The sequence below is a fragment of the Bombus affinis genome, chromosome 10, assembly GCF_024516045.1.
Source record: "Bombus affinis isolate iyBomAffi1 chromosome 10, iyBomAffi1.2, whole genome shotgun sequence".
In the NCBI taxonomy this organism is placed as follows: domain Eukaryota; kingdom Metazoa; phylum Arthropoda; class Insecta; order Hymenoptera; family Apidae; genus Bombus; species Bombus affinis.
In genome coordinates this window covers 7,901,232-8,189,589 of record NC_066353.1, presented here as the reverse complement: position 1 = coordinate 8,189,589, position 288,358 = coordinate 7,901,232, and the positions used below count along the sequence as shown (strand labels likewise).

The 288,358-nt window shown below is 36.6% G+C and overlaps 7 protein-coding genes, 1 long non-coding RNA gene and 4 other non-coding genes across 17 annotated transcripts; 5 read left to right on the top strand and 7 right to left on the bottom strand.

Moving 5' to 3' along the window:
* Window positions 1-6,754: 6,754 nt before the first annotated feature.
* Window positions 6,755-95,181, top strand: LOC126921158 (neural-cadherin-like). 3 transcript variants are annotated; one of them, XR_007712247.1, is made up of 13 exons: window positions 6,755-7,561; window positions 43,350-44,722; window positions 45,146-45,190; window positions 47,737-47,928; window positions 49,015-49,261; window positions 49,430-49,649; window positions 50,064-50,340; window positions 50,976-51,571; window positions 51,918-52,064; window positions 54,110-54,301; window positions 55,927-57,131; window positions 58,593-58,783; window positions 68,065-68,254. XR_007712247.1 is itself a non-coding variant. In XM_050732445.1 (13 exons), exons 2-13 carry the CDS (start codon window positions 43,420-43,422, stop codon window positions 90,254-90,256), a joined length of 3,708 nt encoding a protein of 1,235 aa, XP_050588402.1. In that variant the 5' UTR covers window positions 6,758-7,561; window positions 43,350-43,419; the 3' UTR covers window positions 90,257-95,181. The 3 variants fall into 3 exon arrangements, 2 of the variants coding, with proteins under 2 accessions (XP_050588402.1, XP_050588403.1); XM_050732445.1 differs by lacking the exons at window positions 55,927-57,131; window positions 58,593-58,783 and adding exons at window positions 60,137-60,327; window positions 90,149-95,181 and having other exon boundaries at window positions 6,758-7,561; XM_050732446.1 differs by lacking the exons at window positions 55,927-57,131; window positions 58,593-58,783 and having other exon boundaries at window positions 6,758-7,561.
* A 45,259-nt stretch (window positions 95,182-140,440) lies between these two features.
* LOC126921154 (neural-cadherin-like) lies at window positions 140,441-243,651 on the top strand. 2 transcript variants are annotated; one of them, XM_050732425.1, is made up of 24 exons: window positions 140,441-140,750; window positions 224,959-225,102; window positions 226,506-226,621; window positions 227,963-228,127; window positions 229,373-229,510; window positions 230,068-230,254; window positions 230,705-230,938; window positions 231,176-231,348; window positions 231,507-231,656; window positions 231,943-232,248; window positions 232,346-232,619; window positions 232,724-232,932; window positions 233,291-233,623; window positions 233,713-233,919; window positions 234,409-234,680; window positions 234,765-234,970; window positions 235,125-235,267; window positions 235,447-236,058; window positions 236,181-236,481; window positions 236,717-236,906; window positions 237,002-237,243; window positions 237,485-237,700; window positions 237,777-237,932; window positions 238,084-243,651. In XM_050732425.1, exons 3-24 carry the CDS (start codon window positions 226,568-226,570, stop codon window positions 238,191-238,193), a joined length of 4,878 nt encoding a protein of 1,625 aa, XP_050588382.1. In that variant the 5' UTR covers window positions 140,441-140,750; window positions 224,959-225,102; window positions 226,506-226,567; the 3' UTR covers window positions 238,194-243,651. The 2 variants fall into 2 exon arrangements, with proteins under 2 accessions (XP_050588382.1, XP_050588381.1); XM_050732424.1 differs by lacking the exon at window positions 140,441-140,750 and adding an exon at window positions 150,581-152,789.
* A 2,690-nt stretch (window positions 243,652-246,341) lies between these two features.
* On the bottom strand, window positions 246,342-247,546 carry LOC126921185 (uncharacterized). The gene is made up of 2 exons (XM_050732506.1): window positions 247,185-247,546; window positions 246,342-247,082 (listed from the first exon to the last, which is right to left on the bottom strand). Exons 1-2 carry the CDS (start codon window positions 247,416-247,418, stop codon window positions 246,930-246,932), a joined length of 387 nt encoding a protein of 128 aa, XP_050588463.1. The 5' UTR covers window positions 247,419-247,546; the 3' UTR covers window positions 246,342-246,929.
* Window positions 247,547-247,740: 194 nt separating this feature from the next.
* Window positions 247,741-251,161, bottom strand: LOC126921182 (uncharacterized). The gene is made up of 5 exons (XM_050732501.1): window positions 249,967-251,161; window positions 249,383-249,721; window positions 248,885-248,983; window positions 248,563-248,752; window positions 247,741-247,978 (listed from the first exon to the last, which is right to left on the bottom strand). The coding sequence occupies exons 2-4, from the start codon at window positions 249,629-249,631 to the stop codon at window positions 248,570-248,572; spliced, it is 531 nt and encodes a 176-aa protein (XP_050588458.1). The 5' UTR covers window positions 249,632-249,721; window positions 249,967-251,161; the 3' UTR covers window positions 247,741-247,978; window positions 248,563-248,569.
* A 4,879-nt stretch (window positions 251,162-256,040) lies between these two features.
* Window positions 256,041-269,363, top strand: LOC126921170 (aromatic-L-amino-acid decarboxylase). Its single transcript, XM_050732485.1, has 11 exons — window positions 256,041-256,202; window positions 260,326-260,415; window positions 260,827-260,947; window positions 261,124-261,237; window positions 261,386-261,505; window positions 262,050-262,179; window positions 263,484-263,632; window positions 263,895-264,006; window positions 264,090-264,298; window positions 264,583-264,783; window positions 265,303-269,363. The coding sequence occupies exons 2-11, from the start codon at window positions 260,336-260,338 to the stop codon at window positions 265,507-265,509; spliced, it is 1,443 nt and encodes a 480-aa protein (XP_050588442.1). The 5' UTR covers window positions 256,041-256,202; window positions 260,326-260,335; the 3' UTR covers window positions 265,510-269,363.
* On the bottom strand, window positions 263,622-264,177 carry LOC126921188 (uncharacterized). Its single transcript, XR_007712256.1, has 2 exons — window positions 264,069-264,177; window positions 263,622-263,736 (listed from the first exon to the last, which is right to left on the bottom strand). It is a non-coding gene; the product is annotated as an uncharacterized LOC126921188 (long non-coding RNA).
* A 663-nt stretch (window positions 269,364-270,026) lies between the features above and the next one.
* Window positions 270,027-275,122, bottom strand: LOC126921285 (peroxisomal N(1)-acetyl-spermine/spermidine oxidase-like). Its single transcript, XM_050732740.1, has 7 exons — window positions 275,117-275,122; window positions 274,149-274,426; window positions 273,394-273,744; window positions 272,797-272,988; window positions 271,475-271,800; window positions 270,574-270,852; window positions 270,027-270,382 (listed from the first exon to the last, which is right to left on the bottom strand). The coding sequence occupies exons 1-7, from the start codon at window positions 275,120-275,122 to the stop codon at window positions 270,210-270,212; spliced, it is 1,605 nt and encodes a 534-aa protein (XP_050588697.1). The 3' UTR covers window positions 270,027-270,209.
* A 680-nt stretch (window positions 275,123-275,802) lies between these two features.
* LOC126921167 (3,4-dihydroxyphenylacetaldehyde synthase-like) lies at window positions 275,803-284,183 on the bottom strand. 3 transcript variants are annotated; one of them, XM_050732474.1, is made up of 9 exons: window positions 284,034-284,183; window positions 281,363-281,614; window positions 280,417-280,650; window positions 278,823-278,952; window positions 278,099-278,359; window positions 277,812-277,929; window positions 277,643-277,733; window positions 277,317-277,517; window positions 275,803-276,511 (listed from the first exon to the last, which is right to left on the bottom strand). In XM_050732474.1, the coding sequence occupies exons 2-9, from the start codon at window positions 281,561-281,563 to the stop codon at window positions 276,209-276,211; spliced, it is 1,539 nt and encodes a 512-aa protein (XP_050588431.1). In that variant the 5' UTR covers window positions 281,564-281,614; window positions 284,034-284,183; the 3' UTR covers window positions 275,803-276,208. The 3 variants fall into 3 exon arrangements, with proteins under 3 accessions (XP_050588431.1, XP_050588432.1, XP_050588433.1); XM_050732475.1 differs by lacking the exon at window positions 284,034-284,183 and adding an exon at window positions 282,371-282,519; XM_050732476.1 differs by lacking the exon at window positions 284,034-284,183 and adding an exon at window positions 281,848-281,866.
* Trnap-agg (transfer RNA proline (anticodon AGG)) lies at window positions 279,380-279,451 on the top strand. Its single transcript has one exon. It is a non-coding gene; the product is annotated as a tRNA-Pro (tRNA).
* Window positions 279,821-279,941, bottom strand: LOC126921588 (U5 spliceosomal RNA). Its single transcript, XR_007712468.1, has one exon. It is a non-coding gene; the product is annotated as a U5 spliceosomal RNA (small nuclear RNA).
* Window positions 284,184-285,323: 1,140 nt separating the features above from the next.
* Window positions 285,324-285,395, bottom strand: Trnap-cgg (transfer RNA proline (anticodon CGG)). The gene has a single exon. It is a non-coding gene; the product is annotated as a tRNA-Pro (tRNA).
* A 1,743-nt stretch (window positions 285,396-287,138) lies between these two features.
* Window positions 287,139-287,211, top strand: Trnaa-agc (transfer RNA alanine (anticodon AGC)). Its single transcript has one exon. It is a non-coding gene; the product is annotated as a tRNA-Ala (tRNA).
* The last annotated feature ends 1,147 nt before the right edge of the window (window positions 287,212-288,358 follow it).

Here is a 288,358-nt window from a genome sequence, read left to right as displayed (position 1 = left end):
TTTCATTTTATTCTCTGGTCCTTTTTATTCCACTCTTTATCGTAATTAATTATTATAATTCTTAATCATAATCAATTAGTTTTCACTTTCACGACAATAAAAGTCGAAAATTTAGATTTCAGGTTTTCGTGAATCCTAGTCAGGTTTCTAGTTTTCGTATCGGTTTTTCTTCTTAAGATCCTTTTTGCTGTTCATTTCGAACATTGTGCAAACGTACACCAAAAGGAGTATTTATTTGACGATGAATACATTTTAGATTTTTTTGCGTAAAAGGAGGGTAGATGGGTCGCGGATAGGGAGGGTCCCCACTCGCAGCATCTCCTCGCGGTGAGATCCGGGCAATTAGTATTATTTGATATGTAATTACTAATTGTATCACTATACAGCAAAGGAATTAACTGTATGACTGGTATAATTATTAATTATATGGCGAATAATATTGAGCTAATTGGCTGCGATCCTGATTAGGTATTCGTATCAATCCATCTATGTAAATCTTTTATGAGTATTGATAATAGGCTTTTTTTATTTATCAATTATATTCATTATTTAATTGAATTATTGAATTGATTTTGAATTTTATTTATGAATGGAAGCAAAGGATTAGCGGAAACATTAATCCTCCCGCTCGGAAATTTTATAGAGCTGTTTCCGATACGCTCTTATGGATTTACATAAGTAAGCAGGTTTAATGTTAATCTACCATTTCTTTTGCAAAACTTCATGTCGTTTATGTTTTTGGATATTACGGTCTTCTTCTCTACGACTTGGAGGTAAGCTGCCGCCCATGTGTCGTTCGGTTTAAGGATCACTGTGCGCCCTGTTGCTTAGGTCGACCTCCTTTCGTTCATGTACGAAGGTTTGCTAGCGTGCAAGATATTGTGACCGATTTTTAATTGTTAATAACTATAAATAAAAAAACGCACTCTTTTTATTCCTGATTTTGGTCTCATTTCGGCTTCAAGAATCACCCCGTACATTTTCTGACACCTGTAGCCGAACACCCTGTATACTGTTTAGATTGTCACAACGTAGAAATGATGTTCGAATGAATGGAAATGAGGCAAGAAAGTAGGACTGAATAAATATGAAATTTTCGAAAAATTACCATCGCACGAAGAGCAACGAGCGAGATGTTATTATAATTATGAACTCTTTGATTTATTGCTAATTGATAATTGCGCTTGCGTGTTCAAGCACTACATTCATTATTATACTTGCGATAACGTGTGTAACATGAGGAAGTTATTGACACGAATCTGCATAATTTCTTAATACATATTTAGTAAGTTTTCTTACTACGTATAATAGAATGTATTTGGGGCTGCCAAGTTTACTAAAAACACGAAAATTGTCAAAAATGTTGAGTAATCCTAAATCGATGGTCAAGAGGCTGTAACTAACTTTGCGCTACGCTTCGTGATCCTTATCGCTAGATTGCCGAGTGATATGATCTCCAATTCCAAAAAGTACAAAGATCTTTATCAAGCAAAAACACTAATTCATTGTCCAAATAAATCTTACAAATCGTAACTCTACAGAACTCTTCCATACTATTTATGACATACTATGAATCGTTACAAGATTCATCGCATCCTCCATTTTCATGTGTTGTACATCACTCGATCGAGTACACGATGCCGCGGCATCTTTCACGAGGTGATTTCTCTCTTGCATATCTGTTATCGACTTTGACAAAGAACAATTTACTTACAGACTATGAAACGGACTATGGAAACCGTCGGCGCTCGCGCAAGCGTTAGTTATTAATTGATCGACGAGCAAGGAAGAGATTTAACAGCGAGTCGATAGTACATACGAATCGAATGTGAATCGAAATGGAATCCGACAAGGCTCTGTAAGGGAATTCTCAAAATCGTTCAGAGTGCTACATGGAATCTCACATAATTGCGGCGCCAGGATAATCCATTTGAGATGAAAACCGATAATTCGGCATGTAATGTAAAACTACTTGTATACGAACACAATCTGTGATTAATAATTTGAAGGCGACATAGACTGAACGAATGTGACCTCTCTTGCAAATGCATTTGTGTCTCTGGCTATGACTTCTCCACGATTCATGGAGTTTCTTCATTGAATATCGTCGATTATGTCGAATTCTTCGCCGATATCGAAATGCACGTTCAAACAGGCTTGATCGATTGTTCAGTTAATACACATTGTTTCAATCAAGTTCGATTTAGTTTGCTTTGTGTGTTTGTTTCATCGTTGACTTTTGAAGCGAGTGACGTTCATCATACTCTGTGAACGAGGTAGATCAACGGGGTTTCGGTTTGGTACGAAGTGCGTGTAAATAATTTAGTGTATTTGTGATATGCGATAGTATTCAGTTGGCTTATTTGATATTTAGAGAACAAATTTTTGAAATTACTATATGTACAGGGATGCAATGAATTTTTAGAAAAACAGTCAAGAGTAAAAATTGTCAGTACTAACATCTCTCGAAAATAGGTAAATTGCTATTAAAATTCCGAATGGACAAGATAATCAATAAGATATTCAACGAGGATAATATTACGCAAGTGGTTGCAATTTTTTTATTGAAAAGTAGATATATTTCAGATGTTTTAAGAAATAAATTATTGACAAAATATTTATAATGTAAGATTTTCTGTGTAAATATTTACTGCCCGACTATTTATCCAAATCGCCAGATTTAACGCTGCAATTTCAATACACATGACTTAAATTGTGATGAGATATTTCGAATTCTGTTAATTTTTATTTCCATTAATACGAAACAATCGATTTCAAGAGTTTATTTTGAAATACATATAGAGTTTTTTTTTATTTTTACTACAAATTGCGAGCTTTTAAATCACATTTCATTATTTTAGTGAACAGCAAAATGGTTTAATCCTATAATAAGAAAATTAACGAGATAACATAGTAATTGCTATTGTATGTAGCAATAAAAATAATCAGACAACATAAAACACTCTCTTTTGCAGAAAGTTGCCATTAAAATTAATTGCAAGATGAACAGAAACAAAGACCTCGCCAATAATTACTATGTTACGGATTAAATTTGGTGGAAATGAACGAATTAATTAATATTTGAAGATACTATGGCCCCATGAATTTGATAGATTTCTCAAATATGAATTCAATTTTTCTTAACCTTGCTATGACAAGACACGTTTAATAAAACTGTCTTGTAGATACTCTTTGTAGGTAAAGATTTTAAATGCATTTGTTAATGATATGTGAAATACACGTTATTATCGATCACTGTCGTCGAGGCGTGCTGTTTCTGATTTGAAAATGTATTAGGTTCTCGGAGATTCCGTGTAGATTTCCGCAACCATGGCAAACGTCTGACGCGTACATATACCGAACGACAATAACATACAGCTTGCTATTCGAATCAAAATTGCGGAACTCTCATACGCCACTTACACGCGCGCAACCTATTCGTAAATGTGCTTTGTAAATTCGATTCGCGAGAGCGTCGACGTTCCTGTCAAATTGATTTTCATTGTTCCGAGAAATCCGCATGACTTTCGTGCACCGTGCAAACATTTGCGCCTCCGAGGAATCCATAGTCTTCATATGCTTCTTAACTGATCGAAGGTAACCAGAAATGGAACTTGACGAAGAAACAATTTTTTAGTAACTCAACGATAGGATACCTTATATCGAATTTGTAGCGTATTTTAAAATTAAAAGATCAATAAAAAAATACAAGCATTCAGAGGTTGTTTGACGTCAAATTTATATTCGTACTTTAATTTAAATTGAAACTTAATATTTTACACCTATCGTTAAATTCTGTTGATTTCATTAGCCCGATTCGATTTACACTTTACCGCATCGTTGCTTTCGCAGGAATATTATTACTAATGAAACATACGAATATATTTTGCCACACGAAATGAGGCGAACGCTAAATCGGGACCGTTTTATTAAAATCGAATGTCGAATAAGCATATTGTAATGAAGCAGAAATTTATACTTGCATTTAGCGTTTTTAATATCTATCGATGCGTTGTCTGTACATTTTGCCGTGTAAAGCCTACCATTCGAATGCTTTCAAATTTCACGATTTCGCCAGTTTCTATGAATGTTTTACCCTTCGATCGGTTTTGCAAAAGCCATTGCGGTCGTCGCCTATTATTCCCCAGCTAGTTCATTTGTTGCGCGAAACAACTTCGTTCTCAGCCGACAAATATTCGAAAGTTGATATCGATGTGGTACTGATAAAGCTGCTATCGCAAAAATTCGTCGACCGAATCCAATTTAGATCGCAGTCAAATCGTTTTGCAAGGAATCTTCCATGTATACCTCGTGTAAAATATTGCTTGTCGAACTTGTATCGGAATTGCTAAAACGATTACGCCTATCTCGCATATCACGTTTGTTTCCAACGGTTAAGTATTTTTTTGTTTTTTGTTTTTTTTTTTTCAACGTCAGAATAAAGAAACATTCGTTCAGAATATAGATAAGAGGTATCAAATTAATTTTGTCTGTGCTTGACGTGAACTTTAGTAAAATTGATTTTACGTGAGTTTATCTAGATTTGTATGTTTTATGCGCTGCTTTCGGTTGCAATTCAGAGATACATGAATATATCCTTCTATGATTCATTGTAAGCGTGGAATGTATTTTCTAATCAAATAGTCAATTACTATACATGTATACGATTACCAAAATACCTTACCGTAAATAAGAGTTTTGACATTTGTATCGTAAAAAAATATTAATCGGTCGATCAAAGTCAAAAATTGAGGATGTAGGATACTCCTGTAACTCACTGTACCATGGACGTATATGTTTCTTTCGAAGATCTCCTCAATTGAAATTATTTCATGTAACCACTTTAACCTAAATTTCAACCGTCGTTGTATCAACATTTATTTTCTAACGAAGGAAATGTGACAGACTCAGCCGAAATACTTTTTCTTTCCAAATTCCGACGTTCGATCCTCGTAGACTTCCTCTTTTTACTCTGGTAATAACCAGTGTTTCTCATGCGCGCACGTTGAAACGCTCTTGATCTTCAAAGCTAGGGACAACCCTTTTACACGTAGACGAAGTAAGCCGGCATCGTGAAGTGGATGAGGTTGCAATATTCAGATGCCGTTAGGGTGGATTTTCTCATCCAAGGCGAATGCCTCGACTTAAAGCAGCCAAGATCAACGTGGAATACTTGGCCACGCTGCACTGACATCAAGGAATAACTGGCTTTGCGATTGTCATCCTTAAGTATCCAACCACCAGGGGACATAATTAAGAGAACACTCTGCCGAAGTTCTTGGTTGCATTGGTTTAAGCTCAAATAAAATTCGGCTTTGGTGACGATACGGGCGGTTTGTTCTTCTTCCTTCTTTTTCGTACAGGCACAGATCTGTAAATACCTTAATTACACGTAAGACACACTTTTTACCAGTAAAAAAGCTGCGAGTAGGACTCTATCACTGTGGAAATGTAATAAAGATGGGAAACAGAGTGAAAGGAGAAAAGTAGAAAGCCGAATAAAGTGTGTTTCGATATATCGATCAGGTGTTCCAGTGTTGAAGTATATTGCAGACATGTGAGTGCAATAAACTTGGTATTTGTGTCATTTAGAAGCAAAATATGTCCACTACGTCCACCATGAAAAGGAGGAATAAAAATAAAAACATATTTAAAACAAAGGAAATTATTTTTACTGAAGATGAAATATTAAATAAAGGAAGATACGAAGATGTAAAAATATTATAGGAAATTGTAACATGAAGTTGAGACTTTTAGGAAGATGAATTTCAGCCATACATAATTTTGTATAATATTATTGTTTCATTTTTCATAATGCTGTACAATTTCCAGTTTCTTCTACAATTTCATCTGTGCATGTTTTAATTTTCGGAAAAATCATCGGACAAAAATTTGAAGAATACGTATTAAAGATATATTAAAGCTTTCATGTAAAAATCATTTTTTAGGCTGAATATAAACATAAAGAATATTTTGCTCCTTCTTGAAAGAAGAAAGAATATTTAAAATTTTCATAAGAATCGTATTGTCATCGTAATAAAAATACGAAATTCGTTAAACGACGGGAGTCATAGATTGGTAGAATAGCGTGGAAGATCGCGACGCGCCATCATCAATCTCCATCCCCTCGGCGACCTTATCACGCCGGACCAATATTTCACGAGTTACAAGCGTAAATCTTTCCCGATCGGACAATCATCGAGAAAAAAGGAGCCGACTCGACGGAACGGATACTTTGATCTAAGGCGATATTTCGACCAACTGATCGCTAGCGTGCACACGCGTAAATATTTCCATAATTGGTCGCAGCCCATCGGTCAGGACGGGCCAGGGTCAAGCGACGATGCTTTCTTCCCCGAATCACGGACAGGGTTCGTGACGCAGCAGCATCGCCTAATCTCCATCTCCAATCGCATACGTTGGGTCCAGTGACGCGGTCGGTTCAACGTTGTTAACGACACACGCGAAGTGCATGACCGAAGCGTACAGCCACGGTACGGCACAGTACGGCACGGCATGGGTGGTGATGGTGCGCTCGCGCATCCTGCAAGGTTGAGGGGTGACGGCGACGCGACGCGACGCGACGCGATGGTCGCGGCGTCTGAGCGGAAGGGAGGGAAAGCACAGGTGGGGGGTGGTCACTGGAACGAAAGAGACGAAAGACGAGCGAGAGACGAAGGATAGTGGTGGGGAAGTCGAACGTCGGTGGAGTATGTGTGGTAGGGGAAAAGCGAGAGAGAGAGTAGGGAGTTCGCACGCCGACCGGAACGGCCCCACCGAGTTTTATCCAACGATCCGGGAGGCTCGTCGAGGTAGTGGTCCGCGCCCCACAGCCGCGACAGCTCGAAACGCGTGTCGTTGTGCTGCGTCCGTTTCTCTGTCTCTTGGTAACGTATCTCCTCTCTGAAAGGGAAGCATTGACAGGAAAGTCGCGCGTCGAGGCTCGAAATTCGTGTGGTGCTCGGTGTCGTCGTTACACCGGGACCGATATTCGTGTTTTATTCAAAAGCCGAACAACATTGGGGGTCGGGGTGGTGAATTCTCTTTGCTTTCCGGCGGAGAGAAGAGCGCGCGATTCGGATTGCGAACAGAGAACGAGACGTTCGTTCTGTATCCGCGAGGTGGTGGGCAATGATAACAGGAGGCAACGTTCGGGAGGGGGAGACCTCTGCTGACAGTGTCATCGTTGCAGGATTCTGAGTTACTGGAAAAAAGATTTCGAGGAATTATCGTCGATTAACGTCGTATACCGGTGCGTGCGGTGAGCTCGTGCCAGGAGCTAAAAACACAGAGTTTCGTCGAACCTGAAAAATTCGAGATAGACAGTGAATCGGATCGTGTTAGTAATATACGTGTTTCGTGGTACGTTTTTCGCTCGATTCGAGAATTTATACGGCGGGGACTCGCAGGAGGCTGTTCGGCGATACCCAGCAACGTTCGCAGGTGCCAGGACATTCGGGGGTGGTGCCGGTTACGCGCTTCTGTTCTCGACTCGTACGCGACACGATCACGAGCGTTCTGGGGGAAGAGACGCCTTCGACATTCGCACCTGGACATTCGCGTACGTATTTTACAACACACCTGGCTCTCGTACTACCTAGTGCGGCGGTGCCGTGCTATGGCCTCTCTCCTTAGGTTCTCTCCTACACCCCCAAACAGGTTATTGATTTTGCCGAAGTAAGGAGGTACGGATGTAGCCCGTACGCCCTGCGGCCTGCGACCTGCTCATTTTTCCACCCCTTCTCTCTCTCTCCCCCCCCTCTCTTTTTCTCTCACTCCCTCTCTCTTCTTGCTTTTCGATCTCTTTTTCTCGCGTGCTTGTCCTTGGTGCTTGCCACCCTCTAACGGCAGGTGAACTCTTACTGCGATCTTTTGACACACTTTGACGAATGCCATCGCGTTATTAAATATGTCTGGCATCTCGAATAGAAGCTTTCTCCGAAATTTTTTTACCAGAAAGAGAGATATATTGCTTTTTGAAGGGTGCTTTTTCCGAGTCATTTTCTAGTTCTTCATTCGCGAGTGGACAAAATTACAAATTAAGGATTCTTTCTTATAATATTACATGATCGTGAGAAACGATCACGGTCGAAAAAACAAGACGTGAGTTCGATCGAGAAACGTGATGTTTACTAGACTGATAACGTACTTTGGTTCCGGAAACAGCCGGTGTCGATTCCCTGAAGCCAGGCTAAAGCGGTTGTGTCGTATAGTGCACCGTGTCACTGAACTGTTGGAGCAGACTGTTGCAGTGCTAGCGTGACTATACACGAGACAACACGGCTACGAAGAGATCCCGACTGACAGCGCGGATCGATCGCCGGCGAACTTTTCACTACGAGACTTTGCGGTTCTTTCGTAAAACCAGCGCCTCGTAGTAAATCAATAGAAGCCACGTGAAGTCAGGACCGGAGATCGCGCTGTCGCCCTTACACACACACACACATGTACACACATTTTTCTCTTACATACACACACACAGTTCTCTCTGTTTCTCTTTCTCTAACTATCTCCTATAACTATCTCGTTTTCATCCCGTCCATCCCCTTCTTGCTGTTCCATCGAACGATTCGCGCGTTTCCTAAGTTTCGTCGAAGCAGCCGGATCGATATGAAGAGAACGCGGTTCGCGTATACTATATTCGTCTTGCCGAGCGGGAAGACGGAATTAAATAATTAGCGGTGATCGTTCTGATAACTTCGCTCGTTAAATCACGCTGCGTACAAAGCTACTCAGTATGCGTGGGTCGTCGTGGAAACGTCAGCCATCTGTTCCACACGCGGACGAGCTCGTCAATTATGTAAGATTTCCCGAATTTCAGCTTATCGATCGACCGTAACCGGGACGTATCTACTTAATTTTTCAGCGATTCGCGTCGTTCGAAATCGTATTTCAATCCGGTTCGTTGAACGCTTCCAGTATCGAATTCTCGCTTCTATTTCGAGGTGACATCCACCCCACTCGAATGAAAATTTTGTTCATCTTCGGCGAGTGCCAACACCGCGATTCCATCATGTCGATAAACTTTTTCGTCGTGTACGATTTTTCGATGTCGCGTGAAACGCTCGCACAGTCAAATCACGTTCACGATGTAAATTTCGGAAACGAAAAATACGTGGATTATTGGCATAGTATATTACCAAAGGCCAATATTAGCGGTGCAGGGAATGAGAAGAATTTAGGAAAACGTTCGATCGACTCTGGACAAATTTCTCGGACGAGCTGAGCATCTTTGATCGAAATAGGGCCAACTCGTAGGCGTGTCCAACCTGGTCTGTTGAACCGAGAAATATAACTGTTTCCACCACCAGTTGTATCAAGTTCTATCGCGTTACATTTTTCTCACACGACCGACGCGCTATTAGGGAAAATTGTATCGTGTTCATCTTAACTAATGAAAAGAGGAGAAACGGAAAGCGCGATAGATCGTTAAGATTAGATCGAATCTTACGAGCGGTCATGAATTATTGAGTCGTCACATGTCTGCGATCCCTATCGTCGCTGTATTATGAATTGCTACCGTTGGTATAATAATAGCGTTTATACTTTGAAACGAATATTGATCCAATAACGCGAGAAATTTTTTGGTTTGCTAAGAATTGGAAAGCTCTTAATAAATTGCATTATCGAAGTATTACATTTGACTAATGATACTTAAACTGCGGTTTATACGTTTACAAAGAGTTTAGGTAACGAAACAAAATAAAATACAAATTAAAATGCTTGTTACGGTATTTAGCGAGCGAGAGGCAAATTTCCATTCAGATTTCATTTCTTCAACTATATTCATAACAATATGAATTTTCATAAGCATCTGCGGTTTAATGGCTATTATCATTTGAATATGTAGAAATCCAGATGATTTCTATTAAGTTGTAGATAGTTCGATAATTTGTAGATCGACATCCACGTTCTTAATCGAGAGAAGCGATCGATGATATTTCCTTCTCATAAAAAATTATCATCAAACGATATCTCTAATTAACTAGGATTAAAATTTACCGACAGTGTTAATGAGTTCTTGAAGTTTGAAGTCGTAAAAGCAACGCTTGAATAAAATAAAACAACAGGCCACGCTTTCACGGTAGCAGATGGCAAAATACGGCCAATGACCAAGCCGTGCAACGTGCGGCAATCCGTGGAAGCCCGCCAGTCCCGAAATACGTCGGAAGTAACGGCCATGGAAGGACGTTTTCTGAACGGTTCGTAACTCGTGGTTCCGGCTTCTGTGCGCTAAAATTCTAACAAGTAGACAAAAAAATGCTACGACAAAAAATCCGACTGCATTCCAATTTTCGTACGATGTCAAACTCTTCAGAATAAAGTAAAAATCATATATCGTAAACCTTAATTCAAGCTCCGAATTTATCGTTTGGAAATTACAATAAACCGGAAAAAATGTATCGAATCTCGCAGTTTCATCCAACCGTAAAGTTAAAAAACAACAAGCGTTGTAACTTACAATTAGCGTAAAGATTAGCATACAACAAAGATTTGATAGAATGTATATAAGATTACGTAGTGTCAAATTTCGTCAAACCCTAAAATATTTTATTTTCAAACAACGTATGGAAATACGACAAATCTTGGAATTGGCGAGACTTATCGCAAATCGAACGTAAAATCGTTGCTGTTCAAATTACGTGTAGTTTTTTTCAGGCCTGAGACCAAGTCTCGTGGAAATGAGTTCTCTATTTGACACTGGCGTGGTACAGTCTCTTTGGATACGGCCGTGTATGTGCACGCGCGCGCACGCGCCAACAGCCGCGTGGAATGTTCGCCTACCCCGAATAGCCTTTCTCTCTCTCTTTCTCTTCCCTTTCGCTGTTCAACCGCCCTCCGGTTAAAGAGTCTTTAACGTTTACGTGCGGCCAGTTTTCTAAGGCAACTCACTCGGGTCGAAGTTCATCGGGTGTCGTGCACGCTTAACCAGGAATCGCGATCGTGTCAACAACAAAAATTCTAGGTGGGTGTAAAACTTCTTTAATCGTAGAAAGTTCGAATGCGAGCCTGATAAGGTAGAGTTAACGTGAACAGCCCTTCGAGATATCGTCGGACCAACGATTTCGCGTCACTGTTGGAACGATGTAGTTTAGGTCGAGTGAAAAACGCTCGGTTGTATTGTGTTTCTGTTTTGTGTGTGCCTTCGAAGAACTGAAAACGATTGCTTCGACAATTGATTCGATTGACAGTGTGCCACTTCGAGTGAACTAAAACGAAGTTTTCTTGGAAGAAAGATGCTCGTGACCTGTGAACTAACGTTGTTTCCGTGCTGCAAGATGTACTGATATTTCTAGATATTTGCAGATAATTTTGTACATCTTAATCGGTGAAATTTTGATTAGAGTAGGTGTGCCTTAACTATCACTGATTTTATCGTTGAATTTCTTGTTAACATAGTAACGAAAGAAGGTGGATGGAGATATTGTATAAAAGATGATTTTATGTTACGATTATAAAAAGCGAAGCATAGTAATAATACAGTGATTAAAAATGTTCATACCAATCTTTGTCTCATCGTATTACATCGTTAAAGGTCGCTTCGGTGACTAACGTAAATCAATCCTGATTCCAAGTTTCCAAAGATAGAGACGAATAGAAACCACCTCAAATTCCAATATACAACAGTGTCGATACTAATTTCCTCGAGTAAGCGTATCGTACCCAAGAGAGTTTCACTGTTAGATTAGTTCGTTCTACTTCACGAGATCATCGTATAAAGTTGTATCTAGTCCTCGAAAACAAAATATTCTATCTTCCTACGAAATATTTTATCCAGGTTGAAGGGATCTTAGGGATTTGAATACCACGAAACAGGGAATCTTGGTATCAGACATCAAAGGTGGCGTGATACCGCCATTTCGCAGCGTCTCGTCAGAGAGCGACGCGAATCCCTCGAAATACGGAGGTGAAATTTACTTTCTTACCCCTCTCCCGAGGGAAGTTCAAGTTCTTCGCGAGGGTGACTGCCATGGCGCAGCTTGTCTGCGCAACCATGGAGCAACGAGCATGAGATGGTGATGGTGTAGAACAATGATTTCACGGTGATTTCATAAAAGATTTACCGTCCCTCTGGCATTTGCTCGTGTCGTCATCAACGGCTCTGGTTATCTATGTTGTCCACATTGTGCACAGAGTACGCCAGGAATCAGGAACGAAATTTACATTTAGCTCAACGAACGTTCTTCTCCCTAGCGTTCCATCCTATCTGTCTTGTCGCCTCGTAAACGAGCCATGGAGGACCGTTTCAGAGACATCGCGTCTGGTTGCACCACGGGGAGGAACCTAGGTATCACCCTCTACCGTCTTAGAATCATCACGCGAACTTTGTGTAGCGTTACCGGGAATGGGCGTTCCTCTATGCCCTCGATCTAGCGCTTCGCGCCTTGGACTTCTCTAATTACAGTTCATTGTTGTTTGCGCACGTACACAACTCGAACTTTGCCTTTTGCATTCAGTCACATTCGCTTCCTACTTTGCGAAAGATGCTTTTCGTGTTTCTTTAACGATAGACTCTGTTTTCGTATTGCGTTAATCGGAGCAGTAAAACGAACGAGTTCCTTTTGTGTTTATCGCATTCTACTCTCAAGCAGAAAACTGCGATCGAAAGATTATTAGCATGTAAATGTAGAAAATCGTGGTGAGAATACGTAATATTATGGATAAAAGAATAATTCACAAATTACGAATAGTTAGAAGATTTTATACCGCAAATCTCGCGTAATAAAACATTTTATTCTGATACGTTGTGAATAAAAACGATAATGAACGTGCGTATGCCGTAGAATGCATAAACCTGAATATTTGCAATTCATGCCGGTTATTGTATTTAATATATAATGTTCCAGTCTGGTGCTTACGAACAAATGTAGAAGATTTTCCTTTATGATTTAATATAATACCAATAAAGTGATCATGATATTTCACGGTCTAATCTTTCGTATGAATTTTTATGTGCCGCTTGTACGGAAATGATTTCAGTATTTTCTCCAACGTAGCGTCACAATGAGAAATTCTTTAACACTAAACCTACCAGTGCCGATCAAATTGACCGCTTTCAAACCTCTACATAAATTCAACCACATTTAAACGTTATCATATCGCTTCATAATTTCTGGCTTTTCCTAAAACGTGCATACAATATGTTTTTCGGTATTTACTTTTAGTTTGCTTTTTTTTTCTAAGAAAAAATTGTATTCTGCCTTGCTTACCGCGGCTGATCAATTTGATCGGCCGATAAAATATTTTAGTTACTCGAAAATAAATAATACTCGTAAAATTGGTCAGGTTTATCACCTAGAGTGGTCTGCGTTAGTTTCAAAACGAAGATATTTTGCTTATTAATTAGCATTAAATCGTGATCTGGTTGGTTTCCGCGGATCTTGTCTATCCGCGCGAGATCCACGAAAGCCGCTCGTATACATGAATTTGCGTTATCCCGCAAAAACCATGATAGTCTAGTGAGCCACGGTACGCGATATACGATCATAGATACAAGCGAAGCAAAATTTCGCATTCAGAAACTTTCGCCGAGCACATTAAATAGGGATTTCCACGCGGTTCAGGTTGAAACTACGTTTACTCGTGTGAGTTATTCTTCCCATTAATAGAACGTTGGTGTATTTTTTTTTCACGATTTCCGACCAAACATAGTAAATCATCATTGATAACGTGTCAGTCAGAAATTGATAAATTCAATCGCCTCTTCTTTTCCTCGTGTTCATTCGCTCCATTGCGATGTGGAAAAACAATTGCCATCGTTACTGTTTAAACGATCGTATGATCGTTATGGAAGATATATGTGGCGGCCTTTTTTTGAAGATTTATGCGAATGTTTTTGGCTATGATTGCGTCACGGTTTGTTTTAAAGCGTGCGTTACGTATTTTAGAATTTTACTGCAAGTTTTTTGTAATTGAAACTACATAATCTCTTTGTACTGTATTCTATCTTTTGTATATTTTGAATGAATTTTTGAATGCTAGGTTGTACGGTTTAACCAAGAAGTGAATAAATCCTTGAAAGATGTATGTTTGAAATTGGTAATAATTTTCTTTGTACTATTTCTCGTACCTTTTCGTGTCTTATAAATATATTTATATATATATATATGTTACATATATTTATGCATATTACATGAAAATAGATGTAGAATAGCTGAATTGTATATGGCAGGTAAAACATAAATATAAGAACATTCTCGTCATTCCAACTAATTTAACGATTAATTCACACTTTGTGACTTCACTAACAGAATGACACTTCGGTTACAATTCGTGACGTCTATTAGAGAACGTTTTAAAATCCTCTATGAAATTATTATGTTTTGAGTGTTCTTCATATTCTTCGAGATCTTGAGTTGTCGCATTTGTAATTTCTTATTCATTACGACAGGACGGAAAGGAGAGGAGAATCTTCAAGCCACAAAATATACGGCAAGGCTCGAAAGCTCTGGAATTATTGTGAGCGCAGTGAATGTTAGCTGCTTGTACCGCGGCTTTTGTTTCACTAACAAATTTATAAAAACGCGCGTTGTGCGCCTCATTGAGATATTTCGGTGTTTATTTCATAGTAATCAGAGTTGAACGGAAACGCGACAGGGAAACTTGTCTTCCTGAGTGACAATCAATACTTTTACAAAACTGTCGGCATTCAACGTAAATTAGGAAGTAATCCTTTTAAACTTTTCGTTTCGAATTGCGTCATGACGCTGTCTTTAAGTGATTCCGTTTGCCTAGCTAGGCGAAACTCTCGAAACGTCGTTTCTCTGTCCCTAGTTACTCGCTCGAAGAAGAGATACAACGAATTCCTCTAAAATTGAAATCCAGCCTGCGAATTTTGACTGCCGTAGATTATAGCAAATGGTGTACAATAAATATATTTTTAACGATGCAATTATAACAAGTTATGTTCATTCGATGGAATAGAACAATACAAAATACAGTCTTTTGTGGTATATCTTCTTTCTATGCTTGCAAACTTAAATATATTCGACCTGCTATTTCCCAAAAATATTGTCACTCAAATCAATGATACTTTTGTTTTCTTACTGTTATCGTACTTTGAATGATTTATATTTTATCAACAGTTTCATATACATGATGAAAATTAGGAATGAAATTGGTTAAAGGTAAATGAGTAAACAGTTTCTAAAACTTTTTACACAAATGACAATAACAAAATACAAAGTACAGTTGACATTAATTTAGAACAAAAAAATTAATCGAGAATTTGTGTAATTAAAAAATTTAGAAGCGCTAATTTGTTGCTTTTAGGATGAATCGAGTGAAACAAACTTTCCGTGTATAAAAGCAAACGCGAAATTAATCAAGCTAAATGAGCACGACCAAATGGTATTATTTACCACTGAATACGGAATATTATACAAGCTTGTAAATTGATATTATTTACAGTACATTGTAACTGTTCTTAATTAATTATACCGTGTCACGCCTCTGTGAATACAGTTTCAGTCGAAGTTATAAAACATCGCCTTTGGGTAGAGCATAAAAAGGACCTATCCATCCGTATCGACTTGGATTTTGTACGAACTCGTTATTCACGGCCAGTATTCTCTAAAAGATGAACTCGAAAGACGTAGTGACTCATTGGTTCAATTGACTCGCGTGCCGTTGCTTTTAAAGGATGAATAAGCAATTAGATTCGCAACGAGCTTTAGTTCATCATCCCCGTTTATTTTACCTACGTTTCTTTTAGGCGATTAATGAAACTCATTGATAATTCGACAACCGCTGACACATTATCACTGTGCTTTAATGCTCTTTCTCTGATTTTATGTTTATTATGTACGATATAAGTATGCTTATTATATACGTTCTAATTTAATTTAATGTTCCTCGATCAAACACGATTTTTCCGAACTAATCTCAGTAATTTATCCCAAAATTCGAAACAAAAACTGCCGTGATGCCAAAGAAATTGCAGCAGCGTTTCTCGAAATAGACCACGTCTTCGTTGGTGAAGTCTCGAGCAGCTTCAGCTCCACTAATTGCCACTAAATTAAACACAACTAACAACGGCACTTGGGTTCCTTGGTTCCTTCATTCGACTCACAATCGACCAAGACAATCGAAACTGTAAAACCGATGTAACGTTCGAAATTGTCTATGAGCATTGCGACACGAGATTTATCATTGTCAAGAAGAAACTAACAGAAACCGTTACGATCGCAGATCACGTAGACGCCGTTGTTAGTAATTGGCTCTCTTACGTGTGCTAAGAAAAGAAGATAAATTTGGTTGTTAATTAAGTATCTAACAGCTTCATCGACCTTAAGACGAAATTACGCTACTCTCGGCGATAAGAATCATCTTAAATTTAAACGATTACCACTAAAGAACTCTCATTATCGTTCACCCGAGAACCAATTTCTTTTTATACAATCATCCGATAGCTTCTTCAGCGGCTTCCGCGATCGTCGACGGGTGGAATAAAATCATGTGGCGTATAAAGAAATCGCAACTTTCGCATCGTTAAGTTTTTATTCAGTCGGCAATACCGAAACGATCATTTCGATTGAATTTACTTAAACAATCGCGTCTCTAAGAATTCAATTTTCCCGTTAAAAGTAAATAATTTGTAATTTCTAATTTATATTAATACAGAACATATTATTATACCTTTAAAGATCATCGAAATGTTATATCTGTTAATTAAAAATTTTCTCTCAATGATTTAAATGAATAAATAATTTTTCAATTTAAATAATCAAAGGAATATGCAATCCATAGAAATTGCATTAATCATAATAATAAATATGTATAAAATCGAATCGAACGCCTAGTCTGCCACTACAGATCTACAGAGTTTTCATGAAAAATTACGAAATTGATCATTTGAATCACTCTAACCATTCTAATGTTAAACCTTCCCCATTCAAGACAGATAAGGAAACGTCCACATTCACAACCAAACCTGCAATCTCTTTCGATAGCCATTTACTCGACGCTCAGGTTCACGTCCGATGATCATTCGGCATCTGGTTGAATAGGCCTCCGCAACCTTGAACCGAATATATAAAATCCCGGGCTTGATGGAGGAGTCACGATGGTCAGGCATTCATACTAATTAGGCTATGCGTTTGCACGCGAACCAATAACGTGTCGAAGGGTGGATAAACGCATGGGAAGGGGGAAATTCCCCAGGCAGGCCGGTGGTGCGTGCGATTCGCAACAATGGGCAGGGGTGTCGTCGAAGGGTGGAGTACAATGAGCCGAAGAGTCGACGCGGGAACAGTTACGCGTGCAGGAGCTGCAATTTTGTAAATAGGGAATAGCGTTGGATTATTCTATGCAGCGATGATTCAAACCTCTGCTTGTTCCGGCAGCTGTGCGGTATCTGGCTTGGGGTTGTACAGAGAATTCCAATCGTCGCGTCGTTTCGATCCAGAGCTCGAATCTTTCGCACACCGCATACTTTCTCCTCATGCGGGTAAATGGAGTGCCATAAAATGAACGTGAGAGAATTAAACTATTCGGAAGCCACTGATCAACTCTATAAATTGAACAGGGGAGATGATGTAAATAATTATAGATTTCGAGCTGGTAATGGTAGTGAAAAAGAATATTTGTAAACGAAATTTTCATCTGCATTTCAATTTATAGGGTTAATGATCTGTGAAGTCGATTCGTATATTTGTCGATCGTATAAGAAGATACGTATGCGATAGATATTGCTTTTGCGTGTTAATTTCTCATTAATTGATATGTTTTAGTAAAATATTTATGTGTTGTTAATACTGATTGATCGCAGTAACGAAAAATTTGTGGCAATGCCTGTATGCAATAAAATTGAAAAATTTACGAAAGATAAGATCGATAAGTTTAGCTCCTTAGAGATTCGATCATTTCTTTCTCATAGATTTTCCTTTTTTTTTTTGAAAGGGTCCATTGATTTTCCATGCTTGTATTTATTTTGGTAAATTCGTAGACGGAGGTCGATCGAGTAGTTTGATAAGCGTGTTGGGTAGAGAATGAAAGCTTTTGAAAGAGGTGAATATAAAGATTTTGTCGCGCTAGTGGAGGTATTGGTGTGTAAGTATTTTTATAAGCAAAAGCAGTTTTTCAATGGCTGAAAGAGATTTTAGCCGCGAATCTAATTTTTGCAATTTCAACTGTGTTATCCGTTACATCTCGTGAGTGAAATATAGCACAATTCTTCATACTAATTATACCCTAATAGGTGTTATCGTGCAGTATGACGAGGCCGAACCGCGGCTGCAAATAAGCTACATCTATTTACAAGCGTCGTGGTGCGACGACCCCAACGTATAAATAAATTCCACGACTAAAATACACGGCGAATAGTCTGAATAACTTTAAACAACTCATTCAGGCATGCTTTTTCCGCTTTTCTGGAATGACCGGCGTGCATTCACGTGTCTCGACCAAAGAACAGAGACGTTTTCATAGTAACATTTGTTCACGTTTGTTCACGTTTAACCTAGATAGATTACGAAGTAGAAATTGTTTTTCCTGCCAGAACGTGTGAATCGAATGAAATTGAAGTTCGTTATCAAACGTTTCGGAAAGAGTTGAATAGCGATCAAATATTTTTTCATTCTTTTATTCTTTATATAAATATACCGAAAGCTACAAACATTTGCAGAATGCACGTAATATAAAGATATACATGAAATATCCAAAGTAATACTCAGGTTGTAGGTACGCACTATTTAATAAATGAAACTAATCTCTGTTTTTTTTCTTTTTATTCATCGTAACAAAAATATGAATTTTTATACTCATATCTATTAAAATTGCGGCATGATTTTTGAATTCGTGTAACGTGCGATGTTGGACACAAATTTCAATCAAGTTAGTTTTCTAGTTTCTTTGTACTGCAGTAGAACTCTATTTGAACTGATCGCAAAACAAACAAGTCATATAACAAGGATGTATTGATTTTTCCAATTGTCTATGATTTTTCGTTCAAATAATAGAAGTCCAGATTCAGATAAGTGGATTCAATAGGCAAGAGCTTATGTAATCCAGCCAAAATTTTCGTCCCAATAAATGAAATTCTATCGTGAAAGCGATTATGTATACATCTTGTGTATTATCAAATCTTATTGAGCGAATAATTTGAACAAATCATTAATTTTACGAATACAGGTTCTGTTGATTGACAATTGAAATATTTATCGTATGAAGTTGTCTTGAATAATTTCTCATCAAAGGAATTACATAATTGTGTAAGATTTAGATCGGATTATTACATTGTAGGATAACTTTAATTATAGAATTATAGGATAACTAACAACATGTTGTAGGCAGATTACATTATTCAATGAGAAATATCGATCGCTCGACTATCTACTAATTGATAGTGTAATTTTTCCTCCAATATCTTAAAATTATCTCCTCCAAATTATTTAATAAATGCATCAAATTTTTAGAATCGTGCATCGAATATTATCACGAACAAACGTCGTTATCTGCAATCTACAACCAACAAGAAAATATTATAACGAATAACACGCTTTGAATATTTTATAAATCTTTGTATTTCTTCGCTCTTTCAACAAAACCAAATGCAACAACCAACTTTTCTAATGAAGATATTTCAACCTGCTCCACTGTGTATAACTCTTCCTCACCTCGCTTCCGTATTCGCCCCAACGACCATTCGCCAACCGAAAAAGCATGCAAGAAACGATAGCATTGAGAAATGTTCTAGGACTTTCGAGATTGGTCCCAATATGTATTCACATACACCAACGGATTTCACGCTGCGACCAGTTATGTCCGTGTCGTGCGAGCATTATAAAGTTGGTTACGCCATATGGCGTCGATGGAGCGTAAAGGGTCGGCGGTCCTCGAGTTCCTGAAAGCCGCCTCGCTTACCAGTCCTTCACCTTGGGTGAAGAGAGCTCGCCATCACAAGGAGATCCCGCCCTTTTGTTTGGCCCATCGTTCGCGCGCGCGTTCTCATTTTGCGCGTACGTGCTCTCGCGACGCGTCGAAAGATCGTCGTCTCGTCCCTGGGGCAATTAACGCTTTTTCTCTTTTTTTTTTTCTTTTTTTAACCCTTTCGCAAAGGGTTCGTGGAAATGAACTATAAACGACGGCCCACAGGGAGAGAACGAGTATCGACTGCGCACCGTCGTACTTCCGTCCTTTCTCCAAGATAAAATGACGTTTCTGACGCTTCGTGATATCCCCCGGGTAAGACTCGCAACGCTGATCGATTCGTTATACGTGATCGAAATTTTTTTTCGTCGGCGACTGAAATCGTATACCGTTAAGCTAATTGGCTCTCATTGTAGGGTATTTTACGTAAAGATAACAACTGATGAACCATAATGCGTGTATTTCTAGCAATTTTCTGATCTTAATATCACTTTGTAGTTTTAACAAAAGAGAGTGATCTTTCAACAGACATATTTTGAAAAATGAAAAGGTGCTAAATAGGATATTTTGACCAAGGGGAACGGTACAGACGTGTGTGATATAGCATTAAATGATGGAAGTAGTATTTCGCGGAAACTATTCGATGCTTTGTTAAATGCATTGATTCATTCGGTCAGGATACATAGTAACAATAATTTTTAATAATTATTAGTGTAATGTATTATAACGTGCAAATGAGATTTTTTAGAAATACTGTTTTGTCACTCGTATTAAAACGAATTACGTTGTTATATACGAAAGTAGTAGCGGGCATTTTATTTGATTCGTAACTAAAGTTGCTCTGTGTAATAAATTTATTATACAGAATAATACAAATTTATTACGGGGTAGTATCGAATTAAGTGGAATACTTAAAACTCGAACTTCGTCGGAGTATAGTTAAAAATAAATTCCTCGTAATTTATCACGCAAGTGCTCGATCATTTAATTCATTAGCACGCTAAACAGCGAGCCACTGACCGGCGTAATAGAGCGTTTAATTAACTCAATAATCAGAGTTTTTTTGCGCTGGAAACTCAGTTTCAACGTTAATTTGCATTTTGAACGCGATATATGGAGAGCAGCTCGCGCATCGTTAAATACGCTCGAGCTTAACTAATAATACGATGACGCGTCTGTGCGTTAACCTTTTTTCTCCCTATTTGCAGGGCTCGGAAGGAAAAAAACGAGCAGTCGTGTTGAACTCCTCGTTGTTTCTCTTCTTAATCGACCGCGTCAATAAATGCAAAACTCTATCTAGCATGCAAAATATTCACTGTGACGGTCCGGCTCGGTCTCAAAGCTGACCCTTCAAAGGGTTGGACGGGAGAATAACAGGATGTGAACGCAATCAACGACGAATACGCGGCGTAAAAGGCGTCGAACACAATGAAGCCGTGGACACAGCCGAGCTTCGATATTGTTTTCCTTTGATCCCTACGTAGGAAGGTTAATTATTAAAATAACTAATTTCCTTTATATCACAAAAACTGGGACCATCGCGTTGACATACATAGATTATTACGATCTTTGATTCGGCAGAGGAATTTTTCTTTACTGGAAATTGTATCTTTTGAAAAATAGACATTAGCATACCTAAGAAACGTCGAGCGTATTTAATGAAAATTGTGCGAATAATTATCGCTCGATATATCGTCATTTTTATTCTTTATAATTTATAATTTATGAGTATTTAGCATTTCGGCGTCGTATTTACCCTGCGAATGGTCAACGATGCGATTAATTTAGATTGGTAAATTTTATGCTTTAACAAGGATTAATCTTGGTTCTTATTCCAATAAACGAAAGTGTACGAGGGCAGTTAGTTTACGTCCTTCCTTTGTTAGGCCTTGACCCTAGATCATTGGGTGTAGTTGTTTTATTAATGAAAGACGAGCTTGCACGCAGCCTTCGATTATCCTGCGGCTGATACAGAATTTAATTTATGGCGTAACCAGTTCAGGTACAAATTTCCCAGGAATATGTCGCGTAAGCGCGTTACCGCGGAATTCGCTCGATCCACTTAGGCTTAAGATACTTATTTCTGGTGGCGATATCGCGGTGGATACGAGGTTAAGTGGATCAGTGGAGTTTTACAGTGCAACAATATTCGAGGAACTTCGCTGTATTCCCTTTTCTCGCCTCCGCAAGGAAATCTCTAGTGAACATACACCGTGGACCTAAGTTCGTGTTACAAGCGAATGTCAGGGAAATTCTATGGCTCAAACTCGTAATAAGACGAAAATTACGGATGATAAAATGGCGTTGAAAATTTCATTTTTTAGAAAATCGAGTCTCAAAATTTGTCAAACACCTGTACCTGTATTTTGACTAATGTTCGATTAGACAAAGGCAAATAATGGCTACTGTACATATAAAAAGAAGTCAAAGGGATAGAATATAATTTAGGTCCACTTGCTATATATTCCAGTTACGTTCTAAACAAACGACCAGTTAACTTATACGTACAGCAATACATTGCTAGCCAGATTTGGGTCAATTATGAACGGTAATTAATCGATTAGCCCTCGATGGTCATCGTGGTTTCGATAAGACTTGGCTGGCGGGAGTTCCATCGGTACATCGTTGGAATTAAGACAGTATTGGAACGTCTGTAATGTCTGACATTACTTCGAGTTATTTCCTCGTGGTTTGCGATTGCGTACATAGAATCAGAGCCGCGGAGAATTTACTTTGTCGAAGGTTTAATAATTTCTCTAAAGGTAATTCAATTTTGGACACGTAGCAGCAAACGAAATTTATTGGTCGACACGATTCGTTGGCTTTGTGATACAGGATATATGCTTTGAACTCTTTTCGTGACGTTTTTAGTCGACTCTTTATGAAAGACCTCGATAATAGAAACCCTATATTACTATCGACGTACTCTTGTGCTTGCTTCATTTTTACTGTCGATACTTGTATTACGTCGATGGTTTTCTTTTTCTCAGTGTTTTATTGTTATGTAGCTGGAAGACTTTAAAAATTACTCTGTCACGGCAATCCTTCGTTATTATAGTTCAGTGTTCCACGCTTGAAAAATGAAGATCTAAGATGTAAGGGTCGTTCGAATCACACCGATTGCGTAGGAACGTTAAATAAAAAGAACGTAAAAGACCCGGAGCTATCGTATTTCAAAAACCGACGGGAGTTCAACGAAGTCTTTGATTAATTACCGATTAGTTTAATAATTAATGGTGCGCTCGTCGGACAATCAATTTAAATCAAAAGTGCCGGTGCTGCAGCTGAACTCGCGAATCTCGTCGAGTGATACCGGCAAAGGAGTCAATGAAACGGTTCACGTGGAAATCGTTTTCCCGAGAAGCGTGTAAAATCCCATAAATCTTCGACTCGTGACTCAGCGTTACCCCGTCGGGTTACGCCCAGTGATCTTTTTTGCGTTTTACGTTTCAGCCGGATAGGAAGGGGGACAGGATCTTCCTATCAATTACCACGCTATGACGAAATACCAAACGAAAGGGATCGGGACTCCCTGCCTGCACGAGGATTAGTTTAAACGATACAGTATGTCTTGGCAGTCTGCTTTTGCAATGCGCGTCGAAAGTATTTTATGGTACGGTATCGTTCCCCTTGGAAATTTATTTAATTCTCTGTTGCGTTATATAACTCGAAAATTGTATATTTTACGATCCGCGAAAATCACAGGAGACAAATATCACGAGTAGGAACATCGTCCAATTATTTTTTGTACTAATTTCTTGTTTCGTATAATATAGTTTCGCACTTTTTCGAAGTTAACTATCGTGTTATACCAGGGGATACCTGTATTTGTAATAACTGTGTCGAAAAATTATTCGGATCTATATAAATCGCATCGTTCTAAACTTATTCGTGAAATCGGGAACGTAGTAAAGTATTTTTATACAATCTGATATATCCTCATAAGCGTACATTCTAGAAACGGAATACATTTCCTAAAATACATTGGTGCTTGAAGTCGGATATGTTGAGATAAAAATTGGTGCACGTTAATTGCTGATAGTTATTCGAATGTTGGCAATGAAAATAATAAAACTCGACCATTCTTTCTCATGGTACGCTATAAAAGGTCATGCTTTTTCGCGGCTCTGCTCGACACAAAGAAACACTGATCCCTATTGCGTTCCATGGAGGGTCACATTTCATTTCTCGACGTTGCAGCGTGCTCGACGGAAGTTCCATTTATTTTATTACAAGAATCCTGGTGCAGCAGCCATCGCCGAGACGAATCCGATGTTGGATATTCGTCTTCGTTATAGAGGGACCACTGTGCTCGTTAGAAGGAAATTTTCTACAAGTGCTAGTTTAGCGATTAGAGAGAAGGGAGACCTCGTATATACGTACAGCTACTCTTGTGTTTTCTCTGCCGCTTTCTTTTTTGTTCCTGGCAATAAGTGGTATTCTTATGTACTTCGAAAACCGAGGTCGAGGGCCATTAAGAGTCTATGAATTTGATTCGGGGCTTCGGTGGATCGACTGGAAAAATAAACGGTGTCAATAACAAGGTGTGCGTGAAACTATTGGATCGAAATTATTAGGACGATCCGAGTCTGTGATTCGTTTAAATTGCTACTTAATTGGATACTGTGCGAAATTGGAGTACACGGGTCGTTTCATAAATTGAAACCTTAGAAGTAAAATCACTTAGAAGGAAGATATTTAGTTTTATCAGTGAACTGTAGATTTTTATGCAAATTCACGTATTTGTGAACGTAATTTAGGAAGGTGGAACAAAAACAGAGATTTGTTGTACTATTGCTATCAGCGAGAAATGATTTATTTCTAGTTTCTGTTAGTCGTTTAAGGAGAATCGAAATCGTGCACTGTGTTTCTACTGCTTGAAGAAATCTTTCTACAGTCGTCTGGCTGTGGTAGACTCTTCTACATATAGTAGCGAACTAGGATCGATAATTGTCTCGTTGCCCCGTAGAAACAAGTTAGCTACGTTCCTTGCGCCTTTGAAAACGTTGGAATTCCGAACTCCTACGAAACATTCTTTCAATTGCGAACGTGAACAGTTATCTAAGAATACGACAGATGCTGCAGTACTATTTTTAATTTGCGACAGTGGAGAAGACGTTGCTATTTCATGATAGTATACACATGATGAGAATCGTGTGTGAAATTAGTAAAAATCTATTATTGCTTGCTATAATCGGTAGATACGTAAATTATTTACTCAATTGTCAGACACTTTTTAAATAATAATTCCAAATTGAGCTTCCTCGTTTTAATCATCTTCGATTTACAACAAAAATCAATGGCACAGTTAAAAGATAGGTCATCCACGATTGACCTAAAGAATTTGTTAAAGTTATTAATCTTTTGTGAAATTTTTTAATCATAAGTTTAGATCGAAAGAGCTGATAGAAGTATACACCACAAAGAATATCCTTCCACGTCAAGTTTAGGTTTTCCTGAAAAAGCGAGTCTCTCGGCAATCCTCGTGACCTGTTCATACCTTATTAAGAAAAAGACAAAGCTTACAGAGTTACAAAGAGAGCGAGACTTAAATTAAAGTCACCAAGCACAAAGTAATTCGTTCTTTGAAACAAAGAACGTCGTTACAGTCCTTCAGAAGAGAATTTAAAGACTTTTCATTTGTACACAAGAACGTCGTAACAAAATATTTCATACGAAAATTCATGAACGTCCCTCCTGCCACCTGACTAGCGGAATCGTTCTAGCTAACGATAAAAATAATCGTCGCGCGTCGCAGAGAATTCAATAGCTTCCGTTCTCACCGAGCTCGCTGGTTTCGTTCTCGCTGGAACGAGGGAGACTATCAAAAGGAAGTTCTCAACGTTATTTTTTTTTTCTCTCTTCCACGGACAAGTTCGTTTTACGTCTAATTATAGGCAGTGCAATCACGTTTCAGTCGTTTGTCCCGAAACCATCGCGTTGGGTTGACCCTGTCCATGGCGCGGCGCGAGCACGATCTAAATTCAGAAAGTTTTAAACTGCGCGACAGTGCAGAAAGCTCAGCCGGAGCAACAACATCTAGCAACTTTGCAGATTAACTGCTTCTAACAATAACGGGCGACAGTAGTAACCGTAGTAGCAGAGGAATAGCGACGAGGGTTGCTTTAGACGCATGCAACCGCTATCGATTGACATCCCCGCTTCGTCCTCGCCACCGACACCGCCATAGCAGACACTGCCGCCACTGCCGCGCCAGAACCCTCTTTCCTTTTCTCTCAATCAATTCGAGTAGCTTCCTCTCTCTTCGTTCAACATCCTATCTTCATCGTTTCTCGCGATCCATCTACCTTTCTCCTTCTATCGCGTGGTTATTTCCTCTGTCTGAGACCTGTCCTTTCTCTTTGATTCTCCTAATGCCGTCCTTCGTTCCATAGTGAAATTTTGCGAACATTTTCCATCGCCCTCCGAGTTTCTTCATCCCTTTCACTCGTTGGCTCTTCCATTTACCACCCTCCCACCGTCTCTTTCTGATTTTGTCGCTGAACGTCGTACTCACGCTCCTCCAAACCGTCTTTCTCTTTTCCCTCTGGCTCACCGTTCTTACTCCCTCTTCACTACCCTCTCAACGTTTTCCTAGAGCCACGAGAGAGCCTCTCTTCATTTCGACCCTCCTTCCAGAGCCGCCTTTCTCCGAAGTATAGCTTCTCTCTTTCTCTTGCAATTGCAACTGCTTCGCCCCTTTCCTCCTGGGTCGGCTGTGTTACTGGTTCCTCTTCGTTCCTCCGGCCCTCTCTCGCTTTCACACCCCACTCGGTCGAGAGTTTGTCGTCCTCGGCGTGGCTGTCTCGCCGTTAGATTTCTTCCGTGAACCCCTGTATGTACGAGGGTCCCCCTTACGCGACACAGACGACGCAGAGAACCTAGCACATGGTGGGGTGAGGAAAGACGGCGTGGAGACGATCGAGCGCGTTGTACAGGAGACACAGCAGCAGAAAGGAGGAAAACGGCGGAGGAAAAGGGAGGCACACAAAGGGAGCGTCCTCCAATCGGAAGCTTCCGAAATATTTTACGAGCTAAACTGCGCCGGCGGCCTTTACACTGCCTGCAGGAATCGATGTCCGAAGATCAGGCGCCGAATGCTAGTGACGGACGCGTGAATCTCTCTGGCTTTTCCTGTTAAGCGGTTTAACTATGTATCGTTGACTACACCTGTCAAATTTCTGCTAACGAGAACGAGAGACCTTCGCACGTTTTGATTTTGACGAAGCTTCGACGAAGAGATCTCTGGAAACTTATAAAATATCGGGCGTGGAATTTATTTCATAAGTGACCTGCTTAGGCAAATTTAGCTTCTGTCTATTTGGTTATTCAAGTAACAGCAGAAGTTATTAAAACTAACCTTCCATATTTCGCCTGCAGCAGGGACTCAACCGGTTTAGGTCGGTGTATAAGTCAGCACATAATCCACGGTCTGATATCGAACTCGTAATAAAAAGTAACGTGTTCGTTTCCTACTTTTTCGAATTCATACTTGGTTATTTGATAAATGTACACTGTTGCATACATATATTCATATAAAACTTGTCGAAGTGCAAGCTGAACATGCATGAAATACCCCGAACTACGTGAAAAATTCTTTTCCTCGCTTCCGCAATTTACTCAAAGAATTGGGCTTGTATAATAGGTTTAAAAATTTCCATACATTGCGATGCTCTTTGAAAGTGTTTATTCTTATAACACGATATAATATCTAAAATGGGAAATATCCATGTGACTTTTACAAGTTTCCTATTGAAATGAAATATTATGGAGAAAGAATACGCGTATAAAAGGACTTGAAGTGCTTTTAATAAATAACAGTATGTAAGCAGTCTACTATTTCCATCTCCTTCTTTGTCTTCATCTTATCTTGTATTTATGAATAGCACTTTTATCTTTTCTTCTATACAAGTACCACTTTCCCTACGCCTGCCCATGCGAATAAAGAATTTATCGGGTCTGAGTGCCCCAGTTTTGTAATACGTACGAAAAATTTTACAATTTTTTTTAGTATCTGTTGCATAATTTTAGAGGATATGTTCATCTTTAGATGTATAACATTCTGAAAATTCCTTATCAGGATAGAGATGAGTACCTATCGACGATAATAGAGGACATAGGTTTCATTGGAAATAAATAATTGAAATAATAAACCGCGTAGTTTCAGAAATACGCGACTAAAGATGATATTCTCCTTATCGACACGTTTATTCCATCGAATTAAAGAATTCTATTTTTAATAATATTTCTATATATCAAAACAACTATCCGAGATAAACGTTCGTATTTTAACAATCGTTTAACGAAAACGTTCTTCCTTATTCAGTACTTATTTTCATACTATGCGTGAATCTCATATTCGGATGTATAAATTACTTGTTTCTTATAAAACAAGCTCCAAAGGAAGTCATCTATCTATCTAATCCGTCTCTGTTTCTAACTTAATCGAATAGCGTCGAGAAATAAGAAAAAAATCCTCGTTCTTCTCTTATCGCGAAGAGACTTTTTATTTATGCAGCATGGACATCAACGCCAACGTTCCAAAAAGACACTCGTAAAACTTGACCCGTAACTACATCGTTTCAAAATTTCAACTTGTCCTCTCCGCTTCTCTGCTGCATCTTGTCGGTCCGTTGTCCCACCGAGTACTTCGTACGAATGCCCGCAGACTCCATACTTATTGTTAGAAGAATTTACAGTAACCTAAGTCCGTTGCTATAACAGAGTTCAGCTGTTGTATCGTCTATCCCGATATCGGAACGGTGGACGATGGCTGTCGTTCGATGGCCGATTAAAGGAGAAAGTGCAATCCCTTGACCGTAGGCTAGAAAAAGGTAGTTTTCGATTTCCGATTATCTGGAAAGCGCAAGCTCGTGGGACCGCGTTATCGTGTCGTTCCGTCGACCCCGTTTACACCTTCCGACGGCTGGCGGCCGGAACCGCTACCGATCGTGGAACAGGTCGTCTAACGAGGCGTGTCTCTCCACGGGAAACTGGGTTAAGTAGCGAGAAAACGAGGCGGAGGCGGAAAAGTGTAATTTTCGACAATTTTCCCGCAGAAATATCCTACTTCGAGGCTCGTCGAAAAGGTATTGCCAACGTTGAAAAAACGTAATTCCGTTCTTCACTCTGCTTTCTCTCCTAATACATTTCTGCCTCTTCTAGTATGCACAGCCAACAGGCGGCATGATTATTGAATTAACCTTTCCAAGCGTATACTTGGCTATCTTTTATAGGAAGTTGATAAAGTATCGGTTTAGGTGGTGCTTTTTATGCGAATTATTACACTGCGCTTAAGGTATTATTTCTTTGGAAGTTGTATCGTTTAGATATGGTGACGTAAAAATTGTTTTTTTTTTTTGGGAGAGAAAATCGAATGATTATTATGTAAGATAGAGAGAGGGAGAGAGATAATAATTAGTTATTAAATAAATATGTTGGACTTTACGTTGAAAAACATTAAAGCTGTTTGAAATTTTCGACATACGTGTCAATATAATCATGTTATTTACAGTAATTAATTATTATTACTAATACGGTATCTATGTAATTATTATTACTGCTAGCACTCTGTCAATAAGCTTCTTAATATTTCTTGTGTTTTTAGTAATCTTGGAATAATTTAGCAATTAATTCTACCTTGTTTATTTTTACCTTTTCCCTTGGATGGTTAAATAAATATAATATTTTGTCATTTTTGTACATTGGTATTGTTGCAACTATTAAATGAAGAAAAGTAGGTAAGTAAAGAACTTGAGGAATGTGCTCGAAGAAAGATACGTAAAATTTATAGCGATGTATCGTACACCTAAATTCTCCTACACCCCAGGGGTATATCTCGGAACAAAAACTGTACCATTGACACCGTAACATGTGTACACGAAATGTAAGCTTGAGAGTATACACTCTACGAACTCTACGAATATATCATTGTACAGGAAAAAAACTAAACTTTGATAAATATAACACATACGGATGTGGTCCCTTGGTAGACAAAACACGGCACTGCACCGCAGTTATCTCTCCTGGGGTTCTCTGATTTATCTAAATATTTTTCATGAACGAATATACATTTTTTTCTAAAAAAAAAAAAAAAAACGTTTTGCATATGAAATATGAAATTTTCAGTTTTTAACCTCTGGAGGCTTGATTATTTCGAAGTAAACCGTCGTATACGGGTGAAAATACGCTATAACTGGTGAAAAATATAAATTCGAGAGTACCGTTTTTATTAAACTCGCTATATAGTTTTGCCCAGATATTTTTTATAAGTTTCTCTTTAGCTCCGTAATGTAATGGACCGTAGTCTTCTAGTGCTGTTTTAAAGAGTATTTCGCTCAATTTAAACGGACAAATCGATAACGACGTTCAATCCCCGTAACTTTAACTTAGAATGAAAAAGTTAGTGTGTTGCACTTTCGTGTGGACCCTATTTGAACGTGTGGTTGGAAGTATTTGCAACGACTTCAATTAAGTTAGGAAATCACTTTCCGTGTAATTTTCTTATACTTCGAGCAATATTTTTTGAAATGTAGTTGAAGCAACGATAAATAATATATTTTAAAAAGTGTTTAGTTCTTTCAGATGTTTAGTCTTCGCGAAATTAAGAAACTACTTTTCGACTTTCTTTGTAAAAAAAAAAAGATCATATACAATTATATCTTCGATGAAACAAAATCACGTTTGTAGATTTGAGATGGAAACATTTTTTCCGTAGGTTCATTGTACCCAGATATTATTAATTTGCATACAGTAGTCTTACTTTTTCCAGTTACAGTCGAAGCTTCTGCTAGATTTTTTTTATGACAGCTCTTCGCATGTTCCAAAGTTCGAAACTGCCTTTCGCATAGTCCAGAACGACTGGAAATAAAGTTGTCATAAAACACGATTACGCGGATGTAAGTTTTGACGAGTTAAGAATATCGCGAACATTATGAAAGCTGATATATTTTGAATTTAATATTGAGTATCCAATTCCATTGATATCGATTCATGAGATACTCGAAAAGAGATCTTAAAATATACGTTTTTCAGGATCTAATAAAATAAGTAAATATCCTTTATACCCTTTATAAAATATAACGTCATAATTTCTATGAAATACAATATCTTCGGTAGTATAAACTCTGACAAGTATACGAAACGTATCTTAGTGTTGGAAAGAAAGATAGAAAAAATGATATTTATATTGGAACAGTATTTCGACATCAAACATTCTTATAAGTTACTGTTATGGTACACCATCGATAAACTTTCTTGGATGTCGGCGAAAAGTTTGCAACTCTTCCATTTCTTTACCAACCTAAAGTGAAACAAAAACAGCAACTGTAGCTCGGGAATTATATGTTCCAAGTTTTTATGGGAATTCATATCAATATTTACTGTATGTGAAAGTTTAGATTAGTTAAACGTCCGACGTTTGTTCTTATAGGTGAGCCTTTTTAATAAAAACTTATCTAACAAAATTAAGCAACTGGATTCCTACGAAGAAACACTTGATTGGGGAATACTTGATTCTACACTCTGAACGATATTAAATACAACTTATTACTTGTTTTGCAATAAGCAGTGTAATTTTGTATAACGAGTGCCTAAAAGCGAATAAAAATCGTTGGCATTAAATTTTATACACGTAAGATTATTACGCGAATATTACGTGAATGTCTAACAGTCGTGTTTTCTGCGAATACATAGTGGCAAAATATTTACAATTCCCATGACGATGACTATCGTCTGCATGGGTTTCGTAAATCAAAGTAAAGTCTGAAACGCGGACAGAGGGATGTGTTACGCGTCTAAAATAGAGCGAATAGCTTCAACTAAAGATATATGGAAGCAAAGGAGGATGTCTGGAAGGCACGTAGCCTTCCTCGTTGCCAGATATCTCTTTTTGCTTCTCTCTTTTGTCTCTGTTTCGCAGCAGATACGCGTAACGGGCTAGTAAAGGTTGGAATTCACAAGGATTTTTAGCTACGTTTTTATTCGAAAGCATTCTTACGTTTACCTTCGTGCTTCGAACTTTGTATTCGAGTAATTGGAAAGCAACAAAGATTTGACAATTTTGTACTGGAAATATTTATTTTTACGTTGTGTTCAACATTTTTACGTGATAGATTTGAAGCAGAAAACTGGCGTTTCGAAAACAACGAAAAATAACAAAATAGCCTTATATCTGTTATCCAGAAGCTTACTATTTATATCTAAAAATTAAATCTGGGACAAAAATTTCATACAATCGTTATCTCATAATCCGGTACAAAAATTCATCGTTCTATAAACGAGTACGCATGAAAATACTATTATTTTAGCTGTAAAAATACAATCCATCCGATAACTCGTTAATTACTAATCCCCATGAGATGTATAGTAAGCTCCATGAAATAATTCATTTCCCTTTTTAGAATCGATAATAATATTTAACCTATAAAATTCTCAAGCACAAGCAATCGGTGCTATTTAAAAACTAAATCTTTATAAAGCGTTCGAGGCTCGTTATCGAGGATTCTTGAAAATAGTAGTCGCGCATCGTATTCCGTGTAACGACAGATTCGAAGAATCGGGCCTCATGAAAGGGTACAATGACCTACAATCGGTTTACGTCACGGATCGAGTGCATGCGTACTACCGAGTGCGACAGGTACTTACGACAGGAGTTTTCTCGAGTACACTCGACAGGTAGATATCGATACTCGATAGATAGGTTATATCGAAGGGGCGACGCTGGTGCATCGTCATTACATTCTTTATGGCCGTTGTCCTAGGTCGTCATGGAGACCTCCACCCTCGAAGTTCATTAGGGATACTGGCGAACTCTAAAGTGTTCTCCGAACGTGTCGTATCAGAATTCTCCTGCCGTCATGGGGTTTGACATCTATGGAACATCTACTATAGTTACGATGTTTCAGTTGCTCCTGTCATCGGAGTTCTCGTTTCTAGTTTCCTCAAGCTAGTTCTCTCCTATCTCTCCGTTATTATCTACCTGAAAGCTGCTGCTATCTCGCTAGATTGAATAGATGCTAAGGAATGTTTTCTTTTAAGGGAAATAACGTTTAAGTAACATGGAATTATTGATATTCAAGCGTGAAAGTAGGCGCCAATTCTTGAAGAAAAAAATAGTTTTTTCTGTTTGGAATGATCGTTGAAATTTCTAAGAATGAAAATCGGGGACACGAAAAATTCATCGATCAAATACGACGTTCAATTATCTCCTGTTCAAATGTCGCATTATCGACGTGCTTGTGATTACATTACACCACCACAAGACTTACCAATATACGATCCTCGGTTTAAAAGGATCGGGCGTTTTACATCGCACGCAAACACACATGGCCCTTGATGAAACGGTCGTACGGCACAATTACACACGTTTGCCAATGAAATTTGCATTGCATGGACGTGGCCGTGGTGTTGCAAACTTTGACTAATAACCTGCGACAACAGCGAGCCTAGGTATACAATATTATTTGTCAGGCCAACGAACTCGAAACGTCAATATCGCAGCATACTTATAGGGTGGTCGGTCGTTATTTCAGGAGAAAGAAATCGATCGCGCGTGCCTTCTCGATGATCGCTGTCCCCCTCGTTGGAGCGAACGTTGCGACTTGCGCCGCCCGTAACCCCTCATTAACCCCTTTCAATGATTCGAGTGCTCGCGATAATAACCCCCGTTATTACCAGTTTTTTGGCCTCCCTCAGTTTTGTCCGTTAAACGCGCACCGTCCCAGACGGCCACGTCACTTTCTTAGAAAACATTGCGCGGCTCGTTAGCATGCGGTACTTACTACTCATAATTGGCTTAATTGAACTCTTCACGTTCATTGCTAATCACCGACGCGATACCGCTCTTACGGTCCCTAGAATTCGTGCATGGTTTCCGAGATACTCGTACCACGTCGAGCGTCAAAGAAGAAGTTTTTCGTCAACGAGTTTAGAAGAATTTTCACGAAGAATTTTGTGAGAAATGTGTTTTGGAGAATAAAATAGAAAATTGCTGGATTGTGGAAAGAGAAATTGGGAATCATCGCGCATTAAATAACGCATCAGTAATTGTATATTTGCTTCGTAATAAATAGATCTAAAAATATAAATATATTTTAAAATTGTATAAATATCCTATAAATTTATAAGTCTCGATAAATTTCTAATTGAACGTAACTTAATATTTGAGTGAGTTGCTCTCACGTTTTAAACGAACATATTCAAAGGATATTCTATAAGAGGACAATATAACATCAAGCAAATGTTATGAAAGCATTGCATATTTTACTTAGAAAATTATTTTCAGCGATGTGTTAATAAATCCAACGACTCTGTTACTTAACAAGCCAATACGAAACACATATGTCAATTACGAAACTCCTCTGGTAAACATATCGTTTTATAGCTTCACAAATTACCTACATCATTCAGGTTTCCTGCTAAATGAACGACGCAGACGATGCAATAAACAAAACAACGTAGAGGGTTGTATCTCGTTTAAAAATACCCACATAAAATGCCAACATTTTCCTGTTGCTCGAGAACTTGGAAGAGAGATCTTCCAAGTGGCAAGACTAATAAATAAAATTGAAACGTCACGCTAATTCACCAGAAAAATCATACGGGCGCAGCCTCATGCTCTTCGTAGGTCGAAAACTTTTTAATGTTTTATATCGTATGATCTTCGATAAATGGGCTTCAACGATCCTTTTAATAAAAACTCACCCATCCATACTGGTTTCTGACCGTACTCTTCAATTATTCCCGCATGTGCCCCTTGTAATTCCTCGAGCCGCAAACCGAGCAACATAAGTTATTAATCTTCGATGAAGGAAGGTGTAGCTTTGTAAAACATTTAAAAACCAGGTATTATCGTTTATCCATGAAATATATCAACACGATTTAATTGATTCGTATTTCAAATTAGTATTGATGTAACGTAATTTTCCGTGCCTCTTACTAATTTCGATCGAACATTCTTGACATCGTAACTTATAATATATTAACACGTAGTTTATTGATTATTGAATCTCGATTTTGATTTTGGTTTATTGATCTTTCATTCGAATTACGTTGATGCTGTAACGCGGACAGATCGATAGCGATGAAAGTTAGAAAACGACATTGAAGGGATTGTATAAAGCATTAGTGCTATTAATAATCCATTATGTTTTTTTTTTCTTTGATAAATGAACGATGACAGGAAAGTAGAACGGGAGTCTATTTTTGTTTCATTCGCTAATATCTTACCAGATAAGTATGTGACATGCGTAGACAAAAATAAATATTATTTGACTCATTCAGGGTATATAAGACATCTCTTCCTTTCTCTACAGTTTTTCTACAGTTTCAAACTTATCTTATAATCCATTTATCGATGATCATAAATACTTTGCAACAATTAGATATCATAAAAAAAATATAGCGAATAATCTGCAAAAATACAGCGCACAGGAAACAAAGGTACAACCTGATCGAATTAACGATCAATGTTCCGTGCGCGAGTGATCAAAATATGAAAATGTGTCGATGAAACGTGGCGTTGCATCGAGATTTCGGATTTCATAATGAAAAGTTTAATTACGAAATAATCAGCTGCGTCGCGACTGTTTCGTGAATTTCTACGCGTTTAAATACACGTACCGTGATCGTGTATGCGTGCGTAGATGTACGTCAGTTGCAATAGTTTTTGCAACGTGGTCGTCGATGTATAACTACCGTTTAATCCGAAAATTGATACTGACGCTAACGAATGACCTGTCGATTCCTGCTGTATGACCAGCCACCTATCTACCCCTGTTTCCACACTCGTCTCACCTATACTATCGCCACAATTTGCCGATAGCTCATTCTCTGTATCCTTCAGATTCGCTGATCACCCTTTTTGTTTTTTCTTTTTTTTTTTTTTTTTTTTTTTATATCGTTGTCGTTGATTTTCGACGATTTAATTGGCGATGGTCGCATCGTTACAAGCATTCCTTCGGGTGTTACGTCGATCTCACGTTAATTTAATGCTGCATCGCTTCCAACGAAAAGATCGATCTTGGTATATGGAATTCGAGAAGTTTTCGTGGGGATTAAATTGTTCGTTGATGGTAGAATCGCGAAAGAAAATTGGATGTGTAGATAAATAGGCTTGAATTGTTTTTCTTCGAGTAAGTTTAGTGAGAAATATTTCTATGATATTGTAGTATGGACATAGTACTTAGGTAATGAGTTCAAAATATTATGATAGTTTTTTTTTTTTAGTATAATTTTGTCTTGTTAGGGAGAAGGGAGTTGTACAGAAAGAAATCAAAATTATAAAGATATATAGGAATGTAAAGTTAACTATTTCCTGTTGTACTTTGTCAGAATGTTCTATGTGTATAGATAAGAAGAAAAAATTATATATTAGAAGAAAAGTTGGAAAGATATTGATATAGGCCGAAAAGGTAATACTAACCGGAAAATAGAACTAATAAATTGTTGAATAATTTAAGAGATATAAAATATATGGATTTTTGTGTACGTCAGTTCGACTTGGTAAAATATTAAAATAGATTTGTGTAATTGAAAAAATGTAATCGCAGGACGAACGGTTAAAATAACAAAGACACGGTTTGTAGCGTAATTCGTAGTGTTCCGAACTTTCAAAAAGTTTCACAGTAGCTGAAAATAGAATTACGCGAACTAGGAAACTTTTCCATTTTATAATGTAATTAAAGTACACCTCACAAACTGACAGCCACGCCTTTAAATCTGTGACAAGCTTTAATTTCGGCTGGTATATTAAATAACTTTACTCGAGCTTTTATTTATTTCTTTTGATATAAATATTTCGATCGGTGTTTTCGTTTCGCAATATATCGAAATTATTTCCGAAACAACTGTAAGATAAGCTCGCGCATTCATAGCTTCTTCTTCTTTCTTCAAATCAAAGCAGAAAGCAACTAACTTTCATTTCTCTTGGAGGATACACGGTTTCAGCGAATTGTGCATTCAATAGACAATCAAATGTCGTTTGAAGAAAAGGCTTCCATGGCAGATCCACGAGCAACGCGAGCTGAAAACAATTGTTTCACGTCGAAACGCGTAGTAGCGTGCTCTCTTTCAGCGATATCGCGTTAGCGATTTCGAGTTTGCCGGTGCTTTATTCTTTCGGCCTGGAAACCATAACAGTAATGAAAGTTCCGAGATGCATAAAGACTCAGTTGCTAGGTTTCGTGGCCTGGCCGCAATATACATGGATTTCTTTAGTGTGGCTAAAAGCCTCCTGTGGTTTTAACGAAAGCCAGAAAATCTCGATCCTTTTGTTTCATTGCTGAGATTGTAAATGATGAGATTTAGAATTCTCCATTCCCTCGTTACAAAGATCACCGTTGACATTAAAGTACATAATGTACATAAAACAATCGTAAAGCAGTGCATTAGACTGTATATATATATATATATAATAATTAATAATTTACAATATTTAGTAATTTACGAGTACATAACTATTTCGAATCGCGTGTATAAATTATAGGCATATTTATAATACAAGTTACCTTGTCCCATTTCGGAAATTACATTTGTAAAACACATGTATTGGCTTATCAACGATTTGCTTTAATCATTGAAGCATAAAATGTATTTTATTCACTGTTTGTTGTTGTGGCTCTATTTGACCAGTTATATATTCGATTAATTGAATATTTGTAGTTTGTTCAGTTTCGGCAGATCCGTTTCCGTCGTTCATTATGCATAAAATGATATATTTCGTCAAGCCCTTTCAATAGCTCTTTGTACAGACATATACGTACATACATCCATTTTGTGTATCGTTTTATCATTAAATAAAACCAAAAGAATAATCGTATCAGAGGTATTAAAGTCGATATCAACTTAATGACCTTTCCTGCAAATTTATATTTTTATCAGTACATGACTAAGAAATAGAATCTATTATTAGTAGAGATTTGTCGTTTCACCCATTAAAATAAAAAAAACACGAGTACCTGCTGTATTTTGAATACTATATGTAATAGATATATGTGTTTTTGCATATCATATATATTTTAGCCATTTTTGAATCTTTAGATCTTATATAAATTTATAAGCATAGATATAACATAAGCACCATATAACAAGAACACATAAGTTGTGCATTATTTGTTTAAAAAGTCTCATTCTTTGGAAATGGCATTTATAAGTCTTTTTGTAAAATGAACGATCAAATTTCATTATTACTGCATAAAAATATATCTGGCACGAACGATTTATTAATGTATCGTATCTTATTATAATTTTCGCGCAAAATTTCTAAATAAACGATTCAGCCGAAATTGAATCGGAAGTTAAAATTTCCGCCCGATATACATAAACAATGTTAATTTCGCTATTGTTTCGTGCATGTAATACGATCGTGCCATTTAGATTAATAATATTTAGCATAATCACAGGTATAAGCACAATTGTTGAGCATTGTGATTAATGTTATTTTATATTAATTTCGAGTTATGTCTGCCAACGCATAGCCGGCGAACATCCAACAATTTCTTCGCGCAGTTAAACGAACAGTAAATCGTGTTAAAGGTCATATGACAAATATTTTGTGGATTGTTTGTCGGCAACCAGACGTGAAAAGTGATCAGAATCTGAATAAAAATTGTTCATTTTCATTAAAAAATGCCTCTACTTAATAATGATATTCACAAAACGGTTTCGCGTATTTTCTTCTCCCATACGAAAGTAAAGTCGATTATTACAACAGCGTGTGTGTCGTTTTTAATTCCGATAACCAAGGTTTTGCCATAATAAATAGCATACTAAGGAAAGAGGAGCGAAAAAAGTTTCGAAAATCCGATAATTCAACGCAAGTCGTCGATGTTCTGTGTAAAGAATGCACGATGCGTGTAGAGAAGATGAGAAGGGATCGTTCGCCTTCCGACATTTCGAAAATTATACGGATCGAGCGCCGTGAAATCGCGTGGGCACGCACACGAGCCCATCAAGCGACGCTCGGGGATAAATCTTCGCTGTTAATAGGCTTATGTCACGTTTAATACGAGCTCCACGGGTTCATGACGATCGAAGAAAAAGGCTACACGTACACGTTCGGTCTGATAATATGCCGTGTAAGCGGATCGCTTTATCGTGAAACACATCGGGGGATTCTCTTTGTCTTTGGCGACAATTTCGTGTTAATGTCAATTGAGAAACGATGCAGTGTACAATGGCGATATAATTTGTTTTTCATGGTTGTCTCTCGTAAAAAGGTTTTCATTAAGAAAAAGGTTAGTAGCTGGATGAAACGCGACGAGGTTTTCTTTTAAGGACCCGAATCTGATTTTTCTCAACGCACTGTCGTTTACATACGAATCCTCGCATTTCATGGATTATCTTTTTTTTTTTAAGACACTCGACGAAGAAAGAATGAAAAAGTTATGCAACCACGATGAAAGGCGGGAAGAAGAGAATAATACGAATAAGTCTATCAGAGATACCTGATGCGGCGTTTCGCAAACATTTCCGCGGTATTCGCATAATCGCGTAATAACTTAATCTGTTTCAGTTATTCAGCGTAAGAGCTCGATTCCACCTCCGATTTTCAGGCTCATGAATGAATAATTACGGATTACTCGAGGTGGAAAGAACTTTTGAACGAGAAAAGCGTGTCGTGTGGAATATTTTCACAAACTTTTGCTCCATGAATAGCAAAAACGTTTTATCGAACTTCCTTCTATTCTACGCTATAATCTTTACACCATACTAATTAAATTAACAGAATCTTAATTTTATCTCGTTGAATTCTCAGATATACGCTCAGGCAGAATTTACCTAAATAATAATTAGTTCTTTTAACTTTTTTAAAGGTTCTTCCTACTTGTAATATTTCAGTTCGAGTAGTTCGTTCAGTAGAAACAATTCTGTTTAAAGTTCTGATAAAATAAAATTCGATTTATAGAAATTTGTTTATATCGTATCTTAATACATCGATTTGTGTGAGATAAAAATTACCGTATCTTAGTATGTATTGTACAAAAGTATCGGACCACCTACTAAACGGAAACAGTTTGTTTTTACGTTGTAATTCCAAAGAGCGCTTAAGAATTATTGGTAGTTCTCGAAACTCAATGACGTAGCCTTAAGCTATATTCGGCACTCGATCTACGCGTCAGATCATTTGATCTAATCTATGATTCTTATTAACTTTTCAACTCGTCGCTTATTAACAGGCCTAAAAAACCAACCTCATCTTTCGACCCTTTTTTTTTCATCGTGTTTAACCGTGAGTTGTTCGGTTTACACAGCGGCATCTTATTGGATTTAAAAGGAAGAGGCCTGTAAGAAGGAAGTCGGACGTCTGTCACAAGTGCATCTCTCAGTTTCTTTTTGAAGGGCGGCTGGTATGGGTCGATGTATCGTTTCGTTTTCCATGCTGGAGCTTGGCTGGTCCCAGCTGAAGGCAGTCACTTAATACGTTTCGAGGAGGGATTAGGTATCGTGTTTCTCGGGACTGCGGACTTAACCGTATAACGCTCGCCCGGCCCCTGGCATCTGCTCTCACTGCGAATTATGACGTCGTTGATTCGCAGGGCCGAATAACGTGACCTTCCACGATCGCTTTCCGATTACAGACCGCTGGAAACGTTCGAGGGTCTTGGAGAATAGGGATACAATTCCCCCTAGCGCTGTTTTTAGAAGAAATTGAGCACCAGAGATGATAAAATGAGAATTCTGTAAGGTTTAAAAGGATTGAAGTGCTTAAGTAGTAGAAAGAGTAGTTTGGGTAACTGTAATAGAGGGAATTTGGTTGAACAGTTACATATGCGTACACATTAGCGATTTTTTTGTAGAAGAGAGCTAGATTCGAGCAGTATTATTTTGGGAATTTTTGGAGATTGAGGTTGGAGGGGATGAAAGTGCTCGAATTTTAGGTAGAGAGGATTCGGTAACTGTAACAAATGAAATTCTACTATGAAATGGAAGTCTACCATTTTTGGATTCTTGGGGAATTATTTAAAAGTAGTAGAACATGTTAAAAAAAAAAAAAGATCTTTCATACGTCCTGATTATAATTATGGTCACGATTGTTAAAACTTTCGTGGCTTCCGAAACGTATTAAACCACATTGTATGGTTTTCCAAACGGATATATCTGACAAAAACGAAATAGACGTCATACAGGAAAATCTTGAATATACCACTTACGAAGAGTGGTACACTAATCCGTAATTGAAGCAATTGAATGGAGTATATAACAGTTAACGTCTAGACACCCAATATCAGAGATATTCATAATTATTTCCTTACATCCCATAGCTATAGCTCTTCATAGATCTCGTATTGTATCATTGTACGAAGAATAATTCCAATCAAGCGTAAAATGATTAGAATTGAAAACCGATATTTCAATCCAATTAAGATTATTCCATTATCGAATATCGCATTTTTCCTCGTGTATGTTCTTGTAAAATTTTACGCATTACATCTGTCGTTTTTCGTCGCGTTATTTTTAATTCTGCTAATTGACGTGACAAACGATAAAAATTGTTGCGGTCATATTGATAAAAATCTGAATTTGCATAAATATCCTAGCAATTATGTGCATCCCCTCCCACAAGAACGATTCTTACAGGATTTACCATATACGTAAATTATATATTTTTACATATTATTTATTCTGAATATCGTTGCTGTTTAAATTCTTATAAGAGCATAAACACATTGGCAACCTACTCATAGGTATTTCTCGAGATGGGCATGCAAAAAGCGAACACGATATAAACAATGAACGCGGAAAACGCGAGCGTGGAAGAAACTGCAATCATCGCGTCATTGTCCCCTTTTGTCGGTGGAAATATCAATACTCTGGCGCTGGTTGCTGCTTCTGGTGTTCGTTGGATCCAAGCCGAGAGGCAGGAGAGACACGGACGCGACGCGATGAACAATGTCCGCAACGTTGCACCGGAAATAAGAACCGGCGCGTACGAGTTGACCATTGTCATTTAGTAAGCCCCCTGTTCCATTTGATTCTATTCACGCCCCGGGGAGGACCGGATGTGAGGTCAGCCGCGGCTCGTTTAAGTTCGAAACTACTCCGGTGAAAAAAGGCCCACAAAGGACGAGACATTTTCGCGTGACAACGCGTGACAACGTCTCCTGCGTTTAGCCTCGGTTCATTGTTACCTTTTCAATTTCTCGACGCTTCTCAATTTCTCGACGCGAAGGAATTCCTTCTTTTTACGTTGAATAATTGATCAGTTGAAATGGTAAAGAAGGGAATTATCGAAAGCGAAGGTTTCGTATCTTTTTATTGAAACGCGGGTATTGTTTATACAAATTATATTGATATCGCAAGAAGAAACAAAATCTACGTTCTTACGAATAAACAAAACGGAAATCAAAGAACTTTTTTGGTTTTAAATGTGATGATTAATAAGCTACATATATGTGTATATTATCATTTATAAAATATACACAAAGTGATTGGATTTTTAAACAAATAAATTTTTATTTTCAACTATTTAAACGAGATGTGAAAAATTGAAATACGCGTTGTAGATATAGGGAAAATATCTTGCATCGTTTAAACAGTAGACACAAATCAACCATGAACACACCCGTTTCGTGAATAGTCGGAAAATTAACCACTCGATATGTCCACAACATGGTGTTCCATACCGTATCAGCAGCGCGATAAGCAGCTAAGTGTTGAAACGCAATTTAAAGCCGACCCTTCATGATGAGAATAGCACGAATTCTGCTAATCATGCCTCATCGTGGCTTCATTCAGTTCGATTCACCTTCCAATTTCAACAGCTTTCAGAAATCGATACAACGGTTCGCGCTATGACGATAGTACCAGTAATTGTACGCCGACGCAATTAAAATAAAAATATTCGATAAATCCTTGACTTATAACAAACCAAACAAATATTATACAATCGCACGAATAAATCATTTACGTTTTACTTATGACGATGCTCGTGTTGTCATCGTCGCATGGATGACGATGCGTTCGTGTAGACGTATACGCGCGAACTGTTTAAAGGCAGGCATAAATCTAAATCAGCCAGTGGATTATGGTCGACAAAATAATTTATCGTCGTTTCGGGATTGCCGAGCTTCGTTTCTCGCGCAATTTTCGCAAGATAAACGATAATCGATCTTTCTCAACCCCAACAAATTTCGAAAGCTGCTGACAAATCAAATATTTCGATCGCAGAGAAAACGTTTGTTCGATGACTCGATTCTTCTCTTTATTTGATTATTTACAATCGCATAGATCACCATAATAAGTTATTACCGATTCAATTGAAATCATATTTCCAACAAAATTAGATCCTAAAGTAGATTCTTAGCTTCAGGACGACATTTCAATACGAGCGGAATCATGCTCTACCATTTCTTATATTTAACATACGTTCTATCGTCGATAAATGAAAGGAAAGGTATCTGCAATTCATAACATAGAAACCATTTAAAACTCTGTCCGGAACACCTCAACTAATTCCACCGTATCTCGTAAAATTTCAGGTGGTGTTAGCACTCATGCTTTAGTAAAACAGCGAAGAAACTGAGAGAGGAGCGGACTAGAGGTAGCACGATGTGGCGTATACTCGTGGTCGCGGTCCTGCTGGTGACCACGGTGTCGGTGGACGGTGATAAAGTGGTGGTTCTGCCTCATGACGTCTACCCGGGCTACGAAGTGACGCTATTCAACACAAAACGGCCATCGAACTTTCATCTAATGGAGAACAATTTTTCCAAGTTCTTCACCGTGCTCGGGAACGGTCTGGTGATGACCACGTCCGATTTATCGCCGTTGGTCGATCGACCAGTCAACCTTATCGTACTGGAGGAACTAGCCAACAGCACCGAAACGCATTTTCTTCATCTCTACGTAATTAATCGCAGAAACATGATCACCTTCTCGCACGATCACTTGGGCGAGGGAGAGGTTGCAGAGAATTCTGCTGCGGGCACCTTGATCGACGGTTTCCCTGTTCTAAGGGCTCGAGGGAGCTTTCCGGTTCATTATACCATTCTGCCGGACGAGACAGGCGACAGACCATTCGCCTTGAAAGAGGAGGATTCGAATCAAACGGGATTCAACTTGACGTTGAACAGCCAAAAGGAGGGCGTCAGAGTGGTGACCGCAAAACCTCTGGATCGAGAGACTAAGAAGCTTTACACGGTCGTGATCCACGCTTCTGACGGCTATCTGCTCAGCAGTTCGCAAATCAACGGCCTGGTGCACGTGTTGGACGAGAACGACAACAGTCCCGTGTTCGAAAAGGAGCAGTACACGTTCGAGATCAGACCGACTAGCTCGGACGGTATTAACAAGAACTCCGTCGCTCTTCCTGGCTGGAAACGATTCTCCGCCGTGGGCAAGGTGGCGGCGAAGGACGCTGACGGTGACAAAGTCGCGTACAAATTGCTTACACCGAGCAGCTTACTGGTGGTCGTGCCACAGACCGGGGAACTGATGCTCGTTGGCGAACCGGAAATTACTATGGAGGAGGACAGCGAATGCGTGGTGATCGTGGAGGCCCACGATGTGCGTAGCCCGAGTCGATCGACGGAGAAACCGGCCAAGGTTGTCGTAAGATTTTTAACGTCCGATCCGACGGAGGTGGAAGTACATAGAATACAGAAGAGAAGGGTGACGAGAGCTGTTAGGCCTACGAAGAAGGTGGACTTCACGGAAGCGGACGGCGACATCGAGGGAAAAATCGCTTTCTATTTGGAAAAGGAGAATGAGAAAGAGACGTACAAGATTAGGGATGAGAATAAGTGGGTCACGGTAGACTCGAATGGTTCGGTTATAGTCAAACAAAAATGGGATTACGAGGAGCTGGGGTCGGAGAAGACCATTGATTTTTGGGTGACTATTACGAACACAGGTAAATTTTTTAAGACGCGTAAGGTACCTTTAACGATGTCTTGAGATATTTCTTCCCGAATTTTTCTAGATAATTGTCTATCGTTTCGATGATTTTTTCATTTGTTTTTAATTTCTGGTAAAACGAATCTTTTAAGAGTAGAGAGTGACGAAAGAAATAATAGTACATAAAATTATGTTACAAATGTTATAAGATTATTGTTTAAGAGATACATATGATACCAATTATTACTTATGAGTCACTTTAAAGATTAAAGAACCAAAAAGAGATGATAATAAAAAAAGAAACTAGACTTCGTCCCATGTTTCAGAATCTCTCTCTACGAAATTTAATTTTTTCGGTTGAATTCTTTTCAATCTTTTATAAATATTATATTGTTTCTCTTAATTAATCTTTATTTTGTTATTCGCCCCGTGGCCGAAGAACGGTGTTCGCGGTATCCATCGTACATGCGGTGTCCATTCCACGGTACAATTTTAATTTTTACTCGACATTCTTCCTTCAAACACACCGTACATGGAGCATTCGCCTTCGCATCGTCTATACTGTTGCCTCGGTTATTCTCGTTCCTTCTGCGAATTTTCTCTCAAAGCGGATGAAGGTGTTCCTCGCTTCTTAGAGAAATAGTGCACGCCAAACGATCATACACTTAATCGATCGATCTCGCGAAGGTAGTAATACGATACAACATCTGGCCGTCGAATTAGGACCACTTAAAACTTCTAACATTATTCATTCTTCTAATAAAATTGAGAAACGTGTGGAAACTTTAATAGGAAAGTTTATTAATTACCGAAGTGTTATAGATATACGTGGCGTATACTTTAAGACCGGTAAGATTCTACGTGTAAAAGTTTATTTAAGTTACATCTTTAAGAAACGAAGGGAATTTTTTGACAGGTTTGGTGAGATTCGAAACAACGTTTGATTAATACGTATCTAAATATATTATACGTAATCGCAATTAAAGTGGTATAATGATAAATTACTGGATATACGTGTATAACGATGTTTCTATCTGAACAAAAGTGAATATTAATTTTACCAAAAGCACTTGTATCGTTTTGGTAAACGTAAAAAACCATTTGATAATTCTAATGTTAAATTAATTACGATTGTCCACGCGATCAATAATAATTGAGGCAACGAAGGCAAGACAATTTCTCATTTTCGACATAGTATCGTAATTGCGCGAAAGTAGAATTTTTGCGCATGGATTCCGATTCGATGGTCAGTACAATACGAGGCACGGCAAGAAATATCGAAAGTTTACATCCGGCGTGAAGCTCTCTGCTCTTTGCTCTTTGCTCGCACGTGGATACAATTTCCTTTCGGAACGGGTAATTGTTCGAACGTGCGGTTCGTACACTGGGGTCGAGCGATAATTACAGTTTCACCGGGAAAAATGTGCGGGGCGCATGTTACGCATGAAGGGGCCGGAAGGAATTAAATTACGTCGTATTCCGGTACGTTAACGTTATTTAGTAACGCGGCTTGCTCGCGAAATTATTGCGTTGTCACAGTTTCCAGTATAATGCAGACATCGTTCTCACATTTTAATTTTGTTCTACTTCCTCTTCCTTTTTCTTTTGTTTCAACCCCGTCTGTTTGAATAGACCACGATCTATTAATTATGACAGTTAGCAGGAAACTCAAAGGTATTTCTTGCCGTGCATCCGCACTTTAGTTATCTGTGCTTTTGTGTCACTCTTACTAATAACGAATGTTTTCTTTCCCGCATTCTCGGCTTCCACAGGATTTCAATGTAAGTAGGCACACGTGTCATGCTTATTATTATATTTTTTCTTACAATCATACGTTTGCGTATACTTGATGCAAAGACAGACGTACTAGGAGTCGATAAAAATTCTATGCTCTTAGTTTTATACTATGTCGGAACAAAATGTATCTTTAAATTGAAATACTTGCGATTAAAAGTTTTGTTTCCTTCAAGAGTAATATATTTTGAAATATTTCAAAATCGAGATGGTAAAATATTTCCATTCGAATTGGCAAAAGAAGGGTATGAAACTAGAATCAGACAATTTTTATCTATACCTCGTATAGGAATCGAAACAGCTTTGGTAGCTTAATAGTTTGCAGAGAATGGAACGATCTTATATTTTCTTGCATTAGACGCTTATTCAAATTATAGAGCTTGCTACATAGAGCGCTGTTTCGCTGGGTCGACAGTGTTTATAAGCGATGACGGAGGAAAATGTAATTTAATAAACTGAATTCCTTTCCTGATGGAAGCTTTAGTGACAGAATGTTTGACGCTATAGCAATTCGACCTATAGATAAGATTTTAACGCCGTTCTGGACCAATTTTCTAAAAATCTGTTGGTCGTGTCGCGTCGTCAAAATTCGTTAACTTTTCCACAATGTAAGCGTAATATCTTTTAAACTCTACGATACGATATTTGCGATATTTACACAGTATCGTCGCAAAAGAAGAACAAATTCCCTATTTTAATCTTTTCATATCAGTCGCAATTAGATTACGGACGTTTATGCAAATTCATATTTTTCTAAATTCAATTAAATCTGAACAGATTTATTTTAACCAATACACGTTCTAATTCGCCGCTTTAAATATTTCATATACCTTTGCATATTACGTGTATCGTGCACATAATTGCATTTGCAAATTTATATCGCTATCACGCTAAATCCATTTACAAACATTTCCATCGATCCAATGGATCGAACACCATTTTCGTAATACCAATATCAAGTAATTCGAAGCGACTGAAATGTTTGGAAAACGTAAGGCCAAGCTTGTTTTATCGTACACCTGAAATAGAATATCGTACTAGAATTGAATATACCGCCTATATACAGAGCAATTTCATTTGAAGGCTCGCGTTAGATTTAACAGGCCAAAGGTCAAAGCGTCGGACAAGATAACGTCAAATGGTATTCGGTCACCGCCTTTGAACACTGTCCACCGTTTTCTGTCAATGGGAAGTCACCATTGCCAAGCTGTATCAATAACCGATCGATGATTACAGACACGGACAATCAGCGTGTCATTATCAACGTGAAGGACGTTAACGACGAGCCACCGTACTTCATAAATCGGCCTCTACCAATGCAAACGGTCGTACAGCTGAATGCACCGCCGAATACTCACGTGTTTACCCTTCAAGCCAGGGATCCTGACACCGACAGCAATATTCACTATTTCATCGTACGAGATCGAAGTACGTATGAATTGGATATTAACGTGTATAACCCATAACGTTGCCAATCGAGCCGTGAAAACGCAGCGTAGAAATGCTCGAACGTTACGTGCATTTCGATTGAACGCAATTATCTAGCCTGTAACGCTTGTATAACTGGGAATTACTCCACCGTATATGGTGTAATACCATAATTGCGAAGGGAAATTATGACGGGTAATCGATATTGCAAGCGAAGTTTCTTAATCGTTCGACGCTTTGAGTAGTTCACCGGAGGATTCCGTGGATCGTGGGAAAATATATGGAAGATAATTTATCACGGCTGTCGTGTTCGTAAAAGTATAGGAAGAAGTATGTAGCCGTGCATGCAATGTAGGTACAGGTCTGCCTAAGGATACTCAAAACAGCGAATAGTATCTATCGGAGATTACCTACGTATTTACTGCACACTGTATCTTCCGACTTATCTAGGATACCGACGAATTTACAGAATAGATACAACGAGACATTAACAAGTATTTTCTTTTTGGTTTTGTAACGATGTGGTAATTACGTACCCTATATCGTGAGATAAAGTAGTATAATGAATTTTCTATGGAATGAAATAACTTTTAATTAAGAGTTGATAGCAGACAATGTTATCTTTGTAAAACAAGTAATGGCGAAAAATTCCATGAAACCAGGAAATGTAAAATCCTGTAACGTTGAATACTAAAATTTTATCTCGTTGATAAGAGTTAGAGAAGAAAACAATGGAGAGTTTCGCCATACGCTGATGATAGAAATAACGCGATAAAAAGTTCTATAAAATCTACAGATACAGATTAGGGGAAGGAAATAAAAGATTCGACCATTACGATTTCAACTCTCGAGGAAAAGAAAAATAAAAGACAAAAATAGAGGAAAATAGTTGAAAAGACTGAGAAAGGTATATAATAAGTAGAAAATTGACGATGATTTGTGACAAAGGTACTAGTTACCACGGGGACCGCTTTCCATGAAATATCCACGAAAATCCCGCGTGAATCATTCAATCCCTCCCATTCAATGTCGGTCGCCATAAAATTATCCAGTTGAAAAATAAATGGTGCGCGTTTTACTTTTCAGCTGGAGGCCGTTTCGAGGTAGATGAGCGATCCGGCGTTGTACGCACCCGAGGGACCGATCTTTTTCAGCTGGACATGGAATACGTTCTGTACGTGAAAGCGGAGGATCAGAACGGCCGTATAGATGAGAGGCGTTTTCAGTCGACTCCTGAGGAGCGTTTATCGATCGTAGGTGGAAAACGCGCGCCGCAGTTCTATATGACGGCGTATGAAGCTGAAATACCGGAAAACCAGAAGAAGGATTCCGAGTAAGTTGAACGCTTTTCAAATTTTGCTGTGCAGCTGATGCTTTCACTTAACTCGTTTCACGTATGGACTTATGAGAGGAAATAGATATACCTATCCTGCAACATGATTTGATACTGTAGTTATTCTACTCGACGTTTTCAAGGTCACGAGGAATTATCTTATTTCAGTATCATATCGGTGAAAGCAAAATCATTCGCCGATCGTGAAATTCGGTACACGCTGAAGGCACAAGGACAAGGTGCAGCGGGAACATTCAATATCGGACCAACCACTGGCATTGTGAAACTGGCGAAAGAATTAGACTTCGAAGATCTACGTCAACCACACATTTACTCTCTTAGTGTCACAGCTACCGAAGATTCTGGTGGTTTCTCCACGTCAGTTGAGGTAAATATATCTGCGTCTCTTTGCATTCGAATAAATGTTATTTACAATCTGGGATATCTGTAAAATTGTACTCGAGATGCGGGCTATTTTTCAGGATGAAAGTGTCGTTATTTTATTTGATAAAAAATTACGCTACTTAACGAAACAAACGATACATAAATAAAAGATATTTCAATAGAGAACCGAGCCCTTGTAAAGGAAAAGAAATATTTTTTCGTTAAATAATCAAATTACGTATTATCAGTTTTCTACTTTGAATTTTTTACTATCAACCGGTATTTTGAGCATTTTTTAATCACAACTCTTTTATGTAGTAAACCGGCGATGTAAAGAAAACTAGGACAGCGAGAGATTGTTGTCAAATCGTCGACTTGATCGAGTGGTCGTTGTTCAAATTGTCGCATAATTTTCCAGTTAACCATACGGGTTTCGGATGTAAATGATAACGCACCGAAATTCGAATTGCCTGATTATCAAGCACACAACGTGGACGAGGACATATCGTTAGGCACAAGTATACTGAAAGTGAAAGCAACCGACGCGGACTCTGGTGCAAACGCGGAAATAGAGTATCTGGTGTCGGACGACCACTTCAGCGTGGACTCGAGTGGGATCATTGTTAACAATAAACAGCTGGACGCTGATAACAACAATGCTTACTACGAATTCGTAGTTACCGCCAAAGATAAAGGTATATGTTCCCTTTAGTTCACTATGTAATTTTCTAGATTTCTTAATCTTTTACTAAAATATTGCGGTTGTATTTATTTGTCTTTTATAAATGTTACGGGATGAAACTTGAAAAAGTAAGATTGAATTTTCTATTTATATTCCGCAGTTATAGTACGTAAAGTAGATTTAGTAAGTAAAGAGATTGATGACACTTTAATGCGTGGATTCATCTTTCAGAAATTCAATAAAACTTCTATCCTTTATGTTCTCGTCATTTCAGTTTCAAACGAAGAAAAGAATAAATATGTATTATAAATAGCATAATCATCCATTTTTCAACCCTTTCAGGACAGAATGTTTCTTTTTTTTTACATTTTCAGCCACGTTTTGTTTAGCATTTATCGACAATAGAAATACTTATTACCTTTTCTGGTGTTTTTGCAAGGAACACGCTAAAAGCATAACGCGCTAAATTTTCAAGGCAATTTTTAAAGAGTGTTTTCTTTGCTCTTCGTAGAGCGTAGAGCTTGATACCTCGTTTGCAAGCATATCATTTGTTCATATCATTCTTGGCTCAATTTATGTACCTGTTCTTTTCATATTTTTTTCATTCTTCATTCTATTATTTCCTTTAACATTTGATTACGTTTCCAGGTGAACCACCGAAAACTGGCACGGCGACAGTGCGCATATATACGAAGAACAAGAACGACGAGGAGCCAAAGTTTTCGCAGCAGGTGTACACGCCAAACGTGGACGAGAACGCCGGACCTAACACGCTGGTCACAACTGTCGTCGCTTCCGACAAGGACGGCGACAATGTTCGGTTCCGATTCGTCGGTGGTAATACCACATCCGGCCAGTTTGTAATCGAGGAGATCACCGGTGTGATTCGTCTCCATGGAAAAGCGATCTCTTTAGATAGAGATAAATACGAGCTGAACGTGACTGCCCTCGACGACGGTGCTTGTTGCCCCAATGGAGAAACCACTACGCACACCAGCACAGCTGTTGTCGTGGTTTTCATTACTGACGTGAACGATAACAAACCAGTTTTCAAGGAATGCAGCATGTACAATCCGAAAGTCGAAGAAGGTGCGCCAAATGGTAGCACCGTAATCAAGGTTCAAGCTACTGACGAAGATAAGGGAGTGAATGGACAAGTGAAATACTCGATCGTACAGCAACCGAATCAGAAGGGAACCAAGTTCACCGTCGACGAAGAGACTGGACAAGTTTTGACGAATAAGGTATATTTTGCTATTAAGTTAGTTGATTAGAGAATTTATGGCAAATGGATGTAGGTATTGACGAGTATTGCGAATGTTTGTGCAGTTATTATACGTACAGTGACGAGCTTATAAATAGGAAAATGCTTTGCTTGTAAAGTCAATTAATAGCGTTATGAAATGTTTTATATTTTTTCTTTTTTCTGTGATATAAAATTTGAAAAGACATTTTTTATGTTTGAGAGTAATACGAGTGTAGAACGGCTTCCAAACTTTTGCGAAAAATAATAATTTAGTAAATTAATAAATTGGGGAATTAAGGAATTAAAGTTATCAGAGTTTATTGAAACTACTTTGATATTTTCAGGTATTTGATCGTGAAGGCGATGATGGCAAATTTGTATCAGTTACCGTTAAAGCAACGGATCAAGGTGAACCTTCCTTGGAAGGTGTTTGCTCCTTCACTGTTGAAATCACCGATGTTAATGATAACCCACCATTGTTCGATCGTCAGGTGAGTAAAACTATAAGAAACTAAAAGTATTACTCGCATAATGTACATAATTTACGAAATGAACACCATTACACAATTTAAGAAACCAAACGAATTTTTTCATCATATTCCAAAATCTCTGTAAAAATTTAAATTATTGATTTACTCTTCGATCTTTATAAAGCAACTATAATTACATTCGCAGAAGCTTCCTTAACAAAATACCCCAAGCTCGCGTGATAAATCAAAACCATTAAATTTCCTCCATCAATAAATTATTAAACTAACAGTAAATACAGAAAACGGCCAGAAGAATAACGAAAATTTTCACGTAAAGCATTTCGAAAGATAGTCGAAGGTGAGCTCTTGCTTTGTGTTTTGTTTCGTTTCGATATTTCAATTAGTTTCCCAGATATTACGTTTTAAAAACTACGTTTATAACGTTCATATTGTCGTATCGTTCATTCAGGCATGACCTACTTTATTCTTTGAAAATGTGTACGTTGCGAGTAGTATGTGATAGCAAAAAAATTGCTGACTCCACATCACTGATCACAGTGCGATGCAGGTGCTTGGGGTAGGTTAGTCGCAACTTGCGAGCGAAAAATTCGACAGTTAAAATCCCGATATCTAGAAAATTAAATTTCATATCAATTTGGAATGGAAGACATTCTAAAGGCGAGGACTATCAAAACGGTTATTAATATTATTATAAATAAGAGTTTATTAGAGAATATAATATTATTAATTTCAATTTTTGAAGAAAGGAAAACGTACTAATGATTGAATGATTGAATTTTCAAACGGAAAGTCTTAATAGACAGTTCTTTCGATCAAATGTCTTCAAATGGAAGACTGATAAAGTTGATCGTTAAAAATACTTTTATACTTTCAATTTATACTTATGTTCTAATCGTGAGTAATAAATTTACGTTAGGATGTATTTTAAATTGAAGAATTAAAGGATTAAAGTTGTTAGGCTATAAAAGATATTTCGAAAAAAACTTTTTCTTAGATATTAATAAGATTCAAAAGTTAAACGTTGCTAGATTCGAAAAGGTAGTTCCAAAATATCTTCTTTTTAAATTTCGATAGAAGTAATTACCCTCAATCTTAAGTAAGCTATAGATTAATCGTATTATCAGAATATTATCAAAATGTGAGAGAAGAATCAGGTTAGAAGCGGATAAATATGCGCTCCTTTCAACATATGCGAATGTTTTAGTAGCAAGTGCATGTTTGACGTTTCGTTTCATTCGTATTTGTGCCGTGTCTCATTTGGACAATTTCCTGATATTCATCGTCGGAGCAAAATATCAGCGAACATTCATTGCGAAACGAGAGGCGAGGATGGGCGGGCTGAAAACTAAAGAAGAGAAAATTGCCTTTCGCGTAGTGGTATTGCGGCACTTGATGCCCTTTGAAATTCAAGCGTTGACTATGGCGGTACACAAAGGGACACGTTCGAAGGAAATGCAAAAGATGCTTGACCGGGCCATTTTGCACTTTGTGCGCCGGAATAGCTGTTCGGAATAAATTAACAGACTTTGCTCGAAACAAATGAAAGAGGATCTCTTCGTGGTTTGCATATTATTCGTTCGCCATATGTCAGCCTTTTCTCTTCCCCATCTCGTTTATGAAATTAACATCTGATGCTTTGTTGTGCAAGTATGTGCCATTCAATCTGGAAATTATCACAGAGAAATTTCATGGAAATCGCGAACTATATTGTTTTCTCTCTATAAAGTAGTCTATTTCTATTTTTGTTCTCCCCTCCTATATATATCCAGTTCTTAATTTTATTTCATCTAAACGAATATTTGTAAAAAAAAAGAGACGTTACATGTTGTTATCTAAAGACAAGATTTCTACTAAGTTTTTAATTTAAATTTAATCTTACTTTAACGGTAATGTAGTTACGATAAAAGAAATAACATTACAAATTAATATAAATAAAAATAATGTTTCCCAGTGTAGATCTCTTAATAATTAAACGTGGAATCTATATCTCATAGAAACCAGCTCTCCATTTATAAATCCGTAAACGAATTCTCATCTATTTTCAGCGATACGTAGAGAATGTAAAACAGGACGCCAGTATCGGAACAAACATTCTTAGAGTATCGGCATCGGACGAGGATGCCGATAATAACGGTGCCATAACGTATTCGTTGAGCTCTCCTAACAATGAACAAGGGTTGGAGTACTTTGAGATTCAACCAGAGTCTGGTTGGATCGTCTTAAAGAAGCCTCTAGACGTGAGTATTCTCGTTAATGAAAATTTACATATATGACTCTCTTTAGCAGTAACAACAGCAATCGTTCTCTGGAGGACCACCGTGTGTTCTCGAGCAAGAAACATCCGGTTCTTCGAGCTGCGTCTATCAACGATCACCTTTTATGCTTCGATCGCGTTTACAAATATTTATTGACATAAATGTACGGTATTAGAACATTATGACGTATTTTCATACAACGATGGTATTATATCGTAAAAAAAAGAAGGGAAAAAGTGACAAGGAAGAAAAACTAAGCGCAAGATTCATGATGTCAACGAAGAACTGATTGATAAGCCGAGAACGCACGTGGCGTTCTCCAATATTATTAGATATGCCCAAATTTACGATATACACGTACACGTATATGTACCATAAAAGATACTTATACGTGTGTGTGTATATCGAAGAAATATATATATAGATATATAGATATATTTATATTTATATTTATATCATATAAATACAAACTTTTTGTGAGTGTACACCTTCTGCCGATATATATCTCTATATTGTACGTTTACGTTGACTTACGTTCTTTAACACGAATCCGTTTTGTTGCTGATCGGATAACTTGTATACTAATATACGTTTTGGTCGGCAATTATTTCTCTAATTATCACTAATATGCAACGAAATGAGTTTCCTTTTTACGGCACATGTATAGAACTTTTTAATTCCCATTGATATGCACAATGTGTTCACTATGGTAAATACTTAGCTATGCCTGATTTCCTTCAAACGCTTCATGTACCTGAATCGATCGACCGTTCGGGCTATTTTCGCAACAGAACACTCTCTCTCTGTCTCTCTCATTCTTTCTATCGAGAACATGCTCGCGGCGCGAGTACCTTTTAAACAAGTTCCAATCGAGCTATCGAACACCTTTTATCTCCAAGTTTTGTTCATCGCCGTGTCGATCGTCAACGTACGTCATTCTATCTTTTTTCCTTATTTTACATAAGTATTTTTTATTTTCTCTTGATCACTTTCGTTCGATCTGTTTCTTTTTTCTGTTGTTCCTTCAACGTTCGCTTCATATAAAAAAAAAAAAAAAAAAAAAAAAGGAAGGAAGAAAAGAAAAGAAAAGGCGAAAAAAGAACACATTTCCCGACATTTTTATTTCTCGATCGTTCAGAAAGATTCGCGTTTTTTCTTCCCGTGTTTTTGTTTCACTTAAATACTTGTTTCCCGTTCACGATTATTTTCGATTCGTCGGAATATTTTTAATTACGAAAAGAAAAAAGAAAAGAGTAAAGGTGAATCGCGGCGCGGTTTCGAGTTACGCGACCCGGGCCAAACGACTCGTGATAAACGAGCGTGTGCACTTTTCATTATCCAACCTTAGCCACGGAGAAAGACTGTCTGCGTGTTTTCTTTTTCTTTTTTAATCATGGTACTCTTTTTTTTGTTCTCTCTCTCTTTTTTGTATACGCGTCACAGAGCGCCGCGGAGAAACGACACCGGGAAGGAAACGATCGAATAACAGAGCAAAAGGAAGGGAAACGAACGAGACCCAACTAATTACCTTTTAATTAATTCTCCTTAACTTAAAATACTAATGTGAATGTTTTTCAAAAGGGAAGTGATGTTTTTTGAACTTCCAGGAGCAGGTGGGAACGACATTTTTTGAGCCCCACGTACGGTGTACTTCAACCTCTACGCATTTTGTGGTGCATCAGACATAAACAATTTTTGAAAATGCTTGCAATATTTTATATGAATGTGTTTTTGATTCCTTTACAGGAACTCTGATCTCTCTCTCTCTCTCTCTCTCCCCCCTCCTCCTCCCCCTCTAGATCTTTCTTTCACTCCGTTTCTCGTATTCCTTCGTTTAAACGTTTTTTTCGGTCTGTTTCATTCTAAATTTTTCCTTTTTCGTTTATTTTTGTTCCTTGAACTTCTGGTTTCGTGCATTTTGTTTTCTATACGATTTGTAAAACTTCTCTTTTTCTCTGATTCTCTTCGTGAATATTCATGAAGTTAAATCAGCGAAAGAAGTAATTTTTAACGTTTGCATTTTGTTAAGAAAGAAGTACATTGAAGGATGCCTTTTGATCTTTGTATTTTTTGCGTTCTCTGTACACGGAGCAATTCTTTGTTGCTTTTCCTTTCGCGTGTTCTTTTGCATTTTGTACTATTTTTCGTGAAGTTTTCTTCCCTCTTGTCCGTCCGACGCTTCCTCACTTTCATCCTCTGTGCTCCCCGCAAACCACGACGTGACTGACAATGAGCCAAAAAAAATAAAACCGGAAAAAAAAGAAACGAGAGACATTTTTTGCCGAGAGTGCAATAACGAATAAAACCGTAAGAAATCTGTCCGTGGTGTGACATTTTTTCTTCTGTGATTGGGGCGGCATACCACTGTCGTAACGAAACAGACAAAAATATATATATATATATTATATATATAAACGGAATAACGCAGATCTATAAACACACTCGACGAGGCAACGTAACGAAAAAATAGTAAAATAAAATTAAAAAAAAAAAAAAGAAAAAAATACACGGTAAAAACGTCCATCGGTTTTTGAGTGTCGTTAAAAAAAACGAAAGAATCAGACGAGGGGTCGTCATAATTTTTTTTCCTTCTCTCTGTAACTCCGGTGTTCTTGATCTAAAATCTTTCTTTCTCACGTTACCCTGTTCCTCCTGATGCCTCTTTAAACGCATTCTTGCTTGCATGCAAATGCCTGCATTGGTTGATTTCGTAAAGGAACTAATTTGAATTTCTTATTGTTTATGTTTGTGTTCATTGCACCATTTACTTTCTTCGGATTTGATGATGACAAAAAAAAAGGGCTGTTTTCCAGTAAGTAGGAACTACATTCTTGTGTTTCACACTTTGCATCGAGAACACCACGAGTGGGTATAACATGATACGACGATCATTGTTATATCGGCGCAAGAAAAAGACAGAAAAAAGTAACGATAAAAAGAAATACGAAAACATGACAAAGATGCCAAAGAATATAAGTATTGAGTTACGGTATAATACTAGAGCGCATTTCAGTTCCAATTAATACAATGTGTATTTCAATTAATTCGATCTGTTCAATTAATTCGATTATTTCGATTATTTCGATTGTTTCGATTATTTCGTTCACCTCTATCGTTATTCTATGATTATTAATTGTCACTCGGAGACGTCACTCTGTTTCTTTTTTTTATATCGCTCTCTCTTTGTATCTGCGTCATCGCGCTTTTTATTTTTTTTTATTATCCTGGTCTCGAGTGTATCCGTAGGTGAAGGACCTCTTTATTGTAAAGTATTGCCGATAACGTGTTCGCTGAAACTTTTTCGGATCGATCGACACAATCATTGGGTTGGAAATTTTATGAGAATCGCGTAAAGTTTGATTTATTGGACATTTTTCAAATTCCTGTTTAGACGCTTTACCACGAATTTTTTAAGGGTGCTAAGCATTAAAAAATTATCCAAATTTATATGTATTTTTTAATGAATTCATAATACCAGCTCATTTAATTGTAACAGAAAATTGTAACGAAAGAAAATAATTAAGAAAAGAACGTTATCGGCATATAAAACTTCAGATTCTCGAATATGATTTAAAAGTAATCGTGAATGAATCTTAAAGAAGCTGTACGTATGAACATTCGAGTTAAAGTAAAATTATATATCGAACATTCATATTCATCATTGTATAACAATAACAATAGGTAAGTATCTTTTATAAAATTCCTTCTAGAGACTAATCGTGAAATTAGCGCGAAAATTTGCAATGCGAATCATTTTTATCGCACAGCAAGTGTCAGGGTTACCCAGAACTGATTCGATAATGCTAGAAATTTTCAGGTAAATCACAGATTGGCAGACGCGTGGAAGAATACCTCTAAACGAGTTTTTCGATAAAAAGAGGTCTGGAACAGTAAAAAAATACGAGACGAAAAAATAAAAACACATACACATACAAAAATGTAAGATAAAACGGATCCCCTCGAGACTACATGGTCCTTCACTTTCTTCTATCTCTTTCGTTTCATTTTACGATTAAGAGATACCCTTCGGGTCGTCCTCGACGACCACGTTAATCGCGCTCGCCACCGAGTGACTTATCTCTCGTTAATCGCCAATAAAAAATAATATACATAGATGTATATGTAAAAAAAAGAAACAAAAAACAGCTGAAAGAAAAATGCAGGAAAAAAACAGAAAAATGAACCAAAAAAAAAAAGTAAATAAACAAAAATCCGCCAACAACAATCCTGAAAAAATGTCCTGTGAGTTGACGGCCCAATGTTTTGCCACTAGCGTGACAGCTATCGCCTGCGAGTACGGGCCTCCGACAGAGGGATGCAAGTGTTGCACGCAGACGTGGACGTTGAGTTAGACGTCGTAGACAGAAACAATAAACCACCTGTGTGGGATGCGAATGTATACGGCCCCATTCACATCAAAGAAAATGTCACAGTGGGTACTGTAGTGACGTCGGTGAAAGCCAGGTTTGTATGCTACGACATGACCGAGACAAGACACGTGACATGCCGTGCCGTGCCATACAGTGCTACTCCCATTTTTTTCTTTTTCGTTCCTTTGTATCATTCTGTCTCTCTTGATTATCGTCTCATTCCGTTTCCCTCTGATACTTTTCTTTCGCCATACGTTCATTGTGTATCACTTACGTTCACCTTATATCTATCATAGCTTCACGTTCTGTGTATCTTTCGATCGGTTCGTATCGTTACGTCTCTCTGTGTACACTTTGATTTCTCTCAGTGTATTTCTTCGTTCCTGTTTATTTTCACACGTACATGATGTATTTTGACGGGAGAGGAAGCATGTATGGTTAAGCACGGCGCGGTAGATCGCTGATTGGTCGGACACTCCTACTACTACTACTACTACCTACTTACTACTACTGTTACTACAACTACTACTACCATTACTATACTATTACCACTACTATCTATCCCTTACTTATGTTAATTGTTATCATTCGACGGAACCGATTTTCAAGAAATCATTGAGAAATCGAATCGCATCGAGTTTGTCTATTTTGCGAGCGTGGAAAATTTAATCTCAATGGGATATAAATTGAAGCCAAAGGATTTTTGATGAATCGAGAAAATCGGTTCCGACGACTTTAGCGGAAAACATCCCTAGATGTGTACGAGTTCGGAAAACCGGATGCCGGATTGTCCTTAGCGCGATGATCCGTATATAGGGTAGGCGAAGATGTAGCGAGAGATCGAGGTGCCCTCGATGAAATACACGATTTTGCCCATTTGTTTCTTCTTCCTCACGTGTATCCAGATACAGAAACACGCAGGCGCAGAAGCTGGGCATCAGCGATCAGCGATCTCCTCGTTGGAGGGACGAGTTGGCGTCCCTCGTGGGTGTCAGCACACTCAGCTTCCTGCTGGCGCTAGTCCTGCTTTGCTTAGAATGTAATCTCGCGCTAATAAGTAAGGTAGAACGGTAAAGCGGCTAATCAGAGAGCAGGATATATGACTTTTGTGGGAGGAGATACTTCGTCCACAGGCGGACAAGAATCTAGGCAGAGACACTGATGATCACGCACGAGCAGGACTGCTACACCAGGATGTGAAAATATGGCGCACAACAGGCAGAAATTGAAACATGGGAGAGAGAGAAACAGACGACGAACAGACAGAGACCGCACGCGAAGAGGGAGAGAGAGAGCGAGAACACACGTGACAGAAGTCCTCCCGTGCTCCTCCCGAGATCAAACAAAAAAAAAAAAAAAAAATAATTACTGCCACGAGTCATTACGACTGACACTAACGCCATTTGTTTTTTGTTCCCGTTTGTTATGTACACGCGGTCTGGTGTAGCGTGAGATGTACAAGCTGGAAGCGATGGCCCAAGACAAGGGTTTCCCGCCCTTGTCACGAACGGTGGAGGTACAGATTGACGTTGTGGACCGTGCGAATAATCCGCCCGTATGGGACCACATAGTGTATGGGCCGATCTACTGTAAAGAGAACATGGCCGTTGGGGCTAAAGTTGTGTCTGTTAAAGCCAGGTCTGTCACACTGTTAATGCTCCGTGCGGCTCTGCACGAACCCGCCCTGCACGCAATCTCGTGGCAGTATTGTTCTTGTGCACGTTAATTGATATTGTGTACGATTCCATACACACACGCATCTATAAACTGACACATACACACATACACGTATATATGCGCGCCTATATCGGTCAAGTAGTTAGCGATGGGCTTGAGAATATACAATACGTAGCTTTAAGCTGACGATAGCTTCGAACGTAAGACAACCGATAACGGAATCGTTTGGTTTTTCATTGTCATTTGTTTGACGTTTCGATGATCCGTCAGAGTCTTGAATGTGTTAGCTGTCTGGACAAACTGTCTTGAAATCGTTTGAAAACTTCCTAGTAGTGGTAGAAGCTGCATCAACGCTGAACCGAGTATAATACAGAGAACAATGTTGGTATAGATCGTTGGTATAGAAAGCTACAGGAATACTACGTATTTTGGTATACTCATACTGCTGCATGCATACGTTCGATTCCAACATTTCAAGACTTCCGACGTTTCAAACCATTTAAGATTCTTCGTAAAAGTTGCCACTTGAACTTGAGTTCCTTAAAAAATAACTCGCTTCAAATTCGAATAGAACGTAATTTTCTTAAGATGGTGGGAAGGTCGCGAATAAAAGAGTCGAACGCCCATCGCTATACGTGACGACACGCGGCGAACACAAGCACAGATGGACACGCATACACGTCAGGTGGTGAGCACGAGTATCGGTTTGAGCAGAAAAAAGCTAAATGAAAGAAAGAAGAAAAATATGGGGGAATACAGCGAGCAGTTCGTTTGCCAAAGCTCGTTCACGTCACTGTGATTCGCACGAGCCGCGCGTATTGTGCGGTCAGCCAAAGCGTTTCGTTCGCTCGGTTGTCGATGTATATTACCGTGAAAAAATGCCGAAAATGCAGCGCTATCTGCACTTTCGCTTTTCCACGATACTCGCACATACCCTTTCGTCGCGATGTTTAAGAACGGGAAAGAAATTTTGATATTTTTCAAAACGATGAAACTACTTTTTGCGTAATCCGATGACGTTTTGTTGCATTTTTGCGAACGTGTCGCGAACAATATCGTGAGCGCACTTGTAACAGAAATCTATTGATTTTAGGGTGTAGCTGAATTACTGTTTTCACAGGGTGAAACTGTTAAGTACGTGGCATAAGAAGAAGCATTTTCTTTTTGTTGGAACGAAGTTGTAGCTTTATCGAGGGGATCAAATTATGTTCTACGCGATTATTTTAATTTACTAAAGGCTTTTATTCGCCAATTCAGAAATTACGTCAGTAATAGACGAGGCAATAAGTTCGTTAGATTTAAATTTTCAATAGAAAGTTTCAATGAATCATAAAATTGAAATGGCGAGAACGATTCAAGTAATTCAAAATTAAAATTTTCACGTATAGAATTGTTACGCTTAATATTTGCAATAGTGATAGCGATTATTTCTGTTTATGTAACATGATCTTTTTGCAGACGAGTAACAGATTTTTAATCACGAAATAATTAGTTTCAAAATAAATCTTCGTGAAAGCTATCGAGAATTCATTCGAAATACAAATGTCGGAGTTGCAAAGAGCAGGTCGAGTAATTCAAAATTAAAATCATGAAAATATAAATATGGTAGTAAAAATAAGTAAATCTCTATTTTAAGAAATATGATTCAAGCAGCCAAGTTTCGTTAACACAGAGGAGGTATAGTTCAAGATATATATATATAATTTATTCAACGTAAATGCTTCTTTTTCTAGACGTGCTAACAAAAGATCGTAATGAAAACGTGACGAGAAGCGTGTGTTCGACGTGTGGTTTTCAAGCGGAACGTCCCAGAAACAGATGGACTTCCGGCATGAACGGATCGGTTAATTGCGTGTGCATTTGAACCAGATGCCGTGACCACGTGCTGCCGGTGCGGTATAGGGGTCATATCATCGTGTACACAAAGTGCAAGCACTCGGCATAGCGTCACGCGATCGCTCGAATGTCAAACGCGTGCCAATTTCTTCCCTAATACGTTTGCGGTATGGGCAACAGATGGGTTCACGATGCTTTGTTACGAGTTCCAGTTTCATATACGGGAATTATACCGGAAAGGGTAATAGAACGTAAAATTTTGCACATTATTACGTATACAAGCAGTAGTTGGTATGCTGTTAGTTTGCTTTCATCGTAAACGATATGTATTGTATACATAAATTGATCATAAATTGCTGTAGATCATCGGGCGATCGCGTTGCAACAAAACGTCTGAAATCCAGTGTCGTTCGTTCTATGAACGAGTACGCTGAATTTCCAGCGCAAGGACGCAGGATTGATTATAAATTAAAAATAGACAGCAAAGGGTAAACGATGACCTACGATTAGAGCTGGTGTCCAGCAGCAATTCGCGGGGATGTAAGCATCGGGCAATCGAGTGGCGGATTAACGCAATCGGTAGCGCGCATGCAGCGCGCTCGAGGGGTAAGCGAACTCGCGGAAGTCACATTCGTTCTAGCGATTATCCAGGTAATCGCGGAAGCCGGATTTAGCCGCAGCAGACTCATACAATTAGTGTGTGTGTGCCGTAAATATTTTTTGGGCATGCGTTTTACAAATAGATGCTTCCCTCAGACGTTGGTAATTATTTATTATATTTTTCAACTGATTAATTTGGCCCGTTCAACTGGTTCGATTTCATGGATCCCCATATTTTCCGTTCTATTCTCCAATCGTTCTCCTTCTGTTCTCATTTCTTTGTGTTTTTGTCTCTGGTAACTGTATTTTTCTGCACCAGATTGGCTTTTTTCAAAATTCTCTACCTCTCATTGTTTTCGTCTACGTTTTCGTGTATCTACTCGAATTTGCTCGCTGTCCGGTTCCATTTAGCGTTGGAATCGTGTGTCGAACGTCGACGAGCATCTCTGCGGAGATGACGTCGCGACGACACGTCGCCAACTAAGCATTCTGCCGATGATAGAAATGAGAAAAGGATAGCAAAAGAGAAAGGAATTTAAAATGAAACGATTTTCAAAGTCGAATGTCGCGTCGTGTCGTCTAAGCATCGTTCGCTATTTTTGCGTTCTCTTCGACCTTTTTCCTTTTTACAGTTTATTGCGAGACTTGCATTCAGTATAGATCGTCGATCTGTATACATATATATATATATATGTACACATATATACATATATCGTATATATATATATACATTTTATACATACGTATTGTACATTACGTGAATGCCGTATTAATTTTTGGGCATGTTTCGTCAGTTGCTTATCTGCGGTAGGTTACCGTGTATTGTTCTGGAAAGTGACCATTCTCTTTTTCTTTTTTTTTTTTTTTTTTTTTTTTGTTCTCCTGTCCTCCCCCTCGTTTTCGTTCGTCTCGATATTTTGTATCCACGTTTCCATTGGAACAGTCTGAATCTCTATTTTCCTCATTTTTTCGTTTTCTTTCGAGAGCGTAGTGTGTTCTCGTAGTGGTTTTTGCCGGTCAGATACGTATTTTTGCGCCGATCATGCGGCAAGCTGAGTAACAATTAGATTTTGAAACTTCCTTAGTTAGAGCATCTCTTGAAATTATATTCGTTAGTCGGATTATGTCGATCGAAAATATCACGATCGATGTAACGTGATTTGAATGCTCGGTTAGCTTTCCAAGCAAAATATATTATGCAAAAAAAAAAAAAAGAGAAAGAAGGAGAATATAGCTAAAAACACAAGGAAAAAAGAAATCGATGCGAGATTGCGTTTGAGAATCGACAATTGGAAACGGTGTCGTACAGAGAATACTGGAACAAAGGCGAAAACGATGACTCTGAGATTCTCTTTTCATTTGTCAACGATGCTAATTAACAACGATCACGCTGATTACACAACTGCCAAAGAAAAAAAAAAAAAAAAAAACACCGCGCACCAATGGTTTCGGGGAAAGTTTCAAGCACCGTTTCTTGGATACAACAACAATAGGTTCACGCTGTGTCTTTGTCGTTAACTAATTTTGATTTGACGTATCGACTCATTGATGATGCATTTATCCGCTTTCTTGCTATTTATGCGAGGCTACTAACCATTCACACGTACAGTGCACACATTAAAAACAGGGCGAGGGATCACGCTTGCCACTAACCAAAACACTGTCACGTTCAGACATTCAAGTTTCATAATTTACTTTTTTTACATCCGTTAGACTTTTAAACGTTTATCTTGGAGCTCTCGGAATATTTATACGAAAATGGTGGAAATGAGGTTTTTCTACTCTTTGATTGCAATTTATCGAACGCTTTATTCGTTCGCCCTTGCTTTCTTTACGGCATTATCGGTAAAGTACGTTTTTTCATTTAAAGGATAATCTCATTTCAATTTCATAATTGGTTATGATTAAAATTTAAGGCGCGAAATTTTTAATCCCGCGAGTTCTCTGATGAAAACTAATCCTTACTCGATAAAAATGATTAAACGAGGAAGCTTAAATCGGAGCTTAATTTGACCGGAGAATTTAGGAATTAAAAGATAAAAATTTATAATACAGATTAGTAAGTAATATCGAATTCTGATAAGAATGCTTATTGATTTGTAGAATTAGGTTGCTCGGAAAATTCATGAGGGAAGTTATGAAAAATTTAAGGGAATATTTTATGGAATAATATATATACCGTTTTTGTTCAATACACTTGTGCCATCTATCAAATTTTTTCGTCTGTTTCGGTTCTTGGCTACTCCAATTTTTCCCTTTCAATAAGTTTTGTAAATACTACGATAAATAATAATAAGACCGTATTATATTCGATGAATCAGTCAGATATTTTCTGCTTTTTATACATGAGTATCTCTGGCCAAGTTTCGTAGCTAAAACGTTCAAAATATTCGTGCATCAATGTATATTACATATGGATTTGCGAGATTTCGGAGAAGAGAGTACTATTTATATCTCATCTCATTTCCACCATGTAACACGCGTTTTCGAATCGTTTGACCCGTAGCTAAGAGTCGTTGACCAACATTACACGAGATTGATCACGGAAATGCCGATGCAAAGCTTCAACTACTTTCGTTCAAGTCTCGAATAGTCTCGATTGCGAATATTCTATTCGAAATATCATGCGACTCTCCGTGTTTATTAAACGCGTGAAAACATTCGAATACTTACCGTAGAAAACTTTTATGAATAAATATATTTCGTGTTATAGCTTTTGAAATGTAATAATTTTCTGAAAGTTTATTGCAAATGAGTCTGCAAACGTACACTTGATAAAAAATGAATAAAAAACAATCGATGGACTGTTTAAATAATTCTGTGACGCACACTTTCGAGTTTGTTTCAAATTTGTCCGCTATGATCATGATAATTCTATCATGCCGTATGTCGTACAAAATGTGTCAGCATAAACAGTATATGCGAGTAAAATATATAGCACATATAGCATATATTCAAAATAAGTTTCCGTAAGTGTTCGAATACCTTTGTCAGCCTGTGTACGTACGTACCGTTTAGAATATTCAAGTTGATGACCGTTTGTCAAGATTGGAACGAGGATTGACGTTGACTCTGTGGTTCCGTTTCCTTGGTCGACGTCCAGTAGTTGATCGAACGTTCCTTCGACACGGTGTTCCGGCGCTCGTTTGAATTGACAAACGGTGCCATTAATTCCGGTGCCTTTGAGCGCTCGACGAGCAGCTATCGAGACGTGGACGTCTAACGGATGACATCGCACACAACCGTATAGGAAGCGATAATGATCGGTGATTGCGTCGAACTGACCAATTTATTAGAGGAACAGCTTTTGTGCAGTCTGTGTGATATCGATATATTTCAGAGAATAGAAGGTTTGATTCGCAAAGGAATTGGTTTGTTCTGCGAATAGCTTTACGTGTTTGTATAATAATAAGAAGAAAAGTGGCGCGATAGCGATTTAAATTTGAATGGAAAAATTTCATTAGAAAAATTACTACGCGTGATCGATTTTTCTTATATCTTGTATTCTATTTATTATTCCAGTAACATCATATCACTCGAATAATAGAAGAATCGCTAATTTTACTTTATCGGCTCTAATGACAATTCTATTTTTATAATTTCTTAACTTTATGAAAGATAGAAGGAAGGAACCTGCAAAGGGCATTTCATTAGAAAAATTACTACGCGTGATCGATTTTTCTTATATCTTGTATTCTATTTATTGTTCCAGTAACATCATATCACTCGAATAATAGAAGAATCGCTAATTTTACTTTATCGACTCTAATGACAATTCTATTTTTATAATTTCTTAACTTTATGAAAGATAGAAGGAAGGAACCTGCAAAGGGCATTTCATTAGAAAAATTACTACGCGTGATCGATTTTTCTTATATCTTGTATTCTATTTATTGTTCCAGTAACATCATATCACTCGAATAATAGAAGAATCGCTAATTTTACTTTATCGACTCTAATGACAATTCTATTTTTATAATTTCTTAACTTTATGAAGGATAGAAGGAACCTGCAAAGGGCACTTTACGTATTTTATACCGTACCTAGAGGATATATCAAATGTATAAAATTACATTTTTCTTTTATTGTTGAAGACTACGTGAGGTTGCCTCGAGCTACTGACCATTTTTTATGTGGTGCTCGTAAAAAGCCAAAGGAAAAGAAGATTAAGGCACGAGGAAAGCTCAAAGTTACAAGCATTTTTATATACGTATTACACATATTGAGAATGTACTTGTTATTATATTCGTATAAACACTTTCATACTATTTTATGCCCAATTCCGTCGTGTCTTGAAACTTGAAATTATTGGACGAAGCAATTCCATCCGTATAATAAAACGCATCACCGATCATACTTGAAATTGTCGAGAGAGCTTAATTACGTATTACACGATCTAAGCTACCTTGCAACATTTTAAAACCTCGCTGAGCTATCTATTACGAAAGCCACTTAACGAAACTTACAAGTCAGTACACGTGACAACACAGCGTGACACCCTTTATCTAACCAAGCTGCTCGTAGAAAAGCTAAAGCAGTAGCTGGTAACGCGGATAAGGGATCTGTAGCTTAACAACTAACGACACGAGACTTCGGAACGCCATCCGTGGTATATAGTGGTATATAGTGGTATATACTCAGGGTATGGACAAGCTAATACGTTCTATATAGTATCTAAAACGCGTCAGAAACGGAAAAGACAGGCGACGACGGGAAACATAAGCTCGTTAGGTAAAATCAATTAGCCGAAACCGTAGTTCGTATCGCAGCTCCGCCAATGTAACAGTAGATTATCCTACTAGTGGGATGATGTTCCTTTTGTTGTCAAGAAATGAAAAGAATGCTCGAAATAAAAAAATAGAGGCGAGAGATATACAAAGTACGAAAATTAAAAGAAGATAGAAATATACAAAAAAAGTAAAAATAAAAAAAAAAAGAAATAGGAAAGTAAGATAAAAACGAGAAAGAGCAAGAAAATCGACGTATCACATGGTACGAATCGATGAATCGCATGGTGACCTTTCGTCACGAGACGAGTAAACAGCCTCTAACCTCTCTTCTTCTGTAATCGGTAAAAAAAAAGAAAGATAACTAGCCTTGTATTTTTCGATATACATATGTCTACCCTAGGTAATTTCCGTTCTCGTTTCTGTTTCCGTTTCCCGTTTTCCGTTCATTAAGTCTCAAACTCCGGCGCCCGGAGCTGATTTGAAAGCCGGCCTTGATTTTCGTAACATGTGCTTCTGGTGTGTGTGTCGACAGCTCGGGAATCGACAATAATCCGACGGTGTTTTATCGGCTAATGCCTGGCTCCACTGCACAGACCAACAAGTTTCACACGTTTTACCTTCAGCAACGAGCCGAGAAGTCTGTCACCTGGGCGGACATCAAGGTTAACCATCAGTTGGATTACGAGAGCATAAAGGAATACAATCTGACTATACGAGTCGAGGTATGTACGAAGCGAAGCTGTTATTTCCCAGATGTTAAGAAACGCTGCGTTTCCACCGTTTTTCGTTTGCAACCTGTACGGGTTTGAGAGAAGCGTCCTGGGACGAATTTCGTAGCTACCGTTGGCTTTGCAATGCGTTCGAGCAAGAGAGTCTTGGCGAGAATCTTGGCGAACTTGCGATTACCAAGTTGTTGATGTTTTTGGTTAGTAGTCTCCGCAGACGTTAGAAAATCCGAGCTACGCTTCGACTTTCCAGCCAATGTTGCTTAATCTTGTAGCTTTGCTAAGAAGTTTTCGCTACGAGTTGCAAGTTCGTCGAGGTTTTAGTATTTTTGATTATGCGCGGGATGTTTCGTAAAGTACAGTATCATGATTCTTCGTAAAACAAACAAACTGAAAATGGAAAATGAAATTCTTACTGGCTTGTTTCAAGCGAAATTATGCTTTTGAGAAAATGGATTTTAAAAATGTTTTACGTACACACTCGTCTCTTATCTGACGAGGTTTTGAGATATTTCAATAAAAAGTTAAAATCCGAATCTATCAATCGGTTATAATAATTACCAAGCCGAAGCTGATTGAAGATAACCTACTGATATACTTTGACTATGACAATGTTTGCAACGTTCGTAAGGAAATATATACTTTCGAAATTTTGATCAAACACTCGAGCTTTCATCTCCGTTATTCTTAATTACACAATAATATTTTGCAAAAAAAGCATTCGTTCAAATAGTCAATTTTACTAATTTTTATTTTACACGCCTCAAGAGTTTTATTTCTCATATCTGTTATATTTCAAAGAAAGCCATTGAAAAAGACGTAAAACGCGAAAAATATAAGGGAGGCGGCTATAATTGAATCGCGCCTACTCTACAGTTCCAACCTACGTAGGAACCCGTGGCTTTGCGTATTTCAAGGCTCGAGTGATACGATATTGAATGCGGTTAATTTTCACAGTCAGTGTATTCCTCCTCAAAATCGTCGAGTGACCATAGAATATAATCTCCTCGGTTAAATAACCGGTGTTCTTTAATCCATTTAGAAACTGGCAACGGAGCAACTCGAAAATCCGCTTACCAATCGCGATATTATTTCTATTTCAGCTGTACAGCTCTGTCGAGTATCTGCACCTTGTATTTCTACGGTAATAACTTTCTCTGCAACGATAAAATATGCTCCTCGTCATTTCTATGTGAACGCCTATTCAGTCAGCGAGATGACTTTTCTTCTCTGTTCCATTTGCTTGACCTGTTTTAACGAAAATTCATTGAAAATGATGAAATGCGAGGAAATTTTCGTCGAAACGGTTGTTCGTACCTGGAAATGATCATGAATTTTATCGAAAGCCTGAAATATTTTTAATTAATGCGCTCCCTTTACAATTGTTCAAATGTTAGAATGCTCGTTCAAGTTAATTTATTCTTTGAAAATCGAGTACCTCTAATTTTCAAATTAATACTCGTTCGTCGAGCACAAAGATATTGCAAGACCTATTCTTTCGCCATGAAAAAGACAGTATTCGTGTACTGTGTCTTGTCAATAAAAATACATAAAAAATGAAGTACTCTTAGATCTACTTTCTAAGAAATAATCGATATTTGGTGGTATTAATGTTTAAAAATCTTTAATTAAAGTAAGTCGAGAAAACATTAGTATTTCTGTCTCTATTTTGGAATTACAAGAACAGTAAACGAATGAGCGAATCAAGTAGAAAACGCAAGGTACACGTAAGATAAGGATAATCCTCTTCTACAGAACAATGGCGCCCAACAACTCGCTTCTGAAGCAACCGTCTATATTGTCCTGGAAGACGTTAACGACGAAATACCTTTGTTCACCGAACGTGAGCAAGAAACTGTACTCGAGGGTGAACCAGTTGGCAGTAAGGTTACTCAAGTCAACGCGATTGATAAGGATGGCACTTTCCCGAACAATCAGGTGAGCAGACATCACAAATGTCCGTTTTTGTTAATACTCGAGATACTTCTTTACGTCATCTAACGTTAGACACGTCCAATGATTGCAACGTAACGATTCATTCGTTTAAAAAATACTACACGCGCTTATCGACGATTAATTAGACAAATGTTAATAATTTTTCGTACTGACGATGTCTAGTGGCTAATTTAATCGATCGATAATCCTACTTCGTTCTTGTTCAACTGTCACGATTTATAATCTGTTTGAACGTGCAATTTCTTTGCTTTAAACGGATACGTAATCCTAACGAAGCTGATGAAATGTCCGTGATGTATTCCATTTAAATCGATTTTCACGAATATTTTTGAAATTGTGATTTTATGAAATATCGATGGTTGTTCGTATTTTTCTTCCTTCATGGGGTTCGTTAGGAATATTCAATAAGTTTTTTAAGAAACGACGGAAAGTGTTCATATACGTACATGTATGCGTCTGTAGGTAGTTGAGAGATGAAGTAGATAAGCGATTCTTATATTGCCTTTTTCATTTGTAATCTTCTGTTCTCACATTTGCAAACGTTGAGAGTTTTCAATTAAATTCGTAGACGTGAGATTGAAATTTTATATTTCTTTTTTATTTCCATTTCTACTTTTTATATCCTTAATATGATTAATCTTTTGTGTATGAGAAAGTTCTATCAATATTAATATCGATATTACTTTCATCAGCAAGTTCTCATCATCGAATCGATATTACTCAACTATCGAGCAACTCTCGTGGCTAGTTTTCGGACTAGTCTCAGGCTTCAATTACACGCTCTGTCTACCGTATGCTCTATGTTCCGAATTTATGTATAATATTCAACCGTCTATATATTAAATACTCAGAAATATACAGCTATCTAAACATCGATTATTACGAAATTATTCGTTTATCTATAATTTGATAAGTATACGAGATATTGTGGCTCGTGAAAGTATTTGAACACTTATGCGTAGAAATTTTTTATGAATATATTACGTGCGTTATCTGAAGCATTTTGAATTTTACCTAACTTTGTAACGAAACACTACTCGCACGATTATATTGGTAAAATCTGTAAGCAATTTCAAAATGCGCATACATATACGATATGCGTATAGAAGTTACGAGATATTTATCATAGTTCGTAAAAATCATCAAAGTCAATCGTAATAGTTATGCCACGTTGTACCGTTCACGAAATTTCAGAAACTTTCGTATGTAACACACGTGATACAAGTTTCGCGATCGTCGTTACATATATCACATATATTAAATAATTTTCTGTAACATACATATACGGAGCATACAGTTTGTTTGAAAGCGAACAAGGTCGATGTTAACAAAGTTGAAGTACCAAGGTTTCTGACATCTACCATTGTTGAACAACATAAATATTCAATAGCATAACAAAATAGCCTCAGGTCTGTAACTTTCCTCGCGGCTGAATGAACTGCAGGACAAGGGAAATGTAGGCACACGCGAAATCAATAGTTCCTTCGAACTTTCGAATTAGTCGCTTGTCGTGCTTTGGTGTAGATACTGTTCGTTCGACGTTTATTATTCGTAAGTGAGAAAATTCTTAAATTACATTATATTCTTATCATAAAAATTCACTGGAAAGAATGCAAGCCTCTTACGTGAGAAATTAATGGATTACACTATAACGTGAAAATTTATATTCATTGGAGGATGTGTGGCTGGTCGATCATCGAATGTCGTTCATTTGCAATTACAAAGAATTTTCAATGAGAGAAACGTAGACGTACTTTTTTCTTTGCAATGCTGCTTTAATTGCAACGAGACAATAAAAGTCGTTATTCAAATACGATGTTGAGAACTATTCAAAATTTAGTAGGGATCGCGAATGATAGTATTTCATTCTACGTTAAATTATATTATGTTTGATTTATTTCATTTCCAATTTAAACGTAAGGGATTTATCGAGATATGAAATAAAATATAGTTACGTACTTGAGATCGAATATTTTTGTAGTATTTCATTTAAATCAGTGGCTGAAAAGTAAGGACATTTCGTATCGAATATTCAACGTTGATGTACATAGCTGATATTAATAAAATTTATATCGAACGTTCAGTACCTTTCATATACATATTACATATATTTACATATATGTATAATAAAATGTTATATCAATATAGGCACGGATTTATTACGTTTGAAACGTTGCGTGGGATAGATATTAAATAAAAATCATCGGTTGACTTTAGTATAACTTAACGTTAGCGATAGAGGTAAGTGATAACGTGATGCGTGCAAGTAAAATGCGTTACATGTTTTTCCAATCGCAATGCCCGCTTGTCGAATACTCGACATCTCCATCCCGTAACAAATAGCGTTCGATATAATTCTGAAGAAACGCTTCGGTGTTAAACGTCGTGAGAATTGATAAGACCGTGCAAGAATAATTCGGTTCTTTCAAATAAATATCGTGGCAGCGATCGAATAAACGGATATATTATTCCGGCCGAAACTTTGTTAATTTCACACAGTGAAATTGTGTTTGTCGAAGTCGCGGTTCTGATGGAAATACCGTGTAACTTTGTTCGCCGTGTAATGCCGTTATACTGCAAAATACCGTAATCAAATTTAATCGCAGGAACACCGCCGTTGGTATAATTTAAAATGTCGCGCTGCGCCGTATCGTTACAAGTAACGTGTTACGCGCAAATGTTCATGACTCCTTGCGCAGATATACAACAATTAATATTCATTCATCGCTGTTATTGTTTGTTGAATGTTTATACGTATGTTTACGTACGTTTAGTCGAAATCGATATGAGAAACTTTCCCTTCCACGTTGTTATTCATAATTATAATTAGTCGTGGGATTATAATTATAATTAGTCGATGGTGGAAGAACGTAGTTTTATAAGAACTTTAATACGTTGATAGATTTTTCTTCCCTTATACGAACGAAAATTATTGCAGTTTTACAATTATTTTACATGGAATATGACAATGTGAAATTTACTTGTAGAACCTTTCCTGTATCAGTATATACCTTAGATATATATGTATGTAATTTAACAAAAGAAATTTTGAAGTTTTTTGAACTTTCAACGATAAGCGATTTGAGTTGTAAAAATTTTCCCAATAGTTTTAATACTGCTAAAGTATTATAAGCGTAGTTATAAATATCGAGAGAACTTTACGTCTTGTTCATAACAATTTTTGGTTCTCGTATCATTCTCGTAACGATGTCTAGATGAGCAAAAAACATCTTTCCACAAAAGCTTTCAAGCTTACCTTTCTTTTAAAAAAACCACGAGACAGGGTTGAAAAAGCTAAATAGCATCTTTTTGCTTAGGTATTTTAACTTGATAGCCGGAGCTCGTTAACTTTTACCAAACTATAAGCAGAGTTTGGTGAGTACAAAACGAAAGAGTCTCCTATTTCTTCTTTTTTCTTTTTATTCATACACATCTTGATTTTTCGTATAGTTTACCTTTTATAAAGCGGTATTGTTTATCGTTAAAAATGAAGAAATTTTTCAATGTTAAATTTAATAAAAAATCACAATCTCTCTTTCTCTTTCTATCTCTCTTTCTTTTACTGTCCTCTCCCTTTTTATCGTTCATATTAGTAAACGGGTCTCATATATTTTATGGTCTCATGAAATATTTATTTTAACAAAAATGGGCGAAAAGTAAAACTCTTCTCGTGCAATTCATTGCTCGATTTAATACTTCGTAACATCGTGCGAATGCGAAGCGAAATACATACTCTTGTTTCTGACTAAATATGTACTTTTACGTACCACATTATCATATTATTTTATTATTTACTCGTTTTACTATTATTAAATTATTTACTCGCGACAAATAATGCAAAAATATATGAAATATTCCAAGCAAAAGACTTATTTACAATATTTAGCATGCGAAATAAATTTCTGCTTAAACATCATTTTTTTAATTATGTTGATAAAGATATAGAATTTTATAAATCCCTGTAATCTGCTTAGAAATGATCGCTTGCGTGAAATTGAATGTAAACGAATAAATATTTCGAAGGAATATCGGTTAACCAAAATATAAACCGGCATTGTGCGACCGATCACGCAAATGAACTAATTATAATTATCTGTTCAGAGTTAAGTTTTCCTGTACACAGGAAGTATAACCGTTAATGCCATCAATTATCCTCGTGATTATTAATAGTATGTGCGTTATTAATTCAATCCAGCCAGTTAATTAATTTAATTGATGTCTTTGCTGATAGTATCGTCGCTTCGTCGCTTCAAATTTCATTTTGTTCGCCTTACTCCGATCTAAAATCAAGCTTTTTCTGTACCTTTTTTTCATTGGAAACGCTACGCCATTTCACTGTGATCGTGATTTTTTATTTGTCTTTTCTCGATTTACAAGCAGTCGTGCAGGCACACTGATTTCTTGATTCTCGGCGCTGATTTCTGTTTTTTCTTCGCGCAAACATTTTCGTAATACGCTTGCGTGCGTCCTTCGATGGATTTTCGTTTACGAGCGAACTCTATGAAGTCTCTAGAATTGGATATTTCTCTTTTTTCCTTCTCTCTAATTTTGTTCTCCCTTTTTTGTTTAAATTTCGAGGAATGTCACGAATGTTCGGAGTTACTTCTCCTACCGAATAAAACGAGCACGAGTGGGCGGGTGGAGAAAAAGTCCTGGTATCCAGAACGCAGAACGTTCTAGCTCGAAAATTATCGGTTTAAAAGTTTCTGTTTATTGGAAACTTTAAGGATATATTACGATTATACGTGTACTTGGATGTGTATTATATTAATATTTGCTTTTATGAGAATTTCGATCAGTTTTTAGATTATCAAAGTTTTCGTTGCATTTGTAAACATACTTTATATGGAACAGAGCGTGTGCTTTGCGCAAAATCAACGTGTATTCGATAATAAAATCATAATACGTATAAGCTTTTAGACGATTACAGACGCGAATATCATACGATACATTTTGACAAATTTTTCGTATTTTCGAAAGATATGGATCTGTTTTAACTACGTAGGTTTTATCATACGTCCCCGTATTTTTTGAAATAAAAGTTATCAAGCTTTAAATATTTTCAAATTTCAAAATTTCAACTATTTAATCTGTCAAATCTTCAAATCGCTTTAGATTTACAAATTTTAACAATAAATCGTGCACATTATACAATACCGACAAATCGCGCAGCGGTGAATAGAAATAAATGGAATCTGTGAATCGCTTATTTCAACTAAATTCTCGCAAAATTCGAATTTCAATTATTACATCGTAATTTACCTACTTACGTAACATAATTAACCCTGATATAATGCTCAAATCGTTATATTTCACTCGAGACGAAACGAAAAGGATTTGTAAAATTTTTAGATGTTTAATCTACAACTGGTAAGGTGGAGTCGATGGAATCCTCGAAAATTTCACGTTTATGGAAATCTGAAAAATACGTACCGATGGTTTATAACCTACGATAGCAGCTTCCATAAATTTGCGAACGTTTCTATGTCATAAAATGGTCACTTTCGATTTAATCGATGAACAGTCGATAAAAAGTGTAACCAAGTAGATTGGTAAAAAGGGATTAGATCGCTAAAAGAAGAGTAGATCGATAAAGAAGGAATAAATCGATAAGGACGAAAAGAGTGGTATTTGAAGCCTCCGACAGGAGGCATCGGAACGCGCGCCATTTCAGTTATTGTAATATTTCTAGAGGAAAGGTTAACGGAAGTCAGGAGCTATTTTTTGAGTAAATTTTCTTAATATTCCTATCAAATATTCTAAATAATGCGAAGTAGTTGTGTCTTTACGAAAAATTAACAACAATCCATACCAGGTGCACGTCAACACACGACTTAAACGAGAAACCATGCATATAAACGACAATCGAAAATATTGCAACAATAAGGAGCTCCAGTATTTAAATTTGTACTTATTGGAAAAGGAAGAAAGGTATAGATTTCATGGTCAAAAGTTTTACGTTCGAAAATTCAAAAGTTTATTGCCACGAGTATTAGTTGATCGTAAACTTATAGGATACTTGATAAAGTGACTTGACTTTGTTAGATTTGGAGTCCTCATTTGTTGGTTACTTCGAATTATTGGAAAATGTAGTTGCATCTTTGTTGCAGCAGATCCTTCGACTTTTTCATTTCTCGTTCAAACTTCAGATATTTCCTTACGGTAAGTTATGGTTATAGTTGTTTCGTATTTTGACGAACTATCGTTACAGTTATATATATATGTTCAGAAAAGATCTTTATGAGTGTATACATTGGGTTTTCAGGTATTTTATTCGGCAAAATGATCGTTCAGAATACACATCCGCTGTAACCATAGCCTTGGGAAAATATAATTTGTTTCAAAATGGGTAAAAGAACGCAATAGGGTTAAACTACATTTTCGCCATTAATTCGATTCAACTTCTAATCAAGTAAATCACGTTGTTTCTGTTTCAGGTGACGTATTATGTGGTGGACAGCGACAGGAACGAGGGAAAGGATTACTTCGAGATCAACAGAGAAACTGGCGATATCTTCACGAAGGTGATGTTCGATCGTGAAAAGCAGGGCGCGTACGCATTGGAAGTGGAGGCCAGGGACGGTGCACCTTCCGCGAGACCCAACAGCAACGGCCAGCCGAATTCTGGTAAGTAGATCATTGAATGCCGCTGCACTATGCTTTCGACACTTTTACCTGGTGGCACGTGCGCCACGTCTGCGCACTACTCGCGATTCTACCGTAAAACAAGAAAAACCCGAATCGACGGCGATTTAACTTAGAGCGTGCAATCGTATTTTCTTATGCGAACACAGGGACGACGGCTGTTGTGTTCTACATCGAATCGTCCCTACACGCTGATTTAGGAACGATCGATTCCTGAATTTCACCGACCAAAAGGTAGAGACATGGTCGAAAGAGTAGAAGTGAAAATGAACGCAACGTTGCTGAATGAAGGTTGAGAATAGGAATTGGAGGATCAGTGGTAGATACAACTAAGAGTGGTCATTTTTAAATAACGTGTTATTTTGGAAAAATTGGAAACACTTGTGTATCACATCTTTTAGCGATAGGTTTTTGTCGGTAATTTTATGAGAAAAGTTCATGCTTTCTCGTAAGATTACTAAATAGGCTGTCTTTTTAATTTTAAAAGATAAAACGAGCTTCGAATATCCGTAAAATATATACGAGCGAGGGCTGTTAAGAAAATTTCAGGTGGGGTTACGATAATACTATGGTAGTTTCGTTCACGAAACTTCCTTTATAAATTAGGCAAAAAGCTTGTTTTGCATTTAAAAGCGATACATAAGCCACGTTATTCGGTGAAACTGTAGGCCATCTAACTACTGCCTGTTAAAGTGAATTCAAAGTTTAATGGCACAGTTGAAAATAAGATTTTTCATGAAGCGAATGGTCAAAGGAAATCATCAGCTTCATCGAAAAAGCTAGTATTTTTCTTTGTATTCCATTAAATATAGCCGTAATACGGAGAACAGTTGTGCTTCGTAGTCGTATAAAAGTTCCCTCTATTTCAACCACATTTCGTGTTTCTCAGTCTGAAGAAAATAAACGAAATTAAACATCGAAATTCTATTGCATTTTGTACACAGCTATCAGTGCGCTTCCAGTTTAAAACTAAATTGTCCGTAACTTGGAAAATAGACCTCGGACGAAATTTTTATCCAAGAACTTTCTTCTTCCATCTAAATATCGCTCATTTTTCTCATTTGTATTTTACGTGAAAGATCCGACTCTAAAGTCACGTCACAGTTGTTACTTTACCGTTTCGGCCAATTCCACGATTACGGTCGAAAGGTGCAGAACGTGATGGCGATAACACACGGCCAGAAATCTTTTTACGGGTTCGAAACGTCCGACTGCTTTGGCGATGTCGCGTCGCGGACCAATAGTCGTTTTCCACCGCTCTTAGAATTCCGGTTTAGAATTCCGTTCTCGGTTGCAAATTTATCGGCTATGCCACGATACCGTATTCAATTCCTTGGCTGACACCGATGTAGTCCAGCGTGTCCACGTAGAATTTGCAATCGCATAATGTTTGCTCGGCAAATTACTCTGCACGTGTGCTTAAGGAGCGAGCCAATTGGTCACGTTCCCGTAACTTTTCATGAGGAGCCACGGCAACGTTTACGTTATACCGTATGTACTATGGACCGACTGCTCGTTGTTTCGTGTCCAATCAGTCGTGCATCTAGGAAATTTCGTTTCGTCGTGGAAACTAGACCGCAATCGGAATCGTGACGGTTGCAAGTGGCGAATTTATGATGTTTCGAGGGCAAATGGGATTTCTCGGAGATACGCGCGTTTATGGCACGACTCTACTTTTATGAAGATATAAGGGTTTTCTCGTGATTTTGGGGAGAGAGGAGAAGGGCCAAGTAAGAGTTGTTACGACCTAGAAATAAACGTGTAAATAGCGAGGTTGAATAAGATATTTTTCTAGGTTGATGAAGAAGGTAAACGTAAAAAGGTAAAAAGGTTTTGTTTCTCTCTGTTCAAGATTTCACGTATGATAGAAAGTAGGATATTTTGAACGCTAGTAGAAGTATTAGTAAAAGTATCTCTGTCTATTGGAATGTGAACATAATTAAGCTATAAAAATTCGAGAACCGTAGCTAAGTTAATAATACAAAGAGAAATACCTTTATTAATCGCATTCTACTTTGCCGTGCTAAAAATTTGCAATTCTTTGATTGCTTCATGAAGCTTCTAATTTGAAGTTAAAAGATCCTATAACTTATAACGATTCTTGTCAAAAATAATTCGATTTACGATTAATTTCTTCGTAGATTGTTTCTGAAATTACTCACGAAGTATAATGATATATAAAGCATAGTAAATTCGTAACTTCACAGTTCGTGGAATTTTCTCTCTAATATTGGACAAAGTATTATTTCACTTTAATTTCACCAGTGACTTTTTGCTTCTAACGTTATACCATCGTTTGTGACATAAAACTGTTAAAAATTTAATTATCGTTCGCCTCTTTTTGTCATAAAATTGTTTAACTTGCTCTTCTTATTGCTCGAACTGAATCTGTTGTGGAAACAGTATGGAGATATTTTGAAACGTTAAACATCGAAACTATGGAACAAATTGGATCGCCGAGTTTTGACCGTCGCCGTACAGTAAGAAAATATTATATGAAAATACAAGAAGCATAGAAAGAGCAGAAGTATCGAGAAAAAGTGTATTTAATAGGAATTAAAGCAAAATGAGTAACCTGCCGAATAAAAGAAACGCGTTAAGGAGAAAATTGCTTGGCTGCGTGATATTGTACGCAACGAGGAAGCAAAACAACAATCGCTGAATTCATTGTTGGAAGTTTGGCGTGTGTTTTCTTAGCCTGGAAAATCTCGTTTCATCTTCAAACATTGGACTTTCCGTCTACGATTTTGAAAGTTCTCGTTTTACGAATTTCCTAACGCGGTGAGAAAGATTGTTGAAAATTCATCGGGTTTCGCCTGGTCTGTGTAACTTCCAACGAGGACCTCTCCAAGTATTTTTTAAAATAAACAATGAATTCGCAATTGAAGTTTACCATTCCGCATTTACAACTATTTTCTACCTTGTAAATAAAGGTCGGTTAAGGCAATTAGGGTAAATCGTGAATCTTTTGTAATATTAAAGGTAAGAAAGGGCAGAAAGCACTGTGAATTTGAATAACGTAGCAAGCTTTGCTTTCTTTGCTTGTTCCGTAATGCTGCTACCTAGTGAAGTTTAATCTTTCCCCTTTAAGCTGAAATACAGTCCTTTTTCCTGCTGTACTTCGACCGTGCAGAATATTTTCCTCGTACAACCGAGAAAAATAAAATGCTCGACATTTAAATAGATAGTATAAAATATTTTTACTTTTCGTCTTGACCCATTTATGGGAATAACATACGTTATGTATGTAACATAAGGGAAGATACAAAAATATGCTCTCGTCACCGACAGTTGTTTTGTTTAAATCTCACCGCAAATATTTTAGAAAATATGGGAAATTAAATGTTTTCACAAGGTAAGAAAAGATAGATTCGTAAATAACGTCGATCGACAGAAAACTCTGTAGAATTACACAAAGAATCGAGTTAAGAATTAAGATGAATTTTCCGCGATAGGGAACAGTTGTGCGGAATTTATTAGGCAACTTAAAAAATGATACTTGTTTAGTAACAAACGATCGTAGATGATGATAACGGAAAAACTGATTACCATTTTCGACGCCGCTTTTATACACAAGGGTGGTATACGTATATCCCGCAATGATTATTCCATTATTGGCTTTTCGGTATACGCATTTTCCCGCTGCCGAACAACCACCTAGTCGCGGATACGTGAAAATTTATAACGTGTAATGTATTTTGTTAGCATATTTGATGGCCGTATCTACATTATATTACGGGCGACTAAATTTCGAATAATGGCTCGTTTTTCACAGGGATGGCAAATTTGTCCCGTTAGCAGATTAGTTGAAGCGCCGTGGCTACATTTCGCCGTATTATGAGCTTTATTTGGCATGAAACAACAGCGAATGCGCTACGCGACGATTGTTGTCCAACGGCAACGGTTCTATAATTTTCTTCTCGCGAGTTCTCAATACCGTCTCTGCTAACGATCGAGAAACGAGTTTATGTTTCAGTGAACGTTTTTTTTGTACAATCCAGCAACCTGTTGAAGGCTTAGGAAGAGATTTAAGGGAGAAATAAAAGGTGTTCTTTAGTTATTAAATTAATATAAAGTTATCCACTTTCCTGTACTTTAATTTGATCGTATTATTTGAAGATATTTGTGAACATACTTTCTTTGTATTGCGGATAATAATTTTCTACAATGGCTTATGAAAGTATTTGGACATCTTTTTGGAAACTTTTTAGGATCGTTTTGTCGAAACTTGAAAATCCAACTGCTTTACCCTTTGACGTTTTTTTTCGGTACAATATAAAATGAAAGACAGAAAGGGGTTTCAAGATATACGACTTTCGTTCGGATGGTAAAACGAATTCCAAAGTTCAGGAAATATTGATATCCAATGTCTGTTTTTATTCGTATTTTTTCAGCTAATTCCACTTGAAAGCTCGGTAGGTAGAAAATATACGAGCAATCAGGAGTAAAATATTTTTAGATTTTTCACGCCAAATCGTATGATCGTCCATATATGTTTTAACAGCCACGATGATTGAACAAAGATTAGTAAACGTTTGGAATGGAAGATATTCGTGAATTATTAATAACACATTTTAGCCAGCCGATCGTTTCATACGGATCAAATTGCTTTTATTTTTCATACGATACGTAAATTTTGCTTCCGTTAGCTTTTTATTTTAAAGCAAAATTCGTTGAAAAGAGCGTCGCTTCTTTGATATTCGACAAAAATTGATAAATACACGGATGCTGATTTCGTGACTTAATCCGTGCAGTTTGTAATTTAGTCGGTTGCTAATTGGCGAGCATTCGTATCGAGATTTATTCCCAAATATCTGAAAAATATATCTGATATATTTTAAAATATATTTCCAATTTAACGTTAGAAAATTTCGCGTTGACGAGTTAGAACAAAGTTCGTCATATGCTGTAAGTAGCCAAAGGGGGAAATTTGCGTCTATCGAGTAATTTGTCTAATGCTCTTAAACATTTTCCTTCTTCCAACTTGCTCGAAACATTTCGAATAAATTTGATGCCTGCCGAAACTGTGGGAAGTTGAGGTCTTTCGAAGTTGACAGTATTGAAGTCTTGGAAACTTTCTAAAGTTCTTAATGTTGCGAAGCTTTATGAAAGTCGCGAGGAACGAAGATTGACCAATTTTATGATCGCTGAACGAATATGAACGAGGTCGTTAGAAAAATGGCACGTTCTATCGTTAGCACCGCTATAATAGCTATATGTATGTGTCGATTGATTCGCACAGCAACAGAGCAATCGATAGTTTCGACTGTAAGTATAAGACGAATATAAACGAGTACAGCAATAATCGTTAAATCTACGTGATTCGTGTTAACACGAACCGGCTACGTGTAAATCACGAAAAGACATAATTTTACCTTAGCGAGGGCAAAAGCGCTAATTAACCGTCACGCTGTGGGTAGGGCAAAAAAGGCCCCAGTGAATTTATCAGTTTTTCCTCGTGTCGTACGTGTCACACGAATGTAGAAAGTACAAACGTATCGTGATTTCGATTCGTAATAAATTTCCAATCGACGTTACCAGCCACAGTGCGTTCCATTTTTGGCCACGGCTCGCATAAATCGCCCGCAAAAGTTTTGCCATGACGTGGAACTCGTCGGGAAGGTCGGCTGTTGACGACGTTTTTCACACCCACGCGAATATCGCGATTGGAAAAAACCGGATCAGTTTATCGTACTTTATCGCTTGTTTTTCGCATTAATGATTCTTGACTAGGTGAATTACGTTCTGGTAAATTTAGATTTTCTCATTTTCTGCTTTCTTCTGTTTCTTTCCGCTCCACGAGATGTTATTTTATTATATAATAATAAGAAAAACTGATCGCCTAGCTACTCTTTTAAATCTATTTTAATTATGTACACGGGAGCTGAGATTATTGCTATTTCAACGTGAAACATTTTACCGAGACTTTTTCAAAAAAATTCTTCGCGTCCTTTAATAAATATAAAAATTCCCCAGTCAACTTCTCATACTGTCAAAATAAAATTTAAACACAATAGCGATTTATCGTCTTCGATCTTTTTTTTTCGGTCGCCCGTTTATTTTCTCTTTACATTGATTTTCACTTTACACGAGACAATGACACGAACAAGTAACGCGTACAATGGAATGGAATATCCATAAATTTCCCTTCAATAATTCATGGAAAGGGAGCAATTTAAAATTCAAATGGAATTTTCAATTAAATAAAACCAAATGCGTTAGCTTATTATTCGAATTCATATCTCGTTTATACTTGGTCTATACTTTCGGATCTTGAAATATTTCAATTTTCATCTACCTCTCGATTTTCATTTATCGAACAAATTTTTCTTCCACCGTTACCAGTTCCTCTATATTTTCTAAAATCTTCGCGAAACTTTAACATTCTTGTTCGTTCGTGATTACGTAATGAAACGAACATCCTTGTGTCGAAGAACGGTGGTGTCAGGTCGGAGTACAACCTGAATCCTCGCCTTAAATCGCGCTGCGTTGCGTGAAAACCGCAAAGTGATCCGAACAAACGGCCCGGGTTAAAGTAAGTATAATGGAGAGCAAGATTCGAGCGTAGATAGCGGAACAGGTTAACCATATTTATTGGAACGCTGGTGCAAGTGGATAGCCTGGTCGCTTTGCATTATGAAGAGAGAAACGCGGTTGGATCTGGGGTCGCGTTTCTATCGCGTGTTTCACGAAGGGATTCCGGTTTGTCGAGGTTTGATTAATTAACAAGTGCTTTCGCACCTTTGTTTCTACGCTTTGTTTTCTCAAGAAGTGTATTTAAATACGTAGAAAAATTCATCAAACTCTTGGTAAAAAATATTTGAGAACTGCAACTCGAACTAAACGGAAGTTCGTGCAGGCGTACAGACCGAATATCTTTACATCTCTTTGTAACGGATAAAATATTTTAATTGTATCAGAATCTGTAAGCCAGAATCGAAACATCGATTTTTATTTATTTGTAATTTTTATTTCTTTCGAAGGTACTTCAGGTATATTAAAATTTATAATGATTTCGATTCTCTTTGAAAGAAGCTCTAATCGATATTATTATATTCATTTGCAACTTTTTAAACTACTCCATGTTTTAATTGTATTTAACTTTACGAACGTGTAAACTTTCTTCGTAAATTTTAATTAACGTTAGTATCAATCTGTGACTTTTCATATTTTTTAAATGTTGCTATAAAGTTACATTAATGTTGGAATTAAAATTTACAAGCCCTTTGATACTCTACGCGAATTTCAATCAAACGTCGATATTCGCTAAATTTTTATATTTTCGGAGAATTTTCTAAAGAGAAAATTTCGGATTGAATTTCGAAATTCTCGCGATTCATAGGTAGCATACATCAGTGATTTTTGTCATACTATTTGGTAATTTCCATCAAAGCATGTTGCATCGGCGCTCGATTATTTAGTAGCTGTATTTGCAATGACGGATATCACTTTAATAAATTCGCTCGATGTTTGAAGCGGAGAAGCGTTTAGTATAGCCATAGCGAGTAATTAGTTATACGGTTGATGGTAGATCGAAATGGATGCCGGATAAAACGTAAAACGGTTGCTTCAGGACGTTTTAATTAAAATCTAACAGGAAAGTATTGACTTACGGGTCCGTATTTTGCGGTCGGACCAAGACTTTGGTTAAATCTCTCCATAGGAGTCATAGACATGTGACGCTGTTCTTTACCGTAAAATTCTGTGAGGGACATAATAAATCACTAAGTTAATCCTTTTGCTGTCGTGAAACGCAAGTTCGGCGCAAAGCAAAAAACGATAATATATCGTCGAGTCTGTAGCAGCGTTTCTTGACTATGCACAATACGTATGATATGTGGAGCCGAGCAACAGAAATAACAAATTGTATTTTTCTTCCGTGTGAAAAATTTCTCGTTTGAAACGGTATGTATTGGTACATTTTAATATATCTATATACATATACATGTGTATATTATATAACATAAGTAATATATTCTTAAATTTTCGCGTTAATTTCTCGATTGATTTTTAAAAGGTATAATTTGCACAATATTTCATCGATAAAGTCTTGATACTAGTTTCGTTACCTTCTTTATGCTTGAAATTACCTTCGTCTAATGCACTATAAAAAGCGAATTAAAATAAATTGTTCCGGTTAACTTCTTGCACTAGATTTCTGGCTCTCATTACTGTTCCACATAAAGGAGCCAAAGTGTTTCAAATAGCACTTTGCCATTACAAACTAATTAAGTTTGTCGAATCTAGATAACGCGATTAAAGATCCACGACGTAATTATAAATTCTAGATAATTAAGGATCTATTCGCAGAACTTCTTAAATGAATAATGCAGATGATGTGGCATTTCGCGTAGAAAACAGCAGCACGGAAATAATTTAAATACGAAACATATGGAAAATAGGGTAAATGAAAATTTCAAATAAGTAGAATAAATGAGAATGCATATGCGCATGACACAGGGAATCGCAATGTCTCTTAAATTTAAACGAGCGCGCTATTGGGTGGCGTTTAAAGCAAATTATATTTTACTCTAGGATAGTAACAGAGAAAATGGAAGTGTCACGGTTTTGGTGCGATTTAACGCGCGCCCGCGCTCATGCCGAGCATCGTTCATTAACAATGCGATTTAAATTAAGCGATATGAACGTTTCGGATTCTACAGGGGACTTCGTGAATGATTTAGCATAAATAGCAGCGTTATACCTTCTCCCGGTGGGGCGTACATGTTCGTCGTCCAAATTTCGAATATAAATTAACAATACGGTGTTTGTGTAACGTGACATCGCAATTGATACCATCGGGTAATTATTAGTAACCGCGTTTACGCTGAACCATGAATGAAAAGCGATCCGTTACAGGCGAAATATGAAATTAATTAGTACGATGACTTTGTTTGTACGCCCAATAAAATACGTATCTAATACGACTGACCGCGACTAATACGAATTTCATATATATGGTGGTATTATGCGGAAAATTTAGCGCTATACGCGATGCGTATCCAGCCTCTTTTCCAAGTACGTACGAAAAGGGAAGATGGCGATAGAATATTATCTCCAAATTTCTGATCGCGTTCTTCACGAACGTATGATCTTCGGCCGCGTTAATTAATCGCGCGAAAATTTCGACAATTACGACACTGGAACGAAAGTGCGTCGGAAACCGATCGATCGATCGATCGAGTGAAACGTAAGAGAAAACGGATGAAAAATGACCAGTTGTGAATTGCACGAATTAAACGTGAGCCGGTTCGCAGTCGGTTGGAAACGGGGAAGCGTGGTAACGTTTTCTGATGCGGTAAATTCTAATCGTATCAGTGGGATATCGGTCTCATGCAAATGCGGAAAGTTTTAAGTCGCGCGGCCAACGACGAGCAAGACGAGCGTGGCGAATTGCGGCTAAGTGGAAGTCTCTCTCAGGACAAGTGTTAAATTGCAATTATGCTAAATCGTAGCTCGTAGCGGGTGAGAAGAGGAACAGACCGTTACGTTGCACGTTGCACGTTGCACGTAGGAAAGCCGTGTTAACGATACCAGAGTAGCGTCGTAAAATTTCCACGTTCCCTGTGTCGGACGTGGTTAACAACCAGCCATCCTCACGACGAATTGCTGTCTGTAATTAATTGTGTCCTCTAGTTGGCTGATGATTAAACGGTAAGATTGTCGTTTACGCCTGGACACCGCCTACTCTCGAAACACATTTAATCTGAATTTATTTGTTCGCATTTGTAAGGGTTTGCAACGAAAATTTAGAACGCCTTCTACCGAAACGAAGTCAAGATATACGCACTTTCGTTCGTAACTAGGATCTGTATTGAGATGATTTTACACAAAAGACGATAATTGATGCAAATTGTCCAAGAAATCGTTCAAATCGATCATAATTTTGAATGATGAATTTCGAATTCAATCTGCGAAACTAGATGGAACTCGAATTCGATCCTATTTTGAGTAGCAAAATAGTAGCTCCCTTTTTTGGTAGCGAAAAATATTTAAGCGTCTGTTATCGTCGTTTAAATAATAAATTTTGATTTGACCGGTTGTATAAAATGTATCTTAAATCGATTGATAACGATATTAATTAAGTCAACGAGAATAACGCAGAGCTACTCTGAATAACTTAAGCTTCTTACGCGAAGTGAATGAACCAATAACATCGTGACCGAACGAATATTGATCGCGTGTTTTGTGCATCAAGCATAGAGAAATATCTACATTTTCAGTAGCATACTCTGCAATTTTACCGTCTCTCGTTCTCTCTAACTGAAAGCTATCTGTATTCTTTAGAATCGAAATATTTAATATTTGCATCTCAAACTCGTCGCAGTAATTAGGATGTGATTAATTTTTATACGTATGTACGTTTGTGAACATCAAAGCAACGAATAAAATAGAAGGATAACGATTCTCGTCGACGTAAAATCAGCATGAAAGCTAAACAAAATACACGAGGGAGATATTTCCCTGGCTTTATTTAAGTTAGACCTGCGTAGAACTTTGGTTGACCGCTAAAATGAGGAAAGCCATAATTCCGAATGTAGCTCGAACTATGTCTTTATCCCCGACAAGCAACGCAAATTTCAAGTATTTAACGAATCTGCGATGAACCGTATAACGCTACGATATAGAATTGTGTTTGAAACGAAAGACCGAGATAATAATTCACAGAATATTTTTGCGCTGTTGAATAATAATTTTGCTTTTGTTCGAAGGTAAAACTATAAAAATATAAATACGTACGTACGACGGTCTGATTATCCGCTATTGGAGCAGAAAACGAAGAACAAAGAAATAATATATAAAACGGAAACGTTTTACGATATTTAAAACAACGGTCGTTTATCGATCGAAAAACTCGCTTTAATTACGATCGCGTAATTTAGGTGAAATAAAAAGCCATTAGAGTTTAGTAACGAACACGTAATCACGTACATACTCGGATAGTACTTGGAGTCTCTATAACTCGCAACCACCTTCCCAACGTCGAGATCTTAACGTTAATGGGATAGCGTTCGAGCTTGAAAGCAGCTCGATTCGAGTCGACTTCGTGTAAAGTAATTCCGTGCGAACTCACGAGAGAGGTTCGTTTCGCGACTTCGTCGTCTCACGTTCAATTCCGTTGCTTTTTCGTCCGGTTACGTCAGCAGTCAAAGTCGAAGTTTACGGTCGATGAGATCCGATTGTTATCGATCGATCCGTTAACTTCCGTCGACGAATGTCGTTTCGCGGCGAGATTTGCCCAATCGAGAAAGCGTTATGGAAAACGATCGAAAGATAAAGAAAAAGACGAAGACTAAGTGCAACAGTTGGAGGGAAAATAAAACAAAATTCAATTACTTTGACGGTATTTTTCGTAATGGGAAATTTTGCGTGCTAATTAAAGGCCGAAAAAAAGACGAGCAAAAGATAATGGTTTTACGTTATTTCGCTTTGCCTGTAAGTTGAACTCGCACATTCATGTATGCTCAATCCATGCGAAATCAATTTGAGTAAAGTGGATTTGTCTTCTTTTACTTTTATCTTCTTTATTATTCCAGTAATTCTTATTCATAGGTTGGCCTGTATCATTCGATGTTAACAGGATGCACTGGTTTTAGGACATCTTCGCTCCTATCAGGGATAACCCTCGAATCGAGAATTCCTAACGTGCTGTCCACTCAGGGTAATCCGTTCAAAGTCCTACGATCCCAGTTCGTTTGACATCCCCTGATCCCCAAAATCATGAATATCAGAAACACGTAAAACCAACGGAACCGCTATATATGGAAAGCAAAGTTGTCTATTTATGAGACATATTATCAAATGGAATTCCATATCGCAGCTATTTAAAGTGCGTTCCTATCCGAAAGATCGAAAGACGATAATCCTTGTTGTTTCGTTAAGGGTTGATCTGTTTTCGGTGATAATTGAAACGTAGATGTGAGAGAAATCTAACGTTACACGAATACGATACGTTATCGATGTACGTTTTTCTGCTCGAACAACTTCGTTTACCTACTCGTTGTTGGTCTCTTTTTCTTTGTAATCGTTTAAAGCGCGCGTCTCCCTGTGTTTTTTTGCGTATCGCTGCGTTCGATAGCAATTTCCTTCAGTTACATAACTACGGTAGCTGTTCAATTTTCAAAGAATTTCACGAACCGAACGAACAAGCAATTATCAGAGACGAAAAGTTGCTCGCCGACCCTTTTCTCTTTTATTCGACCTGTATTTCTTTCTTTCGTTCTTTCTTTTCGGTAAACCAATGAATAATCAAAGCGTGAACGTTTGATCGCGAGAACGTCGAGTTGCGGAGAAATAGAACAACGTGTGGACGCACGCTCGAAAGAAACTTTTATTTCTTCCTATTGAATCGACGTTTTGTGAATGGTTCGACGGTGAATGTCGAATAGTATACTGTACCGTGCAACAATAGTCGTCTGCAACAGTGACACGCATTCGAAACGAAATTGGAGCAAGCAAAGGTTGCTCTTACGGGCGTAGCTGAGTCAGATAGACTACGCTTCCTTCGATCTTTTTCTGTTTAACATTAGCTAACCGTTTAACCTCTTTTATGATGCGATGAAACGACCAGGAATTCACAAAGGATGAGTCGGAATTATTTCTTTGTTTATTTATTCATTATCAAGAACTTGTGCATATGTAGCGTCTATCAAATAGACATTAATGGAAAATTCGTCTCCTTGAAAACATTTTTTAAGACAGACTTTACACATCGTGATACTAAACATCGAAGGGCTGCAATTTAATTTACATAAAAACATCCTCGCAAACATCTCGTTATACACGGAGTTGCAAGCAACAATTGCGCTATTCAAAAATACGATATTAATTAACACTTTTTAACCGTGTGAATTCATCCTTACGCCTACCGTGATAGCGAAAGTGATTAATCGAATGGAAATCGTAAAAGGCCAATCGAGAGAAAGTCCATCGATTAACAGGAGGTGGTTGGGCGATTGAAAACATTTCAATTTTTAGAAACGAAGACGCGGTTGAAAAATTTCTTCCAGTGCATTTCCAAGCGAATCGATAGAACCACTTATCGCGAAACGCTAGCCATTAGTAGCGACATATTTTTAGCGAAGCAAAAGCTTCTTTTGGCAAACATTTGCCGTATAAACGATGCATATACCCTCGTTTTGACAGTATTTGGTGCGAGGCGCGCCCACGCTTAGAGGATTAATGCGCAGTGAATGCGAATGCCGTTTTGTCGTAGCGAACAATCGATGGAATTTGTCGCGCGGATTTTTAATTTCGCGATCGAACGATCATATCCGACAAATACGACAGAACAATGGCATGGTAATTACCGTCAGCCGACCGAGCAATACTTTCGCGCTTTGCTCGACGAAAATGAAACGAAATGCAATTTCAATTGCGTCCAGTCGAAGGAAATAATAAGTGCGATCGGATGCTCGAATAGGAAAAAACGTGGAAGATTTAAAATCGTGTTTGGAACGCGGATGGAAGCGTGCCCTTTTCCGCTTTTCAAAGAAACTTTCTCTGGCAAGATTAAAGCGTGCAATCGAACGCGTTTCGTGCCTTTATCTCGCCCGATCGTTGGCACAAGTTTTCACAGCGGCGGTCAATCCATTTTTTTCTTTTATCACGCTGACCAACGGATGATTCTTCAAAGCAAAAGTTCTATGCTATGTGACAAAGGAAATATGAAGTTTGAATTCTCTACACGAATTTCTTTACCGGCGTTGCTTCATTTCGATATTTATTTATCGTGGAAAAGAATATCGTTGAGTTTTTAGCATATTTGAAGGAAATGCATCGATGAAACGTTTTAGCCTAAATCTTGTATAATTGTGTTCGTTGTGAGAAACAAATTGAGAGAACGTAAGTACAATACATAACGTCACGGTAATAATAGAAATTAATTGTTCTGAATATCATTGGAAAAGTAGCTCGGTATTTTTCATTTAATTATCTGCATGTAATCGCTTGAAAGCGCGCGCGGGATATAAATACGTACGTACGTATGTATGTATAAGTTGCCAAAGAAGATTCGCGGATCCAGACGCAAAAAAATTGAAGAGTGCCGCTTTAGTTAGAGCATGGTCGAGCTGTTGCTGCGAAAACATTGTTCCCATCCACAAAGCCCGTGGAACTGAGTCAAAGAGGAAACGTGTAGTTCCCGTGTTACCTTCCTCTGTTTGCGTTTCCATTGGCAAGACCAAGAACGCATAAAACAGAACGAAACAAAAACTGAGAACAAATTAGGACGCGTTTCCTTGTTCGTAAGAGGATTGTCTTCACAGGAGCCATACACGTGCGCACGCTCAAAAGAAATGTAAATTTTCAGCTCTAATTTCTAAGCCCTTTAGTCCATCCTCTTCGTTCTTTGTGCAGCATTTATCGAATCACCGACGACGATTCAAACGAAGATTTTGAATAAATGGAAAAAATACTGTTTTACATTTCGTATCGTTAAAACTTTTATCTTCAAACGATCATGTAAATTGCCATCGGGCATGATGAACCGATGGAACATTCCGCATCTATTCGTTGCGTACAATTTCGCAAAGCATTATTCAAAGCATCTTTGCATCCGGATGGATTATTTAAGAAAACGTGGCAGTCGTGTCTAATTTATTCAAACTAGGAAGAAGGTTCGAGTCGTATCGATCGAATTTCTTGTAATGAAATCTCTTTCTTCGAGGGAAACTGCTGCCCCTTTCAAGAAAGAAGGCAGCGGTATACGCAATATCGGAAAAGAGGAAGATAAGAGACGCGATTCGAAACGGTGGCGTGCTTTGATTTGCGATAAAAAGGGAGCCTGAGGTCTCGCGTTCAACTTGCATTGTTATCGCTGGCACTGTTTCCTAGAGAAATTAATGCGCGCACGGTATACCGATGCGAAAAAGAGAGGATAAAAAGCAACGCAGCGCCGCACCGTGCTGTGCCGTGCCGTGCCGTGCCGTGCCGCCTGAGGATAAAGGATCGTTTTATAGGATAGCTGTGCTCCTTTAAGAGGAAAGGATTTGCTCGAAGGTTCGCTTTAAAATAAAGATCCGTGATATTTCAGAAATGTATTTCCTGCTGCGTTTTTACGTAATTTGCATTTCTTGCGCTCCTGTTTCCTTTCTTACTTTCTTTAATGCGTTGTATAAAAATGATATTTTTCGTCGTTTTCGGTGGTATCGAGACACGGGATCGGTCGAATAAAAGGAAAATTTGTAAAGCGAACGAGTGTATTAATTCGTTAATGACGGAAACGTAGTTTATAAAAAAAGTCCAGGAATTCTTACTTTTATGGTAATTTAGAAAATATCGTGAGATACTCTGTGTATCAATATCTGTAGCTATATTTATGTTTCTACTACGGCAGAAATGTCCTATATCATTTTACTACATTTACCGTTTTCATTCGTAAAATGGCGTATTCCATTTCGAAACATTCTTCATAAATCGTAATTGTATACCGTAGACACAAACGCACACGTATACGAGAAAAATAAACATTCGTGATAAATCGCAAAAATTACACAACACGTAGCATAACAGAACGTGCTTTTCTGCTTGTTTTAAAATACATCCGCCTTGAACATTTTAAAGTTATAAAATATGCTAAATTAAATACAAATAGGTACATTTAACTCCCAAACCCTATCACATTTTCTTTTTTTTGATATTTCTTCTTTCTGCATCTAACATAAACTCCTCCTTCCTCCCTCTTTTCATATTAAGGACTAACCGTGTCTCGTGACGATATATTACAAATTTGATTATCCTATGCAAAGGATTCAAGATTGAATCTTCAAATGTAGAAGCCTAGCTGACTCGGATAACCCTAGCTCCCTATACATGTATTTATATAGATACATATATTTTCGAGGCACCATTGAGAATCGGCAAAAGGGAATGTCGAACGAACGAATCGGTCCTAGTCAGAACCAGGACTGCGGTCGAATACGATTACGATCTTGTGCAAGAATCGATGACGACGAGCCCATTTTTCCACGTTGCTTTACGCCGTGGAACAGGAAGTTGACGGTTCATACGTCGATTAGAATCGCGGCTTTCGAAGCAGAGTGCGCGAAAACAGCGTCGAGATATCGATTCCATCCGACACAATTTCCAAGCGGTGGCTAGTAGCGCGCGGCACGTTGCACTTGCGACCGGAAACGTAGGATACCAACGAATCGTAGAAATGAATCGAACACGCGCGCCATGCCAGCTCCATCGAACGAATTCTTCGTTTTGCATGTGGCGTCGTTTCATGGTTTGATTGGCAGGCTTGTTTCCACACATAGATTTCGCCTCGTGTATTAACCCTTGGAGCACTCGTGTTCTTTTATTTTCATGCAATTTTCTTCGAACACCGGTGGTACCTATTTAGTTTTTCGGCTCTGGATACAAAATTTGTATTTCTTTTTTTCTGTTGTCTGTTCTCTTTCATTTCCTTTAGGAAATCCTTGTAATTTCTTTTCGCGAGGAAACAAGAGAATAGTATATTTGCGTTTGAAGAATGGATGCTGGTAAGCGTGTTTAACGAGGTGTACGAATAGTAGAAGTGAAGATCCTGAGAATTTAATTTATTCGTGTGTTTAAATTTTAAATTAATTATGTTTATATTATGGTTATAATTAAATTAATAATGTTTAGTAGGATACATATTATACATGCGATTATTAACGTGTAATGGGTACAAATTACGTAAGAAGTCCCATGATTCTGGGAGAGAATATAACGTTAATTAATAGTAACTTTGATAAACGATCGAAGTAACTTATAACGATCTGTAGAAATAAATAGGTAGACAATTAAAACGAGTTATTTAAAACGAGAAATTTAATTTCGTATTCCTACAGTAACGATAATACATATTTTCTTCGTCTCTTGCTTCGAGCTTTCACATGGAACAAGCATGCCGATACGAACCAAATTCTTCCTTTCCGAATCCAAAGTCAATTCTCTTAGCGAACTTCTACTCAAACTTTCTATTCACAAAACCAATCCATCTTCTCTCTTCAGACACGTATATACGCACACAACCGTCGTCCTATTCTATTCTCTGACACTCGAAATATATATATATATATACCCGACGTTCCTCGCTATCACGTGAAAACTTGTCTCGTATTTATGAATAATGAACCGCCGCTTTTACGTCCCGTCGAAATCGATTTCATTTCGCGTACCACTGGAAAGGACGCTCAAAGCCAGGCACAAAAACCGTTTGTCCGAATACGATTGTCCAGCTGGCGCGTACCAAGTCAACGAAAGGATTATGTCGACACAGCGTTCGGCGTGCCCGGGGGGCAAACTTGTCGCGAAACTTTCGGACAGACGCGCACAATTTCGTGTTTCACAATCTCTACGCGCACTCGACGATGAAGCGAGAGGAGCCTCTGATACCACCCACCCAGCACGGACCAGGATAGTGTCAGCTAGCCAACGAGAAAGAGAGAAATAATCCAGAAAGGCGGATACAGTCATACGTACGAGTTATACAACGAACGAGCGAAAAATACAGACAATGTAACAAAGACGGATGGTAAATAGAGAGCCAGTTAATGAGCGAACAAATGAGACAACGATAGAGAAGAATACGAGAGAGAGAGAAGCGAGCGAGTAATCAACGCGTGGCGAGGGTTAATAGAGAGGCGAAGAAGGAAGGTTGGGAGGGAAGAACGAGTTGGAAGTTGGAAGAGAGAAAGAGGCAATGGATGGGGCGGGAAAGACACGGAAACTCGTGAAGCTTCCGTGTGTAGGTAAACGGACAAAGGAAACAGACAGGAAAGCTGGGAGAAGCAACAAAGAGGAGAAGGTTAGGTTAGAGAAATAGGGGAGGCAAGCAGAGAACGAAGAAGGAAACAGAATTTCACGCCAGAGGCCACGATCTCTGAATTCTGATTGCAACTATACCGTGTCCCTTTTGACTTCCGCCCAGTCGCGATAACGTATGACATTATCAGCGTTGCGTCCGATATTGTCCGTAGTTCTGGTATTTATGGACTGGAATCTCGGTCGCAGGCTGGATTCTTAACCGCCATCAAGAACGGTATCTTCCAGCCACCCGCTCCTCGTCTCCTACAGTTTTACGCGGCGGCGTCCCTGATAAAAATGCCGAAGTAAGTTCTTAAGCTGAGAGAATGGTGATATCGGAGGATTAGAATAGCAGCCAACGTCGAGATCGTTCGACCATTCTGATTTTTTTCTTCGAGAAAAAGAAAAGCAGAGTTCGTAGCCTTCCGGCGACATTCGCTTCGTCGACTTGGAAACTTTCTTATCGAATGTTTTTTAGTTTCGTTGTTAGAGATATCTTTGATACTTTCGAACAGGATTCTTATTCGATGTACGTGTTTCATAATAGTTATCATCTTTTAATTGAATAATTTAAGATTTTACGTTAAATTTCTATGAATTTCATCCCATTGGAACTCTACGAGCGATCAGTTTTGATATCGTATACGATTTTCTCGATCTTGCGCATAGATATATCGCTATGGAAGAAATATTAACGTCAAATATCGTTTTATCGAGTCATCTGACAACGTTTTCCTTTAAAGTTGTATCAAGCTTTTTGATCGAAGTACCAGAGAAGTACGATAGAAATGAGACAAACGAATAATCAACCACCCCGTACACAATTTTCAACGTCTGAAAAACTTAATTTCCCTGAGAATTCTATTTCTTCTTTCACGGAAAATTTCAAATTCAATCAATTCGATCAAACTGCATCAGTAAAGATCCCCAAAATCAACTACCCGAGTAACGCTCGAACTGATTCGACGCTTTTATATTACGAGCCCGAAAGAATCCTCTGTCTTTGCAGGTTTCATTTCTGCCTCAGCTATCTGGGTCGTTCTCTTTCTTTTTGTTCGGACGTTTTCTGTCTCGTCCGTTTGCTTCTAAGGAGCTTTGAAATGCGATAATGTCTGTCGTCTACCTTCATGCGTGTCTGTGCGCGGTTAAAGAAGTTGAAAGAAGTCGGGAACGTGTCCTCTTTAAATTTACTCCTCCTGTCCGGGTGTCGCTCGAGAGCGTTACATTACAGACGTGATGTTCCACGTCGTCGATAGCAGCCCGGATTTCCGGCTTTCCTGTCGCACGTCCGTCCATTCCTGCGACACTTCTTTGGCCCACGGCTGGAATTTCTACGAGATTCATTCTCTTTCTCCTCTCTCTCTCTCTCTCTCTTTCTCTCTGTGTCTCTTTCGATACTTGCCCGATTTGGCTTGAAATTGAACGAAGTGTAATCGTTCCTTTGCGACTTCGAAGTGTGTTACGTGAGCAGCTTTACCCCTGCCAGAAGAACTTACGAGTTTGGAAATTTGTTGCAAGGCGACTGTACCAACGGTAGAAGAACAAACGGATTTTTTAAAACTTCGATCACTATGGGTGGAATTTGCATACGTACGTATTGGAATTGAGTTGAGTTCTTTCGAATCGGGTAGTAACGAAAAGACAAAAGAAGAAAAATATATTTATATGATAAGTGTGATGGATTATTTCAGACTCTTTTAATTTATTATATTTTATACATAGAAAAATTGAACGACGTCGTTACGCTACATCGAAATATCATTTTCTTTCGAATAGACGATAACCCGCGATATTTATCATTTAATACGTGTCCCTTCTCGCGAATAACCCAGAAACGATTTCAACGATTTGTTTTTTCTCTGATAAATAAACGAAGTTGATTAAATTTCTATTTGACGAAATAACATTAGGTTTCTTTGACGTGAAGCGGAACTACCGAAATCAGACTTATTCAAAGAGCAAACATTGTTTGTTATTCGATATTTCTTTCCACGATTTGATCCAGTAATGGGGCAGCAAATTGGTTCTCCGCTCGCTAATTATTTGCCAAGCAAGTTGAACATAAATCAAATAACATTACTGGTCTTAGCCAAGATACCTTGCGCTATTACAATTTGAACAAAACTTGAAGAAAGAAACGTTGTTAGATCCTTCAACGCATATTGAGCGTATCATAATTTAATAATTTAAGGTTAACGCGTCGAAGGGGAACGTTGTACGGTTAGTAGGACGTTAGTTCGAAGCGTATCTTAAAATCTCTTTGGAACGACTATGCGGAAAATAGTACTCTACAACAGCTAGATGGAAAATAGCATTGTGAAATGCTTATGCAGAATACGTCTGTGGAAAATGGTATCTGCTCGATTTGCATTTTGAAACTAGCAAAGATGGTTTTCAGTTACATTTTAAAATCGAGATCTCATAAGAGGACTTTCACGTCATTCCCGTGCAGAATGTACTTCGACAAATGGAATGGAAGTTGGTAATCTGGTTTTTTCCGCAACGAAACGATCGTAAAATGCATTATCTCGTGCTGCCTTGGAAGAACCTAAATTTCTACGTGGCGAGAAAAGAAAAAAAAATCAACGAACGAAATACATCGTAATACAGAGCAAAACTATACGTTCTCCGGATAAAACATTCCAATAACAATAATTTATTGTCATGGGACCCGAGCATTTAGCCCCGATAATAAATCGAACGTTACGACGAACCTCGGTATCTCCCTCGCTGAATCTACAATATCGTCGTAGATACTGCTGCCAAGCGAACAAATAAGGAAGCATTTTTAAGAAGAAAAAAATCATGAAGTCTTTTTATTTGTCTTGTGGAGAGAAAAAAAAACTGTCGTTTTTCCAGTAATCTGCGTATGGATTGTTGGTGGTTGCGAGGAACAATCTGAAAGCGGTAACTTCGCATTATAGTCGGAGGCTATTTATTTGAAAATAGCCACACCGGATAATTTCATCGGAAATTATACGTCCTTTGTCAGTCCAAGAACGTATGCAAGAAAATTAGCTCGAGAACATGGAATAACGATTCTAAAAAAGAGGTGGATATTGTTTAAAAAATCGTTGGATGAGAAGAGAAAGGTTGTTTTGTACAGTTATACCTTTTAATATTTCGCATCGTAAATTATCTTATATCGTCGTATGATTCAGGACTGTGATAGCGATCATGTAAATCTCGAGTACGGTATCCGATGCATTTCGGATTATCTTCTGCGATGTATCCCGATCGCCGGAAATATGGAGATGGAGTACTTGAAATCGGGCTACCGCAATAACCGCCTGAAATTTCTCGTTGTTTTCTGTCTCCACAATGGAATAAAAAAAATGCAATCGATAGGCCAACAGATATTTTATTTTATCTTACGTGATGGTGACGAAAGCGAATGCTTTATTTCACACCATTTATCGAACATTCCTATTGGATTTACCTTCGACGTTTGTTTCTGTTTTTTCGGTATTTATTAGCATAGAACGTCGATACCTCGGATTTTATCGCGATATTTCAGTTTTCATGTATTTTAGATAATCGATGAGAATTGTTTTCTGCGAACGATAAATTCGACGAACGGAAAAGATTATGCGCTCGTGTCTTGGATTTATCGAAAGGAGATGCGTACTCGTTTCGCAAAAATTGAATTGATAGTGAACGTTGCGCGAATGTTTTCCTAAATTAGCACGCTTCGAAGATATTACGAAGGAGGAAGAAAATTAAACTGTAAATAAAGAATAAAACTATTTTTAGCGAAGGAATATCGCATTTTTAATCGCGATATAATATGACTGCGCTGCCGCTGTTACAACGTTAGGGTAGTAGTAACTTGGAAGTAGACCACTACTCTCAGCTTTTAAATCTTTCACTTCCCGCACATGTTATTTCCATCCATCTTTCATACTCCATCACCTTACACAGCAATCCACTTTACCTTGGCCACGAAAAAGCCCCCGTTTTGTACCCAACATATCCCAGGATGTTTCACTCTACTCCAAACGATTAGTTCCTTCTTGTAAACCATAATAACAACAACAACAGTAATAGCAATAATAATAATAGTAATAATAATAGTAATAATAATAATAAACTTCTATTACGATTGATACGATCTTCGTAAACTAAACTACAATGTTCAGCTTTTACTGCATTTTTATTTGATTCGGAACATGAGACCGTCTTTAATTCGCGGAAAAATACGAAGAAATATAAAGAATCTTTATAATTATCTCTCAATTCGTATACGTTAATTAAGTGGAACAATAGAACACATTTCTCCTTTGCTTTAGTTGAATTTTTCTTCTAAGAATAAGTCGAGTTGCATATACTTTGGCTTTTCTAACGTTTCACCAACATCACTTTGCATTATTGTTGGTATATTTCGTATGTGAAAAGAGCAAAAGAAAATTAAGCAATTGCGCCAAATTTCAAAATCTCAATGAAACATATTCATTGTCTTTCTTTTAATTGAATTTTTGTTCTAACAATACGTTTCGTCATTTGTCTTGGAACATTCTGTGTATATGAGAAAAAAAAAGCCAATTGTGTCACACTTTCAAATTTCGAAACTGTTTCACGATAATTGGCCCGTATTGATCGATGATTAATCATTTAATTGCGTCACTCGTTTCGAGGCAGCTTGTCACCGATCAATCGAATCGTTGACACTAATTCGCAGTATTCGCGACTTGAATGCGAGTATTCGCGACGATTAGTCGACTTTATCCGAAACTCGTAATCATTTCGTGCATCGTTGTGTGGATTATTTTCGACGTCGCGTCGACGAGCATAATTTTGTCAAAGCTTGATAATTGTCGTTCCATTGAAAATTGCGAGTTAATTTCGTTATCGTCGAAGACAACATCGGCCGCATTATCGACGAAACACGTCGTTTAATTAGACGGCACAAAGAATGATTTATTAAAAATTCGCGAGCGGATTTGGAAATTAACGTCGATTGTCAAGTGCCCCGTGTTGTTACGACGTTCGAACAAAAATTTTCTGCTTGCGCAAATATATACGCGTAAAAGCAAATTATGTTGTCAGCTTATAAACGTTGAAAATTTTGAAGTTGATATGCAATTTGTTGCAATCATACGTTGCTAACAAAAGTGTTCTTCCTGTAAAAAGCATACGGTTAAAAATTGTCAATTGACGATAATTACTCACGAATAATTATTTCTATTTCGCGAGAAACTGTTAGTAATTTATCAGAAGACTTTCTCGAGCGAATGGCGTATAGAACTTTATCAGGCAACGGATAAAAATGTATAAGTGGAAAGATACTCTGACAAAGGAATTTGCGATATTTCACAATGCATCGTGTGGCGATGACTGTCAAGAACATATTGCGAGCAACTGCTATTTCAAATAAAAACTTCCATATTCACCTAATCTGTTTCCCGAAGATTATTATCTATCGTTCAATTTGAGGACAGCGTTACGAGGGAGAGAAAACTCGAGGACAATTCTCAGCCAATATCACCTGCTGAGCTTTTATATTGCGAAAACGGAATTGGAATACGGAACTTATAAATTGGCTAGCAGGGAATTTATTTGATAGAGAAAAACCATTGCTTCATTCGATTGAAATAAAAATCTTTTACCCTTATCGTATTAGTCTATGTTACGAAGAAAAATATTTAATTTCCCCTATTCTGTAGTTTCTAAAGTTTATTACAGACGAAATGATCATAGAATATCTATAATTTATTAATAAAATAACTCTCAAGTTCTTAAATTCTTTCGTCGGAAATTTTTCTTCTTGAAATACATATATTGCGAAATTATTGCCTTTCATAAAAGTACAATTAATATTTGTCAATTTAAAATAACAAAGACAACGTTATAATCTTGTACGAAGTTTGAAAGACGAATATACTTAATTTAGGATAAATATCATCTCCGTATATTCCCAGTATAAGTTTATGTTCAATCGAATTATATTTCGCTGTTGGTTTCTTCGTATTCTTGTTTTCTCGGCTTACTTTTAGCCATTTTTTATTTCTCAAATGACTATAAATAATTCCTTGTCAAATGTATATTTTTTACCCATTTGTAGAATCGTCCCAAATTTTCCACATATTTCCTGGAATATTTTATGTCCCTATTGGAATTTGTTTCTATATCTTCGACTAATAATTCATTAACCGTACTTGGATCTTTACAATTTTCCTTGAAAATCGTTTTCTTCTATGAAGAATCCTGGCAGAACCATGGATTGTGCAATTTTCCGAGCTTGTTATTTTATTTAGTTGAATTTTTGCATACGTTACATACGACATTACGAGCTAATGATAAGTGCTATACATGTACATAGATCACGAGCATGGAACTAGGTAATTTATGATTATTAGTATCACTAAAACATAATCAACGTACAACCATATTCGGCGAGTTCAAGTGCTTGAAACGCTAACACGAAACACAGAGAATAATTTAGTTAAACGGTACATACACTCGAATTCTCGGCATCGGCTGAAATTCCGTATGATCCACGAAAAGAGACGTTAACGTGAAAAACCATTTCCGATTTTGAAGTAAATTTTTCATCGTACCTCTATTCTCCACCTGAACGGTCGATCATTCAATCACAGACTTAAAAAGTACATCCTGCATTGTTGAAACGACCACCGGGAAAATTGCTTGCATCTACCACTCGATAAATGTAAAATTATGATTCAAAAGCTGCATTACGATTCAGTGCAGTGCTTCAATTTTGCATTTTCGCTGATGTCGTTTAGCGAATGATGAAGTTAAAAAGGAGGCAGAAATACAGTACGTATTTCGTTGTGTAATTGAAATCCCGATATTTAAAATGTAAAAAATACTGTACCGCGAGTATTTAGGCTAAATATTTTATTATATTCTTTAAACTTTCCCTCGGCTACGCATACAGTTACGACTGATTTATGAAATTCGTACGATCGATTTTTCCAAACGACGCATAATTTTCTTTATCCTGATTTCTCTCCAGGACGATAAGTAAAATTGAAATCCTCACACGGAATTCTAGACGATATAAATTCTCAATGGGATTACTTTTTGACGTAGATAAGAGTGCGTTTGAATTCATACGTATTTTACCACTGCAGCATAGATAATACGTGTAAAGGTGAGTCATGTTGGATCATTTTTCTTCGAAATTTCGTCAAGATTTATTCAGAGGAGAAGCCGAAACTCGTACAAAGTATGTTATCGTCTCATGCGAAAGAAAGATGTGCAACAGAAGAACGATATTTATCGTAGGAAAAAGAAAATACAGAAAATATAAAATCCGAATAGCTTTAGTTTAAAAAATGATCGTTGGTCGAAATATCGTAGGGTGACAAAGTTCCCAGCGTCTTCCTAAGATTATCAATAGTAACATATCTTTCCATTTCGCCTGATCCCTTATCAGAACGTTATTTCGCGTAGCAAAAAATACACGTGACGACTAATAAAAAAAACTTCATTCCATCGACACGTATGGCGTGCACAAAAAACCGTATCACCGAAATAGTTAGTAGCGAAAAACCAATCACGGAGTGTCTAATAAAACGTAATCGAATCGTTTCATTCATGTAGTGGCGTATCCATTACAACAGCCTAGCCCGGAGCACTTACAAAAAAAACAAGTGTGAGAGAGAGGTAAAAGTGGAAAAAGCGATAAAAAAAAGGGGCCATTAAAAAAGGGGAAAGAAAAAAACTGCAGAGCGGTGTCCGAGTGGAGAATAGGAATATTCCCTTGATACGGATAATAACCGCATAAACGGATATCCATCGATCTGAATATTTCCAATGTAGAATCGAAACAATCGCATTTTATTCGGCACGGATACGTATTTGGAAAGGAAAGGCCGGGGGTATTAAAAAAATCCGGATTATTTCCGGTGACCTATATATCGCGGGGCGAACAGCCGCGCATCGGCTATACATATCTGGCATAAAGGCGAGCCAACATGCGCCGTGAACCGACCGAAATAAAAGGACAAAATGCCTATAGACAGAGGAGATATGGATTTAACGAACCGCCCAGGAATCGAGATCCCTGCCGCGTTGAAAATGGAAGCCGTCTCGTAGACCGCAACGCCCGATCGGAGAACAAATATTTCCTTCTCGAATATCGTTAAATTCAGTAGGGTGTGAACCGATTTTTTCGCGTATATCGGCATTCGTTGGAACGACGATGCGTTTTCTCGGCGCTGGAGTAAACGGCCGATTTTCCAGCTGTCTGTAATTCGTTTTCGATCGAAACGCGTGTTTTGGAAGCGTCCAGCCGGGCTCCGGCTTTCCCAAATTGGATGAGAATATATCTGGAAACGCGCGGCTGGTTAGCGCCCAACGAATCGTACTTTGTTATTAGAAACTACACGCCCTATAAAACGTACAAGTTACACGACACGTAGTCGACCGACAAATAATACGCGCCACAGTGAATGGATATTGTCGAGGAATCAAGTGGATTCGAATGTTTCGATGCAGGGACCCAACAGTGATGAACTTTTGCGGAATCGTACGATCGGAGATCATCGCAACGCTAATCTCGTCGTCTTCAAGGGTGAATTTATCAAAGACAGGAGAAGATGGTTTACATTTTTCTAATTTTCTCGCACGATTATCGGACGTTGAAGTTTGTCATTCGTGAAATGATTTTAGTCAGGAGTATATTTTATATTTTTTACAATTATGCTTGAATCGAAGAAAAATCAAAAGTATATGTATATGTCACCGTTTAAAAGTAGGATCACCATTGATTATTTTTAGTAGAATGCGATTTAGTTGGAAAATTATAAGTAGAAAGTGTAGTTTTGCAAGCTGTACAGTATAAACGAAATATTCTTTATCTTCGGATTATTTTCATTTCTAAAGTTCGTTAAATATGGAGAAATCCATTTTATTCTCACGAAATATCTGGATCAATATTATTTTTAACAAAATTACGTCCATCAGCGTCACACCTTGATCTCCAAATCAAAATATAATATCAATATATGTATTGCAAGCATGATCGAGAATTTATGTGTTTCGGCTATGATACGTTCTATTCATCACCTTCTTAATATTGGATTAACAACGAATGGATGTCAAATTAATTGTTACGCACAAACGATAGAATTACTAATTTCTAGCTACGGTGCATACGTAAATGATTGATCACCGCTCTAACAGCCATTAAATCATTATTGGAACATCGATGTATTAGTCAGTCCTACTTTAGCAGTCTCTATTTCCTGGTAAATATTAGAGCAACGTGTTTGTAAATGTCGCTGGTGAACCAGGGTGTTAGTGATCTCGCAGTGTTATTAATAAAATTACACTGGCCAAATAAAGTGCCGAGTGAACCATAACGCTGGGAGCAATACTTGTGACGTTATTGATCGAATTATTTACCTTAAGGTACATTCGTTACATAATACTTTGACACAGTGTTTCCAAAAAATACTCGTAGATGTAATTTACAATTTTATTTGCCTCCTGACGAAAGAAAAAACGATTATTTTCAGTTGCAAAGATGTTTAATAATTTCGATGACAATTTACAAACATTTGGCTGTAATTTTGAAAAATTACGAACCTTTTAACATAAATTTTCTGACATAAATTTTAACATAACGTTAAAGATTTTGCGAATCTTTCGCATCATGTAAAAAAAGCTTTCAGCGAAATTGCAAATTTTAAAATATACATTTTTTAATGTACGTAAATTTTAGATTCGTCGATTTTTATCGAAATTACTTGCTATTAGTAATTTTATGTCACTTCGAATTTCATCATCTACCTTATCGCGTTTGTTTTACAGTTTTCCCAAAATAACTTAAAGTGAAAGGAATCTTTTACTGGCAGTCCTCTATCGTTTGACCGAAAAGCTTCTAATTTACAATAAACCGTAATTACTCGAATATTTCAGAACCGGCAGCTGTTATTACTTACAGATAATCAATTTTTTAAATACAAAACAACCATCTACGTACGTTTTCAGCCAACTTTTATATCACGTACGCCAGCATGTTTGAAAATTATCGATTTGTCAGCCAGCAAGTTTCAGAGGGTAAGAAGCAAGCGCTAGCTTTCTGCAACGTCTTGCGGTTTCCGCGTCGTGCATCGTGTAAATGCGCTGGAAAACGACGTTTTTTTCTTAAAAGAAATAACCGTAGTTTCTTTTCGAGTACACTCGTTCGAGTCATGAGTTTCTCGTCGTAATGGCCGACGAACTACCACGAACTCCTTATCACCGATATATCGTTTAATCGAATTCCAAGTTGCCTTTCACCGTTGAATTTCAATACTATTCGAAAGCTTTATTTGGATCATGTCGACGAACAATGTATCAAGTATTAACATATTGAGAATTTTACTAAAAATTATACGCAATACAGAGTTCGTAATCTATAGCAAATAATGGAACTCGATTAAAGTTAAAAGGTATCCCGATATCTGCGAACGAGATGGTATACATACGTTCGCTTCTTAAAGCCAAGTTAACTTCGAATTTCGTTTCGTAATCCGTGTTTTAGCATCACTCGTAGCGTATTTCTGTTCGCTGACGCGTACTTTTACTTTTGCAAAACAGAATCGTTAACTTGCAAACAATTAAAATCCAACGCTGTCCATTTCTATTCTTCGACGAAGCTCGGAACACAGAGACAATGGGGAAGAAGGAAGTTATTTTTTCGTCACGTTGATATCTCAGTTTAGAGACCGATGAATAACGCGTTCATTATCGCGCTCCTTTGTCTAGTTGTCGGGGGATCTTTTTATTGGCTGGTACAGCTCGATATTTCTCGGTAGAAAGCTTTCTTCCGGCCGACGAGACTGAACGTAAACTTGGCCAGCGAGAAGAGAGTATGCCGACCTTTGTCGAGTTAATCGAATTGAAACGAGCGAGAAATTAAGCGGTAATGTGTACGAATTATGGATCCATCTTGACTTTTATACGATCGTGTTTTTAAATCCTTCTAAACGAGTTTGTGGAAGGAACTACTTCTCTCAAGTTTAACGTAATTGAATTGAGAAAAGTACAGTTTTAAATTGCATTGGGTATTATTATTAAGTTCTACGATTTACACAATGACTTTTGCGAATTTATTGCATTGATATACGAGCGAAAGATTTAGCAAAATATGTAAGTTGAGGCTTTAAGAGATAATTAACGTTATTAACGGATAATAAACATGTATGAAGTTTTAATGAAAATGCAAAAATTAATACTCTATAAAAGGATCTGCCGTTGCTGGCGAAGAAAATCGGAATTTATTAAACACGTAACGTTGCTTATTCTAATAAAGAGGAATAAATGGTAATTACTGGTACAGCGATATGGTAACAATAAATACGACAAGCAAACATCAGGAATAACCGCAACATTTGTTATTCCATTAAGGAAAGTATAATAGCGAGTATATTTATATAGCATAATTGCCTTGAGATAATACACGTTACATCGTAGCAGAGTATACATGGGTTAAAGATTCTGGATATGCGAAGCACTTCGCTATCTTTAAATATTTTACCGCAATTTTAACGAGACGTATCGGGTTTTTATAATAATACTATCGTCTTATTATAACTATACACAGTCTGTACACGTCTATAATACACAGATGCTTGTTCCTATAACAAAGGAATCTTCTTCTTTCATTCATTTTGCCAAGAAAATTTGTACAATCTGGTATTATCGGAACAGCGCATCAACAGTCTCAATTACCGTGCAACCAGAGCATTAACGAGCGAGCTATTCGAAAACGTTCGATCCCCCTGTAACCAAACCGATCGAACAGAAGAACCGTGCGCTATTAAGGGAAAATACAGCGTAATTACGTAAGGATAGTTAGTCGAGTAACCGTATGTGTTATTGCGGCAATTGAGTGCAATGAATGCGGCAAACGAACCATTAGGGAAAGCCAGGAGAAAGAAACGGTCGCAGCCGACGAGATTCGACGTGTACGCGAAAGGAGATGTTGCGCCGGCTGAAGAACGCTCTTCCCAGTGAAACCGGTTAATTGAACTGGCGCGACGCGACGTTTGAGCCTGTGGAAAGAAACGGGAACCACGTACCATGAAATTAATATAACGATACCCGGAGGGAAGGATGAATCGAGCTAAATGAATCATCGTGAACCGAGGGAAACGTGGTTGGGGGCTTCTTTGTCTAACCACGGGGTTGAAGCGAGAAGAGAAGAGACGAAAAAGGCGAGCAACAGTCGAGGAGGCTCGTTTGCAAGATGCGCTCTCCCGCGATGTGCACGCCAGCTTGGAACGGGAAAGCGGGTCATAGCAAATGTTAAACGGCCAGCTATAACGGCGTTGCTGGTTGCTGGTTGCTGGTACACTCGTGAATGCACTTGGAAACTCAGAGCCCTCTGCTACCGCTGCTCCACTGCTGCTGGTGTAGCCTCGTAACGTCGAGGCTTAATGGTACTTGTCCAGTTGCCGTTATTAATTGTCATTGTGATGCACGCAAGGTAGCATTAACAACGGTTGCTGTTGGATACGCGTACGAGTGCGTCGAGCACGCCCTCGAAAGTGGTATTTTCACCCAACAGGATTGCGCCATTAAACGCAAAGGTGCTAACTGGCGTTGATCGTACGACGATAATTATGTTGCCGGTTTTGTCCCAGCCACTGCTGCACCCCACGATGCTACGCTTTGATAGTTGCAGACCGCCACCGCCTCGCTGTTACTCGACTGACGTCGAAATTCCTGAATAATTCGACGGAATTCGTTGGTTAAAGAGAATCGACTGACAGTCCCGTGACTGCTAATGGATTGGACATTGGAGGAAATAATAGCGGTTGTGGATTTGTGCAGCTACGAGTAAAGATGATTTTCATAGAAGTAATCGCATTAAAACGGTAAATGGAACATATCCATAAAGCGGAGAAACGATATTCTGGATTATCGATGTATTTTTGATAAAAATTCCTAATTTTAATTCACTCGGTACGATTAAAGAGAAAAGAAGGCAGGGAAGAAATGAGAAAAAAAGGTGAAATTAGGACGTCGTTAAAACGTAAAATAACGGCAGGAATGTTTTTCACGAGTGAACGGTCAAGTGGCGAACCCTTGACTTAGAAACAAACCGACGAATAAAATACATCTGACGTCCGTTCGCTATTTCCGAGTTAAATAAAAGTTGCAAGACACCGAATTAAGCCTGAAACATTTGAGCGAACGTTGGACGAAAATGACTTTCTTAATAGATGTATCGAAGCTTGGTTTAATTATAACGCTTTTGAAGCGTCGGATGTCTCACGAGATAAGATGGAAGTTTCTTGCTCGATTACGAAATTCTCCTTTGTATCGTTCCGTCGGAACGGCGACAGACTCCTTAGCACTTTCAACAAGATTTGATCGATGAATAGCCCTATTTTAATAATATCATAGTTACTCGTATTAATTAATTACAATTTTAATACGAACGCCGACACACTAGCGATTTTTATTATATTTAACGTTTCAACGTAATTGTTATTTTACTTTTGAGGAAGTGTACTCTCTCACAGATTATTTGCTAATTTATTTAATAGATCATCGTGTCGCTCTAACGTAACTATTTTATTTATATGTCCGTTATACTTTCGTATAATCGATATGATACATCGTGATAATGAAATAAAAAATACAAGGCTCTATTCTTATAGACTGGTGATATAAAGAAAACGAAGCTTTTGTAGGTCTTTATTTTCTTCTTCCGTTCCAACTTGAAAGAATTCATACGTTGTAACGATAGAACCTTTGATGGAGCTTCGCGATTTGAGAAACAGGTCTCTTTCAGAAACGTATCGCAAGCGAAGTACGATGTGTAGCGTTGTTGGCTCGTCTGATTATGAAATCACAGCCTGTGTATGGGAAATGGAGGAATATTAAGGTTCCTCTCACAGGCCATCGTTTCATTTCATCTTGAACGATAAATAACACAGTTTCGTCGCTTTCATTAAATACGAGAAGAATATTTTATTGGAAATTTTCATTAAAATTCACCAGCTCGTTTCACTTTCCATTAAAAGCGAAAAACCGAATAAGAGCTACTTTGCATAAAGCTGCGTGAACACGCAGCTCGTAAGAAAACTCTATCATTTTCCCGTCGCTTCGCATCCAACTATAATCTTCCTACATTTTCGCTCGGATTTTGTTCCGAAGCATAATTTCTCGTACCAACGTATCGCCACGTTCATTTTTCTTTCGTCATACTCGATTCTTCGTTTATAATTATTTACATATGGCAATTGATCGCCGACTAAATATACACCAAACTATAATTTAGACACGTGTCATTTCTTTTATCGATAATTCCAATTATACGAAACATCATTTATAAAACCATCGAAATTACGAAACAGTTGAATGGTTCAATGTATCGCGATATCACAAGATATTTTCTAATAAGAACCCGATTATCAAACGAGAATAGAATCAAGTCGTGGATGGAGACAATTTGAAGCGAAGAAGGGAATGAACGTTCCACTTTGTTCTGGTGCCACGCGTAAACGGATTTTCCAATTTTCGCCAAGAAGACGATACGAAGTACAGACGTTCTGAAAAAATCAGGAACTCAAACAACGTCGGTACATATTTCCTTATGGTAATACTCCTCGTTCTTTCGTTTTATTTTCTTTCTCTCCCCTTCTCGTTGTTACTCTTCCGTCTCTCGCTTCTTCTTACATATTTCGCGAGATGGGCTGCGCATGCGTTCGCGAATACGCTTTTAACGTCCTCCTTTTTCCTCCCTCTTCCTCTCTCTCTCTCTCTCTCTCTCTCTCTCTTTCTCTCTTAACGAAGAGAGATGAAAAAGTAATTTTCTTTCACGGCACGAAAGAAATTTTACATTAACACATTCAGGAGAGCACTCGGGGATTTTCGTCTCTTTTCAACGTTGCATACCAGCGACTTCGCTCGGAAATTCCTGTCTTCCTTTTTTCATCCCTTGCCGGGACGCAACGGGAACACCACGCGGAAATTTTTCACCCTTTATTCATCGCGTACTGATGATTCGTTCTGCGAATGCTATAATCTCGGCTCGTTTTTTTCCCCCTTCCCTTCGCGTCTCATCGAAATGTAACGTTCGCGTGAACTCGATCGTTCTTACGCTTCTTGGAAATATAATCAAAGAGATATCGAGCCGTTGTTCTCCGACCCGAGCTTATGTGACGTTTAATGTCTGTGAAATCTGCTTTGAATTTTATTGTTCGGATTATTCCTCTTTTCGATGACACGTTTTGATCTACCGGATGAAGAGTACAATATCATAAGCGATCCACATCCGAGTTTGGATAAAATTACTCGGCTTTACAGTTGCTTTCGAAATTTAGTTGAATTTTAGAAGCTTCGTCTTAACTTACGTTTCATTCCGTTTCACGAATGTATTATGTGATATCAGGTGTATTAATAGAAAAAGCTTGGAAATTTCATTATCGTTACAACAAGACACGATCGTGGCGATTCTATCGATAAAAATTGCGACGAATCCGGAGATGTACATGCAAGTTAGAAGGTGATCGTATATATACTTTACAGATATCACCAAAATAATTGTTCATTATATTTTCATACTGAAGTTATGTTAATACAATAGATATTGTGCTATATCGATATCATAGAAAATGCGTAGATTAGAGCAGGCAGAAATCGTAGAAACAGTAATTAATTTCGTATGAAGTAGCTTGTTTACGCCAACTCGATGTCCATTCGATACATTATCAAATAGCTGTCACGGGTTATTACCGATTAATGTCAGGTGCACGGATCGTAGGAATAAACTATCTACGGTGATGGTTCTCTGCCAGATAGATCAATGAATGGCCGTTGCCATTAGTTGAACATCATCGGATTCGAAGTTTCGTAATGTCAGTTGCACGTTGTAATTGTACGGTGCGTTGTCAGGAACCACAGAAACAAATTACGTTCGTTGGCCGTCGAATGTGCGTCATGTTATGCACTTCCTTTGGAATAATTAATGAAACAACTGTATCGGGCAACGATGAAAATACCTTGTCGGAAACAACCTGCTGAAACAACTCGACTCTCATAGATGCGTTCCTTCCTCAATAACGTTCACGTTATTAAACAATCGCGTGACACGTCGCTATTTACACGTCCTTCCTCTGATGCAGAAAATTCGACAAAGTATTTTTGACGAGGATAGAATTAACTGGATGTCAACATCTGATAATAATCATTGAAAATATGTATATTGACTTTGTAATACGAACATTAATCGTAATTTTCATTTATTGAAAAACACTGGGCGTTGCTTTCGTACGCTTACGGAATAATATTGTCCTATGTTTCGTTCTGAATTTATATTGTCTCATATTGTTTGTCGAAATACGTAAACTTTATGATGTTCATCTGATGTTCATCATATGATGTTCGATGAAATTTTTCTTTATAACATTAAATAACATTATTTTTCTTCAGGTCAATGATCAACATTTTCAGTAATTTTCTCGTGATTTTGACCATTGAAATTTCTAAGTTATTTTTTTTTTTTAATCATTATATTATCAATTTCATAAACGTCAATCGATTCTTTTCTATTCTTTTTGACAATCACAAAGCAATGTAAGATTTTATGTTTACGACCAAAGTTTCCAGCCAAAGACGAGAAATATCAGGCGGTAAAAATTAATCGATATTTAAAGTGTACGTTTAATTTGCCTATCTATTCGTGCTCGTTCTTCCTACGACCGATAATTCTGTATTTTCCATTTGGGATTTTAATGTGAAAGAATAACGGCGTATCCGCGTGGCAGGTTTTATTAATCGGTAATACAGAAAATACGTGTTTGCGCGGATTTTGCAAAGATCCGTGCACAGATTGGATTTCGTCAGAAATGCATAAATGCATCGTACCGTTCGAATTACTTCATCGTGTTTTCACGCGAAAATTCACGGGTAAAGTATTACGGAGAGTGGCAATTCAAAAATAAAAATATATCATACGGTTATTAGCATTGCAAAGTTTAATCCAAAGAAAATAGCAATTTAGGAGAAAATCCCTCGAACAATATACGAAAACATCGTCGCGAGCTTACGGAGCAAATAAAGTTGTCTTGAAAAGAGAAAGTAATGATATTTTTCAATTAATTGCGATAAGGTAATAAAGGGAGAAATTTAGAAACATAATAGAACGAACCTTATCGAAAGAAAATTTTTAATTATCTGATTCTATAAGTAATAATTTTGAATATTTCGGTTTTTCGGTAAAGAAACCAAGTTCGATAAACCTTATATCGCATTGTTTGTAACATAAAGTTTAGTCGTTACGTTAGCTTTAACTCCAATTTGATAGCAGAAAAAGAAACAAGTAAATTTCATAATCTCAGTTGTGACCAAAAAAAATATACTGTTGCGCGGTAGAATCAATGTAAATCAATCATACGATAAAATTAAGCGTTTTCTGTTTTTCCCCTTATCCATCGCATAAGATTTAATTACAACGACAGACGTAGAATTTTATAGCGTCGCAATTCATTAGGATATCAGATATAAATATTTTTAATTTCGCATTTAAATACAACGACAAATATAAAATTGTATAGCTTTCCAATTAATTAATATAATAGTTACGAAATTTGATGGCTACATGAAATTTTTATCGTGCATTGAAACGACGCTCGACATAAATCGTTAAGCTTGCACGTTAAATGCCACCCCATTTTATAAATATAAAAGGACCGAGTGGAGTACGCTATTACAAAAATTTTAATCAATCAAATTTGTTCGTTCTGTTTTGAAATCGCAGGGTAAGCGAACGTTTAATCGGAACTTTGTCAGGAAATGAGATCTGACGCGAAACGTATTTCGAATTTTCGATAATTAAATAGAACGATATTAAACATTCGCGAATCGCCACGCTATTGAATTGAATGTCGAGTATCGACGATCTAACGAACAAAAAACGGACGTAAAAGACGAAGTTTAGAACGATTTAGAATTTAATAGAACGGTGTACGGCCCGTAAACGAAACTCAAGACCAACGAAACGAGAACTCTGTCAAACGATTGTGAAATATTGGCTTGCAAATTTAACGCAATGCCTTCATTTTTTCGTAGTATCGGTTTTCGCGAGACACGCGGCGATAAATTACGAAGAAACTCCATATTAAAAATTTACAACATACTGATTTATAAAGACGTCAAAAGCTTTTCACCCTTAAGTATGGTTGTAAAACTTGATCGCACGTAAATCGTACCCCGTCAGAGGATCTATGATCGCGTTTTATTACGGATTTAGGAGCCACGATAATAAAAATTCGGCCATCAATCCTTCATATTGAAAATAAGTTAATGGTTCGTACTGTACGTTCCTCTTGGCTCTCAGTGAATGTACACGTTTACCATGATACATGCGGTTTTGCCTAGTAAAATAATAGTTTCTTGTAAGATAAATATTTACTTCCTAGTACTTATCTTTCATCATTTTATAAAATACATTGTGAAATCTTCGCTCAACTATTGTTCGTTCCTATAAGTACGTTAAATTCAAAGGAATTTAGAAAAAAGTTTACCTAGCTAAAAGTACAGCATGCGAAATACTCATTCGGCCAAGATAAAGGAAAAAAAAGAATAAAAAAAAAAAAAAAACAGAGTTTAATAATCGATACCAGGTCATTATACTTTCAAAATAGCGTGAATAAGTATGCAACTCCCGATACCAATACACTGGAATCTGTTTTGCACTTCTACGTGATGTTACATTGTCTGTTTACAGCCCTATTTAACATAACAAAGGCACAACTTTAACGTATGCATATCGAAAACATGTAGCGCAATGTATAACACGACGACCAGCATTATTCCACGCATATTCCACCGATCAGTGGAGGGTTCTACCGTCGAGTGGAAAGTGGAACGACGTCAGTTTATTTTTCCATCGGAAAATAAATTTTCTCGGCGTATTTTAAATTGCATATATCTTGCGATAATTATTTCTCTTAACAGTTACGAGTCGAAAGTTACACCGAGCACGATACTAATTATTCGTATTACTGTTTCCTATAAACAGATTACACATTAAGAATACATTAGGAGCGAATGTGATACGCAATTTGTTCGTAAACATGGAATAAATTTATTTCAATATGGAAACGATATCATCGTTACGCAATAATATACAATTATTCCTACGAATCTCTGCTCGAAAGAAAAAAAAAGGGGAGAAATATAAATGGAGATTTGAATCGCGCGTAGATCTTCATAGCTACTCGAGGTTAAATGCGAAACATTTGAAACTAATAAAACAGTAGAACAGAAAATTATACAAAGTTACGATAAATGATATTTGAGAAAAAGATATAGAGAAAGATATGAAAACATATTAACACTGATAGATTTTTTCCGAGCGATACGATAAATACTAGCTGCGAAGTACACTGCTGTTCAATTGTTTGCTCACTTACGTACGTGCTACTTACTGAAAGTACTGTTTGCTCGTCCATTACCGTGTAATGCTGTGCAAAGAGAATCCATTGGAAACCCGAAGAGCGAGCGAGACATATCAACGCTAGATAATACCAACGTTTGATCTATTGGGTTGGCAACCGAGTGATTGCGGATTTTGTCATTACCACTTAATGATAAAATCCGCAATCACTCGGTTGCCAACTCCATAACAATGAGATATCATCGAATACATTCGACGAGTGATTAGACGATGAAAGGAATACGCGTGAAAATCGATTCAGTTTCGTTGAATGAATAACTTGAAATCGTGGATCGAAAGTTGGCGGCATATTATAAATGCAAATTACAATATAACGGTTAATGGGTATAACGAATTATCATATATTCTGTGAATCGTTCCTGAGTAAAGCGGCGCGCGACAGAACGGTAATAGTCCCATTAAACACATACAAGGTAACACAACCAATTTACAACTGTAATCACCCGTAACAACGTTAAATTTAATGGAACTTCAACTTTTGGAATGAAACTTGCCGACTGTTCTTTTCACCGTCCCCCTTTACTTTCTTCCGAATTTGCAAACCACCCTCGAAGTAGAAACGAAATTACGTGAAAAATTCGAGCGATTCGCGTTTTATGTGGGGAAACTCGGGAAATCGTAACCATTAGGAATTCTTGTTTCGAAATCCAATAACATATTCCAGCGTCATTGTAAAGCCGTTTTGCAACGTTTTTATTATTATAGAAAGCGCGACAGGAGCGGGAATATGGGTCAGCGTTTGTACGCTCATCTTGCGGCGTTTTATAGCTCGAGAGATAAAACCAGGTATTCCGGGATACGTTTTCTGATATTCGTTTTTGATAAAACGAGCTGGCGCGTGTGTTTCCGATCGATGTTCAGCTCGTTGGTTCGTGGGAAAATGATTATATTTCAATTTTGTATTTATATCAAATCAGCTTCGTTGTTGAATGGGAGAAAAAATTATTTTCTTATAAAATTTCGCACCAAACGTAAACGGGTCTTTTCAATGTTGATCGTATGACTCTTCGAAAAATTAAATTCTCGGAAGAGAATTTCACGACAACGTGGAACAAAAAATAACAGGTGACGCGAAGCTATTATGATATTTTGAATACACGAACAAATTACATTTTATTCAATTTTGCCTACACATACGGAAACGTAACGTCAGGAAATACTTCGAAAATCGATATGCAGCGTCGTTAAAAAATAATCGAATATATTCGATGTCTGAAATTTATGGCGGTCATACAGCGTACACGATGTGCAAACGTATCTTTTGAAAACGCGTTGATCTACAGTAACAAGCTGAGACTACAGCAAGCGCGTGAGACCGGAAGTATAGCCAGGCAGGTAGTGCATCAAGCGAACGACCACGAAGAGCGGTCAGGTTTCGTCGCATATTACATTTCACCTGGTCGAAAATTCGTTTCTGGCTGAAACGCGTTCGCGGATTCGCGCTGCCTGGCCGGATTAATTTCTGCGAGTTTTTGGTGTGCCCGAGCGATGTCTCGTGGCCCGGGTTGAGAGGTCCACGCGAATATCGGTCGGATGGCGTGCAATTCGGTGACAAAGCGAATTCCATCGACAGGGACCCCTTTAGGCTTTTCATTTGTAAGCCTTAGCTTTCCAGGCGTGTTCTATCGCTTTTCAATTGGAGCCCACGCAGCTGGCGAATGCGAGTTACGAATGATGGCCCGCAGAATTTTCAGATGGTATTTTCGCAGGATCGCCGCGGCATCGGTGCAAGAGTGATCATTTCCATAACGGGAAAAACAGCAGTTTCAAATTTAAGATATACCACAAAGCAGTTGATCTTTCTTTCTATCCTGATTATTCTTTTGTAGCTTTTCAATTATCAATTTGTTGCAGTCTCGATCTTTTATTTCGATAGGATGTTTAGTTACATGGAAACGAAACGAAACTTTTATTATTTTTGTGTTACTCGTTTTTACGATCGCTTTATTTACAAGCTATTTGTAAGTCGTAACATGTTTGTTATATATGACAGGGTAATCTTTCTATTACGTTTGTATGCCACGCATTTGTTACTTTACACAATGCTTACGAGAAAGGGCAATTGTTGTCGGAGACGTATTAAATTAGTCACTGTCACGTAGGTTGTTCGAAACAATGCGACGCTTGCAGTAATTTTAAAAGAATACTAAGATAAAGTGAGACGTCATATATTCATTTGAAACATTTGGAAGTGACTGTATGAGCGTAAAAATACTGCGTGTCACGAAGCGAGTAAAAAGTACGCGAATTAAATCTACCTTGAGAGAAATTTACATCATATACGTATTTCTGTCTATCGTTGTTATCTGAAGAAGTTAGATCGATAAACCTGATCTTCTATTCACGAAACAATAATTAAATTTTAAAGAATATTCGGACGAGAAAGTTTAAGAATGATAAGTAATGGTCACGTAACTCTCTTGTGGTAAACTATTCTAATTTTCTAATTTCTGAATAGCTTAAAGTAGTAAAATGATATGCAAACATAATATATAAAACCATAGACAAATTTGTGATTTCTATTCTAACGAATCATATATGTACCCTTATCATGGAATAACAAACATAAGTATGATGTTTCATATCAAATTACATAATTCATGTGCTGTTAACGGCACTCCTTTACTGTAGCGCAAGAAATTTAAGCTCAGACTTACTTGTTATCAAGCAGCTTCCAGTTTTGGCGACCCGAAGAAATTGCTAGTTACGAGAGCGTTAAACTATTAAGGGTTAAATAATGGAATATCTTGTGAAAAGTATTTCAACGTAGTATCAGTGAAATATTTATTATTGTTTTATATAGAAAGAACGCATGCGGTAATATAAGATACTTTAGAAAAAAGTTCATTACACAAATTACAGACATACAAATAAGATTTTCGTGACTCAGTAAAGTATATTTTATCGTATTTCTAGAAACAGGTATTTCAATTTCTTCGCGCTCTATAAAATTACAAGTAAAAGAACGAAGAAAAAAGTAGCGATGGAAAAAATATCAAGCGCATAGTTCTTTGTAACTCGATAATACAGTGCGGATGAAGCTAACATTGATTTCTCATAAGACAATAATAAGACTGCCATCTGATAATTAAATAATTAGAAAGAAATACAAAGAATTTCCATTAATAACCGGCGAAGCAACATTAATTTGAGTAAAAGTATCGTCTAACTGAAATAGCACGCAATTCTTAATGCAAACGCACGTAGGAGATTGAATAAAGCGTGCTACTGGGAATGTATTTTCTGTCAAGCCGATATCGCAATTGGTTTGCCGAGACACGAGGCTTTAAAATGTCTCATTTAAAATATACAGATTATCGAGTGGCTATTGAAAATTCCGGAGACAGTATGACCCAGTTTTTCTCCTTGAAAATACGTACAAACCTGTACCAATGCAACGGTAGTAAAAAGATGCTTACTCAACGTCTGCCACTGACCACCGCACGCTGGCCGGGTTTGTGGTGGATCATTGGCAACGTGCAAGCCAGAATGTAAAGCAAAATGCTTGAAATTATGAATATTTCGCGAAGAAAATTCATATCGAGACTGTAACAAAAACTGTTTTAGGAAATAGATTATTTCGTGTTTAATGGATTCTATTACGATATGTTGCGATAATTTATAGGGAAATTTTGTGATAGCTCTTCTGTTTTATCTGGTTCTTATCACTGATTACCTAATGACAGGTTTATGGATATAGAGATTAGAATAGAGGTTTAGTAGGTTTTATTAGATTTATGGTTAATTGTGAATGTATGAATATGAAGATTAAAACAGATAAAATTCGTTAAATTGTTAAATTTATTTGGGACGAGGCAATATTATAGGGGCAATGCTGTATTTTATTAATATTCAATTTATCCATCCGAACGCGTACAGGTGTTTTAAAGAATCGATGGGAACGTAAACGAGACAGTCTGGGGAATTCGTTGAATATTCTTTTGTTGTTAAATGGAGAGAAACGAGGGCAAACAAAGGAATGATAATTTAAGTGAGTTCTCCGGCATACACAATGAGATGAATACAGCTCCTCCTCTTTGTTACGCCGATACCCATTACTTATGTAACTTGTGAGTGTTCAGAGCAAAAAGGTAACTAAAAATTGCGAACAAGTGGTGCTGCCTGCGATATATGTAACAATGACGATATGTTTGATAAAATACGCGATCTCTGCATCTCACACCGCGTAAAATATAAACTTAAAACTTTCTGTTAGATTTTCCCTTGCTTACGTATAAGGTAAAAGAATTGAAAAATACTCGATTAAATCATTCGACATTTTTTAAATTAAATTGTTCGATACATTCGTTGCTAATGAAATACAGCTAGTCGTACCATAGATCTGCATTTCCTTTCTTAGCAGAAGATTAGAATTCGTGTTTTAAATTATTTCAACACACCGTCTTGTTCTTCTCCTTGATCGTTTTCGTCATTAGCCAATCGTCCCCTCTTTGTCCACTATTTTCACGAAGCTCGACCACAACGTGTTGCTTTTCAATTTTTCACCGGCAACGTTTCATCGAAGTGGACGCGCGCGACACTCGAAACGACGTCTATCCGTACTAAACCGAAGCAAAGAAAATATTTCCACTAACTGTCAGAGCATCGAGCGACGTATCCGGATACATCGTAACTGTCGCGCTTCCATATCGCTTGCGCAGCAAACCGCAGCCATTGTGTGTATCCATCAACCATTTCTCCATCCAGGAGAAAGGGAACCCTCTGATTATCGATCTGGCAGCTTCGTTGACGGATCGCGTTATTGACAATGCACGTCGTGCCCGGATCCAGACAAGTTTGCGTTACCTATAGATTATGTCTGATGAGTTACAGAGCAGTCCAGCTTGAGTCAACCTCGCGAGAACCACTGACTATATGATTTTCTGTCTTCCATTGTGCCATTTACACGCAGGAAGTCGTTCGTTTCGATATTTAGATCACGTGCATTACGTTTCGATTCGAAGTCGAGATCGAGTCTGTATATCAATGATGGACACGAGCGACGAAAAATATCGGAAGAAACGCTTCCACTATTTCCCGATGAGGTTTTCGAATTCATCGAAGGCTTTGTATTGTTCATCGATCGTACACTGAAACAGTACTTGACTTAAAGTTTCAGACATTTTATTTGGAACTTCACTACGGTAAAATAATAATAATAATAATAATAATTTATCGTCGCTTAGCGATATTTCTCCATATTTGCCCCTATCGTTTCGAGTGATGTAGGATGTGTTTGTTTATCATTGATTGAACTTTACTCATGTATATATATATGTATGTGCGTGTATGTATGTTTACCGTTCTGTGAAATTAGTTTGTTTAATCGTATATCATTTGTGACCAAGATATGCTCTCGACATGTTATATTTTCGACATTTTCTGCGTTTTTACAAAATTACACGAATGTTTCGTAAAGAAGCGATCATTTTGACGGAAATTTGTCGTCTATGAGTTAAAAATATTTCTAATAATAACAATAACAATAATAATTCCCTTCATTAGAAGGTATATGAATGCAGAAGTATTATAAAAAGTTACTACTTGATGAAATACCTACCAGAGCTTATCATTGAAGTTTTCATCAGATTACTACGTATCGTATTCCCATAATCGAAAACGAAGAAATTTAACAAATAACGTAATTGCACAAGAAATGAAAAAGATTAAAAGCGTACGATGATAGGTTCAGAAGCTGTTTTTTCTTGGGCGATTACCCTTTAAATCGATCAACTTTTAAAGCAACGAACGCGTGAAAATGTCTCAATTAGGCAGGGTGTTCATATCTTTGCAAAAGTTTAAGGCCTTACAGTTTGGTTGAGCGTGAAGAACGTCTATGCAGCAGCTTTTTCTTAGATACGATGTTCTCGTTGCACCTCTGAGAATTTAAGTAGGTCGCCGTTTCCTCGTGGTCATTCGGTCGAAGACAGATCAGCAAATTTTTTCACTCGTTCGATCCCATAGATCACCGAAAACTATCGATAAATCAACGCCATGCTTTGGAATCTTTGCGCTCGAAGCTCCCCATAGAATTTTAATGATTTCTCCGATAACGCGAATATGTCGTTTTATACGTATAGTTTCGAGTATGCGTTGGAACGTACAAATAACAATTTGTTTACCAATGTGCAATAACAATTTGTTTATCGAATCTTTTCAGTGATATGGAAAGGAATGTTTATTCTCATACGCCAGCGATTTCGTTTAAACAAAATTGAAGTTAAATATAAATTTAAATTTCATAGCATTTTATATGCGGGGTAAAATCACTTGCTTTTTTCAATCAAACAATTTAGTTGGAGACAGGAAATTGAAATCCATTTTCAGTCGAATAATTTGATTCATGTTTTAAACATTTTGTTCAATTTTGTACAATTTACAAAACATGACCCAACTTAATTAATACGAAGGGAGGAACTATATCTTCGAATAAAGAAGAAACCCTAGTTCGATGATCCTAAATACGCTGTACGTAGACATTTATTCTCGATCATTTGCCGCAATAAATGTCTAAAGAAGTGCAGGAATTTTTTCCCTAAATGTCAAACGCCTTTTTAGATAACTGTGTAAAGATAATAAAATATCATAAAACTTTATACTCCAATAAACAAATCCCATTTAAACTATAATATTATTTACTATTCCGTTGTTCGCTTCGTTTTCACACGCTAATAATCCTGTTCGAAAAAGAAGTTGTAAAACACTGGCAGCTCGTGTAGAACGTTAGCAGAATCGGAAACGCGGCACCTGGGTGCCAGACACCTCGTCAATTTCCTGAGAATTGTCTCACAGGTTTAGAGATTGTCTCACACTTCAGCTTCGCCAGATAAGCGGAAACGGTCGACGGACAAGCGTCCGATACAAATGGAACGAAATCTAGAGGCACGTTACAAAATTGAATTTTATCCGACCATAGAGTCGAACAGACCAGTGTCACGCTCCGATGTCCCTTATAACGTGGAACGTTCTCAAAGAGTATCCCAAATATCGTACATCTGTTTGGCTCGAGAGGCCTTTCTCGGGCAGAAATGGAGATCGTTTGGTACAGCGATCTTTGGCAGGCGTCGCGGTTAATATGTCTGGGAGTAGTCAGCACCAGAAAACTACGAAATCCTTCAAACGTCTGCAAAATGCCGTTTCCATCGATAGGAAGAATTCTTATACTTTGGAACCGTATCTCGTTGGTCGGATGCGTGGGTAAAATTCCGTATTTTCCAATAAAAGCCTCTCTATTCTGCAGCTTAAGGTACCGCGGTGCTCAAGAGATGATAACTAGGTGAAAAATGTTCCTCCTTCTGACGTTTATCGGTTCGATCGATGTTTCCACGTTGATATCGCCACGTAAATGGTACCACTGACGTTTTCTCTGCCATGGTAGAATAGAAGTGACATTGATTGTCAGAATTATGGAGTGTTAAAGTAAAACCTTGGGCTTAGTGTCCACGACGTTCGATTTGAAAGGAAAGTTGACATTATTTTTAAAGACGGACATAGACGAAATATCGATATTAAACAACTTCCGACTCGTGTCGAATAAAAGATACACGAAAAAGAGAAGTAGATTTTATCATTCGAATGAATGTTTCGTATGTTGGCACATGGTAACGATGAAGACAAATCCGTATGTTGATTAATATTTTATTAACACGTGCATAGTCACATCATTGTATTGTCACATCTTCCTAAATTCTGGAAATTTTTAATTGATGATCGAGTTAGTTTGTCTTATAGGTAATTGTTAGATTCGTTGTTCACACATATAGGAAATTTGTAAACGTATAGGAAACAGCAGTAGAGAATGAAAATAGATATTCTCACGGTTCAATTGTTTGTATAATAATTATGCAACGATTGCAAAGCATTATTTTATCACGAAATAACGTAAAGACAAATTCGTGTAGGAGGAAGTAAGTCGGTTTTTATTAAATCGGAAAACTCTTGAAGCTTACCGATCAATTTATAGCGTCCATAGTATGAAAAATCCTCTTGTGTACAGCAAATCGTAAAAGCATCAGTTTATTATACGACGATGTCTTTTTTTATGGGTCTTTAGAGACACGAAGGTGGAAGATGCTATTTTCGAAACAAAAAATACTGCAGGGATCGAGGTAAATGTTCTTTTTATTTGAATTAAAAATTTATACCTTTATGGTTGCACATTTGAACAAAGTTTTGCATTCGAGTCAATTCACGCGAGAATATGACCTCGAAAGGAAATAAAATATGTAAATTTAAAAAATGTAGAAAAAATGGTTTTTGTTTATATGGCTATTATATAAAATTCCTGTGTATTATTATTACATTCAATCACTTAATGATATCTGATCAAGACAAGTATCTTCTTCCTTTTAATAAGTACATTTTTAAATAAAAATGATTTTTCATACTTTTTTTTAACGTGTTTATTTTATTTTTTACTTTATGCTCATTAATTATCATCCGACAATATACATTGAATCTCACTGCGGGATAAAAAGATTTTTTCAGATTTCATCTCAACTAACCAGACAATCATTTCCAATAGAAAAGTTGTGAATATTTTTGAAATCATATCGTATTGTCGTCGGAAATGAGCATGCGTTCCGAATTTCATCTATGTAGCTCCTCGGGGAGTGGGTGAAATTTCGCTTACAAAATTCCACCCAGACAGACAGACAGACAGACAGACAGATAAACAAAAAAGTAAGCTAAAATAGAAAAAAAAGGTTGTCAATTTTGTAAATTTGTATCGTATTGTCATTGGAAACGAGCATGTGTCCCAAATTACAACTCTGTAGCTGGTCGGGGGGTGGGTGAAATTTCGCTTACGGAATTTTACCCAAAGACAGACAAACAGAAAATTTAGCTGAATAAAAAACATTAAAAACGTAAAATATGAAAACCATTTTTCAACTTTAATTATATTATCTTGCATCTCACGCAAAATAACAACTAATAACGTAATATATTCTAAGCATAAATTAAAACTTAGTAATAAATATCGAATATTTATTCCTTCGTTAAAGCTTGTAAAAGTAATCAATTAATTGCAAAAAAAATATGCATATGTACCGCTGATTATAAAAGTGTTCTAACAATAGCTTAGTAATAAAAAAAATGTGTAGTTTATTTTGCGTTGTATCGATTTATATTGTAACAACGCAAGCACGCTTCCGGAAGGTACGTAATCGTAAATTGAACCGTAAAATGCAGTTGTTATACATATAAGGTAACTACTCGTATTTACACGATTAAATAAATAATTTTTTCTAATTGTTCCATTAATTTGGAATTTAGGAAAAGGCATTCTTTTCTGTAATGTACTTGTGAGAATTGTACAATCAGGTAAAAGCTTGACGTTACAGGTACAAATATTTTATTAAATACCATTAATTGGTACGTATTAAGAAGACATCCGTCTCGTCGATCCACACGCGAAACTCTGAATACGCACGAATCTAACAACTATTAAGTTATCGGTTCAACTATTTCAAAATACAAAGTTCAATAAACATTTCACAAGAACGAGAGAAGCAATTTTTTCGAGTTTGTGCAAGCTATAAACTCAACTATGGCGCGTATTACGACTCAAGTTAAAATTCACGACACCTGAACGTGAAACGAAAACGCGTAGTATCTCAATTTAGATGGACGTTAGCAACGTTGCAACTGGAAAGGCTCGAAACTTCCTATTTACTTTCCAACCCAGAAACGAGAAACGAGGTAGTTTTTTAATTCGTGTTTGATCGATGTGCGAGAGATTTAAAAACATGAATCGGGCGTAGAAGAGGACGCGGATGGTGGCGGTCGCTAGGGGCGATCAGGGTACTGAAAACCGTAGCTATTTAAAATATACAACGTGGTAACATCGATACGGGGCCTTTTGCATAGCGATTCGGCTGTAACAAACTGCCTTCAACGGATTTTCATTAAATCAGCGCTCTATATGCGTGTTACCTATGGAAAAAAACAAGGAACTGGAGGGTGAAAAAGAGTGATGGAAACCATGGTTTCCAATAAAGGAGTAACAAAGTTATAGTTTTTGATGCGTCGAATGCACCTATGTTGACACTTTCACGAAGAATTAATTTAGAAGGTGGAAAGTTCATTATATGACGGCATTTATATGGATTCTATGGCAAATTACAGTAAATGAAGCGTGCACGAGATGAAAGCCGACGCCTCGCGCGACCGTTCAACTATTTAACTCATTTTGATCGTGATTGGTAGTTAATGAGTTTCCCCGGGGCAGCTACAGCTACGAAACAGCGTTGCCTCCCAGAAATCGTAGCTTAACGGGAATAATCGTTTCCGAACGTCGTTATTCGTATTCGCTCCATTAAAATTGGACGATCGCGCGTCACTGCTACGCGACCTCCCTTCGTTGCTTCCTACATCGTCGACAAATTAATGCCAGGGAAACGGCATTTAGGTTAAATAGAATTTACACCAAGGATCTTTCAGCTGCCATTTGACTTGTCGTTAAATTCGTTTGAAAAAGCGTTAATAGTCGAACGCTTGTTGGAGGAAATAATTTTCTTTTTATCATCTAATCTTATACTTTGATTATCTTCCGCGTTTATTTATATGACGATATTTACTCTGGCTGGGATTTTTCAACGACTTTTTTAATAAAATTTTAGTAAATTAATATAATGGAATTCTAGCCTGTATCTCGAGACATTTTAATAAAATTTTTAGGATTTTTAAATGTTTACCCGTATTCCTGGTTATAGCGATGGTAAAAGACATAGTCGCAATTTTCAGGACATAAAATTGCACTTGGACGGTTAATTAAGTGTGATCGCTCTTAAATGCTAAACTTCCTTAGTTTGCCGAGGAAAGATTTGCCACAATCTGTCGGCGAACTTTCGCCAAGTTAATGTTCGACCGAATTCGAATAACTTGGTTGCACGCGATAAACGGCACGCAAATTGCGATCGGGAGAAAAGCGAGCGAAAGTGGTAAGAAGGTTCGTATCTCGGGTCCAGACGAAGGATCGAACAGTTTAGAAAACAGGAGGTCGGATGATGCAATAGAATTGAATTAATTCATCAAATTGATTCGAATATTCGGATAAAGAAAACGAACGTGAAAGAATATTTTTCCTATCTCGAATGAAAAAAGAAAGAAGGAAGGAAATACGAAATATTAGCAAACCGCGTTATCATGCTAGGTAGCGAAATGTTATCAAAAAATTTGTACAATTCTATCGTTACTGTAACTTTACTTGTTTTGCGATTTTAATTTTACGTCCAATAGTGTATCGAACATTCTGTGGCTTATTTTTTTCTTTTTTTTTTTTTTTTTATTCAACACTGACAAGTGACATCGTGAAATATTTTTGGTCGACTGCGAATCAATTTATTTACACGTGGTATAATTCTTTCGGCCGATTAAACTTTAACGTGAAATTGCTTTTTTCAGTGAGAAGTATTCTTTTTTTTTTTTTTTTTGTTAGAGCAAAATGACAAAACGTGAAGATCTATTCATCCGTACAGCGAACCTATGATATTTCGAAATGATATCTTAACGTTTCTAGAGGTAATCTTCTGCCTGTTTAATGTATAAAAGGAATTGCGCAATTGCAGATGTAGGATAGTTAGGTGTATTTTACTCTTAGAGCTAGCAGCGAAAGTAATGGCAGGAAGAGGCAAGTTTCTCTGGACTCGCGTATTTCACGAGTTCGATAAATCGACGCAAATTTGCAGCGCGAGGGCCGTGGCCCAGTTTTTGATCGGCCTAGAAAATCTGGAATTAATTCAGCCGACGATTATCGAAGTCTGCGGTTGTCTGTCGGCGCCAGCCGATTGCAGAGAACTACGCTCTACGGCTCCAATGATTTCCAGAGAGATGTGCCAACGGGACGATTCCTCTTATTGCACGTACTTCCTGTCACCGCGTATTGACCTGGAAATCCATAAATTCCGGCGACAATATCGATGCTGATCGGGCGTGCGAGAGCAAGACAGCTGGCATACGTGCGAAATATAAGCGCGAGCGAGAAAGAAATGTTTCAGGTAACGTCGATATGTTTCCAGCTGACGCTCAGATTGCGGCTTTATCGGCTGTAAGATTTAACGTAGTATTTTGAATTGACGAATTCCCTATTTGTATCGCGGTTTTCGATTATTCGGCGATCGTGTTACGGCCGTCGATTATTTCGCATTAGTTTGAAAATCCTGGAATTTGATGTATTGGCTGGGAAATTTAATGGGACGAGATAACGACTTTTTCGAAAGGAATTTCTCGTTTTGGTTAAATTTTTATAAATTGTTGCAAATCTGCAAAAAATGTCATTATTTTCCTAACGATCGCTCGTCGAAGGATATTATTACGTGATTTTATATTTACTATAATATAAAAAATAGTGGACAAATATGTTCCTTGTCAAGCGAAAAGAAAACAAATGCTTATAGCTAACTATAACAGTACGTTAAATTGGAACCAGTTATATAGCGAAATTATAGCGAAAGCTGAGGATGCAATACGATCGGTATAAAACGACTACTCTCGACGATTCATACGTATACGATAAAACCGTCAAGATCTAATTTATATTCTGACAATAGAGAACGACGAGTGCGCTTATTCACCGCGATGGGCCATTAATAAACAGCGTGCACACACCAGCGACTTTCAAATCCATTTTGCCGAAAAACCGTTCCCACGACAGAAGACTGTGGATACGCAATTTCGATCAATTTTTTATAAAGAATTTATTCGAGTCGCGGCTTTAAACCCGTAACACTTTTCGATTCGACCACCAGCTCCCTCGCTGGTATTTTCCGCCAAGCTGCAGCTCCGGTGATTTTTAACCCGAGATACACCTTTGTTTCCCGTACGAAAAGTAATCGAACGCGAGAGGATATCCGACGCGCATAAAAAGATAGTAAATTTAATTCCGGTAAAACGGACATGGCCAGGAAAAATATTACATTGTAATCACCTGGCGGAGATTGAAGCTGGCCTCAGCATCAACGTGCTTCTTGTACATCGTTTTGCGCACAGATTAAAATCGTGTTTTTCCGCGAAACGCCTTTTTACGGATTATACCTCGAAGCTTGGACTCTCGTTGTTTTTCATACGCAGACACGCAGAGCTTTGTGCTTCGTTAGATGCCTGCTGTTTCTCCCAGCTGTTGTTCTTTTATTCCAACTCGTTCCACTATGTTCGGGGTCTGTTCGACCGTTCGATAAATCATGGAGAGTTTAACATGATTTAGAAAGATTCCACTTGCGACAGCATTACTTGCTAAGCTCCAAGATATATTAAACCCAATATGACGAAGGAGATACGAAGAATACCATTTAAAGAGAAATATTCTATCAGCCTAAACACAGTTATCTCGTTAAAGAACAATATACGTGCTCGAAATTAAAAATTACGTAATAGTAAATATAACAAATTGTAACTATACCATTCTTTGGATATTGTTCCTTTCGGTAATTTGTTTCCACGTTAGCTTGTATTCGAAACTTATTCGGTATTAAATACCATTAATCATTGAGTTTTATTGTTTGTTCGAAAATTTAAAACTGCTAGAAGCTAGCGTTGCAGATAATGTCAGAAATGTATAAAAATTTTGAAAGTTTTGTTCGGAAGCAGTGCATTAAAAATGGGGGGAGCGATTTTTAGCAAACAGTTTATTTCGACGTACGAGGAACTGCGATAATTAGTCATAACAGTTATTACACGACCAGTGAATAATTTGTTTTTTTACAATTCTTGGCTGCGTGCTCGTGTTTCGATCTTTTTTTTCTTTTTTTGTTTTTTGTGAAGACTGTTCAATGATGCTGTTTTGTAAAAAAAGATTAATTATTCCACGTAATATGCCGAGGTATTAAATGACAGAGAAGAATGAATAATTGAAAAAGTGCAATATTTCCGTTGATTAACTGTAATCCCACTACGGCAACTTGAATTCTCTGAATACCGGGACTAGATTATTGTACATGGTACGGTATTGAAAATGAAAGAAATTATAGATAGTAATATTATAATAATCTATTTTCTACCTAGTCCATTATATTCTAGTATCAAACAATGGATACAATAAAATACCGCAAAGACACAAAAACACCCGAAATATAAATTGTAAACGTATTATTAACTAATTTTGTATTTGTTTATTTAAAGGATACTAGACTTCAGTAAAATACAAATATTTATAAAACATGTATTCACGATACGTATCTAGGATTATTTTACTATTATAAATTACACTATAACTTGATATTTACCAAGCGTCTCTTAAATGAAAGATGATGTTTCTATTGGATTATCGTAGAAATTTTTAAACTATTATTCAGTGTAAATGTTTAACAAGGTAGTAATAAACAATTTAATAATTCGTTCGAACAAGAACGAAAGATATACAATTTGGAAAGGTATGCAAAAAATTACAACGCAAGTGTCGGAGAACAAATTTCCATTGAAACGCTGGAACACAATTTTCAGTAATATCTGAATAATAATAATAACAACAATTTTCTGTCATCTGTTGGAAAAACGAACACAGAAGGATATTCTAAGGCCTAAGGTATCGAACAGATGTACATACAAAAAATTGAAAAATCAAGCATCGAGAAGCAAAAAGCAGTGCAGACACGGACAGCCTAAAAAGGACGAAAAGCCAACGTATTTTTTTATGTAGCAATTTTATTATCCCGTTATCCGAGATCTTGTTGGCGATGTCGGTGTCGCGTCGTTATTTCAGGACTCGTAACAGTATTGCCCTTTTGCGCGGATCACCGTGACGAAGCAGAAAAGTAAAATTACGAGGCGGCTCCACTTTACGACCAGATTTTAATCCTGTCATTGAATCTTACGAAGTGTAGAGAAAATCTAGCCTTGTTCTTAAAAGATCTTAACATTGCGATTTTCTCTGCTCAAACTGCTCGTTCATCTTTGACAAGTACTGTCTATTTTCCTTTATAGATGTATAATCGAGTTTCTGCCAGTTAATTTTACATTGACCGATGGAGGAAGATTATCGGAAACAACTTTGTTGGCCAGATAGAAAAAGAACTTTTTCACAAAGAAATTTTCAGTTGTTCGATAAATTTTTAAGTACATTTACTTACTTTACGATAGACTTCTTTGGGTCTCTTTTTCGATTGAATTAGTTAGAAGTGCACTTCTTATACATAGTTCTAAATTTAATCCTCTTGATTCGCTTACGCTCCGAATGATGAAATTTTACTCATGAACGTCGAAGTTTCTTTCCTGAAAATGCTGTTACACGCGTGGCTCAGAAACTGATTGTAAAAGAATTAGATAAGTGTTTCAGAGATTTTTCAAATTTGTAAATTTAATTATTTTAATTTCTAGTTAGATTGATTAATATATTTTCATTGGAAGATATCATGTAAAGATCCAAATAATTCTAAATTACATTAATTCGTTTATATCTGTTAACAGCGCGAACGTTATCATATAATGCTACAGTATAATTATGTAACATTATAAATAATGATATACTATTATATAATACAATACTCTCTTTATGTTAAATCTGTATTTAACGAGATATAGGTTAAAATATTTTGCGTCAATATTATTAGGAACGGACAGAAATGAATATTAATAAATCTCAATTATTCACGCTGAATCTTTAACGTTTCACACGAAAAACACGTATATGCATAAATCATTTGAAAAATTTGTCAAACATTTCCTCATTTCATAGATATGTTAACGAATACAAACGTATTATATCTCTCTCTGAATTTCTATATAAACGTATTACACAATCGATAATATAATATGCAATTCGTATTTTAGTTCTTTAGATGATTAACGCGCAATCACCGGCAGAATGTTATCAATAGCTCATTATGGAAACGAAGTTTCTCCCAAGTAATTTCTCTTCGAAAAACGAAACGATTTCTGGTATATCTACCTGGTCTAAAAAGTTTGAAAAATTCACAGTGACACATAGAGATACATTCCTTAATTGCAAAGGAATCGCAATGAAAACGCGTTTCATCAAAGACTATCGCTATCAAGCGCGAAGAATATCGTGTCGTTTGAGCTTCAGACGTTTTGGAAACTGTCCTATCGGCTTCGTATCGGGTAGAGAGGACGGAAGAAAAATCGATCGAAGAGCAAGTGGCTTAAGGCCAGTTTCCGGAGACAACTGCCGGGGAACATTCGTTGTCCTGTAACGGCCTATACGTTATCCAGTAAGCCTGGAAACAACTTGTTAAAACAGTGAATAGCGGTTTCATCGCCTGTCTCGTGAGTTAAGGTGTCTCTAACTCAATGACGTTCTATGGCCCTTCGTTTCACACCCTCCATTCTGCTCTTCCGGCCATTTCTGACTGTATTTTCGCACTAGCGTACATTGTTACAGCTGAGTTTAAACCAGGTGATTCTATAACTTTTCCTGCGGCTTCACTGCCAGTTTTATAGGAATATAGCGCTCTGGACCGAGCACCGTAACGTCGAAAGTGCGCGCCCTTCCTACTTTTAGTTCAATATTTAAAAGACTATGTAAGATGAAACTGAACACATAAAATATGTATATATATTAACTGGAGATTACAGTCTAGCGAAACCTAAAATTTTGTTTATTCATTCAAATTTATATTTACTCGTAATACAGAACAAACTATTTAATCATCGTTAATACATCATCTCTCTATTTTTGTGATAATCCGTGTAACCAGGGCCGGCGCAAGGCAGGTTCAATTCGTTCACCGGAACCCGGCCCCGCGTTTTGAGAGGCCTCGCGGTCTACGAAAATTATCTGCGATCATCGATAATCCAAAAGAGATTTTCATCTCTGGCTATTCTGTCAATAGAAAGTGAAGTAGCAAATTCGATCAACTTTGATGATGTTGTCAAAGATTTGACGTCGAAAAAAGCGAGAAAAATTATTTAATGTTATTACTGGATTGTATTATTATTTAATATTCATCTTATAAAAGATATATAACATGTAAGAACATTTGTAAATAAATAATTCCTCGTTGCAAAATGTAAGTGTAGGATTTGAATGTGTATTCAGGCCACGCAAAATTGTTGAACCCGGCCCCGCAAAAAGTCACGCCGGCCCTGCGTGTAACCATCGTGAATAATCTCATCAATCAAAATAATCTCCTCTATTGTTTATTTATAGATTATACTACGTTCACAAGAATAATCCATATAAAATTTTAATATATTATATAACAGTTGCTTCTTATCGATATTCTCTACAGGAGACCGTACAGGTCAAAATATAGAAATAAACAATGTTCATTAACTTATCTTTTAGTTGGATTTTATAAAAATATAATTGGAAATACTTCTCGTTCCGTCAATCGTATATCATCGCAACGTTTTATTCGCTTTCTGTTCTACTTGCTTTTTATGAATATATCGCAAAATAGTTTATTCTGCTAACTGGGCTGCCCAGGCGATCGACAATTTCGAATATATTTGCGAATAAATTTGGAACAACACAGGAAACAACGAACTATGATTGCAATTTGAAAGTTTCAAGCAAATAGGCGATAAACAGAGTTTACCCCGTTTGCCGTACAGTTTTGAAAACTGACAGCTGAGGCGCATAACTTCTCCGCAACGATATTTTCGGAACACCGTATGCAATTACGAATAACTAATTAGCTTGTCGATATCGGAAAAATTACAACATAGTTTCGGAACTAAGCGAATCGGCAGAGAGTACGTTTACGTATTTCAGTCAACTGGATTTTAATTAAAAATCTTTTTCCGCAGTTGAAACCCTAGCGCTAGATAAATAAAAAAAAGTCGTATTAAATTCCTAGAAGATCGCTTGAAAATCTTTCCCTTCGTATACCTCACTCTCCGAAACTATAATCTTGCGCATAGACCATGAGACTAAAATTATTGAAATTCAAAAGAATATTTATGCAAGTATCCATTTTATGTTTCTCTGTAGCGGAAGGTAAGGCTGTAGTTCAAAGTCTAAAGTCGTCTAAAGTCTAAAGTAGTCTAAAGTCGTAATCAAGTACTAAATGTTAATAAAGCGAAGAGGTCGAGTAGCGCAATACTCTATGAAATAGAAAAATCGGTTACATAAATGAGAGAAACACTTTTAATTTTGCGCTTTATTTGCGTAATACGCTGTTAAACTACTACAAAAAAAAGTACATCTCTTTTACACCGTTTCTTCATAATGTTCTTTAATGTAAAGGGAGTAACAAAGAACATGCAACTGCTGGTTCCTCGGATAGGAATGCAACAATGCAGTTGTTGAACGTGAATTGTATTATCGCTTCCTTTTAAAGGGTAAAGAAACGAATGTACATGGTTGCTGAAGACGTTGTCTTCCATCGAGTTTTCCTATACGATCCGTTTCCTTTCAATTCCCCCCCCTTTCTCTCTCTCTCTTTTCTCTGTACAGATGAAATTGACAAATTTGAAAGGATAAGGAACAGAATATACGAAAGTTCCGAGACTTTCTATTCGCTTTGTGGAATAAGGATGTTATCCTTACTGTTTATCTTCGATCTTTTCACCAGACGATTGCTTCTGTATATTTCTGTAACATTTTGTTACAGCGAATTTGATGAACAAAGTACACAGGCTCGTCGGGATATATTCGTAAATGATGAAAAAAATATATGGGAATCGTTTTAGAAAAAAAGAAGAGGCAAAACCTAGACGTAAAAAGAAGGAATCTTACGAAAAGAAGTCGCTCGTGAGCTAAACAAACCCGTGAAATAAATAAAAGAAAAGAAAAGGAAGAGAAGATAGAGAAAATCTCGAATACGAGGAGAAAGAAAGTAAGCAGAAGACAAAGTTCTGCGATGTCTTGAACGAAAAGCTGTGAGTTTCCACTTGTGAATCGCAGCTGCAAAGCCGACGACGATAATACCACGACGCTATAATCTCCGCTGGACAAGCAACAGCAGGGAAATTTAGATTCGAAAATTTCCGTGTGCTAAGTTCTCCTGGGCCGGTCATACAGCAGTGGTTCTTAGCTGCTTATCCCGTCGGCACGTTAGCACTTTTAACGCGTTTATCGAAGCTGGGATCGTGTAACCGGATTAACAGGTTCCCTCGAATAAGGGAGGAACTTTTATTTCTCGCCGCCGAAAACGAGGTAAACAACGTTTTCCTATTATCAGCGTTTCTCCTCGTTTTGCGGGCGAAATTGTTTCTCCTTGTTGTCTAAATACATTATCAATTCATGAATTTACGTTCATCTTCCCACTTTTTTTTTTTATCGCATTAAGAGTAGCAGAATTTGTCGTTAGGGATAATATTATTTAAAATGTATTATCAATCGATGAAAGGAAGAGTGAAATATTCGTACCAGGTAGATTTTTATCGTAACGAAAATGAATTTTATATAACATAATTTATTCAATTATACAAATGAAAATGGAGAACAGGTAATTTGCCAAAGATATTGTAACAATTCCGTGAAATCAGTTGATAGACTGCAAGCTTTAGTTGGAATTGAATCGCAAAGTCCGTTCCTTGTTCCATTTATTTACATTCCTGAAATTAATACATTAGCTAGTAGATAAGAGTACTATCAGGTTTAAACTTTCGCGGTTAAAACGTCCCTTGAGAATTTACTGGCTGTGACGCAAAACCCGGCTTATATACTTTAATTAAGACTCGCTAATCCAATATGAAAAAGCGTAGCCAAGACTAAGAATATCATACTAGCAGAAAATTGAAAAGTTCCACATTTTCAATCTCTCGCCTACAGCTATACTTCTCCAGCGAAATTATACTTATCAAAATCACTGGAAACCCTAGACACGTTCAATACGTTCAATTCGAAATTATTACAACTCTCTGATAAGTAGCGTCTTAGGAAAAATCTATTCAATTATCGCAATCATAATTTCAACATTTTAATTTCTGCTAAGGTTTCTGATAAAATTAAGTATTCACATTTTAATCTCTCTTGCGTATTCTCTTCCATCATCCAAAATTCTTCAATTTCCCTTTCCTTCCATTCAGAAAGAACATCACGAATCTCTTTTTCCTTTTCTTTCCTTTCCTTTCCTTTCGTTTTTCTCTACATTTTTACACGTTAGCCAGAGGTTCACGAGAGCCGTGTAATTCGGAATAATAACTTTTCGTAGAGCTATCGTTACGTCGCGTCGCGTCGCGTCCAGAGAATATCGCAGTCAAACGATGCTGAACTTGGTCACAAAAGCTCGAAGTTGCCGCGGAGAAAGACACCGCTAGAAACTTTTACTTCTTTTCACCTATACGCACGTGTATATATAGTACGTACACATACGAAGATTGGACATGGATGCTGGGAATAAAGTTAACAGAGTCGCGTTTTGCGAGATGGATCTGCACGCTTTCGCCGTTTGTACAAATAAACGGTCCACCGTGTAATTACAAGAGTTCTTCGGGAAATTGAAATTTAGTCTCCGGCCAGTGTAAAGTAAAGAGGAAAATACGAATACCGTTTCGTTCGGTAAAAGTTGCTCGTTTCTCTTCAACGTCCGGAAATAGAGTCGCAGACGTCGTAGTTTCGTTTCGGAGTAACTGTTCTTCTTTGACTATCGCCGCTTTAACTCCCTGCACTCGATTCGCGTTTCATGCCGTATAAATAAAAACGTCGAAACTCGATTGAGATTAATAGTTGGTACGACCCTGCTTTTCTATCAACTTGTCAGATATCGAAGGTGCTACTACACATTTTGTACGTTTTTCGTTAAGCTTTCCTTCCAAGGGTGACATTTACTTTTTAATTCCTCTTGTTGATAAAATTCGATTCTTTCTTCGTACACGTTCCACACTGTAGAAAGCGATGGTACGAAGTTCGAGAAGTAAATTCGAACGAATTTAATCGAGAAAAGCTTTCGCCTTCTCTTTCAGGGAGTGCGTTGGACCCTGAAAATTTATGTTCACGCGTGTTAAATATCTTTTATCGCGTGAACATCAAAGGGAAAATTGTTATCAAAGAGATTAATATACCGAAGCTTGTTATAAGATCGCATCAAAGAATTTTACGTGTGGATCATTCGTGTACACGCATAGATTAATTCATAAAATTGCTAAAATGAAAAGTTTACTGTAATTTGTAACATTTACAAGTTGTCATCGTGATATCCTTTATTTTCTTGAATAATATTTGTTAATACGTATACATAAACGAACACGTTGACATTTTTCCAATTTCTTTATTCAGTTATTGGAATTTTTCACAACATTAAACAAAAACATATTTTTTTTTTTTTTTTTTTTGACACATGGCATTGAAGAGGACACAAAGTAATCCTCCCAAAAATTCCAATTGTTTTAACGTTGTTACAATGAAAAACTGACTCGATACCATGATGTTGCTGTCATTGGACAACATATGAGTGTATTTGTACAGAGTCGGTATGACATGTGTTAATTTACATCGGTTGTATGCTGGTTAGTGTACATCAACGTTGACGTCTGTAAACGTTGTCTGCCGGTATCGTTCGCCACTTTGTTACAAATAAAACAAGCCTCCCCCCTGTGACGTGGCTTCTATCCTCGTTCCGGCACGATATTGCTGTAACGAGTCAGTTACGGCATCACAAAGGGACAGAAATGAAAATTGAAGCAACCGTTGCGAGTTAACCTCACACAAAACAGAAACGCAGCAGAATAGGAGAAAAGAATTAAAAGAAAAATACGAACGGAAAATATCAAATAAAACCATATATTCTTAACGAGGTTGTCCAGAGAACAGCTTGGTCGTTGTTTTCGAGGATCAACGAGGAAATGCTTTGTCTTTTAATTCTTTCCAAGCTGTGGAATTATTCTTTCCGAGGGACGTGTTTCCATAGAGACCGTTGCACTTCCTTTTTACGCGTTCATACCATTTGCGAATGAAACTCCTTATAAGATTTCGTCAGTTTCATAATTATTTCACGCGAGAAATTAAGTCAATTTTCAAACCTACCATCTTCAAAGGAACGCGAGTTATAAATTTAGAACCTTCGAAATTACGTTTCTAGGTAATACTTAAGATTAGCATGGTTTAAGCTGGAAAGAGACTGTTTCAAAGTTACGTACGTTACGCGAAAATGTTTTTGCAAATACTTATTGCTTCCAATCATACAATTATGATAAGTTATAACTTGAAACGATTCAAAATATTTATGTTCTCCAATCTCAGACACTCGATTCTTCCATGCATCTTCGACATCCAAAATTCGCTCGTTCTCCGTAAAAGGTCGCGCCACATTCCTGTTCGCACGGTACCACAGTTCACAGTCGATGAAAAGGTTTCCAAACGATCGATCGATCTGAAACGCGAAACATTTGGGGAAACGTCGGAACGTAAGAACGAAAGACGACGGTGACCACTAACGTAAAGTGGAGAAATGCTTTCGGCTATTTGTTCACCCGACCCATTTTACCAGATTCGATGGGCCGCGGACTTATCCGGTGAGTTACGTCGCGAAAGTTGCACGCGATTTTTCGGTTCAGCCAGTTTGTCATTGCTTGTTCTATGCGCGCGCCACTTTCAAGCCAAGTAACTTTGCTGTACACCCAGTGAAATTCGATTTCCAAGCGAGAAATCTTTGATCCTGATCGCTCTTACCAACTCGCATCGCTTCTCGCGCGAACTTTCAACTCTGCGAAACTCGAGATGCTTCGGAACGTTGTCGGTTAACGCGCGCTTCTTCCTTGTCCGGTCGCAATTAAGACCGCATTCTTGTGTCAAGGTAAGCGCTAATCGACCTCTCCTTTCTCGCATTCGCTGCTTTTTCTTCGTTCCCTTGTTTCTTCTTCTTCGTATAAATAACGCAAACTGTTAATGGAAGAGTCGAAATAGTAAACGACGCGTCTGACACGAAAATTCGTAGCATAAATAAGAAAATGAAATTACTCTTCCATTTAATTGCGTCGGACTCTTAATTGAGCTCTGTCGAATAATTAGTCTAAAAGCTAAAAATAAATTATTTTGACACTTGTACACGTACATGTACATATACGATCTGGTGATTTGGTATACAGATACTGTACGCTATACTGTAGCGAGTTGTTTGTTGTTGCTCTATCAACATCGAGGAAAAGTATTATAAAGTACGAAAATAATATCGGTCGTACGATTTAGATTTTTTTTTAAATCAGCGATTTATTTACTGTATCTCGGCTGCAATAGCAAATAGAACTCAAGTTGTGTAATCAGGGTTACACAACTTTCTCGGTGTTACCGTGAACTTTGAAAGTTCGTAACATGTTTGGTTTGTAGAAGCAGGGTTTATAGCTTGATACTTTAGAGAAGCTACGCTACAAATTGCAGCCAGCAAGAAGATCGTAGGATCATCTTATCTTGAATGTTAAAAAATGGGCGATGGAATAGAATTTACAACTTGTCCAACTTTTCAACGATAACATATGCACTAGTAACGCGATATGCCAAAATATCATAGACTGATTTATGTTTGCATATAAAATATCTTGTATTTACTGACAATTTTACGCTTTGTATTGTACAAGTATTTGCTTCGTACTCGTATTTCTCTCATAAAATCAAGAGCACGGAAATGTTAATTGTATTAATTGAACATTCGTCACAGAAAACGGCTCGTTCGAAGCTACGGACGATTACGATTAACGGATCCGCTAACAACTATTAACAGTTTGTAGGAAACAATAGCCAAATGCTCGTTTTCCATTGGATTAACTTTTCTAATTCATGTTTCACATATCTTCGTCATGGCCGCCAACCGAATCCACTAAAACTTTGCTGAAATTAACCGAATTCCACGCAGTAAATAGTTTGTGGCTTGTTGACTTCGTGATAACGCGAGCGTAACTATGGTAGAACGTTTCTCCGTTATTTGGGCATCGAATTTTTTTTCGATACGAGAATAAAGTATCGTCATGATCCAATTTCATCCTTTTGTCCCGTTCTTCTTCAAGACTCAGTTTTTTTTTTTTTTTTTTTTAGAAATGATGGATTGTATCGTCTCACAACGCTGGTAATATCATCCGTACAAATTATACTGCGTTTCCTTTATGATTTTCTCGATGCTTTTTTTACTCTTTTTTCTCATTTTCATGCAAAAAGTGAAAGAAGCTTACTTCGTCTTCGAAAGATGCTCTCGGTAACTAGGTCTTCGTTCCACAGGGAAGAAATAAGCCTGCTTAGAAGAATTCTCGGCAAGTATGTCCACGGTATAAGCGACTGTTCAAAAATAGCTTTCTTTAACAAACACTACGCTACTTACGGTACAACGTAATTCACAGAACAGACGTAATACAAAGAAAATCAAACAGATGTGATCATCGATTATAAAATAATATTATACGCGTGTATGTATATGCAAACGCCGGCTCTTGTATATATTTCGATTCATTTCCAAAAGTATTGCATGGTCGATAGCCCAAGCCGTAAATGTTTCGTCAGGGTTTGGACTAGATAGCAACGTTGAGTGGTAATATTTTTAAGGAATACCACGGATATATTTTCGCCATAGTTTCGGGGTGCCGACAAGGGAGCCTCTAATGCCTCACAATCCGCAGTCGAGGATCATGTGCACGATGCCCATGAATCGGGGACACTCGGCGTCACGATGTCCGATGGTACGTGGAAACTGGGTAGAGCGATAAGTGTTTTCTAGAAGAATCCGGCTATGCAGGGTAGGATGATGAAGCCTCTGGCACGAGGACTGAGTCAAAAAATTCGGCACTTGGAATCTTCGATATACGTATTATTTAACATATGTTATTCGAACTGATTCGTAATTATTAATTACTCGAACAGTATCAAGAATAACCGATGAATGTTTATTAAATAATTTCAATTTACCATACGTACAGTTTCGAATTGATAATACGATTAAAAGAATGTTCGTTATTGCAACAAAGAATCATATGCGCTAACAATATCGTTGTCTATCCTTTGTAATAGAAACGAATATTTTATTAAATAAGAATCATTGTGATGTAAAATCTGTTCGTTCGCTATTATTCGTAAATTATTGTCATTGATGTTTCTCTTGGAATAGAGCTGCACGTACGCATGCTTATTCGTACGGTAGGTAGAGTAACTGTGACAGGTAATATAGCAAATAGACAGGATAAATGGACACTAACGTAAAATAACGTTTTAAGTCGTAAATTTCATAAACATTATCTTTTGTTGCATTGCGGTGCACTGCAATTTTTTATCTGAAACCGCGGGAAAGCCTTCATTTTTTACGCTCGAGCAACGAAACATTTCTGACATAGTGCTTTTTACGATTTCCATTGTAAGCCGAGGAACGACCCTCCATTCGTCGCCAAGAAGTTTGTTTAGTATGAATGTCGAACCAAGCAATTTATTGCATAGTATTTTATGCTTGGAAAGCATATTTTACGGTATCAACCGTACCTACAGCGGAACGGAATTTATGGGTTTTGAGAGACACCTCGTTGCCTCTGCCTAGACGCGTACCTTCCTTTTCTCGTGCAGCATAATTCTTAAGGATATCATTGCAGTCGGCGTTCAGCGAACAAACAGGATTATAATCATCCGAACTTTAGCACACGAGGAACGCGAGAAATTAATTAAAATTAGTTTTAATTGAAAATACCTTCGTACTATGTGGAAAACACGAAATTCACTCTGTATCTAGAGAAACTTTATGCATGTATCGACGACATCAAGTATCGTATTCGGTACTCGAAGAATTCAAATACTGGTCGAGTATGTTCCATTCGCTGGCGGTAGATTTCGAGATGGTATTAGACGTTTTGGAATCTCTCTTCGTGGTCTTCGTTAAATCCATTAAATTTATTTCGTCCATATCACGTTTTAACGTCGCCTTAAATATTTTGACGCAACATAATTCCACAAGAAACTTACTATCTTTCAATGAAATCAAACGTGACATCTTCGATCTCTTAATTTGCGTCTACGTTCTACCTATCGCTTAACTTCTCGGATTGTTCCATTTTCTCACCTCAAATCTGCCATAGAGTGATTTAACATGAGATTTAACATTACTCGATTTAGAAAAAATGTTGTCTTACTGTCTTATACTCTAGTGATAAATTAATTCCAACCTGTAAAGAACTGAATCTAAATATTCGTGGAAAGTTCATCGAACTCGGTAGATCTCTCAAAATATCAGTAGTTTGATAAAGTAGACTTTAACATACGGTAAATCTGAATACGATGACATTGAACCAATTGGAACGTTGAGCTACGAACGGACTAAATCACACGGGTAACACGCGTATGTATCCAATTTCGCCAATGACTGCTGTCTCCTCCCAAGTACATTTATCAAGCGGACAACTAACAGTCTACCAGCGCGCAGTGATGTGCAGACACGATAGACAATTCGTAACATTTGTAACAATGCACATAGAAGCGACGAGTAGAACGCGCAACCGCTTTCTCCGAAGTGTTATAACTCAAATATCTAAATGTTTGATTCCATCCTCGACTTTGCACTAGTAAGTGTATGTATCAAGTACGGGTACGAAGAAACCGTTTACGGGCAAATAGTTGCACAGCCAGTGTTTGAAGTGTATCTCGAATGCTTGCAAGTGCACAGCGAAACTTAAAATAAACGAAATGCAGCGGATAAAAGCGACTTTTAATCTCGATTACCGATCTCGTTCTGTTTCCTCGCGAACGATAGTTCCATTGCTGTTCGTATTTACAATTTTCAAGAATTAACTAATGGACGCTTGATTATCGAGGGAAAACCTTCGATAAAACCAGTTTTGGATAATTAAATCAGGTATCGAGCGATTACGATGGTCCGACCGTAACATGTACGTATATCAGACGAAGAATTATTTAACTTTATACTCAAATTGTTATCGATAAATTGTATCTATTCATTATTATCAATTATTCACGTTCTATTTGCTACACGAATGAATAACCAAATTGTTGGAAAACGCGATTAATTACAAAATGTCGAATAGAGTATTACGTGATACATAATTTGGCAAGCAAAATGAGAACAAAAGAAAGAACAAGTACTCGTAATTTGGTACAACGATGATATTAACGTAATGGTCGAACGAATTCGCTTTAAATACGATTTCGAAGGATATCCGATTTCGTTGTCTAACTACCGGTTCAGCATAGTTTACCAGATAATTCAATTGAGGTCTATGCGATGATGAATCAGTATGTAAATGATGCCCATTAATCAAATGTCATTGTATTAGATTGGACGCGGAAACAAAATTGAGCATATAACGCGTAATAACGCGTTATGAATTCAACGATCAGAAATGGGAAACATCGGGTTCGATGTAAAAACTAGATACAACTTATTCAATGCTATTTCATTAGGATTAAAATCAAAGGAAGATAGATTTCTCGAAGATCTGATCTTTAAAGAGCATTTTCGTTAACTGCGTCATTTAGTGCATCGTATCGTTTGCAAGTTTTCAATCTACAACAATATAATATCAAATTATTCTCTTTTATTTCGTCTGATATTATTTCCTCTACAGAATCGGCTAGTGACCTAATAAAACAGAATTTCTTTCCAACGCACGGATATTAATATAATATATGGTAATGTGATCGTTGACCATTTCCAGCAGGCAACGATATCGCGTAAGAAATAACCTGATATGTTAGAAGAATGAAACGGGACGGTGCAAGCTTAGAATCGAAAGCTTTTATTTACCACTTTCAACGGCGCTGTAGTTCCATAACCCCGGGCTAAAGCACACATTACTCAGGAAAGTATCTGAACCGGTAGTACAAAGTAGCCTTCGTCTTTTATCCCCGCTGTTAATCTATATTTGTTCTGAGAGTTAAAGCAGTTTGTCCAGCAAATTTCAGCGACCGATTAACCGAACCACAATTCAAACGTTCGCCGCTATTCACGACTACTCTGAAAAATACACGCGACCAAATGTCCTTTAAATAAACTAGGTTTTGCTTGTATTGTATCGAGATTAAATCAGCTAACTGTAAAATCAGGGCGGCCTGGATATCGGAGGGACATTGGAACATTCAGCGTTTCGTTTACGCGAAATCTCTTCGTGGATCGTGACGAGGAATCGGCGCTCCATCGCATCGATCAAGTTGGTTCCCTTTTGCTGACCTATAGGTCATCGTGGTTGTACGTAAAATTATTTGGAAATTGGCCGGGGCGGTTAAACAGCCGACTCGGTTGTTTGCCATTCCGAACACGTGTGCGTCTTCCGAACTTGCGTATTATTATTCGTGGTACTCGCATTACCGAGCGAGGCGGAGAGCCTCGGACCACGATACAAATCCCTCGACGCTTGGACGAAAACGCGCGTGGAAAAATGTGTTTCGTCTATAGGTGTGGGTCGTTGCAAGCTGCTCGAACACCTCAGCGCAAGGCTATGGCGAAGCGTTTCCAACGGGGTGGCTAAAATTGCCTGGAGTTGCTGGAAAACTTGCACCTGCATCTGCTTTCAACGACGTCGTTGTCAAAGATAGGGATTTGTCTGACGCGCGAAATAGAAATTTGGACGTTTAGGAGAATGAAAGATAGCGCAGCTGCCGCTTACGTTATGTATAAATCGTGTCGCACGGTTAAACTTCGCAAAAGCACGAATGTTTTGACAAGCGTTTATTGATTTTCGTCATAGTTGCGCTGTTTTACGGAGCAAGTACGACGCTGCATATCATTTCTTGATAATTTAATTCCACTGTGGTCTCTTAACATTGACAGTTACGTGCGTATAAATAAGAAAGGGCTGGATAAAAAAGTCATTTGCAATTTTTAAGCGTTAGTTTTTATATAAAAAGTATTCGTAAAGTGTTTGACGTTTCATACGCGTTGTACGATTATTATTATTATTTATTAAAAAACCTTGATTTGCTAATTAAGTCTATACTACAAGAATGAAGAAAGTTCGTAGCATTGTAAGTATAAGCTTAACGCGCTGGCTGCGTAGTTTTAAGATTAATGCCATTTCTTGATGAAGTTTCGTGATTCATTGCGGAGCAACCTCGCGGAGTAATTAAATCGTTTGACAAGTAATACGTAGCACTTTAGCACTTTCAATGCCTGACGTTCAATCGAAACATTAGTTTCCATATTAATTCCAGTTCACTTAAGAGAATACTCAAGCAGCTCCATTCACAGCGAACGGTCAATTTACGTTGAAATGAACAATCTTATGATTACTCTACATAGAACTACTGTGTGTAGCTCTCGTAGATATATTGTACGTAGTACGTATACGTATATATATGTATGAAACCCTTCGCAAATCGATACTTTCATGTAAACTACTGGAAATAATTTTTCCTTCCGATGAGATCTGTGGCAAAACGTTTGTTGCTGTTGCAATTTGTCCATTAACAAATATATTTGTCTTAACGCAACTGCTCGCTGTTTTGTTCGCCTTTCTCTTCTCTTCATTGAAATATAAAAAAGCAAGGACAACTGAGAGTGTAGCAACTAAATTTTACGCAATTAAGACGACGCGTAACATACGCGTGAATAGCAGCGAATGTATTAAAAGACGTATACTACCTCGATTAAAATGGTAAAATCGATTTAAATCGAAGACTTTAATTCAGTTGGCAAATTTATCAAAATCAAAATTATTTACTCAGAAAGATCGTTAAGGTACACGGATTTTTTCATTTTTCGCTACTAGTTTTCCCAGCAACTATCGATATCTTTTCTTCGCCTCCTGCAAACTTACTCCTTGTCAACTTTCGATACTTTCATCGCAAACAATATCTGTTGGCAATCGTATTATCTTAGCATATAACGATCGCGGATAATCACCGGTAAAACGCGATTTTGAGACAGTCTTAAACCCAGCAATTTATTAGGCTCTTCTCGCGAGAAACCCACTTAAAGCCCTCTTCAATTTCTTATTACGTTAATCCTCTGCAAACGAAGCTACCTCACCATTTCGAACCTTCTTATCTCTCGATCAGCAAGAAACCGTGTTCTCGTGTAGCTCAGATGACACCGTCTAATCTATCTTTTAGATGTCGAGCAGTCCTCGACGAGACTCGAGATGCAATTGAATTCATCTCGACTAGCTTCGACTCGTCGTGTCAGTCCATTTAAGAAGAGAAGCAACCAGGTTCATCGTTAAGGAGAGAAGCGAATAAATTGTTCTTAGGGAGGATTGTTCTAGGATTATCGTTCTAAGGATAAATTAAAGCCATCGTCGAGTTGTTTTTTCTCAAGTTTCCGATCTGGCAACGATGTTCGATTCGCCAGAGTCTATCGCGACTCTGTGATACCCCAAAGCTGAGATTAAGACCTCGAAAGAAAAGTAATCTGTAGCTGGCGGCAACGGCATACTATTTGCCTAAGTGGTAGTTAAACGTAATCAAATCGTTCAGACAAACAGCGGGCCCGGAGTTCTCGGATTAAATAGAGAACGATTATTCGAGCAATCGTATCCTACGGGTCGGTATCCGATTACCATTTGTCTGATAATCACGATACAATGGCTAATTCTGCTGCGCCGGTGTTTCGATGCACAACGAAGCGAACACTGGCGTAGACGCGACCCGAAATTGTCTGGGGGTTGCGTAATGGAGTTTTGGATCAGTTGGCTCGTATTGTGTCGGCAGTTGTTCTCGTCAACGTCGTCAGACGTGGAAACCGCATTCCCGCGATCCGCGGTATCATGCACTCACAATCAGTGGCGCAGCAAATTGAGCGATGACGTTTCCCATTGCGCAGAAACGAAACGACGTTGCTTCGCGCAATCAACCTACGCCGGCCAATGATTTTCATCTAGTTAAAATTAAAGGGTTGGAGTTGCCGGTCAGCCTCGTTATTGGAAATTTTATAGGAATTTTATATCGTTAACTTATTTACATCGGAAGAGATTCTTTTTGCCAGAGTCTTTCAGTAATTCGAGTAAGTCGAGGAAAATCGCATTATTTAGAATCGTTTCAGTGGGCGAAGAAATTGGAAGGCTGGAAAAAAAATTGATGGAAGTTTCTTCTTTTATGGGCACGGCTGAAATATTAGAATCGAAAAGACGGACACGTGTACGTGAGTTTTGCTTTTAATCTGGAAATCGCTAAACATAGCGTTCAAGTAATCTCCCTTTTTACGTAGATTGAATTTTATGTCGCGATTACGAAATATATAGAAAACAGTAAATCCAGAAATACAGGGCGAAACGTTTTGCCGCCTCTGTATGTATCTGTGTTTATCTACTAATCTACTTTATCGAGACTGGTAGTGGTACGCGCTACGGACGACTAAATATTTAAACAATATAAATTTTCACGGAAAGTAGCTTTTAACCACCTCTGATCGTAAATGTTAATAGTAATTTTGTTAACACAATTCGACCATTCGTCGAAATGTTCTGATTCTAAACATATTACTTCCTCGTTGCGATAATAGATCGCTATTCAATTTCGAAACAATAGATCGCTTAAATCCATTTAGATCCTTTAAAGCCCTAGACGTAAATGACCATTGTGCGTTACGTAATATCTAAATTAACTACTGTTGCACGATATCGAACACTTTCCCTTCAGAATAATCGTTTCGCTGTAATAGGTTGGAAAATTCGCGCAAACGAATTCCACGAAACAATAACATCGCATACCGATTGATTGTAATTCATCGTGTCGACGAATAATCACGAAACAGGGAACGATTTTGTACAAATGTGTTCTAAAATCAGCATCGTTATCCCAGGAAAACCCATAAATCGTATTGTTTACGTTCAGCCGTGATACAGCAGCTTCCAAAGCAATTTTACAATGTACACAGATGGATTTACACAAATATGTTTGTATTCGATACAACACGCAGACCAATGTCGCTAGTGTTTCATTCGATTTTCCCCATTTTTTTTCCTTTCTTTCTTTTTCTATCGTTTTTCTTTTCTTTCTGGTTCTCTCTTTCTAACCATATAGAACGAAATTGGAAGCTACGACAGGGGTAGCTAGTCAACTGCAAAATCGAATATTATGATATAGACATTGAAAAGAGTTGCGTCGAACGATTTCTTTTGCGAGAGAAACTTGCGTTAACGCTTATCGAACACATTGAAAGTGTTCTCGAAGCTTTTAACCGGGCGATATTTTTATGGAACTATTTTACAACAACGTAACCCGTCACAGTGAACGAAATCTAGCATTGGAATAAAACGGTTGCTCGATATCTAATATCGTGATAAATTATAAAGAAAGCAAGCAGGGCTATTATATCGCGCTATTCGGTTCGATATTTTCAATAAAAAAGAATGGAAAAGATTATTTAACGAGATTAAATATTCCATGAATGCGTAAAGATCTATTTGACAAAATTTTTTGAAACTTTATAATCATTTCAACCATGGTATAATTGCGAATCTCTATTTATCCTGGCGATGGAGACGAATTGTTCTAACGAGCGGCAGCTTTCTTTCACAACAAGTCTATTTCTGAATAATAACAACGTGCCAATGAAGCATGGTTAAGTATCGGAACAACTATACGCTTCACGAGCTATCGCTAATACAGCACCGTCAGTGTAAACTGTTTCACTGTAAAAGCATTTCAAGTATAGCAGCTTCCGCGAGGACCATTCATAAAATGAATCGCAACGTATCAAAAGCATTACATTCTTTCATAAGGCGGGCGAGTCTTTTTACAGTAAAACCTTCGTAAAGGAAGAGAGCATCACGTCGTTGGAAAGATATCAGAAGACGACGATTATCGCAAATATAAAGGTCCTTAGCCAGTCATCTTCGGAATATCATGGCAGGCTATACAGAGTGAACGTGGCTCGCAGTGGTATTCTTAATACCATTGAAAACAGTCCATCCGTCACAAAGCGAAAAAGGCGCACAGAGGAAAGCTCTCTCGGCGAACAGTCAAAAGTACTTTCGCGTCGGCAACGGACATATCCTCTTAGAAACGGTCGAAATTGCCGCACCGGGTTACAAAGAGAATCGCTAAATCCGAAGCCTTGAAAGCTACGTCGTGCCAGCGACCAGTCGCTCGTTTAGCAAATGAACTAAACCGATCACCGGTTTTGCGTGAGTGAGCCAACAAATAACGGCCATGTGGTTTTAAAAACATCCTCGAATCATCATCGTGATCATCCGAGCTTTGTAACGTTCGTGAAAGATTCTTTCGCTGTGGATTTTATTACGTACAAAGAGGATAATTAGAAACAATAAGGTCGGATTAACAGTTGTTCGTCGTAATGCTTGATTAAATTTCGGCCAAAATTGTTGCGTTTGCTTTGACGGTATCCGTATTTAGATACTTTGACGTCTAGTTGCGTGAAACTATTACGATTAATAGTACTGTGGAAATTTTAACACTTTTGTATTTCTTTGAACAACGAATATTCCGAACATGAACGCGTTCTACAGATAGCATAGGAATTGAAATAAATTTTACGTAGTGCACGGAATGTTGAGCGACACAAATATCGATTAAATATATATTTAGGTTAACAGTTTGACATTTTTGCATTAGCTTGGCTTTTAATGGCGAAGTCCCATAAAATAGATAAAACGCGTTGTTTTACTTCAAATAATATTTTTAGAGATATTTTCTGCAAATATTTCAAAACTGACGATTTTTTACATGTGTCACCCTTTCATAAAATTCACGATATACACGTCCATAATCTATATACTGATATAACGTTTATCGAGAACGACAGTACCATTGACTGCACATGTGCGTCCAGAAGAGTTAAAAATCCGTACAAAATTGTATTCCTATGAACTTTACAACCTTCAACAACGTATTCTTCGCATTATCCTTCAACAACACATTCTTCGTACTATCGTTCAACAACATATTCTTCGTATATCATGAATTTGAAACGAATATTTCGTGACTTTACACAAGCTCGCAAAAGTATTCCAACACTTGTACATAGTTCTTTTGAATATATTATGCGTGTTACACGGAACATTATGAAATTTCATTAGTACCGTTATGAGATTCGACTATCGCGATTATATTGGTAAAGTTTAAAACGTATCTGAAAATGTACATACATATGAATTGCAAAGTACCCAGTATGTATTTCGCAGAGATCAGACACGTATTTAAAGAGCCGGTAATCCATTATATCGAAATAAACCATGATATTCAATGGGATCATATTTAACGTTTATCTTCTGCTTAAGATTGCTATTTATGCTGTGTATTCGTTCGTTTGTTAAACACACGAATGCAATAATTGGAAATATCTTGTAACTTCGTTTCATCATAGCGTGAATGAGATTTCAAGATGTTTTATATTTTGATTTCACATATTTTGAAAACACATACGATATAAACATAAATGTACGAATACTTTCCTCGGCGTGTTACGGCCATTGTATTATCCATTATCTTCGCTTACCCTAAACACGACAGGCCACATCTCTCGATTTTCCTACATTTTCCAGACATTACTCGCCAAGAAATCGCGAAATGCAGAAACTCGCTTATCGAAATTTCTCACGAAACATTACCAGCATCGATCAATTTTGCTATACCAGCTACGGATCAAGATTTCCATAGGTCAGCAAATTTTACTCCGAAGGCAATGTCTTGCCTTCGCAATGATCAATTCTATGGCATTCGGGAGTGGTCAAAGTGCACTTAAGTATGCGTTCTACACGAAGTTCGATCAGCTCTCAACACGAAACGGCACCGCGCACAAGGCGAAACAACACTAGGCATAATGTCTGGCTACGAAATACGCGCTGGTCGATCCATTTCGTCATGATTTATGCGATAATCACAGACCATAGCTTAGGGCTATTCTACGTGTCCCGTCCACATTGACTCGTGGTCGTGTATGAAATTGTTCGCAGGATAACGTAACAGGGCGTCGGAACAGCCGGTTCCTCATCGGCTGCATCGGCGTCTTCGCTGTCAACGGGTGTCACGCCGCGTACTGTCATCCTTGTCATATTCCAAGTACAACGGCTCACGAAATCCATGTTTGTCTATTCGCGGTTTCATAAAATTTAGGCATTTGCGAAAACTTAAGCAAACCCGTAGAAACATTAGGAAACATTAGTTATTAAAATGTTTAAAAATTCTTATTTCGATTGAAACGAAGCTATAGAGTTGTATTAGAAAATAAAGCACCCGTGTATTCGATGTTATCACAATCTCATAGATTTCACATAATACAATTTTATTCTTTACTTCTTTTACGTTTATCTGTCGCGTTTCCTTTTTCGTATCTTGAGATTTGGTTTCACGAGCGCTATGAGTGACTTTACGATACAGATTCAAACTTTCGATAAATTTCTTGGAGTTTTCTATCCAGTTCGGTCGCAGTCTTTTCAAACGAATTCAGATTAGAAATCGCAGGGGTATCGACGCGTAATTATTACGTTTTACACAAATTACTTTAATTCTTTTAAACAGCTTGAACAGATTTTTGTTTTTGACACGTGTAGGTATACTGGCTCAAAACCTAATCGTTTCTTTAATAACTTTGTATATATTTGTTATATATATTACGTAACATTGGAGAACACTTTGATATTTTATTAGCACTGACTCGGCTATTACGATTACATTGATCAAATTTTATGATAAAATTCGACGTTTTCGTAACAGTCACTTTCTCAATTTTTAACTAAAATTGAATCGAACGTAAACATGGCAAGATATCGAGTTAAACAGGCCTGGCGATGGTTTAACGACGTGGATAGATAGACTCTGGCCCTACTAGCGACGTTTATTCAGTTACTACAGCGATCGACTTTCGATCGAATCGGAAGACGATAGCTGGCTAACAACGCGGACTCTAATACGCTTCGACGATCTTGTCTGGCATCGTCAAGGAAGTGGAACGACGACGAATAAGATGCTGATAGGAGAGCGGTCTGGCTGTACGAGACTTTAATTCCTCGATATTGCGGTTGCATCGTTGGTTAAAAGCTTGGATTTGTCGGATGAATGAAAACGTAGCAGTAGAGTTTCTTGGATCGTTACTGTACGTATGTTCGATCCTTGTAGATTCTCGTGTAACATATCGATATTGAGAAGATGGTAAAATTAATTGTAAATAATAGGGAAATAATTAGAAATTTATTTATAACAGGCAGTTCTCGACGTCTGTTGAAATAACTGTGTAACTAAAAGTGTAGGAATAAAATTTCTTGTATCGTTATCGTGTATATATTTGTCTAGAATTTGCTGGGAACATTTTTATCCCGGGTATTAATATCGAAAGAAATTTTAATTATGATCTTTGTTGTAAATTTATATAAAATGTTCCACCATAGAGAGCTTTCGAACGTTTGTTTGCCGAGAGTTTCATCTCTATCGATAACTCGTATCAAAGTTTGAACTGGCGGTGGTGTAACGATCTGTATAAATCTCGAAAAATTATTGGCAAGAAATGTATACGACCAATTAGGAAAAAGAGAAGTCGTAAAGGCTGAAAGAATTGACGAGAAACGGATGAAACTTCGAAGTACGAAATACATGATCGTTTCTCAAGTGAGTAAGCGCATTTAACACCGATTCGTAAATCGAAGATTTTGAAACCAAGCTTTTCTTTATTCCTTTACGTTTAATAGGTTTTAAAATGTCACATCAGTGACTATAATCTCAATACATTTTACGTATATATTTTGAACAGAAGATTGTCCATCACGGTTGATAGAATATTCTGTGGAAAATTTTGCAACCGTGCGTTGATTGCTTTCAGCGAATGTAGTCTATTACGGTTTCGAAAGGAAAACGAAGTAGCTACATGTATATAGCTGTTTAATAGGAATTTCTATTGAAGCTTGAAGTCCTTCGAAGGAACGCAATTACAAACTCGTACAAAGGTCCATTAAAATACGTTTTATTAGGTATATGGAAGTCCATCAGCCCGCTATTACCTTGCTTGTTTTCCTATTGTATCTCTTCTATTGTTACAAACATCGATAAAGCGAACGGGCATTTGTCTTTTCTGCCATTAGACGCGTTTAAAATGTACCGTTGTTGCCACTGAAACTCTAAATCGTGAAGAAGATAAGTGTTTTCGCATAGCGAAATATCTCGAGAATAGAAACGTCGAGAATCTTGAATATTGCGTGTAACAAAATTGTAAGACGATAAAGATAACTATCAAATAAGCTCTGTTGTTTTTTCATCGCGTATATTCCAATGAAGCGCTGTTCTTTAAGAAGCTATCTCGAATATCGTCGAAAGCCTAAAGAATACAAAGGGAAAAATTGGCCGTGGAACTGCCTCTTCGACGCGAAGCCAAAATTCAACGATGGATCCAGAACGATAGAGGCTGTGCCATTCTTCTTTGCTTTCAAGAATAATAAAACATAAGAATATTATGTCACATTCTAAAACACTTGTTAGGCATACAATTAATGTCGATTGGATTATCCGGGCTACAGCGTCGCAAATTTTTAATCTTGTACAGGTAGTTTCAAAATTGTACCTATGTAGTTTTACACATTTTTCCGCCTCTCCGGCAGCTTCTGAATTCGCCACTGCGGAAATCGAATGGCGATCGAGATACTCGAACCGTGCTCCACAGAATCAACTAATCGCACTATCGCAAAACGAAATACCGAATAGTCAGACCATACGAAAACGATAAATCAGCGACGCGGGATGGTTCCGGGCGTAAAAGCGAGCGAATGAAAATGCGCGAAAGAGGCGAAAAGACGCGCGTAGTCGTTTAAAAAGACGAGAGTCGCGGTTTGGGATAGGCGGTCTGTGCAAACGCAGCGATCACGTCGCCGTTGGTAGTCTTGGTGTTGCGTTGGCGCGTATCACCGGGAACGACGATGTACCGGGCGTCGTATTCGTGAACATCGCAGTGCCACACGTCCCATAGACTATGAACCGCGTTCCAACGATTCCACGTTTCGTACGCGGTGACACAGTGTATTGACTGAGCGTGGATTGTGCGCCGCCGACTGATTTGCCGCGGCTGCGCAAATCCGAGCTCGGAGCTGCGGCCTCCGTATATCTACTGGCCCGGTGGTACCGCGTACTCGGGTACTGTACCCTCGTGACTCGTTCCGTACCCTTAGTCCGTGCTCGTGGCACATACACACCGCGTTCGACTCTCGCGTACAATCTAGCAGCCGCGCCGTCGACGCCGACGCCGACGCCGACAATCACCTTCTCTCACGCTGTGCTCCGTTCTCCACGCCGTCGCTACCACCACCATCTCTCACCCTCTCTACTCACTCGCTCTACTCCTTCCACTTTCGTTCGGCGCTCGGACAACCACAGCCGCGCAACTGGCTCGCTCTCTCGCACCAGACGAAATATACCGCGAGATAAAAACATGTCGATGACAGGCGTCGTGCGGAACGTACCGAAACGTCAGTGCCGGTCCGATTCGGGACGACGCGTCGCGATATAGAGAAAGAGAGAGACGGAGAGGGAGGAAGAGAGATCATCGCTCATCTGACAGATCAGCACGGACCTTCTGTCTAAAGAAATCGTTGCAGGACGCTGTGAAGAAGAATCGCGACAAATTCGATCGGAATTCTCTCCGTTGAAGAAGAAGAAGAGAGTGGCGATTAAAAATTCGCGTTTATTATCGTGATTATTTTTCTGCCTCCAGTTTGTTTCATTTGTTCATTTTGCTGGTTGGTTCGTTGGTAACTTACGGTGTACGGTTTACTCATATTTGTTATTTAACAACGCGGTGATCGTTATCTGTGAATCGATTTATTGCACGACTAGTGGACCTCGAAGACGAGTATCCAGAATATTCAGGGACATAGTGTGTGTCGACGCGTTAAGCGGTTACGGTGTCCTGTGGTTGAGCAGCCACGGCAGCCGGCTACGCTTCTGCATTGGAACGTGTTGTTTATGTGATGAACGTGGTTTAATGGTTGATCCGCTAAAACTCTTCTGGGTTATTACCAACAGCACCTATTTAGGTACGTCGAGTGATACGCATTCAATATCGTTGATAATCGTTATTTGTCTTTTACGCTATAAGATCACGTACGACACGCTCGCGAAACCAAGCCGAAAGAACAGGGGAAAATGAGATAAGGATAGAACCGGGGAAGAGTCACGGTAAAGTAAGTCTCGCGATAAAAAGATACGAAGGGTTTGTTTCTTCCAATACTATCTATCAGGATTTCGCATCACGAACTCGTGAGACTAGCTCGATCTTGAGAAAATTCAACGAGTTCTAGGATACTCGAAGACTTTGCGAGTTCACTACAGGATCGCCCGTCTTTTAATTAACGAGCTTTGTGTCGGGCAAATTCGTGCGAACGATCCGCAAGTTGTGCAACACGGATTCCCCTTCGTGTATCCCAACAGGTGAACGGGATATTTAACACGATACGAAAGCCATAGAGAAAAGAAAGTTTTCACGGTCGAGAAGAACGCTCGAGAAATTCTTTCGCATCAGCGTTAGAGTTTTTCGGAAAGCAATTGGAATTTCCGCGGCGAGCCGCCTTATCCGTCGCTCCATTCTATTCGACGCTTCTCTATTCGGTCTTCGGAATATTTGAAACGCGATTTGTTTCCCGCCAGCGGACAAACTTTTCGACAAAAGCTTCAAAGGACGAACCGTCACGAAGGAAGGCGAAAAAGCGGCGAGAAGCGGTGGAAGATTTCCGACGAAACGGTGGTCATCCGGCGACGATCAAATTCGCGTTACGTCGTTGCTCGACCAAGTACCGGAGAGACAATTGGCGAACGTCACTCCCGAAACAAGCGATATCCACCATCCTTTCCGCGTGCAATCATCGATCGAGGTCGCTGTTATTTTCAAAGGATACGATGTGTACACTGTACGTGTACAACGACAACCGGTCCAAGCTTGGTTTGCTTCGCACAATTGGGATATCGTTCCATTCAACCGACGGAAAATCAATTCGGCCTGGTAATTACGATCCGCGCCGACGGTGAAGATATCGGCGACATCGTTGCGTTTGCATCAAGTTGCCATTCTCTCGTGTACCGATCGTTTGTTTTACATACGTTTCGTCGATCGTACGACGCGTTGTGGCTCGCCAAACGCGACATTGCCATCGAACGAAGATTTTGCTCGTACCACTGGAAGCGGCCAACGAAATTTTCCATGGTCCGTTTTACCATTCGGCGATTCCATGCGAACAGTTTAGCAGGCAAGATCGCGAGAATATCGCTTGCTAGCTTATGAACAGTAGCTTCGCAAGATTTAACGTGACCACGCGACGATAAAATTAGGTACCGTTTCTGAACGGTCGAGTCGTAGGGCTACGGTTTATCGCGGGATATGCCGGTAAAACGCGTCCTGTTTAAACAATGAGATACACGTTTCGTTACATTCGACGGACGAACGACTCTCGGCCGTGGTTTCTCACAGAAATTCGATTAAGAGTCGGTTCGTTTGATACTATCGCTCTTCTTTGTTCGAAGCTGTTTTTAGCCAGCGTTAAATTCTAATTGTAAGTGGTTCTCCGAGATGAATTCTCCGATAGTTTGATATCCGGATTCATTTTGAATATTGAAAACTGGGAAATATTTTTGGGGAATATACAATTTCGATGATATTTAAATAGTACGGAAATCAGAATTTTCTTGCGATTATATTGGAGTTTTTGGTTTCGGAATATCATCCTCCCGCGATCAATTCTTTAATACACATAATGGTTCGATATTTCAATTTATCTTGCATGTTGAAAACGAACGAACAAATTTCGAGAAGAGATCTTATCGTTTTTTAAATTAAATGAAAGTGAAGTTGACATAATCGGTATTTCCTTGCGATTGCGTCGTAATTCTTGGATGAGCAGTACTATTGGAAATGTTAATTTTCAAACACTGTTAATGTGTTAATTTGGTAGGTTATGCAGAAACAAGGTGTTTGGAGGGGAACTCGCGTCGTTGGAAGAGATAGATTGGACTGCTGTCAATTACGACGGTTGAAAATTTGCACAATCTACCTTTGTGCAACAGTGTCTTACTAATTATACCGTGCTGTATTTGCTACTTTGAAAGGTGATATAGTTTGAATTTCGACATCGTTTCAAATTATGTTTCAATGAGAAATGCGAAATAAAAGATAATTCCGTCTCAAACTAATTAGTACACCGAAAAGTATCTTTTAGTTGACTCAATTTATATTCTAAAATAATGCCAGCTACAGTAGCGTATTTGATCTAAAAGAGCCGCTAACTATCTGCTTCATGCCTGAACGTAAAATTTAGGATAATCAGTGAACTTGTTTGAAAAGTCAAGTACATTTGAATTTCATTACTTGCACATACGCATTACATTTCATCATAAAGTGAAGTTTTGTAACTGGTGCGTGTAATAAAGCTGAAAGTTTGACATAAATCTGTTCTGAATCGAATATGTGTTTGTCAATGGAATTTGTATTTGTACAGTTCGTATTCGTATACACGCAGTTAGTGTTGTGTGGTATTTTAATTAAAAAGCTGGCCAATGTTTAATAGAATTGACTCGCAATTTATACCGCGAAATTGTATCGTTGCATAGTTTACCAGGTAGCAAAATTGAAAATTAAATAATGAAGCAACAAATTTTTCCATTGCAGAAATTATACATTTTTATTACGTTATTCTTACCTGACTTACAAAAATACAGAATCAAGAATATATAAAATCATAAAAATTATAATATTAATGACAAATTATATCGATATAATTGTATTCTATTATTACTAACAAATAGACGTGTAACGTTATAACAATTCATTTTCTCAAATCCGACATGTGAAACAACGAGTCTATTAAAGTGTCTTCATTACCGAAAAAATCTGCTCAACTAATGTGACACAATGTAATTTTATTCAATTTATGAACGTAAATCGTCTCGCGACAAACTATAGGTATACAAATTTTTATGCGACAGACTTATTCGCGATGACATTTATTATGAAAAAATAACTATGTATTGTAAAAAAAAAAAAAAAAAAATGAGAAAATGAGAGGGGGTCGAGTGAGATAGCAAACACAATCTCGACTTTTCGCATACTTTCTAATTAGCAAATGTAGGTTAACCGCTTGAAATTTTCAGAAATAAAATTTACATTACAGGTTTGATAAAGTCTCGGGAAGATTTACGATGAAAATTAAATTATTGAATATAATGACGTAAAATGGTTGCGCGAAAATGCTGACGGAAGCAATTCTTATCGCGTCATTTCTTCGAATCTTTTATTTTCGAAAACTTTCCTGACACGCGTTCATCGAGAGGAATAATTTAGGATACACCGCTAACTTCGTGTTTATTAATTATAAGCTGCTGACGTGTTGCTTTTTACAATAATTAATATCGTCAACTTTAATAAATATCCAAAATCATCAACAACAGCGTTGGTGTTACTGCTTACTCATTCTAAATTCATCTTTCATCGTACTGTAAATCCAACTATAAACCAATTAATTTACACGCTACGTTTTATTAACATATATACGAGCAAGGCTCTTCGTTTATATCTGTGAATCAACATTTCCAGGAACGTTACAAATGTGGCATTATTGCAAAATTTGCTGGGGAAAAAGGAAGATATAATATTCTATCACGTTCGTTGACAAGGAAACGTTGCTTTTGTTCATTCCGTTTACATACCAATACATGAAAAACTTACACCGAACAGAGCGAAAAGGCATTCAATCATTGCGTTTGTTTCTCTTTCGCCATTGTTCGAGTGATTTAATCCGTTACGAAGCATTTTTCAGTCAGCGCACGTTGAATCGGCTCGATATCGTCAAATACGTGGGTTGCAACGCGTTCCGATCGTTCCAACGCAATGATCCTCGCCAAACAGCGAAGAAAAATTCTCCGGAATACACTTTCGTAGCTGAATTACGAGCAAAGATCGATCTTGGCATGCGCCAGGCATCGTCGAGTTTTTTACATTTGTCAGCATACCAAAAACCACGTAGCTTGCATCGTCCGCGAACAAACTGAACAAACAAACTACGTTTCACGCGCTTCTGTCGGGTTCTGTTGGTCGAACCAGTCGTTTCGTCGCCGAAGATACTCGCTGTTTGACAATCGACAAAAGAGTAATCTAGTCGTAGTAATCGTCCCGTGGACAGTGTGAAGCGAACGACAATGATTCGAGAGAGACGAGGAAACATCGAGTAGGCAAACGTACGGGTTACGGTTGGATTCGCTTCGGCGATCTTGGGGCTGCGTCAAAGCCGATGGTTGGTATCCGATGGTTTCTCGTAAGACTCGAAAATTTCGTCAAATTCTTCCAGCGAAACTCGAATCTCACAGATACGCGACAAACATCTGCGATCTAATGTTATCACACCGATCAGAGTCGGGTTTCTAAATCTCCAAGGAACGTCACTTTCTCCGCTTTGCGCTACCCAGAGGACTACCTCAACCTTTATTCTCGAATCACAGAAACCATCCGTTATCCTGCAACCACGCGATCAAGTCTGTCGACATGAGAAACGCAGCGTGCGCGATAGTATGTATCTTCGCGCTCTTCTCCATTATATCTACCAAGCCTTACGAAATATCCTCGTCTACGAAGTTCCAAGAGATACTTTTACTAAATTTCGATATATTAAAAAAGAAATACGAATGAAAGAGATATCAGGTGTTGACAAAGGAACGTCATGGTATACACGCGATATTAATAAAAAAAAAAAAAAAAAGAAGGAAATGTGAAAAAAGGTAATCCCAAATCGAGAAGATGTTATCCGTCGCCATTGTGCCTGAGGTATATCACGGAGCAAAACTGCGTGGACGTTCATGAAATTGGAAACGGTGCAGAGCTCCGGCATTCAACAGGAGATAATACGCGCTCCAGTATCGCTGGTAGCAGGTGAGATCGATGCCAGTTCTCGAGATGTACGTGACGGTGTGTAGGTGGCTACTCTATAGGTTGCAGAAAGCTTGTACCTCTTTCATCTCTCTCTCTCTCTCTCCCTCTGTCGCTATCTTGCATGTTCTTGCATCGACCATCTCTTTCTTGTTGGTGATAAATCGACGCGAAGTGCTCTCGGAAGATCTGTTGAACGACTTTCAAACGACAGGATAAATCATTCATATACTCGCGTTTGTCCGGAAACGGCTGGAAGCAGGCTTTTCGAGAAGAGAGATATCGGTTTAAAGGTGGATCGATTCGGTCTTCCATCCTTTGCCATTGAACGTTATTCGTGCGTCGCGTCGCTTGCGTCGTTCGTTGCGTGTGCTGTCGCTCGCATGGAAAAGTAACCCCCTACGGCGCTCGAACGTCCTCCAGCTTCTTTATGTTCATATTTCACACTTGACAACGCTGATAATTCTCCGTTTTCTAGGACAAACGCGAACGAGCACGTTACATGAAAAATACGGATTTTTCTGCCAATGAACGAGGAAAGAGCCATGTGTAAGGAGTTGCGCGGTAACATCCGAACGAAAAATGTAAATGCCTGGCCAGAGAGCTGCCACGAACTTAAATGATAAGGCGACCAACTGATTCGGAAAGAAAGAATAGAGGGTACCGACCCATTTAGACGACTTTTTTCTGTTTCGTTGCGGAATCCGTAGCAGCACCGCTTCGAAATATTCATGAGGGAGATTTATTTAAATACGACAATGAATTGTTATTGGGTGATCAGCGAAAGAAAGGAATATCAGATCTTCCGCTTTGTTTTTTCGCGTTTGATGACAATGCGTAATCGAGCGATATGTAAAGATATTTGCTCAGAAATTATGATTTTATATTACTTTCGTATGTTAGTCTGAGTAACGTAAGTTATTATTAAAATTTAATTAAAGTGCATAGATTGAAAATGATAAGCAGACTACTGGTTTTTATGCAAATTCATATTTTTATGAACATAGTTAAAGAGATGGAAATTCAGCAGAGATTTCTTGTATCTCTTCCATTCCCCTCCATCTCTATTCGATAAAATTTAACAAATTTGCTGCGCGAAGATTTCAGATAATTTACATCAAGATCGTAAAATATTTTCAAGTTATTTTAAATTTCGTCAACATCGAGTTTGCCTGATATAATGATTTCCCAACTAATTTTATAAATTTCGCTTCACCCATTAATCTAAAATTCACGTAACATAATTATACACCGCACCACGAATGATCTCTGTTTATCACATACTCTTTCCACGCTAATCTCGTCTGTGCTAATATCATAAAATCTCCAATTACTAAACGATGAAAATTTAATAAAAACGTACCGCTCGAAGGCAGTACAGTTTCTCAATTAACCGCAACTTTCCTGTACTTTCGATAGGTTGCGACGGAACCGCTTTCTCTTGGATCGTTATCGATTCCAAGTCTTAATTAGCGCGAATCTGATACGCGAATCCGATTCGAAGGTTAATTCAGGCGAATACCGTTCGATCGGTTAGTTCTTGTTGGTGTGGCGGGTGTACGTTACCCACGTTTCGACGTCGCGTCGTCCTATGTACGCGGCGTCAATGGTTTAACTACAAAATCCCAACCAATAATCCGGTTACTTTGATCTGGATTTCTATATTCGAGTACGGTGATTCTAGCCGATGCCGATACCGAAACCGTGCCATCGTGAACATCCGGTGATTTCATTCGTGAACGATCGGTTTTCTCGGTGAAATAGTGCTTCGTGTACATCGTCGCGATTCTGCAGACATCGTACTTACGTCCGCTGGAAACCTTTTTTGGTCCCCGAAACAAGTCGAAGAGAAGGCCATTTCTACGGCGCGCGAACAATCGATTCTTTACTATCCGGCGAGAAATAAAATCACTATTTTTTTTGTATTCCTATACATTTCGTGCCATTCGCGCAAAACGATGACGACAGAGTTGTTACGTAGGCACATCTGTTTGATCGGTTAGAATTTGCCATTTCTCGCGTGAAAATTTGCTGATGCGGACAATTAGCGGATCGTTTGTTCGAGAGATTTTATGAATTCGCTGCTAAGTAACACGTAATACGTCTCTTTAAAGCTGCTTTCACTGTTCATGCTCAATGTCGAGGGAATATGTTCGTTCAATTGCTTATTTAATAAGGACGAATGCACTTGTTTCTTTCTGAAGTTGTAGAAATCACTTTCTATTAACAAAGTTGTGTACCCATATGTTTATCTATATCGTGTTCCGGCTTCATGTGTCCTGGTGTCTCTTAACTCTCTCACAGCTAAATTATCGTTTAATTTGTGAGAAAAATTGCTTTTTACCAAATTATTGGTAATAGGAGCACACTAGCGTTCGTAAAGAAGATTGTCGAAAATAAATATGAAGTAAATATCACTGGAACATCTCGTACAGAGTATGAGATTATAACGAAAGCGCAAACCGACTGAGAATCCTAACTGTACCGACTTCCGATTTAACATACAATCAAGGTATACGATTCACCCGTTGTCACGACGCGTCTCTTTAAAGCTATCCTTCGTTCCCAAAGAAAATAAAATCTCTATTAGGTTGTTTCTTCGTCGAGGGAGCAGGTGTACGCGCTCGAAAGACTCCGGCCGAAGGGATTCTTGCGAATTGTTCGCGATTTGCATAGATATTCGTCGTTTCGCGCGTGTAATCGTAGCGAGAATTACGAAGCATTTAAATTCAATGCATCGTGCCTGTTATGCCCGCCGACTAACGTGAAAAATTTCTATCGATCTTTTCTCGCGACTTGTTCCTTGTTTCGTGGTTTCCGACGCTTCTCGAATCTAAAGAACGGATCGAGAAAATACACTCCTCTAATTGCTACGTCGTTTCTTTGTGCAACGAACGCAGCTGATTCGAAGTATATATTGGGCTGACCATTAAGTGATTGCGGATTTTGTTATTAGGTGATAATGGCAAAATTCGCAATCACTTAGTTGCCAACTCGATAGAATGTAACGAAACAAGCTGAAATCTTTTTTTTTTAATTTAAGTTGAACTCGTCTTAAACGACTAGTGCTAAATTATTATACGTATATTGGAAATTTCACGGTATTAGGCGATGGCCAAGAAATTTCCTGCGACTAATTCTACTTGACCAATGTACAGAGAAGTCTTTGAAATCGGAGCTTTTGAAAGCTGTACTGGTGCGGATGTCAATAACGCTAATCTGGGTCAGTTGGAGTGGACGGTGCGCTAAGCACGCGTGTATATGTATGTGTTTCGTAAATAATGCAGAGCATACTAGACGATAGAGAAGGCGAGAAGGTTCCAACCGCGTGGAAAACCACGTTGTTCGTCCACTGAGAGTCCGCTGACCAAATTTCCGTTATTGTAAGAGACACGATGAGTTCGTTCAAATATACAGGATGCACCCGGCTTTAATAGTCAAACTTCGCCGGTGTATTTTGTGAATATAATCCAGCAAACTATGTTATATATATATACATATATATTATTAATTTTTGCCTGCCGGCTACGAAATGAGATTGATTTACATAGACTTTTTCGTTTAACCTTAATGTACACTATAATATACACATGCAAACGATGTTGTATAAATATTGATTATTTAAAACTTTGTTGAAAAAATTATACTAAAAATAGGAATATAGGAGTAACACTTTGGTGTACGATATTTCACGATACTGGATTTTTATGTGTCAATAGTTTCAAAGAAGGGAGATATATCAAACAAGTATTCATACCCGTGGCGCTGATACAGAGTCTATCGATTCATTCGGATGAAGCAAAATGAGCTTTATGGAATAATAGATTTTTAGAGATTCAGTTTGTTATTGTCGTCGGTTTCATTTCGACAGGAGCGATAAATATTTTGAAACGGGGTATCGATAGCTAATAATTATATCTATTGCAAACTTGTTCTTGTCGTATAGCATCGTAATCGTAAGTCCATTACTGTTTTTTACTCCCTCGTACTTCGTATTTTTATTCTAACTTGTTCATAGAGTTCCAAATAACCTGCCTTTAGATATACAACATTTGTCACTTGGTTATACACTCTGTATATCTAACATCCTCATAGCGAGGGGCATTAGAAATGTCCTCACTGAAATTCGTCGCCTTTGACCATTTTTCGGTAAAGCGCGATTACACGAGACAAGTTGTACGGTTAGATTATAATTATTTGGATTGTTAAAAGAACGTGGAACAGGTCCGTTCGTCTGCCGTTCGTCTCGAGGAAATTACAGCTACGATGAAACAGTTCTCCGCCTGTGTTCGTCCGTCACGGAAACATTTGAATAACGAACAGGGATTTCGTGACTTATTACAATTATTATTTACCTACTATGACGAAGAAACTCGAAGATGGAGACGGTTCCAAGGATACGGCAGCGGATGATGACTGCCTCCCTGGTTAATATTATTTCAGACTGTCCTTTTTATCGCTTCCTCGCTGATGTGTTCTCTGAGATATTGCTTGGGATTGGGGTGGTGCCATTTTTATTTGCAATTTACGGGGAAATTCCTCGAGTAGTAGCTGTATTATTTTACACTATTAATAAGAATGTTTTCCTTGGGTTAACTATCGAATATAAATATTATGTCGTCGATCAAAAAATTCAAAGACCGTTTCTAAAGATATGCGGTACTTTCTATGATAATATCAAAGATTTGAACTAAACCCGGTCCTTACCGTCGGATGATAGAGAGCTAACTCCTTGGCCAGGTAGCTTAGTCCGTATGAATATCTCGAACAGAAAAGCTATGCTTTAGTATAAGCCCTTGAAAATCCGGAAAATATGAAAACCCAAATTAATAGAGCTTACGAGGAATTCACAGCGAACGTGCCGTGACTTTATGGACACGTTGGAGTATGGCTCGTGCTCATCGCAAGTTACCTTTGAAGTTTTACAGATTTCGATTACTTCCATTCCAATCACATTCACTCGCAACCCTCGTAGTTCGTTTCCGCTTAATTAATTAATACTATCGAACTTCGCGTGTAATTCGACAGCTCGTTCGAATTCGTACCGCAAAATATTCTTGAAACTCGGCCAGTTGGACGGCTTAATAATGGGAATATCGATTTCTCGTAAAGAAAAGTTTATTGTACCATGCTTGGCCGAATATAATTTCCCCTAGCAATAGTAATTTAAATATTCCCGAAAAACAACTGATAAGATTTGCGAATTATTCGCAAATTATTATTATTATTTTATTTCGATGAACTTTGTATTCACAGAATACACGCGAATTGTGATTTCTTCTCAGCTGTTTCTTTTCTTCCCTTGCTTTTCCCTTTACCATTCCTTTCTTTAGTTAACACACGTGCTTTTAATGTATGCGTGCGCATTGATATAAATCAGAGACGCGATTCGCATTCCTGTAGCGTAATTTGCGAAATTAAAAATTCTTGCCGTTCGTTGTTCTCGTCCAAATCGCGTCACGCTGCGACGGCGAAGTAGAAAATTTTTCAGTGGATTGTTCGATTGCTTTCGATTAAATATTCGCCATTATTCCTTTAAATATCGAAAACTAATGTTCGATATGACAAATTATTTGATTATTTTGTAATCCAGGAAGAGAATACAACAAATTGATGTTGCAGTCATAAACGCCTGTGACATTCGAAATCCAGTCTGATATTTTACGATTGTTCTCATGGAGCTGTACAATTTACCAAAAGAAATACCTCGTCATGATAGAAGCACAAAGTATTATTTCCATTATTTCGCTCTTTCATTTCCAGGGATTACTGTCTCGTGGGCAAATGTTGAAAATATCGATTAAAAAATTACTGTGTGCGCCACTCATTGCTCACCGTACAATTACCAAATAAATTACGAGAAATAAAATCAGTGGAAAGAAGTTGGCGAAGAATTTCAGTTCGTTAATTAATTCAAACTTTTTTAATTTAACCTCGAAAACGAATCTCGTCAATTATTCGTGATTCAAACAAGGCGCAGAATAGAAATTTACCGTGTCCAAAAGCAATAACGATTCGGCCAATGAATGTAATTCATCAAAATTTGCCCCTGATTGTCCATCGTATATATTTTATTTCACTTTCTCAATGCTGTTCCTTCTCTTTTTGCCGTGAATTTCAAACAAAAAACCGATCAAAGCAGCGATCATCAAAAATGTTGGCCGCATTAAAAGCAGAATGAATTTAGTGGCTGGAGAGATACGAAGATTTCGCGCGAAAACATCGTTTCTTCCCCAAAGAAATATTTGATATTTCTTTTACGTAACCGCGCGCGCGCGCGCGCGCAGATTTTCGTGGAAATAATTCCTGACGGAATGGAAGTGAATTTTCACAGTGTTCACTTTGTTGCTTTCAGTTTGCTTCGAGTTGTTTTCCTCCACTTTTTTTTCTGTATACGTGAGACGTGTTTATCAGGTGGAAAGGAGAGAAAAGAGGAAACGAGAGAAATTTGCAATCTCTCATAAGTTGACAGCCACGCGAGGAGAAGAGACGTCATCGTTCAAAGCTTTATTCGTTGAGATTACGCAATGGAAACAAAGTTTCCTTATAATCTCGCTTTTATGAAACGAACGTCGAGATTTATGAAGCGCCCGCGTTTTTAATAGAATTGCGGGGAATTTTTGTAGTTTGTTAACGTTTTGAGAAACGTTCGTCTATAAAATTTATGGAGTGATCGCGTGTTCGATGGAGAATCGTTTATGGTTTGTCAACGTTTAACGAATTTATGAATCTGCCATTAATTTTGAAATAAGACTTCCGATTAATAACGAAGAAGCAGAGAGGATAACTATTTACGCACGATAAATAGTATACGTAATTAAGCATAAAAAAATTACTTTAGATACACACGTTTGTCTGGATAGATTGATATATTTACGGAAGTATTTATAATCTCTCTTTGAACTATTTTATCGCAATACGTCTCGATATCGAAATATCAACATTTAATTATTCATAACTAGACCGTGAATATTTATACGCTTGTGGAAAATATATAGAACGTATTTAGTGTTGGAAAATATATAAAATGTACGAAATAAAATTCTCGGTGTTATATTTCATAGGCGAAACAAACTTTTGCCCTTCACAAAAATGTAAATTTACATAAAATAGAAATTTGCATCCGCAGTATGTTTATAATATTTATTCTTCGACTATTCGTTTTTTCGTTTCGCTAGATTCGACATCACGCTCGAAGATATCTATGGCGTCACTTGTTCAGTTTCCACAATTCTACATTTTCTCTCCCTCTCTCTGCTATCAGCATAACAAAATTGTCAATTTTCTTTGCCACTGAAGCTAACTGAAAATCTAGCAAAAATAATTCTAAGCTACTATTTAGCCTCTTAGAGGACGTGATTCTCATTTCCACGTATTATTAAAGAAAATTTTTTATTCTCGAGCATTTTTCTCTTACGTTTGGAACAATGGCAACCATCGTCTCACATTATCCGAAGTCCGGATCTTTCCGAGGCTCATATTGTCCGGTTTTCGCAGAGGAAAAGGAAGTAGACGAACGCTGGGAGAAGCTTTTAACCGTCCGAAAAAAGGGTAATCGAGGATTAAAATTCAGAAAATTCGCAATTATAAAAATGCTCGAAATTAGAAACGGCCTAGCCTTAGAAAGGGTCGCCCGATATATATTCTACGCCCTAAAGATTGTATTAAAAATATAATTACAGATAACGATGCTACGAGATGTATGTGGACGAGTTAACTATATATAAAAGATCGAAGGAAGTTGAGACAGAGGTGAAATATTCTACAAGTCGTTGAAACTGGTTTATAAAAGTTCCAACGATTGAAATAATGGGAAACTTCTTGCAAGTATCAGAAAGTTAATTTCACTCGAGTCCCTATGATTACTTGAGAAAATCTATAAAACTGCTACAAACCTCCAGTGAAAATCATAAAACTGTCTTGAAAAAACAACCCTATTAGGCCTTCGAGTATTTTATAGGGCAAAAATCGCGCTAAGCTAAACGCTTTTTCATTTGCACCGCGTGCTACATTTGTACCACGAATATGATAAAGTCAGTTTACAATTCAACCACTACAGAAGCTATTAAGCCCGTTCTCAAGGAACATTCTGCTTCCGTAATGACACGGCCTTAATTATAATCTCATGTAAATAACCACTTTTTCCGCGATTTTCATTTTCCACGTAGCCGTCTTGTCCGATAGTCTGCCATTATTCTCTGAAATTACGACAATTCCTCAGCCGCATTATCTTTTCCCATCGATTTCTCATCATGTCCGTGCATTTAATTCGCCATGAAAATGGGGACTCATTAATTTCGCGGAGTTTTCGGTTTGTCGTTCATCGCGTAGATCGATCGGTCACCGCTATCAAAACAAAACGTTCCATAATATTAACCAGTTCCGCTACACGAGCTGACGTTCGATGAAATTTACTATGTCAAAAACGATGGCGGATAGTTTGTTTAACTGACGATTTTTCTCGGTCGATGAAGAACACAGAATTTATATTTCGACGAAAAGCAATGTAATGGATTCAGATTCGTTCTACTCTGGCCTGTTGTCAAATAAAAAACTAAAATGGAAGTAAAATCCAGAATATATTCTCCTTTCCGTGCTTTTTCCGTGCTTCAGCTTCCATTTTGACAGCGGCAATTTGCTACTTCGGTTTAGCGCTTCCGTTAATTCCCCTTGATTGTAACGGCAAACATTTCGCTTACGTGTTTCCGTGCTCTTGCTCGGAATTCTTTACCGGATTAAAGCCCGTAATTTCGACTTATCTTTTCACCTGGATCAAGCGACGTTCCATTCGTCTATTTTCGCTAGTACGTTAGGTCTCAACTGGTGCTACGTTCGCCGTCGAAATAACAATCGGAAAGTAATTTGAAGTATCAGTAAAATAAAATTAGAAAAGAAACAATAGGATACGAGTTTAAAAAAGGAACGAATATCAGAAAGAAAACCGGTTATAGATCTTTAAATTTCTTTTTCTTATTTTATTCTATCTAGCGAGAAGAAGTTACTTCGGCTTAAAATTAAAAACAAATTGTTCCAAATTCGCCATCTTCTTACTTTCTTTTTTAATAATTTCGCTTTCAGAGCTATCGACATCACTCTTTAAAATAATTTTTCTCAATATCTAATAACTTTAAGTCGAAAGTCAGTTTGATGGTGAAAAAGGAGAACTCGCATGATTCTCTACTATAGTTGAACGAAGAAGAAACGATCGTATCAAAGTTCTCCAGTTTAACTACAGCTGAACAGTCTTTCTGGTTTGTTACTAACCGATATCATTCTTCTTACGAAGGTATTACAGCAGCAAAATCAATACCCCGGCGGACCTATAACCAGAACGTTACAAGCAACTAATTTTGAGAAACTACTCTTGAAAGTTTGAATAAAACAATCGTATACGATCGCCCGAACACGATCGAGTTACGAAACGACTGGCTCCTTTATAGATTTCGAATTCAGTATTCCCTTTAGAGATTTCCCGGCGCACCAGCAATTTCCTCTCCCCCGAGTGAGGGAAATACTAGGAAAATTCCGGGAAATTCGCGTCCTTCTCTAAAACGTACCGATAACTTCACTGTTCCACTTTCTATTGCAAGATTTGTCCAGTGTGCTGAAAGAAAAAGATTTTATTACATCGAAATGTAAAAAGTTGAGAAGCTGGCGGAAGCCTCTTTTCATTTTCATGTTCACAATCATTGCGAATTTTGTCTACGACAAATTATTCGAATCAAATAAATCAAATGCTTTGACGTCCTAAATATTGGATAAAAAAAAGAAGGAAATTCCTCGCTTGCAAATTTATTAAGAAGCTAATGAATTCATCGTAATTTGTAATCAGCAATCAACTTCTGCGATCGTAAACAATTTAAAAAGGAATTCGTATCATTTCGATCTGAATACCGTCCTCCAGATGTTTACAAATAAATGGTACCTGTGTGTCAATATGTATGTAAAACTCGGCAATTAGCAGCATGTGAAACATTAATATCGGTATCGTACTTTTACGACATTAAATATCGATATGTGAAATTAATTGGTATTAAAATAGCTTCCTTTTTTGTGAAAGCATTGGAGAAATCCTTGTTTCTTCCGCAGGACTATTTATTAATTCATAGCTCACGGACGTTGAACATGAATGGATGATTGCTTAAATAAGATTCGTGGAAATGATATATGTACATCGGGAATAACATTTAGCGAATATAAATGGAGATCGATCGAATAAAACAGCACCAGCGATATTCATAGTATTTCGTTGTTATTCGATTTTCAGCGTCAGGTTAACGCGAATCGAATCAATTTTACCGTGCTTATAATAAGCGAATCAACAATCATGAATTGACAGTACGAGATAATTCGAAATAAGAGAGAAAATAAACGTTTTCAAGATATTAATTGTTATAACATCGATTATATCTTTAATAATTTTATCAGATTTCGTATATTTGTATAATATTTCAGTTTCATAATAAATCTTCTTCCTTTCGATCATCCCAATCGACGAAGATCAGAAAATCAAGAAACGTGGATTTATCGTGTTTTTCCTATCGTGTTGGTGATCTTCGTTTGTAGTTGTATCACTTTCTACCATGAACTCTATTTAATAAGAGGAATATTTAATCATACTTTGAAATAAATCTCTCCAAATTATCTCAAGATTCAATATGAAATTCGTTTTTTTCTTTCGTGATGATTATCAAGGTATATATGTTGCAACACCGGCGTTTAAACGAGAATTAGTATTTTAATTTTAAGATTTTACTAAAAGTGATTTAAAGGTGAAAGATTTTGTTCGTTCGTTTCATCAAGCAAGCTTCTCTTACGTTTCAAACGTTATTTACCTCTTCCGACCGTTAAATTCACGTTAAATTCACCTAACCAATTCCTGGAATCATCGTTCGAGGGATTCTTGCTTAACTTTCTTCTTTTTCTTTCTCGATAACCTCTAACAAATTCCTGCAATTCGTCCTGTAGGACAATCGGCATAATTGTCAATGGTAATTCCATCGGATCAGCACTATTACAAGAATGTATTTATATTTCTTCTTGCGTCACCAGGTCCTGTTTCCTTTTCAGTTTCCTAACGGTACTGTCAGCGTACAGTGTATTGGCTAGCGCGTATGGGTAGTTTATCGTTCCTGTTTCGTAACTGTCTGATATTCGCTGAATTTTCTTCTTTACAGTGGGGATTTGAAGATCTTCGCGTAATTCCATTTCGTATGTGCCAATGTGTGTCTGATGATACTTTATTTCCTATCTGTATCCGTTCGTGTATGTGCCGTGTCCATATCAATTTCGAGTCTGGATGGAGTCCCAGGAGTTTTTACCCAGTTTTGTTTGTGCTATTTCATTCGCTTAACTTAGCAAACAAAATTTCTTTTCGGTATTTCTACGGTCTTCCCCTTCAATGATTCGGTGTCATCCTCGTTTAGAAACGTTACGGCGTTCTTGTCCCAACGAGAGAAGAGCGCATGCACGTACAAACAATTTCGTGGGATCATGAGCGAAGGTTGTTCGCGTAACGAGCGTGTTTTATTATTTAATCCTCCTTAAACTCTTGCAGATTATGGCACTTACGGCGACTCCTATCCACTACCATCAGGCCTGCCCTGTTTCCACCGCCGGTGACATCTCCGCGCTAATTAGCATTCACATTCGCTGGTTTCACCTGTCTGCGAGTTCTCGCGTCAAAACCAACCACTTCATTCGCCTGTTTTTTGCACTTTCAATTTAGTTTTCGCCAGCGTGTTTCACCGACTCGGCTTTATCGTGGATTACGTGACTCTTTCTTAGAATTTATGAAACTGAAAATGAATCTAGCGTTCCTTGCTTCGATTTTTTGCTTCTCTTTCCACATTTCTCTTACTTTTCTTTAGTTTACGGCTGCAGTTACAGTGGAACGTGTTCTGACAAAGTGTTGTTCCGACGAATGAAACGTCTGCAGGCCGAGATGCACTTACTTATAAGAACCTATATATGTATGTATTTGATTACTCGAGCGTATATATCGAATTCGTCAGAACATGCATCTATCACAACCGTATTCCAATATATTTCATATAAGCTCGTTATTTCGTCGCATCTGTCTTCGTTCCTTCGTCAAAGTACTGCGTCAGCAGTTTACGATTTAATATCTTCTCTCTCCAGTCGTTTAATAATGATTTATTTTTTATTTAGGGAAATCGAAGTATCTGCGATAAGTGAGACAACATTGCATAATTTAATTTAGGGTCTGAATATACTTATTCTACACCGGTTATAAGTCGACTACGAATCTTTCGCTTGTTTATCTATTTTTTCTCTGCCATAAAATACCTACAGTCTTCTAATATCCTATTTTGCGTACATTTAAATGAAACCCGTCATTACTCGAGCATCTCGCTTTACGTGTAAATTTCGTTATACAGAATTTTCTGATTATTCGAATTAATGGAGTATGAATTCTTTCGTAATTTTTATTTTTCCCGGAGAACGTATTAATGAGTTATACAACAACAGCAAGTAACATATTTGGACAGAGACAAAAGAGAGAGAGAGAGAGAGAGAGAGAGAGAGAGAAGCGTATAATACATCGCGAGTAGGGAAATTTTATTAATTTCATACAAATGAAATCCAGCATTAAATGAATTCTTTCGACAGATACGCATTTATAATATTCATTAAATAAAATTCGGAGATTCGTCGGGTTGGGAACATACACGAATCGACACGAAATATTCGTTATATTTCTTTTAATGGAAGCACATATTTTTAATTAACTTTTAATAAATGCTTTCAATACGCATCTCGATGATGAATGAGCTATCCAAGTTTTAATTTAATTCCTACATCATTTTCTATATCATTTCAAGTTACAATAGTATTCTAAGGCCTGAGGTATTTACTTCTTCGAACGACAAAGAGCAATATTTAAGTATTCTTACGATATATCATCGAGATCAGAAACCAAACGGAAACGTCGTACGTATTTTCGACCAGCACGCCAAATGGAAACCTCTCGATCCTCTCGTGTTTCGAGCAGTCATATCCAACAAATATTCGATTAAAGCTCCAACAACTCTGAAATAAACGCCGTGGCAGGTGCTTTAATTCTCGTTACAGCGAATCGAATTTGTAACGAGAGGCGGATCAACGAAACTCAAGTAATTCACTACGGGCTTCTATCACCAAACCGCAAGGTTTCTTTTCCTTGTGTCGATAGAACGTTTGCAAACTCACCGGCCTAAAACTCTCGCGTTACTACGAATCGAATTATCAATTAAAATTTTTCATTCGGCTGCAATGAAAATAAATTGAAAATTTGTCAAAGATATACGAACTTAGCTAATTCCTGATTGAATATGAGCGAATAAACAATAAGATGTTCACTTAGTGCATTCTAAGGAATTTCAAAAGGAAAGTATCTTGTTCTATATTTTCTACTTGTTTTCACCTGTAGGTTCATTTCCTTTGTACTATCCGTTCCTATTCCTTGTTCGAAGAAACTGCTTTTTTCTATAATTTTGCTATTATATCGTCGGTAAAAAATTATGAATTTATAATTCCTTGAAAGCTATAGAATAACGTTATATAGATATTTCTGGTGCCTGGACTACACTGAAATGGGCCACTTTCTGTCATCCTCCTCTATCAGTATAATAACTTCAGATGCTTTTGCGAGTCGCTGTACACTCGTTGTCCTGTCTATCGAGGTCAGTTTGCTTTCGAAGCTTAGACTGCGTTTAATTTCTCATCACAATAACCTCGAGCTAGTGCATAATACACGCAAAGCACACACTTTGCCCCTCTTTGATTTCGGATTAATAATGTTCCGTACATTCGGCTATCACTGTTATTGACAACATACTGTATCGCATTGCTTTGTAACAAGTTAATTAGCGACCAGTTTCATCGTGAACGATGTGCAATGAACTGGCAAGGAGAAAGAGTGGCGATTCTATTTTTATTTAGCGACAACGCGAGATATGCAGCAATTATACCGTGAACGCGGACTTATGTAGTTTCGTTTCGATAGTTACGTGACGATAAATTCTTCTTTGTTTTCAAAGAATTAATATTAATTAAGTCTAACGCGTTAATTAAATCTAGTTTGCTTTGGAAAGACCCCTCATGTATTAGGTTGTCCGAAAAGTTTCTTTCGTTTTATAAGGTGACAATAGATGAACAACAATTTCTGTTTAATATTATTTTATTGAATTAGGTATGATCCATTTCGTCCTATTTCTATTATTACGTTCGTGCATAATTCACTAAACTAATATGAAACAAAAAACATTATGCGTCTATTATTTCCTTATAAAACGAAAGAAACATCTCGGACAACCTAATACAAGGAAAGATGAGTAGAGGATAGAAATCAGGAAGAAAGAAAAATATCTGTAATTTATAATTTCTTTACCCAAAATGTTATCGTTGTTGGATTTTTCTATAATTCTATAAATCGTTATATCATTAGATTATATAGTTTCATAGCCTACAGTATTTTAATTGAAATATATTAGTTTGTTTGTAACATTCGAAGAATTTAGATGTTCAAATATTTCGATATCGAAACGTTCATATACAGTGTATACTAAATAGTGTAATACTACTATACTTTCGCCGTTAGCTTACAAGTTGTAAAATACTCATATCTACTAACCGTATAAAAGTCTTAATTCGCTGTACGAATTCCTGAATGTAAGCGACTTTTCCACGCGGAACAATAACATTCGCTGCGGTGTCCGGTAGTTTAGGGCTGAAATCAAGTTGTTTCACGAGCGAATTGTATCCCGCCAATTTTACACTCGCAATGCAGGCACCGGTGTGCCGAATCACCGCGTACTCCACGTTAGTTCGCGCTGAGTTTTCGCGAAATCTCGCTGAGACTACCCGTCGTATATACATCGTGTATACGTGTCCGTGGACCAGCAAAATTTCACTTTTCACAAGGTTTATCGTTCCTTGTACGTGTCTATTGTCTCAATTTTCGTTGGCTCTGGTCGGAAAAATACCATCAACTCTTAATCTGTATCGAAAATTAATTCCGTAGTAATATACACATATACACGTAGGTACATATCTATATTATATACACGTTTACAGGAATTTTAGAAAGAAAAACATACATACATATATAGTAAAAAAGAAAAAAAAAACGAAACGAATCAACGTTCATGTATGGCTTTTGCGGATCTGGTTAGGAGTGGCCCAGATTTCGTAAAACCAATCCTCGTTTCAGCGCAGTCGCTTGTGCTGTACGCAGCGTTGCAGAATGAGATATAAAAAGAAGAGAGCGTGTATAAACGGAGCGTGCTGTGGCATTTAATTATCGTCTCGAAGCATGGATAAATTCCGGTGAAAGGGTACAGTGATAACGGTCTCAGCTGATCTTTCGAGAAACGCCTATGCGATAAGAGGTAATATTTATTCGATTCATTGTATGTCCCGTTATCCGATTAGAATCTCTCTTGTACGCCTTATCGCGCGATGAAACAACGTCTCGTTGTTTCAGCGACGGCGAAAGTACGTGAAACTGCGATTGCTTCTTTATTACGTACGATCTTTGCTTACGAGTTTTTCTAACGGAAATTACATTTTTTCTTTCATTACGAGAAGGATTTTGTCTGATTAAATATATCTCTTTTGATACTCGGTAATATATAACTGGTAAAAAATCCGGCACTTTATTATGCGGATCAAAACATCGACAAAACGAAACAAAATACTTCCAAAGCATCGCCAAACGCTGTACAGCGATATGTCGCAATTTTGCTGAAACGGCTACGCCGTTATTTTCCACAATTCGCCGTTATCTCCATAGAGGGTAGCGACAGGCCAACGAGGACCAACATTTCGTTGCACTACGCATTGCTAACTTTTAGTTGCCACCGCTATTTATCTCCGGCAACTTTTAATTCTCCACTTTTCCGGACATCTCCTCCGTCGCGTGCATAAATTCAATCCACCCGGTTAATTAGTCGTCGTTGCGGATGTGAATTTGCAGACGATTACAAAACGAATTTCGACGCGTAATTAATCATCGAGAAGTAAGTAAAGGCGATAAAGCGGGAACGATGATGATTAAGGGTTCCGTGACCCAGCTGGAGCTTAATTAAATTATCGTTGTTTTAATTTAATCAGTCGGGCGTGGCTGACGTCCCCAGCTAATCCACTGTGAAAAGTTGACGAACGATCCTTTTCGATCGTCGGTTACAGCGTTGTTAAACAACGTTGCGGTGAATGGCGAGGACCGACTATGACAGTGGACTTCTCATCGGTCTAACGTTAATCATCGATGTTTGAAAGCGTTATCAATGAGGATAATTTGATAATACCACGATGAAAAATTGATTTCGGCTGAGTGAAGTTCACATAGTGAAATATTCCGATTATTTTATCCCAATAAAACGATCTATTTTTCTTTTCACAATTTCTAGATTTTTATATATCTTATTCTCTCGATTAAATGATGAATAAGTGAAAGCAGATTGTGTAGATTAAATAGCGAAATAGTACGGATATTTAATCCTAATTAAATCAATGTTTCAGCAACGTTTTTACCGCGATATAAACACATGTACATATATACATATATCTTTTTCTAATTGCATCGTCTTAAGCAGCGAAATATTGCAAATATTTAAGCGTGGTTAACTTATAATTTTAGCGACATGTACATGGAGGTCATAAGAGAAACACACGATAAGCAATTGAAATGTTAATTTTATCAGAAATTTGGATTCTCGCGAAATATCGTAAAATCGCTTCCGATCTTCCTTCTACAGATATTTACACGTCCAAGTTTGTACAAAAGTTTCAAATATCGAAACTTTAAACTCACTTGTACGCCTATACGTCTGCAGTTTGAACGATAGCGTAGGCTCGAAATCTCTAAACGTCGAACATCACGTAAATGTAATACAAAATTTCAAATCTCGCGATCGCAGCGTGACTATCACGTCGGCTCGACGTCCGCAGTTATTAAGTTTGAAGTAGAAAAACTGAATAGCCGGCTAACTAATAGGATTCCATCGATCTCTCAGGAGCTATTACAAAGAACGAGCAGCGATTAAGTCCCACGGGGGAAGAAGATAGCGGCTTTGAGAGAGTCGATGCACGAAGGATCGAAGCTTCGCAGAAGGAAAAAAAAAAGGAAAGAAAGGGTAGTCGCGAGGAAGAAGGTAGCGAGCGAGGCTCGAACAAAAACTACAGAGGAGAGGAAAGAATTCTTCGGATAGCTGGTCGTCACGGCAAAGTGGAGAGATCCTCTTGTGAATCTAGCGAGTAGTAAGCTCGCGATGATCGTATCCAACGTTATGAAAAAAGGGTAGAGAGGCAAAAAAGAAAAAATATAAGAAAAAAATATGAATAGAGAAGGGTGTTGGAGTGGGTGGATCTTAAGGATCGCACTTGAATCCTATGGAGTATAGAGAGAGGCAGAGAAAGTGAGAGAGAGACAGATAGAGAGAGAGAGAGGAAAAGAACTTTTCCCCCGAGAAAAGGCTGCCGTTACGTTTATTCGTTATTGGATACGGCACCACGGTCGATTTTATCATGCTTCGGCACGATACTAACGTTAAATCCGTCAGTTCTAGAACCCCTTGCAGAATCTGTGACGGTCATTAAGGTTGGCGCGAAACGCGCATTCCGTAATATATATAGATATATATATGCGGCAGCACGCAAGTCGATAAGATACTCGTCTGTAAGTTACCGGATCTGGCTTTGCTTGTCTATTTTTATTTATGAAGCAGATCGTCGATATCGTTGCGAAACACGCTCCGTGAGAAATGGACGATACTAGATTACCGTAGGGGAAATTTTGTTTCGGGTAAAGCGAGAAATGCCATGGATTAGGTAAATTGTGGAAATTCAGCTGCGAGAATTACCACATTCGCCTATTTAATCGGAGAATTAAAATTTAATTTAGCAAAAAATGTATTTTCCGATCAACGATAAATTATTAATGAACCCAATACACGAAATCAAGTACTATATCTAATCACTGCCGATACGCGCCGAATTACATTCACGTTTAATATCCCGGCGAATGGAGGATCAGAGTTGGCGAAGTTTACCGGAGCTCCGTGTTTCGCCCTTGGCGCGAGCGTGAAATGGACGCTTGAAATTCACCGTGTCACCACAATTTTCCCCGTTGAAAATCAAATTCCGGTTTTGAGGCGGCGGAACGTGCTCGCGACCACAGGCAATGCCAACCATCGAGCCAAGGAAAGTTTCCTGCCCGACGTTGATAAACGACCCTTCGCCGTGACTTCGCTCGTTACAGACAGTCGAATTTTTATGAGCAAAGCGTACCTTTAATTCTAAATAAATACTATGAAAACACAAATTTAGTAACCAATGACGACTCGAGAAAATTAGAAAGATATATTAATATTATGAGTATACGTACAATGAAGAACGGAATTGAGCGCGTGCTACGCGTGTCTGACCTAACATGTGCTCGTACTACTTGCCTGGCAGTAGTTACTAGACACGGTATTTACCGATAACTGTTAAATAGTTGATAACAAGGAAAGAACGTATAGACACTTTCTTAATCGTTTTTCGCACGGAATACGACGACTAAACTTTTCCACCGTAAAGTATAACCTAACCCGAACGATTTCAACAAAAAGTTTGCCACGTGTCACCAACGAGAATTCGTGTAACTTTCCGATTTTAAATGGAGGTCGTAGAGGCAGAAAGATTGATCGTGGTGTACACGATTCGTGGACGTGTATCAAAATAATGCGAATTTCGAGGCCGATATTCCCGTGAACTTTTTCAATTTCAAGTTTCGAGCAGCGGTCCAAGTTCTTCCGGTGGCCGTCGACAACACGTGAGAAAGGCGATAAATGGTCACTGGCTTTTCGAAATTAAACTTTACGCAGCTTCAACCCCGAGACTTTGTTGATCTTGAATGCGTAAAGTTCCACGCGTTCCATTGAAAGAAAATCCAGGAACATGTTCGGCGTGAGTCAGATTCCTATCGAATTTTGAAACCTTATCGAACACTTTGAACCAACAGCGTTACAAAATTAAGATGAACGAAACGTCGCGCGAAAGTGGCAATGATATTGCCACGGAAGCTTTGAAAATTTGCTCGTTTGAACAAAGTATACAAAACTGTGAAACCATCGTTTCGAACGTTATTCGTAATAACTCGGGCTCGTATAATTGAATCATTGGGCGAACAAAGATCTTTCATCTTCCTCTTTGAATTCGTTATACGATCTCGTTCGGACATTTTATAAACGCGCGTATTTATTAACCAAATGACGAGTGTCTATCGACGCGAGAATACGTCCGATTCGACGGCGCGTTGTGTGTGATTTAATCATAAAGACTCGTTGTACCAACAACGGCAATACGTTTCATTGTTGCCTGTTTACGCGCGATCATTAGACACGGGTCAACAAGCGTCGTTCAACGTTTTAATTAAACGCTTCTCCGAAAATTGGACCGGAATACGATTTTCGGGCAAACCATTACGCGTTCCTCGTATTTTCACAGAAGAGCGCAACGCATTATGATACTTGACCATCGAATCATTTTATTCAAAATGCGATACAAGTAGATATTTAAAATCGTGATAGAAAAATAGACACGTTTGACGTTTCTTTGCTTCAATTTTTACGTTGCCGTCTACTTAAATTGCGCATACAATACGTACATTGTTACGTAACTGATAGAAGTTAAATATACAAATATATAAATATTTTATTATTATCGTAAGATTCCGTAACGCTTTAATCTTGTTCGATAAGATTTATCTTACATCTAATTGTTTTCGAATATTATCATTTATCACCTGAGCATATATAATTATATTTCTCTATTCTTTGATAAAATAGCTCCTTTACCGAAACAACGGAATCTTCGATAGAGCTGAAAATGTAAATCGGAAATTGTAATTGTTTGAATTAACGAAAAAGCTGAACCCTCCGTTAGCAAATACAAAGGAGAACGAAAGACTGGTTCGATGTTAAATCAGAGGCCGAATTCCCGTTCCAATAGCCGATTGGCCGTGGAATGAACACGATCCAGATATCCGAGGTATTTACGATCGTGAATTTAGGATTTTGTTGAGTTAAGCGTATCAGTTTTGCCGGAACAAATCGGCTTTTGCGAATGAATGTGCAATAATGCCATCCAACTGACGCGTCCAACCAAATTTGTATACGCTACAATTTATTGTCACTTTATTATTCCGTGTCTAATCCTTCTCTCGAAACGCTTTATTTTCCTGTATAATTTGAAACGTCATAATTTATAGACGCAAACGATTTATTAAATATTATTTGCATTTATCGGTACGAACTGTTTGAAACGTTAAGAGTTACTTATCCATTCTTTTTTCATAATCTCTTTTATCGCAAATTATTGCAGTTATAAGATTTTATAAAAATTTCTACGAAACAGTCTATATAACAAAGTGCGTAATGCAAAGGAAGGTATAAACCTTTGTCCACGTATCTCATAAAGGATCTTTTAAATCGTTGAGAATTTCTGAAAATCTATAAAATTGCTATGGAAATTTATGAATTCTATGAAGTACGAGTTTTAACGTTAAATTAACCGCGAGATCTGTGATAGATAAATTATTTCATATACCATTATTTAGGTTAATAAATTTACATATATCGAAAATATGTCTAATTTCTTTTTAACGTGATTGAATATTAAACGAAGTTAAACACAGAATTACTCTTACGATCGAAACGCGTACAGTAGATAATTCATTGATTTGCATAAATTTCCATTGCATCGTTTCTTCAAATTTTGATAAAATTTTGATAAAAATTCTATATACTTTTTTTATTTAGCATATTTTAGATAACGTTTCTCTTCCACCTTTCCAACCGCACATTTAATCTTCTCAAAAACAATCCAGTTTCCAGCGACCTGTGTCAATGTTTATGTTGCATAAAACATGCAATGCGAAATCGTTGTCGTATTTCCTGCTCGCAAATATCTGTCATATAACGGAGGTTACGAGCTTTCAACTTTAAAGAAAAAGGTCCTGGATCTCGTTAAAACGAATTTTACGCAAATCATTTTTCAACAGCTTTCGAGCATACAGATTCGTGTCGCATTTCAAATGCGTGGAATATCGTTACCTCGTTTTTCAAGGAGGAGCCGTGTTCGTGACAGTGTCAATACGTCAATCACATTCTGTCTAATAAATAAAATATCTGTGCTGTTTCGTTTTTCCATACAGGGTTTACAGATCGATACAAGGCTGTCCATGGTTTTCAGTACTTTGTGCGCAATTTAAAATACCAAGATTAAAATTGAAAAACGTATAATAGCTCGATATCGACTTTCAAAACTAGTTTGAAACCTCATTACGTTACACCGTGCAAGTTTCAGTATAGCCTGTGGGACTTCATTTAATTAATTTTCTTCCTTACCCGTCTGTAAATATATGTTACTCGGTTTCTTAGTTACTTGAAAATACTTTACGCTATCAAAATTTGTTTTCATTCCCTAAGACATAGTCTTTTACAGGGATTTCTCATTTATAGCTATACTAATATTGCGATAATACCGGCTGTGATGAGTAAAACTGAATTAAATGAAACTACTGGGTGCCAGGATACGGATCGAAGAATCAGATGATTTAATAATACTAATATTTAAGCCACATGATTATGATTCACGATTCATTCCTCTTGTTCTTATTCTGTACACGGCCAGCGGAGGCTTCTTTTGGAAGAAGAAGATAAATCTATCGCATCGAGACCTGTTTAATGATCGACGCTTTTGCGCAATGAATTCCTTAGAATGGGAAAAATAGGAGAGCCAGATGTCTCTGGTCTGGTCCTTGTTTCGTCTACGGCTGTTCAGTTCAGTCAAGTGTTTGCAATGTTCATTTTTAAGCAATGGTTGTAAAAGCGACCTTGGTCAAGCAGCGGTTCGACACGACACGACATACGGTTCTCAGACTCGAGGAAGGCGAAAGACCAGAATCTAATAAAGCTTTGAAGCTTTATTTCGCTCGGTTCGTTACAAACGTTGGGAAATTCTAAGAAGGTTTCCAAATAATCTAAAATTCTGTTGGTAATTATTTAAAGAAAATAATTACCAACTATTTAAAGAAAATAATTACCAACAGAAGCAAATGTTAACAAATTCGCAAAGCTTTATAAAAAATTAAGCGAACAATTAACGTAATGGCTATCAATTTGTTTTTTAATCTTTAACTAAACGTAAAAGAATTTAGAAAATTAAAGTACTTATCTAATTACAAAACGGAACAATGGATCGAACGATGGTTGGTTGCGTGGTATCTTTAAAATTGTTACGTAGAATTATATTAAAATTAATTATATTCGTAATTATGAAATTATGAAATATAATGTATAACATTATAGCTTATCGTTCTGAAGAGACGCGACTTATCAAGCTTTTCTCGTATGGCGATAATAAATAGAACTGTAACACGAAGACCTAGCCGGTAGTGTAGGTGGTGAAATGATTTCTGTTTCATGTCAGTATGACTTTTCGCTCCCGAGATTTGACGTCTAACTTCTTCGGTAGGACGCTCGGACGTGCGGACACATTCGATTGCTGCCGACTATAGTGGACGCTCGCACTTTCAAATCTCTCAATTACAACTCTCTCATCGTTCGTAATGGTCAACGACAGACGTTAATTCAGCATCCTTTTTGTTACTACCACGAAGCACGACGCATTTCCAGGGGAAGAATAGAGGTCACGCTTTTTCAATGGCCACTCGACGATCTGTGAATTTTAAATGCCTGCACTTTGAAGTCACACATCTGCACAGTTAATTGAGATATCGACTTGAAACAAAATGCATTTTAAAGGGCATACTTTCGTCTGTGTTTCTGAGTTCGTCGAATGAACTTTATTCGCTCTATAATTTTTATTTAATTTTCATTCGCACAATTGCCACTTTTTTACGAGTATTTTCTCACATTGTAATTATGTATTTAGAACATTCTTTGGAATATTTATTTATTTATTTATTTGGTATTTAGAATTTACAAAAGGAATTGTAACGTGCATTAGAAGACCTTTCTACGTGAATAAAATAGCCAAGTAAGTTTTTATTTCGCCACTTGGAATAAATCTATCGAATATTTCTCTTGCTGTCGCTGTTTTAAATATTTTCGTTATATATCATTCTCGTGCCATAAGTATCGAGAGATAGATAAGAAAAATAGCTGCTTAGGAATTGAATGTCGAACGTCATTTATGTTAAAACGGATTTGGGCAAATAAATCAACGTTTGGTAAATCGGGTGGAATGTCGTGATGATGGCGATCGTCGCAATGAAACCGTCAAAGGAAAAGACACGTTTACCGATAAATCAAGCCACGCTCACGAGCCAAGAATAACGATTGCATTGACGTCGTGGAATATTAATGATCCAGATTTATATCGATTTCTTCGTGAACTATCGCCACGGACCTACTTACACAGTAATTCTTCGCATAATTTTACAACGAAATGTCTCTTTCGGTGAATTAGCGGTCTATGTAATAAATAAATAAATGTTTCGTAAAGGCAGAACAATTAGCGTTTTAAAATTTGCTTTGTAAGTAGAGAGAAGGAATAAAAGTCAGCATTTATCGCAAATTACATTATTTTATTGCTTCTTTTTATTATAAAGATGTTCAATTTTATGATATTAGAGAAAGTAAAAAAATGATAAAAAATTGTCTCATCGACATTACTTGCCTCTTTTGTACGATATATATTTGTACAGTTGCAAGTGACTGAAGATTTTTCCAAACTACAGCGTTACAGATAAAAATGAAGAAAATTTCATATAGTTTCGCCGAAACACGAATTACGCTATATTTTTCTGTTTGTCGGACGAAAATAAGTGAAAGGATATTATTCACTGTATCCAATTTTTATTCGTAATTGAACTTTCCTCGGACCAACGAAATTCTCCCCCTATCACGTCTATTGAAGAATGCCAGCTTTATTGCCGGAACGATAAGCCGAAACGAAAGGATTGAAAATTAAAGAATCGTTTTCTCTAATCGTGTACTTGTGTGACGAAATTGACAAATCTAGAGAAAATGCATGTAATATATTTTTCAAATTCTCCTTCAAGAATCTGACATCTACACAACACGGTTTCTTTCATCCTTGTTCCATAGTTTGCGATAAATTGTTTAAATAATGCAATTAATAACAAAAATATAATAATAATATAATTTTCTGTCGTTGGAAAAATTTACGACAATATCACGCATTAATACGTTAAGAAAGTGTTGCATCTTGTTAAATTTCACCATCGATTCGCTTGGCGCAGTAGCTTTACGGATAATTAACAGCGCTATTTTCACGAAAAGGTATAATTGCGAAACCGAATAATTAGAGCTGGCTAATTATAATTCTCCGGGATGCTTGTCTCGCTACGCAAAGCACAGTTCTCCGAGACTAAAATCCTTAATTATCTTCTTTAATACATCTGCCAGAGCGAAGGAAGCAACATAAGCCGGATGTAGAAGTACGTGGTCGCTTCCTTGTACTCTCTACCCTTCCGACCGCTTTTTCCAGTAATTTATAGGAAATTTTCCGGCGAAAAGCTAAGGCGTGTCAGTTTAGCAAGTTCACGCGGTATATTTTGCTGCAATTTCCTTCTATAAATCGTCGTACTTCCGTGGCTCAATCTCGACTATTTCGAAATTCTAGAAATCTCCCTGTAGCACAAGTGTGTCATGCAAAAATAACTGCAATTTGTTCCCTTGGTTAACTGCAGAGCAAGATGAACACGCGATCCTCGCTAGAAAATGAACAGATTAGTTTCTAAGCAGATGGTAGTGCCTTCTTCTTTTTTACTTTGCCTCTCTTTTGCGAAATTCAACTTCTAACATAATTTCCTGTATATATTAACTTTGAGGTAATATTCTCCTAATTCAAATATCACTCGCCCCATGTTAAAGATAATAAGAAACGCGTAAAAGGCGGGCAACATTTGCAACGAATTTACAAATTTATAAACGTTTCTACCTTTCGTATTTTTATTCTACTTTTGAACAAATTTACACGCAGCAGGATCATAATACGTCTATCTTCCTGTATAGCGTGAACAACAAAGCGCTAAAAATTCCTCCGCATTCTATGTTAACGTACTAAGCACTTTGATGTATCGCGTTGTTTCTTCGATAAACGTTATTCATCTTGCATCGTTGATATTTATCGATGCGCTCGTCTCATTCGCATAGAGAAAAATATCGACTTCGCGCATTATGTAGCCCATTTCAGGCTTCGATATAATTCGATCGAGATATTAATGTCTCTTTAAAATTTTTTAAAATTGAAAAATTAAATATTAAAATACAATTGTCAAACCACAACGAGTGCCACTAGTTCAACGATATTTTGTTGAAATCGTTCAAAGGATTGAGATAATCTATGTCTACGGTAAAATATTTTAAGCCAATGTACAAATACGAATATACACAGTACAAAATTAATACTAAAAATCTAAATTTCGTTCAAAAAGATAACACAGTTGTTACGTTTCCTACGTTCAACGTTCCAGGAATCATATTGGCTCACCATAGGGAAACAGATTGACACGCTGAACGAAGTTAATTCGTAGCCACATTCCTTCGCTGTTAGCTGATAGCTTTCGAGATTATGAGATTCCATGATGCAGCTATACAAAGCTATCGATCGTTTGACCGTTTTATTGACAAGCGCGTTCGCATAAATCATCGGAGAATTCAAAAGCGTCAATAATCAACAGTGAAAGCTTTAATTTCTTCCTGTTGCTTTGAGATACGTATTGCCAAGATTTGTTTAATCCGCTTTCCATCACCGTGGAATTTCGCTCGTACCATCGTACATCGCATTTGGAACTTGTATCGTTGATAGCTTATATTAGACCCGCGTACTGTAAAGGCTTCTTCATGTAATGCGGAAATTATGGGCTCGTTTGAATAAGGATCGCTAATTGCTTTGATGTGTACTCACGATTTCGGAGGAAAACGAGACAGATGAACTTGGTGCTGATGGAAGCAAACAGATATAATAAAATAGTAATTATACGTATACGATTATTTCGTAAATTTGTTCAAATGTAATTTATAGTTTCAAATAATTTCTCGAACCTTCAATATAAAATTCTTTATGATATATCAATATTTATATAAATGACTTCTATGTGATATAAAATATTATTTTCTTTTAAATATCATTTTTGTATAACGTAAAACTGTAACAAATCTCTATATACGACAAAAGAAATCCAAAAATGCGACTTCAAATTTTGATTTGGACGATACTTTAACGCTGTATAGTGTCGTAAGAATGTGTGAATTATTTTGTCACATAATTCCAAGAGCTACTAAAACAGAAAGCCTGCTACGCCACAAACATTCCTCAACATTCCTTATCGTAACATTTTCTTCACCTTTGTATCAAACTCCCATATAGAACATCGCTAAATATTGAACTTCTCATAATGAGAATTAACCGACGCTCACTAAGCAGGAACATGATAACAGATCGTAAATCGACCGTTCTATGTCGGTCACTTACACAACTAAACGTTCTCTATTTCCATTGAAAGGGAGGTCTGCGCGATTTTCCTCGCGTACGTTTCCATACCGGCAATCCCAGTTTCACGTGGCACAGACAACGCGTCGAGCAAGTTTGAAAGCGTCTTAACTACTCTGGAAAGACGCGTGGACTTCCGTCTGTTGGTTCACTTCATTATCATACACATATCCAGGTTTAAGCTGGTCCTGCGAATGTCAACCAACGCAAGCAACGGAGTATAACACTTGCCCGTTAATAGTAATTTCGCGAGCTTACCAGATGACGAAAATGCTTAGCAAAGTGCTGCATGCACTCTGACACGAATGGAATGCAGCTGATGTATTATATATATACATACTTACTGCTTGCTGATCGAACGAACCCATGCATATATTACTACGAATTCTTACGTTACTATCTCTGACGAGGAGAAAGTACGACATTGTTCCCAAACTAGTCAAATAACAAGCAATTTTGACGATCTAATTCGTTGATAATTTTAGATAAATCGCGCCTTCGTAGACAGTTGGACTGGCGAGCTAAACAAAAATGAGAATTACGATATTGTTCCCAAACTATCAAATAACAGTCAAATAACAAACGATTTTGAGAATCTAATTCGTTGATAATTTTAGATAAATCGCGCTTTCGTAGACAGTTGATCTTTGGCGAGCTAAACAAGAATGAGAATCGTCAAGGAATATAAATTTTCTGTTTGCAACTTTGTCGTTTCCTATTGCGAGTAAACAAATTGATGAATTTTTTTATCTGTTAAATTTGTTGTTAAGTTTTATATATTCGATATATCCAGGTGTACATAGGTGTATTTATGTATTATATATTCAACTATTTATCAGTGTCGTATAGTTTTGGACATGAAATTATCATTAACGAGCTATCAAATTATCATAGCCTACATATTTATAGCATTTTAATTTGAATATGAAAGATTCATGTGAAACCTCCACAAACATCTTTTCATTTGTCATAGCCTTCATATTACTCCCTTCCTGTAATACTAGATTTTATGAGGGTCGTATCTCATTCGGTATTTCTCATAATAAATCGATTCACTTTTAGCTATTTTATCCTGTAAAAGGTATATATGTGTATTCTATCCAGTTTGCTTTACATATGTATATTCCCACAGTTCATTCAAGAGCAAAATGCATGAACGATGTACCGAATAAAAAAGTACACCGTATAAACCAGACCGCAATTACACGTGAATTGTGATTGATGGAGACACCGGAAAGCTTTGCAATGTAAATATCAAGGCATTTTTATTTGATCGATCGGTATACCGGGTAGAGTGTACGATTTACTTTAGTTTATTCGTTAGATTTCATCGATTCAACGTTCGTCCGGTGCTGTCCCTTTAAGAAGCTTACAGTTGATGATGTACGTAAATTAGGTATTTACATTTCATTGTTAGAATATTTAATAGACGAAACAAACTTCCAAGCTGCTTAACTTCCATTTCCATAATTCTATTCACAAATATACGAATTTCCGCAAACATCCACGCTCTACCAATAAAATAACGGAAAAAATAAATCAAACGCATAAAGTCAAAGCGAGTTATTTTTCTCTTAATGTAAATTTTTGGGACGAAGTATAAGTCACGAGGTTTTCGATTTCAAAGTTGACTCTTTACAGTGCTTCTTCCGTGAATAACGATCAGCTTCAGAATTAAAAGCACTTGCTCGGCTTATCATTTTTTATACTTTGACAAGTAAGGTCCAGGGGAGTTGGTCCAACTAGTTTGCATGTTGACAACCCTATAACCAAGATAGATGGCCAAGAGGCTTCTAAATAGCGTGCAAGTACGATAACTTTAAGTCTGCAGTGTATACTTTGATGTTGAAACCGAACCAGAAATAACATGAAATTTTATACGCAATGATTAGCGACGAAGAAAGATCATATCGAAGGAAATCTTTCCGTAAACAAAGTAAATATATCTGCTTCTTAAATTGATACAATTGAATATTTTAAATCGATAAATTTTGTTGTTAAATCATGAACAATTATTAACAGTATTCGATTAAATTAAATTCGACCGATCGATCGCTTTGTTTAAAATTCCCTCTCTCTTGATACGCATTCGAACAAGTTGTAGCGAATCTGTGACGGAAACTTTCAGCTAAATTGAAAGCTGTTGGCGACAACTTTGGAAAAAGCACTTCGAAGATTGGAGGGTTTCTCAAATTCTTGAAAATTCTCCTGTAAGTGGCGAAAAACATAATGTTTATTAGCAAAACAAAACTTTACGATAAGAAAGAAAAGTAAAGAGTTGAAAATATGTACTCAAAGTTTGTACGTTAAAGTGGAAATATCGTGAATTTAAGAATTTTAGATCGTGCTTTCCGCTTCTTCAAACGATACACTGAAGCTAGATTTTAGCAATTATCATTATTCCCAAATCGTTACGCAGATAATACGTTCGTTATCCGAATGCTTCATCGTCAAATGAGAAAATTTATTTTCGGAATATCATTTAATCATTTAACATTTTAACACTTCGCGTCTTATCGATCAAATTCATAGCACTGGCAGAGTAAGAAGAACCTATAGAACTTTTTCCGACTTTCTAGGAGCTTCATCCGGGACTGAAAAGCGTCGTGACGTTGGACCCTTCAAAGCCTGTCCTTTTCACGAATACATTAGTTGGACGTAATGTCCGCCTTTCGCGGACGAAAAGTGGATGTGACAGTTTTGTCTTCTTCCTAAAACTTACCAGTCGCTTAGTAATTCTCTTTTCTTGTTCTTTCTGCCTGCCAAGTTGCACGAAGAGGGGAAGACGAGGAAACTTTCGGTGAAGACATAAATTTCTCATCGTTGTTAGACGATAACGCGAACTGGACGATCTAACAAAGATACGCGGCAGCGGTTTGTGGTTTTCCGGTTAATTCACGGGAAATTTCGAGGCAACGGAGCAGCGAAGTCGCCTCGGTTTCCACGGGTTTCCCATTCTGGCTCTTTCCAATTTCCTGCGGGTTACGGGATAGAAACAAAAGTTGCTGCGCGCGTTTCCTCACCGAGCTGAAACATGGCTTGTACGGTTTCCGGTCTGCTAAGAGACCGGTTTGACACTTTCAACTTGCCGACAGATCGATAAGTGTTGTCGGCGTCGAACAATTTGCTAGTTTGACGAAAGCTGCGAAGCGGTCTTCCAGAGTTTGTCGATTACGTTTTGTCTATTTCCGAGGTACGAGTTGCGAAAATATTCGTATCCTTAATCGTTCATTTTCCGACAACTCGCCAGAATATCGTTGCGAGTTCTAGCTTTATCATTAATCGTTATTATTCTTTATTTACAATTTACATATTCAGTAAGAACTATACGCGGAGTTCATCGCGTTTGTTCTCTGCTCTTCTTTCAGCGCCTGCTCAAATCAAGTATTTGTTGTTAGCTTATTTTGTATCCTTTGATATTCGAAATTCGGTAGTTTGTTATAAACATTCGTAAAATATATAATTTTTTGCTACCAATTAGTAGAGTAAATTGCTTTTTCTTTTTTTCTTGAAAGAGAACGAGATATCAACAATTAAATTCGACAGTTCTCCTCATTGAGAATCAAATAACACACTGGTCATAAACTTTGTTTTCGTATTACTTCAAAAGTACTACGTACATAGCTCTTTCGTCATAGTCGAAGAACACTTTGACGAAGGATAACATTTTGACGTAAACTTGAATGGCCTTATATTACCAATTTGCTTCCAGATCAATAAGTTTCGCTGAAACCTGGCAACTTGATACGTCTATGATATGCAGAAACTAGTTGCCGAGTTCGCAAAGCACGCCTCATTCCAATACTTGTTAGCTAGCCCTTCGCTAATTGTTGCGGATAGTTTGATATCCAGCTAAAGGAGCATTAAATTTTATAAGAACGTAGATAGATAAATTTATTTGATGCGAATGGATAGGTTTTCTTGATCTTTGGATAATTTCCAAAAAAAATGCTAAAGAGTAAAAAAAGTCAAGACACTGGGTATTTTTCCACAATTATTATGAATATTCTAGTACAGCTCTTTAACCTGATTTTAATGCTTTTAATTTTCGCCTGGCCTGGAATATATTAAGAAAAAGTGTTCAACTTTCGTTTCTCGCATACAGAGAAGATTGCTTTTAATTTTTGGAGAATGTACCTTCTAAAGTTCCTCACTGTCGGATTTCTAACTTGGGACATTACAGACATCTTTCTAAACCACGTAGTACTCTGTCTATAAATTCCATGCGCAACAAAAGATCGTGAATGGAAGTATACAGTTTGCAAATTGTTGGTACATACGTTTGCGATAAGAATTATCGAAACTTTTTATCGGAAGAAAAATTCAAAAGCTTCAGAAGTAATATTTCGATATCTCGGAATAATCTCCGATAGAAGGAAGATTTATAAACTTGCCAATCACAGTGGCATCGTTGCGCGTACTTCTTAGATATTCCAATTGTTTAAACTTTTTGTTAATTACTATATCGAGACCGTTCACGCAAATATAAATCGCTTAATGACGAAATTTGCAGAGAATGAATTTAATGAAATCGAACGTATAATAAAAATTATAAATATGATTTACGTTTATAGATAGTAAAATTTCTAGTAGAAGCGTGGACCGCAGCATTAGATAGTTGGCTAAATTTCTCTAAATCCAATTTCTATGCAGCACCATCGTAACTAAGCTGTGCAACATGAATTTCGACAATCAGAACAAGCTGTCGTCCGCATCAGCATTCGTCGAACAATTTCCACGATCAAGATCTCTCCTTTCTTCCCAGACTATCCCAAAACGTTCAACATGTTTCCCCTTCAACTCGCGTTACTGCATCCTCTGCGCGTTCACGGAAACTACGTTTTTCATCGCTGCGTAATCTTGTTATGCCAGGTTCAAGGGGCTGGGTCAAGAAATGCTTAATAACACGCCTGTAGAAATCATCATTTTCAACGACGGCCCAACTTCTGACACTCGACAAACTGAAAGAATCTTTATCTGAAGCTGATTCGATCAACGGGTAGGAAAGCTTGTCGAATATACGACTAGAAGATTGGAAATATGCCTGTGATGTATTAACGTCATTAAACCTGATGGCCAAGCAAGCAGCAATGGTCCACGGTTCTTTTTTCCTTTACTTTATTATCGACGCTTCCTTGTGTTTATCGTGGTTTCATAATTGGTTTAGGGGTAAGTTGATTTATGTCCTTCTCTCTTAAGGTTTTTGTTGACCAGAGTCCTCTTGCACGATACATTTAGCAAGCGACAATGTCACATCTATATTAGATACTGTTGAGGTTATTCGGTATATAAAGAGAGAAAAACGCGTGGATAAAGTGTAAGGTACAAAATATATTTGATTTGATAGTGAAATACAGGAATACAATTTGAGCTGGTCCAGATCCGCACGCTATCAGTGTTACCTTATAACTGAAAACCCCGAAGCCAACGTCGCCTGTCTACTGTTTATGGTCTGCCTCCCTGCTATTCTTTTGTCTATATGCTGTCGATGGCTTCAGCGCTTGAGAAAACTAAAAAGACCAGATGTGGAGTTTTCCTAGAAGTGGTGGCCTTCCACTTCAACGGATACAAATTGCAGATTATACGTATAGTTCAATGGCAATCCATTGCTAATGTCAACGCGAATTATAAAAAGTTTAGCGTCGAAGTTTGGTATTCCAATAAAGCAATGGTTTGTTCTTAATCGTGAAAAGTTTTCGAGAAAAACGGTATCCGATCGACTGCATAATTGAATCTGAAATGATTCTTCTGGTAGATAAACACCGAAGGACTGGCATATTATTAACTGGGAATACAAATACGAGGATCGTAGCGGAGGAATTTATAAAGCACCTTATGTTGAATCACAATTATTTCGAAAATTCGAATAAATATTATTATATCAGAAAAAAAGAAATTGAAGGAGTATCTTGTCGTTGATGAAATAAAACTGTTTCCAGTTGCTTTAACCACTTACATATACGGGGAACCTCCGACGAATGGTAAAAAAGAACCTCTCGATAATTGCGTCGTCATCGTCTTCGCGGCTTGTGGAGCAAGCTTAAACGTTAAATTTAACAATTCTGAAATATTTCAGAAAATCTTCCCAAACGTTCCCAAGTATTAAAGTATCGAATTAATAATTTCTGACTAAATCACTAAACGACATCGTGCCTGTTCAATAATTTCCGATAGAAGAAAGTCACCAACTTTCGATAATTCGCGAATCAACGCTTAAGTAAAAAGTCTCGTTACACTTCCTTCTTCTCCGTTACTTCGTTGTTACATGACGCGCAATACAAACTTTATCGATTACTTTGTCCGATTGTAACGAAAGCACATGGTCGTCCAGTACAGGGCGTTGAGAATGTACCTTGCGTTCTCTGATCTTTAAATCTACGTCCTATCGATACGATGTAATTCGTCGTAGCCGGGTAAATTTGTATCGCCAAGGTGGTTATCCTCGAAGAACGCTCTACTTATATATTCTTTCAAGTTGTCGAGCAATATCGTTAAAAGCATCGTTTAAGAAAGTTCGCAGTTGGATCGTAGAGTTGCCTGGAAATTGCAGGAGCGAATTTTAATACGGCTTCCTCTTTTCGTAAACTGGCTTCGCGCTCTAAATCGCGTAGAAAATTTTAATATCTTGGCGAAGAATGAGGGACGTGTATAAAAAAGCGGCGATAAAGTTTCGATCGGCCATCGTTGGACGCTCGAACGAGCTCGAAGTTTAAAGAGTTGGGAACAACGTGTGCCAAAAACCGTACGTATCGGCGCGATCCACGTTTTATTCGACATTAATGGCCGATCGATAATCCTGTTTGACGCGGAGGCAACGGCAATGGCAATTTACCTTACTTAGTTAACACCGGTTTGCTTACCGCAGAACAAAGAGGTAAATTCCTGAATACTGATAATGAATAGCCGTAATTAACGAGACGTTTGATTCGTAATGGACTTTGTAGCAAATTATTATATTTTATTCGTATTACGAAACAACGTAGTTTTAAATCAACCGTCAATTGATTCGTCGCAATTGTAAGTGGACAAAGTTGTTAGAAAAAGGTGAATGGTTAACTTTTTCTTCTTTTTGTTTCGCTTCATTACGTATTATCCTTGCGTAATTATTTTTTGACTTCCGTATTTCTGCAGAATTTCACTGCGATATTTAATATAAAAATTAGGAAACCTATCAGACCTATCAATTTTTTATTTCATGTAATTACTGAAAACGCGCAGATACCTTTGACGAAATTAATGTTATTAACAACGCGCATAAGTATTAATTCGTACCACCAGTGTATAAATTAATGAGAAAATAATGATGGAAAACGATGCTTATTATCTTCTTATGGAATAAACAAATAATAAACTTTAATTCTTTGTATAAAGGTTAACACGTGCATTAACACCTGTACTTTTAATTTCAGCTTAGTTTAAATTTCAAAGAAAAATGTTAATATTTTTAATACGCTTCGGGGAAATACAAATGTGGAAAAGTCAGTCGTTTCAAAAGTTGTGAATTAAAAGGCTTTCCTTATGCTTTGTACCTCTTAATTGAATTTACGTGTTATCATAGAAAATATCATGCTTCAAGTAAATCGAAATAAATTTTAAACAATTCAACGTGACATCACGGATGTTGATTTTATACAAACAATACGGAACATTGAAATTTTGCAAACGATTACTAAATTGTTTTATTGTACATTGAACTGTGCCGCGTACGTTGTATTGGTCTTGTTGAATACGCTGGGAAAAATTTTTGGTTCCACTCTTTTGCCGAATAAGTGAAAAAATTGGATTCGCGAACGTAACAAATTTTTTTTAGTTTACGTTAAAATCTAGGATTTCCAGCAGGAAGAGGAAATTTCACCATTTCGATTGTAAAATCGGCTATAAATTTGAAATATAAACAATAAAAAAATATTTAACATCTCCAACAATTTATTCTACTGTTCGACACAAAACGTATTTTTAAGGGTATTGAAATAAAATCGAAAATGCCTGTTTTTTTTCACAATAAAATTCTATATTATTGTTACTAACAACAAGATAAATCGATTGTTCTCAATATGAATAATATAAAATCTAAAGAGATTGATTGAAAAATCGAATCGAACTACATATAATCTAGGATAAATTTAATCCAAACTATGAAATTAGATTACTACAGATTTAGATTTAAACAAATAATATTTATGGTTTTTGAAGATTTCTTTAAAATCTCGTTAACTGCCGCATCATCTTTTAGTCAATGGTATTTTTCAGCATACACCGATCAATATCGCAATTCTTTCTTTCGGCTCGTAACATGGTGCAGGAGAGAACAAATATTTCTATACAATTTTCACTGGCAATTTGCTTACGATGTTTAAGAAATTTATCATTCAAACGATATTTCTCAAATTCATCATAAAAATATAAATGGAATCATCCTTTATTTACAACTACATATGTACCCCTAAATAAGGAATAAATCGATCCTCGCGAATTCTTTGCCAGATCAGATATTCGGAACAATATTTCGTGTTATTATACTTTCCGTTTGATACAACGAACCTTGTTACGATTCTTTCGCTTCGAAAATAATTAATTCTTGATCGATCTCGTCGACGATCGATCCGCAGAATCCCATCGAGAATAGAGAAATGCAAATCGTTTTCCAAACAAGGCTGATAGATAGATAAGACTTAATCATCAATTCTTCGTGCTACTGGAATTTCTCGTTCCTCGCATTCCTCGTTTTCTTCGTCTTTCTTACGTACGAGCGAAACTAACGACCTATTAAAAGAGAACGCGTGATTTACGAGAGGCCTGCGTTGTCAAGATAATTAACCTATCGAAGAATAAATCTGAAAATCGATTTGGAACAACGTGACGGATATGAATTTATGATCGGTTATTTATTTATCCGTTTAGGCGAAAAAAATGATTTTGTTTTCTATAAGATTTAAGTTATATCGGTTCGTAGAGAAGAGTGGAATATTGTTTTTGACTAAGTTTTGTAAATTTTACAAAATTGTATTAAACGTTTTCGTCGAATTTGTAATACTCGAAAGTACGATATTTTAAAGAATTTTTCATTGCTTAAAATTATTCGATTTACAGTAAAGTATTGTATAAAGTAATGCAGTTTTCCCAAAACAAGCTAATGTCGTTCGCAAATGATAGTTTACTATTTCTCTTACGTTACATGGCCAGATCTCGTTCACAGTTTCCAAGTTGCTCTGCTAACAATCCAGATCCTCGTAAAGTACGAGTATGCAGTTCACAGCAGCTGATTTTAATGACCCCGTTCAAGTGACAAACTCTGGTTCGTCTCTCGAACGATTATCTAGCGAATCGCGAACAGGCGTGGTTCGCAGATCGTCAGATTTTGTCCCGTGTATCCTGGAAACATTGACAATGAACGAATCTCACTTAATATTTCAAAAAGTTTCGTGAAAATATTTAAAATCCTTCAGTGACATAGATATCATTATTGACGCCATCTGGTTCTTCGGCACTGCGAGTCTTTTGTAAATAAGGTGTCTTTATATAACAATACATTGCTGTATCCTGTGTAATTATTATACTTTTTTTTTTTTACTAAAAATGGTTATTTGTAACGGATTGCGAAACTCGTGTAATTTCTTTCTCTTTTTTACCACGAAGAAAATTATCTATCTATTTATGTCAGAATAAAGACTCCTTATGAATTTGAAAGACGTATCGTAATGAGTTATGATGAAATTAGTATACGCCCGTAGTTTACAGTGAATCGTGAATAGGCGTGGCTGAGAAACATTTTCTGTCGAGAATTTGATATATCGCCGCTGTTTCCTCTAAGTTTCGTTATATTCTTTCGAAGTTTTTTTTAGAAACCATTTCTCTCCCTACAACTTTTTAACTCTTCGCTCAAGCAACCAAGTTTAAAGTGTATTATTTATTAGAATTTTCTATTGTATTTAATGTTACCAGGGAGCAACTAACTCAAGACGTAAAATAATGAAAAAAGATTAACACGTTCATCTAATTAATATTAGAATATTTTCTGCTATCACAAAATTGTTTACAGTTTTCTTCTCGTTTATGGAACCTTGTTATTTTTCGGAAGGCATCTTAAATTCGACGAATGTCAATAATGCACTTGTATTTTCCACTTATCAGATCTTCGCAACAAATATCTCGCAACTTCTATATTTTTAATATACTTTTTCAAATTGGTTTTACCAACATAATTACAATCGTCTCGTTGTAGTACTAATAAACACATACGTATGTCTACATGATATACACATAAAAGTTTTCTACGATAAATGTTCACAAACAGCTTCGTGAACTACTATCGCGAACCTCTCACCACCCGAACATGAAACCGCATGCCAACTCACCCTAGCAAATTACAATAAAGAGCCATTAAGCGGGTCGCTAATAACGATAACGTTAAACACGCTCGATGGAGGATTGAGAATGAAGAAGGAGCGTGTGGTCCCTTTAAGCCGGTATATTTCTTGCGGCTAAATCCTGTCACCCTAACTGTATATCAGCTGCTAGCGTCATAACGTTCCATACTTTACGATGAACAATTCGTCCCCAACGCTTTATCGTCGAGTTTCGGCGTTTACCAACATCACACGCCGCTTAAATTAATTAAGTTTACGACATGCTACGAAGTCCCTGAACGGCGACTGTAGAAATTTCGTGGCAGAACGGTGAATCTCCCTTTGTACAACGTCACAAGGGAAGCAAAGAAAACGTTGTTTATGAGAACCGTGTCCGGATTACGAAATTTCTTCCCGTCGGTACATTTATCAGCGATAACGAATGGTCGACAGTCGCACAAGCTACGATTCCCACCGGAACGATTTCTCATTAACATCCTGATGTTCCTTATTAACGCGTTCATCGCCGTAATAAGAATAGGTCGCGTTGTTTATTCTCCCTTTCGCGCATAAATATAATATCCTAGCGATGATAATATCTACCAGATAAATGTTCCGGTGTAGATTTTAAGAAGGTTACAGCTCTTCCTTCGGTTGTAATATTTGTCAAGAAACTATGACTTTTCTACCGTTTAATTAAATTTTTTTAGTTTAGTTAAACTGCGCGTATGCTCGTGCATTTGCTGAAAAACGTTGCGAAATGTGAAAATCTTGGGTTGAATTATTCTGACGTTCCAGCCGATGTTTCTCTTCAAATAGCAAATTATCTCTTCAAATATGTAAGAAGGTCGTTCATAACTGTTTTCGTTTAGGTACACAGGTGTTTAGACGATGGATCTGAAAATAGGACCTAGTTTGGAAAAAAGACCCTCGAAAATAAGATACAGCGTATTACTTTCTGCCTACAGAATAGGTATCTTTCCTTTTTTGCTTTATTATTGAAATTCATTGGTGTGCAGAAGCAGAAGTTTTTAAAAGTTGCTCTCGTCAGAGATATATTTTTTTCGTTCGCTACAACAATTTATCATTCTGTTGTAGCTACTCGAGATTAAACGCACTCGGGATATACAAAATCAAACAGATAATGTTCTACGTTGTACAAATGGCGTTCAACTGTGACTTATTTTCCAAATAATCGAGTAATTTTTGTCGCAAAAGTCATAAACCACAGTCGACTTTAGAACTCTTCCTTTTCTGAGTTTTAAAGCGTTGTACACACAATTCCATTAGTATTATCATTAATATACACTGTATCTTGATGCATATATATATATATATATATATATATATATATATATATATATATATATATATATATATGAAACACAAATTACTTTAAACAAACTTGGGAATTTTAATTTCTGATTCGATTATATCAATATCAAATAGTAAATTACGTATCGATCGGCGTCTAAATCGCGGCAGCAGTCAACGACTTCAGCAGGCAGTCACTTTAAACCCAAGAGTATGCGGCTTAAACTAATATAAAGCAAACTTTAATTACCGCTAAGTTGAGTAAACATGTTAAAGATGAAAGGTTTGATATTCGTGAGAAATTAATTTTCCGATGACGAAAACCTGGAGGTACCTATTCTCGTCTTATATCGTATCCATAACTTGTTATTGCATTTCTCTATATTAAACGTTCCCCAAACGATATGAAACAAATAGAGTAATTTACGTTTCTCTTTTTCTTTCGCGTTCTTTTAGATTTATTTCGTTCCAGAGAGAAATAATTAAAATAGCAAATTATGAAAAATTACAGGATTTAAAAAGTCTCGTAATAAATTAGTCTCTGACTATAAAAGAAAATTGAAAATATCTCCCTATTGAGTTTCCGCATTTATCTATTTCCTTTTGTCTTGCAAATTAACATTGGACGTTTAACATTAACGAACATCGCGTCTCGAAGACACAAAGGATCTTGCTCATTTGTTCCGGTACATTTTCTGACGTAGCCGGAGTTGTTCTCCTTTGATGAAAAGAGTCCATCTATTTTTTTTTCCTTTTCGGCGAAACGCAAAATGAAAGCGGCCAACAGACGAGCGGATAGAAAAATTTATTTCACCGGCGAGGAGAGTAATGCCATGGTTTTCGTTTCTGTTGAAGTTAAAATTTGTAGCTCCATAGATATTCATAAGCTGCGGCACGACCAACGAAATTGGCCGGCTAACTGTAAATTATCGCCAGTCTCTCGATAACAAATTTCCATGTTGTTTCCAACACGCATACATTTTCCTCCGATCGCGTTTTTCAAGAGATCTGACATTTGTGTTTAGTTTCAGTTATTTCGTGTTCACCGTGTCACACACGGCAGTGTCCACCTGTTTCCAACTGGCTTTTCAGTTTTTTTCAGTGATATTATTTGTTCTATTATTAAATGGAAAGTTTATCGCATTCACCATGATTAATGTTGGCCAAGTTGGAATTTACTAAAGATTATTCCAACAATCTTCTATCCGTTACTCTTTTCTGTTAGGTAAAATACCGCTGATGATCGGAAGGATAATCGAAAGCCATCAAACGTTTCTAAATTATCGCACATCGTATAGAATCAGAGTGCGAGGAATTATTCTGCGCAATTACACAGATTGAAGCTTCGTTTAAAGCGATACGTACTATAGCGTCACTCGATGCGTTTTCCCTCGTAACGATAATTCATCGTGTTAGGACGCATTTTATTTTGTCAGGTAACCACAATACGAGCGGAAAAATTCTGTCTGGAACATTTCTCAGTGAGCTACTGCTCGTAGCTCCGGTAATTGTAGATCAATTAATCAACGACAATGGCAATTCAGACGGAGAGACCGGTTACTGAAAGCCGGCAACGATTCGACTTAATTGGCTGAATTTTGCGTTTTGTCGAGCTGGTGACAAAGCCTGGCTGAATTCGCGCCAACCGGTAAATTGCTAATTTAAATTCTTGCTTATTTTCTTCGGGTTTGAATCGAGCCTTCGCGCTTTTCTTTTCGCGTCGAGCTTTTCTTTTCGCGTATGCGTCTCTTTTTTGTTCGTATTTCCTTTACAAATTACAGCGATGACACTTTAATCGTAATCGTTCTTCCAACCTGATATTTCTTCTTAATTTTTCTTCGTTCCATCGTCGAGGCGAACTACGATCGTTCGTTATTTCGTCACACGTTTTTGAAGCCGGCATTGGGTTGCGAACGAAAGCAGCGATTCAATCGAGGAATCGACTCGTTGCAGGAACAATCGTCGTTCGATTTCAGTTCTGTCTAGTTGACACGCTTGCGTCTGACAGCGAGCATGTGGGAAGCGAACTAACTGCGAAATGAATTGTTCTGGTTCGTGGACAGGTCGTGTTTCGTGATGAACTATTCAATTTCGGGTTTCGAAGCTGAAATCTTCAGATCACGAGGACATCGTACCGAATCTTTTGGAAAAATCGTTAAAACTGCTAGGAAAACGATATTCCGGATCCGAAAGTAACCGGATGAAAGACTGTAATTAAATTACGACCTTCCGACGACTCGTCCAACGTCCTTTCTCCTAATTTCTTTAGCTCGCAATAAAATCTAGGAATCTTTCCACAGGACGTTTCTTCATCGACAGACATCGGTGGCAAAAATCTCACGAACATCCGGCAAAAAGCTCTCGCAATGCCTTGATTTCTTGCGCCATTCTCTTTCGTGAAAAACGGCGTAGACACCAGAGACATAAACAAATGAAGCCGGAACAAAAAAAATCCGCACCGTGGCGAGAAAGGAATTTCCGGGACGAAACGCGTTTACCTGACATTTAATTTTCCTGACGACACGCAGCCCCGTCCCTTCCTACTTCCCTCTTTTTTTTTTCTTTTTGCTTTTCCCACTTTTCCGACGCGCGAACTGTTTCCCCTGAATAAGAGCAAGTGGAGTGGAGCTAACTGAGGAACGTACTCAGAGATGGGCGCTTTAAAATCGCTCGTCTAAGCGATGATAAAGATCGTTAGATGAGCGCAGCCGTGTAACACGTATGGGCGCAGATTTGGAACGTATTAAGTTGTTCGAAAAGTTTCTTACATTTTAGAAGAAAATAATAGACAGACAAGGTTTTTTGTTTTATATCTGTTTATTATGTTATGCACGAACATAATAATAGAAATAGAACGAAATGGATCACACCTAATTCAATAAAATAATATGAAACAGAAATTGTCGTTCATCTATTATCTTTACCTTATGAAAGGAAAGAAACTTTTCGGACAACCTAATAGATTCAAACTCACGTCTGTAAAATAACACGATCCTCTGATACATTCTCTTCTCCGACTTTCTATTTCGAATTATATGACAAATGTAACGAACCAGCTATTCCAGATATTATGGACTATTATGGAGTTGTTCGATTATACCCTCTGGAGCTCGCTTGATCGAAACAGTTCAGATGAACGAACAGAAAATTCGAGTCCCGATTCAACGAATCGGTTGGCCAGTTCTTTATCCCGCTTTTCAAGAAGAAGAAGAAGAAATTTCACTGACTGTTGAACAACAAACGATTCGAGGCAGGTAGAATTTTTATTTTTGTTTTTTTTCTTTTGAGTCGTTCAGTGATAAAGAATGTCCGAAAGAAGTTGACAATAGGAAGAAAGGGAAGGGAAGAAAGAGAGTAAACGTTCGAGTACGTTTCTTTCTTCATTAATGCGAATGGCGCATTCTGCCGGCGGCTAACCTTTGGAATTGATTAAAATCTCGCCAGGAAAGTACATAGTATTATCTTCAAAGCTATTTCCAGTAAATACTCGATATTATTTCTAGTTTTTCGATAACATCCGTTTGTACGATAAAGAAAAATGGTGTCTTTATACTTGTAACGAAGTTTCTTACGAATATGGATGAATGTTAATAGTCAGAGATATCAAGATAGTTTAATTTAGTAGGTTGAGAAATAGGTTTGTTCGCGTTTATCTTAAAAGAGCACGTCAAATATTTATATATATAACGTGTTCTTCTAAGATAAATTTTATTTTTGAATCACTAATTTCTCTCTACAGCTATATAAGGATATATATTCATTTCTTCTGTGTTCAAAACGTTAAGTATAGGAAGCGGCTCGATACATGACAAACACCAAACGTTACACGTTACACGTTTACGATAGAATAGACGAAATTTGAACTAGAAATAAAGAAATGAAGAAATATAGTAGACTAACTTCTTGCGAAAGCGGCGAAAAGCAATTTAATTTTGAAGCTTTCACAGATAACATTACAAAATAAATAGAAACAGTGAAAAATTGTACAAATGATGAAAATTTCTAACCAATCCGCGATACGGTATTTCTGTTAAATATTCGCCGGCAAGTCAACTATTTATCTTAAACGTACTCGCAATAATTGAACGGCCTGATTTTCTGTTCCGGAGTTTAATTAAACGTCACGTTGAAAATTCTATTCGTATTTTCTGTCTTCCTGTAATAGCGAGATCGCAGAATTCGCACGGCGGAAGTTTCACTTGTTTCTATATAACGAGCAAAGCTTCGCGCGCCCTATTCATTCAAGCGCACCTCTCACAAACAGTAACAAGTTACATCCGTGTCATGATACCATTGCTAATGCTCCGATGTCAAAATCTGGAGTTAATGACTTCGTACTGAATATTTGACGCGTAACGATGTTTAACGACGGTTGAAACATCGGAAATTAGAGCAGAATTATTATACGTAGAAGTCGTTAATACGTTTTAAAATCCTAACATTATAATTATTATATTTCATACATATTTTTCTAGTTTGAAATAATAAATATTTTAACAGTTATACGTTAAAATAAGCGAAAGTCAAGCGATAGATTTTCCCTAGAGGAACTTTTACGAATTGAATTTTAATGATCCCCAAGAGAAAATGTAATAAAATACATGACGATTCGCGTGCTTGTCATAGAAAAACAATGCCAATGTGGGATACAATATTTTAGACTGACAGTCACAGAAAAACAATAACGATAATTAATGAAGGAACGAGAACAGATGTGGCTATAGGACTGTCTTGACTGTCTTGCTCTTTTAAGAAAATGTATACTCCTCTCATTTAATTTATTAAATTGTACTACTGCTCCCGGTAAACAAGCAGGGTCTTTAAAAGAAAACAGATTTATCGTTGAGGGAATAACATCTGACGAACGGTAATGGAAAATTATAATGCTTCGAGAGATAAGCTTCCAGTGAAATTAATTTTAATTGTCAATTTAAATCATATATCGATAACTAAGAAAAGAAAAAATAATTCCGAATAAAATTAACACTTAATAGATTCTTACGAATATCAAAATTTAACAAAAATAAGGAAATTTTAACGACGTTAAATACGATGAAATTTACAATTTAATATCCATATACTATTATCAAAGAAGAAGAAATTGGAACGTACATTGTAACGAAGTTCATATACTTTAAAAAGCATGCAATCTGCTATTCTTAATTAAACAATAACATCGATAAAAGTAAGATTAACAGAAAGTATATGTGACATTATAAGGTTTAACGCTATTAATAATAATAATATAGGAATTAAAAAAATTGTATCGTATTATAAAAATACAAATAATACAAAAATATATAATGAATAATTGAAACATTCTAAGATCTATGACAGCCACCATTCACAAGCAAACGATATCGTTGCAAAGTAAACTTCATCGTCATTTACAAGCTTCTAAGTGCTCCCTAATTAAGCACCAGTAATTCAATTGGTCCATGAAACGTTAATTTACGCAAAGACCATTCGATTTATCTTATCTTATAATTTATCGCGGCCAGAAACTTTGTAGAAACATGTTCCAGAATTTTCATTGACCTTTTCGCGCACCGGAAACGTCGTGTACGCAAACAGAAAAGAGATGTTGCGCTCCAGTTTCAGCGGAGGACGTTCATAATGATCGTACAAAAGCGTTGGGCGTCGCGACGCGTTTTGTTCGAGAAAACGTTAAATTCTCCTCGAAAGGTTTCCCCATGACTCTCGTGGATGTCTTCGGCCGGTGCAACTTAAATAAATTAAAATGCAACGCTCGTTGAGCGAAACAGTCCAAACGCTTTACGTGCAAACTTCGAGTGAACGAACGTGCACGCACCCGGTGTGTTCTTCCGTCCAATAAAATTATTATGCGAAATATGTCGCCACTGAATGGCTGACAAAAGAAAAATAAGTGTGTTTATAAATTAGTTTCAAACGACTAAGTTTTTCGAAAGGCATGTTTCACGTTGTTGTAGGATTTTATTAATTGTAGTCAATTTCTACGATCCGTAATGCTCCGTTTAAAATGGTAATAATCCAATGAGGTCAGATCAATTCCATAAATTGAAATGTAGAGAAAAATAACAATTAAAAATATTACTTTCCCAAATTTATCTTAGAATTTCGGATTATTCGTGTCATCTCTTTGTGATAAATAAATCTATGAAAATAAATGCTCCGTTTTTTAAGATGTTGAATCCTAGCCGAATCCTAATTACTAATTATGTATTATACCTGGTCGATGAAAATAAGAACTTCGTAGAAAGCAGAGTCGATCAGTTTCGTATCTAAGAGGCTGGTACAATAAATATCAGCATCGAATAGAATGAATATATCAGAAACCGATACACGTTTTATCCTGCTGCATATACATATAAACAATTTAGTGTTCTCTGTTTGTCAGACACGCAGTCTAAGAGCAGTCTAAGAGAATTCTATTAATACGCAATTTCGTGCTATCTCGAACAGTAGCAAGAGCTCCTCGAGATCTCGAAGCTCTCTAGTTGATTGGGACATCGAAAGTTGCGCCGACCTCGGGAAGATGGAAGGTCTTCGAAGTCTTTAATAGGATGAAGGATCTTGAACGTTTGGAAACCCTCGTGAATAAAGTCTTGAGAATCATAGAGGGCTTCGAGCCAACTAATGCCCGATCCTTTGATACTCTTTCCCTAGAACTTCAGGGCCCGTTAAAAATTTCAAAAGTTTCCGAACCAAACGTGTCAAACGTTGGGCTCTGTGCTTCTGGATCTAATTTTCCGAAAGTACTTTATGACGTTACTCTCTTTCCACGCATTAAAAAAAATTCTTTCTTTAGAATGCTTTTTATAGCCATTTTATGCTTTCCTTCAGCTATGGAGGCGTGAGAGCTTTTAATTTAATTCAGCGAAACGAGTCGTACGATAGCTACGATGGAAACTGTAAAACTTTTTCTTTTATAGCAGATAAACGATTAAAGCGTGCCTTTTTACATACAATTACGCAAAGTGAAGGAAAGGACGTGCAAGAGTTTATCTTCTGCAATTTAACTACGAAATATCTACGTAAAGTTGCTGGATATCTTAAAACTTTCAAACACTTTGAAAGTGTTGGAACTAACCACGAGTCTGAAAACAATTTACATCAAAGGTGATTATTGAAAATCATTCTGGTTCAGAAAACAGTGAAGTTTCAGTTGACGCTGCCTAGAATAGCTAAAGATGAAATTCATTTCATAATCTTTGTCGAATTTTACTGTAATTGTAAGTATAATAAGTACAAGATATAATACAGAAATTAACTTTTCTAGAAATAACGAGATCTCGCGATCTTTTCGTCGTCAAATTTTACGCACAATTATTTTCAAAAACCAATTCTCACGTGAAAAGAAAATAACAGACGTAACATTTATTTTTATACTTTACATTTATGTTTGGAATACACTTATAATTCTTCCTACTTTTAACAGATAAGTAATTTATATTAAAACAATTACCCTATTATTTCAAGCATCAACAATTCACACAAATTTTCATCCAGAAATTTCAATGAATCCAAGAATCGGTACCGGATAGTTATCCTATTACCGTTACACCTTTAATTCCATAAATCTCAAATCTCTTTGCCAAATTATCCCACGGATGTATCAAGCAAAGAAGCAAAAAGTGAACCACTCGAAATTAAATATATCGCTTCGCTTATCTCTCTCGTTGCTCTCGTCGTAACATTCGCTTAAAAAAGAGAAAAACGGAATAACCAAAGGGAGTTTGATTTTTGCGGTAAATAAAAATTATTGGTGATACTGACGGTACAATGGTACGGTTGCCTCTGTGGCATATTCGGTGACTGCGCGACCAACGAACAGGATTCGGTGAATACAATGTTTTTCCCTTGAACAGCTGATGGGATCGATGCTCGATGTTGACTATCTCCGAAGCCCCTGTACCTCCACCAACAGATATAACCAGATTACAAGGCATCGATCTGTGAATAGAACTCGCGTTATCAAATTAAATGTATCCTGGCGCTCGTTCGTCGAATTGCACGTCAGAGATCGGTGTATCGCAAAAAATGCAATATCATCGAAAAAAAAAAACATTTTTTGTAGCGTAGCACGAAGAATTTCATTTCTGTCTTCTGTTTTCATTTCGTTTCGTCTGTTCTTCTCCTCTTGGTTCCTTCTTTTTTTTTTCTTTTTTTTTTTATAAATCTGTGTTCTTTGAGAATGGATGAACCGAGAAATGACATGTTCAGTGATCGATTTAATTGTATCGCGCTGTAATCAACGCTTTTAACGCCACTTTCAATGAAACGCCGGTACAGAGAATATTTCGAGGAATCGTAAACAATGATCTGGCGTGAAGCACGAATTTCCAAGCTTTACGGAGCGGAACATCGATTTTAGTTGGCACGGTATTATGCGAGACACGTGTATTTGTATTTACGTGTATCACAGACTGAATATGTATGTATGGAACTAGGTAATTTGGATTCACGTAGCTAAATACGTCCTTGTAAATGAGATCTTAAGTTCATAGTTCTTGCGTGATATCATGTCGAAGATGAACGTAAATTTTAAGGTTCTGTCAATTAGAAAAGTTGTATTTAACGTAATGGCGACGCGACGAGTTGCGAAGAAAAATAATAATAATATGCTTTTTTCAATTATTGGTGGTTTGTAATTTTTCATAATTCATACGATAAGCTTCAAGTTGTAATTTCTTAGCATCTACATACCATTCCATACAATCCATCGACAGACGTAATTTCTAAACACGATTTGAAACATTCTATTTTATAATGTAGTTTTTCATATTGAGATTATTATACCGTAAAAAATCGCTAATTTATACCAACTATTATATTCATTGAGATAACCTTTTTATCCAAATAATTAAAAAATTCATAAAGTTTGAAGAATAGTTTCCTTCGCATTAATGAAATAATCAAAAAAAGAGAATTTCCTAGTACTTTAAAAGAACGAGAATTAAAGAAAAGTTCTTGGATATAATATAATGTATTGTTAAACGAGTTACTATTGTTGCACGTTGAATGGGATCGTAAAAATGCAACTGATTCGTCGGTCGATTTCAGTCGGAAAATCATGAATTATTCGAGAAGGTACTTTGTAAATGACAAAGGCTCTAGGCGGCTAACTTGAGGTCTGAAATTGAATTGGCCATTTAAAGGTTAAGTCGAAATACATACCGTATATAACGTCAGGTAGAGTTTCATCTTTTATTCGTAAGTCTTGGAACTGTACTTTTGCAGACATTGAAAAGCATTAAGCCGAAATGAAATGTACTTTTCCTTGAATTTTAAAGCATTCGTACCTTCAAGATGACACACGATTCTCGAACTTTTCTAACTTTTGTTACTTAATGGAAAAACTTTTACCTAGAAAAAAGGATAACTTTTTTAAATCTGTTTTACTTGATAAGATGCTTCATGGTGCAAGGATGCTGAAATTTTATCCAAGATTAATTACATAAATTGTTTAAAGTAAAGAAAAAAACGAACAGAGGTTTATGAGAGTACTACATGTAAAGTAATTAAATGCAAAATTCTTTGAAAATTTAACAATTACATTCATCAAAATATATATTCCTTAATTTTTAATTTAAAGTTACATTTAAAAGTCAAAGATACGCTAGGTATAATTTATAGCTAATTTTTTCTATTAAACTATTTTAAAAACAGATAAATATTTCAAATACTTCAAGTCGAAATTTATGTTAATGAGAGTATCAGTTCGTTGTATAGCGTGCCATAAACTGAGGAGCATAGCCTGCGGTGTTAACGCAACGATCGCAATTTCATGGAAAGTGATTATCTACTCTATTATAATTATTCCAAGCGTGTATGACGACAGATTAGCTACTTCCTATTTATGCCATATCACAGGTAAGCATGATTAACCCCGTCTACTAAACGATTGTATGTACAACAAAGAACTGGTAGATGTTTACTGTGAACGAAACAGTTCTTTATCCACATAAGCCTTGCATTAGCAGTTTATCCGTTATCCGTGTCTTTTCACGATTCTACGTGCACGTGTATCTTATAATTAAAAAGATAATAAGAACTGTAATACCAATGGAACTGGAAGTTTTCGCGGAAATAGAAACCTGAAGATTGAAAAAGCAAAGATGACTTGTTCATAAAATAAGATTTATAGAAGTAAGAAAATAAGGAATAAAAATGTTAATGTAAGTATTCCGATTGCAGTAACGCGTGTAGTTTTTTAATCGAAGATATCTTTACGACTTCTTACGTTTCATCCTCTTTCTTTCAAATAGAAAACACGAGCCAAATTCTAAGACGAATAAATAAGACTTCTTTGATCTAAATTATTTGCAATTAAAATGACTTTTTCGGGATAATAGCAATTACGAAAGAATCGCTGGATGCAAGGTTAAGAGTTCATATTTCCCTTCGTTGAAAGTCAGAAAACTAGCAACGTTAGAAATGTAAAATTACGGGAATAATTTTCTACGTTGTACGGTAAGACGAACGTAATAGAAGCTCATGCGCGATCACAGAAAAGCCGTTGCCAATATTGGTCTCGAGATCGAACATCTTACCCGAAGCTTCTTAGCAGTGAAAACGGATATATCGAAACAGCTTCCCGTCCCGAAGCTTCTATTTCCCTTGGTGATGGTCGGTGTCTTCGGCAATTCCCATCGCGACGACAGTATGCGTGCTTCTGCGTGGTTATTTTCTCGATTAGAATGTGAATATCTCCATGGCCTAGTATGGAAACCAACTTTTCTGCAATTTCCTTCTATTTGCCTCGAAAGTTTCGCGAAATTTCATGTCCTATGTATCCTATTCAGGTAGCAAATTTTCATCGTTAACGAAAACCGATTCCCCTTTGCTTCTTTACTGACTTCCCTTTTGTTCCCCATACTGTCTATTTTCTGAATATTTCCTCTTTTCCATTAGTTCAATAAGAGAACACGACTCCATTGACTTTCTTTGAAAATTTCGATTCTTAATGAAAGATTAGTTGAAAGATTTTACCAACGATATTTAAATAGTGCTATTTAATTAATTATATAGAGAAAGGAACAGTCTATTCGTGAATAAATATGAAGTTTCCTGTAATAAATAGAATATAACAATGCTAGAATTTATTTACATACATATTCAGCAAGCGTTTAACAAATAGTTGGAATGTCGGCGAATGGAGATAAACATCATCGAGTGTCAATTCTTAAAGCATTCGTTGTATTACTTCCGAGCGCTCGTTTATTTCCGACAAAGATACACCGGAGTAAACAAGTTTCTTCCTTTCTTCTCAACTTAATTCGCAAAAACAGAGACAGGTACCATTCCTTCGGCAATCGAATGGTTGGATAAAAATGTGCCTGGAGGAGGTCATCGATATATGTGTTTGATAGACAAACGAGAGGCTTAAACATAGGTCTTACCACTAAGCAGTTAACGACACCGAGAAAGTCCCTCTCCGAGTCAATTTTTCTTCTCTCTTTCGTTCCCCTTTCCTTCCTTCCTTTTCACTCCATTTCTTTCATATCTCTGCCCACCTTCTACTCGCTCATCTCTTCTCTTTTGCTCTCTTATCTCCAACTTTTCTATTTCCAGCTCTTCATCGTCCTTTCCCATTTTTATCCCTTCCACAGTCACATTTTTCTCTCTGTTCACGAATATTCCGGAGAAACGCGATCCATCGGTGTAATTCCAACGAAGTTGAGAAAAGCTGCGAGGTCAGTGCAGTGGTCATAAATCTCGTTGGTCGACTCCTTTCGCGACGTGCTATGAGGATCGTTTAAAATTCCAGATTGCTGCTGTTAAAAAGTTTGCTCGTAAGGCGGTGTCGGTAACCAGCGTCAATTCCTCTCATTCCTTTATCCCCCATCCTAGATTCAAGTTCGCTGGAGAACCGCACCCGTGGCTTTACGACAGCGCGCCGTTGACACTTTTACAGTGTCCTAATTCATTGGATCAATGCCCCGGTAATTAGGCTCCATTATGCGGCAAGATGAGTCGTCAAGTTTGTAGTTGAACTTCGGCCCCGTTCTCCGCCACGAAAGAGTCGAACAGCCGCGGAAAACGAAGTTGCGGGGCGGAGACCGAGCTTCGAACTTGCGAAAGTGGATCCCGAAGGAGATTGATGGCACACGCCCGGCAAATTCAACGGCGAACCCTCGACGGATCGTCGACGATCTTTGTCGTGCGATTCCCGAGCTGAATAAATAATCGTCTCGTGAACGAGAGGGCTGTGGCCGCAATTCACCGGGTTACCAGCTGCGTTTAATCAACCCGACTTTTTCTTCCTACTTTTCGTCCGATATCTGTTATTCATGACGTGTCCTCCAAGTTGACTGGTATTACGGGAATATGATTTTAAACAGGCAGCTTCTTTTTGTCGTACGTTACGTGACACGTAATAACGATCGTGAATACCCTTTTTGCTACTTTATCTAAAAGTGTTGGCGCTAGTTAACGTTTATATTTATACATAATAATTCGTTCTGTATCTGCAGTATAACGCTTTACGTAAGTAATAGTATAGTAATAGATAAATAAATGTATTATTATTCAAATTGAAAAATAGTTTCGAATTTTTTATTATTTAGAATAAAATATCTACGAGCGCATAATGTTACGTTAAGCGTTGCACTCGAGATACAAAACAAATTATTCTACATACGAACGAAGATAAATCATTACTCCGACAGGAGCTTTAAACACGTTGCAGGTAACGAATTAGTGTGAGCTTTAGCTTTCCTTGGAAGTGTCGTTCATAAATTGTGCTGTTACTGTTCTCAACACCTTAATTACGACACTAAGCTTGAAATTGTGTCTCTTAGTAGCGTTCCTCTATGTTACATCCGTTTCCATTAAATCGTAATTGTCATCAAATTTATCCGCTTCCTATCAGTGTCTCTAACGTTTGCCTTGGAATTTTCTAAAATATAGATCTAGATAACTAAACTGCAGTTATATTTATCTTTCTATTCGTTAAAACGAAAATACAATAATTTTAAAGGATTACGACATTAAATTCGTCGAAGAAATACACACGTATATAGACGTTAAGTATCACTTGAAATTATGCCATTAATGCAAATACTATTTCGAACGTCGATGAACAAGTCACACCAGTTTTTGAAACTTTTCATATGTCCAATTTCAGACACTTTTCACGAATGTATTAAGAAATAATACAACTCAGAGTGGCAAAAGTTGTTTCACAGTTAAGCCATCCTTTTCATAATCGTTCATTTTTGGATTCTTCGATCTACCACAATGAGAAATTACTGACCTCTCCTATTTGAAGATCAAATACCAATGGTTATATTAACTTTCTAACAATCTGCAACATTTATCGAGGAAACAACATCGAGCAAATTATCCTAAAGCGATATTGTTTCAGAGTAAAATCAAACCTTTTCTAATCATTCACTTTTGAACCTTGCAATTTATTCCAAAGCCAAGTTACTTTTCCAATCTCATAAATTAGATTACAAAGCAGAACCTCGTTTTTACAACACAATTTTTCGCCTCCGCTTACACCGTTCCACCAGGAAAGCAAAACGAAGCCAATCTTCACGTATATTCTGCGATGTAACTGTACCTTTGAGGCGAAAAATTCCACGAGAAATATCAGAATTTTGCGGAGCACGATGGACGAAATTTTGCGGATTCCAGAATTTGCCGATAATTCTTCCTATAAAATGTTACCTCGCGATAGGCTGCTGCTACTGCAGGGGAGCCACATTGTGTGTCAAAATGGTTGGAGGGTTCGAATTTCGTGTTCTCGACACTCGAATCATAGCAGCTTCGCCCGATGCCACGGATTCCGAGCAAATTCCTGACATACAGGGATGTGTTGCGAATTCTAGATATCACTTTGATTCCGCGATGCCTCTGATTCAGTCTCGGCTAATTTCGTGTCAGTACGATGATTCACGAGAGAAACGCTGATAAGTATGAAGCAAAGCGTACATTCTTTCAGAGAACTTCGTTAAGGTTGTTGGAACAAATTTTTCTGTGATTTGAATTTCAAAAGATGTAACGCAAGAGGAAAAAGGGTGGTTAAGCAATGGGATGCAAAATCCTTTATGCAACTTTATTAGCTCTGTGCGAATACTTTATGATATTACTATAGGAGATGAGTTGCTGGATAACGATGAAATAAAAATTCTTCTATGAATATTAAATAAGTTTTACAATTTTTTAAAACGCCAACTATTATATAATATTTATGTATAAAATATACATACATAGGTACCCTTGATCAATCGACGATACAATCTAAACATGAAATGAATCTATCAACTGAAATTACATAATGACGTCCACGTATATTAACGTACGAAACTTGTAAGTAACTGATGAAATATGAAAATGTAACATGCGTTATGACGTTTCCCATTCTGACATTCATAACATCCTATCTCTTTTATTTAACGTTTTCTCTTGCGCGTGTTATTTCAATTATAATATAGAATAAAATATTTGCGTTAGCAAAGTAACTGCACAAACCTTTAAGGTAGCCAAATATTTTTTCCTTTTTTATGTATGAATAAAGTTTCAACGAAATTGAAACGTTACAGTTGCTACGGTCTTCTGAATGATTAGAATACACGAGTTTGAACGTAATAAATCAAGCAAAGAGTATTGAGCGAGCGGACAAAGGACAGAAGCGAATACAGCGGGAATGACCATTTCGTAAAAACGTGAAATAAAGGAAAAGGAACGGTCAACAAGGTCTTGATTGAAGTTTCCAACAGAACAAAAGAATCTTTATTACGAGGTCCATTTTATTTCTGCATATTTTCTTGTAAATACGCAGGATAGAAGTAACAATATGCTACGAACTAACGATCTAGGACACGCGTATTTGATATGAAAAGTTTTGTACCAAATGTACAGATCGCCATAGAATATTTTCAGTAAAAGATTCAATACTTTTATCTTTGATCAAACACGATAAAAACTATTAATAGGTATTCTCTTGAAAGAAAGCGAGATATTTTTCTAGGATCATCGTAATTTCTGAAAAGCAGATACTTGCGATAAGACACGTTCTGCTGTAGTTCGAAAGTTTTATCTAATTTACTAGAATACTTTATCGAAGTTCCACATGCTGGTGGACTTTATTATAGAAATAGAACGAGAATTTTGATGTTAGTAAGATCGAAGTGGTTCGATAAGACGCACTAACCACAAAGTCGAAGGAAAGTTCTTACACAAAGATGTGGGTCGAACAAGTTTCTTCTGTATTTAATTTTTTTCTGTAAATTCCCTAAGGTTCTAACATTATTCCGGAAAATAATCGCTGTATCGCCAATATTTCGTAAGATAAAGTTGATCATAACATCGAGGAATTTAAACAATTTGAAATGATGTATAAATTATTTTGAAAAAATTACAGAAAAAGTATATGACTTGAAATTTTTTATTTTTTTCCATTAATAACGTTTTTAATATCAAATATAATAGGAGAATTATTAATTTGGAAAATACAATTTTAAAAACACTGTATAGTAATAGTATGGCATATTGTGTTAACATATAGAACATTTCCTTGCCGTATCTCGTAATAGAGAACGGTATCTTTAATCTTAAATATAGCCTCTTTTATCTTACGGTATTAGCCAATTCTATTCTGTTTCAAATCTTCGATATCACGTACAAAAGCTAAATCCAACAGGAAATAATCGTTTTTCAAATCACATTGAAACTATCTTGTATTCCGTTGTTTCCTTACACATGGTAGTTCAATTAATCCACAGGCGAATAGTAATGGTATCTAAATGAAGCTAACAATGTTCAAATAGCAATGAACTCTAATATTATATCTATCAAAATATTTCATATTAATAGATGCCCTTAATTTTTATCTTTCTCATTTGGGTATTTAGAATCGCATAAACGTCTCGAGTCTTGAATTAATAACGACTATTGTTTAAACTAACATTATTGGCAGCTGGGATAAGATATCCCTTTCCTTCGTACGCTTTTTATTCTATGTACGATTCTAAGAATTAAATCGAATCTCTAAATTCCACAAATTGTCACAAACCCTGACACCGCCGAAAACTACCAAGCAAAAACTTGCCACTGTCGACTACAATACCACGACAAACCATGATTAAACTACAATTCGCAAAACGATTCGTCTGCAACAATCCTCCTTCTACGAAAAAAGAAACAGGATGAAACACGGCGCGCAGTAATAACTTCACCGAGAACCCGCCTCGTTGCAGAAACAAGATCCGGTCGCGACGAGATTTTACGCAGAGACAGCACACACCGGTCCAGCTAGATTTTATCTGAAAACAGTTTTACCCATGCAAATGGCAAGGCGATCGAATCGACCGGTCACAGGTACACCCTATATATACGTGGCATGTATGAACACAGGTGCACGGCTCGTAAGCGAGGACGTGATATACTTGGCTCGGACGGCACGTGACACTATTTTTCCCGCGCAATTTATTACCACGGATTTATCACCGGAGATTTATTTCTACGGAAAACAGGAAGGAAATTAAGTCAGGAACCCCGTTTTCTTCTCGTTGGCTAAACTTTATGTACTCCTTTTTTTCTTTCTCTTTGCCCGCGGTTTCATCTTCGCGCGGTGGATCGCGGGGTACCGCGTGTCCCGACACACGTGCTCCAGGGTTCATAGTTGAACAAACGGTCTTACAGAGGCTATAAATCTTTCGTTACGCTCGTCTTATCTGCAGGATTCGTCTCCTTGCCACGTTGCACTGATTTACGACCGAGGATTAATATGTTACCAGAGGCCGCTTCAAGTGGTTAGCGTATCTAATTGTATTTTTTACGCCACTTGAGGGATTTAGGTCACGAATTTGAGGAATGATACTTTTGCAAAAGGGATTTTCGTGAGAGATGCCCGGGTCGTGCTTTATACCTTGTACGATCGAATGGCTTTGGTATTCAACCGACGATAAAGGTGAATATTATTTCAAAGATTACCGTCCTAACGATGAGAAGAATGTGAACAAAGTAAAATTTCTGTAAATTTATACGTAATAGTACATTTTGCTAAATAATACAATAATATAATAATTGTAGTAATTGAACGTTTACACTAATGGATATTATAAATTAGTAATACATCAGTAATATTAATGATAGTGCCATTAGGCACAAATTCTATTATCGTAATTGATTTATGAAAGATATCGTTAAATTGCAAACCATTATGACGTATGAATAATTACTGTACGGTCGTAGTAATAGAAAATATAGATAATTAATGTTCCTAGTACAAATATAACTAAACTTTGAACTCGTTAGCCGTAGAAATAAATTAAACGTTATGAGAAGTTATTTGAAATTATAATTGAACAAATAATTGAAATATATTAAACAAGTGATTGCTAACGTATTGTATGTTAAATATATAACATAGTAATTACGTTTTTACTATTTTTCATAAATTTCCAAACATCCGTTAAGTACATAGTTATTGGTATAAAAGCTTATACGTATCTCTTGCATCAAGCTTAAAGGAAAATATAACGAATGTGAATTTTCTGAGAAGCAGACTGAAGGACACAATCAACCTACATTTCTTCTTGATTCGTGTGAAAGGAAATGGTCGTTAAATACGTATCACTTCAAATGAACTTTAAAGCAATGTGGACCAGCTCTTAGAAACTGAAACCGTGCGATTAAAAAGTCAAAACTCTTCCGTGAAAATGTGGATAAATTGAGTTATATACCTTAGGTAGTTCTTTACGTTAGAATATTTTCAATGTTAACGATAGATGCCTCGCGGATTTATAAATCGAAATTTTAAATAACCGTAGACGGCTACAAGATGTTAGAACGTGGGAAAGTTTTTTTCTTGTTATTATGTACAGGGTGGGGCGGAAATCGTTGAAATCGACAACCGGCCAGGGGGTGATTCTACGTGAAGAAGTGAGAAAAAGGTTTGGTACAGCGCTCCTTCATTTCGTTTTCGAGAAAATCAATTTTGAAGATTTGACGAGTATACTTTAACTTGGTTAATTTTAGACTGAACAAAAGTATCAAACCTTCTCCTATAATCTTCATATAGAATCTTTTAATCGTCTTTTAATCGCTCGAACAAGTTAGGCGAAAGATTGTAAAAAATCGCGTAGATTCGTTCATCATCAAATTATCGCAGTTAACTTAATACAATATCGGTTCTGCTGGATCATCGTGCATCCACTTTTACGCTTTGAACATCCCATTTTTTTTATCTCTATTTCCGAGTACGGACGAATGGGAAACGTGAAAATGATTTCCCGGTCGGTGAAACGCGAGAAACTTCACGGGCAATCGCGTCGTCCGGAGCGACGCTAACAAGACAAGCGAAAAAAATTCGTTCGCACCTCGTCCAACTTCTCTGCTCTTCCTTTCGTTGCAAGCAATCTCCGCGCGATTGGATACTCGATTACATCATTGTTGCAAACAATTCCAATTAAGCGAAAAGCGCGGCAATCAGGTTTCGAGTTCGTTCTTTTCAGAAGTGTGTCGCGAGAGGTGGCGAGGCGGGAAAGGAAAGAGTAGGAAAGTCAAGAGGGAGGGGAAAAAAGAAAGATCGATGGGATCCATTAGTCTTCATTCAACCCTGGCCCTTCTCGTGTCGATCGAAAGTTCACCTAAATTCTAAGCCGTGCCTTAAATTTTCAATCTCGAATTTACAACTCGGATGCACGCACGTACGATTTAACACGCCTGCTTCCCCGTTATACGATTTACATTCAACATGCGATTCAACGGCCAAGATTTTCTCCTAATGTTGGAAACGATCGTAGAGACACAGAAGAGCCTGAACACGTCTTTCGGAACATGTATAGAATTTACGTGGAAGATCCAAGATTTGTGTTTTCGAGTTCCAGATATTTATTCCGCGTTCTTAACGATATACAATTACTTTTTTTTTTTTTTTTGTTTGTACTTATACTTTTATATCGTATATGTGCTGTTTATTTGCAATTATATTTTTTAAATTAATCCTGTTCGTATGTGCTACAAGGTATAGAACTTGCACGAAGTTTTAAAAAATGGTATCAGAAAACTTTTAACAATTTTAGTGTCTTGTATCCGGAAGAAAATAACAATAAGTTTCTAATTTATGAAAACATTCGAAATCTCGCACTTTATACTTAATGTTTAATGTAGATCCGTACGTTCTTCCCCTTTACTCGTTTCTAAAATACATTACATGGGAAGCCTAATATCTCCAGTTATATCATACAATATCAAAGGTAGTCCAATGAATATCGTCGGTATTATTAGACTACAAACGTTCATAGCTGGTCTAGTGGTATGTGACTAAAATTAGCCTGAACCTAGGCCACCCTAATCATTTACATTAATCGTTTCCTTGGCCATGATCCAACCTCGGTTCCGTGCAAATTGTTTCTAAGCGATTGCTCAGTGCTCACCCTTTGTGTAAGCGTGCTCCGTCACCGTTCTTTATTTCCTCGACGCACACATTTCCCTCGACCTCGTATTGAATGAACGATGGCGGGAGCGAGTGGAAGCAACAGAAATCAAGTATTTTCGAAAGCAATCGAGTGATCCGAGGGAGGGCGCGGTTAAGGATAAGCTTCTCCGGACCGTTGGAGCTTGGAAAGTGGTCGGAAAGGGGTTAGAAGGCGAGTGGGATTGGGGGCTTTATCGATTTCTTACACCGTAGCCCAGTAACGCGTTTTGTACGTCCACAGCGTGGCGTCATTGGGTGTAGCTATTGCTGGTCACGCTACAGAGAAAACAACCCCCGACCATCCTGTGCAACTCCTCGATCTATCGGCCGATAACCGATGGCCTCTCGAACTCGTTAAACTTTTGTTCTGTCGTTCCTCCGTGAATTTAATGGGCGACACGAGACGAGGCAGCGCGTTTCCACGATTTAAGTCCACCGATAAATTTGTAAACTCGCGCCATGCCAAGACGACATCCAGCTTTATTGCCATCGGCCGCGACGAGCAGCTTCGATGCTTTTATGTATGAGAGACCATTAACGTCGATGGAACTTAAAGAGAGAGAGAGAGAGAGCAAGAGAGAGAAAGGTAGAAAAAAAAATAGAGAAAATTGATTCTATTGTAAATCGTGGAATTTTTGTTTCATTGAATTGAATGGAAGTGAAATCATAGCCATGAAATTTAATTTGATCAGTCGATCGTTATCGATATTGAAATTTTATTTTTGCCCGTATTTGGGCATTTTTTTTTTTTTTTTTTATTTTTTGTTGTATTCCTAGCAATTGATAGGCTTCGTGTACATGTTTTTATATCATTTCGTCATAGCGTTGCCGTAGCATGGTAATTCTTGTAATTGTTTGAATAGTAATTTTTTAAAAGAATCACTGTTGGAAACAAAATCATAGTCATTAGTTTGACTGATCAATTATTCGATCAATAATAAAATTTGTACTTTTACACATACTCTGATAGCTTTATAATTAAAAATAAATAAATTGTATTATGACATGTTATAAAGCGAACTGATATTACGAATATAGTAAATTATTTTAAAATCTTGAAATTCAATTATTACGTGATTAAAATTAAAAGAATTGAGCTAAATTTAAATTGATTAAAAATATACATAAGAGCATCCACTTGCAATATATTTGAAAATGCTCGCTTCATGTTTCGATGGAAGATGGAAAATCTCATTTTCTCGATTCTCTAATGTCCATCAAAATTGTGGAGCAGCTGTGAAATCATAGAAAAAGAATTAATTACACGAGAAATCCGATAGCTCGCAAACGGGAAAACATTTTTACAAAATTATTCGTAGAGAAACAAGAGAGCTAAATCGAGTGAGCTACGAACGTATACATTAGATGATTCCTGTGCTTTACAGCGCGCTTCGATTTCAATTTTCACATCGGCCCCGATTTCGAAGATGTTTACAACGTCGTAACTTCCTTTCGGGAATCAATATCGCAACGATAATAGCGTACGATTGCAAATTCCAATCTTCTCCGTGGAATAACAGTGACTCTGGGTTTAGCGTGGAATTTGCAAATGGGCGCCAACGGAAATCAAGCTTCGTCGAAGCGTTTATCGCGCGGAGACATTTGAATAACCCATTATGATTTATGCGGAAAACTTTCCAAAAAGTGGCACGATCCCCGTGGCACGACCACGCAGCTGACTTTCCACGGAAATGGTGAACGAGAAAAACGGGAAATCGTCGTCCCTCGAGGCTTCGCGCAGTTCTGTTAGTTTCTAATCAAGTTTCATTTCATGAAAACAGAATGTATTTAAATGTCACTCTCGATATCCGGTCGGATCGAAGATTAAAGGCAAAGTTGCTTCTGGCTCTGGGTAGTTTAAACTCCAGAGTCCAGTTAACGATACTTGTAGAAGATTTTACGCAGCTCGGTCGAACTATAGCTGCAATTGCTTTAAATTTTCTGTCGTTTAAACTGTATACCGACATATTGCACCACCTCGCACGTTTCTCAAGCAGCAAAATTTTAATATTAAACGTCAAACGTGTAAAAATGCACGTCGGATCGTTTGGAATTTTTCGATTATCTGGAAATTTCTAACAATTAGCGAGCTTTCTGAAGACTATGGAAAATAAAAATTTATCGTGACTCATAAAAAAGCAAAGCTTTTTAACGATCATGATAATTATCAATTCGAACGTACTTCATATTAAATAACCGTAAGTAAAATTTTTCATACAATTCACTCGATTCATCATTTTGCTTTATGGAACTCTTTTTCCAAAAAATTCCACAATTGTTTATTCGAATCGTTAAGGTGGAAAGATTTTCTGGTAATTCAGTAAATTATGACTGCACGTGTTGTAATAAAGTTCAGTTTGTTATTAGAGAAGCGACTAAATATCGTAACGAAGAGCCCGTAAATTCTATAGAGGGATATGTCGTTGTCTCACAGGAATAGTAATAGTTAACGATCGCATTTGTTAAATCCAGGATCGCTCAGTTTACAGATCACTGACGAGTGATTGCAACCACATTCGAATGCCGATGAGGTACAGCGTTGCAAAACAAGAGCGTTCGATCGAAGAGTAATGACAAATTTAAACCGTTTGTACACGAAGTACATGTCAGGCACCTGTTTCACGATATTAAGAAACTAGTAATATCTCGTGTCGTTGATATGTTTTACTTCAAATATTTCTTTTAAATAAGACAATAGCTCTTTTATTAAGATTAATTTTCTTATTTTAAGAAGCCTCTTACCTTAAAATTCTTCTTTCCTTATTAGTTTGCTAATAAGTGCAAAGAGGAAAATATTTGTTCGTTGAAAGTCTGAGATAAACTTTTTCATTCATTAATAGGATAAAGCTTTATGACTACGTAATTTCATTTTTTATCTTTTTCGTCTAAAAGAGTAAGCTGAAAGTTTAAAAAGTAAAATAACCAACTAAAGCATGTTCGCGATATTTACTGAACAAATAGTAAAGATGAATCCGCGGTTTCGTATAGTGTTTATCTTAAAATTCATGCTAGCATAGTCAGCAGAGCATGAAACAAGAGAAAAATTTCACAAAAGCCACAGTTTCATATTTTTTTTATCACAAAGAATTTGAATTTGAATCAACCTTTTCAAACCCGATATGTAATCAATCGCTTGTAGAGTGCAAATAAAGAAATTTCGAAACAATTCCGACCAATATTACACATCAACAATTCGATAATGAAACGAATAATACAAAATATATTATTTCATCCAAATTAAAAAAAATAAATAAATTTGAAATAAATCAAGTACTGCTTTTCTCGATACTTTCAAATATATAAAACAAATTAATCGATATTGAATCGATAATTTACCAGTTTTTTAGTGAAGTGACTGATAAAATGATAACGCACATAAAATGCTAAAGATTATTCTAACGAAAAGATATGACTCATACGTATGCCTATTGGCAGGAATCGATCATGTTGTCAGAACTAAAAAATATTCTACACATAAATTATTTGTTAAATAAATGCAATAAAAGCTATACACATATCTTGCATATGGTTTTCTTTGCCATTCTATCTAGATCTATTACGTTTCTTATTTCAATTTACTAAAATTTACATCGCTAAACGATGACTTTTAGGAAGCTTGTTTATTACCTGACATCCGATATAAAGAATACTATATTTGATTTTAAGAAATTTGATTAGATGCATAGAAGAGATATAGAATATTATTTGAAAATCACTAAACAACGAATAATATGATATAAATATTGAAATAGCACATGATTGAAATCGTGCTGTGTAAAACTTGCGATATTTATACATACATATACTCCTTTTCGATGAAATTTTAACAAAGAAATTGAGAACATCGGATAATTAAGCGAGGATTTATTGTCCTTGTTAACATTTCGCGAATCAGTCATTTTAAATCGCAAATAAATTTCACGAGAGCTTGTACGTCTATCCAAACACTCACTGCCGCGGATAGATAGTCACGTAGCACGTTGGCCATTTAGTTATCCACCGTATGGATTGCCGTACCGTTAAAAGTTAACGCGTTCCCCGCCAACGTCTGTCCCTCGTAAATTTTAAATTGCACGCGCCGTGCGAGAGGCGAATTTATTTTACCGCTGCATCCGGCATATTTACTGCGAATCACAATTCACGATCAGAAGAGTCGCGATTCCATCAGCCCTTTCTGTTGAATTGTTTGGGTCATTAAGCTCTTTTGACTTTTAATTATTAGATGCTCCAACGAAATTGTTATCTGTCGATGTTACTATCGATCGTTACTATATGCAGCGAATTGAAACGGCACGAGAAATCGCTGTTTCAAATTTTATTTACGCAAAGATAGGTCTCGCTGATTTTTATAAATTTACTTAAATACATATATGTCATGCTGATTATCAAAACCTACTGTAAAGAACAATTTAAAGGATCACGAATCGATAGAAGAACTACTAAATTATCTACGATGTTCTAAATGTATCGACATAGATATATTTTTGTAACAGTACTCGAATATGTCTGAAGAATTGGAAATCACGAAATTTTTGTAGAAGATTTTATAATGATTAATACAAAGCGCGTACGTAGAGTTTCGCAATAAATCTACCGTGAAAGTTATTTATTAATATTTAGTACAAGGATCTGCAGTGGACATATTGAAAATATCATGAAGCTTTAGTGACACATATACGAAAAATTCGGTCATAAATTTTTCTATGAAATATTGGAAGAATGAAATATTTTAGAAAATCGATGCTTTTATGAAATACAAGAAAAATGGGACATCTCTCCAAAAATGTTTTTATGAAATTTTGATTATAAAATACTAAGATTAACACGAAGTTTTAGCTTGTTGCGTTATTTTTCTTCCTTATTGCATAGATCATAATAATACAAATTACGATAATTTAGTACTATGTAAAATATCTACAAAAGTTTAAAAATAGTTACTGTATTATTTGGCTGAACGCATAAAACAAATATCAGCAATGCTGCAACAACATAAATTTTAATACATCCGTTTTAATATTATATCACTTGTGTAACAGATTCGAGAAATGTAGTTGCTATACCCATTTGATTTATAATTACTAAACGCCTAGATACACACATAAGTATTACTTATTACCATGGTTCCGTGGTATTCCTATAGATATAGTAATCTATACATAGACCACCGTGCACTGGTTTAATATTGTTTGTGGCTAATGTTGGATATATGAGGTATCTGGTCATTACGCTCTTTTGATGTTTAATTACTAGATACCTAGGTAAATGTTACTTATTACCATACTTGTTAGGTAAATTATAATAATCTGGCTTGCCACACGGCGCAGCGGTGCTTTAATATCCTTTGGAAGATAGTAAATGCATTTCATAAATTCGTAAACGATTTTCCTCTCGTATTTATATCGTTAATATAAATATAAAATTGCCTCGCAATTATATTTGCTTGGCGATAACTTGAAACAAAAAATGTATTTCTACTATTAATACTTGATAAAACTTTTCTATTTAGACATATTCGGAAAGAATTTTTTAATTCATTGGATATGTATCTATAAATTATTCTAATAAATAATCTTTAAAATACGTTTAAGACAAAGTTTTAGAAAAGAAATTAGTTTACAGCGTGAAAGTTACTTTTCCTCGTTCGCAATTCGATCTCAGGTTATCTCATTTCCTAGAATAGTACATACACTTTTTACTCCACGTCATTAAACAGATCGCGCAGTGCAACTAAAGCGGAATGTACCGATGTACTACAGTAAACTCTAATTGTACGTTTAACACTAAACCAACTGTGATACTGTTTCCTGAAGTAACGTAGAAAATAAAACGAAAAAGATGGCACCTCTAATTAAATATTGGCCGTATGAAAATTGAAATAAATTTTGACAGCAATCATTTATCTACTCACCTTCGCGCCATTGCTACAATATTGACATTTAATCTTCGTTTTATAAAAGTACTTTTATTTTTACATCACTATCGCACTTTATTTCGATGTTTGCGCTCTAACTAAAAAATAAACCAACACTATAAAAAGAAACAGCGTGAGAAAAGAAGAGCGAAGCTGTTTCCAATAATGTAATATCCGTTTACAAGTCTGCCTTTGCACATTGGCATAATTCTACAACCAATTCGACCACATTTTGAAACTACATTTTCATGAACATACGAGCACATCGATCAACAATCGCTATCTTCCTCTCGCATGAAATACTCGGTCGAATTCGACCGAGAAATCCGGATATTGCAGGCGTACCCGCATCCGTCTCCTCTTTTTTCACCACCCTCTCGATGCTCCTCTACCATCCCATCGCCTCTGGTTAGCAATAAATCGTGGAAAGCCGCGCATTAAGAATTACGGTCGAGCGAAAGTGGGTCACGAATCAATCGAGAGAAGAAAACCGTCGAATTGTTACGGCCGAGTCGGGGTGGTTTTACCCTGCTGGAAAGAGTAATCGCTGCGGAAGGGCCTCGCAGCATAATTAATTCCTCAGCCTTCCTTCAGTGCCTGTTCTTCATTCTGTGTAAACGTTATACCGTGTACCTCAATTTTTTCATCGCTGCACGACGGAAATTAATTCGATGAAACGACAACAAAGATGAAAGGCTATGAATAATATCAAAAAATCGGTGAGAGCACGAAGAATTGGGAACGTGTTTGACAATGTTCCTCTCGTCTTTTTAATGTTATTACTGCCTATCGATGGAAATGGATTTTATATTGCCTTTTCTTTTCTTTTTTTTTTCTAATTCTGATGTAACGATGCTTTTTGAGAGATTGCGTTTGTTTTTGTGAAACACAGATAAAAGGACAAGGGTGGATTACATTTGATGAACGATGCTTCATTTCGCTTTCTTTTTATTTCGCCCCGAGTGTAATTATATCTTCATTTCGTATTTCTGTTATTAAGTTTCTCTAACTATAATCATCTACACGATATTCGTGTATACATTACGAATCGATAAGATTAAAATTAATACCTTGTTAATATAATTTAATAAAACTCAAGTATCGTTACTGTACAAAACTAGCGTCCAAACTATGTACAGGTGCTAGTGTACATAAATAGAGTAATTTCGTAAAATAAGTCGCGCTTCCATCTTCTTAACAAGAAAGTAATAAAGTATTTTTAATTCGATCGTCGCAACCAATTCGTTTATGAGACTTCCTTTACGAAGTTCCAAAGCCAACATACCAATCACAAACTTCTGTCCCATCCTCCGCATGCTCGCGCGATATCACAAATTCCACGAACGAAGAATCGCGCGAATCTTCATCGCAACAAAGACATCGTTTTCTCAAAGAGATTCCAATCCTTATCAGCCTGGTTTCCGCAAAAGGCGACTCTTCTTGTTGCACTGTCCTATCCATCCAATGCCATCTAATCGGCTGTGAAAATCTTCAAAAAACGATATCGGTTCGCGCGAAATTCACTCAGTTGAGGCGAATAGTTTTTCCAGCGGGATTAATTGCAGATGGAATTTAGGATTTCCAGTCACGAATGACAGGAAGACAGAAGCACGATTTCGGTATGGTGTGGCGCGCTAATTGACTTAATCAGACGGGTATTTGTCGGGGAAAGAGAATCGAGGGAAGTTAAACTCTCAAAGATAGGCGGAGGCAAATTGCCTGGAGCGATGCTGCATCCAGGGCGTTCAGCAAATTGACGCGAGAATTCATCTTAATAATCCGCCTATTAGTGGCGCGCAGATATGAGATATGTATTTCGGATACATCGTTTCGCCGATGGCAGCCAGTTACACCCTGAATTCTAGCTCGGTGAAAATCAACGCTGGAATACGCTCGAATTTGTTTCGTTCTCGAGTAACGGTGATTCTGTCGATGTACTGTTAATCATGAAAATTAAACTTCTGCGACGATCCTTTTCGTAAAACGTGCCATATTTTTTTTTCAAACTGTTGTGAGAACGTTGTTTCCCACGATGCATTAGGTGGCTGTATTTAGAAAAGTCTGCGAATGGCTGCAGCAGTTAATTTGTACAATTTGTACGGGCAGCAAGGAATTTTAACGAGCGTGTTTGGAGCTGTTAATGATGTCTGTTGAGAAAAGTTTGAATTTCTATACAATAACGATACGATGACAATACAGCAATTTAATACGAAAACGTTCTTTTCTTAACGTCATTAATTTACTGCAACTTTTTATACACCTAATTATATTATGAACTAAAAATTTAAGTATAAAATCGAGTAATAATTAACGAAACAAAGTTACCATTTAATAGCATTTAATCGGAGATTTTCCTCTTTTACCTTAATTTTAGAGAGGTTAGTAAAATGAATAAAAAAAAAAAAAAAAGAAAAAATCAGCTTCACTGATCATATTCTGCGATTTCGTGATAAATCAGTACCCGTCGCTGCTTTCGTAATGAACTTCTGTCTTCGTTTAACTATTTTATCGTGAAGATCGATACCTGGTTTCTCAAATCTCCTATCCGCAACGGAAGCTAATAAATTACCGAACATGAATTTTCCATTAAATTATCTGCATAAATTAACCGTGAAATATCAAGCTCTGGGAACAAGTCGAGAACGCCACGCAATCTTGTTCGAATGAAAATCGACAAGTAGGAAATTTCAGTCTGATGTATGCGTTTCGTTGACCTACTATCTGCGCTAAACGTTACACAGATGAATTACTTGTTCCGTGAAATTGAATTTTGGAATTAGTAACAAATCCAAAACGCGTGTGATTTTCGAGCAATTTACCGATCATTTAGCAAAATCGATTAATATTATTTTTTAACATTAGCGTGACAAGATGTTTTTTTCGTTCTTGATAGTAGATATATAATTTTTACATTTCTATTTGCTTAAAAATATAAAAGATTGTAGAAATCGTAACTATTATAAAAGCAACAACGATCGTACAACTTGAAACACACTTCAAAATTACTCTATAACCCGGAAACGTATTCCTCGTGCAATATAATATTAAAATATTTACGTGAAACGAAGAGAATGAACGAAATGAAATGAGAAAAATTAAGCATTAGGCGTAGAAATGAATTTTTTTTCGATTTTTGCGTAAAATGAAAGTTTGATTGTTGGAAAGAACTCATCTGTACACCTAATATACGTAAATGTCATCCGAGAGGGAGAAAAAGTACATGTATGCTTGCGTGAATGTATGCAAATCTGGGACGTAAAACGTGAAACTGTAGAAATACGTGACATATTTTCTTAATTAAAAAAAAAATTAACGACGTAAAATCTCTTAAGAAAAATAGTAGACCACTATCCTTATTACTTATAACGCAAACATTAAAAACGGTATAAAAATGGAGAACTCCTGAGGCAAAGAGCACCACGAATATGCACGCAATATACATGGAAATTACTTGCGAATTTTCAAAGTAGATGTCATGTTATTCTACGTATGTATACGCGATTTTATCCAGCGAACAAAATAAACTTTCCACTCGATGCACAGGCTGTTCGCTAGTTTTTTATCGGCAAGTATATATAAGCCTTCGTAAATGATATGACGAGTCTTAGGAAAATCTGGATGGAAACGAATTTGCATCTTGAAGAGACATATCATAAGGAAATACGAGAACAGCCTTTTGAATCTTTCAGAGGGATTACTTTGCAACCCATATTCACTGACTTTCATATCGTAGCGAGAATGGAACGAAATCTAAACGTGTCTTCCTGCCTTTTGTCTGTTTCAGTGACGAAATTCATTCGTATTGGAATAGCTGACAAGAACGACAATCCGCCTTACTTCGACAAAGGCCTCTACGAGGCTGAAGTAGACGAAAATGAGGATATACAACACACAGTTCTCACTGTCACCGCCAAAGATCACGACGAGTGTAAGTGAACATATATGCAAATACGCGATCATTTTTCACTTTGATGAGCTTTCTGAAACTCGTAGCTCGTAAAAAGAAACGGATGCTGAGGCGTGTAATCGTTTCGTCTGAACGCTAGGTATCAGGAATAAAGGTTTTTAAGAAGGGAAAGTAATTGAGATGTTTGCCATGTCAATATTTAATTAGTTAATTATTTGTGCCGCTGGTTTTATAAGTTTTCGAAAGTTTTTGAAGGGAAGATTGTTTTTATGGTAAAAGAGGTAGAATGGAAAAATATTCTGGAAAGTTTTCTTTACTTTTCCAGTGACAAAACAACGCTGTTGTACCGTAGTAAAGATAAATACTGCTGTATGAAAACAGCTACAGTTTGTTTTCTTTCTATTTCTCCATGAAAAAATATTATAAAGCAACGATATTGTAAATTGCAAATTGATACTTCGCATATGAAAGTAAGATGCGATTCTGTATATTAAAATAATAACGTTTCGTACATAGAATAAGAAGTTTTCATAAAATTATAATCCGTAAACGTTCCAATTTGTATAAAAATATCCATGTCATGGTAATCAACTCAACATATATTAAACTACGTATCTAGTATCATATTTTTTTAATAAATGGAAATGTCGTCGTCTGCCAAACAATTAGAAAAATTATTTTCGCCTATCGAAGGTATCAGCTCTGACGGAGTACTGATGAAGTTCGCGTCGTATGTCTTCCCTTTATTCCTGATAATGATCTTATACTTTGTCTCGAAGTTCTGTATCCTTAACCTGGCTAACAAGTTTCGCTAAAATCCATCTGCCTCTTCGCGACTCGGATCCAAAGGCGCATAAACTGCTTACAAAACTTTAAATACCAGATGGTTGAAGCAAAGTCACGAAACATATTTATTCGATAGACCTCAATTAAGAACTTAGACGTATGGATGTATTACCTTCTAATAGAACCTGTTTAAGGATACAGTCTTCTTTTCTTTTTTTTTTTTTTTCCCGTAAATGAGAAAGGATGTCAGAGGGAAACTGACGTTGCCGCTGCTTATGATCGAATACGGTCCCTGGGGAAATTTTCCCAGTGAAAATTTAAAGAATGACCATTTTAATAAATCTTACTGTTAGAATCGTAAGTTCGTTGTAAGACAAATGAAATATTTTATTTCGTAGTTATACTAAATTGTTTGATGATAGAATTATTATGATGATAGAAATATTCTTTCTTGTGTCTCTGGCGATAAACTCGTTGTTCGTTCAGCGAGTCGATAAGCAGAAGAATTTAAGACGTTTCCCTCTGGCGTACACCGATCGTTTAGTAAACGACACACGGACGACAGAACGGCAGGTAACGGAGTCATCGCAATCTCCTAAGGAATTTCATCTGACAGGATCTTTCTCTGCATTTTACAGCCTCGCGTATTCGATATGAGATTACGAGCGGTAACATAGGCGGTGCATTCGCCGTGAAGAATATGACTGGCGCCATTTACGTCGCAGGTGCATTAGATTACGAAACGAGGAAAAGGGTTAGTGCATCATGGTATCACGAACGAAAAGGAAAGACACTGACAGCGGTGGAGAAAAATACAGAAGAATAGAACAAGGAAGTAACAAAAACATAGGGAAATAGATAAAACAGAGAGAAAGAGGAGCGAGAAAGCCTTCGATACGTCCCTGTTTAATCCTTTTAACCGCGTCCCAGGCATCGCGTTTTATTACTCGCGGTCCAATAAAAACCGTGAAATAGTGCGAAAACTTGCGCGGTTATTGCACGTTTCCTATCCGCTCATTTGTCATTGCTTTAATAAGTCTTCGGTTTCATGTGCTGCGACGTATCGTAGCTATGGCATTATCGTAAATTTTGTTGAGAAATCAGATCACTCTGCGCTTCGTTTTAATCAAATTCCCATACCCTGGCGCGGGTCACGTTGTCAAAACATTCGCTTCGTTTTGGACGGTTCTTTATGAATTCCCAACTTTTCACATTCGACTTTTATCGTTTTCGTTTCTCCTCTAATTTTCTTCCTTCCATTGCTTTTAATCAAGTCAATCGGTTGTACGAATTATTAGGAATACAGAGGAATAAGAAATTACACGAGATCGCACGTTATTCGATAGTTTCGAAATATTTTTAATAATTTTATCGCTATTCTGTTCTTTGTCGTACGTATTATTTTGTAAAATGAATTCGTTTTATTAACCAAGGTACACGATGTTCACGTTCTATCTAATATTTTATATTAAATATATAGGTATATTTTATATTCTTAATATTCAATTTCACGTCGAATTTATGTTAGAAAATTAGAAAAGGGAATGGTCTCTCGCGAGGATTAAAGCACCAATTTACTTGATTAATCTTTTACTTTTTGCCTTGTTTCATTAAAGCGTAAGGTTGTTCAACTTCGTTCGTCCATTCTACGTATTGCTGCAAAAAACACTTTCATGCTTTAAAAACGGTTTCATCAGTCCACTGTTTTTATAACTTCCATTAAAAAAAAAAGTAATCTCGTTTTTATGAACTTTTTTTTGGTCCATTAAATAGACAGCAGCGCTCGATCTTTATAAACTTTTTTATCAGAACTTCCTGTACCAAGCTTCTCGCGTGCCGCTAGTCTCCGATCTGTAAATTGTAACCAAGAGATAAGTTTCGCTGTCAAACATATGTTTCATCGAATTCATCCGAAATTTTATCGACAATTTATTTCCTTCGTTGTTTCTACAATAAACCGCTTATTTTTTTACGATCCGTAAATTGTTGCTCGAAAGTTCCATTTCCATTATTCCAAGAAAGAGACCGCTGTCGGTGCAGTAACTCGGGTCAGCTGCAAACGCTGTTATCCACTTGTTCTGCTTTAATCTTACAGTACGAGCTTCGTCTGACCGCGTCTGATAACTTGAAAGAAAATTACACGACGGTCGTGATACACGTGAAGGATGTAAACGATAATCCGCCTGTCTTCGAGCGCCCGACTTACAAAACGCAGATCACAGAGGAAGATGACAGGACTTTGCCTAAACGCGTCCTCGGGGTAATTATTCCATCCATTCTAAAATTGCTGCATAATTTACCAAGCGATTCGTACTTACTTTGTAGTTGAATCTTATACTTTGAGAGTTGGAGAACTGACATAAGTGATAAACGTTACAACGAATTCTTTGATATTCGTTATTGAATAAATGGTTATTTTCGAAAATGGCCAACGTAATTAAATTGTCTAGCTAGTCGATAAATCCTTCTCTTTTTCAGCTGCGTATATTTCAATTACCTTTACGTATAGTTCGGTCGAACGTGATCGTCTTAAATCAGGTAAAGAAATAGAATAATAGTAAGAGAATGATCTTATTCTGGAAAATTGCTAGCTGAAAAATTGTTAGCTGGAAAATTGATGGGATTGATTCGTTAAATCGTTGGACATGAATTCGATTCTTATTTTATCCAATTACGACTAGGCTATCGTTATGTCTTCCCTGTATATCCTTTACCACGAACTTCTGGATAAAGGAAAATTATAGTATTTGGACACCAGACACCAGTTGTATCTACGAGCTAATATAGAATTCAGAACGTAAAATCCCGAATAAAACAAAGTATATGGGACATAAAGTATGGATTGTAGAATATGGAATACATAATACGAAATGTAAAATATGCAGCATAGAGTATAGGACACAATGCATAGAATATACCATAAAACATGAAATCTACAAATCACGATCAATGGCGTATAAATGTTTCGTATAAGGGTAAGTATATATTACGTACGACGTATGACGAGGTGAATTAATAGAAAACAAAAGCGAATATGACATTTTTATTAAACTTGTCATTTTAAGTATACATATTTATGTCAAATCCACCCAAGAGTATTTAAAATAAAAGTATTTAAAATAATGTGAGTGGAAATTATCCACTCCGTTCCATGAACGAAATTTAAATTGATTTCATACAGTTTCATATATTTCGGGGTTTTATATATTTTGATTGACGGAATAAGAAATTTAACACAGTGGCAGGCCTCGATGTGGCAACGAATAACAAATATTTTATATCCAAAATGTTAACTGATTCTTACCAGAGGAATTGAAGAATAATAGAAAGAGGAATTATAAAAATGTTCGTTTAAAAAAGGCTATAAAATTGTAGGACTTAAATTTTTATAATATTTTCAAGTTACATATGTGTACAAGTACGATATCGCTTATAGAACGACCTAGTAATTATAGTACTAAATTACTGAAACAATGTATTTATCGATAATGAATTTTTGACACAGGTCACAGCCACCGATGGGGATAAGGATAGGCCACAGAATATCGTCTACTTTTTAACTGGTCAGGGTATCGATCCTGATAATCCAGCGAATAGCAAATTCGATATTAACCGCACCAGCGGAGAAATTTACGTTCTAAAGGTTTGTTCCATTTGCCAAATTTAATTAACACGAATCAGCATAAAAATTAATGTATGTACAAACTTCGATCTACGATTACTAATTCTTTTATCACTAACAAATACGTTCTGTCTTTATTAATTTTTTATTTATTAATCATTTTAATACTTGGATGCCAAAAAATGATCGAAACAGAAGAATGCTCGCCACAAACTCTACGTGGCAAATTAAATATTTCTACGTAAGCTCATAAATCCATTAAAACGCCTCTCTAAGTACCTTAAAACTTCTACTTCAAATCGCCTCTTGCTGCTTCTATACAAAAGTTATTTAATTCGTTCAAAAGTTTACGATTTAAGTTTATTTAAAACTGATACAATGCAGCAGCGAAAGAAAGAAATTAAATTTTCGACGATAAAATCGTGTATTTAATTCGCAATCCCGGTCGAAAGTACGTTTTGTCGTCAAGAAGTATCGTACAGAAAAAAATCGTGCAGAAGTTTCAGCGAAGCTTCTTTTATTAAATTTGCCTCGCATCCTAAGTTACTTAGGGCCGTAATCTCGGTGTTACTCCACAGCCACTGGACAGGGATCAACCAAATGGAAGGCCACAGTGGCGATTCACTGTATTTGCTCAAGATGAAGGCGGAGAAGGTTTGGTTGGATATGCTGACGTTCAAGTGAACCTGAAGGACATCAACGACAATGCACCTACGTTCCCACAAGGCATTTATTTCGGGAACGTCACGGAAAACGGAACGGCAGGTAAAGTTAGATTACATTTTCACTACGAAGGAAATATTGCTTTTTCCTTCACGATGTGTTAACATAGTCTTTGCAATATATGATTCATTCGTGATACATTGTTAGAAATATGAGAATGGACAGACACGATTTATATTCAAATAACGTTTAATAATCTAGATTGGCAATCTAGAACAAATGGACATCTTTAAGTATCGATTTAAGGTTTGTGTGAAAACGATTATTATTAATCGAGAGCTCGGTGGAATGTACTAATAAAAATACATTGCTTCTAAAGAAATGAAATAAATACAGAAAGCATAATATGCAAGACGTGTATTTGTCTAAGAAAAGAAAGAATAGTGCATAAGTATTTTAGTATTTTAGCCTTCTACAGTTAAAGATTTTATCATTTACATTGCTTTTTCTATACAAATGATTAAGATCAATTTTTGCCTTACTTGTTCCCAGGAATGGTTGTAATGACCATGACAGCGGTCGACTATGACGATCCGAGTGAAGGTACAAATGCAAAACTAATCTACTCTATTGAAAAGAATGTCATCGAGGAGGAAACTGGCTCGCCAATTTTTGAGATTGAATCGGAAACCGGCGTGATAAAGACGGCAGTATGCTGTTTGGACAGAGAACGCACGCCAGATTATTCTATACAAGTGGTAGCAATGGATGGAGGGGGGTTAAAGGGTAAGTTGAAAATTAAAATGGAAACCCTCAAAGATCTTTGGAAATTTTAACTTATTAACGCATAAAGTATAAAGTATTTTAAAGATAGAAATATCAGATTTATTTCAAATCAGATTTCATGATCTTTTTGTATTTAATATTTTAAATACTTGAGAGAGTCAATAACGCGTAGAATTATTTGTTTCCTGTTTTAATTATAATCTACTGAGATTTTGATGGCATTTTTCCAATATTTAGGGACGGGGACGGCATCTATACGAGTGAAAGATATAAACGATATGCCTCCGCAATTCACAAAGGAGGAATGGTTTACGGAGGTAGACGAAACGGAAGGCCCAGATTTGCCGGAAATGCCAATTCTTACGGTCACTGTACACGATGAGGATGAGACCAATAAATTCCAGTATAAGGTACTGTTCATTGCGTCATTCGAATCGTTCCTTCTCGTATTTTTCCCCGAATTTCTTAAAGAAATTATGTTAATTGATTTAACAGAAAAGTTTTATTGTAACGATCAAAGAAAAATAATTGTAGAAATATCGTTTATCGTATTAATTTACAAACGCAGGTGATCGAAAGCAGTGGTTATGGTGCTGATAAATTTACCATGGTAAGAAATAACGATGGCACGGGTTCCTTGAAAATTGTGCAATCGTTGGACTACGAGGACCAATTGCAGAGCAACGGATTCAGATTTAGGATACAAGTTAACGATAAGGTATTTAATTAAAAAATTATACAATTCTATAGATAACTTATATTGTTAAATCTATTATTATGTTCCTACTCTATGTTCCCATACCCATTCTCCATAAATAATGAGATCATTTTTTAGCACATTTGGTACATTCTCTTGTTGTAAGATAAAGTACGAGTTACGTTATTTTCTTACATTTTTGTGTTACAGTCTTTCAGAAACATATTTCATTCTATTTGCATTTCTATATTTTCAATCAACGACTTTTGGTTTGTGATACTATGCGATAATATTCTCTATCTCGTAGGGCGAAGACAATGACAACGACAAGTATCACGTTGCCTATTCCTGGGTAGTCGTGAAGCTACGCGACATAAATGATAATCAACCGCAATTCGAGAAGGCGAATATTGAGACCACGGTTCCTGAAAATGCTCGCATTGGAAGCAGTCTCGAAACATTCACAGCCACCGATCCTGATCAGGGTGGTAAAAGCAAAGTGTTCTATTCGATCGATAGAAGTTCCGATCGTAAGAGGCAATTCTCGATCAACGAAAATGGCACGGTATCGATTCAGAGAAGTCTCGACCGTGAAGAAACCCCGAGGCATCAGGTAAATTATAAAACCATATTGTTTTTAAATAATATCTAGATTACACTACTGTACACTGTACTTAGATTCGAGACCAATAAAAAATTATTCGTTCCAGGTGAAAATCTTGGCCATCGACGATGGAATTCCACCTAAAACAGCAACAGCCACGTTAACAGTAATCGTACACGACATAAACGATAATCCACCACGATTTCTGAAAGATTATAGACCCGTGCTACAGGAACACTCGCAACAGAAAAAAGTAGTAGAGATCTCAGCGACGGATGATGACGATCGATCGAAGAGCAATGGACCACCGTTTACTTTCAGGATGGATCCAAAGGCAGACGATGTGATTCGTGCCAGTTTCAAAGTTGAGAGCGATAACAGTGAGTCTGGATCCAATCCTATTACGTTCCCGTTTCAGTGGAACGTTGTTAGTTGTAGTTCGATAGTTCTCGCTAACAAACGCCGGTTTTCTATTTCCTTGCAGAGGGAGCGAACGGGGATGGCATGGCTATTGTGTCATCGTTACTATCGTTTAACAGAGAACAACAAAAGGAGTACTTGATACCGATCGTTATCAAAGACACAGGAACTCCATCAATGTCTGGGACCAGTACTTTAACTGTTATTATCGGGGATATTAACGATAACAAAATGCAGCCTGGATCGAAGGACATTTTTGTATATAACTACGCAGTATGTATTTCATTTCTATATTTAAATTGCATATAATTTTCTATTTATTTTGACTTTTTAGAAGTAAAAGGAATTTATGTTATTTAATATCAATTTTTATCCCAGAAACTAAGATGTAAATAAAATCAAAATACTATTTTCATACATGACTTATGTGTAATATAATTACTGTGCTATAATTACATAATTACTGTACTTATTTGAAAACTCGATACTATAATACGTTAGAATGAAATAGCGCATTAATCTGGCTAAATAAATGCTCAAAGAATTAAAGATTATATTTCAAAGTTATTATTCAATATATAATTATAATTAAAGGTTCGTATAATTTGACTTGGTCGAGTTTGATTCACAGGGACAATCACCAGACACAGAAATAGGCAGAGTTTACGTATTCGATTTGGACGATTGGGATTTACCGGATAAAAAGTTCTATTGGGAGGGTTTAGAGCACGCTCAATTCAAACTGGATGAGGACACCGGTATGATTTATATGAAATCAGGCACTCACGACGGTAGATATCATCTACGTTTCAAAGTCTACGATCGGAAGCACACGCAAACAGATGTCCCAGCAAACGTGACAGTCACGGTGAAAACGATTCCTTTCGAAGCTGTATTAAATTCTGGTTCGGTTCGAATATCTGGTATAACAGACGAAGATTTCATTCGTGTTTGGGATTATAAAGTAATTGTTCTATTTAATTATAGACTATTAACTCGTTCTTTTTTATATGAAACCTATATTTAATGAATTTTTAATCTTTTCTCTTCCAGTCACAAACTATATCGCGTAGCAAAGCAGAATTATTTAGAGATAAATTGGCACATTTGTTAAATATCGATAGAGAAAATGTAGACGTGTTTAGCGTTCAATTACGTAGAATGCATCCACCGTTGACAGACGTCAGATTCGCGGCCCATGGATCGCCGTATTATAAGCCTGTAAGATTGAATGGAATCGTACTAATGCATCGTGAAGAAGTAAGTTAATATGAATTAATTCATGGCATTTCTCTTCTTTCTAAATCTTTTGAAGATTCTGAATCTTCTAAATCTTCCCATTGAATATTTTTGGCTTCTAATTAAATGGAATATCAGTGAAAATATCAGATTATTATAAATATAGGAATATTGGATTACTTCAGCTTTTAGCAAAATTTGGTATCAGAGATACATCTTTTTCATGACACTTTTACATACTAGGGATGAATCCTATTATGAAGGAATTATCAACAACATTCAATCCGATATTATCACATAAATTAATACTTAATGAAATTATTATTTAACATGCAATATTTCATAAATTGGATATTGTTTTTACTGAAGCAAGAATTTCATGAATTGACCTGTCTAATAATTTATTTATTTATTATTTATTTATAAATAAAGACTAAAATATATTTCACACGGTGTAATTCACGCTTAAACAAATCAATTTGATTAAAAAAATAATTTTAATTCAATTAGATCGAGAAAGAGGTCGGTATTAACATAACGATGGTCGGCATCGACGAGTGTTATTACGAGAATGAAGTATGCGAGGGTAGTTGCACAAACACCTTGGATATTAGCAGTTTACCATACATGGTCAATGCAAACAGAACCGCCCTAGTGGGCGTGCGGGTGGATGTAATCGCCGAATGTACATGCGGAGCTCGGAACTTCAGTAAAGGGGAATCATGTAGAAACAGCCCTTGTTATAACGGAGGTCGTTGCGTGGAAGGTCGATTTGGGTTATCGTAAGTCTATCAACTCGTGAAATTTAGCATGTGATGTATTATACTAGCATATTAATTTTATTTAATCTATTTTTTATTACGCAGATGTCAGTGTCCTGCTGGATATAATGGTCCAAGATGTCAGCAAACTGCGAGAAGTTTCCGTGGAAATGGCTGGGCTTGGTATCCTGCACTAGAAATGTGCGATAACAGTCATCTGAGCTTCGAATTCATCACTAAGAAACCTGACGGATTACTATTATACAATGGGCCTATTGTTCCCCCTGAGGCTGACGAAATTATGGTTTCTGGTAAGCAAATATAGATCATAAGATAATAATAGATTTCTTAAGGTAATAATAGCTTCCTCTATGATATCTTTGCCAGAATTTAAGTCTAATAAATCAGCGATTTTTACAGTAACACATGAAATAACATACTATTACGTAATGTACGTATTTACAGATTTTATATCCGTTGAACTGGAACGTGGAATACCTCGACTGTTGATAGACTTCGGTTCCGGTACTTTAGAGTTAAAAGTGAAGCCGAAAAGAACTTTGGACGACGGAGAATGGCACAGACTCGACATCTTTTGGAACACGGAGGTCAGAATTATCTTTTAAATCATAATTTAAATATCTCTATATGTGTCAAAATGAGAAAATAAAATTAAAATTATTAAAATGATTTCCTTCTTCTAGAAGAATAAGGTTACAACTAGATTACATCCAGTTTACAATGATCGCTTATAATTAATTCCATGGAATCCTATTTTATTTTACAGACGGTGAAATTAATCATCGATTATTGCAAATCCGCGGATATCTCAGAACCGGAAGACGGCACGCCACCAGAATTCAACGACACCAGTTGCCAAGCTCAAGGCACCATACCACCCTTCAACGAATATCTAAACGTAAACGCGCCACTTCAAATCGGTGGTTTATATGTCGAGCAATTCGATCCAACTCATTACAAGTGGAAGCATATGCCAGTTGGTAAAGGTTTCGATGGCTGCATCAAGAACCTCTTTCACAATAGCAAGCTTTACGATCTAGCACATCCTGGATTATCAAGAAACAGCGTAGCTGGCTGCCCTCAAACCGAGGAAATCTGCAACAACCAGGAATCCACCTTCCGTTGCTGGGAACACGGTACTTGCGTAGGAAGCTTCACTGAAGCTAGATGTCAATGTAACCCAGGATGGACTGGTCCAGGATGTATGACATCCACTATACCAACGACATTCAAACCACAAAGTTACGTCAAATACGCGTTGTCGTTCGAACCGGATAAATATTCCACTCAAGTACAGCTGAGATTCCGCACCCGAGAGGTCCATGGTGAATTGTTTAGGGTCAGCGATCAGCATAATAGAGAATACGCTATTTTGGAGGTGATTATTCACGTTATCACATTTTAGAAGCGAATATAATGTTCATTTAAATAAAGAAAGGGAAATAGCTAATTAAATGAATAAAATATTCAATTATAGTTATTGCATCTTTTGATTTCTAGATCAAGGACAGCAGACTGCATTTCCGTTACAATTTGAACAGCCTGAGAACTGAGGAACGAGACATATGGCTGACTGCGATAGCTGTTGATGATGGACAGTGGCATACAGTTAGAGTATCGAGATACGGATCAGCTGCAACTTTGGAATTGGATGGTGGTGAAGGAAGAAGATTCAATGAAACCTTCTCCTTCGAAGGACACCAGTGGCTATTGGTTGACAAACAGGAAGGAGTTTTCGCGGGCGGCAAGGCTGAGTACACTGGAGTGCGGACGTTTGAAGTGTACGCGGATTATCAGAAAGGTAAACATTTTATAATTTTTGATAATCAAGTTGAAGAAGAATAGAAATAAAGACTGTGGAAAATGACATATTCAATTATATATAGACAAAAGTTCTTGAACGGAAAGGTGCAAAATTAAATAGTTAGAAAGGTATTGTGTGATAAAATACAAAAAATAAGATGCAATTATAAAAAGACTTCAGTGTTCACAGGATGATGCGAGGAGGAAGTTAATATAATTTTTCGTTTGAACAGGATGTCTGGATGACATAAGACTAGAGGGCAAACATCTTCCATTACCACCTGCTATGAATGGAACACAATGGGGTCAAGCAACCATGGCCAGAAATTTGGAAAGAAACTGTCCTTCGAATAAACCCTGTGCCAACGTCATTTGTCCAGAACCATTCGAATGTATCGATCTTTGGAACGAATATGACTGCACGTAAGTATTGTAAAATTTAAAGAACGCTATCTTTAATTTACAGGTTTGTATACATACGTATGATTTGATAAATCTTATCTTCTCTATGTTCCTAGATGTGGAGAAGGAAGAATTCCATCGCCTGATAGCAAAGGATGCATGGACAAAAACGAATGCATAGATTATCCTTGTTTGAACGGTGGTAGATGTATCAATCAAGATCCACGCTTTAGATATAGGTGTATTTGTCCCGATGGTTTCTGGGGAGAAAATTGCGAGCTCGTTCAAGAGGGACAAACGTTGAAACTCAGTATGGGAGCTTTGGCAGCTATTTTAGTTTGTCTTTTGATTATTCTTGGTAAGTATCGCGTGGACAAGATGTATTACACGCGTAAAAAGCTACAGAAAGGAACATAACTTTCTAAAATGAAAAATTACGCACTAACTAAAAGAATTCTACTATAGTTAATCAGTATCGTTCCTTTAATATCCCTCATCCATTAAAAATGTATCTTTAGGAAAAAATAATTGAAACATCAAAAGAATTTAAAAATCAACTAATACAGAAAGCGATTAATGATATTCATATTATGTTGTAGTTCTCGTCTTAGTGTTTGTCGTCTATAATAGAAGAAGAGAATCTCATATTAAGTACCCTGGGCCTGATGACGATGTGAGAGAAAATATCATCAACTACGATGACGAGGGTGGCGGAGAAGATGATATGACCGCATTCGACATTACCCCGCTTCAAATTCCTATTGGTGGCCCTATTCCTGAAATGGGCGGGAAGCTACCACCATGTAAAATACCCTGTAAGTAATTCTCGTTGTTATATATATCCAAGATAACGGATAATCGGATATTGATACCATTGCAAATATTTTACAGACACACTAGGACCAGAACCAAACGTGGGCATCTTTATAGAAGACCACAAAAAGAGAGCTGACAGTGATCCAAACGCACCACCGTTCGATGATCTACGAAATTATGCATACGAGGGTGGCGGAAGCATCGCAGGTTCATTGTCATCGTTAGCCTCCGGTAAGTACTTCTGTTTTCGTTTAATATTAAGAACGAATGAAAATTAAGATTATCGATTACAGATTCTTTGCAAAAAGGATACTCGACTGTTGCTTGATTCACCCATAAGAGTAAGAGAAATATATGTGAATAATTATTTTAAAATCAACAGGAACAGACGACGAGCAGCACGAGTACGAGTACTTAGGTGCTTGGGGACCGAGATTCGACAAGCTAGCCGACATGTACGGACCGGCGGAAGAAAGCGAAGAAGAAGACTAAGAATATCATAAAGGATGTCTACAATCTGTAAGCTCGCACGATTTGTACACCCTCGGAGAAACAGTGTTTGCGTGAGCTTAAAAGAGAAGAAGGAAGAAAAGAAGAGAGGAAAAATGAAGAAAGAGACTATCCCCTTAAAAACGCGTGTGCTCGAACGAACTTTCTATTACGAAGACAAGAAAAAAGAAGACATACGACAGAATCGAAGAAACCGTAAAAACCAGTGTCTTTTGCGTTATTCGAGCAACAAAGACGTTCCGTTTTGTTGATGAAACAAGTGCACGTTTCCAGGCGCATATTTTTTGCGATGTGCACACGCGGACAAGAACGAGGCGGCCACACGGTGTGCGCGATTACGAGAAAATGAAAGAGAGAGAGAGAGAGAGAGAGAGAAGAATTAACACCCTCTGGTCGAAATTTTATAAAAATGAAGCTACTCGTCGATGTTGATGTCGATTTCACGAAAAGAGCTTTCTATCCATTTCCCTCAGCCGTAAAAAAAGAAAAAGCAAACGAACGTTATCGCAATAAGAATCTCTATCGAATCATGATCAATCGTCACGACACACCGTAGGTGGCGCATAATTCTCAAAGGGTGTAATACCTATCTGTATAGCACGTTACGCGTATACGTAGTGAATTCGCGCGTGTCAGCCTGCACGCGAGACTTTTCTATTATAATAAAATAAATCTATATATATATTATATATGTACGATTCATTATTTTTAGTCACAGTCATAGTTACTATTTCTCGGTACAACCGTTCTCGATGTCTCGGTATTCGATCGGTTAAAATTATCATCGGCGCGACAGCATCGGTTCTACTGGAATTATATTCGTGAACACGTTACTACTGCCAGCCGTGCGCGTGATAGGTCGTTTCTGTTTTACCTCATCTACATTGGGTCACCGAGTGGCCGTATATGATACTTTCAAGGGCATTTCTCATTTATCCGTCTTCTAAATCCCACTGAACTTATTCATCGTATTCGGATGTTCAGATGTAGCTGGCGGGAATTTTTTCGTTTCTTCCGCGAACGCGCACCGGCTAATAGGAACTCCCCGTGTAACGTACCATGAACTCGTATATTGACGTTGTTGAGTATAAGGGAAGAGATATCTTGAGTAAAATGGTTCATTCGCGACGCCTTCCTGGTTCGCGCGATGCGAACGATCCTAATGTAGTCTATCGTACTAAAAATAGGGATTATTTAAGAGAGTGCGAGAGAACGAGAGAGAGAGAGAGAGAGAGAGAGAGCGAAAGAGAGCGAGCGAGAGAGAGAGAGAGAGAAAAAGAGAGACACGTTTAGTTGTTGTTCGCGAGTCGTGAACCATCCTCATCGTTGTCATCGTCGCCGTCACCGTCACCCGCATTAGTTATTGATAGTATTATTATTGACATTACGATAAATATATATATTATAAATATGGATTTATATAAATAAATAAATGAATAAATATAAATAAATAAATATATATATATATATAGAAAGAGAGTTAAAAGAGAGAGAAGCGCACGGCGGAAGACAAAGGGTACTGCAACGCATGCGTGCGGCGCATGAAAGTCCGCATAAACAAATTGAGAATTACCGCGCGCGTATGTAATTATAATTAATATTATATAGCGGTATAAATATAAATATGAATATAAATATATATACATATATATATATATATATATTATATATATATAAATGAAAGAATCGCATACAAACGAAATCACATTGAAATGAAGATTAAAAAGACAAAAATTAACAAAAAAAAAAAAAAGAAAGAGAAACAGAGAAAGGAAGAGGAAAGAACCGTAATGGCACGATACGAGGGGCCGGTTGTCGAGAAAAGCTCACGATTCAAGTCTCGACGTAGGGTTAATATTTATTTTCTGTCGATGGTCGAACCGAACCGGTCAACAAGTTGCAATTACATGAAAGAAAACAGTGGAATGAAGAAGTGAAAGCAAAAAAAAAAAAAGAAAAAGAAGAAAGACGAGAAAAATGAGAAGGAAAAAGAATGGAATGAAGGAAAAGCGGAGGAACGAGGGAAGAGAAAAATCGGCGAGCGTGCGAAAAAGGAAATGACGCGAAAAGTCCCTTCTACGTCGCAGCATTGATGGCGGGTTCGATACCGCGAATGATTTCGTTGCTCGATCAATGCCCTTGGTTGATCGTAAGCGAAAAATCGTTTATGCTACGACGATAATAAGGATAGCGTCAACCTAGTGCATCTCCATGCATGTGTCTCGACTGATTTGTAAAATTCTCTACGGAAATATTAATAGTCAATTTATCGATTAGGTGAAGCCCCGTCGGATCGAGTGATCCGGGCGTAGTGTTTAAGCACTTGTACGAATATTGTAAGTAACGTCGTGTATTTCGGTGTGCCGGTGCCGCTCGTAATGTGCCGCGATCGGTACCGAGCATCTCTGTATAATTGTCCTACCAAGATTCGTCGTCTTGCGTATCGTTTCCCGGCAATATTTGTGATATTACGTTTTCCGCGCCCGTTGTCTTCGACGTCCGTTTACGTCTGTTCCTCATGAGCCTCTGAGAACATCGAGAAACACATCGAAATCTCACTTTAAGCTACGTTCACATCGCGCGTACGGGTTTGTCCCCATATCTAATTTTTCATTATTTTTCTCTAGATGTTACCATCTTATATGTTCGCCCGAGATATTCGTTTTCGTAGATACGATAACTAATCGCTGTTCCCTCTTTTCTTGTTATTATTGAAATTACTTGATTTGATGATCACGGAGGGGAAAAATGATAAGTCACATTTGTTTTTCACGCGAGTAATTTTAAAATCCAGTACCTTCTCGACTAATCACATATCTATAACCTTCTCTTTTTAACCCCTTTTTAATCGCTAAATAACTTCAAGATCAGAAAATCGACAAAGTTGTACTTATCGTATTTTTCTCCTGTACTTTTCGTTTCTAAGTATCACCAGACTTTCTACTGAATTACGATAGATCGCAGCAAGATTCTAGATATTGGTAAAGTTTCGTTCTCGAATGTTCAGCTTAAATGAATCTCTATATTGTTAAGACATCTTCTTATAAAATTGTTTCTAACGATAAGATTCGTAATATCGAACAATCCGAATTTCTATTATCACTTCGATTATCCGTAATCGTTCTTTCAACGAACGATTAAACTTTCCATTCTATGCTACCGAAAATGTAGCTGAGTGTTTCTCAAAGATTGTTAATCCGAATTCGTTGCCTCTTTATCAACCGAAACAGATTTTATCCTTCTCGACATACCGAGACCGCTACACTTCACGTTTCTCGATGTCGATAAGGTTCTTTACCATTGAATTATCGTTGTTTCATTGTCTCACCGTCCTCCTTCGTAGTACACCATTTCGTTTCTCCGGCCATTCCTATCGTCGATTTTACCCCGCCAAGTAGTTTCTAAGCAGAGACAGTATTCGACGGACTGGCGTTATAGGAGGACGAACGGTTTATCGTTGAGTAACTGATAATGAGTTGAATAGCGCGCACAAGCGCGCACGTGTGTGTACAGTGGCAAAAAAAGAAGAAAAGGAAAAGAAAAGAAAAACGGTTGTCGCGTGATTTTTGAAAAGAGTAACTCGGCAGATTAGGACGATCCTCGATTTCTTGGAGATTGGCTTTGCAAGAAGGAATTAATAGGTCCCCTGAAACTACATTGTTCTAGGACATCTCCCCTTATTCGATAAACAAATCCAATTAGACGTATAGTTTGATAATGCAAAGCCTTATCAAACTATCGGACATTTTTTTAAAATAATAGATACGTTAAAAGAATAATAGGAAATATTACGTTCGTTTCAACATATTGTCGAAAACATAACGTGTATGTACGTTCATTTACCAACATCAGGCAGTAGAAACGTGGATATAGTAAGAACGTTCTTCGTTAAAACGAAGACTTTAATTATTCTTCATTACGTAATTCCATATAACTGTAATGGTGTAACATAATTTTAAAAAGATCTAAATGTTAGTAAAGTCAACTTCCGAGACTCACTTTTACGATGCGCAAGTTTTCAGCGTCATTCGACAATTTGATAAGAAGCGTTTATCTCCATTCGCTTGACCTAGGCACCTCGAAAAATTTGCGCGATACCTGAAAGGACGCAGAACCTTACGAACAGCGAATCAACGAAAAATTATGCAATTTTTTCGTTCTTATAAAAATTTCATGTCCTTGCTCATATTACGAGGCGAAGTAAAATTTACATGTAAAATAACGCCGAATTCATTCACTTCGACGATACGAAAACATCTGATATTTGCGATCGAAATGAAACAAATGGTACATCGACGGGCTAGCAAGCTGTGTTTTTTATCCTAACATCTTCGTTAAACCGAAACTCTCGATATCGTATATTCGTTAGTATATATTTTTATATAACTTGAAAGCGGAAGCAGTTCGTAAGGTGCAAAGGGAATATCGTTCAGAGCCCGCTAACCATCCGATGTAAATATATAATATTTGCAAAACGTGTCAGATTCGTTGAAGAAGTATTCGTTACGATTTCGTTTGCCACTGATGGAGCGTATTTAGTTGCGAAACGTACAAAAGAGAGAGGAAGCTGTTGACGCGAGCTCGAGGAAGGATCGAGTAGAAAGAAGAAAGAAAGAAACGATCGTTGCGACGAAAACGTTCCTTATCCTCATTCCATAAGATCGTTTTCGTAGTTGGTCGAAAACAATCTCTATTTTTAAGAAATAGAAACCTAAGTAGCTTCGTTTTTAGTAATTAATACGAAATTCTGTAGTCAGCTGATATTTATAAATCTTTCTGTTTCTAACGTATATTTAGAAACGTTTTCTTCGTATTTTCTGTTTATTTATATTTATAAATAACGATTAGTAACATAGCCTGAATTTTGAATAATAGCAATAACGGATTTCTTAATACATTGTAAATGTTCAAAGCGTGTCACGAATGACGAGTAAGTGAGTCTAGAGAAAGGAAATCTGTAAATTTTGTAGAATAATTGTGAATATTTAACGTTTCTTTATGTACGCGGTAATTACCAACACTTGTGTCATTTATATTTTTAACGTCACGACGTATGTATTAACCGATACACTGATCATACAATACAATTCATTATACGAAACGAATTTAATTTCATCGAATCAGCATATCTTTTATACGAAAGAAAGAGAGAGAGAGAGAAAAAAGGATACTCCTGACAAGACGACAGCGTTCTCAGGATCGATTTACTTTTCAAGCAATATCGTTTTGTATTATACACCGGATTTCATGTATTTCGAAAATGTTAAACTTTACAGCCGTCGAATTGCTTGAACGACCCAAAAGTCAGCGTCGATCGAACGATATTAAGTTAAGGTACCATTTGAGGCACACACGGCTCAACTTTTTTACCGAAACCGAGTTAGCACGTGAACAAGAACGTCGAAATGTATTTAAGAATAAACGAGAATGAAAAAAAAAATCGAAAAAGAAAGAGCGAAGCGTACTTATGTTCGAGAAGATCTCAAAATGTTGAGATCGGAAAATGACGAATGTAGGTATCGAGTTTTCCGATCGAGGCGAATAATCTGTAATAAAAGAAGAGAAAACGTGAAAGAATGGCAGCCACGCGAACTCACGTTACATATCTGTAAAACTTTTTTCCAAGCACTGCCTAATCGTGCACAAAGAACCGAAGCAGCTCATGCCTCGATCTCAAACTAATTGAGATTGAAACGGAACGATGCGAAGATAATATCTACAACGGCACTAGTCCGCTTTGATCGAATGCTCAGCGACGACAGAAACTTTTTCTTCCGGGTTCGGAATTCTTTCTAGCTGTCTTTGTTCGTTTGTCGTCATCAGAACGCTTTTCAACGAACGCAGTTTGTATTTGCGATGGCGACCGAGTGAAACACATCTGCGTATATCGAAAAACGAAACATTGCTCACGAGGATGGGAATATTCGGTTGCATATGCGTACTCGATGTATCTTCTCCTTCCTGTTCGATATGAAGTCAAGAATTTCAATATCGATATCGTCTTCTCTTTTTTAGAGTATCTAGTTACAATAACTTTGAAAGTAATTCTAGTCAAAAAATTAGAATATTTTTAATTAATATATCCTGAGATTTTTTTATTGATAGATTAATAATATTTCAATTAATATGTTAATTTTTATTTCAAAATTTCCTTCAGATCGGAGATACATGCTTTTGTCCATATAACTTGCTCGTAATGTTATAATTCGTTTAAATACGATTTTTCTTCGATATCGTAATGTTTGATATACTCGTGAATATTGTATTGTCCTGATTTCATATTAAAAAGGATCAAATTAATGTCGCATTGCATCCAACAGAAATATTTCTGGACATCGAGCAAGCAAGTACTTTTTCACATTGTCTTGGTCACCGCTCCACCCCACTGCGACCTTCCTCCCGAAGAAATCGATAATTTATAAAAACGATGAATCAGTGTGGCGCGACGCGAGAAACAGAAAAGAAAAAAGAAAGTATATCGAGGAAAATGTAAAAGCACGATCGAGGAGCCGACTTATTATCGTCGGTCAGCGATAATGGATAAATCATTGTAATATATACACTTCGGTGACAAAATGATTGTAACGCTGCCACTGAACACATCCCGTGTAGTACAATTACCGTATATATAGTATTCCACAGTATACTGGTACACACCGTATTATTAATTGAATTGATATTTATTAACGATTAATTATTACATTATTATCACTATATTATCTATACCATTTGTACTTTGCATTTCAGTTGGAATGAAATAAATGCCTTCTTTTTCATAAAAATAAACCAACCGTCGTATTTTAAATAATACAAATCTAGATAAACCCCTGGATAAATTTTCTTTAGTTTTTTTTTTTTTTTTAAATCGCGCTCTTCCGCTCGATATTTTCTTTCGCCTAGTCAGAATGCAGGATGCAGAAATCGCTAACTAACGTTACCTTGCGATCGTCCTCGCGGAAGATAAATTCCATAAATTCCAGGGAAATAGCAGTGACGGAGTATGAAAAATTACGAAGAAGAAATAGATTTATTTGATATAAAGAATACTTGTACTCGCAAACATTTAATTTTTTTCACATCTGAAATACATCGCTTTTCATTTCGAACAATATTTTTCCTGTGCTGTGCGTAAGTTCGAAAAATTGCTCAAATCGTCGTTTCTAAAGATGGACGTACAATAGTGTGCAAAAATAATGAAAATAAAACAAACTAGCGATACACAGACATTTAATATCGTACAGATATTTAACTGTTGCGATGTTTCAGTACAACTATTTAACTGTTAATTCTGAAAATAAATTACTATCAGGGGAAATGCGTGTTTAGAGGAAAAGTTTAGAGGATATGACTGTGAAAGATAGGTATGACGCGTAGGTAAGTGAAAGGATGAAGTTAAAAGTCAAGAACTGATCGAAATTACGTCAATAAGCGTAATATACTCGAATGATTGATTTATCGTTTAATATGTTTTATAATTCTAAAATTATTTCTTACAGTTTCCACTCTTAGAGTGACTTCGTTCGAAACGTTAATTATTAAAATTATCTACTGCTATTAACGCCACTTTTACTATTACTTCTTTTACTGCTTCTCCTACGAACTTTACAACGGCACGCTTTGGTTTCTTCAATTAAAAATGGAAATTCTTGTTCCACTCTTGCCCATAATTTCTCTTGAACGTGAGTTAAGAAACACATTGTTCCACAATCTCTGTAGAAAAACAGATTCAATTTTAAAGTGATATATTTAATCCAGCAATATTTCGTTCGTTCGATTTTTTCCAAATATTTGTCCATCCTCCAACACTCGACGTTACGTACGTATAACATTGTATTTTAACACGCTACTTATCAATTACATTTACTGGCCATTTCTTTTCTTTCTTTCTTTTTTCTCAAAAACATTAGAACAGAAAATTTCGTTGTACGAGTTACTTTTATTATTAATAATCCGTACACGACGAAAGATCGTCTCATAGTTGTAAAGCAATTCGATCCTACAGCCTTCGATCCTCTAATTAATTTTTCATTTCGATATTAAACCAATTTAATTACAACGAAATATATATGTAGAAATACTATCAATAAATTAAGATTTATATGCTAACTTCAATGAATTTTCTGTCTTATACGGAGTGCTACGAAATTGTACGTTAAGAAATTTCTTAAGAGCTTTTATATTTAAGAAGGTTTATGTATCTGATTAGGGAAGACTCGGATAAATTGAGGATATTATACAGACAAGACAGAAACAAGACTACAGAAATAAGAAAATGTAGAAAATATAAAAAATATATATGTGAATCACAACTCGGATCAAATAAAGGAAACTTGAAAAATCAGAGAAATGAAACAGTCAAGGTAGACCAAGTAAATGAAGCAAATGAATCGAACGAATCGATCGATTGGATATGACGGACTTAATCGGTTTAACTTGATCGTAATTATAAACGAAAATTGTACCTAAGGATAATATAATCCACAGCATCCACAACGTGAAGCGTAAGTATAAGAAACGTAATTGACGCAGTGTAAGTTAGAACAATGGTCCAAGATTTATTTGTTAAAAACGAAACCGCTGCATCTTCCAATCCGAACCGTCGAAGTGTCTACTTTTTAAAAATCAAATACATTCTCGTAGATATCGATCTAATTTTATAAAGTGTATATTCGTTTCAATTATTTTTAACCTAATTAAACTATTATGTTTATGACATTTCTAAGGTGTTACTCTTTTTCTAATATCGTATGGAATATTAAATCGTAATATTACATAACAGATACAGGACGGTAACGTTGTCGATAAGAGGACGTCTATCGGTGTCCAAATACAGGCCAATGCGAATTCCAAGATAAATGCAGTGGCTAGAAACTAGAAATAAGCGAGTCAAACGAAAGTTAGGCGGGTAAATAAAATTGTTACAGAAGGTATTGTTTGAGAGAACGAATGATAAAAATTGGTTATCGCACTAACCTCGTACAGTATCAGAAAAACCATTTTTGGCGCGTGAAAGGATCGTGGAAAGAGTGTAGAATTTACGATAATGATATATATACCAATGCTGAAGAAAACCGAACTAAACGGTGGTCCTGATAGCAGCGATTCGCAATCTTCGTCTTCCATAGCATTGGCGAAACATGTTCGGAAAATCTGGAGTCCGAAAATATTTAGCAAGAGCGCCCAAATAGTATGAAGCAATTTTGCCATTTCTTATCTCTAGTTCTCTTTCTCAAAATAAATATTTCAAATATTTCATAGATTATTAAAAAGGACTCGTTAAAACGTATTTCACAAATTAATCTACAAGACGTATTGTACGAATTACCTTTCGATTATTGGTGTTCGATAATCGAGAAAACAGATGGCAGCTTTGATCTTTAAATATTTATTCCGCTTAAATAAAACTGTGAATGTAATAATTGCAAAAATTTTTAACGTTTAATATGACGATACAAATTTATCAGGAATATTTTAAATACAGAAGCACATATATGTGTACGATTCGTGAAAAACGATTGAAATTGCAGTATGAAAAAATAGACTTTATTGCAAATATACACGTACATCGATAAATGTAAAAAGTTATACAATAGACAAATACAAAACAACGAAATTCAATAAGTTACATCTCTGGTTGCTTGTATTTACTTAAGGAATCTGTGCTGCACATAAATTTATATACAAACCAATCTGTCACTTCTGGATTTGCAAAACTGATCCTTTTCCTTTTACATTTACAGAGAGCCAATAGTCCATTAGTTCTTTCCCTAAGTACAAACGATGTATGATCATTACGATTGAATTATTCCTATCGGAAAAATTGTTCACAACGTTACAGCGTAGACTTTACTAGTACGCGATATTGCGACGCGTTTTAAATTTTCCTCTTTGTATTCATCGTGTTACATCTGTATTTGCAGATTTAAATAAAATTGACTCGCGCTGATTAATTTTTCATTTCGTAAACTAAGGACTAATTCTAAGAAACTTATAGAATTGTGTCAACGTGTACCAATCGTTCCTTCTAGTAAGCCAGAATAACTATTGTGCAATGACAAATAATATCCCTAATAAAATATGACAAAGATTAGGCTAGTACTGTACACTGTTGAAACTTCTTTTGAATTTGAAAAATGAAAAGAAGCATGGCAGAAAAAAGAAAAAAGAGCAAAATTACTGAACCGTGTACGGTGCAGGATAATTTGAATTACTTAAATTCTTTAAATTGTCTGAATATCTAAATTGTAGTCTAGTTAATTTCCTGTACTAAATAATTATTTCGTCGTTTAACTGTGAAATTTTATGTTTAAATCGTTCTATGACATAAGTGTCTTATAAAACTAAACATTACTGGTTCACTACTTGGCCCAAGTGTCCAAAATCGCGTCCAAGGATTCGGTGGCATCCAGCATCCAAACAAACGACAATACGGACATGCAGAAAGCCATATGCGTTGCGGCACAATCTTTCGCCATATAATATGCAAATTCAGTTAAAAACGAGTAGCGACTTAATCCCAACACTGTGTTCAACCATAGCAACTGAAAGAACAGTTTATTTTTGCGACACAGATGCGTAAACTACGGAGATTACAGAGATACGGCAAACATTTCGAACGTTGCCTAGTCCCATAGAATTTTAATAACAAATAACTTTTATGTTAACAAACTCACACATTTACTGGATTCTTGGGTTAAACAATAGATGACGTGCATGAGTGGAACCCAGATAGCGCGTGTGGTTAAGTTTGTAGTCAATGCTGCAACCAACATCTAGACAAAAATAAATCTTTCAATCGTTTACTATCTTTTTTATTTTATTTTCATTATTTTCATTATAATCTAAGATATAAAATAATGTGACCGATCTTACGATCGTATATGTAGTTTTATCGCTATTTATGGATAAGAAGTTGAGTAGAAAAATGATAAGTACGAATGAACAAAATCTTTAGTTTGACAAAATCATGGACAAAGTTAAACTCTAATGTAGATTCTTCCAAACATCAAAACAGTTATAATACAACGCATAGAGAGCTGCTTTTCGAGGACAATAAACTTACGCTACTTTTCCACTGAGCTCCTCGTACGTGAAACATACGCTCAACGCGTGTACAAAATTGTAATTAAAACGTCGTTAGATTTGTCAAAACATGAAATACCGATACTCACTTCGTAAATGTAAAGAAGTTGAATAGGTGGTTCTTTGAGCGTTCTCGGCCAAAGTCTATATTCCGCTAAGAGGCACAATACGGAAAATATGAAAAGCACCGACGCGTAAGACGGATCGAACGGAGTACTCTCTTCGTCGAAACATAAGCCAATTATGCAAATTTGTCGAAGATGAGTGTACATTCCTGTTACTACCACCGCTACCCAATGAGGATTAATGTATCCTAAATATTCCTTCACCGTATCCATGTCCTGATAATAAACTTTATAGCGTTGTTACCGTAAATCGTATTAATTTCCCATAATCTTTCAGGATGTCTTGTCGTTCGGAAACCAAAGCTGAAATGTAAAGAAAATTTATCGAAAAGCAGAAAAATCTTTATTCAAAGCGAAGTTCTCCAAATAAGTTCGGCTTATGTTGAAACTTTTTCCTTGTAAGAATCTAGAATGACGTCCTTTTCGATCAAACGCGAAAAGAAGTCTTAAGAAATATAAAAAAAAAAAAACTATTAAGCGGTTGTTGGACAAAGACAAAAAGTAAGGCAATTGAAGGAAGGAAGGAGAGAGAGCAAAGGACGACGTACCATTAAATAGTTGTCCGTAAAATCCAAGAATGCATCTGTGACGAATATAATTTTCTGTGCGGAATATAATTTTCTCTGTATTGTTCTTCTTCTTGACGTAGTATCTCTTTGGGAAAGCTACATGCGAACGACGTGTAACATTAAACAAATAACTCTCCTTGACCCGCGGAGAGACAGCGACTGTAATTGCTCGTAAATTAATTTTCTACACCGTCAATTTAACATTCTCGTACATTTCTTCTCTCATCAACGAGGTAGGTTATGACATTTATTCTACGGAGACAACAAAATTCAACGCCTTCTCGAATTTGTCGACGTGGCGAAAAACGAGCGATGACAATTTCACGTCGATACTTCGCTGCAAGAAAATTACGAACAACTTTCAGTTTAAAAGTATACTAACTTGGAACGAAAGGTTCGCGTACGTTATCATTAGAAACTTATTAGACAATTTTCAAGTCTTGTATATCTTGCAATTCTATACATTTATGAGAATCTTTAATGTATATATGTACAGGTACATGAGTACGGATTTAAAGATGTGCCTGAGAGCACAGTTTACGTTTCAGGTTAATGGGATTTTCTTATGTTAGAAATTTTCTTATATCTATCGTCGGTTCTAGATCATAAGATTTTTCTTGTTTCTTTCTTTTTATTTTTATCCTGTACGTAATTAATCACGAGCACCTTGATGGTACTTGTAGAATCGAATTTTAATTTTATTTTGAATTTGAATTAGAATTGAAAGAACATATCGCTGTCGTAGAATTAATAACGAAACGGAGAAATAATATATTTCGAGAAAAGAAAATATCCAAGCGTTATTTTTACCAAGATAAGTGCAGAAAAGAAAAAGTCGTTCATAGGTATTACCCTTGACTGTGGCGATTCTTAAAGAGGCTTCATTTTCTGAATCGGCTCCGTTTTACTCGAATATCACGCACTCATACATAATGCATTACATTTGCCGATAGCTTTTCCTCTTGCCAGCGTGAGAACGAATGGCTGCGAATAATACACTATTTCTTCCGCGTCATGCCTCCCCTAAGCATAATCGTTAATCATGTTAACATGACTTTAGCAACAGAAAGTGTAACGTTAAATAAATATTGTTTAAAAAAACTTGGCAGATATAATTAACATCGAACTTTCTTAAACTCGAAGCGTTCAAATGTAAATTTAGTGAAAATATAAAAACGATGAAAATATTGATTTTTCAAATTTTTAATGTTAAATCGAAAAGCAAAGCCGTCTTTATATATAAAACAATTAAACCAATTACTTTGATATATTTTATTTCTCGCAATCTGAATTCAGGTAAATTTCAATGTTCAATCAAAATGTTGAAATTTGCGTTTTAACTTCCATCGAGCTTTAATTTTAATTTCAATTGAATATAACCACCGTATGAAATGTTTCACGCGAACGTACACTCTTTTAATCTGGTTTTTAGCATAATCGCTGAACGAAGAGCACGTTATGCATTTTTTCCAATTATACGAAAGAGATATAGTAACAGATATAGTGACATATTAATAGCAGCAGAGTGATCAAAGCTGTTAAGAAGCGGCTGAATATGATGACTCAAAGCCCGTGGATTCTTGTGGTACAGAATAGACGAACAACTTTAGTCAAAGGAAATGGTGAACCATGAGACACCAGGAAATTGTCTTCCCAGGCTTGAGTCCTTCTCTCTGTTAATGACATTTTCTCCGCTATAAGAATTGACCGAGGGAATCCAAAAGGGCAGTTAGAAGAGAAAATGAAATAATTTTATCCTGAAATGAATGAATCCTTTCAGATAAAAGCAAATAATAATTTGATAATTGACTTTAATCGAGTCATAATTTCCAGAATTAAGGTAGAACATTAAAACCATGTATCTTCATATCCTTAAGAGAGGACACCCATCATTTTGTGAATTGCGCAATGCCACATTAACAATAAATTCATCCTGCGATAAAAGAGCTATGTAGACAGCAATTCGATATAAAATCCAGTATAAAGAACGATTTAAAAGATTATAAATCAATACAAAAGCTGTTAAATTGCTCGAAATGCTGCCGATTATGTAACAATCTATAATCGTAACTTTCCATTCTTTTAAATAAACACTAAGTTGTTGATGCGACGAGAAAGAAGTCATTTTCATGGAAACACCTGATTTTTAACGAAACTCAGAATTTATTTGATCTTGTTAATCGATCCAAATTTTCGAAATTGATGCCATCGATCGTCGATGCTCGTACTTTTCGCATAACTAAGCTACTAGCTGGAAATAAGTTTGTCGAACTGAGAAATAAAATGGCCTGATATAACGGAGAACATGTCCTTAGAGGCGGAAGATTATCCAAGACGATGGTAGCCATGACGACGGCACAGTGTATCGAAGAAAAGTACATTCGTTTCTTAGCTTTTCGACGACTGAATAAGAGTGGCGAATCGAACAGGGAAAATTGAAGGCACAGAAGTAAGCTCGCTCGGGTAAAAGTTGGTAAGAAGAGAAAGAAGAATTCTCTGCTGTCCTCCCTCGATCAGAACTCGGCCACTTTACCCTCTTTTCTCTTTCAACCATCCAGAAACCCCTTTGAACAAGCACCCGGCCATTCCTTTCCCGCATTTATACATTATTCTACCGTTCGTCAGATCATGATTTAACCTCGTGATCTATTATTCTTCGTGGGAATTAATACGTTATTATCGAGGTAATGATCAAAGTGGATCTCTATAGTGAATTTATATTACGCTATGTTGATCGATTACGACTGATTTGTAATGAAACTTTTTCGTTGCATGTTATACGTTATAAGACTAATGTAAGTTTCTGCCGAGAAGTAGAAATAAATTCACCCTTCGATCTATTCATTTTTGGAAGCGTGGATATTAAATAATTGAGGAAATACCGGTTATTATGCACAAATTCGTTAATTATGTATCAGAATATGTGTCATATATCAAATATATATAAAAATATGAAACAAAAAGGAAGGTGAAATCTTCTGATCAAATATATATTTAATTATAAATACGGAATAATACAATTATCAATATCAATGTTATAAATAATAATACTAAGAGATACTAAACGCTAGTTTTGAACATATACTTACATACATTGTCGGGCTACTCACGTAGCATAACAGTTTCGCTAATTATTTCTTATTTTCGTCCTCTCAACGTCTTAATCGACGATCAAGGTATTATTGATAAACTACTATTTTCATGAAACGACATTAGTAATACGCTTAGGTAGGTTTTAATACAAGGTCTCGATGTGAAAGTAGATCTGTAACGCAGTACCATAGGCTATAACCACACAAGCAGTTAGGTATGCTTCTATACTGTCGAAGAATTTTTCAATGTTATTGATATTATCGTAGGATGACTCAGACTATATCACGTATGCTTGGTAATTATTACGTAAATTGCAGTATATTGAAGTAAGTAACAATAAATGAAGATAATAAACTACAAAATAAACTATAATAAACTATAAACATAAAGAGCAAGTATATAATAAATAGATATTTTTTAAGGCGCTCCGAAATTATTACATAAAGTGCAACGAATTGTAATGGTTGAAATAAAATAATATATAAAATATAATAATACAATAAAACAATACGTAAGTAATAAATTAGAAACCATCGTGTAATAAATTGGAGCAAAATTTAAATTTCTTAGATTTCCATTCATCGTCAATTTTCAATGAAATTTTCGGACCATAAAACATACGGATCGATAACGGAATATCTTTTCCTCGATTCGACACAAATCTAAACACAGATATTGTAAAACATGCGGGATATCCCAGGTATCGAGTCAAGAACGTAATTCACAACACATACGTACGCGCGTCAAGATCTTGGAGTGGCGCGCGCGCTTTATCTCGGACTTTCCGTTTCCATCTGAATGAGTCAATGCCGTTCCGTGTGAAATTCCAGGGGACATTTTTGCACGATACGTGGAAGAGAAGAGCATTGGAAGTAGAAGTGGAAGTGAACGAGACACGATTCCGTATATGCCATTGACGTAGCTCTAAGATTAAACTGCTACCTCTGCTTCATCAACGACCTGGTTTGATGAAAGGCACAAGTAGACGATACTAGTAATTATCCTAATTCGGGGAAACAGTTCGTTGACAAGCAGCTACTCGATCCAATACACACTCTGAAGCTACAGGTTTTCTCCTATTCGAACAACTTGTTGATCGTCGACACATTTTACGTCTTATATAATCTGGCTCAAGAGTACCTCTAAAATAATTTTGTCTTAGGTTGATCGTGAATTCGTTATGAGTTGATTTCATTTTATAATTAATTTCAAAGAAATATGTGAAGAAAATCATGACCAGATTAAAATAGGAAAATTGAAATAATTTTTATATTTCATTTGGTCGCAAGAGTTTTTCTGACATAAATCTCATTACGAGAGAAGGAAGAATTCGACAAATTTTTTTATATATATAACACTTAAAAAATCGTATCTTTATGCACCTATATATATATATATATCATTGACTTACAATTAATATTTTGATAATTATTATTTTTGGGCACTTTGATGTTTGACATTACATAATTACCTGTTGCTAGATTTATTACGGCTATGTTCAAATATTACTTTGCAGATTTTTCATTGATAATCATTTTTTTTTTACTTGAGTGTCAAATCATGTGTTCATTATACCGCAGTCTTCATATTTCATATTACATATTCATCTATTAAATCCTTAATTAATTCCTTTTAGGCGCGGTTTTTCGCAATCTAATTGAACAGTTTCAATAGATAACATAAAATATAATTTCACGTAGGATACAAGTATCGTAAAAGTTGAAATTGCCACGAATAAATAACTGTCGCATATCGAGGAAAACTAAAAATCTCGTTGCGACACAATTTTACAAGATATCCGTTTCAACGAAACAGCGCCGACTTTGAAAGTATTAATTCGATTTTCCTGTCTGAATGGCGCCTTGATTTCGAACTTGAAATCAAGTTATAATTCGCCTCGGTACAGCTACCTTTGAGTTTCGAAACGTTATTATGCTGTTAGGTCTTACTAAGATACCTTGCCGTTCTATGTATTTCGTTCAGCTTTAGTTCGGATCTTTGATCGTCTTTTCGAAAACTCGCGTACAACAGGAAATACATGAACTATAAATAGTTTTGAAATTCGATGATTCAATTTTATAGAGTTTGGTATTTAAAGTGAGAATCTTTAAGTATGTATTCTGTTTTTGAACTAACTGAAAGTAAGATATTTTTAATAAGCTATATTTGATAAATATATTCATGAAAATTAGATAAATAAGAATTTTATACAATCCGTGAAAGATATTCAAATTACAAGGAAACTTAGTACATCCGTATCAATGTGATAAGAATGAACGACGATCTTTGAGGAAAGAAAATTTAAAAATGTCACAATGTACTATGAGTCAGTGCTATATTACCAAAATTATCTTTTTATATGGTTCGGTATTACATGCGTAACTTTTCCAAACCGCGCCAACTAATGGAACATAAAAACCAATAATAAAATATTCCAACAAATGAATCTTCGCTTTCTAAAACTAATCTTGCACTAAACCAATAAATATACACAGCAACGATGATCACTTCACGAGCAAAACCCATTGCCAGTCCAATGAAACTCATCGCAGAAAATCCCATTCTCCATCGACGAAATCCCCGGCGAATGCTTAATAAAATAATTTCGATCTTCGAAAAGTATGCTTACACGATTACGAACGAGATGTTCGATTAAATTGTAACAAAATACTCCAACATCCTGAAGCAATCCAACCGGCAATCATCGGTTACAATGGCCCGGTCAGAAATCACTCGACTGGCATCGAACAATTAACGAAGTTGTTAATCCTGACTTCGCGTATCGCCGCACCAACTCTAATCAAACTAGGTACACTTGACTTATCGATCCCCGACTTGGTGTCCGGATCGATCGAATCGCCAATTCAGGGACGAAGTACGCGGATCTACCTGCGCAGCTGGTAATCGCGATCAGTCGAAAGGAACCGACGAGCGGCGCGAGTACTTGGTGGGGTGGTACATAAAGCAACCCGACGTAGTCGGCAGGCGGCAATTTTACCCGGACATTCGTGGACCGTGCAGCTGCTCGAACGAGCTCACGGATTTCCCCTGACTCGACGCGAACCGAATCCACGTGGATAGTCAACTGTCAAGTGCCCGTACCGCAATCACGTCTCAGCCTGGTATATTGCTCTTTAATTTTTATTAGTATTCGTAGACTGTGAATGTTGGAAATTCCTGGAATACATGAAGATTCGTTTCAGTTTCTTCATTAGCGTTATCGATATTATAATATAATTTGTTATTAATTTTGCTATGAGTAATTTATCCGGGTTATTATCACTGTCGTTATAACTCGCAATAATGTTGTAACGAGTGGATATTCCTTGTGTTTCTGTACGTTTACCGATACAATTGCTGCATAAATGGATAAACATTCGCAGTCTTGTTATTTGGAGAGGAGAGGAGTTTTAAATTCGAAGCGAAAGAGAAAAAGATGAATTAGAAGACTTTTACGCGATAATTTTGAATGCTGTAATTTTTTTACGTTCCATCGGACAATTAAATCTCTGGTGAAAAGTAAGAGCAGGAATTTAAATCGATATATTGGAAATAGTTGCGTATAATTGAAATATTATTTGATATTTCCTTGTAAAAAGGATGAAAACAGAAATTTAAATCAACACGTTCAACTATATTACGACTAGCCAATTAACTATAATATTCAGTGTAAAATACTTAACATTGAATCGTTTACTTTTGACGTAAAAAAATCATCATCAAATCATTTTTATGTAAATAGCATATATATAGATTGATTGTGCTTAGAAAAAATTATTACGTGATGCGACAGAATTCTGACTGAGACGAGTATTATTAATACACGATTGATTATAATTATTAGCATATAAGTAAACAGTGAAATTAAGATAGACTCGTTCGCCATTAAATGTCAAGAATGTCACGTGCAATGTTAAAGTATGTTTTAATTTACCGTGAGTAATTTGAAGAATCGTCGGTTGCTACTGAGATAACACAATTTTCTTCGCGAGGCAAATTTTTAACAGATACGAGCGCTAATAATAAAATAAGAAACATTACGAAATGAAAACACGTTGCCAAAACTCGTAAAAGTTGTTCTATATCTACTATCAACTTTGTATGAGATTGACTGATAATATTTTCGAAATTTTGTAAAGATCGTTTAGAATAGATTAACACGTTATTTTGTGGGCGATATTTAAAAAATGCTCGAACAATGAGTTTCTTTAAAACACGTATTTATTACGGTCGATATAAACGATAATTTATAAGAAAATTTCATTTAAAAAGTTCGATTTTAGTTTCCATGCCAGTGTACACTATAGAATTATTCAAATAGTCTACTTTCGGAAGATTCGTGTGCAAAACTAGATATGTTAAAAATTGAAAATATTGAAAATAATAGAGAACATTTTTTAAATTTGAATAAAAATGAAAATAGCGAAAGAAATGGAAACCACGTGAGATCAGTTACTACATCATTTGCAATCTACTGTATTCTTGGATAATTTATCAAGAAACGCGCGTTACCGTATCTCTACACGACGAGTTATTGAACTTACCATTATCACTTTATTCTGAATGGCTGATCTTTTTTTCAAATTTATTACGTTTCGACTTTAGCAACGTAGTTGCTCGTTTCGTAACATTGTTTATTTCAAGCCTATTATAGTACTCGTTCGTATCTTTTAAGAAATTTCACAACACTATCGTTTGCAGCATTCAAGAAGAAACCGTTTCAATAGAAATTTTGCTGTGCATATTTTCTAACATTTATGATCTAACAACTATTGCATCGTAGATTTACTTTGCAACTAGTTGGAAGTTCTATTTCAACGAATTGATTCTTTTATCGAACTTTTTTGCACGTTTGTAAGATATCTTCTTCTGACTGTTCTATATCACAGTCAGTCTTAGTGTGTTCGTTAAAATTCATAAGATTCTATTCCTACACAAGAAAATATAAAACAATACAGTGGAGCATTGCACCATAGAATGTAAAAGAATTTGCGCTATTTCAGATCGTTGCGTAAATATTAGCAACATCGGTGGATTTCTCCTTGTGAACATGGTAGAATAAAGAAAGATTCAGAATAAAATATTTTCTGCGATTCTTTACATTTGGAATTAAATTAATGAGTCAATTAAGCGACAGATACGAAACTCTTGTACGCTTCTCGATATCCTGAGATACAAGCTGTGAAGTATAATTTTAATTATTCGTCGTTAACTAGATTACGAATGCCAATAATTGAATTTTTAAAACTTTCTTAAAATCGCTTCGGAGTTAATGACACTTTAACTTTACTCTCAAAAATATACGTGCTAGATAGAAAAGAATTTCTTGTTTTAAATGGCATCTGCATTGAAAACATATAAATGTCAATTCCATTTTCATTTTTTCGACTTGTGTGGAGTGTACATATTAATAAAAATTTACGAATTTAAATCTATCCAAAACGTCCCGTCGTTACCAAACCGTTAACTTTCACCTGAACAGCGTAAATTGAGATCGGAATTAAAATTAGAGATTGGAAGGTGGAAGAGTTGGGTAATTCTCGTTAGGCAACTTGTAAGAAGAAGTAAAAGCTTGTTTTCTGTACAAGAATATAATAACAACGACCTTGTCCGACCGCGGGAATTGAAGAAACCATAATCGGTCATGGTTGATCTAGACCAAATATTATAAAGATATGAAACGTTTCAGAGTGTCAGCTGATTTATAAATCTAGGCTGTCTTTTTCATTTTCTCTCGTGGCCAAACTTTAAATTTAAAAAGAGAAACAGAAAATTATCACGCATATAAAGTTACAATAGTAAAGTGCAATCGAACAAAGATACAATTTCTTGGCTTAACGTGCAAAAGATGGTGCACGAACCTCTTGACGTCACAGCCGAACAGGGAAATACCCAGGGGATTCCTGTTTCCTTATCCTTCAAAAATTCCCAATAAAATCTCCCATCACTCATATGCGGTGGATTATTAATTTCAATTACAATTCGTCGAAATTTAGACGTTAAGGAAAATTATTGATTGCGCGTTACTCTAATTTCGAAATAAGTATTAGAATAGAATGAACATTATGGTTATTATTGCCTGCTATTTGATTATTATTATTATAATGTCACTGTTATAATAGTATTATATTAAAATTGCAAAATATAGTCAAGAATGATTATTGTGAAAGTTTGAAGCAAAAATACTTCCTATTCGTTGATGAAAACATTTTTTCAAATTATATGCCTATCGCAAGATTTTTACAACTATCTCGTAACGAAAATATGAGTAATAACATTCCATAAATATATCGATATTTCTTATTTATATCGTTAAGTAATCATTCCGTTGCATTATACGTTTTATATATATATTATCTTCGAGTCTTTATAATTTGTCTCGATGTAGACATTCGATAAATTGATTTAACGGCAATATGTGACTGTAGCACGTAGACAATTATCTCATTAGAGACAGGTAATTGCATAAATTAATCGGATTATGTGTCTTTTATGGAAATTGTGAAGAATCAATAAATAATCGGGAAAAATACAGAGTAGAAGTAGTTTTCCAGGTTGATCAAATGAATCAAGTCTCTGAGCTGTAGTATAGCCTTTTTATTTTCTCAGATATCGATATCGCGTCTAGATCTTTGCGATTTTCATTATGTCGAACGTATCATGGAACATGAACGACTATTCTAATCATTATTGATATTGCATTATAAGTAGTTTACACCTTCTACATATGTATATTCTATAACAACATAAATTACGAGATAGCAAAGACAGAATCTTGTAATTTCGATATTCCAGTGTCTCGAAAAATACTATATTGCGAAAACGGCTAGTGAAAAACATATTGTAGGATCAGACCCTGTAATAGAAAACAGTGTACAGCGAGTTGTAAAGGGGAAAGGAATGGAACGGAACTTGCCTCACGAAAATGACTCATGGTCATTATTCCTTTGCGAGTCAAGTTGTCCCCGTTCACGTTGATTATTATGAACAGATCAAATCTCTTCCTCTCTTTCTTACTATCCTGCGACGAAACACGTGTCACTGTCTTCCATTGTCTCGATTCTAAAGAACACACATTGAGAAGGCTAGTCATGCCAATTGCCACTTATCGTATCGCATGTACAGAGCTGTCAACTATTGCAACCTCGCAACTCGGAGATCTGCGCCGATTTTAAAAAGTAGTTCCCGATGCAAAAGTCCTAAAAGTTTGTTTATACTAACTAGCGAAATATTGAAACGTTACAGGGTACAGGAAATGGATCCCGACGCTTTCAAGGAGTTCGCCAAGGAAATGGCAGAATATATCACTAATTACCTGGAAAATATCAGGGACAGGTGATTTCTTTACTCATTTTCGTATCCTTCTCCGTTGTCCTTATTTCTTTTTTAAACCATACTTACCTTGATTTCGCTGATTAGTAATTCTTTTTTAAGCTGCAACTTAATCAGAATCGATTATTCCATTTGTAATTTTATACTCTGCGTACAATCTTTTTCTGAATTTAAATTTCTTGAATTTTAATTTATGACGATCTAGTTCATTCGAAGGATATACGAAAGAAAAATATCGATTATATATCTTTCAACTGCAATTATTTCGAACAAAACAAAATACAAATACTATTTATTTTAGTTCAACTAATCACGGTGTATTATAGTTCTCGTTAGAGATAATGACACTTAACCGAGATCTATTTAAGCTTAAAAGCATCTCCTACGCGTTTGTAAATAAAGCAAAATTTATAGGCGAGTGCTTCCGACAGTAGAGCCAGGTTACATGAAACCCCTTTTGCCGTCCGAGGCGCCGCAAAGGCCAGAAAGTTGGAAAGACGTTATGGCAGATATCGAAAAAGTGATAATGCCAGGAGTAAGTACAAACTGTAATATGATAAACGATATTTTCTATATATATATATAATGTGTCATTGTTCGCGTTACAAATGATACAAAACTATAGCGTAGAATATCGCGATAATATTAATTCCCAAATACTAGATAATTTTGATATAAATTTTTATTCAAACAGAAAATTTGTTCGTCTAGGTTACACACTGGCATAGCCCGAAATTTCACGCGTATTTTCCTACAGCCCAATCGTATCCAGCGATCGTTGCTGACATGCTTAGCGGTGCTATCGCATGCATCGGGTTCACTTGGGTAAGGGTCAACGTTTAATTGAAAAATGTTCCAATTCTTATTTACTTTTTTGATCGTTTTTATTTCGACGTTTCATTTAATCGAAATTCGAATCGAACAAAGAAAATTTCTGGTGTTTATCAAAATGTAATAAATAAATCTGTTGCAGATTGCGAGTCCTGCCTGTACCGAGTTGGAGGTAATAATGTTGGACTGGCTAGGAAAAATGTTAGATCTGCCCAAAGAATTTTTAGCCTGCAGCGGTGGAAAGGGTGGTGGTGTCATTCAGGTAAATTTATCCAAAAACTTTTTTAATGAAATAACTGGCATTCCTAAGATATGGATGTTTATACAAATTTATACTTTTATGAACAGAGATGAGGAAGTGAGAGCTAAACAGAAATTTATTTCACATTCATTGTAGATATTTCGTACGTCTTAAATTTTCACCTTCGAACGCATAAATATCTATTGATAATTTAGTGATTTAAATCGCGAAATTAATGTATTTATTATCGTATTATGAAAATCTATAAGTACTTTTAATCTTTCAAGATTCTTCTCAAAATCTAAATAATAAATTTGGTGCGCCAGGAAACTTGGATATCGTTATTTTGTATGTGACACAATTTTGCGGAATATTACGCCTAAAGAATTATCAATTAACGCAAATGTTCCGTGTTAAATTCACCTGTTGCTCAACCATTGGGCTGCCTATCAAGAATCTTAAGCCTCGTCGCGTCGTCTCGACTAAATCGATCGATACTTCACGAGTAGCTCAGACATAATTGACAGCTTGTAAATAGTAGTTAATGATCAACTTCGCATTATAGGGAACCGCGAGCGAAGCTACTTTAGTCGCACTTCTCGGCGCCAAGGCTAGAAAAATAAGGCAGGTCAAGGAACAACATCCTGACTGGACGGATAACCAAATTGTAGAAAAACTAGTCGCTTATAGTTCCTGTAAGTAATTGTTTCAAACAAATTGTTCGATGCTGGCGAAAGTATCGGTACATTAATCTAACGCGTTCCAATCTTATTTGTGAAATAATCAAACTTTATATCCCTACCGAAGTAAAATGTGTTTAACCATTAAAAAAAAGATCCTTTATTTATCTTGCTGCAAAGATTACTTAAATTGCTCAAAGTATCAATTTCGATAACAGAATCGTACTCTCTTAATCTTAATATTCTTAATGTCTCGTCTCGCAAACGTACGAACTTTCGAAGCCACTCTTTAACAACTTCGATCAATTTCACATAAATAAATTTTCTACCTTTGCGAAAGGTGAAGTTAATATTCCACATTTTTATCGAATATTAGAAAAATATAAATGGATAACATTGAGGGAATTAGATCATCGATTAGCCGGATAAAAATTCGAGGTCGCGCACTACCGTGATTTCCTGTAAACAAGATTAACGATGACGTTGGCCGGTGCTCTTTAATATTTGACAAAGGCTCGAGAGCCGGGAATGGGATGACAAGCCGAGTACGGGGTTGCGGCACTTCATCAGCCAGCACTTTGTCACCATAGCAACGCGTAATAACCACTCGAGTTATTTCAACCCTGTGCCACCCTTTGCCACCCACGTCTAACCGCCCTCGCTGTTCTGTGCTCCTGTTACTGCGTCTCTTTGTTAGCACGTCGAATCACGTAGAAAGCACGTAGAAAGTTTCGTAAAAGGCGTTTGCTAATCTTTCTCCGTTCTAAGTTCTTCTACGCATCGATGACGTGAATAAAGAAGAAAAAGAAATATCACGAATATCCCATGGGATTGCGATTCTTTTGTAGTAATGCTTTTTCTTTTTACATCGATATTCACTTCGATCAAAGTAGTCGTTATTGGTTATTGTACTGTGGAGATTAAAAATTGGAAAGGACTTTTGTCTTGCAAAGTTTAAAGCATATTTTGTTCGGCTAATGGATTAAAGTTTGAGTGGCAATTACGGTTGAATTGTTTGTATTCAGATGGAATAATTAAAAAAAATGATGGATGCATTGATTCGGTGTTGGAAGAGAGAGAGAGAGAGAAGTGTCTCGCAGTTTAACAATAAACTTGGAAATAACAAGTAGAGAATAATTCGAGTGGGAATTGTATAGAATTTAGCATTCCATTCAATGATTTATCAAATTCCTTGTTTCTTTCTTTATATTTGCTTTCTTCCATGAACTACTTACTGAAAACTAGGTACGAAGCAAATAACTAGATATATTCCAGATGAAGATAGTATATTTTATTACAGTTATTAATTTGTTGCTCAGGTCAGGCTCACAGCTCCGTAGAACGAGCTGGTCTTCTCGGAGGTGTAAAGTTCCGATTGCTAGAAGTCGATTCGAAATATAAACTTCGCGGTGAGACACTGGCAGAGGCCATTCGCAAGGATAAAGAACAAGGACTGATTCCATTCTACGTAAGTTCATTGTATTCGTATGCAAATTCGTATACATACAATACTAACACAGCTTTTCCAAACACACATTATGCACATTCCCCCTAGCGATAACGAAACGATTCCTGTAATCATAGGATAAAATATTTTATTCCAGTGCAAACATTTGTGACAAATTATCGAATGTTTAGCACTTTGAAACTTCAACTAATGGTCTCGTTAACGAATATCAAATTTATACTCGTCGAATAAAATCGACTTTCATTTCGCTTTTATTTTACAGGCTGTCGCCACTTTGGGAACCACTTGCTCTTGTGCATTCGATCGTGTCGATGAAATGGGTGTGGTTGCAAATCGTGAGAATGTCTGGCTACATGTTGACGCAGCTTACGCTGGTATTTTAAACAATTACACATATAATATATCTGACAAATGTTACGAGGCTAGTATTTATTACCTGAACTATTTTCTTCCTTAGGTTCAGCGTTCATTTGCTCGGAATTCCGATATTTAATGAAAGGCACCGAGTTGGCAGATTCCTTCAATTTTAATCCACACAAATGGATGCTGGTGAATTTCGATTGTTCGACGATGTGGTTAAAGGATCCGACATACGTTATCAATGCTTTCAACGTGGATCCTCTGTATCTAAAGCACGATATGCAAGGTTCTGCTCCTGACTATAGGGTAAGATAGTTCGTTAATGATAACTATGACCTTCTTCGTTCATATGAAAGATCATTATCTATTAAATATTACGAAGGCAAGTAAGAAGTTCCTTCGCACATACGTAGGAAAAAATACTATTATAAAATTGTCATATAGCAATAGTAGAAGACTTGACACTGTATCTCGTTTCTATATTTATCTATATTTCTATATTGTTGGAAACTTGAGAATTGTTGTTCATTTTTGTAAGAAGAATGAATTTATTAATATTCGAAGACAGTGAACTTTTACCTTTTATACAGCATTGGCAGATTCCATTGGGACGAAGATTCAGAGCGTTGAAACTCTGGTTCGTGTTGAGGATTTATGGCGTCGAAAATCTTCAACGATATATCAGAAACCACGTTGCCCAGGCCCATGAATTCGAAGCGCTGGTTCTCTCGGATCCGCGATTCGAAATTGTCGCCGAAGTGATATTAGGACTTGTCTGTTTCCGATTAAAGGTAAGAGCAGTCATTCAATCGTACTATTTTTATCGAATGTCACATTTAATCTTGATACACCTATAATAGAACAATAATTATTAAGGTTCGCGATTATACGACGTTGTTTTTATCTACGTGATACACATCAGATTTATCGTTGTTCTTTCAATTAGAGCAATAAACGAATAATACGCAACAAAAATGCAATTTAGACTCCTTAAATAAAGGAAAAATGCCATTATTTTAAAAGGACATCGCAAAAAAGAAAATCGGGGACACGTATCAGAGTTTATTTTAAATATTATTAGTATCACGATTAAATTGTCTAATGTCGTAAAATATTTTTATCTCTATTTTATCAATGCACAATATCGTCTTAATAAAAATCATTTCTAAACACAATTTTCTGATTAACGACAAAGGCCAATGACAATCCTTGGATTTTCATCGCGAATCAAAAGAACCAAACGAAAGAATCTCGATTAAATATTCGAAAATAAAATATACCATTGTAACGACATGTGATATCATTCGCAGGGATCGAATGACATAAACGAGACCTTATTGAAAAAGATCAACGGCGCCGGAAACATTCATTTAGTGCCATCCAAGATAAACGACATGTACTTCCTACGGTTCGCAGTTTGCTCGCGGTACAGCGAAAGCAAAGATATTCAAAACTCTTGGAAAGAGATAAAGCTGAGGGCAGACGAGGTTCTCGAGGAACAATCGGTTTCTAAGTGATGGCGGGCTCAGATAGCTCGTGGTTGTCGGTCCTTGACACCTGCAACCTGCAATCAATCCTAGCTTTTAATCGTTTTTCGTGTTAGCGATCTTGCATAATCGAGAAACAGGGATTTGTTTAACGTATTTCGCGACTCGACGTATAATTGCTAAACTTTTACAAACGACGAGTCAGATAGGAATTGAAGTAAGATCATTAGCATAATATATACGTATGATAATGATGGAAATATTTCCTTCATATTTTTAATTAATTAACACGATCGGTTACACAACTCGGTATTCGCTTACGTTTTTATCGCTGGACGACTGTTGGACCTTCCGCGCGCGGTTTTTTTCCTCTCGGCGATTCGATTCTTACTTCTCAATTCTCTATTTTGCCGATCCATCTGTTTGTCGCAGATCGGCACGATGACGCGACGTAACGACAGTTACACGGTACAGTGAAACTCTCTCGTCGAGATTTAGGCTCGGAGCAGACATCTTACCACGCGACACCGTTGCAGGACCGTTCGAACGACAGAGAAATGGAATTCTTACGAAAGAAGAACACATACCTATGTTGTTCGAGACGGAATCTCTTAAGCAACGGAATACGTGTTCAATAACTTCGTAAAGTTATTGGTGCTAGGAAAGTCAGAATTTCTTGGGCTTATAGAAATATAGATATAAAAAAGTAAATGTGTTAAAATATAAACGCGCAAAAATATAAACGAATAAAAAGATACAAGGATAAATCTGGAATATAAGATGAGCGTAAGAAGAAATTCTGAATTGATGTGTACAATTTTGTAAACTCCGATTTCTCGCTCGTCTGCGTCAAGCCTAAGTCGACTCAGATATTTCTTTCTCTTGCTTTCTTGCGACGGTAAAGGTTCGCCGACGATCAAAGCCGTTACACGCACATGCACTCACACACATACATACACACATAGGTTCCCTTCAATAATATTAATAACCTCGAAATATATTAGACAAGTCCCATATAAGAAACACGCCAAAGATCGTTATTCGACTATCGTTTCACGTCAGTGAACGCGTAATTTGCTGTAAGCGCAATATTACATGTCGCCTTGTACCAGTTTTCGAACGCATAGCTAAGCAATAGCGTTGTGTAGGCCCATTAGATCGCTTTCATCCAGCAGCAAGACACTGTATACATACGTATGTACCTTTAGCAACGCGTTACGCAATTGCTGGCATCGGAGCGTCTTGCAAATACATCTGTTACACTCAGAACTTCTGCCAAGTATTTAAAAAAAGCCTAGTAAGTATCTTAATGTAATTTAAAACACTTTAGTTCGCAAAACTTATTTCTTGTTGGTTTTCACCGGTGATTGTATAAAGTTAAAGTTATTGTATTAAGTTAAAGCGTGTGTGGAGGATGGTTAGTCGTTTGGTTTAGATGACGAGACTACGAGATATTGAAACAGTCAAGGCTAGCCGTTCGAGACTAACTGGTAACTGATATTGATTCGTACGACTGACTCGCTTCTGGAGAACATAGTCGTCTGTTTATACCGGTCGAGACAGTACCGGAAAACTCAAATTCGTCTTCGTTTGACGATTACACGTAGCGGCGACATCGTTTTGCCCGGAGTTTATTTATTATTACATTATATGTGTCCTAACGATATCGATACTCCGAGGCGAAGCGATAACATGCTTTGAATTGTCCTCTAACTCATGTGCCGCTACAAAGTTATATCAAGTTAAAATTATTGTATTAAGTTAAAGCGTGTAATTACTTGGGAATTATAACATTTGATAGTAAACGATCGACAGAATTTGATCGTTGACACCGAGTGCAATATAAAATAGGAATTATTCCGCATGTTGTTGAATTTAAGTCGTGTTCACCTTATCAACGTTGTTTGATTCCTTAAAGGAAATAATATTATCACGATCGTCTCTACCTTGTTGATAAAGAAAACAGTTCGATGTTCTACGATTCAATGTTCTTCGATTTATCTGCATCTGAAGAATATTTTGCGAATATTATGAGGGAATTGGCAATTTTTGCTTAGGACAAGAGTTAGTTTCAAATATCTTTCTCGGTCTTTTCTATCCATAAATACCGAAAGAATGTGAAAAGTAAGATCCTTCTTTATGACATTAATATTTTTCAAGTAATTCAAATATTTTAACAAATTTTCTCATTATTTCCTGTTCGAAACGTCTACGTTGCGTGCATTAAATGTTTGGTAAATATCCCGAGCAAATAAGTCATGGAAAATTGAGTTAGATGTTCCAAGTGCATAAAATATGTAACTATATAGGCATGCTTTAATTTATTCACAAACATACTTTCATGTCCCAGCATGTACGTGACAGATAATGTCACATAAAGTAATTATCGTAGATCTGTATATTAGACATCAGGCAAGAATATTTATATATCGGAATATATTGATTTTAGTCGTACAAAATATACAAAAAATGTTATATTTTATTAAATTATTTAAAGATTATGCTATCGAAACGAACGTGTAAATTATATTTTTGTGTTCTATCCCGTCGATCTGATATATATTACTCCCGCATATGATCTACTAATTATTAAATTATATGTACTATATTTATGTTGTAAATAATTTATCAATACGATAGTTATAAGCATACAGTACGTATCTATGTAACATATCTTTGTCTCTTCTACGCAATTCACCTCTATTCCCCGATAATTACTTGCCATAATCGTACTCGAACTACTTTATAATTATACTCGAATTATTTAATAGAACGTTCAATAAGTTAATATATATTGTTCTTTATAACTGCGAAACTAGTTAGAAAATTTCTAACATAAATGCAAGAAGCATTTCTTAAGAAGTATTAAATATATATTATTCAACAATTATGCAGAATATTTATGAAACATATATACAATAGATGGAGAATGTATTTTTATCAAGTTACAACTATTGTACTAATTGTATTAATGTATTAATTTTTGCACTCATATGAGAATAGTACTAAATGATATGAAATTTTATATACTACGAGCCGAATTGATTTAATATATTAATTAATCGATGTGTAGATACTATAATAGATATAATGGTGTACCAATATGTTTTACGACACTTATCTCTTGAAGATTATTTATTTATGTTTAACAATTAAGCGTTGCAGTTTATTTTAGGTATGCTATACTTTAATTGTTCGTCGTTAGATTGCGGATATCTGTATGTCCGTTCTAATATCGAGTATAATTATGGCATTCTGAACATAATGTAGTGCTGCAACTGGGACAATAAATAGATCTAGAATTACTTTACACTGTTTGGTCTATCGAACGAGCAAACGTTCTTAAAAACAATGTAAAGATGTTTTGAACGCTACCACATGCACTGGTTGATACAACGCACGTAATAAGATTTACTTTTATACACGTTTAACCACAAGCGATAGATCGATGTTATGAAAGTAATAACGGTAATCAAAAACTGCTTAATTTTTGTTCATAAATATATATTTCAAAATACATAGCAAAATCTGCAAAATATTTGTATTTGAGAAATTAATGTGATCAAAAGGATAAATTGTAATTTTGGAAGACAAATATATGTAAGTAAATATTACTGTTATCACTCGTGAAGTATAAGAACGTTTTCTCGATGCGATAACATGAATTGTTGTTAAACGGGACCAACGGAAAGTAATAAAAGAAAATATATGTACGTACGTACCTGTTACGTCGATATGTAAAAGGTTTGTTTCAAACATTTATTTCCGTTCTCGAAACGCGCAACTCACTGTAATAAATATATAAATGTATTATACTATACATAAATGTTGAAAGTATCTATCGAGATATCATCGTTATAACAATAAACTATACATGTATGTAATTACTTTAATCAAACTCACCTTCTTCGATTTCTTCAAGTTCTTCGAGTTCTTCAATTGATTTCAAGAAACGACTTTCTCAATAGTTATCTTGCATGCTTATTTTATATGTTGTCATTGGTATTATAATTAATTTTATCCACATGTACATAGATAAATCTCCTGTGTTTACCCTTACGATATGTTCAATATGTTGGAGACACTAGGCTCGAGAGATGCAGCAGCGAATATTATTTGCCACCGGAATAATAAGCTGACAAGTATTGCCAGTAAAATAAAATCATTGACAAAGATAAATATTTGCCACCGGATTAAGGGTTATTAAAAATAATTAGAAATAATTAATGGCAAGGATCATTTGCTAGTATAAGAATTGTAATATTGATTAGAGCGGACTGTATCGCAAAACATTTGATTTCATTGATCTAACAGGGTAGCAAAGGTTACAAGAATTCAATATTTCTGTGCTTGTGACAGAAACATTGAAATCTTACTATACGAAAATGAACGAAACGGTAATTTCAATAATATGCTAAAACGTATATTCTGTATTAAGATTAACAGTTTGTGGTACAGCAGAAGTACGCATTACAACAACCAAAGATATAATTATCAAATGAAAAATGTTTAAACGTATCTTTCAAAAAATTTGACACGACTCTCCGCTTCGAGCTTTACATAAATAATATAAAATCATCGATGTCTTAGTTTCGTCAGATTTCAAATGTAAAAGATTTTATTTGAATGAAATGCGTCGATCGGTGTCATCTTGGACAGAAGACGGCCACGTTTACTATGACGAATACCATTTGTACTAACTTGTTACTTGCACGAAAGTATATGCGAACTCAGCTGTTATCGGATGTTTTCGTTGGTGGACCACCGAACCGTTTCGTTAATTGAATTATTCTTTCCGCTTCGCGAATACCGCTCAATCTGGCGCCGTGTACTGTACTGTAATGTCCTGGAATCGTAGCTTCTCCAGCGAATAAAAGAATCGGTGGTATAGGCTCGCAGGTACCTAGAAAACAGTGAAATAAGTGTTGGAAGAAAATATTGTAGGTGCAAAATAAAAACAGACTTCATAGCGGTCAGAACCGCTATAATTGAATTAATTTCAATGTAACGAGAATAATTTCGGAATCTTTAGACGTTTCTCGAACGAATTAGCTTCAAAAAATATTCACGACTAGAAATTACGTGTTCGCATACCTGGCAATGGACTAGCTAAATCACATTGATGACCAACGGTACTGTCCATCCCCATGTAACTACATGAACCAGCAAAGTATTGATCCATGCACCATTTGCTTCTGAGAAGATTTGCTGGATAGGGAAGTGTAGGATCACCGGTAAATTGTCGAAGAACTCTCGTTATCGACTCCACGACCTCTTCGTCGGAGCACAATTCCATATCTGCTGCCTCTCGGCCACAAACCCACGCACACAGAACATGTTGGGAAGTCGATAATTCTTCCACTATCGAAATCCCTAAGATATATCGAAGTATCGATCGGTTATTTGGAAAGAAATCTAAAATAAATCTCTAGTTTATCCAATGGCTTAGAAATAATTAAGTGCTAATTTGAATTTAAATTGAAGAAAAAGTAAGTAAAGCATACGTACGCATATATGTCGCGGTATCCTTCAAGAATGCGATTTTATAGATTATATAGAAAAGATACTTGAAAAGCAAGATACTGATGAAGGTACAAATAGATTTTAATAAAATTAGTAAATTCTAAATTAACATGTTGATATTATTTCGATGGGAAATATTTCTCTCCTACTTTTATACCGATAAATGATATTATTTTCTTGGCTGGATCGGGCAAAGTATGATGAATTCGGCAAATACGTTGAATGTTTTTTAAAGCATATAACGATTTTATAAATTTATGAAAGGCAATTGAAACTACGAAAGATAATTTGCATTTTTATTCAAGTACATTCAAATGAGAATAGTTGAGAATGTAAAACTTACTAATCGTATATTTTTTGCTGTTTCAAGTCTCGCTTTCGATTCGTCATAATTTCACAATGAATCGATAATATTCTCGTCGAGTTTCCAAATAATGTGTCAGTGGCACGTTGAAAAACAAGCTTAGTGTACCTTTCACCCAGTCGCATCTGTCAGCGAGTTCATCAGCCGACCAAGCCAGTTTAATGCCTCCTTCCTTCCAAACCCAGAACGGCCTTGCATATTCCAGGAATATTTTATTTACGTATCCGTATCCTAATTTGCAAATAGCTTCGACTTTTTCCGCGGGTAATGCTGGACAGAAAAGTTTATCGTGTTGATGCTTCAAGACACCGAGGGACACTGTGACGATCACGTAATCGGCTGGAAATTCCTCGCCATCGCAGCACTTCACCACTGCTCGAGGACACGAATCGCTTATGGCGCCCCATCTAATGCAACTCACTGGCTTGCAGTATCTAATATAAAAATAAATTTCATACAAACGTAAGTTTTATACCTGAAACGTGTCGCTCTTGCACAGTAGTTTACCGATTAATAACGCTATTAGTAAATTGATAAATTGCAAGTTATTCTTGCAAAAAATTTTTTGATAATAATAATAATATTAGTTCATACTTTTACAAGATGGTCCCGATATTTGAAAAATATACAACGTTTACATTTATTGCGTGATATTTGTGAATGCTTAATAATACAATAAAATTTTTGGAAGTATGAATAACATATGTCTTGAAGAATCTATAGCTTTTTAACAGCGAAGCAATTGATAATATCGTTGCTAATAAATCGACCTTAAAGGTTCATTCGTGTATCTTAAAACTATAAAATACGTTTTATACGACTAGTTTAATGCATTCTACGTATTCTGGTAAAAGTAGCAAATTGATATTGATCAACGAATACTTGTAAGTTTGGGTGAAAACTATAAAGAAACTAATTTGTGTACTGGAAACGTTATGAATAGATTTTGTGACAGAGATGTTCACGATAAGAGTTTACGAATTTCACTCTTGCCTAAGATTCGCAAAGAAAATTGAGTTTCACAGTTAATAAGATGAATTTTGAAATAGACGTCCTCGCTAATAATAATGATTAATAAATTTAAGTCTAATACGATCGTGCTTGGTCGAAATTCAGTGCATTTCGAGCTCCGTCAATCACATTTTCGGCAATCTGTCTTAACACGTTTTAATATCAAAATTAGCAACGATTGATCGATAAATATTGCCAAAAATAATGTCATATTTTTTAATATGAAAATACACCAAGACGCGGAATAAAAATAATGAAAATCAGATTAATAAAGTATTTTTACAAGGATTTTATCTTCAGAAATAAATAATCCAAGATAGTATTTCCCTCGAAATCTTTACGACGGAGTAATTTTCACAGCGAAGAAATAAACCTCTCTTGCGAAAATGACATTTATGACGATGTTTGTTTCAACCAACTTGAGAGCACAACTCGGCAAATCTCGTAACAGAGGTGCAAGCACTCCGACGTATCCAAGGGGCACTCTCACGTTACCACCAGGTATCTCGATATAACTTCCAAACTGATCTGCAGAAACCAGCGACAGATCATCTCCGCAGCGACATCTCACGCAGTTTGTCATCCCGTACATCACCCTGGCCGCGTCATATCTGAAATCGCGAGATCACCGATGGTACCGAAGCAGAACGATCAACGATATCGTGTCGTTAGAAACGCAGTGATGTAACGTAACGTTGATTAATTACGGAATCTTGCGCGCCACGTTTGTATAAATACGAATGTAAATAAACGTGAAATAATCGGCAAGATGAGTATATAAGTCAAAGGAATTGCTAACAATTGAAAGGCGCGTAAGAACCAAAGGTACGTATGATATAAATAATGAAATTTTATTTGAGAAATTCGATATATTCTAACGAAATGGCGTGCCGAACGTTGCTTCCATTTCCTAACGAATATTTACTATTGTAAATAACGTTTAATAATTACTAAAAGACCACAACTACTTTTACATCGCTGCTGATAAAGTTTGCAGTTGACCTGGGCAACTGTACCGTTGCTCCTCCGGAAAATTGTGGAGCTCCTGCTGAATTCGAACGCCCATAAAATTCAACAACGTTCCGTGAGTGCGGCCACAACCTAGAGAGAAAAGAGTTGCCGCCTGTTGCTCGATCTGCCGAAACGTGTGATAAGCCGTAATGCTGACGGGAAGATCGATAGCGCGGCCATCGCTTGTACAAAAAAGACCACGACTCGGATCAGGCCTGAAGAGCGGTGGCTTCAGAAGACCTTCTTGAGCAGCTAACGTGAATACAGGATTCGCCACGCATCCTCCTTCGATCCAGGTTGCACCCATCTCGGCCACCACATCACCCAACCAACATGAATGAATTCGACCTCCTGGTCTACAAACAAGATTCATTACAGGTACCAAGTAATTCGTTTTTAAACGATTGATCGTTTCTTTGAAATTTTGATCTTTTATTTCTTTCAATGACGGATAAAAGTATCGAAGAAAATTAAGTATCCAGGTGGTATTTAGAAGTCAGTGACTCGAGATTTATCTTGAAACGTTAATTAATTATTTGAACGAAGCTTCTATCAAAAATATTTCAAAGGCATAAAAGTATCTTTCCTGCACAATTTGACTGCTAAATTAAAAAGGTGAAATTAATAAAGGGTTTGTGAGAAACTATGGAAATACGTCGACTCGCATGTTTCTATACGACAAAATTTTATTTTAGATAACAATCATAAGCGTTTAATAATACTCTCGCGCAATTACATCAATTTAATATATTTTAAATACCTATCCGTTGCCTCTAATACTGTGAAATTTTGAAGGCCACATTGCGCCAACCGATGCGCCGCTGAAAGTCCAGCCATTCCTGCACCAATGATAACAACCGTTGGTTCTGGTTTGCATGGATCTAGCATACAGGGGTCCAACTGACACGTTTCGAATCTGGCTAGTTTTGGACATGGTGGTATATCTTTTTCTTTTCCTCCTTTGCTCGATGCAAAGTTTCTACATATGCATAGATAATACAAATTAATTGATTCTACGTTAGTACGTTTCACTGCTTTCTAGAACTCTGTTGCTTAAATTCTTCTTGTAACAATTATTCGTAAGTATGTAAGATACATGTCAGTCGCGATTTCATAAACAAATTGTTAGAACACCGTCATATCTTTCGATCTACCGACCATTTTCCTGCTCTGTAAAATTAATAACTGTCGTTCGATTTAATTAACGATTAAAAAATATCAATAAAAATGGAGAGAAAGAAAGAAATTCCAAATTAAGTATTAAAAGATTAACGGGATGTTAGCATCCCCTGTCTAATCTGACACAGACAGTAGATGGAGTTGTTAAACGTGAATTCCAACCTCGAACAAACTTTTCTACAAAATCATACGTATCATTAGGGTAAATAAAATAAACATACTTTTTATCAATTACTCGTTGTTTTTGTTAGAAATTATATGCGGAACATGATTAAGAAATCGAAGACACGAGTTTCACGGTTAAGTGGAGTGACATACGTAGGACTGTCCTTATCTACCTTACTAGAATTGTTCGGAATATTCGAAACGATAATTTGGCCCTCTTAAGTAGCATCTCATTGGACATAAATCGGCGAAATCACTGAATTTGTTCATGAAGACGATGAAAATTAATCTTGATAAAAATTTAGATGTAATTAAGGTGAGTTCCTTATTGGCGAACGTTGCTATGAAGAGAGCATATCACACGCGCAAACAAACGATCCTTACCGTCATGATGTTTTACTGTCGAGAATATTCATCAAAGCCAACTATGATAAAGATTTTACTTGGTCATTGAATTACGTTAACTAACAGATCGCTGAAATCATAAGTCATAAATTACATAGCGCATACATCTGATTGGATAAATGGGATAAATCGTTGAAATGAAAAAAGGATGTAGCAGGTATTTAAATTTTCATATGCAAAGTTTCTATATTTTTATGCGTAGCATCGTTTATCCGTTTTTGCATTTTAATTATTTCAAGCTATTCAACTTGTTGTAGCTAGGTACGTACTTAATATTAACGCAAATATAAATCTATTTATTTATTCGTATAGTTGCTTTAATATTGTATCTTAGCATTTGATAAAAAATTCTTGATATTCACGTAAATATATATTTGTATAGATAGATGATTGTGCGAGTTGTTATTTAAATGACGAGATAATTCGAAGTTAAAATCGTCAAGTGTATTTTAAAATAATAAATAAATAAATAGAGAAAATATTCGCTAAAACGCTACATATTTCTACATATATGCATACCATATACGTGAGAAGGTTAAAGGTTAAAGTTATCCACGAATTTCGAAATACGATAGGAAGATTCCAATTTTTGGAATTTAATTGTTTTACCGAAGTTGATCATTTTGTTATCGCAAATATAAATGTTAAAGATCAAACACAGTTCGTATGGACTTAAAATATTTATTGTCGACGAAGATACATTCTTATAATATAATTCAAGCTTAAATTAAATTACAAATTATATTCTATACTTTTTGTATAGGCTATTATCATAGAATATCTCTGTTGTTGTGGTATATTTATATGATCTAACACTCAAATAATAATTATTTAAAGCTGCGATATATCATTTTCAAAAATCGAACATCAAGCTTGTACTATTCTCTCGTTAATTTATTTAAACAACGATATTTTTTGCTCAGCAGCCTAAATCTGTAAATACACATACTTTCATGTAATTTTACTAAAAATCGAATTTCGTACAAAATGACTCTTTTATTCTTCCTTGACGTTGTCTTTGGTCAAAGAATCTTTTTGCAACTGATTGAAGTAACATTACGCGGCACAGTTCTACGATATCTTTTGCGTTTTTGATTCAATGTTCAAACTTTGTATCCTCGACACGATATCGCCTGCCGAATTTTTGAAAGATTCGTGTACCTCTCTCTCTGCGGCAGCAGTCAATGATTGCAGAATTTCCGTCGCTTGACTCGTAATTTCCTTCCATGCAAACGTGATATCTTCTTCGCGAGTAATACGGGAACCTACCATAAATCGGACGATTAATTTTCCACGGTGAGTTGCAGCAATTACATAAAGCTTCTTCCGTTCTGTTAGGCGATCGATAAGTTCCTTCGTCAACCGATCGTTACCCTAAAATAAGAAACATTTTTTAAGTTCGTCATAAAGTATTTTTTTCGAACTTTTCAATTGAAAATGCATTTTTAATTGAAAATTTGTTCTTTTTTTAATTTTGCTAGAAAAATGTTTAAATCATTGCATTGTACACATATCAGACAATATCCGTCGAGTATATTTGATATATAATATAAAATATCCTTCAAGGATGTCTGAGATTCTCCCTCTAAAGAGAAATTTCTTGGCAGTTTGTATTTTCTACGCGCACACCATAACGAATAATTCAGAAACGCAGAAAACGGCGACTTTACGTTCTAATATGCGATATTTTAAACACCGAAATTATCCGGGTTGCATATTGCACATTGTTGACGATTTAAGATTATCATCGGTTTACGATACGGACAATATTATTGTTATTTTTTGGGAAGATGGAATTTCTCATATTGCACGTTACAAAGTTTACAATTCGGACCTATTCGTCGACAAGTTAATTGACACCTTAAGCGGCGGACGCTCGATCAGGTACGCACAAGACGCACCACTCAGGATGGGACTTTTGCACAACGTATTGGCAGTTCAACATTTTTCTATAATTAATCGGAAAATCATTTTTGCAACGGCTTACTATGAGAGATGTTAAAATTTACATGTTCAAATTGTTAACTTTTAAGCTGAACATTTCTATTTGGACGTGGCCGGGCTCTTTAAAAATTGAATTATGTACAGATAATATACTAAATAACGTATCGTCGAGATTTCCAAGTAATTGTAGGAAAATCAATCTGTGGTACAAGCTTCTTCGTTGTTTCGTACATACCTTCAATCTGAAACAGACTAAAGACATAGATCTCTCTGTCGCTAGTTCGAATCTACTGTCAGATTTAACATAATTTTCAAACATCTCCGCCATTTGTATCGTACGTCGTATATACTGCTCGATTCCTTCGCTTCCATATATACGAAGTAAAAACCAGATTTTTAAGGAGCGGAAACGGCGACCCAAAGAAATTTGCCAGTGCTGAAAAATAATTATTAGCGTATTTAGTTTTTGTTCAAATCTAAAACGACTTTGACAAACAAACATAAAACATTTTACGATATAATGGAATAAAGTAAATCGATATTTTTAAGAAACGTACGTACTCTGTAATCTGGAACTGGTCCTTTTTTATTATGTTCTAAGTAAATTCTTTCTACGTTAAACGTCTCGACAAGTTTCCTAGAATCTTTAACCCTGAAATCATTTCCGATTCTTTTCTGTTATCCAATTATCATTCGATTTTAACATCGTGAAATAAAAGTATATACATACCAAAAAAGAGAACAGTCGAAATTAATTAACATCCACTTGTGTGCGTTCACAACAAAGGAATCGCTATATTCAACGCCGGACATTAAATATCGATACTCGGGACAAATGAAAGCAGCACCTGTTAAAGAAAAAACAATATATTCGTTCACGATTAGTCGTAATTCGACATGTTTGTAAATTTAAATTTTAAATTAAAAAATTCCAATATCCCTATAGTATCCTTATTTTAACAGAAAATATACAAAGACAGCTATTACAAAGATAATATCTTATAAGAATAGATTTACCTGCGTAAGCTGCATCGACGTGCAACCATATATTGTATTCGTTACAAATAGGTCCCAATTCGTCAAGCTTATCGAAAGCACATGTACCAGTGGTTCCCAAAGTTGAAATCACGCAACACGGTATTAAACCTTTCTCTAAATCCTCTTTGACCGCTTTCAGTAACGTTTCACCACGTAAGACACATTCATCATCGGTAGGTAAAAGTCTCATAGAAATCGATGCCAATATTCCCCCTTTCTCTACAGACGAGTTCGATTGATCTGTGGAACAAATTTCGAAAAACGTGTAAAAACAATGAAACTTGAAATTATGAATGTGAGTAGATTTTAGAGACTATAATTTTCTTATTTAAATGATATCTTTATACGGTAACGGTTTCGTATGTCGATTTATTTTACCATTTTATATATGTAATTTTCTTTTTGCCTTCTAGTCAAATAACAATATTATCGGCAATACATAGTTTAGTCGACAGATAATATTTTAACCTATAAAAGCAGGATGTAGAAAAATAATCGCAGACTAAATATATTAGGAGTATTGATATATTCGAAATTAAATAATTTATATATTTAATATGTACAGATGTAATTATTATAAATCATGATCATAACTATAAATCGCTTTAAATTATAATTTACGATACGGATTAAAACAAGGAGATTTAGGAAAATAATAAAGAGATTAAGATGGAAAACAGGTTTTGCATTATATAATACATACCAGATGAATATGCGACTAATTTGTCCTTGATGATAGCTTCATCCAAATCTGGGTGTAGATGTTTCATACGACGTGTTGTTTGTTCCCTTGCTGCTAACAAAGCTATTAACGTGGCCTCGCTGGCTGATCCCTAATTATTCGACACAAATAAAAATTACTGTATTAACAATAGCCCAAATTGCCAACGGCGTTTTGCACGCAGAATTTCTAATTCTTTATTTACTCTAATGCAATTAAAACATATACGTGCTTGTAATTTCAAGTTACTACTGCGTATGAAAATCATGATTTATTTGAAAGATTTTAACTTATTTACTTAGAATAAATTGTATCGCGTACAGTGTGATATAAATTTAAATAAATTGATTTAATAACAAATAAATTTGACATGGTTGTGGTACGAATGAATAATAACCTTGAGGTAGAACTAAAACAGTATACTCGTAAAGTAATGTATGAAAATGAAATTGCAATAATTTCTGAAACTTATTTCATTTTGTTAATACTGTTATGCAATTATTAATTTGCTTAATAATCAATCAGCACCTGTACACATCGGCTCGTTGGTCTAGGGGTATGATTCTCGCTTAGGGTGCGAGAGGTCCCGGGTTCAAATCCCGGACGAGCCCAATTTTTTTTAATTACTCTACGATTATTAAAAATTACTAAAGTATCATATAAGAAAATACCGAATAATTTTGTCATTTACAAAATTTTACTTAAGCAGTTCATATAACGTCTCTTGTTAATAAATACTAAGAGAATAACTCCTTCAACAATAACTTTCACAAGTGAATTGTACTATCTTGTGCCAAATGATAATATTTCGTACATTCAAACGCATATATTTTGCACATATTACAATATATTTTCAACGACGACCTGCGAGAAAATATTTAGCAAAGAAAATTTCTTTGCATTTACAGTCATTCAATGTGCTGTAAAAATTTGCAGTAAAAGTTTGCTGTAAAAATAGTTATGTTTTTCAATTATAAATGACCCAACATACGTTGGGTACTACAAAAAATTAGTTTACAGACTCATCAATTGTTCCCCTCCACGGAAATCTTTAGTAAAAGGCGAAAGATTTATACGTGATTTGAAGGGAAACCAGAGTACCGATCCACTCGTTCTGCTGACAGTTATATTATACCAGTACCTACTTCACTAGCGAGAAGCCTCTCCCCCTGGCGTCAAGTTTGTGTACTAATTCGCGTTCATTCATCGAAACATTACAACCGTTATTGAATAGTATGTACCGTTGCTTGACTGACTATTTTAAAATATTTTATGTGTTTATCTTTTTATATATTTTTATACATTTATTTTTATATTATATATATATATATATATAAAATTTTATATACATATTCTAAATTTATTTGAGTAAATCCTTATCCGATTCGATAATTCGTTCATAATACAGCGTTCTGTCGTATACATAAATACTACTTCACAAATTAAAATATTATTTACAAATGTTTTATAGGAAATAGAAATATTACTGGAACAAGAATGAAAACATGTTTAATGTTTTCCTGTACGAAGAATATTTTTAATATTCTTCTACACTTACTTTTTTATAATTATTTACCTGTATAACACCTCCTCCAAACCCTTCGTTACTGTGCAGAAATTGTTTTGGTAATCCTAATAATTTTCCCATCCAATTCAATGTTATTACTTCTAGTTCGGTGCACGCAGGAGAAGCTATCCACGATAATCCTATACAACCAATGGCAGCGCTTAGAATATCAGCTACAATCGAGGGATACGAGTTTCCCGTTGGATAGAATGCGTGGAAATGTGGTGAATTCCAATGGGTCACCTATTAAAAAAAAAAGGATTCATTCGATAAAAAAGTTGTATTAAATATTCATATGATCGGATAAAGGTAATCCAAGAGAAAACGATGATTCCACAAGTAATAAAGTTCAAAGTCTTTTCTGCTTATTATTTATTATTTATTTTTTTATATTAATTGGCGATAAGTAAAATTTGCAAATTTCTCCAGAAATTTGGCAGACTATGTTTTATCTGTTGAAACAGTTACGTATGTGTTTCTCAAGATGCGTCTCCATCAACTAATGAACACGTTGACGAACACTGCTCACGAACATGTTACAGCTGCTGGTGGATTCTTCGCGAATATGCTTCTAACGAGTTGAACAGTTTCCGAACGCGAAGAAATAATGTCGTGTCCCTCCGGATCACTCCATGTACTTAGATTCACTGCACAAGGACCAACGGTAAAAAGTAGATAGTGCAAGCGGGACAAAATAGACAAATTGAAATAAAACAGAGTCGTGGCATTAAGAATTGCAGTAAGAACTCCTAAAATTAGTATGAAATATTCTTCGTGCGAACGTCTATAATCCAACTTTTGTTTCATTCTTTGATCCCAATTAATCTGGATAGTCCAACAGGCGATTTTGTAATGACGTAATAAGAAATATATTTTTCTTATGCCGGTAAATTACAAAATTACGAAATCCTTTTCTTTAAGGGAGAGAAAAATTGCACGTAATAAAATGTCTTACCCCTGGTAAAATATAACGCTCGACGTCTATAAGCACTTGTTGCCAATCTTCCGGTTTCTGTGGAGCTTCTTCCGGTAGCAGTTTAACAAGATATCCTGGTTCCACATCCGCAAGGACATTTCTATCTCTTATGTTGTCCGTATAATTAGCCACGAAATCGATCATTGCCTTGCCAAAATCGAGGAACTCCTTGCTGTCCATTGTTGGCAACAATTTACGAAAATTAGGGCCTTCGGTTGATTATTTCTGTGTCTGTAAATAAAATAGATAAATAAATAAGATGTTAAAAAGGATAAAAAAGGTAAGGAAAGAAAGTTATTTGATAATGGAAATAGTATTGATAAAAATATTCAAAACACATTCTAAAAATAATTATGTAATAAAAAATGATTGTAGACAAATTTAAATTATTTTCCTTGAACCATATAAAAGATTTGAAACGCATGTGCTGATTTGTCTTACGGCTAAACATTGATATATTTTACTTTCATCTGAACGAATAATCCTTTCTAGCAGAAACTATTTGCACTAACGGATCCGATACATCCGATGTATTCGCAACATTACCAATGAAACGTAATGTGTACATTTTCATTTGTCAGCACATCACACACAAAACATTATTTTCTCTGGAAATGAGAAGAACTAATTTACATTGCAACACATTAACGGTACATTTCTTTTATTCCAAGTTAACAGGTACACTTGTTTCACAAATTGAGATTCATTAAGGAAATATTCTCCATGACATTTTTAATAAACAAGGCACATTATTGCTTAAAACGATAATTAAAACAAAACACAATTATCCGTAATTCTTCACAAAGAACATCAAACTGAAATACATGAAATTATGAAACTCGTTTGTTTTTAACATTCACAGATTCAAAATGACAATTTGTGAATAACAAAGCACGCTTCTTTGCTTACGATGTTGCGTATATCAAACTCTTAACGAAACGTTTCGAAAAAGATGTTTTGCTCGCGACACACGAAACAAATACTCACATAACATTAGCACCAAATAACATACGAGTCTCAAATTTCAAATCGAAATCGATCCTGATGATCGAATGGAATAACACGTGACTGAAAACTATGACACAGATATCGAATCGAGAATGGTCCACGAGTAACTGACTTTTCTTGAACCGCGCTGCATAACTTTAAATACCCACATATAGAAAACTTTCTCCTGCTTTCTCCATAATTATTCAAAAAAAAAAAAAAACTTAATCAGCGTATAACACCAAGGAAACGGAAAAGATTCTATTTCAAGAATCGTTTCGAAGAAATTCGTAAAAGTATTGTAAATTGCTAAACAGATTGTCTAACGCGGTTCTAATGTCATAAATTATAGAATTCCTCGATGTTAACAGGTGATCTGTTAACGTCGCTTATTACTCTAAACATCACATTATACGGACATCTACTATATAAGAATGATATAAAAGCATAAATTTAACATAAAAATATCATTATGAATATGTGAATAAATTATGAAAATATTGTGAATAATATGCGAATAAATTGTGAAAAATTATGTGAATAAATAATTAAATATATAAATTCCTAACATTTATGTAATAATATTGAATATATTATGACGCTTTCGATTAAAATTATTTCATTAGTAGAGGCTGCTTAAATTTGTCAAATCAAAATAATTAATGCGATGTACGATAATTGAGAATACATATTACGAGTAGTTCTGTAGAAACGATTTTTGGTGGAAAAGCTGATTGTAATATGGAAAAGGAGTATTTAACATTTAAAATCAACTAGCGTTCTAATTTTGTTCACTGATCAAATATAAAAAATCATCTCTAAATACTCTTATCTCTGTTTAATAAACAAAAAGAACCTATAAAAATTTTAAACATAGAAAGAATGTCCTTGAAATAATCAAGAACACACGGAAGAATATAAAATCGAAGCGTCCGAGCATAACGGCCTTCGTTTCATCAAAGAAAATTATATCAAGTAGAGAAAGGTGTTAAAGATAAAAAAAAACGAATAAATAATAATCATTCAGAACGCTATTATCACATTTTCTAATGTCATATTAGCTGTCTAAATAGTATGTATCTTATTAGTATCTCTATAATTACTGGTATAACGTTGATGTCATTTTACGTTAAAAAATGATATAATTTGAAACATACGAAACAAGTTACAAAACGATAACAGATGAAAATATTCGGCAAAGTAACTAAAGCTAATTACTTTCTTCATAAATTTTAATTCGTTAGCAATTATAATTTATTAATTTACTATGAAAGATAAGTTCTCGTTATATTTCTATTTGCACAATTCAATTAATCCTTCCAAGTAGACATTTATCGCATTCCCTGCTTAAAAAACAAGGTATTTAACCATTAACTATTTTTAAATGTTAAAAATTAATCAAAGCGCGCAATTTAAGCAAGCAATTGACTTACGTTTAAGATTCGCTATAGATCGATCACTCCACTGTGATAATGTCTATGATTTACGATAGAATTGCAATAACATCGCATCAACCATCATTTTCTTAATGAATTAATGCACAGAACGATCGATAAATCATACGACCGACCAATAACGTTCAATAAATCCGCGAATTCATGAACATGAAGTTAACGTTAACAAGATAAAAGTTGAGTCATTGAATAAAAGTAAGTTTACTTACTTAAAAGCGATGTTAATTTCCAATTTGGACGAAGAGAAAGGAGACTTGAAATTTTTGAGACGAGTTTCACCTACGACGAGTATATACCCCACTGACCGTAATAGTAGAGCCATCCCCTTTATATAGCTTCGGCTACCTAAGACCATTTCCCATTTACCGATTATAACGGTGTTTAAATGGCTGGTGTTTCTGTGCATACTATCAACTAAATCGATTTTGAATGCTGCGGCCAACCTTGGTAGATTACGACAATACATAAAAGGCAAAGGCGATTTTTCCATTCATTTCCTGCATATCTTAGATTCTATTTGCATCGCCTTACGTATATAATCGTATGTTATTTTTATACGAAACAATACCGATCATGATACAATAATAATTAAAATTCAGGATATTTCCATGAGTTTTAACGACATACAATATGATTTCTGTGGATTCTGTGATGGGGGGCACCTGTATATTGACATATAAATTATACATAATTTAATAATAAAATAGCCAAAATAACTTTTGGTTATTTTATGCAATAATTGAGGATAACACTGAAAGTGGCGGGTACGGTTCATAATAAATTTTTATTCGTTGCATATTTCTTTCTTTGCATATGCATGATCTTTGCATCATTGTAAGTGGGCTATAGTAATGAGGGACTTATTTGAACTAGCCTTGTAAGCTGTCTTACACGTGAGCAGATAATAGATAAAAGCTTCTAACTGTTACATTTCTAACTAGAGTAATTTACAACATATCTTCTGTTACTTTAGGCTGCAGTCGTATTACGTGTTGCCCTTTTTCGCCAACATTTCGTGAATATTACAGAACTGACCCAATGAAATGGAATAAAAAATATTGACAAATTAATAATTTCATATCAATGCTTCAAACTTGGTTACATTTTATAATCCATAACGATATTTACACATGGATAATATAACACAACGTGTGAATAATGCAATGAATGAAATCAACTTGTTAATCCTGTTTTACAAATAGTCCATTGAGATTTAGCTGCCAACTGACCGGTACTTCTTTGTTTATATGTATAATCTAGCCAAGGGAAAAGTAACTTGTTCGTTACATAATAGTCTGTACAAAATTGCTTAAAATTACTAATGTAACCACAATTAGTACATTTATAATTTAACTTTATATTTTGCTGTACATTCCACATAAGTTAAACTCTCCAGTCATTGATTAAAAAGAATAACGGTTAAATGGAATATTATACCATTAAATCTACAATTATCAACCCTATGAATAATTAAGAAAAGAACAAAAAAGATTTGCCTTGGGCTCGTCCGGGATTTGAACCCGGGACCTCTCGCACCCGAAGCGAGAATCATACCCCTAGACCAACGAGCCAACTTGAAAAATTTTTTTATGTTAATCATTACCAAGCTCTTGATTAAATAAATAAAGTTTAATTATTAACCTATTATTAAAAACAAGAAACATCGAGTCATCATATTTTCGGAAAGTTTCGTTTGTTTCGATACAACGGAAAGTAAGAATCTTGTCAATGTTTTTGCCTTATATCTTACATCCCAACCATTTAGCTCGTCGCGTTTCTTTTTCTATCACCTGGTAGTGTTATCACAGCGAACAACGGAGAACGGTAATTTCTTATTCTTCCGTATTCGCCGTTGACCTTTCTGTATATTAGCCGTTCAAATAGCTTAGACTTGCGCATGCTTCGGAAAATTCAAGGAAACCAATGGAAGAAGAGCACGCAGAGGTAGAAATCGGCGAGCTGATATCGGCTCGCGTCATTGTTAATCAATTGATCGGCGAAAAATTCAGAAGAGTCAGCATAGTCGACTTTATTCGGGATTTGGAGTGGCGTCCGTTTATGATTCGGACAGCATCTTTGCCTTTGTTGGGAAAGTCCAAATCTTTCGATGTGGTTTCCTATCTCCCAAGTGATGCGGATTTCGTTAAGAGGTTATAATCACCCTAAGTGCCCGATGAGTCAAATCAAACGAAACAGTCATAAGGAAAGTTAGTATACAAAGATCAGACTAAGTTTCTAGAAGCTATATCAACAAAATCTTACAATAGTGTTTATCAGAACGTCAAACTCTTCGTGTATACTAAAAGATGCAAATAAATAACCAAGCCATACTACTACTCGCCATATTTAATATATCTCCACCTTGAACGTTAATTATTAATTAACGTTCAAGGTTCGCGATATCAACCGATCGGTTGCAACCTGATTGATCGGCACTTAATTGAGAATTCGCAACAGATGTCACTTTTTAACAATCGGCAATATCAGTCGCGCTCGAGTCATCGCTGCTTTTCGTTTCATGTTCCGCGCTCGATTTATGCGCGAACCCGTCGCGATCTCGCATAACGATATAATTGACGTCAAGTACGTACTCATGCTTGACTGCTTAAACTGCGATATTTTAAAATTTATTTCATAATATGCACGTCTATTATTATTAACTCGTACTTGTTTATCGTTAAAACATAAAATTAGAAAAGTTTGTCAAAACAGAAGGTTAAAGTTACTATTTTGCATCCAATCTTATCATTGTATATATATATTTCTATGAAATACAATGTTAAATTCTTAAACTATGAAAATTACGTTTGAACTATACTTTAACAGTAAGACGAATACAAGTTGACTTATAATTTAAACAACGTAAATGTGGCTTTTTGTTTCATGGAATTGATAGTAAGTACCTACATTTACTAAGATTTTACTTGCATAACGCCGATAGTTAAGAAGCAATAAATAATATGACCATGAGTATGTGTGGTGATTGTCACGGCCAACATGTTTAATTGTATCACTACCATGAACCAGAACTGTTTTATGTTTCTTATACAAACTCTAACTTGTACATTTTTTAATAAAAGAAAAAGTTAGCATTCCTTTATCTAAAAACATACAAAAATTAAATTTGATGTGAAATGTAACATTTTTACAGTCCATAATAAACATTTAATACTATTGCAATAATATTGATTTAGATCGTTCAATATATGCATTTCATGCATTATTACGGGTTTTGTAATGTGAAATAAATAAAAACTTCATCATATAAAAGTAAATGAATATAAAAATATAAGATAAGAACGTCGTAAAACGTGGGGGGCGTAGCTCAGATGGTAGAGCGCTCGCTTAGCATGCGAGAGGTACCGGGATCGATACCCGGCGCCTCCATTCGAAATATATTTTTTTTAAATAAATTTTATAATTTTACATAATAAAATTTAAAATTTTATTTCATCATTAATTAAATAAATTTTTTCTCATTAATTAAATACGGAATAGACGTGAGATTATATGAAATTTCGTATCTCGCATCCTGAAATACCGACCTCGAAAAGGATCAGAGCTTTTATTACGTCCACTACAATTTATAACGTTACGTTTATTGTAATTAGTTCGTTTGAACGTGCTCCGTTTATTCAAACAAGACCTTAATTATTACCATGTTAATGCTCAATTAAACAAACTTCCAATCATTATATTCGTTTATCTGAACGTAAACTATTATTATGGTATATTTACACTAGGCGAACGGATGCTCGTTTGTTCTTCATTCTAGATAAATAAAAAATGAAAGTGGAAACGTATATCTGTTCATGTCTCTACGATATACACGTAAGAAAGTGAGAACGAATGCTTCAAAAGTGCTTCCGTTGTTTTCATTGCAAATAGTGAGCGAATAGTTTCATGGCCTGTTGTAAATGTTTCGTTAATTTTAAACGACAAAAGGAAATCGATGGACGAGGGATCATGTCTGTGGTTCTATTTGTATTAAATGTGCAGATAACTTTTTCTTAACATACAGATATAATTAAACCTTTTAAACTTTTTAAACTTAATAACTACAGTTTTTTAATTTTTATTTTTAAACAATAGAAGTACGTACACATATATTATACATACATATATACATATATACATGTACTTAACAATATGTTATAGATTATAAAGAGCGTAATAAGATCTTTAAATGATCGATATTACAGGAGATGTGACGCCGTGTTCCGTAAACCACAAATGACTCGAGTTATCGAGTTATCTGTGGAGCTATCGAGACGTGGAATCTTTTCGATAGTGTGTTGAGTGTTTTAACGGACCGCCATAGAGGGCAGAGTAGACGAGAATTGGCGCCTTTTCTCTTTTTATCTTAAAATATTGATAAAACACATAGATGTTATATTATTCTGGATTGGTAATTTTTTAATTTTAGTAGCTATTATTTATCCTTAATTAATAAAATTAGATTACTAAATCTCGTTAGTTTTGGTACAAAATACGTGGTACATATTGTTTAAAGAAATTATTAATCGATAGCTTG

What these genes read in the sequence shown, in the direction of transcription:
- LOC126921158 (XM_050732445.1), top strand. Translation starts at nt 43,420, where the DNA reads ATGTGGCGTATACTCGTGGTCGCGGTCCTGCTGGTGACCACGGTGTCG. An exon ending in TTTCATCGTACGAGATCGAA is followed by an intron (nt 47,929 to 49,014) that starts GTACGTATGAAT and finishes TTTACTTTTCAG; the next exon opens with CTGGAGGCCGTTTCGAGGTA. An exon ending in AACCAGAAGAAGGATTCCGA is followed by an intron (nt 49,262 to 49,429) that starts GTAAGTTGAACG and finishes ATCTTATTTCAG; the next exon opens with TATCATATCGGTGAAAGCAA.
- LOC126921154 (XM_050732424.1), top strand. Translation starts at nt 152,738, where the DNA reads ATGGTTGATCCGCTAAAACTCTTCTGGGTTATTACCAACAGCACCTAT. An exon ending in TGCCTAAACGCGTCCTCGGG is followed by an intron (nt 228,128 to 229,372) that starts GTAATTATTCCA and finishes TTTTTGACACAG; the next exon opens with GTCACAGCCACCGATGGGGA. An exon ending in TGACGAAATTATGGTTTCTG is followed by an intron (nt 234,971 to 235,124) that starts GTAAGCAAATAT and finishes ACGTATTTACAG; the next exon opens with ATTTTATATCCGTTGAACTG.
- LOC126921185 (XM_050732506.1), bottom strand. Translation starts at nt 247,418, where the DNA reads ATGGCAAAATTGCTTCATACTATTTGGGCGCTCTTGCTAAATATTTTC. An exon ending in TTTTTCTGATACTGTACGAG is followed by an intron (nt 247,083 to 247,184) that starts GTTAGTGCGATA and finishes GCTTATTTCTAG; the next exon opens with TTTCTAGCCACTGCATTTAT.
- LOC126921182 (XM_050732501.1), bottom strand. Translation starts at nt 249,631, where the DNA reads ATGGATACGGTGAAGGAATATTTAGGATACATTAATCCTCATTGGGTA. An exon ending in AACTTCTTTACATTTACGAA is followed by an intron (nt 248,984 to 249,382) that starts GTGAGTATCGGT and finishes ATTTTTGTCTAG; the next exon opens with ATGTTGGTTGCAGCATTGAC. An exon ending in CCCAAGAATCCAGTAAATGT is followed by an intron (nt 248,753 to 248,884) that starts GTGAGTTTGTTA and finishes CTGTTCTTTCAG; the next exon opens with TTGCTATGGTTGAACACAGT.
- LOC126921170 (XM_050732485.1), top strand. Translation starts at nt 260,336, where the DNA reads ATGGATCCCGACGCTTTCAAGGAGTTCGCCAAGGAAATGGCAGAATAT. An exon ending in GTTCTGCTCCTGACTATAGG is followed by an intron (nt 264,299 to 264,582) that starts GTAAGATAGTTC and finishes CCTTTTATACAG; the next exon opens with CATTGGCAGATTCCATTGGG. An exon ending in TTGTCTGTTTCCGATTAAAG is followed by an intron (nt 264,784 to 265,302) that starts GTAAGAGCAGTC and finishes TATCATTCGCAG; the next exon opens with GGATCGAATGACATAAACGA.
- LOC126921285 (XM_050732740.1), bottom strand. An exon ending in GTATTAGAGGCAACGGATAG is followed by an intron (nt 273,745 to 274,148) that starts GTATTTAAAATA and finishes TCTTGTTTGTAG; the next exon opens with ACCAGGAGGTCGAATTCATT. An exon ending in TTGCCGAGTTGTGCTCTCAA is followed by an intron (nt 271,801 to 272,796) that starts GTTGGTTGAAAC and finishes TTTTTATATTAG; the next exon opens with ATACTGCAAGCCAGTGAGTT.
- LOC126921167 (XM_050732474.1), bottom strand. Translation starts at nt 281,563, where the DNA reads ATGGACAGCAAGGAGTTCCTCGATTTTGGCAAGGCAATGATCGATTTC. An exon ending in AGCGTTATATTTTACCAGGG is followed by an intron (nt 280,651 to 281,362) that starts GTAAGACATTTT and finishes TTTTTTTAATAG; the next exon opens with GTGACCCATTGGAATTCACC. An exon ending in CGTCGATGCAGCTTACGCAG is followed by an intron (nt 277,930 to 278,098) that starts GTAAATCTATTC and finishes TTTCTTTAACAG; the next exon opens with GTGCTGCTTTCATTTGTCCC.